General features: G+C 43.3%; 5 protein-coding genes across 8 annotated transcripts; 3 read left to right on the forward strand and 2 right to left on the reverse strand.

Moving 5' to 3' along the window:
* Nucleotides 1–4273: 4273 nt before the first annotated feature.
* LOC125447811 (gap junction delta-2 protein-like) lies at nucleotides 4274–9344 on the reverse strand. The gene is made up of 2 exons (XM_048522559.2): nucleotides 9080–9344; nucleotides 4274–5675 (listed from the first exon to the last, which is right to left on the reverse strand). Exons 1-2 carry the CDS (start codon nucleotides 9148–9150, stop codon nucleotides 4823–4825), a joined length of 924 nt encoding a protein of 307 aa, XP_048378516.1. The 5' UTR covers nucleotides 9151–9344; the 3' UTR covers nucleotides 4274–4822.
* Nucleotides 9345–25055: 15711 nt separating this feature from the next.
* On the forward strand, nucleotides 25056–37911 carry LOC125447841 (NF-kappa-B inhibitor alpha-like). The gene is made up of 6 exons (XM_048522618.2): nucleotides 25056–25385; nucleotides 30412–30511; nucleotides 31438–31663; nucleotides 33701–33789; nucleotides 35316–35576; nucleotides 36777–37911. The coding sequence occupies exons 1-6, from the start codon at nucleotides 25138–25140 to the stop codon at nucleotides 36825–36827; spliced, it is 975 nt and encodes a 324-aa protein (XP_048378575.1). The 5' UTR covers nucleotides 25056–25137; the 3' UTR covers nucleotides 36828–37911.
* Nucleotides 37912–52572: 14661 nt separating this feature from the next.
* Nucleotides 52573–72817, forward strand: LOC125447765 (NF-kappa-B inhibitor beta-like). The gene is made up of 6 exons (XM_048522459.2): nucleotides 52573–53242; nucleotides 61764–61869; nucleotides 62170–62410; nucleotides 64609–64697; nucleotides 65896–66141; nucleotides 68983–72817. Exons 1-6 carry the CDS (start codon nucleotides 52794–52796, stop codon nucleotides 69019–69021), a joined length of 1170 nt encoding a protein of 389 aa, XP_048378416.1. The 5' UTR covers nucleotides 52573–52793; the 3' UTR covers nucleotides 69022–72817.
* A 14398-nt stretch (nucleotides 72818–87215) lies between these two features.
* On the reverse strand, nucleotides 87216–158196 carry LOC125447654 (proteasome subunit alpha type-6-like). 4 transcript variants are annotated; one of them, XM_048522258.2, is made up of 7 exons: nucleotides 157963–158196; nucleotides 105739–105833; nucleotides 101571–101652; nucleotides 101021–101176; nucleotides 94359–94537; nucleotides 90489–90583; nucleotides 87216–87559 (listed from the first exon to the last, which is right to left on the reverse strand). In XM_048522258.2, exons 3-7 carry the CDS (start codon nucleotides 101584–101586, stop codon nucleotides 87502–87504), a joined length of 504 nt encoding a protein of 167 aa, XP_048378215.1. In that variant the 5' UTR covers nucleotides 101587–101652; nucleotides 105739–105833; nucleotides 157963–158196; the 3' UTR covers nucleotides 87216–87501. The 4 variants fall into 4 exon arrangements, with proteins under 4 accessions (XP_048378215.1, XP_048378214.1, XP_048378217.1 ...); XM_048522257.2 differs by lacking the exon at nucleotides 157963–158196 and adding an exon at nucleotides 109727–110076; XM_048522260.2 differs by lacking the exon at nucleotides 105739–105833.
* Nucleotides 157783–223169, forward strand: LOC125447653 (BTB/POZ domain-containing protein 7-like). The gene is made up of 11 exons (XM_059641034.1): nucleotides 157783–157940; nucleotides 170744–170935; nucleotides 177876–178940; nucleotides 184252–184460; nucleotides 194454–194529; nucleotides 198850–199010; nucleotides 210738–210881; nucleotides 213334–213520; nucleotides 215775–215953; nucleotides 220073–220441; nucleotides 221943–223169. The coding sequence occupies exons 2-11, from the start codon at nucleotides 170854–170856 to the stop codon at nucleotides 223044–223046; spliced, it is 3576 nt and encodes a 1191-aa protein (XP_059497017.1). The 5' UTR covers nucleotides 157783–157940; nucleotides 170744–170853; the 3' UTR covers nucleotides 223047–223169.
* Nucleotides 223170–239670: the final 16501 nt, after the last annotated feature.

A 239670-nucleotide genomic window follows, 5' to 3' on the forward strand; every position in this document is an offset into this window, starting at 1 on the left:
AGGCTTGATAAACCATAACTGTTACTTTCGCAAATTGTTTGCTGTGGTGCTCAGTCACTGAATACATTTACAAGAGGCTACCAAATGTTTCTTCTGCATAAAAGGAAATAAGTTCAAACTATTTTACATTGTATAAGAATTATTTGAAACCATCTTATCAGAAATACCAGCAATTAAGATTCAACCCTGTTATCCTCAACAGCAACCTTACAGATACTCAAGCCTCAGCAAAGGGTTGCTCTACTTCCTTTAAAGCACCTTGTTCAGTTTGCATGACTGTATTTGGTTTCTTTCCAGCAAACATCTGCATTTATTTGATGCTTTTTGTTTTGTCAATGCTTCCTCCTGATATCCTTAAATAAACTGCTAACGCAGCTCACCTATTCCTTAACATAGATTCATTAAATTCCTTCTGCACAGCCTTCTGCTTCTGGAGCTTTTCTCTAACTGAAAGTAAACAACACAGCTTCTTTTGTCCTGCCCTGCCTGGTTTAGAGACCGCTAAATTGCACTGCTGCTGGCGCAGGCCTTTCTTCTCTGAATTATCTTCTCTCTCTGAAAATAAAACCTGACCTTTCACAGGCCTTCTGGATAGTTCTGTCTCTCTTTTAAAAAAAAACACTTGTTTCTAACTCTGTCTCTCTGCATCATAGGACACTTTGTTGCTGGACAACTGCCAATAATTTTCCTCTCTTCCGCCCTTAGTTTTCTAAAGCCCTTAAGTGTTCATCTTAAGGGGTTTTTTTAATCAAAAGCCTCATTTAAAAGCACATAAACTCCAAACAACCCACCACCACCCAAAGAATTCAAAATCTAAAATGAAAATAAAACAATGTTTCCTAATTTCTTAACACACACATTATCAAATCAGTCTCAAAGATACACATAGTCTGTCCACTTTAGGATTTAAATCTCAGAATTATGCAAATAAATCACAGATTTTCATTAGACACTGTTTGTCACCTCTGTTTCACTGTCCCTCCACTTAGTCTCTCACTCAGACACTCTCTGACCCTCTGGTGCTCTCTCTCTCTCTCTTTCTCTCCATTTTCCTCTGTCCCTCACTTTCTCTCACTCAATCTCCTATTCAACCCTCCCTCGTGCTCTCTCTTGCTTTGTCTCTCGCTTGCCCTCTCACTCACTTTCTCTTTATCTTTCTCACTCTCTCTCTGTGCTGACCTCTGCCAGAAATCAGCCTCACACAATTGAAAACAACTTTTTATTTTGTTACAGACGCAGTTTCTTTGTGATTGAACTCCACTTAAAACACTGACTGAACAGATAATTAGAAATCAGCTAAGCATGATAGTCAGACCAGAATTAACACAAATTGTAATACTATACAGAAGCAGAAACCAATTCACTTCTAAGGTGATAATTATGATCTTGACAATGTCGTTTCCAAAAGGTTTCTGACTGTGTAGCATGTTGGCACAGGAGCTCTTGTAATGCAGTGGTAATGTCCTTACCTCGTGGCCAGAAGCTCTCGATTTTGACGGTCACAGGTGGAGGATCATAATGCGACTAAACAGGTGAGTCTTCAATCTATTAATCATTCCAATGCACTATCAGCAGACAATAATAGTTTCCTGGTCAGTCCAAACCATGGGGGAGACACAATGCAACACCCTTCCCTCATTAAACATCTCCACCTACTGTTTTTTTTCCATGAGATAGCATCACCCTTGTTCTGAGGTCTACTGCACACAACTTGTTGGAAACGAAGGTTTTTAACATCAAAACACCACTTCTCACTCAAATAATGTTGCAGAATTTCTCTTTCACTTTTTGAAGAGAGTTAGCTCCCCAAAGCTGTTTTTGAGTTTTTGCTTAGAGTCCAATCAACTGAAAAGAAATCCCACCATCCTCAACAGTATGAAATAGTAATGAACATCTCTGTGTCTTCCCTGGTGAACCCCTGCCCCAACCACCACATTCCATCCCCTACCCCAACCACTATGTTCCCCCCCCACCACGGGCACAGGACATTGGAACATAGGAACAGGAGGGAGCTACCATCCACAATAGCAATAAGGTTCCCCTTGTCCTCACCTACCATCCCACCAGGGAACCTTTAGCTGTCATCTCCGCCACCTCCAGTGGGATCCCCACCTTCTGCAGGGATCATTCCCTCTGTGAGACTGTGGTCCACTCCTCCTTCACTTCCAATACCCCGACAGCCCCAGGGCACCTTGCCCTGCAACTACAGAAGGTGTAACCCTTGCCCATTTACTTCCTCCCTTCACGCTCCCCAAGACCCCAAATGCACCTTCCAGGTGAAGTAGCCCTTTACCCACACTTCACACAATCTACTCTACTGTTTTTGCAGCCCACAATGTGGCCTCCTCTACATTGGGGGAACAAAGGCTAGATTGGGTGACTGTTTTGCAGAACACCTGCGTTCTGCCCGCAAAAAAGACCCTGAGCTTCCAGTCGCCTGTCACTTCAACACAACACCCATGTTCCCTGGCCAATATCTCTGTCTCAGGCTTACTGCAGTGATCCAGCGAAGCTCAGCACCAGCTGGAATAATAGCACCTCTTTTTCTGCTTGGGAACCCTGCAGGATTCTGGACTTATCATCAAGTTCACCAATGTTAGGGCTTGAGCACCTCCTCCTATGCTTTCTCCCACCTCCACACCAGACCTCATCAGCAAATAGGCTGCTACCACTCACTATCGATTGTTGGCCGCTAATGGTCCCTGTTAGCAGCTTCATTTCCCCAAACTGACCTTTAACTACTCCCGTGGCTGTCCAACTGTTTTTCTCTCTCTTTGGGCTCCATCTGCATCTTTCATTTACTCTCCCCTCCCCCACCCTATAAAATTCATCCTTTTCCTCGCTACCATCAGTTCTGAAGAAGGGTCACTGGACCCAATACATTAACTCTGATTTCTCTCCACAGATGCTGCCAGATCCGCTACAATTTTCCAACAATTTCTGTTTATGTTTCAGATTTCCAGCATCTGCAGTGTTTAGGTTTTTAAAAAATTCTATCAGTCTTGGTTCCTCAACATTTCTCGTTGACTCCTGACCCGAACTGCTTTTTGATGAGAGACAGTTCTGTGTTTCTATCCTACTTTGTGTTAAGAAATACTTCAACCCTGAACATCTAAACTCAAATTAGTGATAATCCCTTCTTCCGAACCCTCCCACCAAGAAGATATAATTCTCTTGTTGCTAAATCATCGCCTTTGAGCATCTTACAATACCACAATCTTCCAGATTCAAGCCTAGTCTGTTCCAGTTATCATTCAAATCTAACACTTTCATTCCCTGGTTCCAACTCTTGCCTCCTTCACATGTCTGTGCCTGGGGTTAACTAACCTCCTAGCCCAGGTAGGGAAAATAATCCCAAGACCTCTTCGGTCTGTGCATCACGAAAGTGAACGAATTTTGTTAAATTATTGGCAGAAGTCAGAGTGGACTAAACTTGAACACAGGGAAGAAAAACACTTTGTCACTCAGTCCCAGGAATGCAACATCTCCTTTGCTTTAATGTAATGAAGAGTGATCATTGTACATTCAGATACGCTGAGTTCTTCCCAAGTGAAGACAAAACACTAACATGCTGTGAGTAAACTGTAAAGCAGAGTCTGGATGATAAATCGAAGTTTGTGTTTGATAGTTCGGATGTTGAATATTGCTCCAGTCCTGGAGTAGAAGGCCCAGTGGGGAAGCATTCCCGGAGCGGAGGCCAGAGTGGGGAAGCATTCCCGGAGCGGACACCAGAGTGGGGAAGCATTCCCGGAGCGGACGCCAGAGTGGGGAAGCAGTCCCGAGCGGAGGCCAGAATAGACGAGCAGTCACAGAGAAAACTTACCTTGGAGCAGCTGAGAGCTGGTGCAGAGCAGACTGGAAGCTTGGAGCAGTGTGGGGACAGTTGTCGCACTGGGGCCTAGTGCAGGAAGTTAGACCATTTGTGAAAGTCCCTGCCCAGAGCTACTGCAATGTAATATTTATGTGTAATTTGTATTTCTGATTGTAACTTTTTAACTATGTCTTATTTCTAACTTATCCTATGAATCACTGTAAAGTAATGTAACTACTTTTCTTTTTTATTCCTCTTTTTGTATCTAAGGTTTGTGCCTTAAGATACTTAAGACTTATACTTAAGATGGCACCATAAGAGGAGCTATTGTAAAACTTCTCACTGTACTCCTGTACAACCACACTTGAGTACATGCGACAATAAAGGATATCCTAATTCTAATTCAATGGCAAGGACAAAAGCCTAGCTATCCACCAAGAAATCATTTGATACTGTCACTGGTCCTGAATCTCCAAGTTCAGTACTGTGAGAGTGCTGTACTGTGAGAGGTGCCATCTTTTAGATGAGACTTTAAACAGAGGACCCACCTGCCCACTCTAGTAGATATAAAAACTCCTGTGGCACTTTTTTAAAGAAGAATGGAGGAGTTCTGTCCAGGGTCCTGGCCAATAATTATCCCTCAGTCAACACCGCAAAGAAACTCTGATTGTCTGCCCGTTATCACAGTGTTGTTTGTGGGAGGTTTCTGTAAATTGGCTGCTGTGCTTCCTATAATACAGCAGAGTCTATACTTTAATAAAAATGTCATTGTCTGTAAAGTGCTTTAGGATACTGCATAATCATAAAAAGCACATCCTAAATAGTTTTCCATCTTCCTAAGATACATTAGATGTGAGCTCCCTTCATACTACTTGAGCGTCTTTGACTTTACTAACTGGGCACACTTTATAAAGATACACCACAGTCATGGACCAGACACAGTTGCCATGGCAAGTTATTCCTTTCAAGGTATTTAGTTGGCTCTGGGTGTAAAGGGACCTCAAATGCCACTCAGACGTACGCAGACTCACTGGATTGTGTCCTCCCTTGGCTGCCGAAATACGGCAGGACCTTCTTCCTCACCTCAAACGCGGACCTCCTCTTGGCTTGTACCCCTCTGACGGCCGCCTTGATCTTCCTCCAGCCCAGATGGTTGAGCTCTGCTAGGTTCAGAGCCACACAGATGCCACTGACGGCAAACATGAAGACCAGGAAGACTGTCTTTTCCGTTGGTCGGGACACATAACATTCTACCTCCTTAACACATGGATACCGGTCACACTCAAAGATCGCAGGAACACTGAACCCATAGAGGAAGTACTGTCCCATCAAGAAGCCGATCTCCAAGGCATTCCTGAAGACTACCTGGATAATGTAAAATCTTGAGATGCCCTCCTGACATTTCATCTTCATGCTTTTGCTACTGATCCAACTTGAGAGATTAGGCAGCTTTTTTCCCTCCATGTAGTCTACATCCAGTACCTTTGGATATCCCTCAGGACTCTGGCCCAGGATCCCATTGACAAGACTACATCTCGGTCTTTTGTCCTCCTTCTGTTCCGTGGAAACCCTGGTGGAATCCCGATCCAGCAGTGGACAGAGCATGGAGAAACGTTTTTCCTTCTGCTTAGACAACTGGTGCACAGAGTACGTGATGAAGCAGAGGCTAGGTGTGCACACCAGGATGATCTGGAAGACCCAGTATCTGATGTGGGAGATGGGGAAAGCTCTGTCATAACATGCCTGGTTACAGCCCGGCTGAAGAGTGTTGCACATGAACATGGCCTGCTCGTCTTCATAGACCGTTTCCCCTACTATGGCAACAATTAGGATTCGGAAGATCACCACCACTGTGAGGAGTATCCTAAAAATAAAGTGAGAATTTACTTTGTCAAATCCTTACAAACGTTACTGTAGAAAGTGACAGCCTGCTGAAGCTTTTCATCTTGTGCTCATCAGGACAGATGCAAGAATGCCAAATTATTTAGGGAGCAGCAATTTATACTGCATGAGAAAAGGGTACGAATTAGTTAGCAAGTCGAGTCTAATTGGTCAAGGGAAGTGCTGTGGAGAATGCACCAGAGACCTATTGCTTTTGTTTAATTCAAGAGTGATGCAATGCCTGGGCATAATCCTTTTGTCTACAGAGGACAGATCCCTCGGTATGAATAAATGTAGTTCCTAGCAAGAGTGAGTGAGCCTCATCACAAGCACAGTTGATAAACGTACATTGATGGTTAGTGTAATTATTAGCACACTTAGGATTGTTCAGAAAATATTGCCCAATCTTGTAACTGTTACAAGAGTGCACAAGAGCAATGTATAAGCCCTGCATGTTACGGTCACACCTTCCAACACCACTTAACTACATTGACTGTACAGCCCTTTAAGAGGTCATGAAAGGTGCTATGTAAATACAGGTCTTTATGAAACCCTATTCCAGTCAATCCACATATTTTGTTATAAACCTAGTTCACCAGCCATGATACTTTCTGAATGCGAATTACATCTGGACTTTTAAATAAATTATTTTATGGAATGTTAGCCAGAAAGACCAGTATTTACTTCCCACCCTTAATTCCTATGAGCCATGGCTTCCTGACAGCAGCTAAGAGTCAGCCATGTTGTTGTGGATCTGGACTAATATATGGACCAGACCCAGTAAGAACAGCCCTTGAGACAATTAGAGATGGGCAATAAATGCTGAGCTAGCCGATGTGTGAATAAACAAGCTTTCAGAAAAGCTAAGGGCCACACAGCCATTGAGGAAAGTGCATGTGTGGTTCCTTTGACAGGCCCATCAAAATCTTTACCAACCTAGAATGACAAGGGCAGCGGATGCATTGGAGTACCGCCATCACCTGCAAATTCCCCTCCAAGCCCTACACCATCCTGACTTGCAAGACAATCTGCCATATCTTCACTGTCACTGGGTTGAAATCCTGGAACTCTCACCCTAGCTCCAATGGTTCCAGGAGACAACTCATGGCCACCTTCTCCATGGACAGTTGGGGATAGGCAATAAGCATTGGCTGAGCCAGTAACACCCGTGTAATGAAGAAAAGCAAAGAGAATTGAAATAACTCCACAGAGGCTGTATCCTGTCACCACAGCACCTTTCACTCACACGTGGGAAGTCCTGGACAGTGATGTGAGGAAGTGCTTCCTAAAATCTCTCCTGAACTAGCCCTAATTTTTTTGACTACGTCCCCTGGTTCTAAATCCCTGACCAGCAGAAATATTGGGTCTTCATCTGCCCTGTCTTTTCCTGTTTATCAGTATGTTCACTAACCAAAGCTGAATGTAGCCCTGCCCCTAACAACACGCAGTAAGGGTTTAGAACTCTGTTCCACAAATTACAGTGATGCTGGATCCATCGTTAATTTTAAATCTGAAGTAGATATTTTTCTGTTTAGCGAAGGTATTAAGGGATAGAGGCTAAAGGCAAGTTTATGGAGTTAAGTCACAGATCATGATCGCATTGAATGGTGGAGCAGGCTTAAGGGACTGAATGTCTTTCTCCTGTTCCTGTGTTCCTCAGGAAGATGAAGAGAACGTAGAGAATGCCTGTTACTCATGGGATCAGTGTCTTCTCACTGGGTACTCGGGAGGGCGTGCAGGGTGGTAAGGAAGATGAACACAACAAAGAAGACATTTAATCAGTACCTTGGAATGCAGTGAACCAGAAAACTGGCTTTGGGTGATTTGATCTCAATTCACCTACAATCCTTTCAGCCCATTTCCCTCATCTCTCAGAATGTTATAGATCTGTGTGTTCAACTCTGCACAGTAATTCCCTTTGGCTTATTTCTGTCAACACATCTTGCCTTAACTTCTAATCATGACCGATACATGCCCTCACAACGTCTGTTTTAGAAAGGTAGCCCTGGCTCAGTGGGCCCCTCCTGAGTCAGATGGTTGTGGATTCAAGTCCCACTCCAGAGATCTATGCCTTACACTCATATGAGCCTGACGCTCCTAGAGCAATCATTGTCAAGGGTGTGATCTGTCAAATGAAGGGTTAAACTTAAACTGAATTGGGCTCGCCATATAAATATAGTGGTTACAAGGGCAGGTGACAGGCTAGGAATCCTGCAGTGAGTAAGCCACTTGCTCACTCCCCAAAGCCTATCCTTCATCTACGAGGCACATGTCAGAGGTGGGATGGAATGGTCCCCACTTGCCCCTGGATGGGAGCAGCTCCAACAACACTCAAGATGCTCGACGCCATCCAGAACAAAGCAGCCCACTTGATCAGAACCACATGCACACAAGCATCCCACTCCCTCCACCACCAGCACTCAGTAGCAGTGTGTCCTATCTGTAAGACACACTGCAGAAATTCACCAGCAGTCCTCAGACAGCACCTTCCAAAACCCACAACCACTTCTATTAAGAAGGACAAGAGCAACAGATACATGGGAATATCAGCCTTTGCGAGTTCTCCTCCTAGCCACTCACCATCCTGACTTAGGGAATATATCATTACACCTCAAGTGTTCCAGAGTCAACATCATGGAAATCCATCCCTCATGGTATTGTGAGTGTCCCTGTACCAGGTGGACTACAATAGTTGGAGAGGCAGCTCACCGCCACCTTTTCAATTGATTTTAGATTAGCCCTGCTGCAGTGGTGGGTTATGACTATTTCAATTGTGACTCTTCTTCTGTAACGCTTTTCTTCACACGTTGGCTAAAATGGCAACTTTCTTTCCCAAGGGATTAGTGTTGATAGCTTTGTGGCAATTATGTCTAAGGTCAAATTTCAACTCCAAATTTATTCGTTAAATTTAAAGTCCACCATGCTGAGGTTTGAATCCAAATCTTTGGAGCATTATTAATATTACCCTGAATAACTAAACTATTAATGTTTCTATATACCATCATTCATTCACAATTCCACACTTGTAATCACAGTTTTGTAAAATAAATTGAATCTAATTTGATTTAATATTTATCTTAAAAATATTTAACTGACATTAAGTCTCTAAATTGTCACAATTATTTATGTGGGTCAAGCATCAAGCAGACAGAAAAAAACAACAGGGTATTTGTAGAATTTGCTAAACACTCCATGTAATCCAAAAACAAAATTAGACATCAATTGATTATTAACCCTATAATAAAGGGTTTTTGTCTAAATGCAGGAACGAGTCCTACCGAAATTGTAGCCAGGATTTTCTCTGCAGTTTTTTTTGTCCGTCAGGTGAATATTTATCCACTAAACCCCACTTCCCTTTCCTTCCCACCTTTCAGAACAGAATCTCACCTTCCGATCATAGTAGAGTGTTGTTGGACTGCAGCTTCCAGGAGCCTCTCCAAAATTGTCCACTCACCCATGGCTGAAAGGACTTGAAAAGACACAGGGTGAGAAGGGACAGTTAAATAAAAGTTCTCCCTTTTTTTCGTTGTTTATCTTTCTGAGCTCTGCTTCTAAGATCCTGGTCCACACTTTAATGGAGACGGGCAGTGAGAGAATCCCCTGTGTGTTGAAGCAACTGCTCTATCAGTTTAACTGTGTCCTCGTCTCTGTCGCTTGGCTTGTTGAGATTATGATCAAAGTTGATCTTTAATCGGGTTCAGTGGCTTTCCATCATGACAGGACATTTTAGTTCTCCCTGCCTTTTTAATCCTCTCTCTTAAATGGATTCCAATCCTCAGCATCATATAACTCAGGGCAGCTTTCTCACAACCAATCATTTAAATCTGCTCATTGTGCATTGTGATTTTTCGCCAAAGTGTCTTGACAGCTTGTCTCACTGAATAAAACCCAACCATACAAAAGGATTGGCCTCCTTATCATCACTGCAAAGCCCCAAAGGCTTGGTTTTCTAATCTTAATTAACTGTGATGGCTTCACTCCCTTTGACTTTATAAAGACAGGTTTACCATCTGTGTACAGGGATAGATGTGCATTTCTCTGGCGCCTTTCTGAACCTCACATCCTTCCAAATCCAATTTTGTACTTCCTGAAGAGTATCCATTGTGGTAATGTAAGAAATGCGGGTGCCAATTTGCACCCAATAAACTCCTGTTAACAGCAATGTGATGATTAATTCCCTCCCTAATGGCATTGTGAGTCTATCTACTGCAGCAGTTCAATGGGAAGCTCACCCAAGGGGCACCTAGAGATGGTGGGCCCAGCCAGTAATGCCCACATCTCGTGGAGTAATTTTTTAAAACAATGTCCCCGATCATCTGTTTTTAATTGGCATTTGGCGAGGGATAAATATTGGCCCAGGACAACTGGAAATTCTCCATTGCTCTTCCTCAACATGAAATATTTTACATGTACTTTAGAGGTTAAGTTCCACCTGCAGGCTCACCTCAAGCCATTCATCATTCTGACTTAGAGCCATAGAGTCATACAGCATGGAAACAGACCTTTCAGTTCAACTTGTCCACACTGAACAAGTTTTCCAAACTAAGCTAATCCCAATTGCCTACATTCAAACTGTATCCCTCTAAACTCTTCCTATTCATGTACTTATCCAAATGTCTTTTAAACATTGTAACTGTGCCTGCATCCACCACTTCCCCTGGCAGTTCATGGATGATCCCTGGAATGGTAGGTTTAACGTATGATGAACGGCGAAGGATCCTGGGATTGTACTCATTCGAGTTTAGAAGGTTGAGGGGAGATCTAATAGAAACTTACAAGATAATGTATGGTTTAGAAGGGGTGGACGCTGGGAAGTTGTTTCTGTTAGGTGGGGAGACTAGGACCCGTGGGCACAGCCTTAAAATTAGAGGGGGCAAATTTAAAACTGAAATGAGATGCCATTTCTTCAGCCAGAGAGTGGTGGGCTTGTGGAATTCATTGCCACGGAGTGCAGTGGAGGCCGGGACGTTGGATGCCTTCAAGGCAGAGATCGACAAATTCTTGATCTCAGAAGGAATCAAGGGCTACAGGGAGAGTGCAGGGAAGTGGTGTTGAAATGCCAATCAGCCATGATTTAAATGGCGGAGTGGACTAGATGGGCCGAATGGCCTTACTTCCACTCCTATGTCTTATGGTCTTATGATCTTATGGCTTCACCAATGTCCGGTATAATTGCAACATGATGTCCCAGTTCCTATACTCAATGGTCTAAGTGATGAAGGCAAGTGTACGAAATGCCTTCTTTACCATTTTGCCTACCTGTGATGCAACTTTCAATGAACCATGTGCCTGAACACATAGATCGCTCTCTTCTACAACACTGCCTAGGGCTCGAACATTAACTGCGTAAGTCCTGCCTTTGTTCATTTTACCAAAATGCAAGCCCCCCCCACCACCAGCATTTATCCAAAGTCCCTCTTCCACAGCTACACTGGCACTATCCCCCACCTCTTCCTCCGCTACATCGATGACAGTATCAGCGCTGCCTTGTGCTCCCACGAGGAGCTTAAACAGTTCATCAACTTTTCTAACACGTTTCACCCCAACCTCAAGTTCACTTGGTCCATCTCTGATATCTCTCTCTCCTTCCTGGATTTCTCTGTCTCCAGCTCTGAGACCACCTCGAAGCTGATATCTATTTCTAGTCCACTGACTCCCACAGCTACCTAGACAACAAGTCCTCTCACCTACCTTCCCACAAGAATGCAATCCCTATTCCCAATTCCTCCACCTCTGCTGTGTCTGCTCCCAAGATGAGGCATTCCACTCCTGAACTTGCCAGATATCCTCCTATTTCAAGGACCGCAACTTCCTCCCTTCGGTGGTTGAAAATGCTCTCAACCACACCTGTGTTTCCCACATTTCTGCCCTCACATCCCCTCCCCTCAACAAAAACAAAGACCGAGTCTCCCTTGTCTTCACATATCACGCCACCAACCTCCATATCCAATGTATCATTCTCCACCTCTTCTGCCACCCACAATCCGACCCCACAACCAAAGATATATTTCCCTCCCCACCCCTAACAACCTCTCGTAGGGATCACCCTCTCCATGATGCTTTTGTTCACTTCATACTCCCCACACCACTCCCAGCGCCTTTCTCTGCAACTGCAGGAAATGCTACACCTGCCCCTACTCCACCCCCTCAACTCCATCCAAGGCACAAAATAAACCTTGCATATCTGACAAAAGTTCACCCACACATCTGTCAACTTGGTCTATTGCATCCTTTGCTCCCGATGTGGCCTCCTGTACATTGGTGAGACCATGCAGAGACTCGGACACTGCTTTGTAGAGCACCTATACTCGGTTCGCGACAAACAGCAACACCTTCCAGTGGCAAAGCATTTCACCTACCCCCTTCCACTCCCTGGGTGACATGTCCATCCTGGGCCTCCTCCAGTGTCACTATGACGCCATCTGGAAACTGGAGGAGTAGCACCTCATATTTTGCCTCGGGAGCCGACAGTCCAACGGCCTCAATGTGGATTTCACCAGCTGTGAAAGCTACCCCACCACAGGCCTCATCCTTCCCTCTCATACCCACCTCCTTGACCTGACACAACATGGCTATCTTCTCTCCCACCTGTCTGCATTGCCCCTCCTCACTGACCAATCCTCACCAGTCCCAACCTGCACTCACCTTTTACCGTTCCACCCCTCCTTTCTCTATTTCTGAGTTCCCGTCCCCCTCTCCATTTTTGGAGAAGGGTCCTGACTTAAAATGTCAACTTTCCTGCTCCTCTGATGCTGCTTGGCCTGCTGTGTTCCTCCAGCTCCACACTGTGTTATCTCTTGGCTTAATGTTCCATTTGAAAGATGGCAGTGCTCCAGCAGCACAGTAACTAGGAACATCTGTACTCAAGTGGCGAGGATGGAACTCAAACCCAGCACTCTCTGAATCATGCTGTCTGATAGCAAAGACACTGGAGTAACACTGGAGGAGCTGCAGCAATCAGAAATGTGAGCCTGAGGGTAAAAGCATCCACATGATGAGAGCAGTCTGGGCCCAGCCACATTCAGGGTAGGTTTTCACAGGGTTTGACTGTGATTCTGATGTCACAGTATTCACTTAGGGCAATGCTGCATCCTCACCGAAACAGTGGGAGAGACAACAATGTTTGATCATCTACAGTGTTTGATCCAGAGGGATCTTGACCGAGTGGATGTATGGAGCATAAATAAAACGAAGAACTGCAGACACTGGAGATCTGAAAGAAAACCAGAAATTGATGGAGAAACTCAGCAGGGCTGGCAATATCTGGGGACAGAAAAACAGCATTAACGTTTTGAGTCCAAAGACCCTTCATTGGAACCGATGAAGACGCATTAGACTCAAAACTGGAGCTCTACTTTCTCTCCAGAGTTTCTTCAGCAATTTCTTTTTTGGTTTCAGCTCTCCATTATCAGTTTTATTTTAGATGTGGAGGGCCATACAGACTATATGCTATAGCAATAGAATTAGGACATTCAGCCCATCAAATCTACTCCTCCTTTCAATAATGACTCAAATGTTTCACAAACCCATTTTCCTGCCTTCTCCTTGTAATTTTTAGTCCCCTTACTAATTAAGGGTGGCACGGTGGCTCAGGGGTTAGCACTGCAGCCTCACAGCGCCAGGGTCCCGGGTTCGATTCCACCCTCGGGCAACTGTCTGTGTGGAGTTTGCACATTCTCCCCCCGTCTGCGTGGGTTTCCTCCAGGTGCTCCGGTTTCCTCCCACAGTCCAAAGATGTGCAGCTTAGGTGGATTGGCCATGCTAAATTTCCCCATAGTGTTCAGGGTGTGTGTGTGTTATAGGGGGATGGGTCTGGGTGGGATGTTTCAAGGGGCGGTGCGGACTTGTTGGGCCGAAGAGCCTGTTTCCACACTGTAGGCAATCTAATCTAATCAAGAATCTGTCTATCTCTGCCTTAAAAACATGCAGTGACCTGGCCTCCACAGCTTTCAGTGACAATGATATCTATAGATTCACCATCCTCTGGCTGAAGAAATTCTTCCTCATATCACTTCTACTCAGTAACCCCTCACTCTGAGGGTATGCCCTCGGGTCCTGGTCTCCCCTACCAGTGGGAACATCTCCTATATGTCCACTCTATCCGAGCCTCTCAGTATTCAGTAAGTTTCGATGACATCCCCCACCCCCACCACCTCATCCTTCTAAGCCCCAGAGTCTTCAACCTCTCCTCACCCCCAGGATCATTTATGTAAACCACCTCTGGACCCCCTACAACGGCAGTGCATCCTTTCTTAGAAATGGGGCCCAAAAGTGCTTACAATATTCCAAATGCGGTCTGACCAGAGCCTTATACAGCCTCAGCAGTACATTTCCGTTGTATTCTGGCCCTCTTGAAATGATGTTTCCTCCTATAGGAGAATCTAGAAGGAAGAGTCACTTTTCCCCAAAATAAGAGCTTGCTCATTTAAAACTGTTTCTCTCAGAGGGTCATTGGTCTTTGGAACTCTCTTCCTGAAGTGCTGGTGGAAGCAAAGTCCTTAACTATTTGTAAGGTAGTGGTAGGTAGACTCAAGATGAGCAAGGAAATGAAAGGTTATCAGGAGTAGGCGGAATATGGAGTAATCAGATCAGCTATGATGTTATGGAATAGTGCAGCAGGCTGGAGGGTCTATTCCTGCTCCTAACTTGTACGTTCATATAAAAGTGAGCTAAGGCTGGCAGACCCCACTGGCACATAAAACAATTCACAGCACCTTCTTACTCTGGATAAGGATGACCCTGCCTGATTAAAGAAGGCAGCATCTTTGACTGATGATGTTTTCGTGATTAATCAGGATTCGGAAGTAAGGCAACATTCTATCTATGTCATGTCTAATTCATCAAATGAGGGAGAGAGGTGGTGTAGTGGCAATTCCATTAGACTGGTGGGACAGGTGCAGAGCTCCTTGAAAGTGGCATCGTAGGTAGGCAGGACGGTGAAGAAAGTATTGACACACTTGCCTTCATTGGTCAGAGTGGTGAGTTGGGACATCATGCTGTGGCTGTACAGGACATTGGTGAGACCACTTTCAGAATGATGCGTACAATTCTGGTTGTCCTTCTATAGAGAAGGTGTTAAAATTGACAAGATGCAGAGAATATTTACAAGGATGTTGTCAGGACTGGGGGCTTTAAATTATGGAGGGAACTGAATAGGCCAGGCCTTTTCTTGCTGGGGTGTTGGAGCTGAGGGGGGAGATTACAGAGGTTTATAAATCATGAGGGACATGGATAGGGTGAATAGCCAAGGTCATTTTCCAAGGGTGGGCAGGTCCAAAATTAGAGGGTATAGGTTTAAGGCGAGAGGAGAAATATTTAAAAGGGAACCAAGGGGCAACTTTATCACACAGAGGAATGTACAGAACAAGTTGCCAGAGGAAGTGGTGGAGGCTGGTACAATTACAACTTTTAAGGACATCTGGATGTGTACATGAACGGGAAGGGTTTGGAGGGATATGGGCCAAATGCCGGCAAATGGGGCTACATCAGATTGGGATGCCTGGTTGGTGTAGACGAGATGGAGTAGGCTGAAGTTTCTATTTCCGCGTTGTACAACAATGACTCGAATTCAGAAGCCCAGCCTGACACCCTGTGGGCAAAGGTTCAAATCCCACCACAGCACCGGATGAAATTTAAATTCATTTAATAAATCAGGAATTAGAAGCTAGTCTCTGATGGTGACCCTGATAATTGGCATCTGGTTGAATAATACACTTCTGTGAAGGAAATCTGCTGTCCTTACCTGGTCTGGCCAACGTTTTGTAGGTTTTAGTGAAACACTCATTACAGGGAGCAATTAGGGATAGGCAACAAAGCCCCACATCCCATGAACAAATAAATTTTTACCAAGAAGAGTCAGGGTCCTTAGAACTGTATTGTAATTCGGGAGAGATGAATCATTAATCTGAATCTGCCAAACTATTGGCTCACTGCTCAGCAGAAATCTGAACTAAAAACAGAAATTGCTTTGAATGATGTAAAGAAAGAAACATCAGTATTTCTATACTACCTTTCCCACCCTCTCCAAAGCATATTACTGCAAAGAAAAGATTTTTTCCCAATGTGGGCATTGCTTTCATGTCAGATTTGCAACAACCACATCGTTGTACAGCAAGCTCACGCAATTAGCAATGTGATAAAAGTTTCCTCTTATGGGTTAGTTTCAGGATACACTCTGGCCAGGACACTGGAGTGACCTGCTTTGGGATGTGTAACCCCAAAAGCGAACAGGACTCTCTTACCCAACGCACTGCAGCTCTGACAGCACAGCACTCCCTTAGTGTTATACTACAGCATCAGGCTAGATGTTTACATCCTGGAGGCAAGTCTAAACTGAAAGTTTACTGGTGTCAGAACAAATGTTGAGCCATCAGCCTGACAACTCGAATGGAACTTGATCCCAGCTGTGTAGAGGACTGAGCATTTTAGGATGTTGTTGCAATACATTTACCTGTCATCTGATGGCGCTCGTGTATTGTGAAGGCTCTTTCTCCCAGTAATTGTCTCTTAAAAGATCAGTTGGAGTCGTAGAGTTGTACAACACGGAAACAGACCCCTTGTTTGTTCATGCCGGCCAGATATCCTAAATTAATCTAATCCCATTTGCCATCATTGACCCATATCCCTCCAAACCCTTCCTATTCATGTTACCATCCAGATGCCTTTTAAATGTTGTAACTGTATCAGCCTCCACCTCTTCCTCTGGCAGCTCGTTCCATACACGCACCACCCTCTGTGTGACAATAGACAATAGACAATAGGCAATAGGTGCTGGAGTAGGCCATTCGGCCCTTTGAGCCAGCACCACCATTCATTGTGATCATGGCTGATCGTCCACAATCAGTATCCTGTTCCTGCCTTATCCCCATAACCCTTGATTCCACTATCTTTAAGAGCTCTATCTATCTCTTTCTTAAAAGTATCCAGAGAGTTGGTCTCCACTGCCTTCTGGGGCAGAGCGTTCCATATATCCACTACTCTCTGGGTGAAGAGGTTTTTCCTCAACTCTGTTCTAAATGGCCTACCCCTTATTTTGAAACTGTGTCCTCTGGTTCTGGACTCACCCATCAGTGGAAACATGCTTCCTGCCTCCAGAGTGTCTAATCCCTTAATAATCTTAAACACCTCAATCAGATCCCCTCTCATCCTTCTAAACTCAACAGTATACAAGCCCAGTTGCTCCAATCTTTCAACATATGATGGTCCCGCCATTCCGGGAATTGACCTCGTGAACCTACGCTGCACTCCCTCAATAGCAAGAATGTCCTTCCTCATATTTGGAGACCAAAACTGCACACAATACTCCAGGTGCGGTCGCACCAGGGCCCTATACAGCTGCAGAAGGACCTCTTTGCTCCTGTACTCAATTTCTCTGGTTATGAAGGCCAGCATGCCATTAGCTTTCTTCACTACCTGCTGTACCTGCATGCTGGCTTTCATTGACTGATGTACAAGAACACCTAGATCTCGTTGTGCTTCCCCTTTACCTAACTTGACTCCATTGAGATAGTAATCTGCCTTCCTGTTCTTGCCACCAGAGTGGATAACCTCACATTTATCCACATTAAACTGCATCTGCCATGCATTTGTGTGAAAATGTTGCCCCTTAGATCCCTTTTAAATCTCTCCCCTCTCACCTTAAACCTATCCGCTCTACTTTTGGACTATCCTACCCTGGTTAAAAGACGTTGTCTATTCACTCTACCCAAGCTCTTTTTGATGTTATAAACCTCTATAAGGTCACCCCTCGGCCTCCGACGCTCCAGGGAAAATATCCACAGCCTATTCAGCCTCTCCCTATGGCTCAAACCCTCTAGTCCTGGCAACATCCTTGTAAATCTTTTGTGAACCCTTTCAAGTTTAACAACATCTTCCCTATAGTAGGGAGACCAGAATTGAACACAGTATTTCAAAAGCGATGTCCTGTACAGTCACAACAGGATGCCCCAACTCCTATACTCAATGCATTGTTCAACAAAGGCAAACATACCAGATGCCTTCTTCACTATCCTATCTCCTGTGACTCTAAGTATCTAACAGCCTCCACTCCAAGGTCTCTTTGTTCGGCAACACTCCCCAGGACCTTGCTGTTAACTGTATAAGTCCTGCCCTGATTTGTCTTACCAAAATGCAATATTTCACATGTATCTAAATTAAACTGCATCTGCCACTCCTTGGCCCATTGGTCTATCTGATCAAGATCTTGTTTTACCCAGACATAACCTTCTTTAAACTCCCCCACAACTCCCTTCAACTCCCCCTCCCATTCTTTAGATGACATGTCCATCATGGGCCTCCTGCAGTTACACAATGATGCCACCCGAAGGTTGCAGGAACAGCAACTCATATTCTGCCTGGGAACCCTGCAGCCATATGGTATCAATGTGGACTTCACCAGTTTCAAAATCTCCCCTCCCCCCACTGCATCCCAAAACCAGCCCAGCCTGTCTCTGCCTCCCTAACCTGTTCTTCCTCTCACCCATCCCTTCCTCCCACCTCAAGCCGCACCTCCATTTCCTACCTACTAATCTCATCCCACCTCCTTGACCTGTTCGTCTTCCCTGGACTGACCTATCCCCTCCCTACCTTCCCACCTATACTCTCCTCTCCACCTATCTTCTTTTCTCTCCATCGTCGGTCTGCCTCCCCCCTCTCCCTATTTATTCCAGAACCCTCACCCCATCCCCCTCTCTGATGAAGGGTCTAGGCCCGAAACATCAGCTTTTGTGCTCCTGAGATGCTGCTTGTCCTGCTGTGTTCACCCAGCTCCACACTTTGTTATCTTGGATTCTCCAGCATCTGCAGTTCCCATTATCTCTAACCTTCTTTACTGTCCACTACACCTCCAATTCGGTAACATCTGAAAACTTACTAACCATTCTTTCTATATCAGTTGCTGTTAGTCGGAATATTTGTTTCTGACTCTGTTTATTTACACCCGAGCCTTTTAGGAAGGAAAATAGATCCTGACTACTCCTCCTCCTATATGCAGGGTAAGATGGTTACACAGTGGTAATGTCACAGACATTAGCAGACTAAAGACCCTGAGTAATGTCCTCATGTCTTGGGTTCAATTCCTATCACGACAGTTGGGGGAGTTTCAATTAAAATTAACAAAGTCTGGAATTACCTTCAATGTTCATTTCCTCCACGTCCGACACATAGTGGCAGCAGTGTGTATGACATCTGTGAGATGCAGTCCAGCCACTCACTAAGACTCCTTACATTGTAGCTTCCAAATCTCTCCCCTTTAGAAGGACAAGGGCAGCAGATACATGGGAATATCACCCACTACAACTTCCCCTCCAAGGCACATGCTATCCCAACTTGGAAATATAATATGGCTTCTTAGTGTCACTGGGTCAAAATCCTTGAAATCATTCCCCAACAGCATTGTGGGTCTACTTACGGCACATGGACTACAGTGTTTCAAGAAGGAAGCTCATTACCACCTTCTCAAGAAGTAGCTGGAGCTAGGCAAACCCTGGCCTCGCCAGCGATGTTCACACCCAATGAATGAATAAGATAAACAGCTACTCCCAGTAATAAAGGTCGAAAAAACTGCAGATGCTGTAAATCAGAAACAGAGACAGGAATTGGTGGAAAAGCTCAGCAGGTCTGGTGGCATCTGTGACGAGAAATCAGAGTTTATTGATCCTCAGAAGTTCTGCAAATCGAGCCTTGGTTTGACATGTTGTCTGAAAGGTAGTGCCTCTGAGAGTGTAGCACTCCCTTGATACTGCATTCCCAAAGTGTCAATTTGAGTTTATGTTTGAATGGATTTGAACCTACCACTGGAAACACTTAACGAGAAGGATACTATTAAATATCTTTATTATGGTATTGACTGATAGAGAAATTTTATGACAAATCTATGGACATCAAATAGGTCAATTTATATTGAGCCAGAATAGCCAGACTTCATTTTCATTCCTCGTTTAGAAGCTATAGCTCTCCCACCCTACTGCACCAAGTTGTCAGCCGGATTTTATATTTAAATACTGCGGTCAGCCTTAAACCCTGATCTTCACACTCCAACTGGTGTGCTCGGCTCTCCACGTTCAAGGGAACATTGAACTGTTCCTTTTTATGGGATTAAGGCATCATTGACAAGTCCAACATTTGTTGTCCTTCCCTAATTGCCTTTGAACTAGTTTCTTACTCAGTCATTTCAGAGCAAACCACATTGCTGTGAGCATGGAGTCACATGTAGGCCAGACCACGTAAGAACAACAGATATCCTTCCTTAAAGGGGTACAGATTTTTAGACAACAGAAAATGGTAGCTATTTGGCACCACTGTTGAGGATAATTTTCAATTCCAGATGTTGTTAATTGAATTTAACCTCCATCAGTTACCCCTAGTGGGATTTGAATCCAGTCCTTAAGCGTATGTATGATATTCTAACCAAGCAACCTTCTCCCATCAGGACAGCCACTCTTTCTGGTGCAGCACATAACAGCAGCAGTGGATTAACAGCTAACTCAGGCCCTTGTAATCTCCTAAACGGCATAGGTGTCATAGTGGCTCAGTGGTTAGCACAGTTGCCTCACTGAGCCAGGGACCCAGGTTTGATTCTAAGATGCTGGTCGGCCTGCTGTGTTCATCCAGCCTCACACTTTGTTATCTCGGATTCTCCAGCATCTGCAGTTCCCATTATCTTTTATTCCAGGCCCTGTGTGGGGTTTGCACATTCTCCCTGTGTCCATGTGAGTTTCCTCCAGGTGCTCCAGTTTCCTCCCACAGCGCAAAGGTTAAAGTGAATTGGTCATACTAAATATTCCATGGGGATGTGCAGGCTAGGTGGGTTAGCCATGGGGCGTGGAAGACTCTTCAGAGGGTCAGTGCAGACTTGATGGACCAAATGGCCTCTTTCCACACTGGATGGATTCTACATTGCTTTTTATCACCTCAGGCTGAAGGGGCAGAGAGGATATTCCTACTGTATATTTTCCCTCTTTATCAGGCCTGAGGTTTTCAGTAGGTTAAGTAGCTTTGGGAGGGGATAGGCTGAGGAAATGTTTAATCACATAGCTGCAGAGACCAAAGATTGAAGGCAGGCTCAAGCCATGCCAGTCCCTTTGTACCTGTCCATTATACAGCAGGTTCAGACTTTTCAGCAGTGCGGTGGCTCAGTGGTCAGCACTGTTGCTTCACAGCAGCAGGGACCCGCGCTCAATTCCACCCTCAGGTGACTGTCTGTGTAGAGTTTGCATGTTCTCTCTGTGTCTGCGTGGGTTTCGGTGAGGTGCTATGGTTTCCACTCAGTCCAAAGTTGTACAGTTGGACGGTTTGGCCATGCTAAATTGCCCATAGTGCCCAGGGTGGGAATTGTAAGGATAGGATCGGGGTGGGTCTGGTTGGAATTGTCTTTGGGGGGGATGGTATAGGCTGAATGGCCTGCTTCTACACTGTAGGGATTCTATGATTTTTGAGAGTGAAAGCACTTTATAATAACTGTAGCCAGTGTTTGCAAAACCCAACACAAATCATCTAATGTTAGAAGGGCTTCTGCTATTTAGTAATTTTGCTGAATAATCCTGACTGTGCCAATAACCTTACTGGCAATCGCTTTGAGATAATTGGTTGAATCCATAAAGTGGCTCATCTACACACACTAGAATCCACTTGCATTTATATGAAGGAATCAGTTCTCTGCAATCAAAAGGAATGTGTTCAGACCTTGTACATTTGTTTTTTAATTACCAGCTTGCAGGGACTTGAATCTCCAATTGCTTTATCCGCTGCCTCAGCCAGTAAAAGACCACTTGCCAATAAGTCACCACTCTTTCTTCACATAATATGGCTTGTGAAATTTGGCATTCTTTCCCTTGTCCAGATAAGGCAAGCTTTGACTAGAAGCCTGTCTTTTAGCAAGATGTCACTGAATGAATGCTTTTGGCCACTCTTAGAACGTAGGGGTTGCTGTCTCCACTTTGCACATGGCAAGATCCCACAGACAGCAACATCGCGATAACCTGTTTGCAGGAATGGTGTTTGGGGAACAAGCATCGGGCAGGACTCTGGGCCAGGGAAATTTATCTCTCATCGAGTCATACAGCATGGAAACAGACCCTTTGGTCCAACCAGTCCATGCCAAACTCAAAAACAAAAACAAAAGTTGCTGGAAAAGCACAGCAGGTCTGGTAGCATCTATGGAGAGAAATCAGAGTCAACACTTCAGGTTGAGTGGCCCTTTGTCAGAACTTCCTTAAAATGTTAACTCTGATTTCTCTCCATAGATGCTAACAGACCTGCTGAGCTTTTCCAGCAATTTTTGCTTTTGTTTTTGAGTTTGGGATTATGTCTGGCATGGACTGGTTGGACCATAAGGTCTGTTTCCACGCTGTGAGAGATAATTTCCCTGGCCCAGGGTCCTGGCCAAAGCTTAGAAGGGTCTAGACCGGAAACATCAGCTTTCTTGCTCCTCTGATGCAGCTTGGCCTTCTGTGTTCATCCAGGTCTACACCTTGTTATCTCAGCAACTTCTGTTTTGTTTCTGCTTTACAGTGCTTTCACTTTTCGTAATCCCAAACTCTCTTTGAAATAGTCTTAAAGTCATAAGCACAGAAACTGATTTTTCGGTCCAACCAGTCCATGCCAAACATAATCCCAAACTAAGCTAGTCCCAGCTGTCTGCTCCTGGCCCATATTCCTCCAAACCTTTCCTATTCACGTACTTATCTAAATGTCTTTTAAACATTGTAACTGTACCCGCGTCCACCACTCCCTCTGGAAGTTCATTCCACAAACAAATCACTCTCTGTGTAAGAAAAAGCTCTCGTTTCTTTGTTAGATCTCTCTCCTCTCACCTTAAAGGATCTTTTACCACCACCTGTGGGAGGAGGTAGGACTGCTGTTTAACATTTCGTGTGAAAGGCAAAACTTCCGCTATCACTGTCTCAGTTCTGCATTGCAGTGTTTGTGCTTAAGTCCTGGAGAGGGTTAAATGCCTGGAACCCAACAACTGGGTCGTGGGAGTGTTTTCTACTGAGCCACAGCCAGAAACTGTTGCACTGTACACACTCACTCACTTCCTCTATGTATAACTTTGATTTACGTTTAGAACACCTTGATTACATTCCAACTTGTAACTCGTGAATGACACGGTCAGCAGGTTAATTGTATGCAGGGAAGCCCTGGTTCAGGTTCCCAGCCCGTGCTTGACTCATTTCATTCTAACTTTGCATGTTTCCTTGCTGAATGATGATGGGTGTGAGGACAGGAAACCAGCACAGATGCTAGAGCCTGGGCAGATCCCAACAAGCAAGTCCCTGATCTCTGCTAAATGACGTATTGATCAGGGGACAGGGATTGCTGTGATGGAACAGGAACAATAAAAAGCAGCCAGGATTCCTGCTCCTAGTTATTAAGCAGCGTGACTTCTTACACTTACACCGGGTACAGTTACAATGTTTAAGATGATGGGAGAGTGGTAAGGACACTGGACAGATAATCCAAGGAGAGGAGGTGGGGAGGGAGCAGGTGTCTGCTGTTGGGGTCACAGGGTCAAATCCTACTACAGCAGCTGGTAGAATTTAAATTCAATGAATAGACCTGCAATTGCAATGAGTTTGTGTCATTTTGCTGGCTTTTCTTTTGACAGAGGTGAATGGTCTCAAACTGTGCTGTTAGCCATGTGAGTGGAACTGGGTGCCCATGTAACTCTCGCACATGAGTGGATTGCATCCCGATCTTGCTAGGGTTCAAGTCCCAGCCCAGGACTTGCTGGGTGATGAACATGTGTTCATCATCGTAGCCAAACAGGTTAACACGCTTATGAGGTAGTAGGAACTGCAGATGCTGGAGAATCTGAGATAGCAAGGTGTAGAGCTGCATGAACATAGCAGGCCAAGCAGCATCAGAGGACTGGGGTCTAGGCCCGAAATGCCAGCCTTCCTGCTCCTCTGGTGCTGCTTGGCCTGCTGTGTTCATCCAGCTCTACACCTTGCTATAACACACCATTGAAATGTTATTTGCAGTCACTCTTTCCTTAGATATCGCTGTACTTGCTGGATTTTTCCAACTCTTTCTGTTTCCTTTTTGTATCTGCATGTTTTGCTTTTAATGCCAGAAAATCTTTCAAACATCTGGCAGTAACAGCAATTGGATGACACCAGAACATTGGACACCCTATTGTTCCTTTGGACTACAACACACATGCATCTGTGGTGAAGCCAGCTACAATTGGGGCATTCGAGAAGGCATTGGGCATGTAGTGATTGGAACCAAGTGGATCTCATTGACTATGACATCCTTGATTGGGGTTGCTAACCTGGGCCAACAGGGACCCCTGGACGATAGATATACACAGGTAGATTCAGAATCTCCGCACTTCAGGGAGTGATTCTGAGCTGGCCGGTCACAATCATGCACATGTAATTAAAGTGTGATTTGGTGATGGGATATCGGCCTCTGTACAGTTACTTCAGGAAATTTTGTTTTTGGATAGGAACGGTGTACAGTGATTTGGGGAAAAGGCAGGGAGTTGGCACTGGACAATAGAGGTGCCTAGACAATAGACCTGTCACAATGGGCCAAATGGGCCCCCTGTTCAGTCATATTTCTGAGATTCTACAAAAAGTGTGTGCTACCTGAGCAACTCCAATTGAGGAATCTGCACACAACATTGAGTCATATAGCACCTAAATAGGCCCTTCAATCCAACCAGTCCATGCCAAACACAATCCCAGACTAAACTAGACCCACCAGCCTGCTCCTGGCCCCTATCCCTCCAATCCTTTCCTACTCATGTCCTTACCTAAACATATTGTGTAACTCTTCAGTTTTCCCCAATGAAGAAATTTAAACAAAGGAGAAAAGAGTTTTCTTTAATGCCTTTCAATTTCCTCTTGTAATTTCAACAAGTCCTTCGATCATCCCCTAACTTGCACAGCAGCTAAAAAAAACCCTCAATCTTCTGAATTTATTTTTTGTTTAAAAAAATCTGTTGCAATTATAAATATGCATGTTAGGGAGGGGACTTCTATTTTAAGTTACAAAGCCCCCCAAATATTTTATATATATATATATATATATGTGACAGGAAACGTTGCGGATTCATTTCCTTCCGTCCTGCAGCAATTCACATTTTGCAATGCAGCCAGTTGGAAATGTTAGGGGTGATTTTTTATTGTTTTTGAAACAAAAGGAGAGTCCAAGATGAGGAAATAAAGAAAGGAAAAAGGAGACGGGGATGTAAAAAGGGCAGTAAAGTACAGTCATATAATTAGTCATGTCTAAAAAGCACCCGGAATCACGTCTGTGGTAATCCCCACTTTTAGACTCACAGGGAGGCGGGGTTTATATTACATTAATATATATATACAATGGCTCCGCCTACCTTTGCTGATCTTAATTTTGAGTGATATTCCGGAGAAGAGCATGTGTATGTGTGGGGTCTGTGTTCAAAAGTAGCAAGAAAGTGGTAGTGCTTGTGCTTGTGAATGAGCAGGATGGCTGTTATTTCAGTCAATTTCAGGGAGTTTCAGGTGAATGACAGGGATGGCAAACTACAGGATGGAAAGCCTGGGTTGGAAGGCGAGAGATTGGACAGTGGTATCGATTCCATGAAAGAGGCGGATGGGACCCTGGGCAGTGTCACTGATCAGCTTGCTGACCTGAATGTGACCAGCGGCAGTGCGGACAGAGCACTCCACAACTGGACAAAGTTCAGGACTGAAGACGACGACACGTAAGTTTCGATCTTCTTGAAAATAAAACTCCCAAGTCGCTTGGATGGGGTGGGGTTGGGGGGGGGAGCTGGTGGTGATGGAAGTTACTCTGTTTTTGATTTTAAGGGTTTGCAGCTCTCTTTCAGGCTAGGGAAAGCAAAACAATATGGGGGGGGTCCCCTTCTCACCATTCCCACCCCCCCTCCTTCGGCATGCTTTAAGGAGTGCAGTTGTTGCAAGTCGGGGAACATGGCACTTGGTGCACAGTAAGATCCCACGAAGCAGACATGTGATGATGGTCGGATGATGTGACTTTGCCAGGAAAGTGACAGGCACCAGGCCCCTCGGTAGATTGGAGAGACAGAATCGATTCCAGACTGTAAGGAGGCCCATCATGACTGAACCAACTCTAATCCTGTTTCAAGTTTCTTGAATCAAAAGGACTCCCCCATGGAACCCGTATGACCCTGCTGAGTAGTGTCAAGAATTCAGCTTCGATAACCACTTTCACACAGAGGTGATTAGGGGACTTCTAGCTAAGTGCATGAATGTGCCAGGAATGGAGGGATATGGACCAAGGGCAGGCAGAAGGAATTAGTTTAATTTGGCATCATGTTTGGCTCAACATCACAGGCCGAAGGGGCCATTCCCGCACTGTGCCATTCTGTGTTTTATTATCAACCTCTGCCAGCATTACAGTCCCTGGCACTGCAACCGGGTCAGTCAGCCTAGAAGTTTGTGATTAACTGCCTGAGCAGGATCAAATCTCATGGAAATCTGACTTGTAGGGCTGCCAACTGACAGTGAGCCTCCATTCTGGTCAGTTTGATTTCATTGCAACCGCTCGGTTTCCTCTTTGCTATGCAGAGGGAAAGCCCAGTTTAAATTAAATCCAAGAGAGCTTGGAAAAGCCATTATTCGCCTGAGCTAGAGTTGCAATTTCAGAATTATGTCAGCTCCTTGTGGTAGGCCTTGCCTTGGCCAGGGATTATGCGCAGCCTAGAGTGGGAAGGGATTCGGGTTTTAATTTTTTTTTCCCCAAGACAGAGAGACAAAGTGCAGGGGAGGAGCAGAAAGGAATCTACGTGGGAGAGAGAATGTGAAAGAGATAGGTAGCAGACTTATGTACTTAATTACATTAGAACATAAGAACTAGGAGCAGGAGTAGGCCATCTGGCCCATTGAGACTGCTCTGCCATTCAATAAGATCTAGGTCATATTTTTCACGGTCAGAGCTCCATTTAATTGCTCACTCACCATAACTCTTCATTCAAAAATCCAGCTTTGTTGTAAAAACATTCTGTGAGGCAGCCTCAGCTGCTTCTCTGGACAGGGAATTCCACAGATTCACAACCCTTTGGGTGAAGAAGTTCCTCCTGACCTCAGTCCTAAATCTGCTGCCCCTTATTATGAGGCTATGACCCCTACTTCTAGCCAGTGGAAACTACCTCCCTGCTTCTATTTTATTCTATTCAGAACTTACCTTGTTTGTTCACATGGTGTGAGCTTTGTTGCCTGGGGTGGGTGTTTATTGCCTATCTCTAATTGCCTCTGAGAAGCTGGTGCGAGCTGCCTACTTGAGCTGCTGCAGTCCTTGGGTGTGTGTAGTTAGGGAGTTAGTGACCCGATGAGAGTGAAGGAACATTAATACATTTCCAAGTCAGGATGATGAGTGGCTCGGATGGGAAGGTGCGGGGGGCGTGGGTGTTGTTGATGTTCCCACGCTTTGTCTTTCTAGATACTAGATTGAGGCCACAGGTGTGGAAAGCAGGCATTTCACTACAAAACGTCAGCTTTTGTGCTCCTGAGATGCTGCTTGGCCTGCTGTGTTCATCCAGCCTCACATTTTATTATTTCACTACATTCCCCTGGTTAGCGATCAGGATAGGAAAACCCTGGCTGACTCCCACCCATGCCTCACTAAACAGGAATATTCTGGATCCCGTTTAGTAGTTACAACATGTGGCACCCTAACACTGTCTCCAACTAAATGCTTCAGTGCTTCCTTTGCTGTTCCATTTTTAGCCTAATATTTAAACTCTAATTTTATACCTTACAAAACAATGAAGACAAATGTGCTCTGGCTAACAGGCCTTTACAATCCTGAATGATTGATCACACTGGGGCTCTTTTCTGTAGAAAAAGAACAAAGGTTGAGCTCAAATTGAGTTCATTAAAAATAATGAATGAGTGTGAGAAGGTCAACGTAGAGACTGTGAATTTCTTCTTGTTGGGGAGAGTAGAAACGGGGGCCGTAAGTATCCGATATAAACTTAATCACGAAGACGAGAGAAACTTGGAGAGTTGGGACACTGTTCAATTTGCTCCCTAGAGGAGGGGAATATCTGAGATGCTCTTAAGGGGGTAAAAGCAGAAAGTGCTGGACAAACTCAACAGGTTTTGCAGCCTTTGTGGAGAGAAAAGCAGAGTTACGTTTCGCGTTTGATACAATGTCATCAGAACTGAGTTCCTTCTGAGTTACTCATGCCATTTCTGTTAGATTTCCACAATCCACAGCATCTTGCTTTTAGTGATAGTAGGAACTGCAGATGCTGGAGAATCTGTGATAACAAGGTGTAGAGCTGGATACAGAGCAGGCCAAGCAGCATCAGAGGAGCAGGAAAGCTGACATTTTGGGCCTAGACCCTTCTTTCTGAAGAAGGGTCTAAACCTGAAACGTTAGCTTTTCTGCTCTTTCATTACTGCCTGGCCTGCTGTGTTCATCCAGCTCTACACCTTGTTATCTCATTTTGCTTTTTTTTTGTGCCTTTAAGGGAAAGCAGGAAGGGAGAAAGAGTTAGTGGGATAAACAGGAAGGGGGGGTTGCTGAAGGACGATGGCAGGAAACTTGTGTGTAGCTTAAATACCAATATGCACTAACTGCGTCAAGGGGCCCATTCCTATGCTGTACATTCCAAAAAATTTCCAATGTCATCCCACTTATATTGTACTTCAAAATCTCCCAGTTCCCGTCAGCAAAAGTCCCTGCATTTCTTGATAATTTCCAACAAAATTCCCTATGGGGAAATACTGGGAAAATTCTTCCTGTTCCCTTGAATATTTCCTACTTGACCTTTCATCGGGTTTGGGGCCGTGGAAATAGAAATGGTCTGTTCTTGTGCAAGTCAGGTGTAGCATAACTAACCTTGCTCTGCCAATTTGAATCGTTATTTCTTCTTGAGTATTGCTAACCTACACCATTAGCTAAATATTTGGTCTGCTGCTAAGGTAGGTTTTACGCAGCTTTGCTTGGGGTTTTTGTGTATATGTCCGCACTGTACAGCATGGTACTATGTAGAGGACACCCACCTGCTACCCTTCATAGTAGCCATTCTGAATCAGATGAGCTAACTCAGCATAGATTTATAAAGAGTGAGCTTGAGCCATTCCTGTTTTGAACTGGCTGAGCTTTGAAGCAGTCAGCTGGGGAAACCCAGGTGGAAATGCCTTGATGGGAATGTGTACAGCCTTGGAGGTGGAAACGAGAGAAACTTCGCCTTTCACCATCACACACTGAGAGGACTCAGAATGAGTGGTACAGAAGTGAAACACTCCGCCTTCTTGGGCTAAATGACTCACCTGTTCACTTGCTCGGGCTCCAGTCAACTCGGACTTGTGCATGCATGGTATTTCGGTGACTTCCCTAAATCTGGATCCACAAGTTTTCGCTCCCTTTAAAACTGGCAAAAGGATAGAGTGCAACATCCATTTGCATTTATGTTCAATGCAGGTAAAATTTCCCGAGATGTCTTTCAGGCACCCAAAATCTTGGATAAAGGGGCAAGGAGGAAGTGAGAAGGTTTTGGGAGATAATTTCAGAACACTGGGGCCGAGGAGACTGAAGGCATAACCCTTCAGTAGTAGGGGTGAGGATAAATAATATTTTCTTGCCACTGTTCAAATAATGCCTATGTGCTGGAATTCCCTCCTGGTTTCTCCCCAGTTCTCTTTCCTCCCTTAACATGCTCCTCACATTCAATGTCTTTTACCAAATGTATTATCATCCAACTCAATATCTCCACAGATTTGGTTAAATATCCTTAGATTTTGGCTTAATATGCAGGCATTGGAGGCAATCTAGAGAAGGTTTGCTACATTGATCCCAAGTATGGAGGGACTATCTCATGAGGGGACATTGGGTAATACTCATTAGAATTGAGAAAAAAATGGGAGATGACCTTACTGAAACATAAGATTCTAGGGGACTTGACAAGGTAGAAGCAGTAAGATTACGCCCTTTTTTTTAGGAGTACCTGGGGCCAGAGGGCATGATCTCAGAATAAGGGGTTACCAATTTAAGACAGAAATGAAGAGAAATTTTTTCTCCTAGAGGATAATGAATCTGTGGATTTCTTTACCACAGGGCTGGTCATTGAGTATTTTCAAGGCCAAGATAGATTTCTAATCAGTGAGGGAATCAGTGATTATGTGGAAAAGGCAGGAGAGTGGATTTGGGAGTTGTATCAGATCAGCTATGATATCGTCCAATGGAACAGCAGACTCGATGGACTGAATGGCCTACTTCTGCTCCAACAGCGATGACTTAATGGAGCCAGTCTCTTTGGTAACGATTGTAAAGTGCCTCAGGACTATGAAGGTACTATGCAAATACATGTTGGTGCCAAATATTCCCCAAGAACAATCCCTGGAGCTTTTTGATCAAATTGAAAGGACTCATATAAATGCAAGTTGTTGTTGTTTGGATGGGGAAGGAAATTGGATAAAAAGGAAGCAAAACTCTGGATGTAAACGCATTCTGTTTTTGACTTCCCTTCCCCTCTTATTAAACGTTTGGTTCATTTCCAGTAAGAATTGGTTCTTGGAATTCCCCACAAAAAGATGATGCGTCAATATTTTGCTTGTGCTTGTTTTAATTGTACAATTGCCAGTTAATGTGGAAACTTGTTACTCAGTTCCAAAATGGGAGCTGAGTTTAGGCAGGCTGCATCTTCTCAGGAAATTTGCACTCTGCGCCTTTTCACGCTGTTAGACCTTTATTAACCTCTCTTCTCCCCCTCTCTCTCTGTGCTTCCTGTTTTCTCCCAGGTTCCTCCATCTGGCAATTCTGCACCAGCGCCCAGACATTGCTAGTTTCCTGTTGTGGTCTGAGCCATCCATTACTGACGTCTGCAACAGGTCCCGACAGGTGAACCTCCCTTTTAATCTTCATCCACTGTCTTGTTGAAGGGGACTTTGACAAAGCAACTTAGGGTGAAGGAAAGACCAGCCTGCGCTTTCACAAATCAGAACATAACGTTGGCTGAGAGATGGGATTCTGTGGCTGGTCACCGATTGCCAGATAATCACAAAGTGCAGGGATATAAGGTCATCATGCGGGTTTGACGTGGGGCCCACTTACCGTTTGCAGGAGCAAATCACTGCAGATGCTGGAAAGCAAGAAAAAAATTGCTGGAGATCACAGCGGGGTCATCCGTGGGGAGAGAGAGAGAGAGAGGGAGTGAGTGCTAGCGTTTCGAGTCGAGGTGACTCTTCATCAGGAGTGTGGAGGGGGCAGTATTTATGCTAAAGCTGTAGGGGGGGGGGAAGAGACGGGTGGAGAAAGGATGTTGTTAGTTCAGATTAAGTGATTGGAAAGCGAGAGTGGCAGAACAATGATGTGTCTAACTGCCAGACGGCGGAGAACGGACAGTCCCACTGGGGTCGGTTCGGGGGGGTGGGGGAGAGAATGTAACAAGGAAAGCTAAAAGAAAGACAAGGGGTGGGAATGCGTTCACGGTCTGAAAGTGTTGAACTCAGTATGAAGTCCAGAAGGTTGTATAGTGCCTAGTCTGAAGGTGAGATATTGTTCCTCTCTCGTTTATGCTTTGCTGGGTGTTACATACAGGCAGGGCCTTATTGTTTGTATTCAGAAAGTCTGTGTCCATAAATTCATCCTCCCTCAGCCAATCAGAGTATAGTTTAAGTGCAATAAGGGGTGATCTGCAATCTGCATTAATCTGCAATCTGTCAGTTCCTATCTTCTGGAAACTTACTGACTTTATCTTTGTTTCTGTGGCCATGGATAATCAATCATTGATTTCACTTTATTTTTGACTTCCTCACCTTTTCCAGACACCTTTGCATCTGTCAGTGATCATGAGGATGCCGGGAGTGACCAGGGAGCTGGTACAAGCTGGGGCCGACCTGAGGAGTTTGGACAGCTTTGGGAATACCCCATTGCATCTGGCCTGCGAGCAGGGAGACCTGGACTGCATTAATGTGCTCCTTGATCCGATGGGCACTGGCAAGGCCACACAGCAGCACCAGGCACAAGATCTGGAATGGCGTAATTACTGCGGTAATTTCTTTGCTTGCGTGGCCCACCCACTAACCTGTGTGCAGCTGGACACTTTGCAGTGATGCATGATTAATGGAATGATGAGGCTGAATGCCCATCCTCACCGGTTCTCACCCACTTGCGCAGTCTTGATCTCTATACTATTGGAAAAGCCAGGAACACAGGTCTCACCAGGCTGCACAGGCATGCAGCGAAGGGTGCTATCCATGCCTGGTTCTGCAATTAAATAACGCATGTGTGCATCCATGCATTTCAGGGAACCGCATGCAAATAAATGATCTGCGCAAAGCAACTAAACCTTAAAGGGAACTTTGCATAGAAGAACTGGAGGAAGTGCAAGTGCAGAGAGATGGTGACATAATTAGAAGGTCACAGGATGAATAACCTAAGTCATAGAATCCCTACAGTTTGGAAGTAGGCCATTTGACCTATCGAGTCCAAAGTAACCCTCCAAAGGGCATCCCACCCAGACCCAGCCCATCCTTGTAACCCTGCATTTCCCAGGGTCAGTCCACCTAACTTGTACACCCCTGGACGCGTGGGGCAATTTAACATGCCCAATCCACCCATCTTTGGGGCTGTGGGAAGAAACTAGAGCACCTGGAGGAAACCCACTCAGACGCAGGGAGAATGTGCAAACCCCACACAGACAGTTGCCCGAGGATGGATTCGAATCCAGGTCCCTAGCACTGTGATGCAACAGTACTAACCACTGAGCCACCACGCTCCTTAGGTCAAAGGCTAATGCAATGAAGGCTTGGGTTCAAATCCCACCACAGCAACTGGTGGAGTTAAAAATTCAATTAATAAATACTGGAGTTAAATCTAGTCTCGGTAATAGTGACTGTGAATCTACCACTGACTGTTGGAAAACCCCTTGTAGTTCAAGAATGTGCCTTAGGAAGGAAATCTGCTGGCCTTATCTGGTTTGGACTACATGTGACTCCATACCCACAGCAATGTGGTGGACTCTTGACTGCCTTCTGAAATGGTCGAGCAAATCACTCAGTTCATAGGATGCTCAGTAAGTGCTGGCCTTGCCAGTAGACGCAACCATCCCATGAACTGAGTAAGCTGAGGGATTGTAAATGTTGGGGAGCATTACGAAGGGTTAGATACTTCTCTGTGGAATGTATAGGAACCAGCTGGGGGTTTACAATGTGTTGGACAGTGGAGAGAATGTTTCTGCTCAAGGGAGATTCCAAAACTACGAGGCAAACCTTTAAGGCAGTCATTATTAAATACATGAAGGAAATAAAGAGAAACGTCTTTTAACTCAGGGAATGATTAGAATGTGGTGAAAGCCAGAAGCTCGAATGCATTCAAAAAGGAAAATGCAGAACTTCATGAAAGAAAAAGCAATAGAATATGTTGTTGAAGGTCAGAGATGAGATGCGTGTGATGGGAGGTGTATCACATGGGGCAAAAACACCAGGACAAAATAGTTGAGTTAAATGATCTTATTCTGCACCTGACATTCTCTGTAGATCCATGACTCCTTGCTGTTATACATACTAGATCAGGGACATGTTGGGGTTGGGGTTTGGAGTGAGTAATGTTTGCTCTTCACCAGGCTATCCAGCCTGCTGCTCCTCATGTATGATCATAGAATCCCAACAGTTCTGTACAGTTTCCAGACTATTCAACAGTAGGAGCATCATATTAAAGTCTGATCCTCTCTTTGCCTGATTTGTGCATGTAGGGAAACACACTCACTATTAGGTGATGGATAATGATGAGATAGTGTAGGGGGATGGGCTTAGATTAGTTCACAGGTCGGTGCAACATCGAGGGCCGAAGGGCCTGTTCTGCGCTGTATTGTTCTATGTTCTATATTCTATTGGCCATCCCAATTCAACAACCCTTGAGGTGCTGAGACCAATTGAATACCCAGATTGAGTTGATTCACTCAGCACAACCTGGAGAAGTAACATCGATTAGGTTTCGATCTTGCTCATTGGGGAATGTGTAGACAGGAGTAAGGCTTGACCATACCTCATGTGAGTTGAGTGTTAAAGACCGATCTCTTTCTCACAGGTCTCACATGTCTTCACATCGCAGTGATGAAAGGGAATTGTGAAGTAGTGGCACGATTGCTACTTTCAGGAGCCAACATTAATGCTCAGGTAAGGCACGGCTAAACAGGTTCGGAAGATCGAGAAGTGATCTCATTGAAAACATATAGGATTCTTACGGGGCTTGGCAGGGTAAATGCTGAGAGGATGTTTCCCATCATGGGAGAGTCTAGGACTTGTGAGCACAGTCTCAGAATAAAGAGGTGCCAATTTAAGACTGAGATGAGGAGAAATTTCTTCTTTGAGAGTTGAGAGCCTTTGGAGCTCCTTTCCCTTGCGCAGTGTGGAGCTAGAGTCCTTGTGTAAATTTAAGGCTGAGATAGATACATTCTTGATCAGTGAAGGAAACTGCGGGTGAGTGGATGTGAGGAATCAGCCACGACCCTGTTGAACAGTGGAGAAGGCTTGAGGGGCAGAATGGCCTCTCCTGTTCCTATCTGTGCCGGTCCAATAGGTAAAATTCCCACTCCTCATCCAAACTGTGGTGCTGCAACAGATTGAAGCCTCAGAAGATCCAAATTGATGTAAAACCACTAACTTTTTTATATGCATATTGTCATCTAGAGCTCTGGATAGTGATGGGAGAGGCTCCAATGATTTTTACATCACACAGTTGACCAGGAATCTGTCCTGCTGTTACTGCCTGGCATGGGCATGCTTTGGAAAGATTTGTCAGAATGTCGCAGATGCAGCTTTCGTGGTTAGGAAGTCCTGGAGTGGGACTTGAGCCCACGACTTCTGGCTCACATCTAGAGTCAGTTACACACTGTATCACAAGCGCTCATGAGTGTATGTGTGTGTTTCCTGCACAATTTAATGGGCTACAGTCAACCTTCTGATTAAAGAAATACTTAGTGTTCTTGGGGATGTGGACATCATTGACAAGGTCAGGGTCCCATCCCTAACTGTCCTTGAACTGAGTGACTCTCTCAGCCATTTCAGAGTCAACCACATTTCTGTGGGTCTGGGTTGAAAGGTCACAAACATGGCGGCTATGCTGTTGTCCCCATTGACACTTTCTGTAGCACAACTTCAGAACATTGCAAAGCTGATGAAGTATTCTTTCAGATTGATGGCAGTCGCCGTTGAAATGTCAAAAACCTGTCAGGTTGTTGGTGCCCAGCGAGTTCTCACACAGAAATATGTGTGAGGATGAGCAGACTGTTTGTCTGCTGCAGAGTTTTGACTTCCTGGGGAATCGAGGGATATGGGGAGCAGACCAGAGATTGGAGTCGAAGACCGGCATCTGCCATGATTGTGCTGAATAGTGAAGCAAACACGAGGGGCTGAATGGCCTACTCCTGCTCAAGTCTCTTTCATTCTTGAATAGGTTGAGGGGTAGATTTTGGCCCTAGGACACTGTTGAGAATCCTCTGGCTCTTCATCAGGATGGCAGCTGCCTTCACATGGCAAGATCTGTCAAAATATTCTGGAGTCGTGAGGCACTGGTTGCAGGTTGGGGGTGGCAGGGGTTCAACTGGGGGAAGGGGCAGTTTGTTTTTTCCATTTACATCTTTTTGAGATGATAGCCGTGCTCGGAATAAGCTGTGACCTTGACCCTGTGGCTATTCTGACAGGAATCGAACAGTGGGAGGACACCCCTGCACCTGGCGGTTGAGTTTCAGCATCGGGAGGTGATGCAGCTCCTCATTGAGCATGGCGTGGATGTCGATCGATTAACGTATAACAGCTGCACAGCCTTCCACCTGACAGCGGGCCGTCCCGATCTCTGGATCCGGGAGCAGCTTTCCCAGCTCACCAACTCCTCACTGATCCCGCTCTGCGAATCCTCTGATTCTGAATCTGAGGCAGACTGGGATGCCCGGTCGGATTGCGAGGTGAGCCTTCCCGCACGAGGTTGCAGGAGGACGCGCGTCCGCGCAAGGCGAGTGTCGGGGGGTGGGGGGTGTAGCAAATCAGAGCAGGAGGAGGCCATTCAGCACCCTCGGGCCTGCTGTGCCGTTCAGTCAGATCGCGGCTGACTCTGGCTCCTACTTCGGAGTGCGAGCACGAGAGAGAGCTTGCATTTTATGTTGCCATCCACAATCTTGGGAAGTCCCAAAATATTTCATGGGCTGTAAAATGCCTTGAGGCGTTCTTTGGTCATGTGAGGCAGTATATAAATGCAAGTCTTTCTTTCTTTCAAAATCCCTTACAGCTCGTCCAAGCATTTTGAAGCCACCTTTGCAATGTATGGAAACAGGCAGACAAGTTTAGCACAGTAGGATCCTACAAATGGGCAATTTGATAGCAACCAGCTCATAAGTCGTTGTGATATTGCTTGAGGGATATTGGCTCCAGATGTCCAGGGAGAACTCCGCTGACCTTCCTTGAAAGGGTGGGATCTTTAACATTCACCTCAGAGGGTATACAGGGCCTCAGTTTTACATCTCATCCCATAGACAGTGCCTACAGCAATACAGCACACGCTCAGTGCTAGCGATGGTGGATCGAGCCTAAATTTTGTGCTTCATTTCCTTGGGACGGTGAGCATTGGGGGTGAAGGTCGGGTGGTACATGGCGATGATGTATCCAATCAGGACCTCAAACTGAATTCTAACAATCTGGATCACCCATATCCACGCCTCCTAGATTTCTGATTTGGAGATTTATCTGTTTGAATTTCCTGGGTCTGGGTAAGGTCCGTTTTGATCATTGTTACCTCACTGCAGGATCAATTCTAAATTAGAACACCCAGATCCTACTTCTTAGCAGTTTAAGTTATGACATGGAAATTGGTTTCTCTAACTAATTAAATAACTAGGTAACTAATTAGTTGACAAAGTCAGTGAGCAGTGATGATGTGAAAGAAAAAGGACCATCAGTGGAATGTGGAAAAGGGAAATGGCCATTCAGCCCCTCAAGCTTGTTCTGCCATTTTTAATTCCATTTAGCCACCTTGACACTATAATCCTTCATACTCTTACCTGATAAAATCTAGAACAGTGGCTTATAGCATCCCCAGTGGAGGAAGAAAAGACAGGGCAGAATGATAAGGAAAAATTACTGACCTGTTTCTGAAAATTACTCTCTTACAGATGCCTCTGGACTACGATGATCTTCAAATCAGAGGCCTTTCCTTCCATTGATCACTGAATATAATCAAAGCTGTCCATCAACATGTGTTCCAACTGAGACAATGATCGTGTCATTGAAGGGGAGCTTACAAACAGATTATGCTTACAGCGTCGACCTCTTCTCACCCCGTGTCCCACACACCCATTCCCATCCTTCCGCAGATCCTCCGGAGATTCGGCTGCCAGGAGGACGAGTCACCACGAGCCAGGATGCTGACTGTATCAAACAGAGCACCGTGTAGCTCACTGTACCTTCAAAAACCAGCACTTTTCGAGAGACCATTGAAAGTGCTGGTGGAGAATGAGGAAATGAGGGAATGTGAAGGACCAGTCCGTGCAGTAATGATACAGGATTATACATGAACATAGGAACCCAGAGGGCAGAAATGAGCCAGAAACTTGGGACATTTCCTCTTGCCCTTGTCTCTCTTCGTCAGGACAAGGGGCAAGAGGAGCATGTTAACTTCTTTTAGATTATTGTTGATATGTAATGGGAATGGGATATCCTCTCTTCATTCCCATTCAGCCTCACTATGGCTAAAGCCATGAATCATTGGCCACTGGTGATTCCTGCCTAACTCATTACAGACGCATGGTTTGAGAAATAACCCCATGGTTGGGGGCTGGAGCATTTGTTTTTGAGAGTCACTGAACTTGAAGTTCAGTCTATGCACATTAACAGATGAGAAGAGAGATTGTGACCAGGGAGGGGGTAGGTGGTTTAATCCCAACCAGACTCACCCAAGGTTGAGTGAGAGATTGCACTGGGCCATAGTGCGAATGCAAGGCCAACACTGTTAGGTGGTACAATAGCCCAGAAGGTATCTTTTAGCACTGATGACTTTGGGTTCAAATCTCATCTTGAGATGAAGCCTGTTGCTGTTGACTGGAGAGATATAGTACAGGAACTGAAGCTGAGATATCTCAAGCTAGTTTCTATTGAGCCTTGGCCCATGATGCTAAACTCCCTCCTCACTTGAGGGTGGATCTCTCAGTGGGAGAAGCTACTCAGACCAGGGTTCAACCCCACAGCAAGTGGGACCAAGGCCTGAATGACATGACACAGCTTCAATTCATTAACTTCTTCCTAAGAGTTTCACGGGTTGAACTTCATGGTGAGGTGGGGGGGGGGGGGGGGAGCGGTTGGTGGCAGGTGCAGTGATGTATCTCAATGTTGTGACAACATGGATTGTATTTATTCTTCCTGATGTCATGTCAAACTCACCAGTATACTCATTGAACTTGTGGTCTTCATTTCACATGGGCCTTTTCACAATAAATCATTGTGTTGGTGACATGCCAGGTTCTTTGTACAAACTCTCCTCTCTGGATTACTGTCAACTCTGAATACTGGCATCTACATCGCATTTGGCAAATTGCTTCAACGACTGATCACGGGCAGAAATTGCTTCAACGTCTGATCACGGGCAGAATGGACACAAATCCTTTCATTCATATCTTGAGTATTGAACACCGGGATGAACTAATAACTCACTGTGGACTTGGACTTGACTATACCAAACAGACATGGAATATTTCAGATTATGCAAATATTTATGGAGAAAAGGATGATGTGTTGATGCATCTTATTTGTATTTATGATGCCAGTTTTGGGCATTGTCACTGACAGGGGGTAGAAATCAACAGTGCTGCCCTTAGAAAAGGCCCCGACCTTCTGAACTGTGCACAACAGCCTAGCTCCCAACCTGTAGGCCCCGTGGAGTCCTGTGCTCCATCAATAGATTCTGATATATCCTCCCCGTCCCTAGCCATCCCTAGGTAGGTAAAAATTCATCTTCAGGTTGTAGAATGGAATGGACAATGGCAAAATGGACAAGCACTATACCCAAAGATAATTTGTATCCCAGTAAATGCCAACTGACTGACTATAGCCCTAATGTGTTCGGACTAACAGAAGGAACGTTGTTAGTCCATCTTGCCAGCTCTACAAATGGAAATGGATGCAGGCCCAGCCTCTGCAACCTCCCTATTTATTCCAGTTCCCTCTCCCCATCCCCCTCTCTGATGAAGGGTCTAGGCCCGAAACGTCAGCTTTTGTGCTCCTGAGATGCTGCTTGGCCTGCTGTGTTCATCCAGCCTCATATTTTATTATCAATGTCTTACAAGTCTCCATTTCAATTGTTGAGAGTGCTGAAGGGGCAAGATAGTGTCGGAGATAGATTGATGCCAATAACATGGGGGAAAATATTCTAATTCCATATTCATAATTTCCTCAATTCAAGAAAGCAGTGTATTTGTGTGCCATGCCCATGTAATTAGCTGAAATACTTTATTCTATTGCTGCTTTTTGGGACGTTTTAAGTTGTGCTGAAAGTAACATCTCACACACTTGTACATAATGTCTTATAAATTTTATTTTTTTACAGTAAATAATATTAAAAAACTGACCAATAAATATCTTGTTTGTGTCATGATGTTAAAAGATGATCTAAATGTCTCATGCAACATTAGAACATAGAACATTACAGCACAGTACAGGCCCTTCGGCCCTCGATGTTGTGCCGACCTGTCATACCGATCTCAAGCCCATCTAACCTACACTATTCCATGTACATCCATATGCTTATCCAATGACAACTTAAATGTACCTAAAGTTGGCGAATCTATTACCGTTGCAGCCAAAGCGTTCCATTCCCTTACTACTCTCTGAGTAAAGAAACTACCTCTGACAGCTGTCCTATACCTTTCACCCCTCAATTTAAAGCTATGCCCCCTCGTGCTCGCTGTCACCATCCGAGGAAAAAGGCTCTCACTATCCACCCTATCTAACCTTCTGATTATTTTATATGTTTCAATTAAGTCACCTCTCAACCTTCTTCTCTCTAATGAAAACAGCCTCAAGTTACTCAGCCTTTCCTCGTAAGACCTTGCCTCCATACCAGGCAACATCCTAGTAAATCTCCTCTGCACCCTTTCCAAAGCTTCCACATCCTTCTTATAATGCGGCGACCAGAACTGTATGCAATACTCCAAGTGCAGCTGCACTAGAGTTTTGTACAGCTGCAGCATAACCTCTTGGTTCTGGAACTCGATCCCTCTATTAATAAAAGCTAAAACACTGTATGCCTTCTTAATAGCCCTGTCAACCTGGGTGGCAACTTTCAAGGATCTGTGTACATGAACACCGAGATCTCTCTGCTCATCTACACTACCAAGAATCTTACCATTAGCCCAGTACTTTGCCTTCCGGTTACTCCTACCAAAATGCCAACACTGGGTAAGGTCTCCTTTTCCACAGACTATAGGAGAGGGATCTGTGAGCGGGTCAATAACATCAACTAAGGCTAAGCCTTGATCTTATTTGAGGTGTTTTTTTTTTGTTGTTTAGATTTTTACCCTGATTCTGTCTTTATCCAGTCATGGTGCATTCAGATGGTCTTTCTGTAGTTGTTAATTCCTCATTTGGACACCAGTTTTGTTTCACTTGTTTTTGGCCGCTGCATCATGAAATCTTTATCTTTAATTTCACCTGCCCTTCTCCTGATCACGAAGCTTCTTCTCATTTTGTTTGTTTTTTCTTTCATGGGCGTCACTTGTTTCCCATCCCAAATTGGCCCTTAAACTGAGTGGCTTGCTAAAGTCACTTCAGAGGGCAATTAAGAGTCAACCATATCACATGTAGGCCCAGACCAGGTGAAGACAGCACATTTGCTTTTCTAAAGGGCATTGGTGAACCTGACTGGTTTTTACAACAACTGATGATGGTTGTCATGGTCACCGTCACCGAGACTAGCTTTCAGCTCCAGGTTTAATGATTGAATTTAACTTTCATCAGCTGCTATTGGCGGGATTTGAACTGTGTCCCCAGAACATAGATCCCACAAACTAATACGCATGGATATTATCACAATGTCACTGTTTTGTATTTCCTGCCCTTTCTCAACGTCTTAAAAACTCTTAAAATTTCTATCCCTCCCCTTTTCTAATGAAAGGTCCTCGACCTAAAACATTAACTCCATTTCACTGACGCTGCCTGACCGGCTGTGATTTCCAGACTTTTTTCCCCTTTTCCTATCAGGTCTCCAGCATGCATAATATTTTGCTTCTGTCTTAGTTTATATAATGCCTGTAATGAAATGGCGTATCCAAACAGGCTTCAGAGGAATGATATGAGAATAAATGGGACGCAGAAAGAACCACACCAGGAGATATCTGGGCAGAGAACCAGAGGCTCGGTCAAGTTTTAGGGAATATCTTAATCAATGACAGAAAGACAAATGAATTAATTGTGGGATGAAGGCTTTCAGTCCCTCTAGCCCAATCTGCCATCCAATAGGATCATAGCTGATCTGATTGTGATCTCAATTCTACATTGCCATCCAGCTTGGATAATCTCCAATAACTACTGACCCCTTGGTTAGGCAAGAATCTACCCACATCTGCCTTAGAATATATATTCAATGACAATGCCTCCACTGCTCTCTGGAGAAATGAGTTCCGAAGACTCAAATTCTTTGAAAAAAAATTTTCTCCTCATCTCTGTTTTAAAAGCTTTAAAAACTGTGTCCCCTCATTCCAGTCTTTCCCATAAAAGGAAACATCCTCTCAGTATCCATCCTGTCAAGGTCCTACAGATTTAAAAATGATCACCTCCTATTCTTCTACAGTCTAATGGATGCAGGATACCAAAGTGTGGAGCTGGATGAACACAGCAGGCCAAGCAGCATCTTAGGAACACAAAAGCTGACGTTTCAGGCCTAGACCTTTCATCAGAAAAGGGGGGAGGGGAGGAGGATTCTGAAATAAATGGGGAGAGAGGGGAAGGCGGACCGAAGATGGATAGAGGAGAAGATAGGTTGAGAGGAGAGTATGGGTGGGGAGGTAGGGAGGGGATAGGTCAGTCCGGGGAGGACAGACAGGTCAAGAGGGCGGGATGAGGTTAGTAGGTAGAAAATGGAGGTGCGGCTTGAGGTGGGAGGTGGTGATAGGTGAGAGGAAGAACAGGTTAGGCAGGCTGGGACGAGCTGGGCTGGTTTTGGGATGCAGTGGGGGCAGGGGAGATTTTGAAACTGGTGAAATCCACATTGATGCCATTGGGCTGCAGGGTTCCCAAGCGGAATATGAGTTGTTGTTCCTGCAACCTACGGTGGCATCATTATGGCACTGCAGGAGGTCCAGGATGGACATGTCTTCTGAGGAATGGGAGGGGGAGTTGAAATGGATGCAGGCCCAGCCTCTGCAACCTTCCTCTTACGATGAACCCCTTCATCCTAGGAACAACTTCAGTGAATCTTCTCTACACTGCTTCCAGTGTAGGGATGTGAGGTGGAGAGAAAGGGAATTCCAGAACTTAGAACAGGGTTATCCGAACAGGGTTCAGGAACCCAAAGAGGTCATGAGCTGAAGCACTGGGATCATGAGCTCTGAGGCAGCATGGCCACTGCGGAGCTCTGACAAAGCTATAACAGCTGTAGACCTGTCCTCTCACTCTTACATTTATCACTCAGGGGTCATGGTGATTTTCCAGCCCAAGATGGGGTATCAGAAATGATAAGTTTGGGAAGCGTTGGCTGAGGGCTCAGACAGCTGGAGATACTGCCACTGTAATTTTTTTTGTAGCTAAAGGAAAGCAACATGAAAAATGTAGGAATATGGAAAACAGATGCAGGAGTAGGCCACTTGGCCCATCCAGCATGCTCCACCATTCAATATGATCATGGCTAAGCATCCAACTTGGATCCTACATTTTCCCCATACCCTTTGATTCATTTAGTCCTATGAACAAAACCTAATGCTTCTTGAAAACATTCAATATTTTGGCCTCAACCGCTTTCTGTGGCAGAATCAAAAGAGAATCTTCTAAAGAAGTCATATCACTCTCGAAACCCTAATTCTGTTTCTCTGCCCACAGATGTTGCCAGACTTGCTGAGTTTCTCCAGCATCTACATTTTTGCCTTTATTCCTGTGATATCTGTCCCTGCCCCTCAGTAAATCCTGTTACTCATTCATCACTCAGATGAATGAAACCTGATTTTGTAACATGCAGCACTTCCTCAGCATTGCACTGGAAGTATTGGACTGGACTGTGGGCTCAAGTGTATGGGATGGAGCTTACACCTTTGGCCTCCTGACTCAGAGGTGAGGTAATGAGTCTCTGCAAGTTCCATGAACTAGCTCATTGTGCATGACATCAAGGAACTTGAACGGAGGCAAATACATTAGAAACACAATCCCTGCAACACGCTGGAAGTCAACTATGTCACTATATTTCACAATTCATTGTCAAGCTGGGATCAGGAATGGGAGTGTCGCACCCACAGTATATATGTGCAAAAGGGATTCAGTTTGTATGTATTCTTTGGAACTCAAAAGATAACCATCATTGCATAAGCAGAAGCTGTTCTTAAGTAATTATCTATTTTGACATTGTGTCCAGTTGAAAATCACATGATGATGAATCATGGCTGAGGCTATTTCACTTTAGATCATCAGTGCTTATTACTGTCTGCTGATAACACAGGACTTTTGACCTTTTAGTGACTCAACAAAGTTCAAGTACAGAATCAAAGAACAACGGAGCACAGTGGGAGGCCAGAATTTCACAAGCATATAGGACAGGACTAGGTCATTCAGCACCCCCATGTCTCCTCTGCAGTCAATATAATTGCATCCATTCTGACTGTGGTCTCAATTCCACTTTCTTGCCAACGGCCCTAACCCCAATAAGCCCTGGTCAATCAAAAATATGTCTAACACAGTTGTGAATATATTCAATGACTCAGCAGGAAATAGATCAACATTATTAGATCTGGTTGTTTTCTCTCATTACTCCTTGTGGGATCTTTCTGTGCACAAATTAGTTGTCACATTTGGGGAACAGCAACTGGAAGACTGATGAAGAAGAAATTCCTTCTAATCGCAGTCACAAGTGGGTGATCCCTTACTTTGAAACCATGTCCTCCACCTTTCCCAGTTCTAGAATCTCTCTTGAAGAGAAACCTGCTCTCAAGCATCTGCCTGGTCAAAGGCCCACAGAATATTAAATGCTTCAGTGAGATTGCCTTTCATTATTCTAAGCTCCAGTGAGTGCAGGTCCAAACTGCTCAATGCTTTCTCATAAGACAAACCCCTTCATCCCTAGGAATCAGCCATTTGGTCTATCTTGCCCTATGATGGCCCTTTAAAAGAGCAATCCAATTAGACTCACTCCTTATGCTATTTTCCCTGCGCTTTGTTTCTCCCCTTGTTTAAGTTTTTCTTCATTTTCCCCTTTGGAAGTTCCTACTGAATCTGCTTTACCCAACCCTCCGATCCCCCAGTAGTGTGTTTTAGATCACAACAATGTGCTGCTCGTAAAAAAAACTCCCCCTTTCTCTTGGCCTGTTTGTGTATGTTATGTCTCAGTTGGCACCACTTTGCATAAAACCACTGAGAAACGATGAGCATCCTGCCTTCAAAAAACACCTCAATGTGATCATTTTATTTCTGAACTTGTGTGGGTGCGACATTGAGTGTATCTGCACTGTGCCGCCCACTCAAACTGCTTGTACAACTGCAGAGTTTGCAAAAAAAAATCATCAGCCCGCCAAATAATCCATCCTCACAAGCCTCCACTTGTCCACAACTTGTCTCTTTGACATAAATTGTGTAAAATGGAAGTGGTGGGCACGTGCTGCTAAGTGGCTGAGTGTGCCTTCACATTACAACTCCCTTCCACTCACTACGCCCCTGCCACTCACTCAGTTGAGCTATTGGAACTGGAAATGATGTAGGTTTGATGTGTTAATAAGAATAACCCATGACAACTACCATCTGGAAGAACAAGGCCAACAGGCATGTGGGAAGACCACCCCCCCAAGTAAAGCGTCCCGACAAGTTACAAATCACCTGACCTACCCATTTATCAGCATTCCTTCACTGTTACTAGGTCCAAAATCCTGGAAATCCCTCCCAAATGACCCTACACAAAATGGACTGATGTGGTTCAAGAAGATGTCTCATCACCACCTGTTCCAGGGCAAACACAGATTAGAAATGAACGCTGGCCTTGGCAGTGATGTCAACATTCTGTGAATGAATTTAAAAAACATAGGACTTAAAGTAGAAAAATGAGCAAAAATGAATGGTTATTTACACCCTACATGAATCTCCCCCAACCTTATCGACATGTTCTTCCATTCTTTTCTCCCTTGTATGTTTATACAGCTTCCCACTCCCGAGTCTGTCTCCTTAACTACTCCATGTGGGAGCATGATCCATATTCTCACCACTATCCAGGCAGACTAAATTCCTAACTGAATGAATTAGTGACTATAATTTACACGGTATCCGTAACTCTGTGTGTCCCCTGCACTCCTCCAATTCCTGCTCTTAAGCATCTTCTGGTTTCTAGCAGTGTTCATCTTTTCAACCGCCTTGGCTCCTAAGCTCTAGAATTCCCTCCCTAAATCTCTTTGCCTCTCTCTCTTCCTTTAAAATGCATTTTACCTACATCTTTGACCGAACTTTGGCCATCTCACTGGCTTTATGTGGTTCAACGTCAAGTGTTTTGATTAACAGCCTTTGGGATGTATTATCAAGTTAAAACTACATAGAGACTCATGGTTGTTGCACTGTTAAATTTTATCCTACATACATCCAGCCTATTGAAACACATTCATAATTTAAAAGATCTCTATCAGATCACCCTGGCATTCTCTTTTCTAGAGAAACAAACCCCAAGTGTATTCAGGCATTCTTGAACATTATAAGATCTCACTTCTGTTATCGTCTTTGTAAACCTTTATGTTTGCACCTTCTCTACTGAATCATTTTTTTAGTACAATGGCCAGAATTTTGCACTACAAGTGTGGTCCAGTCAAGGTTCTAAGTTAAGCATAACTTTGCAGTTCTAGATATTGTTTAGGCTTACAATTGTACAGCAAGAAAACAGATCCTTTTGTCCAACTCGTCCATTTCCTGTCCAAATGTCTTTGAAATGTTGAAACTGTACCTGCATCTACCACTTCCTCTTGAAGTTAAGTCTACATGCAAACCATCCTTGATGTGAAAATGTTGCCCCTCAGGTCCCTTTAAATCTTTCTCCTCTCACCACACAAAAAAAAATGCCCTCTAGTTTTGAACTCCCCTATCCCAGGGAAAAGACCTTTGCTCTTCATCTTATCTATGCCCCTCATTATTTTATAAACTTTTTTAAGGTCACCCCTCAACCTCCTACACTCCAGTGAAAAAATTTCCAACTTATCTAGCCTCTGCTTACAGCTCAAATCCTCCGCTTCCAGCAACGTTCTTGCAAGGTTTTTCTGAACCCTCTCCGTTTTAATAATATTCTTCCTATAGCAGGGTGACCAGAACCATACACGGTACTCTAAAAATGGCCTCACCTACATCTTGTACAGCCTCAACATGACGTCCCAACTGCTATACTTAATGGTCTCAGCAATGAAAGCAAATGTACTAAATGCCTTCTTAACCACCCTGTCTACCTGTGACGCAACTTTCAAAGGATTACATACCTGAACTCCTCAGTCTCTCTGTTCAACAACACAACCCAGGGCTCTACCATTAACTGCATAAGTTTTACCCTTGTTCATCTAATTGAACGCAACACCTTGCATTTATCCAAATTAAACTCCATCTGCCACGCCTGAGGTCATTGGCCCAAATGATCAAGATCCCTTTGTAATCTTAGATAATCTTTCTCGCTGTCCACTGTGCCACCAATTTTGGTGTCATCTGCAAATTTACTAACCATGCCTGCTAAATTCTCATCTAAATCATTTGTATAAATTACAATCAACAGTGGATCCACTGCCAATCTCTGAACACTGCTGGTCACAGGCCTCCAGTCTGAAAAACAACCCTCTATCACCACCCTATGTCTCCTACCATCAAGCCAATTTTGTATCCAATTGGCAAGCTCTCTCTGAATCCCATGTGATCTAATTTTACTAATCGGTCTACCTTGTGGAACCTTGTCAAAGGCTTTATTAAAGGCCATGCAGACAATATCTACCACTTTGCCCTCATCTATCTTTTTGGTCACGTCCTCAAAAAAACTCTATCAAGTTTGTGAGACATGATTTCCCACACACAAAGCCTTGCTGATGATTCCTAAGAGATAATGGGAACTGCAGATGCTGGAGAATCCAAGATAACAAAGTGTGAAGCTGGATGAACACAGCAGGCCAAGCAGCATCTCAGGAGCACAAAAGCTGACGTTTCGGGCCTAGGCCCTTCATCAGAGAAGGTCTAGGCCCAAAACGTCAGCTTTTGTGCTCCTGAGATGCTGCTTGGCCTGCTGTGTTCATCCAGCTTCACACTTTGTTATGATGATTCCTAATCAGTCTTTGCCTCTCTAAATGCATGTAAACCCTATCTCAGAATCCGCTTCAACAACTGGTCACCGGTCTATGGTGCCCTATGGTGCAACAATAACTCATCAGTCTATAGTTCCCAGGTTTCTCCTTACAGCATCTCTTAAATACAGATACATCATTAACCACCCTCCAGTCCTCCAGCATCTCAGTCATAGCTGTAGATGATACAAATATGTCGGCTAGGGGCCCGACAATTTCTTCCCTAACTTCCCACAACATCCTGGGATACATTTGATCAGATCTCAGTGATTTATCAACATTCTGTTGTAATATACCTCTGGAGCAGCTGGGACTTGAACCCAGGCCTCCTGGCCCAGAGCTGGGTGCAATGCTACTGTACCACAGGAGCCCCTAGACAAAAGGAGCAGATGGAATGTGAACCCACGTGTTCTGGCTCAAAGGTGGGGACACTGCCACTGCACTGCATGACCCCTTCAATACTTTTAATCAACCATTCAGATGTAATATGACACACCTCTGGAGCAAGTAAGACTTGAATCCAAGCCTTCTGGATCAGGAGTAAGGACATTGCCACTGTGCCACAAAAACCCTAGGACTGTACTTCTACATCTGCAGAAATTAACAACAGTGTTTGACAGAATAGTGATGACCTTGTAAACAGATTACAAAATCCCACAGTTGTAACATGCATGTCAGTATTTGACCACATATGAAATAGGGGAAAGGTGAACCATGAAAAATGCCACATGATTTTCTGAAGTTTGTCCCATTGATATTATGATATGTCTCAAGCCTAAAATATAACTGTGATCTTACGATTACTTCTCAATTTCAGACTCAGCAGAGGGAAAACTTGTAGTGTCACAATAATGGTAAACATGAACTATCAATGCTCAACTTCCACCACGTTCGTAATAGCTGAGACCCTTATAACGAAAAAGATTTTTAAAACAGAAATACTGACTTAAAATGGCTGTTGTTGTCACCTGACTACAGATTGTGGCAAGTCCAGGGAACCCATTCAGAATACATAAAATTGGCAAAATTGAAATTCTGCTTAATCTAAAATAATTGAAATCAGACAACCGAGTTAGAGTCAAGAAGTTTGGATCTACTGTTTAATTCACACTTGAATATTACTTTTCACCATTTGAACATAAAAGTGTTCCCTGCAACTATCCAACTTAAATAAACAATGAAAGCAGACTCACAAATACACAGATAGACTCTATTTCAGGGGCTTTTGAGCAGCAAAGGAGAAGGAAATTGGATTCCGAATTGCAGAACATGGAAGGTTTGTTCTCTCTTTTGCCTCCTGCTCCCACCTCTCTCCCCAATCCTTAACATCTCTTGGGAATTTTGGAAAAACAACCATTCACTAACAATTCCAGGATTCTACAAATGGCATTATGACTGAGGAAGAAAGACAACAGTTAAACAGTCATACACTCATGTTTAACTCTTACAACCAGAGGTCCCTAAGAAATTTAAACTGCATCTGAATATCTTCCTATAGACAGTAGATACCCTCTCCATCACTCTTAAATCTATTATCTTTGTTTGAGTTTGTGTTTAATATTGCATTTTTTTTTCCTCTGGGTTTGTAGATAATAGAATGGCTCTTTATTTCACTCAAGATAATCTTGATAATTCTTCCTCCCATTTTCTAGTGAATTACATTTTAATCGGAGTGTCATGGCTGTGTGCTAAATGAAAAATGAAAGATATTTCTAGTGGCTGAATGAGATGGGCTGACAAAATGGACAGCTGTTTCCTCATCTGTTCTTAACAACAGGAACACAGGAATCAGGAGTAGGTCATTTGGCCCACTCACGCCTGCTCCAGCGTTCAGCATTGGCTGATCTGATTGTGGGCTCAACTCTGCAGTTCTATCTCCTCCCACCCTCCAATAACTTCTAACTGCCTTGTTAGTCAAAAACCTATCTACCTTTGTCTTAAATTCAATGAACCTGTATCCAACCTCTCTGCGAGAAGTGAATTCCACAGACTAATGAAACTCAGAAAATAATCCTGTTAAACTCCATCTTAAGTGCAAGATACTTACTTTAAAACTGTATCTGTTAATTTTAGTCACTCCCATTAGGACAAATATCCTTTCAGCATCCACCCAATCAAGTTCCTTCAGGATCTCACAAAGTTCAATACAATTCTCATTTCTCCAACCTTCGAGTTTGAAAATTTGAAATAATCCCAGACTCTACTCTTGAATTTGTACATGTAAATGTGGGAGTCAGCGACAGTGAGCATGGACACATTACTCAACTAGAGTAGCACTCAGTAGTGAAGCACAGTAGTGGTACTGGCCAAGCACAGTAACCCAGGTTAATGTTCTGGGGGACGCAGACTTAATCCTAAATTGGCTGATGGTGAAATTTCAACGAAAACTTTAAAAGCCAGCTGAGTGACTATCATTGTTGATTGCTGCAAAAACCCAAAAATAAAACAAAGAACTATGGATGCTGAAAATAGTCATACAACATGGAAAATGGAGGCAATGGCCTAATGGTATTATTGCCGGACTGTTAATCCAGAGGCCCAGATAACTTTCTGGGGATAACAAAGTGTGAAGCTGGATGAACACAGCAGGCCAAGCAGCATCGCAGAAGCACAACCTGGGATTGGATCCGCTACGGCAGATGGTGGAATTTAGATTCAATGAATAGTTGGAATTAAAAGTCTAATGATGACCATGAATCCATTCTCTTTGGTGGAAAACCCATCTGGTTCACTAATGTTCCTTAGGGAAGGAAACTGCCACCCTTACCTGAGATAACGAGGTGCAGAGCTGTGTGAACACAGCAGGCTAAGAAGCATCATAGGATCAGGAAGGCTGATGTTTTGGGCCTAGACCCTTCATCAGAAATGGTGGAGGGGAAGGAGGTTCTGAAATAAATAGGGAGAGAGGGGGAAGTGGATAGAAGATTGATAGAGAAGAAGTTGCAGTGGGAGAGAGATCCCCTGAGGTTTGTCCGGAGGGAGGAGGATAACTTCTTCAGGGTAGGCATCCTTTGAAGAGGCTTCACAGTGGGGTTAAAATTGTATCAGAGGTAACAGGAACTGCAGATGCTGGAGAATCTGAGATAACAAGGTGTGGTTAAAATTGTATCGAGATAATAGGAACTGCCAATGTTTCTCCAGCATCTGGTTATTATCTCTGCTATCCTTACCTGGTTTGGCCTGCATGTGATCCAGACCCACAGCAATGTGGTTGACTCTTAACAGCCCTCTAGGCAATTAGGAATGGACAATAAATGCTGCCTAGTCAGCAACTCCCTCATCCCGCAAATCAATAAAGGTTAAAAAAAAGACCTTCGGTCCAATTAGTCCATGCCACCATAATGCCAACAAACCAACTATACATCCAACAAGATCCCTCCAAACATTTCTTATTCATGTACTTATTCCTTTTAAACATTGTAACTGTACCCACATCCAACACTTCCTCTGGAGGTTAATTCCACACACAAAATACTCACTGGTTTAAAAAGATTGGCTCTCATGTCTTTTTAAGATCTTTTTCCTCTCACCTTAAAAGACCCTAGTCTTGAAATCCCCATCCTTAAGAAAAAAGACACCTGCCATCCACTTTAGCTCATGATATTATAAACCTCTATACGGTCATCCTTCACGTCCAGTAAAGTCTCAGCCTGTGGTATCACAAATAAACTGCTGAAGGAGACTCACTGGACTGTAAACATTAAGTCCGCTTTCTCTCCACAGATGTGGAGGAATGGAATTGTGGGAGATATAACAGTTTGGATCAGAAATTGGCTTGCTGAAAGAAGACAGAGGGTGGTAGTTGATGGGAAATGTTCATCCTGGAGACCAGTTACTAGTGGTGTACCGCAAGGGTCAGTGTTGGGTCCACTGCTGTTTGTCATTTTTATAAATGACCTGGATGAGGGCATAGAAGGATGGGTTAGTAAATTTGCAGACAACACTAAGGTCGGTGGAGTTGTGGATAGTGACGAAGGATGCTGTAGGTTGCAGAGAGACATAGATAAGCTGCAGAGCTGGGCTGAGAGGTGGCAAATGGAGTTTAATGCAGACAAGTGTGAGGTGATGCACTTTGGTAGGAGTAACCGGAAGGCAAAGTACAGGGCTAATGGTAAGATTCTTAGCAGTGTAGATGAGCAGAGAGATCTCAGTGTCCATGTACACAGATCCTTGAAAGTTGCCACCCAGGTTGACAGGGCTGTTAAGAAGGCATACAGTGTTTTAGCTTTTATTAATAGAGGGATCGAGTTCCAGAACCAAGAGGTTATGCTGCAGCTGTACAAAACTCTGGTGCAGCTGCACTTGGAGTATTGCGTACAGTTCTGGTCGCCGCATTATAAGAAGGATGTGGAAGCTTTGGAAAGGGTGCAGAGGAGATTTACTAGGATGTTGCTTGGTATGGAGGGAAGGTCTTACGAGGAAAGGCTGAGTAACTTGAGGCTGTTTTCATTAGAGAGAAGAAGGTTGAGAGGTGACTTAATTGAAACATATAAAATAATCAGAGGGTTAGATAGGGAGAGCCTTTTTTCTAGGATGGTGACGGTGAGCACGAGGGGGCATAGCTTTAAATTGAGGGGTGAAAGATATAGGACAGATGTCAGAGGTAGTTTCTTTACTCAGAGAGTAGTAAGGGAATGGAACGGTTTGGCTGCAACAGTAGTAGATTTGCCAACTTTAGGTACATTTAAGTCGTCATTGGATAAGCATATGGACGTACATGGAATAGTGTAGGTTAGATGGGCTTGAGATCGGTATGACAGGTTGGCACAACATTGAGGGCCGAAGGGCCTGTACTGTGCTGTAATGTTCTATGTTCTATGCTACCAGACCTGCAGAGTTTCTCCAGCAATTTCTGTCTGTTGCTGGATAAAATTCCATCTGTCTTTTAGGGAAGGAAATCTCTTGTCCTTAACCGATCTGGCCTGTTTTCATGATTCCATACCCACAGCAATGGGGGCTGTCTCTTAACCTTCTCTACAACGGCTTTATAAAGCCAGTCCATTCCAGGGGCAATTAGGGATGGGCAATGACCGCTGCCATCAGCGAATAACAGAAGCAAAACACTGTCCCTCTCTCCACAGACACTGCCAGATCCGCTGAGTTTCTCCAACACTTTCTTTCCAGATCCTCAGCCTGAAACTTGCTCAAGTTGTTGTTGTCCTTGATAACGAACAACAGTCCTGATGAAGAGTCCAGATCTGAAACGTTGACTTTCCCACCCCTCTAATACTACCTGACTTGCTGGGCTCCCCCCGCCACCCACTCCGTTGCCTCTGACTGCCAGCACTGCAGTCTTTAAAGACTTGCTATCGCCAGGACTACAACTACCACAGGCCATTGCGGCGGGGGCAGCGTCTGCGCATGGGCAACGTCGTCTCCCTCACAGGGACCTGCCAGGAAAGCGCAATTCGATTGGTCCCTGGCCTAGCGGGGGAAATTCCCACCAGACAAAAGGGTAAACAAGGCGTCGGCCATTTTTGGTGAGGCGTCCGTTTCATCTCCGTGTCTTTCTTTCACTTTCCCGTTAAAGCTGCTGCTCCGCGGCGAGAGGGATGGCGGTTTTACCTCATAGATTTCGCTGATGAGTCGACTGGCGTCCTTTAGAATCGTGTTCAAGAGCGATTTTCATTATCACGTCGGGAGTCCAGAGAAAAAAACATGGAGGTTGTCCCGCAGCTGTCAAATGGCAACTCATCCAAACAGACGATCAAGCTGGGCACTGGTAAAGTGGCCGCGCCGTGGGGTGGCCAGGCCAAGTTGGACAGCCTGGGGCTACCCGCTGAGGTAGAGGGCGATGACTACTACGACAGTGGCATTGGCTCCCTCAGTGAGCTGCAGGTCAGCCAGTTCAGTGAGTTGGGTGGCGTTGACCAGAGTGTTGATGGTGGGGAGGGCAAGGATGGCATGTCCATGGGCACTGAGCCAGACATTTGCTTATCCACCCAGCGGTGGGCAGAGAGTGGCGTTAGCCAGATCACCCAGGGCATCGAGGATGTGAAACTGAGTGGCACCGGTCAGATCACCCAGGGAATGGAGCTGGGAAGTTCCCAAGAAGCAGTGAATGAGTTGAAGGAATTGCGCCACTACCGAACCGAAGACTTGGACTCGTGAGTATCGCTTGCATGAGGGGGTAATAAAGTGTCAACTGTGGGTGGGCATGGGGGTATGGGTTTACTTGGTTCCATCATTCCCAAGTACCAGATGCAGAAATACACCTTCAGCCCATGTGCTGGTATGCCCAGTACCAGCAACAATCCATTGTCAACTTTCAGATGAGGTCATTAAACCTGACTGGTGAATACAAAAAAAAAATTCTGGCACTATTTCAAAGACGTGTCTCTTAATCAGAAGATGGTGCGTTTAAGCCTCACTCCAAAGACTTGAGCGCAAGAATCAAGTCTGACATTCCCATTGCAGTACTGAGAGGGCATTGCTGTGTCAAAGGTGTATCATTTTTTGGATGAGATGCTAACTCAAGGATTTTATGGAGCTATTTGGAGGAAGAACATGAAGTGTCCTCTGTAGTGACCTAGTCAACTTTACTTCCTCTGCCAATGTTGCCACCAAGGGAAAAGATCATCTGGCCATTGTTTATTTTGTGGGATCTTGCTGTGTGTAAAACACCTGCTGCATTGACCTCTATTATACAGTGACTACCCTTTGAAAGTTTCCACGCAGTTCTTTGAAATCTGAGGTGATGAAAGAAGTTGAAGTTGCTTAATTCCCCTCTCAATATATTCCTGGAGGCAGTCCTATCTCTAACACCTAACCCAAATAGAATTTTTAGTTTCTGATGTACAATATCTTTATGTACAATTTAGTATTCAAAGGAAGATTTTTTTTTTAAAAGACAGAATTATTATTAAACAGATTGCAGCAGTTCAAGGAGGCAGCTCCAACACCATGTTCTCAATGGTAACTAGATATGGGCAATAAATGCTGGCCAGCCAGCAATGCCCACATTGCTGTGACTGAATAAAAAGCATTTTAAAAATTATTATGTGATGTGGTGACTGTCTTTTCTTTCATCTGTGACCTGGGTTTGAATTAATCGCTGTTGGTGAAAGTGATCCTATGTGAAATGTGGCAGTCTCAGTTTAACATTCTCCTAGGTCCACAGCACCAGACTTCCCTTTGATGAAAGTCTCATTTGTTGAGGCTGCAAATTGACTCTCTCAGAAATGTCACTCTCATGCAGTTGGAAATGGTTTTGGGACTCAGACATGTTTCTGGGCAGAGTAGAGGAGCTTGCATTTGTATTTTCTGGGAATAGTTAAAACTCATTTTGACTGCACAAATTTACTGGAATTTAAACATCCCTTGTCTTGAGGAGTGCCACATTCACATTAAATCAGTTTTAAAACAGAATACTGCAGAGATTCACATAATCTGATATACAGAAAACCCTGCTCTGAAATCACTCTTCCATTAGCAGCCATGACCCTAATCTCTGGAATTTCCTCTCTAAACCTCTCCATTACTCTACTTCTGTTTCCTTTTTTTTTAAAAGCATCTCTTTAAAACATAGATCTTTGCCTGAGCTTTTTTTCCAAATATTGCCTTGTTTAGCTCGATGAGGAATTTGCCTTTTGATTATCAAGGCAGCTGTTTTTGGTCAAGTTTTGCAAGGTGATAAGGTAACAAAATAAAGAACAGACTTGTATTTATGTAGCAACTTCTCATGTCCTCAAGCATCCCATCAAAATGCTCGGCTCGTAGATTATATTTAAAGTGTTATATTGACAAAATGGCAGGACGTTTCTGCAAAAAGCACTGATTGGTGATCTCCAAGTGATGTGCAAATACCACCTTAGACATAATTAGCCTCCCCGCTGAACTTTGAAATTTAAGATTACATATATACTTATGTTTCTTATATGTATAGCACCTTTCATGGCCATGGGAAATCATAAAGTGTTTTATAATCAATTAAGTGCGTTGTGACATGTATTATCTGTCATATTGTAGGAAAGATTGCACTAATTCGCACACTGCAAGCTCCCACAAACAACAGAGATGATGACTTCATTATATGCTATAGTGACATTTGTGGAAGGCAACATATTAGGACATTGAAATGAACTCAATAAAAACCAAAAGAACTGAAGATGCTGCAAATCAGGAATGTAGATAGAATTTGCTGGAAAAGCTCAGCAGGTCTGGCAGCATCTGTGAAGAAAAAAAATCAGAATTAATGTTCCAGGTCCAGTGACTTCCTCAGAACTGTTCTGAGATAGGATCATTGGACCTGAAATGTTAACTCTGACTTTTTCTTTGCAGATGCTGCCAGACCTGCTGAGCTTTTTCAGCAAATTCTGTTTTTGTCACTGAAATAAACTCGCCTGTGCTTCTTCAAAGTAGTTACCTGGATCTTGTACGTGCTCACTGTTGGGGAAGCAGTTAGGGACTTGGTATAATATTTTATCATAAAGATGTAATCTCTGGAGTTGAACCCCTCAGCCCTGCACTGAATTGTCAATCAAGATTTTCTGTGCATAGATTTTGTGGATAGGAATGTGCAAGGCTTTGCACTCTTTTGAGAGGCAATAATTAACAAGCTGTATCAACATAAACCTTAGCTTTGTTGATTGCAATGAGGGAACTATTAACATGTGACATTTCCTTAAGTTTGGCACACTCTACTCATTTGGTCACCAACTTTCTGTCATACTATTTGTTGATGCCTTGATCAGAATTTCTATTTTGTACCATTTGACAAACCCCAAATGCAACTCCCGATAACCAGAGTATGACTGATGTACTGTGGTGGGATTCTCAACCCACACCCGGCTTCTGTGGGCAATATAAAGGGAAATCCACTATTTCATGCTGAAAAACCATTAAGTTGTAAAGGCAGCAATAACAATCAGGATGAATAGTATTGTTGAAGATGGTAATTTTTCTCATTATTTTTGCTTGATTTCTGAGGTCTCCTTTCTGACTGTAGTTGCCTCATCTCCTTGCCTGTACCACTTGTACTTGGTGAAGTACTTTTGAAATGTGAACCTTTGTGTATTTAAGGAAAATCAGTTTGTGAACATTTTAAAGTTCTATGTTCAACTGAAAGATAACTCCTTTATTACTTTAATCCTTCATTCATTGATGGGATCAGGGTGTTGCTGGTTAGGCAGCATTTATTGCCCATCCCTAATTTCCCAGAGGGTGGTTAAGAGTCAACCACATTGCTGTGGGCCTGGAGTCACATGTAGGCCAGACCAGGTAGGGATGGCAGTTTCCTTCCCTAAGGGACATGAGTGAAACAGGTGGGTTTTTTCGACAATGGATTCATGGTCATCATTAGATTCTTATCTAAATAGTCCACTATAATGATAATGTTTAAGGAGTAATAGTAATTTTGACTGAATTTATGTCTTTCACTCTTCAAAGCGATCAACCTTCCCTCACCTTCTCTTCCCTAGTACCTCGTCATTGCTGTCACATTGGTTAACTTCCTTTGAACCCTCTCCAAGGTTTTGACACGTTTAACAGATGCCAAGAATTCAGCACTATCCTGCAAATGGTACTTAACCAATAATGAATAAGGTTTCAGCATAACTTTTTTTGTTTCTGTGTTCAGTAAGCCTGATAACAAAGCGTAGCCATGGCCTGTGAGGCTCCAAGCCTACCTGCGTTATCTCATGAAGACAAAATCCAGGATGTGCATGAGGGAGGGATTAGAATTATGTTCTACCTTGTGGCATGTGAGCATTTTCCAACTGTGCGTAAAAATATCACAGATAGTAGTGAGAAAATTGTGACAGGAATGTCATATAATTATAGCTAATATCAAATGTCAGGTCCTAAATATGTTTCTTCCAGCTTCCGCCCTTGAGCCACTATAATGTTTATTTAGTCTCTCATATCTGTAGAAACTTAGAAATTCCCTTATTATTACCTGTGGTGCACAAAAATACATAATTGCAGCCGTTTGTCACAGCTAGTCTGCTTTCCATTTAGTGCAGGAGTTTTCCAGCAGCAGCATCTGATGATAGACGTAGGAACAAAAGTAGGATACTTGGCCCATCCAGTTGCTCTGCCAGTTGTGAAATCATGGCTGATCTGATATAGAAAGTGCTGGAGAAACTCAGCAAGTCTGTCAGCATCTGTAGATTTTAAAAAATAGTTAAGGTCAGTATGACTGTTCTTTGGAGCTGATGCTGCAGATGTTGCCCACCTTGCTGAATTTCTCCAGCATTTTTGTTTCATGTCTGATTCCTAAAATATGTGTGAATTTGCTTTTATTTGACTGAAATGCTCATTTCCACTTTCCTGCTGTAACCACTTATATGCTTGTTTCCCACACTGATTAGAAATTTATCTGTTCCTTGAATGCACATAGCAACAGTCTCAGCAGCCCTCTGTGGGAAAGAATTCCACAGACTCACTATCCTCTGAGAGAAAAGTATCCTCTAACTCCAGTCTTAATCTGCTCTCAAATTCAGTTATTGAGGGCCCCCTGTTTTCTTATACATGTATGCTGCTCACTAATTTGACTTCGATTGACTTTGTTACTCTGAAAATTTGGAAAAGGCTGTAGTTACCACTGTTACCACTGTTACCTCATTGAGGGAATAAATTCCAAGTGGAAATATAAATAAAAATGTGACATTACACTGATCTGGGCCTCACCTGCTCTAATCGCTGTGCACATAAAGCGCAACGTTATGCATTTGTGTGTTCACTTCAGATCAAGACCCAAATGTTGCCATTGGATCCTTTAGTTGGATGTTTCTCAGGCTTGCCTGCAGCAGAAACATCTGCCATTTGGAAATTGGGCAAAGTTGAAATGGGGCAGGTATAAAGGAAGTCGTATCCACCTGCTCAATTTTAACAAAACACTACCAACATGGAGGAGTTAAAGTCACCCCCTTGGTACGTTTTTCTGTATGTAGCTGCCCCCCCCATCCCCCAAAAAACTCCCTAAGCTTCTGTTCCCACTGACCTGTTGAGTGAGCTGACTTGCAGACCTCATTCTAAGAAATAAGTATGTGGGTTTATGGAAAAAAAGGAACTAGACACTGAAGAGCCCTGTTGCATACAACTAAATTTTATTCAAAATGTTGATAATCATCCCCTCTAGTTCCAGCGTTCTTTTTAGTTCCTGATGATTTGCTGCTGGACAAAGGTTAGAATATTCAGCTCATTAGCAATGTTACAATACTGTCTGAGTAGACAGTTTCTTCTGTGTGTGATATCAAGTGGTAGAGACCTTTTCAAACGTGTTTCTACCTGGTCAAAGCAGGTGCTTCCTTTTTTACATCTATGCTTTGTGCTAAATTATGTTTTGTATCTAACACATGGTAGCAAACAGCACAGATGTAGATCTCCATAGGATCATGAGGACTGTCAAATGATGTCTTCACCCCAGGTAGATCTCCTACCTCGTCAAATACCACCAACAAGCACCCTTAATGTTTCACTCCCCTCTGTTCAAATTCATTGCTCCTAATGTGATGTAATGTTTAGTCAGAGCTGTTTTAAATCATTGAGGTATTTTGATTATCGTTAGCGATCCATGCTTAAAGAAAAGGATTAAATAGACAAACAATGTCTGGTTGTTCATGGAGTCAATGAATATGTTCATCTTGACAGGATGTGTCAGTTGCAGTAACTCAGAATGCAGCAATAGTCCAGGAATTTCCCGGCATTAGATAAATTCTCAGCGTGTAGCTGGCTTTTTAACGACTTTATGGACTGAAGAGATTGCAGTTAATCATTTATCTACAATTAATATCGCAATGCACCCAAGAAAGGAATTCCCCATCTTCCCTGCTCCAATTTTCTCTTGTCTCTCCTTGAAATCTACTTAAGCCAGGATACTGTCCCTCCAGAATTCTGTCCATTCATTCAAATGTCTTTTTCTCACCATTTTGAACAGGAAACAATGGCAAAGTACTCTGACCTTGAAGTGTGCACCTAAACTTGATCCTTCTCCTGATTGCCTGTATAATTGTATTTCTCGATGAGAAGCATGCGCCAACAATCGGGAACAGAAGCCATACCTTTTTTCTTACTTTTTTTTTCCCCAGTGGCACTGGAAGCAATTCTTATGCTTCCCCTGTGCGTTAATTTGATGTAGCCCAGGGTTTAACCATGTGTTGTGCCTTGATGCTGACATATTGGACAAATCTGAACTCCTGACAAGTTTTGTGCGAAGCATGTTGGATAGTCCCTGTGCTTATATTTTAGCACCAAATGCTATCTACATTAAATGACTGGCACAAAGTGTCACTACTTTCTTGTTTTTAAGCTTGTGCTTGTGCTGTGATAAACAATGAGACATTAATTATTATATCTTAAAGGTCAATCAATTACTTATTGTTGCACATGCAGTAGGATTAGGAGATTTTCAGGTAATGGGGCTCAAGGAAGCATCTATTTTAGCAACTATCAAACAGCTGTTGATCTCTTGACTAATTTTTAAAGCTTTATTTTTGGAGATATGAACTTTGACCAGATGGGAATTTGTCGCCTGTTCTTATATGCCTGTGCGATCATGCAGCCATGGTACTGTTTGGGAGGAAATCTGGGTTACTGACCCAGTGATAGTGAAAGCATGATAATATAGTCCCAGGTTAGATGATGTGTCACTTTTAGGGGAACTGGTGGATTGTGTTCCACATATGTTTATCTTATTGACTTCTGTAATGCTTCACCTAACTTACAGTCCTCATTCTGCACACTTTGCACTCTTTCAAAACACCACTGTCCATGATGAGTGCCTCATGACTTTAAGTGCATCGAGTTCACTGTTCTTGGCATCATTTGCAAATTTTTGTGGTTATGCATCATCCTGCCTCAGCAGCCTTCTCCAGCCCAACCACTTCAAGTGTCCTGTGACCACCTTTTTCTTGTCTTCTAGGCATTGTCATCCTTTCAGTATACCTCTACATCTACGTTCACCACACTTCCTTTAATTCCTAGGCATTCCCTCTCCATCCAACGTTTGCTAATTTTCCACACTTCAAAAGCAGCCTCAAACTTTTTAATGTCTCTGCATTCAGTCATCTCTTCTAACTGCTCAACATTTGTTTCTAATTTTTCTGCAAAATGCCTTGAGATACTTTCTATGGCAAAAGATACAATGCAAGTTGTTACAGTGGAGAAGGGAGGCAGATTTTGAAGGAAGTTGAGGAAGACAATAAGGAGTTAGGTTTTGTAAAAGTTAATTTGTGGCTCATTTGTGTAATAATCTGAGTCTGTTTGGCTAACTGGGTTTCTCGCAGCAAAGTCAAGCATGTCTGATTGGCTTCTGGTGGTATTTTTAATTTCTGAGCCAAAGATTTTGGGCTCAAACACCAGTCAAAGAACTTGAGTTCTTGACCAAAACTTGACACTTGCCTGAAGGCATGCTGCATCATAAGTTACACTGTCCTGGATACAGTGTCAAACAAAAGCCCATCTGCTTCTAAGTGAAGGTTGAGCCAGACTCTCTGACAAAATTGAGGTATTTTCATCTTAATGTTAATTGTCTGCGCCAGTTCTGTGTGGTGTGTGATTAATAGCCAACTTCAATCTCAGAAAAGTGCCGACTTGGTTCAGTAGTTTCTAAATTAGTCATTTTGCCCACCAGATTCTGAAGAAGGGAATAGGAAACTCAGGTCAAACATACTACGGGATTTATTTGCATATATCTTTGCACCATTGTAATTTTCAACATTGATTTGCCACATTAATACATGTTTTGCTAGCTGGTAGTTGTCTTGAAATTGAACAGACATAACACTTGACATGGACCCATATTTCTCTCACTGGAAAATTCTTCTAATAATTTTGGAGGGAGATGACAAGGTCTGACAACTTCCATGGTTGGTGGAAGATTCATAATAGTTTGATTCAACCGTTTAGACTGTATGCTAATTTCTATTCAGTCAGGTTGATGGGAAAAAAACTAGACTTGATCATTTGGTCTTGCTCTGTCACTCAATACAATCATGGTTGCTCTTCTATCTCAATCTTTCTGCACTTTCACATATCCCTTAATTTCTAGGGTATCCAAAAGCCTGTTGTGTTCTGTCTTAATTGCACTACAAACTAAGGATTAACAATTCTCTGGGGTAAAAAATCCTAAAAGTTCTCAACCCTGTGCGTAAAGGAACTCCTCCTCATCTCAGTCCTAAAATAATAGTCTTCCTTCTTTTGGGTCTGTGAGCCCTTATTCTAGACTCCCTTTCCAAGTGGAGCATCCTCTCAACATCCATCCTGTCAAACCCATTAAGAATTTCAAACAATATATCATGTCATTCTTCTTAATTCTAGGAATACAGTCTAGTCAGTCTGTTCAGATGTTTTGCTTAACCCATTCAAGTGATCCTTTCTTTGTGTCCTGTAGGCAGGTCTGGCCTTCCTTTAGTAAAAAGCTGAAATCTGTATGCAGTACTTCATGTGTAGGTCTCACCAAGGTTCTATGTAATTGCAGTAACACATCTTTACTGTCATACCCCAATTCATTTGTGGCTCACCGCTATCTTCTGTAGAGCAGTTATGGATGAGCCACAATTGTTGGGTTTGCTCGTGTTGTATGATTGCTTCAAAGAGTTGTGCTGTGTTTACTTATTTTTGAATAAAGCAATTGTGTGAAATATCATGAGAAATTGACTAACATGTATGAATCTTTTTATTTAATAGGGCACTGCACCTTTCTGTCATCCATGAGAAAGTCAACTTTTTCATCACTATCCTCTGTTATATAATGGATGCTGAATACCTGAACCTGCAGAATGACTTGAACCAGGTGAGTAGGACTGCACCCGAAATGTTAACTCTGCATAATTTCTACAGGTGCTGCCCGACCTGCTGAATTTCTCTAGCAATTTCTGCTTTTGTTTGAGAGAGAAGGCATTAATTGCTACTGTTATTTGTTGTTATTCAAACATTTGGTTAGATTGTTTCCTTGTAACATCCCCTTATTATTTGTGTATTGCACCTTGCTTATTATTTTCCTACTATATTAGGAGCATAAACTTGCCCTTTGCACCGCATGCTACTGTCTCCAAAAACAATCTGATATATTTTCCTCCACCATCTCTTGCAGACAGCACTGCATTTAGCGGTGATCGTTAGGCGTGCTGATTTTGTGGAGAGGTTGGTGGCTGCCGGGGCAAACCTCTTGCTGCAAGAGAAGGATGGGAACACTGCCTTACACCTAGCGTGCATGGAAAGAGCCACCAGCTGTGTTCAAGCTCTCCTGTTTCATCATGTTCATGGTCTAAAGAATTCCAGTCTCTTTGACCCATCCCAAGTCTCACAGCAGCTGAATTGCTACAACTATAACGGTAGAGTCTTTAAAAAGTTAATATTGATAAATTACGTTCTGATTAGAAGGTGTTTTTCTGGCTAGAAGAGCAAATAGGTATTAACAAGATGATAAAAAGTACAGGGCCCCTTGATGTGCAAAGGAATTGTGCAAATTAGCCAGTTAGATCTGAATGTTTGATTCAGAGCTGAGTTAACTGTGTCAATTGGAGCTTTGATACTAGCTTTGATAGATCTGGGTTTCAGGGGGGTGTAGTGTCCACTGTGTAGTAACTCCACCTGGAAAATGTACATCAGTGAGACCCAAAGGGTAACCAAGAGAAAATAAACGTTGAGGATAAATATGCAAGAATGTCAAGGTGGAAGGCAGGAGCTTCTTTAAATATGTAAAAAGAGTGAGGCCAAAGTGAACACAGGCCTCTGAGGCTTGCAAAATATTAATGGGGAGCCAGGAAATGGCAGAGAACATAAATAAGTATTTTGCATTTGTCTTCATGTTAGAAGACACGAATAATGTTTCAAAAATACTATATATCAAGGACCAAAAATGGGAGAAGAAATAAGTACAGTAACAATCACTAGATATTAAAAGGTAGTTAATGAAAGCACAGGGCATAATCTTACATGAATTCTTAGGTTTTGGAAAAATGCCTGCAGACTGGATAGTTCCCAAAGTAATACTTGTATTCAAAAACAGGCAAAAAAAGGATCTGTAGTGCAGTTAGCTTTTTAGCTATTATTAGAAAAATGTTAAGGTCTGTTATGAGGGATGCAATAACAGAGTATTTAGAAATACATGATATGATCAAACAGAGTCAGCATGGTTTCTTGAAGGGGAAATCATGCCTGACAAATTTCTTCATATTATTTGAGGATGTAACAAGCAGGATATATAAAGCAGAAGCTTGTAGATATAATATGGATTTTTGCAAGCTGTTTGAGAAACTACCAGACATTAAGCCACTTAAAAAGTTAAGACTATGATGTTGAGGTAATACATTAGCAAGGCTAGAGGATTGGCTAACTAAAAGACAGAGTTGGATAAAGGAGACATTTTCAGGATGGCAATCTGTAACTAGTGGAGCGCCTCAGGAATCTGTGCTGAGGGGAACCACAATTGCTTAACTAAGTTGAATGGGGAATTAATATAGTCAAGTTTGCGATTGCCAAAAAAATGGGAAGGCAAACGATGAGGATTTACCGAATCGCCAGAGGAATACAGACATGTTAACTGACCTGGCAGAAATTTGGTAGCTGAATATAATTTGGAAGTATATGAACTTTTCCCAGAAGAATAGGGGAGCTGAATATTATGTGCATAGAGAATGTGTTACAATCTTGAATGATTTGGGAGTCCTCTTTCATAAATCATAAATAGTTAGCATCCAAGTTCAGAAGGTTATAAAGGAAGGTGAATGGAATGTTGTCCTTTATTTCAAAGGGAATGGAGTATAAAACAGGGAAGTCTTGCTAAAACTATACAAGGCACTTTTTAGACCATGACTGGAGTACTGTGAACAGTTTCGAATTCTTTTTATCTAAGGAAAGATGTATTAGCATTTGAGACAGCCAGAGAATGTTCACTAGGTTGATCCAGATTTTAGAAAGATTTTCTTATGAAGAGAGGCTGAGTAAGTTGGGCCTGTACTTATTGGAGATCAGAAGAATAAAAGGAGACCTTATTGAAACATTTAGGATTCTTAGGGGACTTCACAGGGTAGATGTGGGAAAGTCTAAGACTGGAGGGCGTAATCTCAGACTAAGGGGTCACACGTTGCAGGCAGAGGCATGCATGAATAGTTTCTCTGAGGGTAATGTATCTGGAATTCTGTGTCATTAAGTATAGCCAAGGCTGAGGTAGACAGATTTCTAATCAGTGAGGGAATCAATGCTTATGTGGATAAGGAAGAAAAGTAGAGTTGAGAATTATCAGATCAGCCATGATCTTATTGAATGGCAGAGCAGAGCAATGGAATGATTGGCCTACTTCTGAGTGTACATCTTAAACTTCCTGCATTAAACCTCTCATTCAATTTCTACTTGACAAGGGTCCTTGGAACATACAGTACTCCTAAAACCTTGTACCCATCACAGTAAGGAATCAACACCTTTAGAAAACTGGAGGGAGAAAAGAGAATTATTAAATACAAAATCAAAGAGAAATTTTATTTTAACAAGTATCAAGTTTTGAACTAATGGGTTTACCTCTCTTTTGTAGGATTCACACCCTTGCACTTGGCAGTGAAGGTTAATGATGTTCATATCGTTGAATATCTTTTGCAATCTAAAGTTGAAATAAATGCAAAGGCAAGTACTCTTCATTTGCTCAAAATTGAGACCAAGCTTTTGGGCCCACTTGCACAGCTGCAAAAGCTTTGGTTTCTCTTTTGATTTGTACTAAACAGAAGGGGACTGCCCCCTGTTATAAAACTGATTTTTTTTTTTGTCCCCCACCTACTCCCGTTTAGGATTCTCCCCTCCCACAGTCTACACTGAGACCTCACTTTGTTGTCCTCTAAATGGCTGCGATGCAGAAGCAGAGCACAGACCATAAAGAGGACATTAAAGGTGCCATGGGTTTGTCCAAGAGAGAAAAATGAGAACAAGAGCACAGTGTGCCCATCTAATTCAACCAATAGCTGCTCCCAAAAAAATACTGATTAACTGAAGTAGGGTCCAGACCCAAAACGTCAGCTTTCCAGCTCCTCTGATGCTGCTTGGCCTGCTGTGTGCATCTAGCTCTACATTTTGTTATTCCTGATTTACTGGATGATTGGCTGTTTGTTAGTCTACTCTATACAAAATTACTGTTGTGTTTGGCTACTTAATAACAATGTGTTTCAAAGTAGTTCATTCTTTTTGCTAATTGCATTGAAGAGACCTCTTAGCTCATTTCTCCTTGTTCCCTGTCCTCAGCAGATTTTGCCCTAGTGACCAAATGTCTCTTCACCACCACTCCTCACTTGTGTCTCATGGGAGTGCCAATAAAAACAAAAATTTGATCATATAGCTCAGAAGCAGAAGTAGATTGCACATTTCTGGTTTTAGCTTGGTAAATCTCCTCTGAACTGCCTTTAACATACATATAATTTTCCTTTAATAAGGAGACCAGTACTGAGCACAGTATCGGCAGCTGTGGTCTCACTGTCTGACTTTCTCTGCACTCTGAAAGATCTTTCAAGTGTTTCAAACCCATTAATTTATGCCCGTTTGCACTATCTTCTGTGTGCAAAACTGTAGCCATTTTTGTACCCATGACAACATTCAGAATGATGTCCTGCTACCTGTCATCGTTTCCTTTTCAGTTATTGTAAAGATGTTCAGAATGTTGCTGAAGAATGATGCATAGGTGGCAATTGCTAAATTTTTGAATGTGTGTTATTGTATACTTTGGGAATTAATGAAAAATTCTTTGAAACTAAGGAATTCCATGAACTAAAAAGATTGTTACCCACTTGTATTGCATTGGGTCTATAAGACCTTTTATCTCAATCTCTCTTTTTAGGAGAGGTCTGCGGGCCGAACTGCTTTACATTTGGCAGTGGAGGAACAAAATCAGCAAATTGTCAAACTCTTGCTGGACTGGTGTGCAGATGTTCACGCTCAGATGTACAATGGCTATACACCAATTTGTCTGGCTCTGTGCAGGCCTAATTGGAGCATAACACAGATGCTCAGAGACTATGGTTCTTCAGAGCCAGATACAGATGAGGAGTCGGAAGAGAGTGAAGAAATTGATGAAGATGGCATGGTAGGTAAAGCAGATAAAAAGAAACCTTGTCTGAAATTCAGCATGTGAATAGGAGGTAGTTTAGCTGTGGTGACATAACGAGATGCATGCAACTTCAATTAATGAGGAATTTTCTAATTATAAACTGAATTTTGTTTCTTTCTTGGTCTCACCTTCCCAGAAGGTTGTCTGCCATAGATCTCCACCTTTGGCCTGTGCCGTGCTTGCACATTCCACATAGGCCACCTGTAACAAGTCCATTGTATATGTCATCCATTTCTTCATCTCTTAGTTTCTCTATAAATTTTAATACATCTTTGCTACCACTATCTTTCAGTGCCTACTATCTGAGCAGCCATATGGTCCACTGGAAGTATGGTGACTTGTTGTTTGCTTTAATGATGTTACCACAATGTTGTATCTTCATTTCTTTGATGTTGTGCACTAATTTTATCTTTTTTCCAACCATTTCCAACGTGGGAGGCTATTAACCCAGAGATCCAGGTTCAAGTCCTGTCACAGCAGATTGTAGAGTTTGAATTAAATAAAAATCTGAACTTGAGTCGAATTATGCGTATGAATCCATTGCCGATTGTTGGGAAAATCCATCTAGTTCACTAATATCCTTGAGGGAATGAAACTGTCCTGGTCTGGCCTACATGGCAATGTGGTTGACTCAACTACCCTCTGAGCATTTCGGGATGGGCAATAAATGCTGTCCTAGCTGGCGATGCCTTCATCTTTGATTTTTTTTTCTTAAAAATCCTCATTGGGGGTCTTTTATTCTGCGTAAGATATACAAAAGATTCTGTAAATCATATTTCAAATGCATTTGATTTGTCAGTGGTCTCTTTGTTATCTATGCCCCTCAGGCATTTAACAAAAATGGATTGGGACATCTTGCGATGCAATGGTAGTGTCCCAACTCATGGACCAGGACATCTGAGTTTGAGTTTCATCTGCTGCAGAAGTGTGTAATGACATCTCTGAACAGGTTGACTAAAAAATAGGTTTTTTTTAAATTTGATTTACCAAGATGAAATTGAATGTTCTAGGGATGGATTTTGTTTTTTCTCTATACCTCCAAATTGAAAGGATGTTCTGTGGTTCCCATTCTTCATACCTGAGACTGGACTGGGTGTTGTCAGTGTGTTTAGCAATTGGGAACATTGCAAGTCAAGTCAAAGCTGGACCGACCTGTGACGTTGTTCAAAGTTGCCACCCTGCCAATGTTCACCAAATAATGATCAGCGGCAATGATCTTACCTTATTTTTTCTCTCAATCGTAGAGCCTTACTTGTCTTCAGCTAACAGATTAGGGTTTAAAATGTGTTCTCTGGTCTAAAAGCCTACATACACCATAGAATCTCTGAGTGAGGCCACTTGGCCTGTCAGCCTGTTGCTTTCTCTTTGAAAAAAGTAACAAATTAGTTCTGCCATCCTGTTCTTTTTCTGTGGCCCTCGCGCATTTTGTTTCCTTTTACATATAAAATTGCCCTTGAAAGTTGTTTTTAATTCTAGCCTCCCTTCTGTAGGAAAGATGTTGTTAAACTTGAAAGAATGTGGAAAAGATGTACAAGGACGTTGCTGGCCTTGGAGGGTTTGAATTATAGGGAGATGCTGAATGGGCTGGGGCTATTTTCGTTGGAGCGTTGGAGGCTGAGGGGTGACCTTATAGAGATTTATAAAATCATGAGGGGTATGGATAAGGTGAACAGCCATGGTCTCTTCCTAGAGTAGAGGAATTCAGAACTAGAGGGCATAGGTTTAAGGTGAGAGGGAGAACGATATGAAAGGGCCTAAGGGGCAACTCGTTCACATAGAGGGTGGTGAATGTATGGAATGAGCGTCCAGAGGATGTGGTTGAGGCTGGTATAATTACAACATTTAAAAGGCATCTGGATAGTTATCAGAGTAGGTCAAGGTTTTGAGGAATATGGGCCATTTGCGAGGAATATGGTCCATTTGCTAGCAAATGGGACTAGATTAATTTAGGATACCTGTTTGGCATGGACAAGTTAGACCAAAGGGCCTGTTTCTGTACTATGCAATTCTGACTCAATACAATACCTGCTTTCACCACCCTTTAAGTCAGTTCATTCGAGCACATTATAACTTACAACTTTTTTAAGAAAAGTTTCTTCATCCCCTTAACTCTTGCTAATTATGTTAAATCTGTGTTCTCTGGTTACTGTTCGCCTTTCTAATGGAATCAGTTTGTCTATAAACCTGAGCTAATCAAAGGCTGTTGCCTGTAACTGAACTCACATTCAATCTTCCCTGCCTCTTCCCTGTAATTCTTGATTAGAAATCTGTCTCTCTCAACCTTGAATACCCTTAACAACCCTGCCTTTACAGCCCACTGTTGTAAAGAACTTCACAGATTCACTACCACCTGAGAGAAGAAGTTCCTTCTCATTTCTGCCTTAAAAGGATGACCCCTCACTCTGAGATAATGCCATCTGTCCTAGACTCTCCCACAAGGGGGGGAAAAAAGTCTCTGTGTTGACCTTGTAAAGCCATCCAAGATTATTTTACGTTTCAGCAAGGTCTCCTTTCATTCTTGTAAACGTCAATAGTATAGGCTCAATGTACAAAACCTCTCCTCATAACAAAAACCCCTGCATCCACAGGATTACTGTGAAAATGAATTAAAGCAGTTACTGATAAACGAAGGACAGTAAAAGTTAGAAAGTGACAGAGATTGGACCAAGTGGTATATAGTAGAAGAACACCAGTGCAGAGTTGATGGACCGAATGGCTATTTCTGAGATATTAACTGCAATTCAATGAAGTAACCTTTCACAAATGTTCTGCTTTTATTAATGTTTTTGCCTCATTCTCTTTTTCTTTGTTTTGTAGGGCGAGTATGATGATTTTGTGGTGCATGGGTGTTATTAGAAGATCAGAAAATTCAGATGTCCTGCTGTATTTAAACATTACAGTTGAAACATTAAAGTGGTTCAACTCCACTACTGTAAAGGAGCACCGTCATATAGTCGTTTTCACTGTCTTGTAGCCATGTATTGAGCCAATATCTAGGAGTAGTCTTTATAACCTGGTGTGTACAAATACCAATTTTTGGTTTGTAGAGAACTGGTTGCCACTCAGATTTAAGTCAAGCGGGAACCCAATATAAAAATACAAGTCACGTGAGACATACAGTAGGTCGTGGAGTTGGGAAACGTAGGGTGAACACAGTGTAATCTGGCAAGGAGGGATGCACCTGGCAAAATTCAGGAGAATGTTTTAGTTCTAATTGTTAAACCTGAATCTTGATGGTGGGGTTTGGTGCTGATGAGCGGAGTATGGTTAGTGGCAGGGGGAATATGGAGCAAAGGGACCATTGCCATTTTTAAAGTTTGCAGCTCTGCTGGCTCTCCACATTGCAACAGTCTTTTGCCAGGAGGTCTTGTTAACCCATAGCCAGAGCCTCCATAGTGAAATTCTTAATTAGAGGTAAGAGACTCTGAAGTAAGTTTCTTTTTTAAAAGATCGCTTATATTGCTCCTTTTACTGCAGCTGACTTGCCACCTCTGATGGAGTAGAAGCTTTTTTGTGTGTGTTTGTTTGGAAGATTAACAAAGTTGATTCATAAGCAAACTTCTGAACTTGAAGTTGCGTCAATGCTAAATGGGTTTCTTTTCCCTGGAAGATGCAACGTTTTAGCTTCAATAACCGGGTAAACAACAATAGCAAGAGGATAGAGAGTATCAGTTAACTTAGTTGGCTGGATAGCAATACAGAGTGATGCTAACAGCATGGGTTAACTTCTTGGACCAGCTGAGGTTATCGCAAAGGATTCTCCTCAACCTGTCTGTTCACCTCTCTAATGAGAGAGCAGGCCTAAGGTCTGGCAAGACTGTGGTGACTTTCATAGAGGAAACGGTCACAGTTAGGAAGATTAAGTTGCAGCATATTGGATTGCAGGAAGTAAATTAAGTAACTTGCTAGAATGTAGCCTCCATGGCCAAATGAGACTCTGTGTAGGAACATATCATTCACAAAAGTTGGAGGCAGCATTAGGAAGTCGGATGTTAAAATTATTTTTGATTTTAGTATGTTGATTTGAGCTGTGATGAATAAAAATAGTTTGTAGTTCTGCTGGCTATCCACACTGCAACAGTCTTTTGCCAGGAGGTCTTGTTAACCCATAACCAGACCCTCCACAGTGACATTCGTAATTAGAGGTAAGAGACTCTGAAGTGAGTTTCAGATGAATTCAGCAGAGGACGATTAGGTGAAGAGGCAAATGAATAAAGCTGAAATGCAAGACAGATTCTCTGGTTTTGTAAAAGTGAATAATAATTCATGCAAAAAAAAGCACATGTATTCCATGGTCATCATTTACATTTACACTTGAAATATTAATATTTCAAAATGTCTGAACTCTAGCTTTGCAATTGTTTGGTATGGTGATATGAGTGGCAAATCTCCTGCAAGCTGACAGGTATAAAATGTGCTATAGGACATTTAGCCCATCAGGCCCTCTCCACCATTTAATACCATCATGGCTGATCAAATCCTTCAGTGCCTTTTATCCACATGAGCCCTATAAGATTTGATGCTGCAAATCTATTAATCTTTAAACATGAATTGATGACTAAGCCTCCATCACCCCCTGAGTAGAGAATTCCAAAGATCCTCAACCCTCTGAGTAAAATAAATCTCCTAGTCTAAGTCCAAAATGGCATTCCTTTATTTTTAAATTGTGGCCCCAGATTCCATGTTCCTGATCTTCCTTGGATCTATCTTGTCAATTTCTTTATAACTATTTTGTAGTTTTCAATGAGATCACCTCTGATTCTTTGAAGCAGTAGGGATGCAGCCCAGTTCACTCAATTCCGCTTTTGTGTTAAAGGGGAATGGGAGATGACTTCTAAAACTGATGTTCCATGTTGCCATTGGGAGATATCTATTGATTATGTCCCCTCCCTCATTCCCCACTGTCCTTATCACAATTTTGCAGTGCGAGCTAGTTGTGGGCCATACATTTGTAAGCTGGCATACCCAGTATGCTGTTGAAAGCCCAAGTCTTGTCCCTGGAGGATTTGAGAGAGTAGCAGTGTAAGGTTTAGCGGTCTTTCTTCTGGTGACAGGAGTACTTTACAGCAAAAGAAATACTGGTCTTGACATCTCCATTAAGCCATTTTTGAAAATGCACACCTTGTGCCCTCCCTGTGAGCATAACTGGACACTGCAGTGCTCATCACAATCTGATTAATGGCTGTACTTTTTAGAAGGCTATGTAACTTGGATTTTGAAAACTTGACCCACCCACCCATCCATCTTTTGCTGAGGAAAATAAATGGGAAATGTAGCAATATAAAGTCTCAGCCTGATTCTTTTTATAAAATTATTTTGTGGGCCACCTGAGTAACTGGCAGGACCAGCATTTGTTGTCTCTGAACTGTGTGGAGAGGGAAATCAAGAGTCCAGCCCATATTTCTCGCTGTGTGGTCTAATCGAGACTAGTTTGGGAAGGGATGATGGATTTCCATTTGCTGCTGCCGTGAAATTTGAAACTGTCCCGAGAGTATTATGATAAAACAAAAAAAAACTGCAAATGCTGTAAATCTCAAGAAGGGTCACTGGACCTGAAACGTTAACTCTGCTTTCTCTTCACACATGCTGCTATATCTTCTGAGTTTCTAGTTTACTTCTCCGAGTATTAGCCTGTGCATTTTGGTTGTCTCAATCATTCTTGTTTTCTCTCTTTCTCTTTCTCTCTCTCTCACCCTTGCATACACGCTCTACCCCACCCCAAATTGATTGGCCACTACAAGCGGTTTCATGCTTGTAGACTGATAGTAATGTTTGATTGCTGACAGTTTGCTTCTTAGTGTAACTTTTTAAATCTAGTACATGATAAAACCAGTTCAAGCTTCACATTGGGAAAGCCTATTTAAAGATCATTCAAATTAAACTGATCAAGCAATACTAGTGAAAAAGGAACACCCTAATTAGTCATTTGTAGAAATTTAATTCTTTATATCCCTTTGAAATGGGAAACTAGTATGGTATCCATCTTGAAAGCAGTCCTTTATTGTTAGAAGTCTTGTTTGATGTGCATCTTTTGTTAACCTTCCTGCTATACTGATATCTGGTCACAATTTCAACATTTTGAAGTTGAAACTACATGTAAAAATATGCAGAATGGGAATCATGTTAACAGTTGCCTGTAATACTGTAATTGGAAATTCTGGCCATGAGGGTGGTGTTGACTTTGGGAGACTCTCTTTTATTCGTTTGCAGTGCAATGGCCAATTTATCAGTATCAGTTGAAAGCTATCATGGAAATATGGTCCTGTTATTTTTTTTTTCTACAGTTATTCTGTATTACAGTGTATTTTTTTAAACATTACTTTGCATATGTACAGAATGTCTAGTTTAGTTTTGATGTTCCAGAGATATTGAATGATGAGTTTTTGTCGTGCTTAGTATCATGTAGGCACTGCTAGAATGTAGCAATGCTTTTCTTTCAAGTCTTATAATTTTGGCTTTGTTAAACTGTTTGCTGAATTGTTTTATTTTAATTGTATCGTTCATTTTCTTAACTTGTAGCTGCATATTGGGATTGTTAGTCAGCGTTTTGCTTGCTTTAAAGACTGATATTAACCATTGTGGATAACCAGCACTTTTTTTCTCTCTTTTTACAAAAACTGACAAATAAATATTTGCAAATATAGCTGTAAAACTTGTTCTGAAGCTGTTATTTGTGAACATACTGAACGCCTTTTTTTGTCTTTCTTAGCACTCGATGGCCAGGGAGGCTGTGTGTTCAGATCCCACAGCTTTTAGCTGACATTTGCTGACATTTTGTTCTTTTATTTACTCCTGGACTGTGGGCATTGCTAGCTGTCATATGTTACCTAGATTGTTTTTGAGGGCAAGGAAGAGTAACCCTACATTGCTATGAGTCTGGAGACACATCTACAACAAACCAGGGGAAAAGACAGCAGATTCCCATTTTAATGAACAAGTATGTTTTTACAATTTTCTTCAGCACCCAGGCTCTCGTTCCAGATGCATTGTTTGAAGTGAAATTTATCAGCTGCCACAATGAGATTTGAACCCTTATACCTAGACCATTAGCCTGACCCTCTGGATAACTAATCCAGTGACATTACCACAATATCACCGTATTCCTCTGACTCTTTCAGGCAGTACTGAGAGAGACCCATGCTGTCAGTGTTTGCCAATTTTGGCTGATGGTGTTATGATCTCAGCCATGTTATTACTGAACAAATCAGATTTGACTTGACAAATGGTATTCTTTTAATTTGCTGAGGTGATCATTCACTGAAAAACAAGCATGCAGTGCTACAGATTTAGTTTTAACAATGAAACCAGTCTGTTATGCAAAAGAAATGATAAAATAAGAATAAACCAAGCTACTGTATTTCCATTTACAAATTGTTACGCAATTTGAAAATGTTCAAAACACTTCAAAATGCAACATTCCATGTATCCCAACATTTGAGTTTACAGTACTCAAATTCCAGAGTGAATTCCCTTCTTTATCCCATCTGTGGGTTTGACTGAATCATAGCTTTTAATTCCCAGTCTTGAGAGTTTGATAGTCTTTTCCTATTCATATAGCTGAGCTTATACTTTCATAGCTTCAGATAATGTCTTCAGGCTTCTAACCAAACACTTCTGATATGGAACTTTAAAACTAAGCCTTTGTACTGAGGTAACTTGTTCTTATCTTTCTGACCTGACTTCTTGCTCCAGGAGAACTGTATTTTTACATCTAACTTCAACTAGAACTTGAGAACTGAAACCAAAACACTCCTGATCATTCTAATTGAAGGCAGGCTGATTTACTCTGTCTGCTTGTAAAATTCTCCTAATGCAAACAAATTCCTATTAGCACTCCAGGAACACACACTCATACTGATTTCAAAACACCATGCTTCCAGAAATAAATTTTAAAATAAATGATTTAAAGTATATACAAAATGCATACCTTGCATGATGGTGGTTAGACTGAGGTCTTGCCTGCCTCAGAAAAATACAGGTAATCCCAACTTCAAGCAAGAGTATCCTGACCAGTCATTGTTCCTCAATAAAACTACACTTTCTAATCAATTATCTCACTGCTTGTTTGTGAAACCTTGCTGTCCTTTGTCCCAAGATTTGGATGACATTCAGGCTGCAAAGTGTCAATTAACATTTACACCAGGCTGGCCAGGCAACAATCATCTGAAATAAAAGAAAATCTAACCATCTCTGTTAGATGTTTCCATTACCACATCGCCCGTTATCAACTTCCTGGATGTTGTCATTTGATAAGAACTGGAACTGGATCAGCCACATAAGTTATGGTGACTAATGCAGAGATTTATAAAATCATAAGGGGCATGGATAGGATGAATAGCCAAGGTCTTTTTCCCAGGGTAGGGGAGTTAAAAACTAGAGGCCCTAGGCTTCAGGTGAGAGGGAAAAGATATTAAAACGTCTTGGGGGAGGTGACTTTTTCACGCTGATAGTGCGTGTGTGTGGAATGAGCTGCCAGAGGAAGTGGTGGAGGCTGGTACAATTACAACATTTAAAAGGCATCTGGATGGGGACATGGATAGGAAGGGGTTAGAGGGTAGGACCAAATGCTGGTAAATGGGAGTAGGTCAGATTGGGATGTCAGGTATGATTCTGACTCTGTGGCTACTAGCACAGCACCTGTCATGACTCCTCAGACACTGACTAACTCACCTCTTGTCTTCGTAATGCTTCTGCACCTTTGCATATTACAAGTCAGGAGTGTGATGGAGTTCTCCATTTGCTTGTATGAGCGTAACTATGGCAACAATCAACAAGTTCAACCTCCTCCATAACAACCTGGGACTGTATTCACCTTTTGGTGCCTTTCCAGCCAATACAGTGACAGTTGTCTATAAGACACTGCAGCAACTCACCATGGCTCTGTCAACAGCACTTTCCAAACTTGTGACCTCTATCACCGAGAAGGCAAGGTCAGCAGATGCTTGGTATTACCACAAACAGCAAGTTTGTCTTGAGTCTACTCAACAGCCTGATTTGGAACTATGATGCCATTTTTTCGCTGTCACTGCAGTCAAAAACCAGAAACACCCCTGCAACTTTGTGAGGGTTCGTACAGCATTTATTGCTCAACCTCAGTTGCCCTTGAGAAGGTGGTGGTGAGCAGCCTTCTTGAACTGCTGCAGTCCACCTGCTGTGGGTTGACCCACAATGCCATTAGGGAGGGAATTTCAGGATTTTGACCCAGTGACAGTGAAGGAATGGCGATATATTTCCAGTTCAAGACAGTGCGTGGCTTGGAGGGAAACTTGAAGGTGGTGGTATTCCCATATATCTGCCACCCTTGTCCTTCTAGTTGGACGTAGTTGTGGGTTTGGAAGGTGCTGTCTGAGGATCATTGGTGAATTTCTGCAGGGCATCCTGTAGATAGTACACAGTGCTGTTACCGAGTGTTAGTGATGGAGGGAATGGATGCTTGTGGATGGAGTGCCAATCAAATGGGGCTACTTTGTCTTGAATAATGTCAAGCTTCTTGAGTTGTTGGAGCTGCCCCATCCAGGCAAGTGGGGAGTACTGTATAATACTCCTGACCTATGCCTTGTAGATGGTGGGCAGGCTTTGAGGAGTCATTGGATGTCAACGTGGGGAGGTTAGATTGTCTCTCATTGATGATGGTCATAGGCTGGCGTTTGTCTGGCACAAATGTTACTTGCCCCCACTTTTCTGCCTAAGCCCGGATATTGTCCAGACCTTGTCGCATTTGGACATGGACTGCTTCAGTATCTGAGGAGTCATGAATACTGCTGAACATTGTACAACATTAGCGAACATCCCCATTTCTGATCTTATGATGGACAGAAGGTCACTGATGAAGCAGCTGAAGATGGTTGGTCTTGGGACACTACCCTGAAGAACTCTTACAGAGATGTCCTGGAGCTGAGATGACTGACCTCCAACAGCCATGATCATCTTCCTATATGTCAGGTATGACTCCAACCACTGCAAAGTTTGCCCCCTGATAATCATTGATTCCAGTTTTGCTAGGGGTCCTTAATGCTACTCTCGGTTGAATGTAACCTTGATGTCAAGGACTGTCATTCTCACCTCATCTCTGGAATTTAACTGTTTTGTCCATGTTTGAACCAAGGCTGTAATGAACTAATTTGCCGAACCCAAACTGGGAGTCACTGGACAGGTTATTGCTGAGCAGGCTCTGCCTGATAGTACTGTTAATGACACCTTCTATCACTTTGCCAATGATTGAGGCTGAGCGGTGACCTTATAGATGTTTATAAAATCATGAGGGGCATGGATAGGGTAAATAGGCAAGGTATTTCCCCTGGGGTGGGCAAGTCCAGATCTAGAGGGCATAGGTTTAAGGTGAGAGGGGAAAGATAGAAAAGAGACCTGGGAGCAACTTTCACACAGAATGTGGTAGCTGTATGGAATGAGCTGCCAGAGGAAGTTGGAGAGGCTGGTACAATTACAACATTTAATGGCAAATGGGTGGGTACATGAATAGGAAGGGTTCAGAGGGATATGGGCCAAATGCTGGCAAATGGGACTAGATTTATATAGGATATCTGCTCAGCATGGATGTGTTGGACCGAAGCGTCTGTTCCCATGCTATACAGTTCTATGACTAAGTGTTGTAAGAATATATATAACATCTTCTCTTAGCATCTTTTCAGTTGAAAACTAGATACATAATTTGTGTCTGCGGATCCCCACCTGAAATGTTAACCTGGTCCTTTTATTTTGCTTCTTTCAGTTGCTGATTTGACTACTTTGTGCTTCTACAAAAACATGGAATTATTGAAGGATGGACCATAGATTCCATCACACTTGGCAGAGTTCCCATCTCGATTATGCTTCTGTGGGTATGTGGGTTAAGATAGAGCTTGGATTTTCCCCTGTTGGGGAGGGAAAATGTGAATGTTGGGAGGACAGTGTGCAAGCACTAAAACAGGTACCCAGCCAACCTATTTTAGATGTAAGAGCAAGGATGACTCAGATGACCAATGACCCTGGGGAGGCAGTAGGAAGAGCCCTGAGAGAAGTAGAAGCGATGCACACTGAAGAACAACTTTAACTCCATATAATTCAGGAGGTCGAAACCGTAGACACATAGCCTCCAGTTAGTTCCAACCATGACTGTGGTTGAACTGTTGCTAAGTGAGTAAAGACCAGTAATATAATGTGAAAATACAAATGGTGTGTGTTGACCATGCATAATGATACATTGTGCATTAATGAGTGCATTCCAATGTACTTCGTAAGATCATAGGAAATAGCGGCATGAAAAGACTGTTTACTACCTTAAGACTAGTCTGACATTCACAGAATCTGTTATGTTGTAGAAGGATGCCATTCGGCCCATCATGTCTACCCTTTGTTCTCTGAGCATTTTGACTTGGGAAAGGGCAGGAGCTTGACACTATAACGCTGCATGTTGTTTTTATTTACATAATTGTCCAATGTCCTTTAGAGCACCTCAATTCAAACTGCCTCCACCACACTTGCACTCAGTGCATTCTGTGTCATTTTTTTTTACCTCATCTTGCATTACTTCCTTTGCTAAACTTTCTGAACCTGTAGTCTCTATTTCTGAATTCTTGTGTGAGCAGAACAGCCAGTCCCGATCTATTATGTTCAGATCCCTCATGATTTTGAAAATGTCTTTGAAGTTTTTCCTCAGCCTTCTCCAAGAAAGCCATCTTCAGTGACCCCAATTCTTCCTTATCACTGAAGTTTCTCCTCCTTGCTCGTAAACTTCTCCTATGCTCCATTGCATTCACATCCTTCCTGATTCATGGTAATCGTTAGAATCTTATTCCAGATATTCATTGAATTCCGATTCCACCATCTGCTGAGGCGGGGTTCAAACCCAAGTCCCCAGAATGTTAGCCTGGAGTCTGGATTAACAGTCCAGTGATAATGCCACTAGGCCATTGCCTACCATTTCTCTCTGGTTCCTATCTGCAACCAAATTTGGTGAATATCAATGACTTAGAGGTTTCCTTTTATCTTGGTTGCCAGTCGATTTTCATAAGCCCTCTTTGCTTCTCCTGCTTGCTTTTCTACCTTCCCTCTGAACCTCCTGCATTGAGCTCAATTGGATGTACTACCTGACTCCTATCATGACTTTCCCTTCTTTAATTTCTTTCGCCTTTATAATCCAGGTAGCTCCATATTTATTGATCTTAACTTTCCCTTTTGAGGAAACATAGTGATTGTACAGAAACCATCTCCTTTTTGAAGAATTCCCATGTTTGGTTACTTTTTTTTCCCATCAACCTTTGATTCCAGTCTGTCTGGCCCAGCTCTGCTTTTATTTCCATATTAATGTCCTGTTTTCTGCCAATTAATTACCTCACTCAGGATTGATCAACACAATTTTCCGCCAAGATACTAAAGCTTATAATACAATGATCATGGTACTCTTTTGATCTATTTGGCTCACCTCATTGCCAAGAATCAGCTCTAACAGAGATTCCTTTCCTGCTAGAGAAAATTCTCCTGACTACAATCCAGGAATGCTTATCCCTTGCTATCCCAGTTGATATACAAGTAGAGTACATCAGTAGAATTACGCTGTGACTTTTACACTTCTCTGTAAATTCCTTTATAGATATTTCCTTCCCAGCAGTTCTCGGTGGAAGCTGACACAATAGCAGTATTCAAGAAACCTCTGGATGAATACATGAACAGGAAGTGAATAGAGGGACACTGTCAGCAAAGTCACTTTTAGTATGGAAGGGCAAAATGTGTCAGGGCAGGCTTGGAGGGCCAAAGGGCCTGTTCCATAAGGCATAAAACCAGAAATTAGGCCATTCAGCCCATCAACTCTGCTCTGCCATTCAATCATGTCTGATACATTTCTCAAACCCATTTTCCTGCTTTCTCCCCATAACCTTTGAATCGCTTGATATTCAGGAACCTATCTATACTGTGCCATTTTGTTCTTTGTATTACACTGAGCAATGTAACTGAACCTTTTGTATTTCTTAATTCTAGCCAAGTTGGTTTTGTCCTTGAATTCTTTGAAACCTCCGAATAGCCTCGCCATCCTTAACCAAAAAATGTCACCCATCCTCCTTTCACTGTTTCCTATTTCAGTTGAGCACCTTGTAACCAGGGATACTTAATACTCAAATTTGCTCTTTCTTGAGCCAGATCTCCATTATTGCCTCGACATTGTAATTCCACAATGTCTGTGCCCCTCGAATCTCATTAACTATACTTTGTGCATTCACATACATGCAGTATAACCCTGATTTCTCCTTTACTGCAGTTCCCTTAACGTAATATTGCCTATTCTAGTGCTGTCTACCACTTCCAGCATTTCGTTGCCTCTGGTTTAATTTTTAATTTTCTCTCTTGTTTCCCATAAGCCATTTGAGTCAGTTTAAACCCTCTCCAGTAGCACTGGCAACATGCCCTGCAAGAAACTCAGTCCCAGCTCTGTTCAGGCCCTGTCTCTCCCAGAGCCAGTCCTGTGCCCTGGGAGTCTAAAGCCAGTGCATCATTCGACCAACCACTCATTATTCTGTTCTATACTCACTTGAACGTGGCACTAGGAGTAATCCGGAGATTACCGCTTTCGAGGTGCTGTGAGCTAACTCTCAATTCCAAATGCAGGATCACAGTCTGCTTGCTGCCTTTGTTGTTAGTACCAGTATGGACCATGACCTCTTGCTGTTTGTTCTAACCAGTAGAAAGTCCTGCAGCCATTCTGTGATTTTCCTGATCCTAGTACCATGGAGGCAATACCACGCCCCACCTTTGAGTGACCTTTCATGACTCCAGAAATGCCTAAAGAATCCTCTGCCCTTTCACTTTTCCTCTTCCATTCCTGTACACCTGAGCTATTCAGGCTGCCTTGGGCTGGATTCTTGCTCCATTTCCTGAGAACCCATCACATTTAGCAATATCCAGAATGAAAAACCACTGAGCAAGCAGGTCTCCTGGGAACTCCTATTCATTAGTCTTGGACTGCCTGGCATTCACCCATTCCTATTTCATATCATTCCGTGTCTACATGTTTGCCTTTAGCTTGCAGTGTGCCTATCTTTGTGAACATGCTAGCCACTTAGTTCTGTGCCTAGCAGTTGCATCTCAGTGACTTTAGCTACTGCCCGAGCTCTGAAACTGAGAGCTGAAGCTTGTGTAGGCAGTGAGGGTTCAGCTAGGTCAGGAAAACTGGCACAGCACAAAGATTATGCCAGGCTGCGCTGCACTGCCCTGCCAGACTTAACCTACACTTTCAATTTACTTTTCCTCACGGTAACTTTACTCACTGTAACATGCTTTAACCTTACCCAACTAAAAATTGGAGATAAGCAGAAATCCTTTGCCTTTACAAATTAGCTCCCTCCCTGTTCTGATAAATTATTGGCCTTTGCTAGTTTATAAATTTACACTTTTCAGAATTGTTAGGGTTGAAACACAGTTCCTAACAGTAGCTGCTCAACAACCAATCAGCTACTACTTTTTGACTTCATTCTCATCTCCTTGTGCTGTTTCATCTGTTATCTGTTCCCTCTGTTGAGGAGCCTGAGACTGTAGACCCTCTTGCACTCATTTTGATGCTACTGTCCCCTTATCCTCCTCTCTCCCAATCCTTTGGGATCTCTTTCCAAGTCCTACTGTCCCCCACTCTGTCGTTATTTAATCACTATGCCTGGGTCTACTCTCTCCCTCTCTGTTTGGATCTACTGACTATCTTCAGTCCTATTTGCTCTGGCTATGGCCCATGGATAATCTTCCTCCTCTATTTCCTTGATAGAGAGTCAAACAGCATTGAAACAGATCCTTTAGTCCAACCAGTCCATGCCAAACATAACCCCAAACTAAACTAGTTCCACGAGCCTGTTCCTGGCCCGTATCTCTCCAAACTTTGCCTATTCATGTACTTATTCAAGTGTCTTTTAAACATTGTAACTGTACCCACACCCACCACTTTGTCCAGAAGTTCATTCCACAGATGAACCACCCTCTGTGTAAAAAAAAGTTTGCCCCCATGTCGTTGTTAAAATCTTTCTCCTCTCAGCTTAAAAATGTGCCCCCCTAGTCTTGAAATCCCCCACCTTAGGGAAAAGACACCTACCATCCAGTTCTAAATTGTTTCAACACGTGCTCAGTCATGCACATATGCATATCTTTCTTCAAAATGCTTCTTTATGGCAGCAACGAATAATTCATTGAGATCTTGGGGGATGGTTAATAGAATGAGTGAGTTCTCCCTTGATTATTATGGGGAAGGGATATATGAAATAGGGTGGAAAACTGATAAAAGGCCCTCACTGCTAATTCTCTTTAAAGCTCCTTCTGCCAGGAGAGCTGCTGTCATAGTATGCCACTCTGGTCTGTCTCACGCTATCTTAAATGTCCACTCCAACTCATCAGTAACTACATAGTGACATGCAGCTACACCTAGGTCATCCCACTTTCTGGTGCCTGCACTTTAACTGTGAGTAGAGATCTCAGCTCTGATCAAACTGCTGAAATATTGACAATGTCTTCAACGGATATCACTTCTTAGTGTTTACTCGTGCAATGTCAAGTATGTCTCTGTTCATCATACAGTCTATACATGGAATGTTTAGCAAACTCTTCAGCATCCACGGGAGGAATTTCAATGTAACACTCGAGTGAAATAAATCTTTATTGTTAAATCCTGTTAGGTTTGCACTTCTCATAGAGTCCCAGGGTTGTACAGCATGGAAACAGACCCTTCAGTCCAACTTGTCCATGCCAAGCAGCTATCCCAAATTAATCCAGATCCATTTGCCAGTATTTGGCCCAGATCCCTCTAAACTCTTCCTAATCATGTACCTACCAGATGTCTTTTAAATGTTGTAATTGTACCAGACTCCACAACCTTCTCTGGCGTTTCATTCCACACAGGCATGAAAGAGTTGCCTCTCCAATCGCTTTTTAATCTTTCCCCTCCCACCTTGAACCTATGCCCCTCTGGTTTTGGACTCCCCTATCCTGGGGAAAAGACCTTGGCTATTCACCCTATCCATGCCCCTCATGATTTTATAAACTTCTATAAGGTCACCCTTCAGCCTCTGGCGCTCCAGGGAAAATAGCCCCAGCTTATTCAGCCACTCCCTATAGCTCAAACCCTCCAACCCTGGCATCATCCTCATAAATCTTTTCTGCACCCTTTCAAGTTTCACAACGTCCTTCCTATAGATGGGAGACCAGAACCAATGTTCTGTACAGCTGCAACGTGATGTCCTTACTCCTATATTCAGTGCACTGCCCAATAAAGGCAAGCATACCAAACGCTTTATTCACTATTCCACCTTCAAAGCACCATGATTCTGAACCCCAGAGTCTCTTTAGGAGACCTATAGTTCACACTGACCTTTTGAAGAGCATCTCACCCAATCGCTGTAACACTCAAATCGCCCCAGCTAACCTACCCAACACATCCCTAGCCAATCCACCTTAACTTGCATATCGTCAGACTGTGAGAAACCCACACAGACACAGGGAAGAATGTGCAAACTCCACACACAGACGGTCGCCCAAGGCTGGGATTGAACCTGCAGCTGTGAGGCAGCAGTTCTAACCACTGAGCCACCGTGCCTCCCTACTCTTTGCTTGGCAGCATTGTATTACAACAGTGATCACACGTCCAAAACAGAACAAACTGGCCGTGAAGTGGTTTGAGAGGCCCTGAGATTGTGAAAAATCTATAAAGATTTGCCCTTCCTCATTGTTTGAACTGATACAGTTGGAGCAGGTGACAAAGAAGTAAATAGAGTGCAGTTGGGTTCCACACTTTGGCGTCCTGCGATACAAGCTTATCGGGAGAACTCACATTTTCCTTTAGGCTTCTTAAAATTCCTGATTGCTTTTTTTAAAATAAATTTCAATCACACCTGGATTATAGCTGATACCAGCTTCCATGCTACAAATTTTTAACAGTAATTCAGTTTAACCGGTTATTCAACATTTGAAGTGAAATCAAGATTTCTGGGTGACTTAACTGGGTTCACAAGTGAATCCCGTCCTCTCTGCCCTAGATGCTGGCAAAAATCCATAGAACCTCCTACACTTGTGTCTGGTACGGTGACTACAAATTTGATTAGGTGGAGTGCCTCCCATGTCTTTTCAAACTAAAAGTCTTTCTCTGTAACAATGAGATCATGGAATCAAAAGTTCTTGTAATTCCTTGCTGTCTAATCATTGACTGATAGCTCTCAATGGTATGTAGGACATTTGGTGAAAAGCTATATTCCCTAAATAGGAATAGTTCTGTATTGTCTAATTATTGCCTGCTACCATTGTTTTTGTCTAGTCTGTGAGGGTGTGGGAGTAACTCTATTTCTGGAGTAAAAATCCCTTCGCAATTCACCCATCAAGTATTTGCATTCCGTCAAAAGTATTTTGAGTCACCCCTGTTGTTTTTGACAATGTGGAAGCGACAAGGAAAGCCCTTTTCGGTGTTTCTCCCAAGTGAGGGTCAGGTCCACAGGTGGGTTGCAAGCTCAGAGAGAGCACTTGGCTCCAATACTTTCTGCAGCACTTCCAGCCTTCTCCTAGAGCCCTCCAGTTCTCACCGAGAGGTCACAGTAACTTCCCAACCTTGAAATGGGGGAGTCACAATGGGAAAGGGCCTAAGAATCACTGCCCATAAGGATGGGTGGCATAGTGGCTGTGTGGTTCGCACTGCTGCCTCACAGCACCAGGAATCTGAGTTCAATCCCACCCTCTGTGTGGAGTTTGCACTTTCTCCCCGTGTTGCGTGGGTTACCTCTGGGTGCTTGAGTTTCGTCTCACAGCCCAAAGAACTGCAGGTTGGGGTGGATCGGCCATGTGAATTTGCCCATGGAGTCTGGGGATGTACAGGTTAGGTGGGTTAGCCATGAGAGATGCAGGGTTACAGGGATAGGTTGGGTCTGGGTGGGATGCTCTTCAGAGGGTTGGTGTCGATTTGATGGGCCAGATAGCCTGCTTCCACAACGGTAGTAGATTCGCCAACTTTAGATACATTTAAGTTGTCATTGGATAAGCATATGGACGTAAATGGAATAGTGTAGGTTAGATGGGCTTGAGATCGGTATGACAGGTCAGCACAACATCGAGGGCCGAAGGGCCTGTACTGTGCTGTAATGTTCTATTTCTATTTCTTATAGGGATTCTATTCTAGGATCCCTCTGTATGCTAGACATCTCATGGAGTTGTACAGCACAGAAACAGACCCTTTGGTCCAACTCTTCCATGCTGACCAAATATCCTAAATTAAACTAATCCCATTTGCCAGCATTTGGCTCATATCCCTCTAAACCCTTCCTATTCATGTACCCATCCAGATGCCTTTTAAATGCTGTAATTGTACCAGTCTCCACCACTTCCTCTGGCAGCTCATTCCATACTCACACCACCCTCTGTGTGAAAAGTTGTCCCTTAGGCCCCTTTTAAATCTTTCCCCTCTCACCTTAAACCTATACCCCTCTAGTTTTGGACTCCCCTATCCTGGGGAAAAGACCTTGTCTATTCACCCTATCCATGCCCCTCATGATTTTATAAACTTCTAAGGTCACCCTTCAACCTCCTCTCATCTCTGGTGATTTGCCTGACCAGATTTCCTCTGCATTTTGGGTTTTTGAATAAAGTAATCCTCCTCAATCTAACAAAATGAAAATGGGGGACCAAAGCACAGTTACTTAGGCGGCACCTAGGCGGAGAAACAGAGGTAATTGTTTCAGAGTTGATGAGAGGTAGGGATGGGCAGAAATCTCGATTCGCTGGAAGAATGAACAGGAAGAATAAAAACAGAAGCTCTATGAGAGGGAGGACAAACGGGGAGAAAACATTTCATACCCTAAAGAGAGGGCAAAGTGGAGAAGAAAGAAAGGCCATGTCCAAGTGTGCCAAGGAACCACAGAAAAGGTACAGCACAGTAGGAGGCCATTCAGCCCATTTTAGAACATAGAAAAGTACAGCACAGTACAGGCCCTTCGGCCCACGATGTTGTGCCGTGGAATAATCCTAATCCAAAAATAAAATAACCTAATTTACATTCCCCTCAATTCACAGCTGTCCATGTGCATGTCCAGCAGTCGCTTAAATGTCACTAATGACTCCGCTTCCACGACTACCACTGGTAAACTATTCCATGCGCTCACAACTCTCTGGGTGAAGAACCTCCCTCTGACGTCTCTTCTATACCTTCCTCCTAACTCCTTAAAACTATGACCCCTCATGGCAGTCAATCCTGCCCTGGGGAAAAGTCTCTGGCTATCGACTCTATCCATGCCTCTCATTACCTTGTACACCTCGGTCAGGTCACCTCTCTTCCTCCTTCTCTCCAGAGAGAAAAGTCCGAGCTCAGTCAACCTCTCCTCGTAAGACAAGCCCTCCAGTCCAGGGAGCATCCTGGTAAACCTCCTTTGCACCCTCTCCAAAGCCTCCACATCTTTCCTATAATAGGGCGACCAGAACTGGACACAATATTCCAAGTGTGGTCTCACCAGGGTTTTGTAGAGCTGCAGCATAACCTCGCAGCTCTTAAACTCGATCCCCCTGTTAATGAAAGCCCAAACACCATATGCTTTCTTAACAACCTTATCCAGCTGGGTGGCAACTTGGAGGGAGCTACGCACTTGAACACCAAGATCCCGCTGTTCCTCCACCCTGCCGAGAATCCTGCCTTTAATCCTATATTCAGCATTTAAGTTCGACCTTCCAAAATGCATCACTTCGCATTTATCCAGGTTGAACTCCATCTGCCATTTCTCAGCCCAGCTCTGCATTTTGTCAATGTCTCGCTGAAGCCTGCAATACCCTTCGATACTATCAACGACACCTCCAACCTTTGTGTCATCAGCAAACATACTAACCCACCCCTCAACCTCCACATCCAAGTCATTTATAAAAACTACAAAGAGCAGAGGCCCAAGAACAGAGCCCTGCGGGACACCACTCAGCACTGACCTCCAGGCAGAATACTACCATCTACAACCATTCTCTGCCTCCTGTCAGCCAACCAATTCTGAATCCAGTCTGCACTGTCTGAATAAACCAGTTTCCCAAACTCTCCCAGCACCTGCTCCATGCTGACTTGCAAGATACAACATGTAAGGACCAGATTCTGGTTCATTTTAAATTAATCAAAGGCCTAGGCCTCAATGACCAAACAGGCAGTGAATTCCAAACCCGGACAGCTTCTCTGGGTGAACCTGATGTAGAGGTGCCAATGTTGGACTGGGGCTGGACAAAGTCAGAAGTCACACAACACCAGGTTATTGTGCGAACGGGTTTATCTGAAATCACATGCTTTCAGAGCATTGCTCCTTCGTCAGGTGATGAACTCTGCACAGACTGTCACCTGAGGTTGGAATCAAACCCAGGTCAGTGATATAGTGTTGGCACAGTGATATAGCGGTGCCCCATTGTGCCACGCCTATCTGAATTCCTGTGTTCAAATCTCTGGAATAGGGATTGAAGAAGCACCTGGACAAATACATGAATAGGAAGAGAATACAGGGATATGTGTCATGTAAATGGAGACAATTTTAGTACAGAAGGGCAGGCTTGGAGAGCTGAAGGGCTTATTCCCGTACTATATTGTTCTTTGTTCTAACTAAGAACCTCCTGAAATAGAGGCAAAGCTGTTACCTTTGACCCAGAGATTAAATATATTTACGACATACTAAAATTCTTATTTTTTTTCTTTATTCATTTACAGGATGAAGGTGTCACTGTCCAGGCAGCATTTATTGCCCATAGGGCAGTTCAGAGTCAACTACATTGCTTTGGGTCTGGAGTCACATGTAGGCCCAGACCAGGTAAGGATGGCAGTTTCCTTCCCTAAAAGGCATTAGTGAACCAGATGGGGTTTTCCCCCAACAATGGTCATATTAGACTCTTAATTCCAAATATTTATTGAATTCAAATTCCACTACCTGCCACAGCAGGATTCGAACCTGGGTCCACACGATATTATTTGGGTTTCTGAATTAACAGCCCACCAATAATACCACTAGGCCATTGCCTCTGCTAATTATAAATGGACAATGAACAATTTAATCGTCTTTTTAAATGATTATACAAGAACCCGAAGCTGGCTGTTTGTATGTTAAATTCCCCTTTTATTCAGAGCTGTGCTGAGTCTTGTATTAATTAGACAATGAACTCTTTACAAAAGTTACAGCAAGTTTTGTTTTTGAATTGCTGTAAGTTTTCTATCCAGAGTACAGTATATTTAAAGTGGGTTGAAAGAATGAGAGATGGAGGGGTTTTTTTTAAACATCCTGACCCAGTTTTCTTGCTTCAAGTCTCCCTGGATTTGTCTTCCTCCTTCCTCAAGTTGGTTGAGTTTTGTTTCACTGCGGTTCTCTCGAACGCTTGAAGAAACTATTCTCTTTCTGCAATGTCCACAAGATGCTTTTCGATCTCTGTCACACTGAGGCTCCTGTGAAAAATAGGAAATTGGAGAATATCTGGGTCAAGAGAAGCAACCATAATCTTGGGACTCACTCTCCAACATTGATCAAATCACCACCTGTACCCCAAATTGATCTATCCACGTCTGGAAGAATCTAACACTGGGGATCAACATAAACTTTTAAAGTATAAATATATACTTTCCAGTGGAATTCAGGGAGACAGCACTTTTCCCAGACACTGATGAGAACGTGCAACTCGCTTCCAGAGGAGTGTTGAGGTAAATAGTGTAAGTACGTTTAAAGGGAGGTTTGTACAATGGGTAATGCCCATGCCTCTGAGGCAGAAGCTCCAGCTTTTAAACAAGGGAATGGAGGGTTTAAGATATAAGGAGCGACTGGGACCTATTTTACTGGAACGTAGGTGGTTGAGGGGTGACCTTATAGAGGTTTATAAAACCACGAGGGGTATACATAAGGTGAATGGCGGGTGTCTTTTCCATAGGGTGTGGATATTTTAAGACCAGGGGCATATTTTTAAGATGAACGGAGAAAAGACATGAGGGGCAACTTTTTTGTTTTGCACAGTAAGTTGTTGGTGTGTGGAATGAGCTCCCAGAGAAAGTGTTAGAATGTTTAAAAGACATTTGGATAAGTAGTCATTGAATCACAGAGCTGTACAACCTGGAAACAGACCCTTTGGTCCAACACATCCATGCTGACCAGATATCCTAAATTAATCTAGTCCCATTTGCCAGCATTTGGCCCATATCTGACTAAACCCTTCCTATTCATGATGCCTTTTAAATGCTGTAACTGTACCAGCCTCCAACACTTCTTCTGGCAGCTCATTCCACACTCGCGCCACCCTCTGTGTGAAATAGTTGCCCCTCAGGTCCCTTTTAAATCTTTAACCTCTCACCTCAAACCTGTGCCCCTCTAGTTTTGGATTTCCCTAACCTGGGAAAAGACCTTGGCTGTTCACCCTATCCACGCCCCTCATGATTTTATAAATCTCTATAATGTCTCCCCTCAGCCTCCGATCCTGCAGGGAAAATAGCTCCAGCCTATTCAGCCTCTCCCTGTAGCTCAAACCGCGCCCCCCCCCCCCCAACCTTGACAAGACCTTTATAAATCTTTTCTGCATCCTTACAAATTTAATGATATCTTTCCTATGGCAGGGAGACCAGAACTGAGTGCAGTATTCCAAGTGGCCTAACCAATGTCCTCTACAGCTGCAGCATGCAGCTTCCAACACCTACACTCAATGCACTGACCAATAAATAAGAGATGTTTGGTGGAATGTGGGCCGAAGGCAAGCAGTTGGGTCTAGTTCAGTTTGGGCTTATAGTTGGCATGGACTGGTTGGACTGAAGGGTCTGTTTCTGTGCTGTATGACTCTATGAAAGTGTGTTCATAACACAGCCAAAACAGGTTGAGCTTTAACTTGCAAATACACCTGACATGCACCAATGCTAGGGGTTAAGAGTTAGAGTGACCCCCTGCTTAGCCATGAAAGGGTAAGAAAATTGTAATCTCTATCAAAACAATCTGTAGCTCCAGATGTATGAAAAAAAATGTTACTACTGCTTCTTGGATTCCTGAATGAGCTGTAACCCATAACCACTGGATAAACAGGTCAGCAAGATATTAATGAAAAGATATATTTATAGAGTGTGATTACTTAGGGTGAGAGGAGGGTAGACAAATTCCAAAGATTCACCATCTTTCTGAGAGAAGAAATCCTCTTCATCTCCATCTTTAATAGGAGATCCTTACTCTGAAACTATGTCCTCTATATTTAGATTTGTTCATAAGGGGAAACATCCTCTCAGCATCTACACTCAATCCCCTCAGAATCTTACATGTTTCAATGGAATCGCCTCTCATTTGTTTAAATATCAATGAGGGTAGGCCCAATCTCAACTTTTTCTCGTTAGATAAACACCGTCATTCCCAGGAATCAGTCGAGTGGGCCTTCTCTGAACTGTTCCAATGAAACATCTCCCTGTAAGTAAGGGTGACTGTGGTGATTGGTACGAAGTTGGCCAGGTGGGTCATGTTGAGTAGGAGTTCCCTGATTGGGGCTGTTAATCTGAGCCAAACAGGGAGCCCTGGCTGACAGATATAAACAGGAGTGTTAGAGAGTCTCTTCGGTCCAGGGACTGGCTCTGAGCTGGCTGGTCAGAGTCCATTTACTGTGCACATGTAAATGAAGGGGGCCTTGGTAACAGGATACCGGCCGCTGTGCAGTTATTTCACTGACCAAACCTATTAGCATTGTGTTGAGTGCATACATGTGCTCACATGTTGGAGACTAGGGAACTGACTGAGATGATTAAAGAATTTGATAGGGTGGTTAAATGAACAATTTTATCCACTGGAGGCAGTATTGGGGGTTGACGGCTGGGAAGATTGGGCATGGAGGAGGGCAGCAGAATCCAGAACCGGGGGAATAATCTTAACAGTTAGAGAGAGGTGTGATATCTTTTTTCTATCTTGCTTTTAACACAGGGTCTGGAATTCGCTGCCCGAGTCAGTAGCAGAGACCCTAAACACTTTTAAAAAGTACCTGCAAGTACAACTCAACAGGACTATGACCTGTGGGCAGGAAGACGGGATTAGAAAGGGCATCTGGGTGTCTTTGTGTCAGCATGGTCAAGATGAACCAAGTGGTCCCCTTCTGTGATGTATCATTTCTATGGTTCTATCAAGGACAGTTTTTCTTTACATACAAGGGAGTGCAAGTCTACAACTCTCTTCCAACTCACTTCATAAAAGAAAAGTGCCACTGAGGATGGGGTCTGGTAGAAACCTTCAGACTGAGATTAACAGATTTTTAAGAAGGTTAAGAGTTGTGGAACAGCGGCAAATACAAACTGGACAATGTGAACAGGCCCAAGTGACTGAACAGGACTGTCCTGATGCAGCCTTTCATTCCTGAAGGATCCGACAAACCTGAACTTGGGGTTATCCGCTGTCACCACCCCGACCTCGATCTCCGTGGCTTTGAAGTCAAGTGCCAAGACGGTGGACAGGCAGGAAATAGCGAGCTGCAAAAGGACAGAAAAAGGCAACATGGTGTTTTTGCAAGACTTCCAGAACCAAGTGAGGACCTCTGCACAACAACATTATGCATTTGTATAGTGCCTTTATCATTGTAAAAGGCACCTGACATCAGCCAGAATGCGACATGTTAGGGGCTATCAGGACCAAAATGTTGATAAGAGTAGGGGGGCAGATAAGGAGCATCTTACAGTTGGAGAGACAGAGACGATGAGCTGGCTTCATGTTCTGGACATCCCCAGAGGCGTTTCGAATGAGTGAACTCTCACTGCTTCTCAAACACCAGAAAATAAGAAAGGGCATGTGGAGGCTAGGTTATTTTTAAGCTTAAAGGTCAGCTGTGGTTCAGAGGGTCAATGCACTGTATTGATTCCGACTCCAGCATCTGCAGCTCTTGACGTCTCCCAGAGCGTGGCCTGCTCACCTCGAAAATAGAGGATAGAGTGTTCATAGTCCCATTCCAGAAATGGGAGCCCATTGGGTCCACATGAACCCTGCATTGCACTACCAGGAGAGTGCTGGGGAGTACCAGAAATGCCATATTGAAGGTGAGAGGAGAAAGATGTAAAAAAGGAAGTGAGGGTCAACATTTTTAGACAGCAGTTTGTGTGTGGAATGAACTTTCAGAGGAAGTGGTGGATGCAGGTACAGTTTAGTCTGGGATTATGGTCAGCACAGACTGGTTGGACTGAAGGGTCTGTTTCTATGCTGAATGACTCTATACACTGAGATTAAAACTGAGACCAGATGATTCCCTGAGGTGTAGGCGAAGACTCCTGTAGAATCAATGTTGGGGTGGAAGGGATAGATCTCCTCAGCATTCTGATCAATAATTATCCCTGAAAGCAGCATCATTTTCTGTTTTTGGTTCACGCACTTTGAGACATGGCAGAGTCTGACGGAACTAGGACATTCGGACACTACTTTGAGATGCATTTGACAGAGAGGAATGTGCGGTGCACTGCGACACTGGCAAATCAAGCTTTTTCTTGATTAAAAAGACATGATCTTCTCTTTATATCACATTGTCAGTTTTGGGAGTATATTGCCTGCTGCATTATGGCAATAAGGTCACTCTATGCAAAGTAATTAATTAGTTGCAGGGAGCATTGGAATGCTGTGAAATTGTGGCAGGCGCTACAGAAATGCATTTCTTCTCAGTTTAAGTATGCCCAGGGGACTAACTGACCTCCAGGGAGATGGGTTTTCATGGTGTTACCGTTGGCCTCGTCATTTTTGCTGTGCTTGAGGTTAATCCACCTTTCACACAGCGGCTGGTTCGAAGGTTACTTCTGATTAATCCCCCTCTCCAATTAAGAAAGAAACTCCCTTTGAGTAATGGAGAGCATTGGCAACTTTTGCCAATCAGCCCAACTAGTCAAATAACCGCTACAAAGATGACTTGACGGGAATTTTTCTTCTCGCATGATTAATATCGAAAAGTTGTACAGCCAGGGTTGGTGATTCTCCTCCCATAGCCCCTTCCAAACCCACGATCTCCAACCCCAAGAAGTTCAAAGGCAGCAGATACATATGGGAACACCACCAACTGCGAGTTCCCCTCTGAGCCACTCACCATCCTGACTTGGAAATATTTGATCTGATTCAATGCGTTATTCTCACATGTTGCAAGGTACAGTGAAAAGTATTGTTTTGCTGTGCTAACCAGACAAATACATAAGTGCATCAGGGTAACAGAACAGGATGCAGAATGTGGTGTTATAGCTACAGAGAAGGTGCAGAGAAAGATCAGCTCTAATGTATGAGAGGTCTGTTCATAAATCTGATAGCAGTGGGGAAGAAGGGGAGGTGACAGCCCAGTGGCATTATCAGGAGACCCAAATAATGCTCTGGGACATGAAGTTGAATCCTGCCATGGCGCATGGTGAAAATTGAATCCAATAAGAATCTGGGCTGAGGGGTCTAAAGGATGGCAGTTTGCTTCCGGAAAGGACATTAGTGAACCAGATGGATTTTTACCAACAATCAGCAAAGGGTTCATGGTCATCATTAGACTCTTAATTCCAGATATCTTTGTTTATTAAATTCAAATTCCGCTATCTGCCACGGCAGGATTCGAACCCAGGTCCCCAGAATGTTAGATAACAAGGTGTACAGCTGGATGAACACAGCAGGCCAAGCCACATCAGAGGAGCAGGAAAGCTGACATTTTGGGCCAAGTTCCTTCTTCAGAAAAATGCACTACAGAAGTGCATTTCTTCTCAGTTTAAGTATGCCCAGGGGACCGACTGACCTCCAGGGAGATGGGTTTTCATGGTGTTAGCGTTGGCCTTGTCATTTTTGCTGTGCTTGAGGTTAATCCACCTTTCTCGCAGCGGCTGGTTCGAAGGTTACTTCTGATTAATCCCCCTCTCCAATTAAAAAAGAAACTCCCTTTGAGTAACGGAGAGCATTGACAACTTTTGCCAATCAGCCCAACTGAAGAAGGGTCGAGGCCCAAAACATCAGCCTTCCTGCTCCTCTGGTGCTGCTTGGCCTGCTGTGTTCTTCCAGCTCTACACTTTGTTATCTCAGATTCTCCAGCATCGGCAGTTCCTACTATCTCTCCCCAGAATGTTATCCAGGTTTTTGGACTAACAGTCCAGCCATAATACCACTAGGCCATTGCCTTGCTACTAGTTCACTAATGGCTGGTTCACTGGCTCACTAATGTCCTTTAGGGAAGGAAACTGCCATCCTTACCCTGGTCTGGGCCTACATGTGACTCCAGACCCACAGCAATATAGTTGACTCTTAACTGCCCTCTGGGCAATTAGGGACGGGCAATAAACGCTGCCTAGCAGCAACAGCCATATCCCATGAATAAATAAAAAAACCCCTTAAATTTATTTCCAAATATTGAATTGAATTATCTTTATTGTCATGTGTACACACATGAGTTCAGTGAAAAGTTTACAAGTTGCTACTTACAGCGCCATCTCAGGTACAGAGATACCTAGGTATTGAGTACAAAGACTTAGATATAAAAAAATTACTGGCCATTTCTTTACCGTTGCTGGGTCAAAATCCTGGAACTGCCTCCCTAATGGCATTGTGGGTAACGCCATGGGCTGCAGCTGTTCAAGAAGACAGCTCGCATCTTCTCGAGGGAAATTAGGGATTGGTGGTACATTTTGGTCCAGCCCATGATGTCCACATTGCGCAAATTAATAAAGCAATGAGGAGTAATATATTGCGATTTAGTTGTGAACGGGCAAATTGCCCATCTACTGTCTATTGAGATCATTTGGGAATCAGCGATAGGCTTGTTGGGCTGAATGGCCTCCTCCTGTTCTCATTTCAGACATGAGGTAAGTTCAGTTCCCTCATGTGTTTCACCAGCACCTTGAGGGGCAATTAGGGATGAGCAATAATCGCCAGCTTTGACAATGATGCCCACAACCTATCACAGAAACCCTGAAGTGTGGAAACAGGCCATTCGGCCCAACAATTCCACAGTGCCCCTCCTAACAGCATCCCACACAGACCCATTACCCCACCCTACATTTCCCACGTCTAACCCATCTAACCTAAACATCCCTGGACACTATGGGGCAATTTAGCATGGCCAATCCACCCTATCCTGCACATCTTTGGACTGTGGGTGGAAACTGGAGCACTTGGAGGGAACCCACGCAGACACAGGGAAAACATGCAAACTCCACACAGACAGTCAACCGAGGGTGGATTCGAACTCAGGTCCCTGGCGCTAGCAGGAATTTAAAAAAACATCACAAGCCCCCCCAGGAAGTTTCCTTTTACCTCTACAGTGGCCTTGTAGGTCAGATCTGGCTTCTTTTTAATCTTCTTCTCCAAGTGGCTGCTGGCTTCTATCTGTTTGACTCCAGCACTGGTAGCCTTGTACCCACAGTAGTAACCAGCAGGATCAGACTTGTAAATCTGGGGTCCTCTCTCATCATCAATCGCTAACATGATCATACCTGCAGAATAAACAGCTGGGGTCAGGCAGGTTTGACACATTCTGGTGCATAGTTTTGACTTTGCTATACCAGTAGAGTTGCCAACTCTCTTTCTGGCATTACCCCTGGAGGTAGCATCACACAACTCAGAGATTGACTAAGTTAGATAACAAGGTGTAGAGCTGGATGAACACAGCAGGCCAAGCAGCATCAGAGGAGCAGAAAGGCTGACGTTTCGGGCCGAGACCCTCCCTTGGCCTGCTGTGTTCATCCAGCTCTACACCTTGTTATCTCAGATTCTCCAGCATGTGCAGTTCCTACTATCATTGACAAGGTTAGGATTGTTTTCGCTGGAGTTCAGACAAATGAGGAAGGGAATCTCACAGAGGCTTGTAAAATTCTAACAGGATTGGACAGGAAAGGTGCAGGGAGGATGTTCCTGATGGTGGCTGTGTCCAGAACCAGGGGTCACAGTCTGAGGGTTCAGGGTGGATCATTTAGGACAGAGATGAGGAGACATTTCTTCATCCAAAGAGTGGCGAGCCTGTGGAATTCATTACCACAGGAAGTAGTTGATGCCAAAGCATTGAATGTATTCAAGAAGTGACTAGATATAACACTTGGGGCAAATGGGATCGAAGTTATGGGGAGAAAGCAGGATTAGGCTCTTGAGTTGGATGATCAGCCATGATCATGATGAATGGTAGTGCCAGCTCGAAGGGCCAAATGTCCTCCATCTGCTCCCATTTTCGAAGTTTCTATGACACACCCCATGCCCATATTCCAACCCTTGGTCTATTCTGTCGGTGCTGTTGGCTCCTTATGGTCAATCTTTCAAAAAAAAAGAATATTTGTGTGTGTATTGCTGGCAAGGCCAGCATTTATTGCCCATCTTTAACTGCTGTTACACTAGTTTACTTGGCCACATGGTTGGCTTGCAATGCAGACTGACACCAACACATGGGTTCAATACCTACACTGACTGAGGTTACCATGAAGGACTCAACCCTCTCCTCCTGCCTGAAGTGTGGTGACCCTCAGTTGGGTGGCATGGTGGCTCAGTGGTTAGCACTATTGCCACCTAGCACCAGGGACCTCAGTTCAATCCCACCCTTGTGCAATTCTGTGTGGAGTTTGCACATTCTCTCCATGTCTGCATGGGTTTCCTCTGGGTGCTCTGGTTTCCGTAGTCCAAAGATGTGCAAATCTTTGCCATGCTAAGTTGCCCATTGTGTCCTGATGTGCAGGCTAGGTGGATTAGCCATGGGAAATGTGGGTTTACAGGGAAAGGGTAGGGGGTTGAGTCTTGGTGGGATGCTCATCAGGGGGTCAGTGTGGACTCAGTGGGCCAAATAGCCTGCTTCCACCCTGTAGGAATTCTATGATTTAAATTCACCATCAGACATCTCCCTCTAATGAGAGTGCAGTGCTCTGGACTACATCAACTTTACTCCACTATTACATGTAGGCCAGATAGTGTAAGGGTGGCAGATTTCTTTACCTAAAGGACATTAAACAACCAGATGGGATTTTAACAACAATCAGAAGTGGTTGTCATTAGGATAACTTTTTATTGAATTCACATTTCGCCATTAGATGACTAGGCTAGTGACTATACATCTGCATGATGGCCTAGTGGTATTATTGCTGGGCTGGTAACCCAGGACTCAGGTAATGTTCAGAGGACCAAGGTTTGAATCTGCTATGAGGCAGATGGAAGAATTTGAATTCATCAGAAATCTGGAATTAAGGGTCCAAAGATGACTATGAATCTATTGTCAGGAAAAACCCATCTGGTTTACTAATCTCTTTTATGGAAGGAGACTGCCATCCTTATCTGGTTTGGACTCCATGTGACTCCAGACCCACAGCGATGTGGTTGACTCTTAACTGTCCTCTGAGCAATTAGGGGTGGGCAATAAAAGTTGATATAGCCAATGACAGCCTAGTCTAATGAATGAATAAAAAGAACCCCACCATATTCCCAGATTAGACAGCAAAGAGATTCTTCGTTATCGAATTAGATGAAGATTATAGTTGGTGAAATAACCTTCTCTCTGTCCTCATTGTTATTAATGAGAGCGATAGAGTTTTTTCTCCTCATACAGTGATTCCAATGTGGAGTTGACTACTACAGGAAGTGAGGCAATGGGCTCCACTGCTTTCAAAAGAAACTCGATGAGTACATAAGAGAAAATGTGATGTAAAGGTGCAGGAAGTCTGAGATGAGGTGAGTTAGATCGAATGAAAGGAGCTTAAGTGGGCCAGAGACACCAGCACAGAGTTGGGCTGAATGGCCTATCTCAGTGTGAGACGATCCTGGAGGGCCATCAGCCCTAGATGTTGTAGAAGTGACTGTCACTGTAAAAGCACAGGCTTCTACCTGTAAAAATGTTCAGAAATAAGTTTTTCTTTTAAGAATATAGGACTGAGATGAGGAGAAACGTCTTCATCCAGAGATTGTGAGCCTGTGGAATTCTCCAGCACAAAAAGCAGATGAGGCCAAAATATTGAAGTTTTTTCAAGAAGAAGTTAGCTTTAGATTTAAGTTTACCTTTTATTGTCACGTGTACTCAAGTACAGGAGTGCAGTGAAAAGTGTTCAATGTTGCCACACATAGCTCCATCTTAGATAGAAAATCTTAGTTACAGAAATAGAAAAATACAGTTCTTAGGGATAAAGTGATCAAAGGGTATGGGGAGAAAGTGGGAACAGTTGGATGGTCAGCCATGATCATGTGGAATGGCGGAGCAGGCTTGAAGGGCTGAATAGCCTACTCCTATTTCTGTTCTTCTTCTAAACTCTTGGCTTTCTGATCTTGGGTCCACTGAGTTTCCCTATCTCACAACGATCATAGAATCAAACAGCACAGAAACAGATAACAAAGTGTGAAGCTGGATGAACACAGCAGGCCAAGCAGCATCTCAGGAGCACAAAAGCTGATGTTTTGGGCCTAGGCCCTTCGAGCCTGCTGTGCCTTTCCACATGATCATAGCTGACCATCCAACTGTTCCCACTTTCTCCCCACACCCTTTGATCACTTTAGCCTTTGCTGTGGGTCTAGAGTCACATGTAGGCCCAGATAACAAAGTGTGAAGCCTGGGCCCGAAACGTCAGCTTTTGTGCCCCTGAGATGCTGCTTGGCCTGCTGTGTTCATCCAGCCTCACACTTTGTTATCTCGGATTCTCCAGCATCGGCAGTTCCCATTATCTCTGATCACAGAAACAGATACTTCGGTCCAACTCATCCATGCCAACCAGCTTTCCCAAACTAAACTAGAGCCACTTGTCTGTGTTTGGCCCATATCCATATGAACCTTTCCTATTTGTGTACCTGTCGGAATGTCTTTTAAATGTTGTAACTGTACCTGCACCTACCACTTCCTCTGGGAGTTCATTCCGGATATGAGCTACCCTCTGCGTGAAAACATTGCCCCTCATGACCCTTTTAAATCCTTCTCCTGTCACCTTAAACCTATGCCCCTATAGTTTTGGATTCCCCCACCCTGGGGAAAAGACCTTGGCTATTCGCCCTATCCATGCCCCTCATGATTTTATAAACCTCCACAGGGTCACCCCCTCAACCTCTTACATTCCAGTGAAGAAAGTCCCAGCTTCTCCTCATAACTCAAACTCTCCATTCCTGGCAACATTCCTGGGAACCCTCTCCAATTTAGTAATATCCTTCCTACAGCAGAGTGACCAGAACTATACGCAGTATTCCAGAAGTGGCCTCACCAACATCCTGCACAACCTCGATATGATGTCTCAACCCCTCTACTCCATGGTCTGAGCAAAGTGTACTAAATGCCTTCTTAACCACCCTGTCTAATTAACTGTGTAAGCCTGCCCTTGTTTGTTTTATGTACAGTGAATCATAGGATCCCTACAGCATGGAAGCAGGCTATTCAGCCCATATTGACCCTCTGAAGAAAATCCTATCCAGACCCACTCCGCTACCCTACCCTATCCTATCCCTGTAACCCTGCATTTCCCATGGCTAACCCACCCAGCCTGCATGTCCCTGAACAATATGGGTCAATTAGCATGGCCAGTCCACCTAATGTGCACATCTTTGGACTGTGAGAGGAAGCTGGAGCACCTGGAGGAAACCCGCGCAGACACGGGGAGAATGTGCAAATTCCGAGGGTGGAATTGAACCCGGGTCTCTAGTGCTTTAAGGTAGCAGCAGTAACCACTGAGCCATCCCTTACTAGGACAGTCCAGCATGGACAGAAGAAAGAGGAAGGATAATGCTCATGGGTTGTCTAGAAAGCTAAACAGTATCTATTTTGATCCAAGGAGCTTGACTGGGGATGAGGTGGAGGAACTTAGAGCATCGATCAGCAGTTGGAAATATTGTCGTAATCACAGAGACATAGCGGAAGGAAGGACAGAACTAGCAGCTCAACATTGACAGAATTAGAAATTTAAGGAGTGATGCAGGGTTAGGAGAGAGTAAAATAGGTGGGGCATTGCATTAGTGGTAAAGGAATGCAGTTGTGAGGGACGATGTCCCAGAAGTGTCTTGAAATTAAAGCACTTGAGGGGATTCGAAGGTCATAAAATGTGTGACCTGAATGCAAATTAGTCCTTCTTAATTTTCCTTCCTTCATCTTGGTGGCTGTCCACAATACGGACCTTGAACTCGCTCATCAGGTTTTACGAGTTCAGAAAAAATAAACTCTGGAGAACTAATTTCCTGCTTCTTACAGCAGGCCAACACTGTGTTGTCTAAAGAAGGTGAGAAAGATTGTTTTTTTAATTCTGTCTGGGATGTGGGTGTTGCTGGCTGGGCCCAACATTTATTGCCCATCCCTAGTTGCCCCTTGAGAAAGCGGGGGTGAGCTGCCGTTACCCAGGGCAAGTGGGGAGTATTCCATCACCCTCCTGACTTATGCCTTGTAGATGGTGGGACAGGCTTTGGGGAGTCAGGAGGTCAGTTATGTGCTGCAGTATTCCTAGTGTCTGACCTGCTCTTGTAGCTACTGTGTTTATGTGGTGAGTCCAGTTGAGTTTCTGGTCAATGGTAACCGCCAAGATGTTGATGCTGGCAGATTCAGTGATGGTAATGCCATTGAATGTCAGTGGTTAGATTGGGGGATTGGTCACTACTTGGCATTTGTGTGTTGTGAATGTTACTTGTCAGCCCAAGGCTGGATCTTAAGATTGAAGAACCAAAACGTGAATATGGGGTTAGGTAACTGAGGCACAATCTAATGGAACATGAGCAACAGGTTTGAGGGGCTGAAGGGTCTCCTTCTGCTCATTATAGGAAACAGAACATAGGATCATGGATAGAGTCATAGGGATGTACAGCACGGAAACCTTTGGTCCAACTCGTCCATGCCAACCAGCTATCCTAAATTAATCTGATCTCATTGCCTGCATTTGGCCCAAATCCCTCTAAACCCTTTCTATCCATGTCCCCATCCAGATAGATGCCTTTTAAATGTTGTAATCGCACCAGCCTCCCCCATTTCCTCTAGCAGCTCATTCCATACACGCACCACCCTCTGTGTGAAAATGTTGTCCCTTAGGTCCCTTTTAAATCTTTCCCCTCTCACCTTCAACATATGCCCCTCTAGTTTTGACTCCCCCACCCTGGGGAAAATATCTTGTCTATTCACCCTATCCATGCCCCTCATGGTTTTATAAACCTTTATAAGGTCACCCCTCAGCCTCTGATGATCCAGGGAAAATAGCCCCAACCTATTCAGCCTCTCCCTTTAGCTCAAACCTTCCAACCCCAGCAAGATCCTTGTAAATCTTTCCTGAACCCTTCCAAGTTTCACAGTATCCTACTTATAGCTGAGAGACTGGAAATAACTTGAACATGCAAAAGTGGCCTAACCAATGTCCTGTACAGTCGCAACATGACCTCCCAAAACCTATACTCAATTTCTTTGGCCAATAAAGGCATTCATATTAAATATGTTCTTCACTAGAGCTGGATGAACACAGCAGGTCCAGCAGCATCACAGGAGCAGGAAAGCTGACGTTTCAGGCCTAGACCCTTCTTCAGAATCCTGTCCAACTGCATGTCCACTTTCAAGGAACTGCGAACCTGTACCCCAAGGTCTTTTTGTTTAGCAACGTTCCCCAGGACCTGAAAATTAAGTGTATAAGTCGTGCTCTGATTTGCCTTTCCAAAGTGCAGCACCTCACATTTATCTAAATTAAAATTCATCTGCCACCCCTCAGCTCATCGGCCCATCTGATCAAAGTCCTGTTGCACTCTTGAGGTAACCTCAGCTTTACAAAATGTGATTTCAATGACCCATAGATCTCAACAAGGCCATTCTACCTGTCAGTCCTACACTGGCTCTTTCAAAGGTCAGTCCAGTCAAACCTACAGGCTAGCCTTTTTCAGATCCCTTTTATTTTCTCAGCCTGGTTCCATTTCCATTTGGAGAGCATCCCTGAATGCGTTTCTGCTGCTCTTTCAGGGAGCTGGCCCAGACCTGAATGGCTGATGGGGAGAGAGAAATCTTTTGTACTTACAACATCCCAAAGGCCTCATTTCCGCGTTCTGAGTGTAAACCTGGCAGATGCTAGCCATTCGCTTGCACAACATGTCCACTGGGATGTCATAGCCGTACTTGTATTTCCACTCTGCGGCCTCATAGCGTGCTCTCTGAACCTGGGATCGGCAATCCGCTGGTTACATCAGCAGAGGGTCGGGGGTGGGGGTGGGAACGAAAGAAAATGTTACATTGAGAAACGTAAGAACATGGGCAACAGGAGTAGGTCATTCAGTCTCCCTGAGCCCCACCATTAAATAAAACCTCAACCCCATTTACCACATTATCCCTAGATCCCTTAACACTTTTTTATTCATTTGTGGGATGTGGGCCTCTCTGGTTAGCCCAGCATATATTGCCCTTCCCTAATTGCCCAGAGGGCACTTAAGAGCCACCCACACTGCTGTGGGTCTGGACTCACATGTAGGCCAGAGCACAGTTTCCTTCTGTAAAGGACATTAGTGAACCAGAGTGAGTTAATTCTGAATTAAAGGAACATGAATGTTAACTAGGAATAAAAAATGGCTTACCGAGCATTCCAGTCATGACACACCCAATCTTGTCAGTCAAATGATAAAGATTTGTGACTGTACTGGCATCGATGAGCTTGTCCTGCAAAACACCAACAATGTAAAGAAAACTAAATATTGCAGGTGCTGGAAATCTGATATAATCTGAATATTTTGAATATCTGAATATAAAAATATTCAGCAGGTTTGGCTGCACCTGCAGAGAGAGAAACAGAACTAAGTTTCCGGTCATGGTTGTTCATCTCATCACTCAGAAACATTAGCTATGTCACTCTCACTTTGGATGGCACCAGGCCTGCTGATTGCACTACTGCCTCACAGCGCCAGGGACCTTGGTTCGATTCCACCCTGTGGCTGTGTAAAGTTTGCATGTTCTCCCCGTGTCTGTGTGGCTTTCCTCTGGGTGCTGTGGTTTCCTCGCACAGTACAAGGAGGTGCAGGTTAGGTGAATTGTCCACAGTGTTCAGGGAGGTGTAACTAGGTGGATTAACCATGTGAAATGTAGGGTTACAGGGATAAGGTGGGTTTGGGTGGGATACTCTTCAGAGGGTCAGTGTGGACTTGATGGGCTGAAAGGTTTACTTCCACACTGTAGGAATTCTAAGTTGTCATTCCACCCAACCAGAATGGGGATTGAAGTCTGTAGCAATGATTTCAATCTAACCCACAGACAGAAATCTTCTGAAGAAGGGTCAGACCGGATTCGAAATGTTTCCCTCTCTACAGATTCTGCCAGTCATAGAGCTGAAACAGCATTGAAACACATCCTTCAGTCCAATTCGTTCATGCTGATCAGATATTCTAAATTAACCTCTTCCCATTTGGCTCATATCCCTCTGAACCTTTCCTGTTCATGTACCTGTCCAAATATCTTTGTTATAACTGCACCAAATTCCACCCCATCCTCTGGCAGCTCATTCCATACATGCACCACCCTCTGCAAGAAAACGTTGCCCCTTAGGCCCCTTTTATATCTCTCACTTTAAACCTATGCCCTCTAGTTTTGGATTCCGCTACCCTGGGGGAAAAGACCTTGGCTATTCACCCTATCCACGCCCCTCATGATTTTATAACCTTTGATAAGGTTACCCCCTCAGCCACTGATGCTCCAGGGAAAATAGCACCAGCCTATTCAGCCTCTCCCTATAGATCAGACCCTCCAACCCTGAACCCTTTCAAGTTTCACAACATCCTTCCTATAGCAGGGAGATCAGTATTCCAAAAGCGGTCGAACCAATGACCTGTGAGGCTGGATGAACACAGCAGGCCAAGCAGCATCTCAGGAGCACAAAAGCTGACGTTTCGGGCCTAGACCCTTCATCAGAGAGCCTTTTGTGCTCCTGAGATGCTGCTTGGCCTGCTGTGTTCATCCAGCCTCACATCTTATTATCTTGGAATCTCCAACATCTGCAGTTCCCATTATCTCTGAACCAATGACCTGTGTTTGTTTCAGATTTCCAGTATCCACAGCATTTTGCTTTTATTCAAGTCTTGAGACTTGGAATTTGGAGCTTCTGGCTTGGAGGCAGGTCTACTACATGCTGTGCCACAAAACCTGCTATTTTCTATTTATGTTCGAGAAATGACAATACCAGATTCACACAGTCTGCCCATAAGCATATGTCTCCTCTATCATTCCAAAGGAAAACATGTAATACTCTCACCTGCATTCTCTCTAACTTCTCTTTGTACATATTATGTTTGTTACAGTAAATTAATAGCCATTAAAAATAAGGTGGTACAAAAACAGAAGTTGCTAGAAGCTCAGCAGGTCTGGCAGCATGTGGGAAGAAAAATATCAGAGTTAACATTTCGGGTCCTCAGAATTGGCCAAGCAGAGGAGGGTGGTGGTGGGTGGGGATGGTTCAGGCCTTTGCTCCAGGAACAAACAGAGAACCTAGGACCCTTCTGCTGGGGAATGGACGTGTAAAGGGGTTGAACATCCATGGTAAAGAGGAGGCAGCTAGAACCTGCAGACTGGAAGTTTTGAAACCGGCGTAAGGCATCAGAGGAAACACAGATGTATGTAGACAGGGACTGGACCGGGGGAGTCAAGGTAGAAAGAGATGAGTTCTGTGGAGCGGGAGCAGGCTGAAACAATGGGTCTGCCCAGACAGTCCTGTTTGTGGATTTTTGAAGGAGGTAGAATTGAGCTGCGTGAGTTTGGGGGGCTATGAACTTGGAAGCAGTTGGGAGGAGGTCGCCAGATGAAATGAGATCAGTTACTGTAATAGATACAATGGCCTGATGTATCATGGTGGGGTCATGGTCCAGGGGAGGACAGGAGGAGGTATCTGAGAGCTGGCACTCAGCCTCTGCAATTTAGGGGTCAGTACGCCAGACTACAACAGCACCACCCTTATCGGCAGGTTTAATAACAAACTCAGGGTTAGATCTGAGTGCACAGATTGCAGTCAGTTCGGAGGGAGATAGGTCGGATTGGGTGAGGGGGGACGGGGCAGAGAAATTGAGGCGACCAAGATCACACTGTTCTGAGGAAGGGTCACTGGAACTGAAATGTTAACTCCGATTTTTCCTTCGGGCCTACCGAGCTTCCAGCAACTTCTGTTTTTGTTGCTGAGTTATAGCATCTGCAGATCTTCTCAGTTTTTAAAAATAAGATGATATTTGAAACTTTCTCAGGGTTTTAGCCCGACTTTCCTGCTCCTGTGATGCTGTCTGACCTGTGGTGCTTTTCCAGCCCCACACCTATACACCTCCACACGTTCACAATCAGCCAATTGATCTACAGTTCTGGTTGTTGGGAGACAGTTTGTCCAGCATGCTCCTTGGTGCACCGTGACAGCTGACATAGCAAAACTGGATGAGAGATATTGATCTTAACAAGTGGTGAATGTTAAGTAGGGAAAGTCGCTAATTTGAAACAAGGCGCAAACTGCACCTAAACAAGGTAAGGCTTGTGACCCAGTGTAATGTTCGCTGCAAGAACAAGACTGCAAATAAACAGAACTTTTCACATCCTTGGGTCTCCTGGGTGGAATTCGGATTCAATAAAAATCTGGAATTAAGAGCCTGATGATGACCGTGAATCCATTGTCAATGGATTCACCAATTGGTTCATTTGAATGCAGTCACTGTTGTAAGAAAACTCAGCAGCTAATCTGCAAACAGCAAGCACTGAATAACAGTAAGTGAGTTGATTATCATCAAGTTTTAATGATGACAAATGACCGTAAGGATATGTATTACATGGGTAGTCCTAATTTCTTGCATTTGAATCCCTTCTCTCTCCATATTTCTGCAACCTTCTCATCCTACATTAATCTCCCAGCACCTACCACACATCGATCCTCTCCACTCCCCTTCAAGTACCAACTTTTTCTTTATCCATTCATGGGATGAGGGTGTCGCTGGCGAGGCAGCATTTATTGCCCATCCCTAATTGCCCCCAGAGGGCAGATAAGAGTCAGACACATTGCCGTGAGTCTGGAGTCACATATAGGCCAGACCAGGTAAGGATGGCAGTTTCCTTCCCTAAAGGATATTGGTGAACCAGATGGGTTTTTCCGACAATTGACAATGGATTCACGGTCATCATTAGGCTCTTAATTCCAGATTTTTAATTGAATTCAGATTCCACCATCTGCCGTGGCGGGATTCAAACCCAGGTCCCCAGAACATTACTTGGGTCTCTGGATTAACAGTTCAGCGATAATACCACTGGGCCATTGCCTCTGTGTCAAATGCACAGGTCTGTTTGCAGAGGTGCAGACATTCTGATATCCCCTTCCTAAATCCTCATTTAAAGATCCCCCCCTTTAAAAGCACAATTGGAGCAAGGTCTTTGTCACCCACACTTGATAATCGGCTGACACACTTCTTTAGAGATAGTAAGAGCTGCCGATGCTGGAGTCTGAGATAACAAGGTGTGGAGCTAGAGGAACACAACAGGCCGGGCAGCATCAGAGGAGCAGGAAGGCTGATGTTTCTGGAGAAGGGTCCAGACTGCTCCTCATCCAGCTGCTGTCTTCATCCAGCTCCACACCTTATTATGACACTCTGTTTGCTTTTGGCCCAAGCACGGCCCTTAGTGAAGCACTTGGGTGATGTACAAACGTGTCTCGTTGTGTGCCTGGAACTGGACTTGAGTAAGAGTCAGGAACATCAGGGTGAAAGGCAACAAAGCCCAGAAGGTGCCTGTACTCACTGCCACTTTCTTCTGGGTCACAGCCACAACCGAATCCTTCCCCCTCACAGTCACTGTTGTAAGGCCACCCTGGTTTATAGCTTTGAATGCATACTCTGAAAGAGCAAAGGAGCAGATTAGCCATTGCAGAAAACCTGTGCAACAGTAACAGAAGTCAGGGATGGATTGGAGAATCCTGCACTGCAGTCATCTATAGATAGTGCCTCATGTAAACATTGACAGCCCGGTTTTTAGACAGCTTTATCCCTGAAGATTTTCTTCAAACAAAACCTCAACCTGAACCAGTGAAAGGTGAATTGTACCATTTATTTTCACGTGTATTCAATATAAAACACAGTAAAAAGCGTGTGTCGTCGCCATTCTCACAACTTTAAAATAAAATTACAAAGAGAGTTAACTCGAAAATAGTCCAACTTTCCCTTCTCCGCTGCTACAGTCCTACCCTGGGCTTCGCCAGCCCACGCCACATTGTAGGATTCCTCTTGTCTTCCGGATTGACGCAATCAGACGCCAGAAAAACCACAAAGGCTGGTGGACAAACTAAAATGGGGCCAGTTTGCGGGAAGAGATCATGCAACGAGGGAGGGGTGAGGCGTTGGAGGGATGGGAAAACAAGAATGACAGAGAATTTTAAAATGAATGCATTGCTTATCTGAGAGCCAAAGCAGGAGTGATGGCTGAATGGAATTAAAACAGGGGCAGCAGAATTTGACAGGAGTCAAATGTAGAGCTAACAAAGGCAAGGATATGGCATTCAACAGCTGAGGGGTTAACGCAGGGCAGATTGGATGGATGTTATGGAGGTGGGAATCTGAAGTCTTAGTGACGGCACTAATATATGATTCAAAGCTCAAGCCAAGGTTAAAAAAGCCACATCTGCCAGGACAGATTGTATTCTTGAAGCGGAATTACGGATGTGCTATTGTATTAGCTGCATTTCAAGAGCTTGAAACACAGGAGCCTGGGAGTCTGAGTACTGCAATTCTTGAATTGAGTCAATCAAAGTTTTCTGATTATGTCTGATATCCTAAATCAGGGCTGTTTTATATTAGAATTGTAAAATCATATAGATTTTTCATAATAACATAAGGAAAATGTCTATTTTAAGTCTTTTTCCTCTGTCTGCTTTATTTATCCACTGTTTATGTAAAACCCAAAATTTAGCTTTGATTTGCATTTTTAGAGGATGTTCCTAGTGTGAGGTCCTAAGCTGCAGTTTACTTAGTTCATGTCTAAATCCAGCACTGCTACAGTGTCAAAATTGTTGAATCCGGGTTTCAATGGTAATATGAAGTGAGCAACAGCCTGACTACACTTTCTGAATACAACTTAACACACTATCATCAACTAACACAGTAATTAACACTGTAGAACTTTTCACTTCTTTCAAATGGGACTAGATTAATTTAGGATGACTGGTCGGTGTGGACAAGTTGGACCAAAGGATCTGTTTCTGTGCTGTACATCTCTGTGACTCTATAATATTCTTACCTGTATTCCCTTGAATTTCTCTTTGTGCATTTCATATTCATTGCACTATGATTCTGTTTTTGTACCTAATCTATTTCAGTACCTAAGATTTGTAACTAGGTGCTTTGGACCTAAGATGGTGCACTGTGCGGTGACATTGTACACTTTTCACTGTAGTCATGTACTTCTGTATTTGGGTACAGGTGACGATAAAACCTAATTCTCATTCTAGTTTCTGAGAATCGCAGAGTTAAGCAAAACTGCATTATTCAATGCACACCTTCCCAATGAAACCCTTGTAAATGTCTGGGTCAGAGATAATGGGAACTGCAGATGCTGGAGAATCCAAGATAACAAAGTGTGTAGCTGGATGAACACAGCAGGACAAGCAGCATCTCAGGAGCACAAAAGTTGATGTTTCGGGCCTAGACCCTTCATCAAAGTAGAGAATGCTCGCACAATGTTAATGAAGAACACACGAGAAAGAATATCTTTTAATGTATCCTACCTTGTATCCAAGATTGCTTATCTAGAGGACAAGTGGTGGAAGGCGGTGGATAGGTTTTAGAAGTGTATGCAGTCTTTATTGAGGCAAGCAACAACCAATACGACTGGAAATGAACAGGAACTCACCCTGAAATACTGCAGCATTGATTGCTCGGAGCTGCTGGCATCAGGTAGGGATAGTGAAAATCCCAAATCAAAACACTTTATTGGAATTGTGGGCATGAAAGGGAAGTAAAAGTGGTTCTGAAGAAGGGTGAAAACAGAAACAAAGAACTGCGACTGCTGGAAATCTGAAACAAAAACAGAAGTTGCTCGCATTACTCAGCAGGTCTAACAGCGTTTGTGGAGAGTTATCATTTCAGGTCCAGTGACCCTTCTTCTGAAGTTAACATTATCTGTGTTTTCTCTCCACAGTTTTTACCAGACCTGCCGAGTCCCTCCAGCAATTTCTGTTTTTGCTTTGGATTTCCAACACCAGCAGATCTTTGTTTGATTTTAAAGTTAAAATGGTGTTCTGGCAGTAACCAAAACTGTGTGAATCTGTGACAAATCCTGAGAAGGATTTGGAACCTTTGATGTAACAACATTGTAGTGGTCTAGTGCATGGGGTTTAGTTTGTTCAGTTGGCAGGAGGCTGGTTTGTGATGCAAAGTGATATGACCAGTTTTCTCAAACTAAACTAGTCCTATTTGTCTGTGTTTGGCCCATATCCTTCTAAATCTTTCCTATTCATGCACCTGTCCAAATGTCTTTTAAATGTTGTAATTGTACCAGCCTCCACCACTTCCTCTGGCAACTCAGTCCACACGTGCACCACCTTCTGTGTGAAAATGTTGCCCTGTCTTTCCTGTCTCACCTTAAACCTATGCCCTCTAGTTTTGGACTCCCCTGCCATGGAGAAGAGACCTTCACTATTCACATTATCAATGCCTCTCATGATTTTATAAACCTCTATAAGGTCACCCCTAAGCTCCAGGGAAAAACAGTCCCAGCCTCTAACTCAAACCCTCCAGTCTCTGTAACATCCTTTTCAATCTTTTTTGCACACTTTCCAGTTTAATAACATCCTTCCCATAGCAGGGCCATCAGAATTGTGTGCAGTAATCCAAATGTGGCTTCACCAATGTCTTGCACGGTCGTAACACGTCAGCATGGACAAGTTGGGCTGAAGGGCTAGTAAGCCATGCTATGCTATATGATTCTATAACAGCTCAATTCCTGTACAGGCTGAGGTTAGTATGAAAAATTCTCCCCAACCTCTTGCTCCATACCCCCTCCCTCTAGGATATGGTGATCCTCAGGTTAAGCTCCCACCTATTCCCAGAGAGAGGAGCCCTCTGGGACTGTGGAGACTGTTCTTTTGTTGGTCACTAACAATGAGGAAGGAAGGTGGGAATGTAATTCTAATTGAGTCAGGCTAGGCTAGACACCTTCGGGAAATTCTTACGTTTTAAGGGAAGTAAATCATCAGAAATTAATAGCTGAGTAACTGCAGAATAATCTTGGTAGAACATTAAAAAATTCCAACTTTACCCAATGTAAAGTATGTGCAGAATGACATAAATGCTGAGGTCTCGAGTAACGCCTGCTCCTTCTTTCCGTTCAGTGTTTAGCAACATGTTTATTTAAGCCAAGAACTCTGTAGATAGTTTGAAAGGGTTAAAAAAAACCTAATAGGATTAACTCAGCCAGTAAAATGAACCTCTCCTGCAAAAGAGAACTTTTAAGTATTTTAAGGGATTTACTTCCAGATGAAGCTTGAAAATCTGAAATAAGCACTGAAGGCAAAATGAATGCGTGTCAATCAAGTGTAGGTTCCGCCGCTCACCCTTGCGCCGATTGGCGAATGGGCAGTGATTGACATGTGGATCTGCCTCTCCATTGGACAGCCCAGCTGTCAGCCTCAGGGATGGCTCTATTGGGAGACCTGGGTGCAGCGAAGGAGCTGGAAGAGCGGCACGTACCTGAATGCAAGACTGTAGAGGGAGGATAGAGGGTGCAAACTACTCACCGACTTGGTAGAGTCTCCCCTCGGGGGAAAAGATGGTGATGTGACGGTCAAAGCCAGCGCTGGAGCCACGGCTCATCCTTAAAGCGAGACCGGCGCAGAAATGGGCGATTTTTCTTACTTTTGGACTTTTACTTTCAATTTCAGAATCAAACACACGCACACAAACCAGGAAACGACTGCTCACAGCTAGCAGGTTTGATTCTGCAGATCAGATTTAGCTCTGGCCCTGGCTGTCATTCCCTTTCACATCATTCTGCAGGAGTTTGCCCACAACTGAATTGCATTTGAATAGCACCCTTGGCAACTGCTGGCCGTCAACCAAGCATCACTTGAAGTATGGTCAATGCTGTAATGCCAACCGATATTGACACAACAAGCTCCCACAAACTTTGCAGATGATGTATTTTCGTTGATGTTGATGGAGAGGTAAATGTTGGCAGGAAGTGGGGGTTTTTGATAATTTAATCGACTGCAGTCGCTGCTCACAATGTGGTCTCCTCTACATTGGAGAAATGAGGTGTAGGCTGGGTGACCACTTCGCAGAACACCTCCGTTCTCTCTGCAAGAAAGACCCTGAGCTTCCAGCTGCCTGCTGCTTCAACACACCGCTGTGTTCCCCAGCCAACATTGTCTGCCTCAGGCTTGCTGCAGTGCTCCAGTGAAGCTCAGTGCAAGCTGATTGAGCAGCACCTCATTTTCCACTTGGGAACCCAGCAACCGTCTGGATTCAATATCGAGTTCAATTACTTTTAGGCTGAAGCTTGACCATGCTCTTACCCCAGCCCCCACACACCAGGCCTTGTTATCACATTGTCTGCTATTACACACATGTTGTTAGTCACTAACAGTCCCCATTAACAGCTATTCACCTCCCAACCAGATCGTTATCCACTCCTTTGCTCAACTGTTGCCTCTCTTTGAGCAGTATCCCCACCTATCATTTATTCCTAAATAAAAACCAAGAGAACTGTGGATGCTGTAAATCAGGAACAAAAACAAAGCTGCTGGAATAGCGCAGCAGATCTGGCAGCAGAAATGAGGAAGGGTCACCGGACCCAAAACGTTGACTCTGTTTTCTCCTCCACAGATGCTGCCAAACCTGCTGAGCTTTTCCAGCAACTTTGTTTTTGTTCATCATTTCCTCCTTACCCCCTTGTCCCACCTTATCTTCTGCACATAAACTGACGTTTTTGTAGCTCCAAGATAACAAGGTGTAGAGCTGGATGAACACAGCAGGCCCAACAGCATTAGAAGAGCAGGAAAGCTGACATTTTAGGCCCGAAACGTCAGCTTTTGTGCTCCTGAGATGCTGCTGGGTCTGCTGTGTTTGTCCAGCCTCACATTTCATTATTTTGGGCCTAGATCCTTCTTCAGAAAAAGGGAGCGAAGATATAGCTTTTCACCCAATTTAAGATATAAGATTAAGGTAAGATATAGCTTTTCCACCCTTTTAAAAGAATTTTCCTAGCTCCCATCAGTTCAGAGGTACAGTCCATGCACCTGATTGTTAACTCTGACTTCTCTCCACAGATGTTGCCAGACCTGCTGAGCTTTTCCAGCAATTTCTGTTTTTATTTCTACATTCGCAGTTCTTTGTGTGTGTAACTCTCTGCTTTTTTTAAACTAGGACTCAATGTTCACCTGAGTGGCTACCTCTGAGAGTACGGCACTCATTCAGTACTCCCATTTCTCTGCTGATGTCCTCCTGTTGCCTGCCCCCATCGCTGTCAGACTGGGGGTCCCCTAAAGATCACACTGGATATATCAATGAAGCAGTTTTTATGACAGACTGGTAGCATCAACTCTTCCCCTCTTAAGGGGCCCTGAGCCATGACCTCTGGATTAAAGCATAAAGAAATATTTAGATGTACACTGGTGATGCTAAGGTATAGAAGGCAACAGGCCAAGTGCTGGAAAATGGGATTAAGATAGTTAAGAATGATGTACACAGCAGGCCAGAGAAACAGTAAAGTTGACATTTCAGATCAGGGCCCTTACTATATCTTAAAATACCTAGGAAGTTGCTTTTGACTAGCACAGACTTAATGGGCTGAAGGGCCTTACTCCGTGCTTCTCTCCCCCTCATTTGAGACACAAAGCTATTAGGATGAATGACCAAAATCTTGGTCCAAAAGGTAGATTTTAAGGAGTGTCTGAAATGAGGGGGAGAGAAGCAAGGATGTTTAGGGAAGGAATTCCAAAGCTCAGAGGCCAGGAAGCAATTGGTCGCAGTGAAGGATGACACAGCAATAAAACCAGGCCCACCCTCCATCCTAATATCTTTCTGTTCATAGAATCACAGAAATCTACAGCATTGAGAAAGGTCATTCGGCCCATTGAGTCTGTGTCATTCAAGGGCAACCTCCTAACTGTTCTAATCCCATTTTCCAGCAGTTGGCCTGTTGCTTTCTGTACTTTGGCATCACAAGTGCACATCTAGATTTTTTTAAACATTATGAGAGTTTATGCCTCCACGACTGGAGGTTTATAAAATCATGAGAGGCATGGATAGGGTGAATGGACAAGGTTTTTTTCCAAGGGTAGGGGAGTCCAAAATTAGAGGGCACAGGTTTAAGGTGAGAGGGGAGAGATTAAAAAGGGACCTAAGGGGCAACTATTTCACACAGAGGGTGGTGTGTATATGGAATGAGCTGCCAGAGAAAGTGGAGGAGGCTGGTATAATTACAACATTTAAAAGGCATCTGGATGGGTACATAAATAGGAAGGGTTTAGAGGGGTATGGGCCAAATACTGACAAATGGGACTAGATTAATTTAGGATATCTGGGCAGCATGGGCGGGTTGGACCGAAGGGCCTGTTTCCATGCTGTCCAGCTCTGTGACCCACTGACACCCTTCTAGGCAGTAAGTTCCAGACTCCCAGCAACCTCTGGCTGAAAAAAAATGCTTTCACACATTCACTCTAAACCTCCTGCCACTTACTGTAAATCTCTGCCCCGAGTCATTGGTCCCTCCTTCAAAGGGTAGTGTTACTTCGGGTCTAACCAGTCTATACTCTTCATAATATTACACATCACAATAATGGCCTCCCTCTAATCTTCGGAAAATATCCCTCATCTGCCCAAACTCTCATTGTAATTAGGACTCTCGAGCCCAGGCAACATCCTGGTAAATCTCCCCTGCACCATCGATAGTGTCATCACATCCCTCCTATAATGTGGACTCTAGAACTGCACAGAATACTCTCGCTGTGACCTAACCAATATTTTGTACAGTTCCAGCATCACCTCCCTGATCTTAAATGCTATGGTTTAGCTAATAAAGGCAAATATTCAGGGAAAACTGTCACAGTTTCTTCAATTTATTCTCAACACTGAAGTTCCCATTTTTGGGACCATTCTGGTAAATCACTTCTCCCCAAGGCTGTCAGAGAAACAGAAAACAGGGCACCTTTCTTTGAGGTTAGGGTTTATTAACTACTCAGTCTTACAGATCCTTTCACATGCCAGTCCTGCACGTTCCCCTTTTATTACTATTTTGATTAAGCCAATTAATGATTAATGGGCACAGTGGCTCAGTCATGAGCACTGCTGCCTCACAGTGCCTGAGACGTGGGTTCAATTCCAGCCTTGGGAGATTGTCTATCTGGAGTTTGTATGTTCTCCCTGTATCTGCATGAGTTTCCTCCTGCAGTCCAAAGATGTGCAGGTTAGGTAGAATTTGCTTTTTGTTCACTTGTGGGCATTGCTGGCTGGGCCAACAATGATCACCCCATCCTTTGTATCCCCTGAGAAGGTGGGGGTGAGCTGCCTTCTTGAACCACTGAAGTCCACCTGCTGTAGGTTGACCCACAATGCCCTTAGGGAGGGAATTCCAAGATTTTGACCCAGCGACACTGAAGAAACGGCGATATATTTCCAAGTCAGTGTGGTGAGGAGCTCAGAGGGGAACTTGCAGGGGGTGGTGTTCCCATGTATCTGCTGCCCTTGTCCTTCTGGATGGAAGTGGTCGCACTCTGCTGTTAGTGAGCGTCAGTGGTGGAGGGAATGGGATGTTTGTGGATGTGGTAGCAATCAAGTGGGGGCTGCTTTGTCCTGGATGGTGGTGAGCTTCTTTAGTGTTGTTGGGGCTGCCCCCATCCAGGGGCAAGTGGGGAGTATTCCATCACACCCCTGACTTGTGCCTTGTAGATGATGGGACGGGTTTTGGGGAGTCAGGAGATGAGTTACTCGCTGCAGTATTCCTATACTCTGACCTGCTGTTGTGGCCACTGTGTTTATGTGGCGAGTCCAGCTCAGTTTCTGGTTAATGGTAACTCCCAGGATATTTATACTGTGGTATTCAGTGATGGTAACAGTCTAGGGATAGTGGTTATATTGTCTCTTGTTGGTGATGGTCTTAGCCTGGATTAGCCATAGTAAATGTGGGGTTACAGGTCTGGGTGGGATGCTCTTTGGACTGTCAATGGGCCTATTGGCCTCTGTCTGCACTGTAGGGATTCTGTGGTTAATACCATAGGTGGTTTGGTGATGGGGAAATAAAACCCCCATCCAGTTGTGTGTAAGAGCCCTTCTGGTATAAAAAAAACACTGCTGTGAGGCAGCAGTGCTCATGACTGAGCCACTGTGCCCATTAATCATTAATTGGCTTAATCAAAATAGTAATAAAAGGAGAACGTGCAGGACTGGCATGTGAAAGGATCTGTAAGACTGAGTAGTTAATAAACCCTAACCTCAAAGAAAGGTGCCTCGTTTTCTGTTTCTCTGACAGCCTTGGGGAGAAGTGATTTACCAGAATGGTCCCAAAAATGGGAACTTCAGTGTTGAGAATAAATTGAAGAAACTGTGACAGTTTTCCCTGAATATTTGCCTTTATTAGCTAAACCATAGCATTTAAGATCAGGGAGGTGATGCTGGAACTGTACAAAATATTGGTTAGGTCACAGCGAGAGTATTCTGTGCAGTTCTAGAGTCCGCATTATAGGAGGGATGTGATGACACTATCAATGGTGCAGGGGAGATTAAAGGCCTGTTGTGGTGCGATGGTGGACATTAGCACTGACCTCGGAGGCCCAGGTCCACTTCCTGAACAAGCTGATTGAAAATATCTTAATCAGGCTAAGTTTGGAAGATTACATACCCATAGACGGGCAGTGTAACAAAAGTCACAATCTCAAAGTGTGGAAGATATCTCTGACTCCAACATCTGCAGTTCCGACTATCCTTGGAATAACTCAGCGTCATTTTAGATGTTCCTTTTAGCCTGTGATGCCCCATTGACTGCAGTGAGCCAGTGGACACTCTATGTTCCCACTCCACGTAAACCTGTGGTGCTTTCCCTGTTTTCGTAACATTCAGAAGTCCTCTTACGCACAATCGAATGCTTTTGTTGCTCTCACCAAATCTCCCGTTTTTTTTTCATCTATTAAGCACCAGTAAATCACCAGTGGTTTCCAATTGATTAATTTACGTGCTTAGCCTGTTCAGGGCAATGAAAATTGTCAAAGGTGCTTTCCCCTTCGTATCTCCCAACCAATGAGTTAATCAATTGACTGCAATCACCTACATAACTGCATAGTATTTTTGTTTAGTCCCCTCTCTTGCCCTTGACTCCCCCTCACATTTTGATGTTTGCAATGACCTTAACAGACTTTGCTTCTACATACTCAATTGGCCACTTGGGTGTTTTCCTGGTGGTAAAGAAACAAAAATGATAAAGTCTATTGGTGTCTTTTTGTTCTGCTTACGGTGTGAAAAATAAATAGATTTATGAAAGAGAAAAAGAAAAGACCCAGATAGGACTCTTGTGGTCAAGATGTGGAGGTGCCGGTGTTGGACTGGGGTGGACAAGGTCAGAGGTCACACAGTAACAGGTTACAGTCCAACCGGTTTATTTGAAATCACAAGCTTTTGGAGCGCTGCTCCTTCATCAGGTGAAGTCAACTATATTCACCTGATGAAGGAGCGCCACTCCAAAATCTTGTGATTTCACATAAATCTGTTGGACTATAACCTGTTATCGTGTGAGTTAAGACTCTTGTGGTACAGAAGTAGTGTCCCTACCCCTGGACTAGGAGGGCAGGGTTCAATCCAAGCTGCTCCAGAGATGTGTAATAATAGCTCTTTAAAAAAATACTGAATAGTGGGGAGAAAAAGGAGGTAAAAATACCATAGTCGGGCTTTTGTATTACAATGTTGGTGACCATCCCTCAGAGCCAAGAGGCCCAGGCTCAAGTCCCACCTATTCAATATATGTTGGAACGTCTTTGAACTGGTTGGTTAGAAAATAGTTATTAACAGCTAATTTTTCCAGTTTAACAGGAAGAAGTAGAAAACTTGTTGATGAAGGTTTTGTATGGTGCAGTGTAAGTTTCACTACCTGTGGGCCTAGAGACCCAGCTTCAAGTCCCACCTGCACTAGAGGTGTGTAATAACATCACTGAGCTGGTTGATTAGAAAAATAAATTGACATTTTTAAAAAATCAGATTTAATCAGCTCAAATTCCTGATTTAGAGGTCAGAAATAAAGGCGAAAAGAAAGGCTAATTTGATGATTCGAAAACCTCTTTTAGACATTTTTAAAACAAAATAGAAAACTTCCCTGGAAATTCCACACTTAGCAATAAGCCATTTGTTAGCTGCATTCTAAAGAATGTAGAATCAGAATGAGGAGTTGCCAGCGTTTTGTAGAACGTGTGGAAACTGCTGGAGAAACTCAGCAGGTCTTAAGAAGGCTTATTGGACACAAAATGTTACCTTGGACATTTCTCCACAAATACTGCCAGACCTGCTGAGTTTCCCCAGCAGTTTCAGCTAATGTTTCAGATTTCCAGCATCCGCAGTTCTTTGTTGAAAGAGTGGTGCAGTGAGGACTCCAGAATATCGACAGCCCATTCCCAGTAATGGTAAACCCATCCAATTACCTGTCCACCAGGCATTGGGCAACACATAATATCCTTAAAGGAATGGAGAGGCTCGATGCTGTCCAATGGCCCCTAACCAGCTAGTCAAACAAGTATCTGGTAAAATTAGGGTGGCATAGTGGCTCAGTGGTTAGCGCTGGAGGCAGTGCCAGGATCCCGGGTTCAATCCCACCCTCAGGTGACTGTCTGTGTGGAGTTTGCACGTTCTCCTCGTGTCTGCGTGGGTTTCCTCTGCGTGCTCTGGTTTCCTCCCACAATCCAAAGGTGTGCAGGTTAGGGTGGATTGGTCTTGGGAAATGCAGGATTATGGGGATAGGGTGGGATGCTTTTCAGAGTTTTTGTGGGCTGAATGGCCTGCTTCTGTACCGTAGGAAAATGGCTCACAAGCACCTGAGACATAGCTCTGCTGGTGAGAAAGGCACTTCCTCCCAGAATTTTTTCCCACACAACCAGGAAACTCTGCAATCCCAGGCATTAAATTGGCTGTGGTAGGGGACAGACTGCAGCTGCACCCCCCTGGGATGGAAAGTTTGGAGAGAGACAGAGAGATATACAGTGTGTTTCTGTTGAGGCTTGTCCCTGGCAGCTCTGTGATGCAGGACTCTGTACTCCATGGTCTGCTCACCAAGACAAATATCAATTGCACCTGGAGGGCTATCAACGTGGCGAATGACGCTGTTTGATCTGCCTAGACTTTGCTGGTTTTCCACAGCAAGGAGTTATCTTCGAAAGAGTGTAACAAACTGGAATATTCCAAGGTCCAGGACTTCATTCTGAAGGAAGAACTAAACTAAAGAACGGAAGGAAGAACTGAAGTCCCAAGGTGTGTAGGTTAGATGGATTGGCCATGCTAAATTGCCAACAATGGTTCTGTCTAGTTGGATTACCCATGGGAAATGCAGGGTTACAGGAATAAGTTGCGGAGGGGGGGGGGGTGGGTGGTGGATCTGGGTGGGATGCTCATTGGAGGGTCAGTGTGGACTCAGTGGGCCAAATGGCCTGCTTCCACACTGTAGACCATACAGTCATGGGCAGAGCAGTTGCCGTACCAAGCTGGGAAACATCCGGATAGAATGCTTTCTGTGGTGCATCAATAAAAATTGGTAAGAGGCTTTATGGACATGGCTGAATTTCCTTAGCCTCCTGAGGAAGTAGAGGCGTTGCTGTACTTTCTTAACCATCATGTCAAGATGGGTGGACCAGGACAGAATATTGTTGATTGTCACTCCTAGCCACTTGATGCTTTCAACTGTCTCTCTCTCAGTGCCATTGATGTAGACAGGGGCGTGCCATTCACCTTGCTTTCTGAAGTTAGCGACCAGCTCTTTCGCTTTGTCGATGTTGAGGGAGAGATTGTTATCATGACACCAGACCACCAAGCACTCTATCTCTTTCCTGTATTCTGCCTCATTACTGACAGCCTACAATGATGGTTGTTGCCTCTAGTCAGCATGGTTGAGCCACATTATGAGCTTGAGTGGTTATTTATATCAGATCAGACCTCTCTCATGAGAGAGAGAGGTAACAGATGGTAGGTTAACTTTGAGTGTCACCGTGCCTCAGTTTGGGGGAAGGTTCAGAGGGAGAGAGTCCATCCTGGTACTCTGGCCAAATAGCTCACTGAGTGTGGAGGATACTGACACTAGAGTAGGAATCCAGAGGCTCAGGGAAATGCTGCAAGGTCACTGTAGAAGTTTATAAAATCATGCTGGGCATGGATAGGATGAATTGCCAAAGTTTTTTTCCCAGGGTAGGGGAGTCCAAAACTACAGGGGCATAGGTTTAAGGTGAGAGGGGAAAGATTTAAAAGGGGCCTAAGGGACAACTTTTTCACACAGGGGTTGGTGAATGTATGGAACAAGCTGCCAGAGGAAGTGGTGGGGGCTGGTACAATTACAACATTTAAAAGGCATCTGGCTGGGTGTATGAATAGGAAGGGTTTGGAGGGATATGGGCCAAATGTTGACAAATGGCACCAGATTAATTTAGGATATCTGGTTGGCATGGATGAGTTGGACCAAAGGGTCTGTTTCCATGCTGTACCCCTCTATGACTCTATGACACAGTAACTGGTGGAATTTAAGTTGTCATTAAAATGTGGAACATGAAGTTAGTGAAGAAGATGTCGTTTTTTTTTCAGACCCACAGCTGTGTGGTTGATAATATACTGGAATTGTGCCTCTAAAATGACCCCAGGAGGCCACTCAATTCAAGGACAATTAGGGATGGGGATCAAATGCTGGATCTGCCAGTGACACTCACATCCCTGGAGACAACTTTTAATAAATTGCACCAGGGCTGATTGACTACACGTTACATCACACGTCACTCTCGCCCAGAGCCCACACACCCACAGTTTCCCTGAGCAGCAAACTGGGAGTGGGGGGTTGGGGGTGGCTTGGTGCCAGAATAATTTTCCATTCACCCCAACCCCCCAATCTTCTTCACTGTGCCTATGCAGAGGGACTGAAGGCACCCTATTTTGTTATGTACTCCATTGCCCATGGGCATGTTGGCAATGATTTTATAAGACTGGTGCACTTAGCAAGTTGAGACACTGAGGTTTTCTTTCGAGGGTGGGTGCACGGGGTTACTGCCTGTGGTTTTCAATGCTGTCGCTAGGCAACCGAAGCACAGACAGTGCCACCCAAAGCTGAGTTGTTTTGTGTTTTTATTGTGTGTAACTTTGCGTGATGCACAGTACAGTTCTAGCCTGAGGCATGTTAATTGGTTAACTACATGTTTCACACCCGTTGCCATGCCACATACCAAACTTCACAACTGCAGGGTTCAAGAGGAGACACGGGACCCAGGCGGCACAATGCCCTGGCCTTAGAGTGGGTGTGTTCAACTGCACCACAAATAAGAGAGACGGAATGGGGCACTTGCTTTGATCAGTCACAGCACAGAGTATAAGAGCAAAGAGGTAATGTACAGAGTGTGGGTCGGGCCACAACTGGAGTACTGCGTGCAGTTCTGGTCACCTCACTAAAGGAAGGGCATGACAGCAGTGGAGGGTTTACCGAGGAGGTTCACCAGGACGTTGCCTGGGATGGGGAAAGTGGGCTATAAGGAGGAAGTCACAGTACACCAGGTTATAGTCCAACAGTTTATTTGAAATCACAAGCTTTCCTTCATCATCCGATTACATATGGGCAATAAACGCTGGCCTAGCCAATGATGCCCTCATCTTGTGAATGAATAAACAAGTGTGTATACAATCAGTAGAATGGGTGGAGCTAATTTAACATGAATATTAACCCTCTCAGAACCATTACATGATACAAACTCCCTTTTTCCCTTGATTCCCTGATTCAGTGATGCCCCCCTCTGTTACAAAGACAATTCCAAAGACTTGAGGAAAGAAAATCTCACCGCCAACTTAAATGGGTGACCTTTTATTTTTAAACTGTGTCCTTTATTTCTGGTCTCTCACACAAGGGAAAACAATCATCCTGTCTAGGGATAACAAGGTGTAGAGCTGGATGAACACAGCAGGCCAAGCAGCATCAGAGAAGCAGGAAAGCTGATGTTTTGGGTCTGCACCCTTCTTCAGAATCATTCCGTCAAGTCTCCTTTGGAATTCGCTCGTTCCATTAAGATTACTTTTCATTCTTCCAACCTCCCAATAGATACAGTCCCAGCTGATCCAATCTTTCCTCCTAAGGTAATGATGCCATCCCAGGCAGTGGTGGAGTAATTGAGAGGCTGATAGGTGTGAGAGTGGTTTTGGGCCTCCTCGGTGCCATAGGGAGGGAGTGTGCTACACTGAGGCCCAGTCACAGGTGGGTGTAAAAGATCCCATGCCCACTGCTCCAGACAATAAGTCCTTTTCAATGTCCTGGCCAAGGCTTATCCCTTCGTGTTCAAATAAATGATTATTAAACTGGTGGGAGCTTTCTGTATGCTAACTGGCTGCTGTATTTTCCTCCATAATTACAATGGCTTACACTACTTCATTCATTGTAAAGTATTTTGCAATGTCCTGAGGACATTTCTGGTGATATGTAAATACAAAGCCTTCTGCATGGAGGTGAAGTGTTGGGAAAGGATTAATCATTGAGACAGGGAGAAAGGGGAGAGTCCATACCTTTACCAACAGGAATTATAATTATAGCTATCATTTAACTATATTCAATTATGAGTATCATTCAGAGCAGGCCAATGCTTGGTGGAGAAGAAAGAGTCTTTTTATTAATGATTAGATAGAGGGTGTCACTGGCTGAGTCAGCATTTAATACCCCATTGGTAATTCCCCCTGAGAAAGTGGTGGTGAGCTGCCTTCCTAAACCACCGCAGTCCTTAAGGTGTAGGGACACGCCCACAGTGTTGTAGGGAGGGGATTCCAGGATTTTGACCTAGTGATCCTGAAGGAATGACGACTTATTTCCAAATCAGGATGGTGAATGGCTTGGAGGGGAACATGTAGGGGGGTGGTGCACCTGCTGCCCTTATCCTTCCAGATGGAAGTGGTGTGTTAGTTTGGAACGTGGTGTCAAAGGAGCCTTGAGGAGTTGCTGCAGTGTATCTTGTAGACGGTAGACACTGCTGCTACTGAGCATCAACAGTGGAGAGAGGGATTGGATGTTGAGGGATGGTGGACAGGGTCCTGATTGAGTGGGTGGCTTCACCCTGGGTGATATCGATCTTCTTGATTGTTGTCAGATATCTCCCCCATCTCTGTGTGAAGTTTGAACATTCTCCCTCCATGTCTGTGTGGGTTTCCTCCAGGTGCTCCAGTTTCCTCCTACAGACCAAAGGTGTGCAGGGTAGGTGGATTGGCCGTAGGAAATTGCCCGTAGTGTCCAGGATGTGGAGGATAAGTGGGTTATCCATGGGAAATGCAGGGTTACAGGGATAGGGTAGGGATGTGAGTCTGGGTGGGAAGCTTTCTGGAGGGGTGGTGCAGACTAGATGGACCTAATGGCCCACTTCCACACTGTAGGCATTTTATGATTCTTTTAAACAACTTGAAAACAGTCACAGCTCTCCAACCAGGCAACTGAGAAAACACATGGACCAGCCTCCAGGCATATTTATCTTGATGGCATTTTGATTAATAGCATTATAACTGTTTAGGACAGGGTGGGGTTTGTTTTTTTTTGAAACGGTTACCTCTTTGTTTGCGAACAGTCCTGCTGTCTCTAATTCCTGTAAGATCCAATGTATTGTTAGATTTACTTGGCATAATTCCCAGCTGGAATTTCCCTCTTCTCATAACTGACAAGGAAATAAAAAACTGGCAGTACAGGTGTATCCAGTGATGATCCAATCACGTGGGTTCATCCTGTGTATTTTCATAAATGGTTTGGCAGAAATATGTTAGTGTCAGTTAACCTCTTAGTTTAATCTTCCTCTCCCAAATTTGTCCTATCCTTTGTCTTGGGATGGAAATGGGGACAGTGTAGGAAAGGATAGCTATGGGGTCATCATCGGCACTCTGCCAATTTGCACGTGGTGAAATATTACAATCATAGAATCCCTACAGTGTTGAATAAGGCCATTTGGCCCATCAAATCCACACCCACCCTCCGAACAGCATCCCCCCCAGACCCACCACATCCCTGTAACCCTGCATTCCCCGTGGCTAATCCACCTAATGTACACATTTCAGGACACTATGGGCAGTTTAGCACGGCCATCCACCCTAACCTGTACATCTTTGGACAGTGGGAGGGAACTGGAGCACCTGGAAGAAACCCATGCAGACACGGGGAGAATGTGCAAACTCCACACAGACAGTCGCTCAAGGGTGGAATCGAACCTAAGTCCCCTGGTGCAGTGAGGCAGTGGCACTAATTACTGAAACACTGTGCCACCCTTGGTTTTCTGGGTTCCAAGCTTAGATCACTAGAATGGGATTTGAACCCACAAGCATATGGCTCAGAGGTAAGGATCTTACCAAGACTTAATTCTGTGTGCCCCTGATATCCTGAAATCCCTTTGAAAGAGTTACATTTTATGTGAGCACTTTGACTAATCAAAGAAGCACTTACGAAACATAGTCACAGTCATAATTCAGGAAACACAGCAACCAATTTCTGCACAGCGTCCTCTCACAAACAGTAATGTGGTAAATTGAAGAAATATCGTGTCCTTTTTTCGTGATGTTCGTTGCGAGATAAGTATTTGTCAGTGTTATAGACAAGACTAGACGCCCTAAAAATATTTTAAGAAGGTAGCCTAGGCTCTAACATTTCTTATTTTAGAAGCAAATATAAGGTGTCTGTTCCAGATGCAATGCGACTGGTCAAACTGCTTGACGTTAAGCAAAGCTTAAGCTTTAAGCAATTTATTTAAACACTGTTGTTAAAATGCAACCAAAGTAAGAGAAATTTAGAATAACTTAACTCTATTGGAAAACTTTAACAGAATAATAGATACAATAACAATTAATAATTAACTATTGCAACATAGTGACATCCCATAAACACACCCCTTGGCAACAAAAAGGAAAATTCAGACAGAGATCCTCACATGCAGTTCTCCAATCCAGAAAGGTGAAACATGAAGAGAGTGTACCAAGCAGGAAACATTCACTGAAGTTTCCAACTTTGTTGAGCCCCCATGGCATCTGATGCTACTGGAAAAACCGTAATCCAGAAATCTGGATCCGTGGGAGCTGGCCACACCCATTCATTGAAAAGACCCAAGGCCTCCCAAGCTGTTTGCTCATGTGGTCTGCACTAACCAGCTCAAAACCTCTGCCTTACAATCTCTCTTCACAAAAAAAAGGACAAAATAACCTTTTGAAGTGATAACATCTGGTACCGAGGAGAATATCCCTGTTTTCCTTCAAACTTTAGAAATTATAATATTTAGCATTTTGAAATACATAACATGACAAAACAGAGACAGCACGACTTCACAAAGGGGAAATCACGCCTGACAAATTTACTAGAATTCTTTGAGGAGGAAACAAGCAGGATAGAAAAAGGGGGAACAGTGGATATAATATATTTGATTTTCAGAAGGAGTTTGATAAGGTACCATACAGTAGGTCACTTAATAAGAGCCCATGGTGTTGCAGATCGTGTATTGGCATGTAAAGAGGATTAGTTAACTAGTAGAAAACTGAGAGTTAGAAAAGAGAGGCCTTTTTAGGATATAACAAGGTGTACAGCTAGTTGAACACAGCAGGCCAAGCAGCATCAGAGGAGCAGGAAAGCTGAAGTTTCAGGTCTAGACCCTTCTTCAGAAAAGAATGGCAACTTTTTAGGATGGCAACTTGAAACTAGTGGAGTGCCACAGGGATCAGTGCTAGGGCCACAAATATTTACATTAAATATTAGCGACTTGCATGAGGAAAGTAGTGTACTATAGCCAGGGAAACATAAAAATTGGTGGCAAATCAGGGTGATACAAAGAGTCTGCAGAGGGATATCGATAGATATAGGAATGGGCAAAAACTTGGCAGATGCGACTATAATACAACAAAACATAAGGTCAGCAGAAAGAGCAGAGGAGCTGAATATTATTTAAATGGGGAAAGACTGGAAAACTTTGGGATGGGGACTTTGGAGTCCTCGTACACGAATCACCCAAATTTGGCAGGTAATAGAGGAGGAAAAGGGGATTTTGGGTTTGAGTTCAGAGGGAATGGAGTATAAAAGTAGGGAAAGTTTACAAAAATGAAATAAGGCACTAGTTTGCCCACAGCTGGGATACTGTGAACAGTTTTGGGCTCCTTACCTAAGGAAATATATACTGACATTGGAGGCAGTCCAAAGAAGGTTCACTAGGCTGATACCATGATGTGGAGGTGCTGGTGTTGGATTGGGGTGGACGAGGTCAAAAGTGTCATGACACTGGGTTATAGTCCAATAGGTTTATTTGAAACCACAAGCTTTCAGAGGACCTGACGAAGGAGCAGTGCTTCAAAGCTTGTGATTTCAAATAATCCTATTGGACTATAACTTGATGTCTTGTGACTTCTGATGTAGGCTGATACCACATATGGAAGAGACCATCTTATAAGGAGAGGTTGAATAGCTAGAACCTGAACCCATTGGAATTTAGAAGGATGAGAAGTAACCTTATTAAAACAAACAAGATTCTTAGGGGGCTTGTCAGTATAGATGCAGAGATGTTGTTTCCTCTTGTGGGAGAGTCTAGGACCAGAGCGCATCATCTCACAATAAGGAGTTGCACATTTAAGACAGAGATGGGGAGGAATTTCTTTTCTCAGAGGAGAGTGAATCTGTAGAATTCTTTGTTGCAGAGAGCTGTTGAGTTATTCAAGGCCAAGGTAGATTTTTAATCAGGAAGGGAAATTGAGGATAATGGGGGAAAGGTGCAGTGGAGTTGATTATCTGATCAGCCACAATCTCTTTGTATAGCAGAGCAGATTTGATGGGCTGAATGGCTTACTTTTGCTGCTACATCTTGTGATCCTGTAGTCTTACAAGAGTGGCCATCGGATCCTTAACAGAAGAGATAGAGCCCCCAGTTAATTTAAACATGAATGCTGTGCCTGGAGCTGATCAGAATGTAAGAATTCTGCAGCAAATAATGCATTTAATTCAATAAGGCCATTGACAAAGCACAAGTCAGGAGTGGGATGGAATACGCCCCAATTGCCTGGCTTGGTGCAGCACCAACAACACTCAATAAGCCTGACACAATCCAGGACAAAACAGACCTTCCTGACTGGCACCCCACCTTCAACATTAACTCCTTCAGCCATCGAGGCACTGAAGCAGTAGTGTGTATCTTCTCCAAGACATAACCACTTCCAGCTGGAAGGGCAAGGCCAGCAATTACATGGGAACGTAATGTATATTTGAATTTTTTTACCTGACTGTAATATCAATCCTTTAATGACATCTTATTTCTAACTTATTTTTTAAACTCTGTAAAGTAATGCAACCACTTTTGTCTTTCTTTTATATCCAAGATTGGTAACTAAGATGGCACCATTAAGAGGTACGCATTGTAAAAGCTTTTCATTGTATTTCTACAATGGTGTACACATGGCAATAAAGGATATTCTATTATATTCTATTCACCCCCTTGCAAGTTCCCCTCCAAAACCATCACCATCCTGACTTGGAAATATATTGTCATTCCTTCAGTGTCACTGGGTCAAAATCATGGGAACACCATCCCTAATAGCACTGTGGGCGTCCCACATCACTCGGACTGTAGCGGTTCAAGAGGGCAGCCTTAATACCACTTTCTCCAGGGCATTTAGAGATGGGAAACAAATGCTGCTCTTGTTTGCGATGCCCATATCTCATGGAAGAATATACAGTCTGAAAGACCATATCTCAGATAATGTAGCACTGACCCAATGTGTCTCTGGATATTGTACACCACAAATGGGACTTAAGCCCCATTTAGGGTTCAGATTCCACCACAGTAGATGATGGAATTTGAATTCAATAAAAATCTGCGAAAAAGGTCCAATGATGTCCATGAATCCATTGCTAATTGTTGGAAAAACCCATCTGGTTCACTAATATCCTTTAGGGAAGGAAGCTGCCATCCTTACCTGGTCTGGCCTACTTGTGACTCCAGACCCACAGCGAGGTGGCTGACTCTTAAATGCCCTTTTGGAAATTAGGGAGGGGCAATGAATGCCAGCCTAGTCAATGATACACTCATCATGTGAATGAATTTTAAAAAAAACCTTTGGCCTGTCTGGTTTGGCCATGAGAGAACAATGTGCTGAAGCACACTAACAAATTATAATCAGTTTATGGGAAAATCTGCTGGGAACGTCAGTACTTAATCTGTTGAAGGGGATTTCCATTCTGGGAAAAAGGAAGCCACGTTAGGATTTTCCGTGTGCGGGTAAAAATCAAGAAGCTAGCATCTGGAATTTTTTTTGGGATGCAAGGAAATAACAAGTGATGGGAAAGCAATGAGGAATCCCAAAGCTTGGCCACTCAGAGGGAATGAGATAGCAAGAACTGCGGATGCTGGAGTCAGAGATAGCAAAATGTGGAGCTGGAGTAACACAGCAGGCCAGGCAGCAGCAGAGGAGCAGGAAAGCTGACATTTCGGCTCGGGACCCATCTTAATGTTCATTTGTACACCAAAATAAAACTTCACTTTTAAAATTGGCATCCAATTGCTTTTAAATTAAAATCATTGGCTAGGCCAACATTTATTGCCTCTCCCTAACAGCCAGGTGGCAGTTAAGAGTCAGCCATATTGCAGTGAGATTGGAGTCACATGTAGGCCAGACCACGTAAGGATGGTAGATATTTCCTTCCTCAATGAACTAGATGGGTTTTCCCCAACAATGGTTCCATAGTCATCATTAGACTCAATTCCAAATTCCACCATTTGCTACAGTAGGATTTGAACCAGGGTCACAGAACATTACCAAAAACAGAAATTTCTGGAGAAACTCAACAGGTCTATGGAGAGAAAGCAGTCAACGGTTTTAGTCCAGCGACCCTTCTTCAGAACCGATTCAGCATATTACCTGTGTTTCTAGATTATTTGTCTCACACCTACCAAACCCATAACTACTTCTATCTTGACAGATAAGGACAGCGGGTACATGGAAATACCACCATCTGCAAGTGCGCTCCAAGCCATTCACCATCCTGACTTGGAAATATATCACTTCTCCTTCAGTGTCATGGGGTCAAAATCTTGGAATTTTTTTCTCTCTGGGTCAACCTACAGCACATGGACTGCAGTGGTTCAAGAAGGAAGCTCACCACCACCTTCTCAAGGGGGCAACTAGGGATGGGCAATAAATACTAGCTCAGGTGAAAGAGCCTGATGAACGGGCAGGTCTCTGGAGGCTTGTGATTTCAAATAAACCTGTTGAACTACAACCCGGTGTTGGGGGAAACTAGGACCGGGGGCATAGCCTCATAATAAGGGGGAGCAGATTTAGGACTGAGTTGAGAGGAACTTCTTCAGCCAAAGGGTTGTGAATCTGTGGAATTCCCTGCCAGTGAAGCAGTTGAGGCTTCCTCGTTGCATGTTTTTAAGGCAAAGATAGACTTTTGAACAGTAAAGGAATTAAGGGTTATAGTGAGCGGGCAGGTAAGTGGAGCTGAGTTCACAGAAAGATAAGCCACGATTGTATTGAATTTCTTATGTTCTTAACTTGAACCAACAAAAGCTGTTGAACCCAGTGGGATTGATGTGCTTTTATTATCTAACTCCCACTCTTAGTTTCTCATTGACCTCTGAATGTAAACTGAACTTTCAGATTTCTGTATATTTTTATTTATTCAGTGCCTACTCCCGATACGATGGTGACCATAATGTAAGATTTAGTGGGATTGGTCGATGAAGGAATGTTGGTGGGAAGGGGCACCGGGAGACTATGATGACACCGTGGGATATTCCCAGTCCATATGCATGAGTCGACAATGTAGGGGTTTAACCCTTGATAAACCCCTTGGTGCCATGATGCAGTTATTTTATGAAGAAAAGCCCCTTAATTCAAAAAATGTCAGAGAGAAGTTCACTGAAGGAGCAAAGATGTCAGGCTCATGTGCATGTGGGAGGGGTGATTCTCTGTCTCCTGGGGCTGTTTGAAGTGACAAAGTGATTCAGCTTGGGGCTGTAAAGCCCCTTTCACCTCAAATCAGCGAGGATTCCCCTTCCAGTGCAGAAACATTTCCCACCATGAATTTCCATCCGTAAATCCGCAGACTCACACAGGCAGACACCCTCAGACATGGACATTAACTCTCTCTCTCTCTCTCACACACACACACACACACACACACATATTATCCCTCATACACAGACACTAACTCACATACACATCTGCACATACAGACAGTGACATACACAGACTGTCATGCATATACTCACAAACATGCACCCATGGACAGTCACTCTCACACACAGAAACTAACTCACACATACAGTCACACACACACATCCACAGACATGGACATTAACTCTCATACAAATACTAACTGTCACACACAGACCCTCATGCACACAAACAGGCATTAAATCAAACACAGACAGACTGTCGATTACAGACATTGAGTCACATACACAGACACATTCTCACACACACACATTCTCAAACACATGCTCTCACATACTCAGACTCACACAAGTAACATTCTTTCATACTTGCACACAGTCACACACACATGCATGCACACGTACCCCCACACATGCAAACACAGACACATACATGTGAAACCATGATGTTATTTGTTATAGGGATACTTTACTAGTATAGAATGGAAGGACATTCATTGTAGTTTAGGGACTTGTGCTCTAATCCAGAGTCAAAGGTTATAGGTCACATTCGATTGTTGGGAAAATCCTTTCTGGTTCACTAATGTCCTTTAGAGAAGGAAACTGCCATCCTTACATGGTCTGGCCTACAAGTGACTCCAGACCCACAGCAATGTGGTTGACTCTTAACTGCCCTCTGGGCAATTAGGGATGGGCAATAAATGCTGCTTAGCTAGTGATGCCCTCATCCCGTGAATGAATTAAAAAAATGTCCCACTCCAGAGACTTTAGTGCCTAAATGCAGGCGAACAGTCTCACTGCTGGAAAGAAGGAAGTGTTGTACTGTCAGAATTGCTCTCCTCCTCTGAGATGCTAAAACTTGTCTGTCTTCTCAGATGGATGTAAAAGATCTCATGGCCATTGTTTAGAAGAATAGCAGAAGAGTTTTCCCTGAAGTTCTGGAGTCAAAATTCACCCCTCAACTAACACGTAAAAACAGTGATTATTTTAGTGAGTGCTAGTCCTGGGACCTTGCTATGTTTCCTACATTACAGTGGTGATTATATTTCAAAAGGGACTTCACAGTCTGTAAAGCAGTTTGGCATGGGCCAAGGTACTATCCAAATGCATGTCTTTCATTTGGGGCAATCTCCCACCCAGAGAACTTTCTTGTAAGTGGCCCCCTGCTGCAGCTGTTTCAATGACAGATTGAAAGCAGGGTACCAGAATTGTAAACATCATCAGGACCAATGCAAGAATGCCAAATTTCATATAAACACAACAATTTGTACCACACAGGATGGTGATTGGTTGGCAGGTCAATTTAGCTTCTCAATACTCTGCTCTTTTTTCAATAGTCTTTTCTGGGATATGGGCAACACTGGCTGGGCCAGCATTTATTGCCCGTCATTTGTTGCCCTTGAGAAGGTGGTGGTGAGCTGCCTTCTTGAACTGCTGCAGTTCACTTGCTGTGGGTTGCTCCACAATGTCCTTAGGGAAGGGATTCCAGGATTTTTACCAGCGACACTGAAGGAACAGCAATATATTTCTAAGTTAGGATGGTGAGAGGCTTGGGGGAGAACTTGAAGGTGGTGGTGTTCCAATATATCTGCTACCCTTGTGTTTCCAGTTTGGATGTGATCATGGGTTAGAAGGTCTGAGGATCTTTGGTGAATTTCTGCAGTGCATCTTGTAGGTAGTACACACTGCTGCTACTAAGTGTTGGTGTTGGAATGATTGGATGCTTGATCACAGAATGGTAGATTCCCTACAGTGTAGAAGCAGGCCATTCAGCTCATGGATTATGGATGTGGTGCCAATCAAGCTGGTTGCTTTGTTCTGGATGGTGTTGAGCTTCTAGAGTGTTGTTAGAGCTGCAATCATCCAGGGCAAGTGGGGAGTATTCCATCAGTCTCCTGACTTGTGCCTTGTAATGATGGACAGGCTTTGGATGTTGTGATTACTTGCAATTTGGCATTCTTGCCTTGGTCCAGATGACAGAAAGCTTCAGCCACACGTCAGTCTGATAGCTGTGGAATGATGGTATTGATACCAACTTGCATGAATGGATTTCCCTCTGCTCAGCTCCTAATGTCAACTGATCTCAGCCCAGGGGAAAGGGTTGAAGTGGCTCAATATTCCCATGTCTGATCTCAGTTAAAACTTGAATTTCAGCTGCCTGCTTGGAGGAATATAGAAGATGTCCTTGGTTGTTATTTCAGAGAAAAACAGGGTAGTCCTCCCTGGTACCCTTTATTCCTCAATAAAAATGAGATTATTGACTTATGATCACATTGTGGGGGCTTGCTATTTGCATGGTCATGGCTACTTTTCTTTCATTCACGCGGTGGCCACACATCAAAATCTCTTAACCCATTATATGGCCAGTTGTTATGAAAGGTGCTATATAAATCCACATTGTTAATCTTTGCTCCTCTCTTTGAGAGGAATGAAAGGGCTGTGATGACACTGTGGCTTTAAGAGGTTATTTTTGTCCTGTTTGTTGGTAAAGAAAGGTTTTAAGACGCAATTGTCAAGATGTCTATTGAAAACTTGCAAAGTAAAGAGCATGTGAGGCTTTGGAGCTTTTTTTTTAAAGTTAGAACAATAGAAACAGCCTGGATGGGTGTGGTCAACCTTCCATAGAACCAGCGCTTCTAGCTTCTTAATTTTTCAATAACAGTTGTAGCTGGGGTCTTGAAGAGTGGAAACTGTATTTTTTTGCCCACTCTCAGGTACAGCTAAAAGCTGGGTGTTCTCTTCCTGCTACTGGAGTTGCATGTGAGATAATCTGATTCTCTGAATTTGCCTTTCCCAAGCACATGTTTATTGGATGTTACTACATTTGAACAGTTACTGTTTAGTAGTTAACTAATCTCTTATTCTGTTTATTTTTCCAATTGAGTTTTGGCTAAGCCAATTAATTTCTTTATTCTTTCCTCTGTTGTATTTTAACTAGCGTGTATGAATAAATTGTGCTTTGCTTCAAGCCTGGTAGCTTGACCGATTGAATTGAATCTGGAACACAGCGCCTTACGTTTACCTTTAAAATAAGAAAAAGTTAGGGTCTAGGCTATCTTCTTAACATATTTTGAGGGGGTCTGGTCTGGTCCATAACAGGGATCAGAAGGTGATTAACAGTGTGACAAGTGGTTACATCATCATCTTTACACTAGTGCTGTAGCATTGTTCTACCTACACGAGTTGGGGTGAGAGGGGAATAGTGTAAGATTATTTTGGGATTCTGTAACCAATGGAATAAGAGGGCTGGTGTGTCCAGTGGACTCCCAGGTTGGAGTTTGGGGGATATCCATTACACAGGAGTATCTAGGTGAGATCCATGAAATCCTTACTTCTCAGAAGTGCCAACACTGTCATGGCAAACTCACTCTACGGTTCCCTGTGTTGATGGTCACTGTAGTTCTTGGGTGGCTCCCCCAGCAGATGCTTCATGAATGAGGATTCAGGGAGGGAACAGGAACAGGAGCTGCTTTCCACGGTGTGTAGTGTGGCTGGACAAGCAATCGTGAGACCCAAGCCTAATGCTTTGATGCACGCAGGTTCAAACCACACCACGGCTACTGCTGAAATTAAAATTAAGTGAATTGAGGAAGTCTAGAATTTAAGCCGGTTTCAGTAATTATTAAAATCCATCTGGTTTTGCTAAGATCCTTTAGGGAAGGAAATCTTACCTAGTCTGGCCTACACATGACTCCAAACTCACAGCAATGATTCTTGACTACCCTCTGGACAATTAGGAATGGGAAAAATAAAATCTGGTCCGGCCAGTGATGCCTAAAACCCATGAACATATTAAAAACAGTTGTCAATTATAGTGACAGCTCACACCCAGCCACTGCAGTGAGCAATACCTTGCCATAGGGTCAAAAGAATTAGGGAGGGAGAGGAAATCCCAAGAAACAGGTTTAAAAAAAACATTCAAAAAGCAAACCAATTGACCTTTCTGAAACAAAAATGGTAATTGCTGGAGAAACATAGCAGGTCTAGCAGCATCTGGGGAGAGAGAAAAATGGAGTTAACATTTCGAGCCCAATGACCCTTCATCAGAAATGTTTTAGTTTTTTTTCCCATTAATCCTTCTGTTTTCCATGCCTAGGTTGGCAATTAGAATTATAGAATCCCAACAGTGTGGAAGCAGGCCATTCAGTCCATCGAGTCCACATGACCCTCCAAAGATCATCCCATCCAGACACCCCCCCCCCCCCGCGACTCTATCCATAACCCTGCATTTCCCAGGGCTAACCCACCCAGCCTGCATATTATGCAGCAATTTAGCACGGCCAATCCACCTGAGCTACACATCTTTGGACTGTGGGAGGAAACCGGAGCACCTGGAGGAAACCCGTGCAGACACAGGGAGAACATGCAAACTCCAAACAAACAGTCGCCTGAGGGTGGAATCAAACTTGGGATCCCAAGTGCTGTGAGGCAGCAGAGCTAACCACAATGCTGCCCTATTATTTTCAATTTACTTCCAAGTGTGTGCAGTTTATAATTCTCCCATATCTGCAAATGGCTTCAAGGGTCCTTACATTGGGAATGAACTGGAAAATTCCCTGGGTTTGGCATGTGGCCTTCCCAAGATGTATCAAAGAGATGCAGCCACTGTTGTTATGTAGGGAAACGGAATGGATATTTTGTGGCCAGCAAAAGGATAATTATAGCTGTTTAATGCTCCGTTTTCATGATGTTGGTTGAAGGAGGTTTGTGGTTGAGATACATGGGGAAATCCCCTTGACGTTTGAGCAGACTTTCACTCGAATCAAACAACATGAAAGGAGGCTGTTTGGCCCATCGTGCCTCTGTCAGCTCTTTGCAAGAGTTATTCAATTAGTCCCACTCTCCCTGCTCATTCCCCACAGCCCTACAGAGTGTTCCTTCTTTATATATCCCATTCTCTTTTGAAACCTCTGATTTAACCAACTCTCATTGCCCTTTCAGGAGGCAAATTCCAGATGACAACAGCTTACTGTGTTAAGAAAAATTCTTCCATGGTGGCTTTTACCGCTTATCCTAATTTTCTGTTACTGATGATGGAGTTGCTGGGAAAGAGTTTTCCCTCATTTACTCCATGAAAATCCCTTCATCGTTTTGAACTCTGCCATTAAATCGCCTTTGACAGTTCGTGCCCAATGAGAATGAACGCCAGTCTCTCAATTGCGATCTGTATAGGTACACTTAGCATCATATCTCATATCAGAGGCCTCTTCAATACTGCCATCTCTGCTCATGTGCTCATGGCCTCCATTGAGCCTAGAGCCATGTGATTAATGACACTGCTGTTCTGTGGCAACAGGGGCTGTCTTGAACTGTCTCTTCTGAACAAGCCAGCAATAAAACTTTGTGTCCAAGTTGTTTCACTTGGTGTGATATCAAGAAATGGCTTTAGCGACTGGGTATGCAAATGTTGTGGGCCATGACAATACTTCAGAAACGGTATTGAAGACTTGTACTGTAGGACTAGCTGTGCCCCTACCAAGCTGTTTCAGTACAGCTATAATGCTGATCTCTACCCAACAATGGAGAAAATTGCCCAGGTATACCTTGTATAGAAAGAGCAGGACAAATCCAACCCAGTCAATAATATCCCATCAGTTTGGTGTCATTCCATTAGTAGGGTACTGGAAGAGGTCATTGACAGTGCGATCAAGCAGCACTTGCATAGCGATAACTTTCTCACTGATACGTTGCATTTTACCAGGGCCACTCAGCTCCTGATCTCTGAAGAAAATTGCGCGGGAGAGACTGACTGGTGCAGATCAGCCCATCGTTTGTACGTAAATCGAATCCGTCAGATGATATTTTCCATATGTGCCCGGGCACCAGAAACACAGATGAATGTGAGTTTAGACTATCTTCGTAGGAAGAATAAAGAGTTTGTTTATTACCTGGAAGGTGTGAATCCAGGTGAGGAACAAAGGATTCTTGGATAAATACATCAGTGACTAGAAGTTGCATCACAGGTTAGGAAAGTTATAAAAAAAGGAAAAATGAATTCCAGGCCTTGCTTCTGGAGGGCTGCAATTGGAGTAAGGAAATTATGCTAAATCTGTACTGAGCTTGTTTAGGCCTTAGTTAAGATTACTGCCCGCAGATCTGTTTGCTGCATTGTGAAAAGGCAATGATTACACTGGAGATGATGCAGAGAAAATTTACAAAGATATGAACCAGAAATGTGACCAGATACATCGGGAAATAATTGACAGGTTGTTTTTTCTCTCTTGAAAATATGAGATAACAGAGGTCTTCAAAACGATGAAGGTCTGTGATCGAGTAGTGGAGGCAGGTTCAGTTGAGGCATTTTAAAATAAAAAAGATAAAAATAACGAGCAATGGTATGGAGGAGGGGAAGCAGGAGGCCGACACCACGTAATGAGGTGGTCGAGGTTAGATGGGCCAAATGGCATACTATTGCATCACAACACTTTTATGATTCAGAGTGGACACACAGAGAAGGTTCTCTGTTGTGGAGAAGTGCATAACGAGAGACCATCGCTATACGATAGGCCCCAAGAAATCCAATCCAGAATTCAGAAGAAACTCCTTTACTCAGAATGTGTTCCCACAGAGAATGGGTGAAGTGAACTGTATTGTTAAGGGACAGCTGGATAAGTACATGAGGGAGAAGATCATTGAGGATGACAACGATAGATTTGGATGTTGGGTGGAGCCTCAGTTGGAGCTTAAATACCAACATGGACTGGTTGTGTCAAATGGTCTGATTCGAGGCTGTGTGTCAAATGCGAACTGCTCTGATTTGTCATTGGTCCAGTACTAGGGTTAAGCAGTCAAACCTGAGGCTGCCTATACTGAGACAACCTAAACAACAAACAGGAAATCGAGCTAGTTTTTTTGTGCTGCTATCTCCCACGCACTGAACCTGTGACACCTTTGTGACTTTCTATAGTCAGATGTGTAGGTGTAGACAGACAAAAAAAAATCAACACAAAAGTTTAAAACAATCCATTATGAATCTGCAGCTGGAAATTCTTGAAAACTGAGAAATATTTTCATGATACTTCTTTTTTTCCATTTTGTGGTGAAGGGCCAGTGGGGGCTTGGAAAATAAGAACTAAGTTAAGAGCAGGCAGATGAGTCAATGGAATATCTCAACAGAGAAACTACCACTTCTCGGCCTAGTTTGGCCAAGAGGTAGCCCGATTGCCATGGTAATGACCCAATGTGATACATACCTTCCAGGTTCAAGATTTGACCCTAAACACACACACACACACACACACACACACACACACACACACACATACACGCATAGACAAATACACCCAGACACATAGGTACACACATACACACACACCCACACACACACATAGACACAGACAGACGTGCACATATACACAGACACATGCACACATACACACACACATACGCAAACACACACACACACAAACCACTGAGTAAAACCTGCCAACAAACCACAAATGCTAACCGGCACCTGTTGTTTCTAAAACATCTAGTGTTTCTAACCACATGACCACTTTTGTGAGGGATTCCATTTGATCGTAGAAAGGAAAATTGTGTAAAAATAAATAGTTGTTTCTCTTTCTTTTGTGGGACGTGGGTGTCAATGGCAGGGCTAACATTTGTTGTCTGTCCCTAACTGCCTTTGAACTGAATGACAAGCTCAGGCATTTCAATGGGTCCGGGGTGGCATGTGGAGTCATAGGCATATAGTACGGACACAGACCTTTCCGTCCAACAAGTCCATGCCAACCATAATCCCAAACTAAACTAGTCCCACCTGCCTGTGCTTGACCCATATCCTTCCAAACTTTTCCTATTCATGTACTTATCCAAATGTCTTTTAAACATTGTAACTGTACCTGCATCCACCACTTCCTCTAGATATTCATTCCACACATGGGCAACTCTCTGTGTGAAAAATAAATGGCCCTCATGTCTTTTTTAAATTTTTCTCTTCTCACCTTAAAAAATGTGCCACCTAATCTTGAATGCCCCAAACTAGGGAAAATACATCTGCCATTCACCTTATCTATACCCTCATGATTTTATAAACCTCTACAAGGTTACCTCTCAACCTACATTCCAGTGAAAAAAGTCTCAGCCTATCCAGCCTCTCCCTTCAAACCAAACCCTCCATTCCTGGCAACATCCTGGAAAATCTCTACTGAACCTTCTCCAGTTTAATATTACCCTTCCTATAACAAGGCAAACCAGAAGTGGACACAGTACTCCAGAAGAAGCCTCAGCAATGTCCTGTACCACCTCAACATGACATCCCAACTCTTATACTCAAAGGTCAGGGCAATGAAAGCAAGATCAGATCTGGCAAGGACGGCCGATTTCCTTCCCTAAAGGACATTAGTGAACCAGAGGGGTTTTCACGCCAATCAATGATGATTTTCATGGTCAGCATACCATTCAAAACCAGGCTATTATGAACGAAATTTAAATTTCTCTGGTTGCCAGGGTGAGGTATGAACCCAGATCCCCAGACCTTTAGGCCAGGCCGGAAATATTACCATGTCACTGCCTCCCGTCAGAGATTCCAACAGCTAGTGACCCTGACAAAAGTCTTGTCTTACAAACAGCACCAAGAAAATAGGCAGGCAATGGTGCTATTTGTGCGGGAGGCAAAGTATCAGCTTCCTGACAGTGGGAGTAAAGTCAGAAAATAAACGTTGTGACAGATTGAGCTTTCCAGAAGCCAGTGGTAGGAATCTACTTTATAATGCATCAGCATGTCACGCAGGCTTATTGTGACATCTTTTCACCACCTTAAATGCGGTCTTTATTATTAACTCTGTGACAAACAAGAAACATGAACCTTCAGAGTCATGCTTAATCAAAGGCACTCTCTCTTTTTCTTTATTCATTTGTGGAATGTGGGCATTGCTGGAGGTGGTAGTGAGGTGCCTTCTTGACCTGTTGCAGTTAACCTGCTATGGGTTGACCCACGATACTGTTAGGGAGGGAATTCTAGGATTTTGTCCCAGCCACAGTGAAGGGACAGAGATATATTTCCAAGTCAGGATGGTGAGCGGCTTGAAGGTGGTAGTATTGTCATTTATCTGCTGTCCTTGTCCTCCCAGATGGAGGAGGTCATGGATTTGGAAGATGCTGTCTGAGGATCTTTGGTGAATTTCTGCAATGCATCTTGTGGATGGTACACACGTGTGTTACTGAGTGTCGGTGGTCTAGAGAGCAAATATTTATGCATGTAGTACCAATCAAGTGGGCTGCTTTGTCTTGGATGGTGTCAAACTTCTTGAGAGTTTTTGGAACTGCAGTCATCCAGGCAGGAGCGGAGTACTACATCACATTCCTGACTTGTGCCTTGTAGTTGATGTACAGGCTTTGGGAGTCAGAAGGTAAGTTACTTGCTGCAGTACTCCTAGTCTCTGACCTGCTCCTGTAGTCACTGTATTTACATTGCGAGCCCAGTTGAGTTTCTGGTCAATGATAACTCCCAGGATGTTGTGGGGGATTCATTGATGGTAATACTATTAAATGCCAAGGGGTGGTGGCTAGATTGTCTCTTCTTGGTGATGGTCATAGCCTGGCATTTGTGTGGTACAAATGTTACTTGTCAGCCTAAGCCTGGATATTGTCCAAATCTTGTTGCATTTGAACACGGGCTGCTTCAGTATCTGAGGAGTTACAAATAGCGCTGAACTTTGTGCAATCATCGGTAAACGTCCCCACTTCCAACCTTATGATGGAGGGATTGTCAATGATGAAGCAGGAGCTGTCTTTTTCCCACGGGGAATCCCACAAGAGGGGAGACATCAATGCTTTGATATTGTGGGTGTTTGGCAGTGTGATGTGTTTGGAGCATGGCTAATCAAGGGAGGATGGGTTGTGCATCTGTGAGGGTTTGAGGTGGATACAAAGGGACTACTACAGGGAAGGTCAATATCTATAGATGGGAGGTGAATCAGGAGTGTCGCAAGAGCCAAGACAATGACCCTGAAGATGGAGAGTCGAGGCTAGTGGAGTGAATGTCAAAGGTGATTAAGAGTGGATAAAGGGTGATGGCTCCAAACTCTTCTGTCTACATGACAGTTACATTTTTTTTCTATCCTTCAAACATAAAGTTACCCAAAAATAATTAGTGAGCTATGTTTATTCAAAGATTACTGTACCATATCATACTTCTACTCACACTGCAGTTTAGACGATTGAGCGGTTATCTCATAGAAGCAAATAAAATCCTAATGGGATTAGATAGGATGGATGTGGGAAGAATAGGTCAAAGTTTATTGGGGATCAGTCAGGAATGGGGAGTTGAAGCCACAATCAGTCATGGTCTTGTGAGCAGTAGACCAGGCATTTGATGGGCCAAATGGCCTACTCTTCTCCTAATTTTGATATTCATTAAAAATGAAGATGATCTGGTCATGATAATTTTGCAATTTGTGAGTTTGCGGGATCTTTCTATATGCGAATGCTTCCGACGGAACTACACTGCAGTAGCGGGCCTGTCAAGTGTCTTGGGAAGTTCTGTTGCTGTGAAAGGCTTTATATTAGTGGAAGTCCTTTCTTTCTACTCTATTGAGCTGATTAGCAAGAGTCACATAATAGCAAAACTAGAATGTAGGAGATGTTAGACACTCACTGGGGAAAGTCCAAACTGTAGGTGAGATGAGAGCTGACATTTCAATTCCAGTTCTCACTCTGTATGACTAAATGATGTATATGGCCTGTGGCCTGTGCTATTGGCCTCCGATTCCCTCTGGGGGATTGTCACCAAACTACAGGAGTGTCTGAAATGTAGAGTGTGGGCTACATACTGTCCCCTAATCACTGACATTCTCAACTGCCAAGGCCAGGAAACTTTACATTTTCCACTTGCATTTTCTGCACATTAACTAGCAGCTACACTTCAAAAGTTTTTAACGAATTGTAAAATGCTTAGGGACATAGGAACAGGAGGAGGCCATTCAGCCCTTTGATCCAGTGCCACCATCCACAAAGGTTATGGTTGATCCCACCTGGACTTTATATACTTCTGATTAACAAAAATCTATCAAAATTTCAACTTTGCAATTAATAACTGATCAAGCACCGATTATTTGTGGAAAAGAGTTCCGAATCTCCACCACCCTCAGTGCATTTACGTGTTTCCTAATTTCACACCTGAGAAGTTTGGTTCTAAATTTTAGACTGTGGGCCCTGGTCCTGGACTCCCAAACCAGTAGAAATAACCTCTCCTTGTTTACTTCCATTAGTTTCTCTTAATATCTTGAAGACATCAATCAAATCACTTCTAAACCATCTGAATTCCAGGGATAACAATCCTGGTTTGTTTAATCACATCGTGCATACAAACACTTGGAGTCCAGGTATATCTTCATTGAACTCTCCAAGACCAAAATGTCCTTCCTGAGATGCAGCACTCTGAACTGACTGCTCTCAATGTCATCAGGTGTGGTCTACCTAGGGTTTTACACAGCTGAAGTTTTGGAAGGTGCTACTTAAATGCACTTGTACTGATTCTATGATCCATACAGAGGGGTGCAACTCCAGCCATTTATATTAAGAAAGATGCAGCTTTGTAACATGATTGCAAGGTTTGTTTCAGGGTCGTGAAGCCCTTACATGACACTTATCCTTCCAGAAAGTGGAGGATGGGGGTTTGGGACGTTCAAATAATGAAGCTCAATGGCTTCAGCACCTCATCAAGGAAGAATGAGGACCTGAGTACTGCATTTTCCTGCTTACCCTAAGTGAGATCCATTTGTCAATGGACAGTCAGAACAGGATCCTTCTATGAAAATGACAGGGTTCGTCAAAGGAAGAAGGATTTGTATTATATCTTTCACAAACTTAAGACACCCCGAAACAATTTACAGCTCATCAGGCACTGTTGAAGTCATGCAATTGTAATGTATGCACAGGAAGTTTCCACAAACAAGACAGTTATGAATGGATCATTTTTTGTCTGATCTTTATTGACAGACCGTACTATACTGGTCACGGAATTAGAGAGTTCTGGCTCTTCTTTTGAACAGAGTTGGGTGATTTTGTTTTATTTACTTTCCCATGAAACAGCAGAGGGGATCTCAGTTCAATGTCACAACTGTAAGGTTTTGTCTCCAGATCCTCTGGTACAGACTCTGGGTGTCTCAGTCTGGACTTTTCTGCTCATTCATTGGTCAGAACATTGAATACAGGAGTTGGGTCGTCATGTTGCACCTGTAAAGAACATTGGTGAGGCCACTTTCAGAATGCCGTGTACAATTCTGGTTGCCCTTCTATAGGAAGGGTATTGTTAAACTTGAAAGGGTTACGGAAAGAATTACAAGGATGTTGCTGGGACTGGAGGTTTTGAGTAATAGGGAGAGGCTGAATAGGCTGGGACTATTCTCCCTGGAGCATTGGAGGCTGAGGGGGTGACCTTATAGAAGTTTATAAAATCATGAAGGACGCAAGTAGGTGAACAGACACGGTCTTTTCCCCAGCGTGGGCAAGTCCAAAACTAGACAGCATACGTTTAAGGTGACAGGGGAAAGATTTAAAAGGGTCCTAAGTGGCAATTTTTTTCCAAGCAGACAGTGGTGTACGTATGGAATGAGGTGCTGGAGCAAGTGGCAGGGGTTGGTACCATTACAACATTTAAAAGGCATTTGGATATGTACGTGAATAGGAAGGGTTTAGATGAATATGGGCCAAATGCTGGAAAATGGGGCTAGATTAATTTAGGATATCTGGTAGGCAAAAATGACTTGGATCGAATGGTCTGTTTCTGTGCTGTATGACCGTTTCTAAGTGGACAGCTTAATCATTGCATGAGAGAAAATTACCGATATTAGCAAAGGAAAGACCTTTGTGATTTGGGACAAAACTTGATGTTATCAGTAATGAGAGCTTTCTCTCTCTACTCCGTGGATGTACACGATCACTTCATTGCTGTGACAAATGGCAAGTGGACGTGATGTCGTACTTTACCAAGAGTCATCCCATTACCGAAACAGCGCGTGCGGATTCTCGTTTACACTGCATATTTGGAACCTATATTTCAAATGCATATTCAACACAGAACCTTATTTGAAATACTTCATGAGTCATCACTGCCTGACCTACACATCCCCTCCCCCCCACATCATTTATGAATGCCTGATTCATATGTTGTTAATTCACAAGTTATAATCTCAGGAGGTCTGGTGGCTGAGGAGGGGAGTTTGTCATTTGAAGACTCGCTTGATGGCCAATAGCCAAAGAACCAAAAGTTCCATCAGAGCATAACAGCCCAGACATTATATCAGACTCATGACTTGCTCATGATGGGACTTTCCCACATCAACACTGACCTACCAGCAACTTTGTTGTGCACAATTTCACAGCTGAAGGAGGTCTCTGCTGGGATCATTATGCTCTTGTGGTCCAGCATGGTGTACGTGCAAGAGAAGTTAGTGTGATCAGACTCTCCCGCTGAGGAGGAACCATCGGATAACATTTCCTTATTAAGGAGACACAGAAATCCTAACATCCTTTTTTTCAGAATGGGGCAACCAGTAAAGAATGTACAAAAACAGAAGTTACTGGAAAAGCTCAGCAGGTCTAGCAGCATCTGTGAAGAAAAATCATAGTTAACATTTTGGGTCCAACAATCCTTCCTCAGAACTGACCAGTCTATGCCCAGAAATGGAAACAGATGTTGAGGAAGGGAAGGGAGGAATCAGAGATAGACCGAGGTGAAAGTGAGGACAGGGTGGAAATTGGAAGTGAAATTGACAAACTTTTCCAACTACGGACGAGAGAGAGAAGCAGCACCGATGATAGCATTGATGTATTGGAGAACGAGTTGTGGGTGGGGGGGTCTGGAATAGGACTGGGACAAGGAATGCTCCACATACCCTGCTAAGAGACAGGCATAACTGGGGCCCATGCGGGTACCCATGGCCAACTGTCTGACCTGAAGAAAATGGAGGATTTAAATGAGAAGTTGTTGAGGGGGAGGATGAGCTTGGCCAAGTGGAGGAGGGTGGTGCTGGGTGGGGTTGTTTCAGGCCTTTGCTCCAGGAAGAAGTGGAAAATCCTGAAACCATTGTAGTGGGGAATGAATGTATAAAGGGACTGCACATCCATGGTAAAGAGGAGTGGCTGGAACCTGCAAACTGGAAATTCTGAAACTGGTGTAAAGTCTCAGAGGAATTACAGATATACATATGCAGGGACTGGACCAGGGGAGAGAAGACCAAGTCAAGGCAGGAAGGGATGGGTTCTATGGGGTAGGAGCAGGCCGAAACAATGGGTCTGTTCAGGCAGACCCGTTTATGGATTTTTGGAAGGAGGTGGAAGCGAGCTGTGCAGGGCTTGGGGACTATCAGCTTGGAGGCAGTGGAGGGGAGATCATCAGATGAAATGAGGTCAGTTACTGTAGTTGATACAATGGCCTGATGTGCCATAGTGCGGTCATGGTCCAGGGAAGATAGAAGGAGGTATCTGAGAGCTGGCACTCAGCCTCTGCAATGTATAAGTCAGTAGGCCAGACTACAATAGCACCATCCTTATCGGCAGGTTTAATAACAAAGTCAGGGTTGGATGTAAGTGCATGAAGTGTAGTCACTTCAGACGGAGATAGGTTGGATTGGGTGAAGAGGACAGAAAAATTGAGGTGACCAATGTGACATCGACTGTTCTCAATGAACAGATCAAGTGCAAGTAAAAGGACGGAGGGAGGGGTCCATGTGGAGAGAGAGTGTTGGAACTGGGCAAAGGGGTCTGTTGGATGGGGAGAGGACTCGTGTCCAAAGAAATGAGCATGCATGTGAAGATGGCCAAAGAAGAGTTCAACATCATGTCATGCCCGAAATTTGTTACGGTGGGGATGCAGAGGGATAAAGCTGAGACCTTTGCTGAGTACAGAACATTCACCTTTGGAGAGCAGATAGTTAAGAGGGATGGTGAATACCCAATAGGAGGTGGGGTTGAGAGAGGGCGTGGAGTCAGAGCGAAGAGCGTGGAGGAGGTTCCAGAGAGCCAAGGGTGTCTCTGAGTTGTTGCATCTTGTGGGCCTTGGTACCTGAAAGGAAAAGAAAACGTTTGTGTGAGCTCGGCAAATGAGCAGGAGTATGAAATGGAACTGCAGAGTGGTGCAACCCCGAACCAGTGTGTTGCAATGCTGTTGGAGAGTGAGGTAAAGAGTGTGCATGTGATGCTACATGGCACTGAGTGCGGATCTCAGGATGCGGGGAGAGCAGCTATCTATGGAACGTTGAACTTCACAGAGATACCTGTGATCCTGGGTGGATTCAAAGCAGGAGGTATGAAACTTGAGTTGGAGTCTGAGCCAGAAGCAGTCACTGAGGAATGTGATGTGGCTGTGGAAACGAGATTTTACAAATACCTGGTCAAACACCAGGAGTGACAGTGAAATTAATGTCACTGGTCAAGAGAAAAGTTCAGAATGGAAATCCCATCGGAGAGAGGAGCAGAACTTCTTCAGGATGGGCATGTCTAGAAATGATGTGGCAGTGAGTTAAATAATAAATAAAATCAGTAAATAAATAAATAATACATAAAGAACTGCAGATGCTGTAAATCAGGAACAAAAGCAGAAAAAAGCTCAGCAGGTCTGGCAGCATCAGTAAAAAATAATCAGAGTGAACATTTCAGGTCCGGTGACCCTTCCTTAGAACTGAATGTAGGTGCTTTGAAACTGGAAATGACCATTCACCCCTTCAGTAAGGTCCACCCTCTTCCCAGACGCTCAGTAGCAGCACAGAAATTTTATCTGTTTTCTGTCCCTTTACCCAAGATCCCTCCAACCCCGGTTATACTCTCTTCCATCCTCTTCTGTTGGGTGGAAGATTTACAAGTTTGAATGCATGTACAAACAGATTCAAGAGTAACTTCTTCACTGCTGTCATCACAATTTCGAAGGAACCTCTCAAATGCTAGTTCTGATCTCTCTCTGCATCTTCTCTGCCACTGTAACACAGTATCTGCACTCTGTTCTGCTACCCTGATGCACTTTGTATGGTACGATCTGCCTGTCAAGCATGCAAACAACACTTTTCACGCTATCACAGCACATGTGAGAACAATAAGTCAAGCAATCAAGTTTCTGACAGACAACTGTGGTGTCTTCTGCAGGCACTGTTGACGTGTATACTGAAAATTGCATTGTGTATTTTGTCTATGAGACTTCCACAATCACAGGCACCAGCAGAGAGAGAGTCTGCTGGAAAGAGAATAATAAGAAACAAAGGATCCACGTTTGACCACTTTTGCAATTCTAATTCTGAATGCATCTGACTGATTACGAATCCCAAGATCTTCAACACTATTACATCTGCTGAGACCAGCTCACCTGGAACGTTATGTGGGACATTCTCAATCTACAACTGCAGGAGGTTCTACCTCAGAGCCATTAGGATTTTGAGATTGGTTTTCTATTCTAAGTCCCAACCTCTCCCATGCAGAAGATCCTGTAGCACTACCTTGAGGAACAAGGAAGTTGGCTATGAAATCCTGATCAATATTTATCTCATAAGCAACATGAAAAAAAATGAACTGGACATTATCACATCGTTGTTTGTGGGATTGGCAGTTATGTTTCCAATGTTAGAATACTGTCTATACATCAAAAATAGCTTTGTTGTGGCTCAGTAGTATTATCACTGGACTGTTAACCCAGAAACCCAGGCATGTTGAGGGTTCAAATTCCACCATGGCAGATAATGCAACTTGAATTCAATTTTAAAAAAAACTGGAATCTAAGAATGACCATGAATCCATTGTTCATTGTCAGGAAAACACATCTGGTTCACTAGTGTCCTTTAGAAAAGGAAACTGCCATCCATACCTGGTCTTGCCTACATGTGATTATTGATCTACAGCAATGTGGTTGACTCTTAATTGTCGTCTGAGCAATTAGGAATGAGCAATAGCAAGCGATGCCCTCATCCCATGAATGAATAATAAATCTAAGATTTTTGAGCCCTTCATTCTTCAACAAAGGTATTTTGTTAGTTATTCTTGAATGCAAAGGCACAATTTGCTTATTTAACAAAAAATGAAATGTTATAGCCAGCATCTTGGCTTTTCCACTTCAACTTATGAACCTAGGTTTTTTTTTCCGAATAACTTCCTTTTGTAGAGTAATGCTTATTGATGGTTCCATTCTTTCACATAGAACACCTACACTTTCACTTCCATCATCACTTTAAAAACCAATGCAACAATATTTACTTCATATTTCTACCAAATTTTCGTCCTACACAGGTGGGCTCCACCGTAGACTGTGAGACATAAGGTGTAAACATGCCAGCCTTTTAAGTGTTGAATTTTATGCCCATTTGCACCATTCCAACTTACAATTTAAAGAGGGATTAGTGAGACAAAGAGCAGTTTGATGACTGTAGAATCATGTAATGTAAAGTGAAGCCATTTAATCCTTTCATGTTTGTGCTAGCCCTTTGAAAGAGCTCTCCAATTAATCCCCCCGATGTTTGTACTTTTCAAGTTTGACTCCCCAAAGACTGCTCCATCCATCTACAAAGCACAACTCACAAGTGGAATTTTCCAGAAAGGCTCATAGCAGTGTGCAGATGGAAACCTAAAATGGAAAATGCACGATGTAGTTAAGAGTGTGAAGCGACATGTTCATAGAGTCATAGAAACCCTACAGTGTGGAAGCAGGCTACTTGGCCATCAACAACACCCAACCAGACCCACACCCCTACCCTAACCCTGTAACCCTACATTTCCCATGGTTAATCGACCTAACCTGCAAATCTTTGGACAGTGGGAAGAAATTGGAGCATCCGGAGGAAACCTACACAGACATAGGGAGAACGTGCAAACTCCACACAGACAGTTGCCCGAAGCTGGAATCAAACCCGGGTCCCTGGCGCCATGAGGCAGCAGTGCCAATCACGAAGCCAACATGCTGCCCTACCAACAACATTACTAACATGAACTTTACAATCCAGATTCTTTAGCTGAATTCAAACTCCATTTAACAGCTCTGTAGGAGTTGAGCCCATCTCTTAAGGAGATTTACCCTGCCAACTGAATTATAAGCTCAGTGACACTACCACTGTTGCTGCTTCCTGAGAAAATCATTGGCCAAAGCACTAGAGGGGTAGACAAGGAGATTTTTTTTTAAACACAGCAAGATGTTATGATGTGGAAACTACTGCCTAAAAGGGCAGTGGTAACAAGTTCAATAGGAACTTTCAAAAGGCAATTGGATAAATATTTGAAAGGGACTGTGGGAAAGAAAATGTCAGAAGTCCCATGACACCACGTTACAGTCTGGCAAGTTTATCTGAAATCACAAGCTTTCGGAGCGGACGAAGGAACAGCACTCCGAAAGCTTGTAATTTCTAATAAACCTGTTAGACTATAACCTGGTGCTGTTTGACTTCTGACTTTGTCCACCTCAGTCCAACACTGGCACCTCCACATCACTGAAAGAAAATGGACAGAGGGACTAGCCGCATGACTTACTCAAAATGTCCAGCACAGACACAATAGGTTGAATCGCCTTCTTCTGAGCTGTATGATTCTATTCAGCTAAGACTCATGTGCAGGGGCATTCATTTTAGTAACAAAACTTTCACCTATGGCAGGGCTGACTCATTATCAAGTTGTTACATACTAACAGTGTCAGTCATGCGTTAATGCTGTTATGCAATGGCACTGAATTCTGCTTCAGTATCTGAAACCAGGCAGAAGACAAAAATAACCAGAGAAAGTGCGCACACAAACATATACCCCTTCATTAGGTTTTACTGTAAATCATGCAGGTACCACTGCAAGGTACTGCGTCAGAGGCACCCTTTCAGAATGAGTGATGCTGTGGTACACAACTAATTGTCAACACCTCAGCTTTACAGTCAATGAAATACTTTCTTGAAATGTAGTCACTGTTGCAGTGTAGGGAAACCTAGACACAAAGCATAACAAGCTCCCACAACGGCAATGTGTTGATGCTCACATCACCTCAAGTGATTGATGGATAAATATTGACGAGAACTTTAATGGAAATTGCCTTGTTCTTCTTCAAATACTATCACGGGATCTTTCATGTGAATCTGAAGTAACAGACCTTTGTGAAGTCTCATTGGAAAAGCAGTACCTCTGACCATGTGGCCCACCTACAGCATTGCACTGCTTGTGCTATCCCAGATAATGAGCCTAGGTTGCTGGAATGGAATCAAACTCATGACTTCCTGCCTCAGAGGCATATGTGTTATCTGCTGAGTCATAGTTGGCACTGTAGGAGGAATGGAGTGGGAATCAATCGCCAAAAGGAGACAGGAAGGCTCATAGTTGAATTATAGAGGCTATTTGATGGTTCTCTGTAGAACAATCCATTTGGTCCCATTTCCCTGCTCTATCCCCTTGACCCTGCCAGCTTCATTTTTCTCCAGCACCTGTCCAATTTCATTTCTAGCTTCTCATAGGCAGCAAGATCTGGGTGAGATCAATCACTGTGTAAAGAAAGTTCTTCCTATCATTTCCATCCTGCAACCCTTGCCCAAAACATTAAACCCATCGTCCTAGAGTCATACAGCACACAAACAGACCCTTTGTTCGAAATCGTCCATACCAACCTGATATCCTAAATGTGTCCTTGAACAATCTGTGATTAGAACTGTCTTTTGGCATCTTATTTGAATCTGTCACAATCTTGTACACCTCTATTAGAAATCCTTTCAGTCGAATGAGCCCAAGTTTCTCCAAACCAGTGTTGGTAAATTCCTCATCCCCGAAACAATTGTGGTAAAATCTTTCCCTATACGGTCTACAGAACCCCCACATCCCTCCTAAAGTGCAGTGACCAGAAGTGGTCACAATATGGCTGACGCTGAAATTTTATAAAGGTTCTACATTGCCTCCTGCTTTTGTACTCAATGTGTCTCATTATGAAAAGCAAAATCCTTAATGTTGTGCTAACCATTTTCTGATTTCGTCCTGCCATCTTTGAGGATGCCATGATGTGCAGGTGCCAGTGTTGGACTGCGATAGACAAAGTCAGAAGTCACACAACACCAGCTTATAGTCCAACAGGTTCATTTGAAATCACAAGCTTTCAAAGCGATGCTCCTTTATCACCTGACTATAACCTGGTGTTGTGAGTGTTCTGACCTTCAACGATCAATGTACATCAAACAATAAATGACGTTTCCTTGAGAATTTGTCTTCCTGCTCTTTGGCAGATCATTTGATAAACATAATTATGATTATGACAGGAATGGCAGGGAATGTCCTGCATTGTGGACTTTCCCCTTCTTTGGAGTAGGAGACTCAACTCTGAGCAGGAGTTAGTGCCACCTGGTGGGCAGGAGGATTTAGTGCAGCTGCCAGAATTGATGCAACTATAAATACCACACCAGTCACACCTGCGTAAAGGCCAGGATCATCTTCAACATTGCTGTTCCAAACAGCTGATGACTGTGGATGCCAATAAAAGCTTGCAGAAGATTTGGGCACAAGTGATTTACATGTCTAACTATACCAGGTTACAGTCCAACAGGATTATTTGAAAATGCAAGCTTTTGGAATTCAGCTCCTTCCTCAAGCATAGTGTGAGAGAGAGGGTATAAGACACAGAATTTGTTAGCAGAAAAGTAACAACCCTAAAACTGGCCACCTCTTGTTGAATCTTTAATCAGTTAGGATGGAGACTACTGACTCAAATGCAAAATCCAGATTCCTCACAAGTTGTTGTCCCGAGATAATTAGAAGTTTTATTCATATATACAAGAGGTGACATCTCAGGTCAGACAATGGAGATTAGGTGTGAGGTCTTGCTTAGAATCCATATACTGAGGCCAGGTTTTTTTTGAGCAAAACAGAATGCATCTGCAACTACATAAACATCTTGGATGAAACAATTCATGCATGTGTGTGTGTGTGTGTGTGTGTGTGTGTGTGTGTGTGTGTATTTGTGAGGGAAAGAGAGAGAGAGAGAGAAAAAGAGTGTGCACGTGTGCTTGAAAGAGTATGAGTGTGAGTGAGTGCACGTGTGTGAGAGAGTGTGTGTGTATTTATGTGTGTGTGTGTGAGAGAGAGAGACTGTGTGTGTGTGATAAAAAGAGTCTGTGTACGTGTGCAAGCGTATGTAGGAGTGTGTGTGCATGAGTGTATGTGTGGAAGTATGCAGTGTGGTGAGGTCACATGTAGTGTGACACAAACAGAAGATCACGATTGAGGCCGTCCTCATAGGAATGGAACTTGGCTATCAGCCTCTGCTCAGTGATTTTGCCTGGTTCTGTATCTCAAAGTCTACCTTGGAGGACACTTATCTGAAGATCAAAGACTGAACGTCCTTGTCCCCTGAAGTGCTACCTTACTGGAAGGGAATACCCCTGTCCGGGGATTGTTGTGCAGTGTCCATTCATCCGTAGTTGTAGCGTCTGCATGGTCTCACCTTGGGGCATCCTTGTCTGCAGAGTATGAAGTAGACAATGTTGGCCAAGTCACATGAGTATCTGCCATGTACGCGGTGGGTAGTATTCCTACGTGGAACGGTAGTATCCATGTTGATGATCTGAGGTTACCTTGGCAAGGTTGTGTGGCGTTGTTGTCCTGAAGGCTGTGTGGTTTGCTGCGAACAATTGGTCTGTTTAAGCTTTGGCTGTTCTTTGAATGTGAGAAGTGGAGATGTAGGGAATATTGTGGTGAGGTACTCATCATTGTCGATAATGTGTTGAAGACTGCAAAGAATATGCTGTTGTTTCCCGGCTCTGGGGAAGTACTGGACAATGAAGGGTTCTCTATCGGTCATGTCTCATGTCTGTCTTCTGAGGAGGTCATTATGAGTTTTCGCTGTGGCATGATGGAATTGGTGATTGCATTGTATACTGTTCTTATAAGGGCATCCTTTAACACCTTCAGGTCCCTGCTGCAACACCCCTGATCCAAGCAGATTCTGTGTATGTGCAGGGCTTGTCCGCAGGGGCTGGCTTTTTTGATACTTTTAAGTTGGAAGCTAGAGAAGGGCAGAATTGTGAGGTTATTTGTGGGCTTGTGGTACAGTGAGGTACTGAGATGTCTGTCTTTGATGGAGATGCATGTGTCCAAGAATGAGACTGATTCTAAAGAGTAGTAAGTAGTAAGTCTGATGGTGGGATGAAACTTCTTTCTATCATTGAGTAGTTGCTTCAGTGATTCCTTGCCATGAGACCAAAGGAAGAAAATGTCATCAATAACGTTGGATGGAGGTCCTGCGTAGCAGTCTTGTTTGAACTTGCGCATGAAAATGTTGGCATATTGGGATCCAGATTTGGTCTCCATGGCTGTTACATGTGTCTGAATGAAGAAACAGTTGTCAAAGGTGAAAACATTGCAGTTGAGGATGAAGCAGAGGAGTTGCAGGATGCCATCTGGAAATTGGCAGCTGTTGGTGTTGAGTACTGAGGCAGTTGCAGTGATCCCGTTGTCGGGGAGGATGCTGGTGTAATGTGCTGAAACATCTGTTATGATAAGGAGTGTTTCTGGTTCGACAATAAGTACCTCACCATAATCTTCCCTTCTCACCTTCAAACAACCACCAAACCTTAAACAGACCATGGTCCACAGCGAATTACCAAGCCTTCAGGATGACATTGATCACAACACCACACAATCTTGCCAAGGCAAACTCTGCAAGACATTTCAGATCATCAACATGGAAACTACCATTGCCATGTGGGAACACTACCCGCCACGCAGATACTCATGTTATTCGGCCAATGTTGTCTACCTCATATTCTGCAGACAAGAATGCCCCAAGGTGAGACCATGCAGACGCTACAACAATGGATGAATGGATACTGCACAACAATCCCTGGACAGGGGTGTTCCCTTCCAATGAGGGGGGCACTTCAGGGGACAAAGACATTCAGTCTCCAATCTTTGGGTAAGCATCCTCCAAGGTGGACTTTGAGATACACAACAACAAATAATTCCTGAGCGGAGGCTGATCGTCAAGTTCTGTACCCATGAGGGCAGCCTCAATCGTGATCTTGGGTGTGCGTCACTCTGCAGGTGACCTCACCACCTATATGCTCCAACACGCACACTCTCACTCACTGACTTACACAGACTCTCTCTCTCTCTTTCTCACACACACACACACACACACACACACACATTCACCCTCACACTCTTTCAAGTGCATACACACACACACACACACACACACACACAAACACACACACAAACACACACACAAACACACACACACACACAAACACAAACACACAAACACACTCTCTCTCTCACTTGCACACAGACATGGACACACACACTCACATAGACAGACACACGCATGAATGATTTCATCCAAGATGTTTGGGCAGTTGCAGATACATTCTGTTTTGCTCAAAAAATTCCAACCTCAGTTTAAAACATATACAGATTCTAAGCAAGACTTCACACTTAAACTGCATTGTCTGACCTGAGATGTCTCTTCTTGTATACATTGATAAAACCTTTAATTATCTTGGGATAATAACTTGAGAGAAATCTGGATTTTGCATTTGAGTCAGTAGACTCCTTCCTAACTGATTAAAGATTCAACAAGAGGTGGCCAGTTTTAGCGTTGTTACTTTAGAATTATATTTTCTCTGTCTTATAACCTCTCTCTCACACTACACCTGGGGAAGGAACGGAATTCTGAAAGCTTGCGTTTTCAAATAAACCTGTTAGACTATAACCTGGTGTTGTGTGACTTTTGACCTTGTCCACCCCAGTCCAACACTGGCACCTCCACACCACGTCTAACTATCACTTACTGAAGTCTCCTTAGTCTTTAATGGCAGTCCATCATCACCATCTACTCTGCACTCCAGAGAATCAAATAGAAATGTAAACAGCAGGTAACATTCAGCCACTTTTAACTGCCATTCAATGTGTAATGTCTGATCTCTGACCTATCAAATGCCACCCTCACCCTCTTGTAACATTGTCCCTTTTAATACTTATGGTTAACAAAAATCTATCAACATCAAGTTTAAAATTAACAATTGTTCTAGCATTGTTCTCATTTGGAAACGAGAATTCCAAACATCCGTTACCTGTTGTCTGTGGAAGATTCTCACTTCTGAAAGGCCTGGCTATAATGTTCAGACTATGACTCCTAATCTTAGACTCTTTAATGCTCCTTGTGGTGCAGGTGAATTAAGCCTGGGTACTGAAACTCCAGGTTTTGAGGAAGAGTCATTCTGGACATGAAACGTTAATACATATTTTTCTCTCCACATATGCTGCCAGTCCTGCTGAATTTCTCCATTAGGATTTGATGGTTATGAAATGTGTGCACAGTGATGCAGCTAAACAAGTTGATGATCAACCTTCCAATACACCAATGTGGTTGGGAATGGCAGGAAAGTTTCCTGGATGGCCAGCACCATGTGGTAACTGCAGCACAACAGCCTCCCCATAGAATTATACAGCATAAAAACACACCCTTCAGTTCAACCAGTCTATGCTGATCATAATCCCAAACTAAGCTGGTCCCACCTGCTCCTGGCCCATATCCCTCTAAACTTTTGCTACTCATGTACTTATCCAAATATCTTTTAAACATTGTAATTGTACCCATACTAACCAATTCCTCAGGAGGTTCATTCTACACCAAACCACCCTGTGTAAAGAATTTGCCCCACATGTCCTTTTTAAAATCACTCTCCTCTCACCATCAAAATGTGCCCCCTAGTTTTGAAATCCCCTATCCTAAGGAAAAGGCACCTTCCATTAACCCTATCTATACTCCTCATGATTTTATAAACTTCTATAAGGTCGCATCTCACCCTCCTGCGGTCCAGTGATAAAAGTCCCAGGCTTTCCAGCCTCTCTTTGTGACTCACACCTTCCATATCCAGAAACATAATGGTAAATCTCCTCTGAACCCGCTCCAGCTTAATAATATCCTTCCTATACCTGGCTAGCCAGAAAGGGACACAATATTCCAAAAGAGGTCTCACCAATGTCCTGTACAATCTCAACCTGCCGTCCCGATCCCTATACTCAAAGCACCCACGTTAAAACTGTTCACATGAGAGCTCTTGCCACAGGCTCCATGACAAACGTACTTATTGAAACATAGACAATTCTTAGAAGCTAAAATAAAACAAAGATTGCAGATGCCGGAAGTCTGGAACAAAAACAGAAATTCCTGGAGAACCTCTGCAAGTCTGGCAACATCTGTGGAAAGAGAGCAGAGTTGATGTTTCAGTCCAGTGACCTTACTTCAGTACTATTCAGGCCTGCTAAGATTCTTAGTGTTTGACATAGTAGATGCAGAGTGGTTGTTTCCCCTTGTAAGAGAATCCAGGACGAGAGGACAAAATCTCAGAGTAAGGGGTCAGTCAGTAAAGATAAAGAGGTTTTTTTTCTCTCAGAGTAAATCTGTGGAATTATTTCCTGTAGAAAACTGTAGACGATGAATTGTTAAATGTATCCAGGCGGACACTGACAGATTTTTAATCAGTCAGGAAAAGAACAGTCATTGTTAGTCATTGAAAAGGCAGGAAAGTGGAGTTTAAGATTGTCAGATCAACCATGATCACATTGAATGGCAGAACAGAACTGATGGGCTGAATGGCCTACTTCAGCTCCTTCATCTTATAGTCCCCATCTTGAAAGACCGCCAGAGAGCGACAGAGAGATTCTCCAAGCAGCAAAAATACTTTATATCTTTCTCTTTATCATCTCCTCTTAACATTTGGGAAACCTTGATAAAATTGCCCCTTATCCTTCCCAAATCCAAGGAATACAACAAAAACAAAGTTACTGGAAAAGTTCAGCAGGTCTGGCAGCATCCGTGAGGGAAAAACAGAGTTAATGTTTCGGGTCCAGTGACCCTTCCTCAGAACTGTCATCGGACCCAAAACGTTAACTCTGTTTTTTCCTTCTCAGATGCTGCCAAACGTTGCTGGGAAAGTTCAGCACTTGTTTTTTCTTCCTGATTTACAGCATTTGTAGTTCTTTCGGTTTTTACCAAGGAATACAACCCTTGTTTTCTTTAAATCCTTGGAAACAAACAAAAAAACTGCCTATTGGACATTTCGGGGAGCTTAGGCTTAATATCAAACTCTGATGCCCCAACAAGCGACAGGCTGTCCAAGATAACAGACTGGATTTGAAGCATTGGGAGCATTAAGGTTTCTCTTCCCAGCATGATTGGGTGGGAAACTAGACTCGAGCGTGCATTTCACCGCATTATATTGGACTGGATAATTGCTTCAGGTTGCCTGTGGCACTTGGCGATATTGACTTGTTCCCCATGAATCCACCAGATGGCAGTACAGGTGGAGGAAAGAACTAAGACAAATTCAGCAGTGTTTTCCCTGTTGCAATTTTGTTTTTGAAATGCTGTTTGGTGTTGTTTCGAACAAAGGGAAAACAAAGGATTGCATTTACATTGCATCCTTCACTGCAGAACATTCAGTGTAACGTGCCTGCACTCCTTGTGTCACACCCACGCTTTCTCCCTCATTAACCTGACATCCTTTACATTCAGTTAATCACCCATCCTCGCTTGAATGCCTGCCACCACCTCTATACTTTGGGTTCTGAAGGAATCATACTTGACTTCAAACAATTATTTTGTTTCTCTGTCCACAGATGCAGCTAGACCTGTTGAGTTTATTCAGTACTTTGTTTTTATTCTATCTTAGTTACTTTCATTCTAAACAATCGTGTAAAATTGTCATAAATTATGGCTAATTGTTCATTTGTATTGTCACCACAATTTGGCACCTATGATGATTTTTCAATAAAACCAACTGTTGGTGGACAGGAACAAAAGCTGAACTCCAGAAATGAGATGAGAATGACTTCTCCTGACATCAAGGCTGCACTTGATAGAATATTGGAGTCAAAGTGATTCAGGTGGAATCTTCTTCAGAAAGAAGTTTCAAAGCACAAACTTTATTTCTCTCTCCACAGATGCTGCCAAAATGCTGCTGAGTTTCTCCAGCATTTGTTTCGTATTTCCACCATCTGCAGTATTTTGCTTTTATTATAACACAACCTAAGATTTCCACTGCCTCTCCCAATCCAACTGGACACCAAATCATGTTGGATAAATCCATGATGTCCAGTCTGATAAAACTAAAGGTAAAGTTATCCAGAGGACCAACGGGCTGCTCTCTCACTTGACATCAATCACTCTCTAACAAGTGTGATTGTCCTCCTAGGAAATTCTGTGTCACTGGTCATGGGTTCTGTGGGTCCTTTTGTGGCAGATGAGCTCAAACCTACAGCCACACCTCCAATCATACATTTGACAGGTGTTTTTGGGAAACAGAATTGGTCCTTGGTCTCTAGATTGTCAATGCATGTTCTAAAAAAGTTGTGTCCCTTCATACAAGGGATTCCTCAAGCTGGTACGTGGGTTTCCCAAGCACTGACAGCCATGTTGCATTTTTTGAGGGACGACTTCGATGAGTCTTTGAAATGCTTTCTTTGTGCTCCTCCTGATTGAGTGCCTTGCAACTGACTGCCGGCTGGCTACAGTGGAGAGGGTTAATTGTTTTATTGATCCCACGAGTGATGGCGGCAGGAGTTCTCAACTCCTGTCAGGACCATCCATGATGGTAAAGTCTCTCATTGGAGAGAAATGACGGGTAGTGATTTTAAGCTGAGAGTTACAAGAAGTTGAGAAGGTTAACAGGTTAGTTAGCTCAGTCAGTGTGGGAATTGAACCCATGGGATTACTGAATTGCAAATTAGTCATCTGGGCCAAATAACGCCCCCCGCCCCTGGCTTTCCGGTTATAGGCAATGACAGTAGAGAACTCCACATTCTCTTGATCATGATTCCACCTTCCCTCCATCACAGTTCCATGTTCACAGAGAGAGGCAATGACCTAATGGTATTATTGCTGGACTGGTAATCTAGAGATCTAGGAAGGTTCTGGCAACCCAGGTTTGAATCCCACTATGGTAGATAGTGAAATTTGAATTCACTAAATATTTCATAGAAGCCTTGCAATTTGGAAACAGGCCCTTCGGCGCAACAAGTCAACACTGACCCTCAGAGGATCCTACTTAGATCCATTCCTCTGTAACTCACTTAATCAAAATGTTCCTGAACACTATAGCCAATTTATCTAACATGACATCTTTGGACTACAACAGGAAATTGGAGAACCCGAAGGAAACTCACGCAGACATGGGGAGAACATACAAATGCCACACGGACAATCACCTGAGGGTGGAATTGAACCCAGGTTCCTGGTGCTGTGACACAGCCATACTAACCACCATGCCACCCTTTTCGTTTTCCCCTTCTGGTCCTGGACTCTGCAACAAGGGAAAAACTTTTCCACATCTACCTTGTCAAATCCCCCAAGGACTTAATTTGGAATTAAGACTTAATGATGACCCCACCAATTGTTGGGGAAAAATCCATCTGGGTCACTAATACCTTTATGGAAAGGAAACTGCTATCTTTTCTTGGTCTGGCCTATATGTGACTCCAGACCTAAAGTAATATGGTTTACTCTTAATTGTCCCCCAAGCCATTAGGGATGGGCAATTAATGCTGGCCTAGCCAGTTTTGCCCTCATCCTGTGAATGAATAAGAATAAACTCTGCATCATCTCCAGGAATCTCTCCCATTTGTTTCCTAAACAACCTGTCAGGGATGTTATTACACAACTCTGACTCAGGATGAGGCTTGAACACAAGCCTCTTGGCACAGAGGTACAGATAGTGCTGTCTGAGAGGGTGGTGCAGCCAGGTACACATGATTTAAGAAGCATAGGGATCAGCACACAAAATGCTATGGACCAAGGTTGGGCAAAGGAGATGAGTGCACTTGAGAAAGCACACTGGAGGGTGCAGAGGAAGTCCACTAGGTTGATTTTAGAGTTGAGACAGTTGGCGGTGGAATACTCGGTGGAATTTAGAAGAATGAGGGTGGATCATCTTGAAACATAAAATTATGAAGGGAATAGGTGAGATTGAAACAGGGAGGTCGTTTCCATTGGCAGGTGAAACTAGAACTGGGGGACATAGCCTCAAAATAAGCCTCAAATAAAGCAGATTTAGGACTGAGTCGAGAAGGATCTTTTTCACTTAAAGCGTTGGGAATCTGTGGAATACCCCGCCCAGCGAATCAGTTGAGGCTACCTTGTTGAATGTTATTAAGGTAAAGGTAGATTTTTGAACAGTGAAGGAGTTAAGGGTTGTGGTGACCGGGCAAGTAAGTGGAGCTGAGTCCGTGAAAAGATTAGCCATGATCTTACTGGGTTGAGGAGCCGAATGGCCTACATCTTATCCTATTGCTCCTGGTTGTAGTCAGCATAGTGCGACGAGCCCGTTTCAATGCCGCATGACGCTATGACTACCAGCACGCCACAACAACTACCCCCTCCCCCTAGGGATTCTTCCGCTCCCCAAGCACAAAACGCACTCAGGCGCCAGGACAACGCAGGCAGTTGTTGTCGGCGGCGCTTCAGCTTTAAGAGCTGGCGGGCCCGCCCCCCCTCCCTCCAATTGGTTGAGGGTTCACGTCAATCAGGGGGCTGGCTTCCGGCCCGGGCGCCAGTCGTCGCGAGACGGAGATCGAGAGCGCGAGCGAGAGACTGAGGCGATTCGGAAGAAATCTTTCGACTAAAATAAAACCTTCCCTTTTCCCTCCTTGAACAATTCGGCGGCAGCAGCGGGGAGGGTAGTTACCGACGCTGGAGTTCAAAAATCAGGTAAAGCAGAAAGAAAACTAACCGAGGAGACAAAAAGACCGAGGGCTCTCGACGTTTGCGGACGGAATGGAGTTTTGTTTTCTGATGTTTTAATGCCTTTCTTCTCTTCCGAAAGCGCGGACGCAAGCTGGGCGGGCGGATGTTCGTCTCTTCTTTTTGTTTCTTTTTCGCCGGTGGAAAGTTGTGAATCAGAAGCTGGAGTCGGGGGGGTTGGGGTGGGAGGAGAGTGATGGCTGGTGGGGGTGCGGGAGGAGGGAGGCCGTCCGACCGGAAATGGATCCCCGCGGCTGATCGACGTTTGGCGCGGCCAATGGGAGCGTGAAGGCGGTTGCTCGTTGGCCAATAGCCGTGCCCGGAGGCGGGGCCCCCATCTTTGATTGACAGCCCATGGTATGTGTTTGTATGTAAACACCAGGCAGCCTGCTCCATGCCCGCCTCAAGGTTACCAGCAGACTGCACTTCACTCACTGAACTTTCTAATGCTTTCCCTCTTTACACCCCACCCCCCCGACCCCATTTTACGTTCACTCATAATTTCAAGATAGGTGCAAGGTTGCTGTCAGAATGCACCCACTGAACTTTCTAATGCTTCCCTTCTCCCCTTCCGCCCATGATTCCAAGATAGCTGTAAGGTTGCTATCAGAGTGCACTTCACTCACTGAACTTTCTTGTGCTTTTGGTTTCCATCTTGCATTCCAAACCCTCCTCAGCCTGGAGGTGAGGGCCGTTATAGCCAAAGTTTTGGGTCCAGGCCAATCCTGCCTTCTGCAAGGACTTAAAAGGATTTTACACACACGTACAATGCTGCAGAACTGAAAACAGAAAATACTTACAACACTTCAAGTTTCTGAAGAAGGGTCTAGGCTAGAAACGTCAGCTTTCATGCCCCTCTGATGCTGCTTGGCCTGCTGTGTTCATCCAGCTCTCAACCTTGTTATCTCAACACAGGCAGGATCCACTGCAACAGTAACAAAAGGACCTTGCCCGCATATATTAACTTTGATTCTCTCTTGTTCTATTTCCACTGATGCCGCTAGGTCTGCTGATTGTTTGTTCTTGTTGCTGATTTTAAGATAGTTGCGAGGGAGATGAAATGACAGTTTTTGTTAAAATTGCAACCTCTTGCATTGGTGTAGCACCTTTTAGTATAATACAATCTAATGTGCAACAATGTTCCTGACTTCAGTTTGACACTAGGTAGTGTTAAGGTAGGTCACTAAAACCTTACTAAGAGTTGGGTGTTAAAGAGCAAGTTGAAGAAGTACACAAACATAGCAGGGTTTTGGGAAGCTGTTCTGGAGTTCAGGCTGTTGCAGCTGAATGCTAAACCACCAGTGATGGAGCCCTTAAAACCAGAGAGTCCTGAATTGGTGCTGTCAGCAAGTTACTGTTGGGGGGGGGGGGGCGCGGCGCGGTGGGGTGTTGCTTGAAAGCGTGGTGGAAATGATTGAAAAGGAATTATGTACACACTTAAGGAAAATCCCCACTCAGAGAAGTTTGTAGAATATTCAGTTTTTTTTAATTGGGCCACATTTTCATTTTTCCGAGTTGGGGCTGTAAAAGTGTTAACACAGCACTATTGGCACCTTCATTCCTAATTATTTGACATCCTGAAAACCTACCTGAAGGAGCAAAACAGTTGGTTTTTATTGTTGTGTTATTAACATGAAAGTTCACTGTCTAGCCTTGCAGTACAGAGTGTTAAACCCCTAACCCCACATGCGCCACACACTGTGATGCTTTGATTGTTGTAACAAAGTCTATCTCATGGTATGGTTATGTTGCTGCCAAGTTTTCAGTCAAACATAAGTGATTTGACAATTTTGTGTCTTCTGCTATGTTCCTCTACGTCGACGTGGGGAAACCGACCCAGCATGTAGCTTAAAGATTTTACCATCACAATCTTGAGTTGTATCTACAGAAAATGTTTGGAGCCGTGCAAAAATGAGGTACAAATGGTGATTCTAGTATTTACCATTCATCTGAGTTTGTAATGATTAAATCTGCAGCTGCTTTTCCTTTGAGGCCAAAGGCTTTTGAAGGAAAACAGTCATATTGCATTATTTTGTCTGCACAAGTGTTTAATTTTAGGAAGGATGTAAAGCCCTTAAGAGGGTAGGGTGGGGATTTACCAGAATGATTCCTGGGCCCAGAGCTGAAGGATTTTAATGACCAGGTTAGTTTAGAGAGGATAAGTTCATCCTCCATGGAGGAAAGGAGATTGACAGGTGAACTAATAGACAAGGTGAAATTAGGTTGGATAATGTAGACTGAGAAATTCTTCCCATTGGCTTTGCAGGGATGAGGGGACGTGGGTCTTCGGTTTTGGACAAGAGGTGTCTGGGGGAATGAGGGAGAACTTTTTTGAGTGAGTGCTAATGACATAGGATTTGCTGCCCACACGAGGAAGTAGGGGTGGAAGCAGAGGTGATGAATAATTTCAAAACAAAGTACTTGAGGGAAATAAACTTGTCGGGCTGAGGGGACAGTGAGGAAAATGAGACTGGTTGGATTCCTGTACAGAGAGCTGGCATAAACTTAATGGACCAAATGTCTGCCTCCTCTGCTGTAGTAGTTTGATTAGGAGGAGGAATCAATTTAACACTGGAAACCTGTTATTGTTATGTGACTGTATCTGTAGTTGGCATGTGACATAACGGCATCTGCCTGCCTTTGCCCCATGTCTCTATATCTCTTGATAGCAAAAATCTCAATCTCAGCTTTAAAATTTATAGCCGTCCAAGCACTAACTCCCTTTTTATGGAAGTGTTCCAAATCTTTGGTTGTGTTTCCTAATTTTACTCCTGAACAGTGACTGTACTTTAAAAACTAGACTCCTGATCCTAAGTTGCCGAAGCAGCAGCAGTGGATTTTTCCCCAACCTATGCCATAAATACCCTCTAGTGTTTTGAGCCGTTTGATAAAATTGTCCATTATAGAACTAAGACAACCATGATTAACTGGTTTGTGAAGTAGGCTCCAGGGGCTGGATAGCCTCCTATAATTCTTCTGAGCTGTAAAGTATTGCTATTTACAAATGTATTATTACTCTGAGCGATGGGAGCAATTTGAGGTTATGAATTGAATATGTGATGAGGTGCAGTGATAGATCATTTTGACTTAAATACGGTTTCCCTGTAATGTCTTGACAGTAGTTTGCTAAGTAACTTTGCAATTAAACTAGGGGAGCATCAGAGCTGAGATAACAAAGTGTGGAGCTGGATGAGCACAAAAACTGATGTTTCGGGCCTAGACCCTTCATTAGAAAAGGGGGAGGGAGAGAGGGATCTGAAATAAATAGGGAGAGAGTGGGATGTGGATCGAAGATGGATAGAGGAGAAGATAGGTGAAGTGGAGACAGGCAAGTTAGAGGGGTGGGGATGGAGCCAATAGAGGTGAGTGTAGGTAGGTAGGGAGGGGATAGGTCAGTCCAGGGAGGATGGACAGGTCAAGGGGGAGGGGATGAGGTAAGGAGATAGGAGATGGGGATGCACCTTGAGGTGGGAGGAGGGAATAGGTGAGGGGAAGAACAGATTAGGGAGGCGGGGATGAGCTGGGCTGGTTTTGGGATGCAGTAGGGGGAGGAGAGATTTTGAATCTTGTGAAATCCACATTGATACTGTTGGGCTGCAGGGTTCCCAAGTGGAATATGAGTTGCTGTTCTGGCAACCTTGGGGTGGCATCGTTGTGGCACTGCAGGAGGCCCAGGATGGACATGTTACCTAAGGAATGGGAGGGGGAGTTGAAATGGTTTGCGACTAGGAGATGCAGTTGTTTATTGTGAACCGAGCGTAGGTGTTCTGCAAAGCAGTCCCCAAGCCTCCACTTGGTTTCCCCAATGTAGAGGAAGCCACAAGGGGTACAGCGGATGCAGTATACCACATTGGCAGATATGCAGGTGAACCTCTGCTTGATGTGGAAAGTCATCTTGGGGCCTGGGATGGTGGTGAGGGTGGAGGTGTGGGGGCAAGTGCAGCACTTCCTGTGGTTGCAGGGGAATGTGCTGGTGTGGTGTGGTTGGAGGGGAATGTGGAGCGGACAAGGGAGTCACAGAGAGAGTGGTCCGTCTGGAAAGCAGACAAGGGTGGGGATGGAAAAATGTCTGTGGTGGTGGTGTTAGATTGTAGATGGCGGAAGTGTCGGAGGATGACGCTTTGGATCTGGAGGTTGGTGGGGTGGTATATGAGGACAAGGGGGATTCTCTTTTGGCGGTTATCAGAGCTGAACCAGTACGCTTTAAGACTGCATTGATATGCTTCCTGTTTGTATTTAATTTGCCACCTCCATATGCATCAGCAGTATTTCAGTCTTGTGATTGACTGAAAATAATAACTGGAAACTTTTCAGGAATATTATGCTGCAGGATTTAATGTAATTTATTTCAATCAGAGGGACATACTCGTGTTGGAAGTTGCTCAGAAGAGAAGCACTCGGCTGATTTCTGGGATGAATAAAGTTTGAGCAATTTGGACCTATACTTGAATTTAGAAGAATGAATAGGAACATATTGAATGCGAAATTCTGAATGGGCTTGATGATTAATATTGAATGTTCCTTGATGTGGGGCAGTCTAGAATTTGGGGTATGGGGTCAAGCTTGAAGGGTCTTGCATTTCAACTGAAGTCAAGGAGGCACTACTTCTGTTATTAGTTGTCAGAATTCTTACTCCATAGAGCGGTAAAGACAAAGTTATTAATATATTCAAGGGCAAGTTAGACAGATTTTCGATTTACACAGGAATTTAGGATTCTTTGGGGTGGAGTGAGCCAGCTCAAGAGACTGAATCATGAGCTCCTCATACTACTTGATACCTGATAAAGATAAATCTACTTGCCGGGTATGTTTCAATAAAATAACAATCTTTCGGTGCATTTGTCTAATTTTTCCAGTAATGGCATCACTGCTATTTCAAAATGCCATTTCCAGATGTTGTACAGGCAGCAAAGTTTTATACTGGAGTTTGTTTTATTGTATAAGCTGACATTAATTATGGTATGCAGCTTTGCACTTGTTCTGTGCTAAATGTGCCACAGCCCCCTGCCACCTTGCCTACATGGACTTGAGTGGAGAAAGCACTTTTTTTCCCTTAAGTCAGGTTTATGTGCATCACAGTGTTAGTTGAAGCATAAAGTATCCACCATCCTCCTCCGGAATTGTACACTTAACATTAATCTTAAGAGGAGCATAGGCAACAGTACAATGTAAATTTTCTTACTCTAGCCATTGTGTCCAAGTAATCCAATAGTTTTGATACTACCCAAACTCATGTATGCAGCAGCCAGTAGAGTTATTGACATTAAGACTGGCTTCCACTCCATGATACAGGACAACTGTGAAGACTTGTAAAGTTTTTGTTGGATTGATGGGTTGATGTTTTTGCTGTTTTAGCTGGACTTATTAGCTTATTAACTTGGCAGTCAATCAGCTTTTGTTAAGTCGAACCGGTGTGAAAGGCCAGGGATCAGAGTGTAGGGCAGCCTGAAGAAGGGGTGAGAATCGTCACAAAACAACAGCTAAGTGACAGCAGCTTTCAATTTTCAAGTGTTTGGAAGTTGGAAAAATTGAATGATAAAATTACAAAGCTTTGATACTGTGCAGAGATTGTATGGCATTGTATGTTCACAATCCAAACTTAATTGCTGTGGCACAATGAAGCTGCCAGCAGATGAGTCTTGTATCCCATGAATTTTGATTTTATTGTCATGTTTACTGAAATACAAAAGCACAGGAATACAGTGAAAAGTGTATAATGTCGCCACACAAGGTACAGAATCTTAGGACAAGATAGAAAGAAAGAACAAAGTTAAAAGTTAAACATTGCAGTGATTAAAGTATAGCGTAGAAACATACACAATTCGTTTAAAAGTTGCATGTTGCAAGCCTTCTTAGGTTTAAGCAGAAAATAAAGCTGAAGTACAAACACTACAGTCTTGAGTTTTTAGTCGCGGTGGGCTGCACTTCGAGGAATCACTTTGAGACCGGAAGTCTACACTGTGTTCACACGAGGCCGGGAGTCGGATTCGGGGCTGAGTTCAGACCCCAATCAAGAGAGTCTTTGCTTGCATTGTTGTAACTTTAAATCAGATTTTAAAAAGTGCTTCACTTTCCAATGTAGCTTCTATTATGAGTGCGGTTGGATACAATTGTTGGCACTGAACCTAGGTGCCTGGGGGATAAACATCATCAACATAGTCCACAGGGTTGCAGCTTTCCCTGGTTCAATATGGTGAATGACACATGCTTGTCATTTCGCTAAGGCCAGTGACCAGCAGAACAAATTACTTTGAGGGGGATTGATATCTTTCCTTTAAGATGAATGTTGCTGTGTTGAAAAAAATTCTGAATTTAGATAATGTATTTCAAGACCTATGGGTAGCCCAAAGTGACTTGTGGACATAGTGCTTTTGATATGTATTCAGTGTAGGATATGCAGCAACTAATTGTGCACAGCAAGATCCATAAATAGCAGTATGATGGTTTCAGAGATAGCAGGAAGTGCAGATGCTGGAGAATCTGAGATAACAGGCGTGGAGCTGGATGAACGCAGCAGGCCAAGCAGCATCAGAGGAGCAGCAAAGCTGACGTGTCGGGTCTAGATCCTTCTTCAGAAATAGGGGAGAGGAGGAGGAATTCTGAAATAAATAGGGAGAGAGATGGAGACGGCTAGAAGATGGATAAAGGAGAAGATAGGTGGAGAGGAGACAGTCAGGTCAAAGAGGTGCTGGTGGAGCCAGTAAAGGTATGTGTAGGTGTGGATTTAGGAAGGGATAAGTCAGTCCAGGGAGGATGGAGAGGTCAGGGGAGTAGGATGAGGCTGGTAGGTAGGAGGTGGGAGGAAGGACATGTTCGGGAGGCAGGAACAAGCTGGGCTGGTTTTGGGATGTGGTTGGGGAAGTGGAGATTTTGAAGCTTGTGATGTCCACATTGATACCATGGGCTGCAGGGTTCCCAAACGAAATATGAGGTGCTGTTCCTGCAGCCTTCAGGTGGCATCGTTGTAGCACTGTAGGAAGCCCAGGATGGACGTGTCGTCTGAGGGGGTGGGGGTGGAGTTGAAATGGTTCGCGACTGGGAGGTGCCGTTGTCTATTGCGAACCGAGAGTAGGTGTTCCACAAAGGGGTCCCTCAGCTTCTGCTTGACTTCCCAGATGTAGAGGAGGGAACGTCGGGAACAGCGGATACAGCATACCACATTAGCAGATGTGCAAGTGAACATCTGGGACGTTGGGGCCTGGGATGGGGGTGAGTGGGGAGGTGTAAGGGCAGGTGTAGCATTTACTGAGGTTGCACGGAAAAGTGCAGGGAGTGGTGGGGAGTGTGGAGCAGACAAGGGAGTCACAGTGAGAGTGGTCGCTCCGGAAAGCAGATAAGGGTGGGGAGGGAAAAATGTCTTTGGTAGTGGGGTCAGATTGCAGATAGAGGAAGTGTCGGAGGATGATGTGTTGGTTTCGGAGGTTGGTAGGGTGGTACGTGAGGACGAGGGGGATCTTGTTTTGATTGTTATTGCAGGGAGGGATGAGTTGTAGGAAATGTGGGAGATGCGGTCAAGGGAGTTTTTGACCGCTGTGGTGGGGAAGTTGCAGTCCTTGGAAAAACAAGGACATCTGGGTGTCCTGGGAGTGGAATGCCTCATCCCAGGAGCAGATGTGGCGGAGGCGAAGAAATTGGGAATAGGGGGATGGCATTTTTGCAGGAATGTGGGTGGGAGGAGATGTATTCTGGGTAGCTGTGGGAGTTGGTAGGCTTGAAATGGATATCTGTTTCCAGGTGACCTAATAATCTGCTTCAATAATGATAATTGAGGGATGCACATTGTCCAGGACACTGGAGAAAACTCCCCTGCTCGCTCTTGAAATAGCGCCGTTGGATCTTATTTGCCAGCTTTGAGGGCAGATAGTGTTTTGGTTTAACATTGTTCCTGAAATATGACATTTTCAGTACAGTACTCAGTGAATTTTGTTTGCGTCACTAGAGTAGAACTTGAACCTACAACCTTCTACTGAGGCCACAGTGGCGCTGTTTGAATCGTTACCAGTATCAGACACAGAGGCTTCTTTGCATGACAGACTTTAATGATGGAGTGTGTTTTGTACTGGAAACAAACTAGAGCCCTTAACTTCCTGGTTCTTATTTAAATAAAAATTTCATGATTGCGGGTTTGGATTCAGAATGTCAGAAAGATCAATGGCCAAGCCAGACTGTCTAGACTGCTGACCCCCTCCCCTTCCCTACAGCATTATAGATGGTCAGTAGTCAGTGCTGCAACAGCAGTTTAATCAAAGGGTTTCAGACGATATTGCAGAACAGATGACATCATAAAACAGGCAGGCTGAATTTATTGAATGCTCTGAAATTAAATTGTTTCCTATTACTTGCTGTAGAGTCTTGTGCTTTTTGGTAATGTGCCCTACTATCTGTTTCTAAATTATGTGCGCTGTTGCCGTAAATATTTGTCAGCTGTGCAGATTAAAATCTTTGTCATGCTGGAATGATTCTTTCGTTGAAAGGTTGTCAGTCCTGAGATTCACAAGTTGGTGTAGTCACTGAGCTGTCTCTCAATTAATGATGAATCTTATCCTTCCCAAAATCGGTCACGTCAGAAAGTTCATTCTGCATTGCCAGAAGCTGGGGTGAAGTGAAGGTGAGGATTTGAATGCCACTGAAAGTGGGAACATTCTGTGCAGCCATCTGAGTATGTTGAATAGTGCTCAACTCATTGACTTGAGCATGCTTTTGTGTTCACTTTTTTTCTAAATAGGGGTGTGCACCTAATATGATGGTCTCTGTATATAGTTGATTATGAGCTTGTGACCTTTTTCAATTTTGGAATATATTTATTAGCTAGCAGTGACAGCAGACAGGCTATGTGCCAGGGTAATGTTCATGTGTGAAGTGATTTATTATTAGTGCTGTCACTGATGTGCTTTTCATTTGTTCCCCTCCCAGTGCATGATGTACTTAATAAAAAGTTTTAAGGTAACTAGATGCTGTTAATTCACCTCTAGTCCTCTGCAAGTAGGAGACTTTTAAATTGTACTTCTTGCAGGCAGTTTGATACCCTTGCAAGTCATGGGCTCTAGTTTTGAGAAAATTAGAGTTCTAGGTGGTTTTTGCTTTGAGTGGAGGTGCTACAAATAGTTCATCTGCAATTAGTTTCCCTTTACTGAAATTGTAAGTGTTGAATTGTGTTGACACTGTTTGACTTGAGATATTGGGCACTTTGAACTGATACCCAGGATTTACACCACTCTTTTCTTATTCCAGTGTAGGCTGTATGTCATACCTGCTGATAAAGCACAGGAATGGGATTGACAGGGTTGAGTGAGTTGACATGGATTTGATGGACCAGAAGGTCACATTATGTGCTGAAATGATTCTTGGTTATAAATTTCCCATAGCAGTGTCTGTTGTAAGTTGTTGATAAATGTTTGTTTGTAATTCTGTTAAATAGAAAATGTGCAAGGTGACAATGGAACACGGTCAAGAGATTAGATATTTACCTGTAGAATCACTTAGAGGCCAGAGCCTGCAGCTACATTGTGACAGTTGACATAGCAAATTCTAATGGACAGTGGAGAATTACAGGTAAAAATTGAGGTCAACGTGTGTTCCATGGAAGCTTTTCCTAACAGATTTTACATTTACAGAGAGCTTTTTGTCTTGTAGTAATTCGTTTGGAACAAGCAAGTGGAGTACTGCATTTTCATTGTACGCTGATTATATAGCGTGACCTTGTATTGGCATAAGGCTAAGCCAGATGTTAAAACAACACTTGCATGTTCAAAATAAAGCCCAGATCAAAAGGATGATTCAATATTGCTGTGTTTCGAGTTTCTGTCCCTCTTTTGTAATACTGATGTTGGAGAGGTGCTATTTAATCTTGAAACTTTCTGTGATTAATATACCTCACAGCTTCTTAGCTGTAGCGATGGGTGAAACCATTCTTGTATTGGGAGTACTGATTTGACAGGGTGCAGACACTTTGTTTTTGCTCAAAATATTAGAGGTTAATAGCTTAGTGGAACAAGCACTATTTGTTTGGGTACTGAACTTCAACCAACATAAACTTGTATTACAAGCTAATCTGTGATTTGCTAATTGATCTCAATTTCATTTTTATTTATTCATGGGATTTGGGCATCACTGGCTTGGCTAGCATTTATTGTCCAGAAGGCAATTAAGTGTCACCCACATTACTCTGGGTCTGGAGTCACATGTAGGTCAGACCAGGTAAGGATGGCAGTTTGCATCCCTAAAAGACATCAGTGAACCAGACGGGTTTTTCTTGACAATCAGCACCGGTTTCATGGTCATCATTAGACTATTAATTATTAATTATTGAATTCAGATTCCACCATCTGCTGTGGCCGGATTCGAGCCTGGGTCCCTAGAACGTTCCCTGGGAATCTGGATTAACAGTACAGAAATAATACCACTGGGTCATCATCTCCTTGGAAAGTGGGAGAAGTGGGAGCTTCTGATCACTTTTCAGTGAAGCTTGATTTGAAAACATGAATAGGATGAGGGCAGAAACATGTCAGTTATATTCTCCCTGTTGTTTTCATTGAATAGTGTGCTTAGCTGTACTGTTGTGGGTCATGTTTGAGGTCTAGTCTGCACTTTTGAATGGCTGGCTGGCTTAAAAATTTCAAATTGTCATATAGTTTCAGTGAGGATGGGAGGTAACAAGGGACAGTCTTGTGCAGCCTGTAATCATTTGATTGTCACATGTTTCAAGAGCGGGTCATATTCTGGACCCCACAAATGATTTGCTTTCTGTGTTGAGAGGCAGTTGAATGATTTGAAAGAGTGCAAGTGGAGCAGAAACACTGGCATGACTGGTTGGGCCGAATGATCTGTTCGTGGGCTGTCTCGGCTCCCATCGCCACTTCCCCTTTGAAAGTTTAGGGTATTTAAAACTTTGTAATGGTTTTGTTTCTGTTTGTCAGGGAGAATATATAAATACTGGACAGAATAATTACACTGTGAAGCTGGTCATTTGGACTGTCGTATCAGTGCCTGATTTTCCTGATGAATAATGCATCTAGTGCTGTTCCCACCACCACCACCTCTATGTATCCCAACATTTAAGGTCTTTTCAAATAACAATCCAATATCCTCCAGCATGCCTTAACTGAATCTATCTTCACACTTGAGCAACACATTTCATAAATTACCTATTTGCAGCGAGAAAAGGCTTTCCCTCGTGTCTCCATTGCTTCTTTTGCCATTTACTTGAATCCTGCTCTTGACCCTTGTGTCAGTGGGAACAATTTCTCCTTGTCTGCTCTATCCAGACACCTCATGATTTTGAATACCTTTTTCAAATCTCAGCTGTAATTTCTCAAAGGAAAGGGGTCCTAACTTCTCCAGTCAATCCATGTAATTGAACTGAAGTAAAATGCAATTCCATTATGTTTAAATTTTAAATTGCCAAGTTACAAGGGTAATTAAATGGGTTGTTACAAATGGCATAGAAAATTTTGAAATAGGATGCGTGGATTGCAAAAGCAAAAAGAAACCAATTTCCTTCGTATAGTTCCTCTTACAAATTCAGCACAGTCCTATGTACGTTGCACCCTGTGAACTGACTGTTTGTTTTTAAAATACCTTCACTTTGTTACGTTGATGTCTATCCCTTAGGATAGACAGCCCATGAACAGACCATTCGGCCCAACCAGTCATGCCAGTGTTTCTGCTCCACTCGCACTTTTTCAATCATTCAACATCTAAATTGGCTCATTTAACCTTATTGTTTCCTCTTAAATGTATCTATGCTATTTACTTCAAAAACTCCCTCTGGTTGCAAGTTTCACATTCTTGCTGCTCAGTGTGAAGGAATTTTCTTCTGACTTCTGTAGTGGATTTCTTGATGATGCTTCTTCACATTATATCAAAACTTTTTAGAATTTTGAAGACCTCGGGCATTCTTCAACGTAGTGTTTTGAAGTAAAAATAAGAGACCCACGCCATCAATCCTTTGCTGATATCCATACCCACACATTTCTGGTGTCACTTGTGTAAATCTTCTCTGCACCTTTTCCAGTGTCATTGTCATATAGCATGGAAACAGACCCATTGGTCCAGCTCATACGTGCCACCCACAGATCCCAATCAGATCTCATCCCAATTGCCAGCATTTGGCACATATCCCTCTAAACCCTTCCTATTTGTATACCCATCCAGATGCCTTTTAAATTTGTAACTGTACCAGCCTCCATCACTTCCTCTGGAAGCTCGTTGCATTCACACGCCACCTTCTGCATGATAGTTATACCTCGGGTCCTTTTTAAAATTTTTCTTATACGTGCCCCCTTTCATTTGGGATCCCCCCCCCCGCAAGGAAAAAAGACCATGGCTATTTACCCAATCCATGCTCTTCATTATTTTAAAAACCTCTATAAGGCCTCCCTTTGGCCTCTGACGCTCCAGGGAGAAAAGCCTCTGTCCTTATGACCAGAACTGCGTACGGTACTGTAAGTGTGGTCTAACCAGGGATCATTACAGGACCAGCGTATATTTGCGCTTGTCAGTCCTGAGAACGAATTTATGCAGGGATCCCACATTATCGCATGAGAAATGACTTTTCTAAATTTATTGGTGTTGAATATGTATTACAGATGTTAACTTTCTGTTAGATATAACATTATTTCCACTTTGTAAAAAGGAACCCCCACTTGATGAACTACTGGTATTTGCACTATAGGCCTCATATTTACTTAAAGCAGTTCATAAGAATGAAGTGTGACCATTGCAGATGTGGAGGAAACTGCTGATCTTTCTTTTAAATCTTTTCCCCTCAGGAATTCTGTTTCATGAGGTGTAATGGTCCTCTGTCAGTAGACAGCTGAAGTTGCTTGCTGAGTGGAAGAAGACTGACTTACGAGATTCTTGCCATGTGTGTACAAAGAAAATGGGTGTTAATGCTTCTACCTACCCATATCCATCATGTCCGACAGCTGGGGTGAAAACACAATCTTCCAATGCAGTCGGTGGTAAGAATTTTATTTCATATTGTGAGAGAGGCAGCCATGATGTGGAGGTGCCAGTGTTGGATCTAGGTGGGCAAATTCAGAAGTCGCGTGACGCCAGATTATAGCCCAGGCTTATTTGAAATCACAAGGTTTCAGAGCGTTGCACTTTGCCAGGTGAAGTCTCTAAGCACCACTTCAAGATCTTGTGATTCCAAGTAAACCTGTTGGACTATGACATGGTGTTGTGTGACTTCTAACTGAGTCAGAGGAGCAATGATCTCTGTGAATAACAGGAGAGGCTCAAGGGGCTGAATGGCCTTCTCTCCAAATGTGACTCCTGATACTGCAGCTTTCCAGAGTGCTTGCTCCTATAGCTAATTCTCGATTTTCTTATTGGATAAAGATTTGATGACTTCCCTTTAGCGCAAAGAACATTAAGGGGTTAACAAAATAAGTGCAATACTCAAATTGATAGCATTGGTTGAGTCCTTTGGAGAAATTGATTTCTCTGGAAGGCAGGTTGATAACTAAATGATACAGATTTAACAATTTTAGGGGGGATGGGAGAATTCTTTTGTGCTGCTGTGATTTAGAAAGTACAGCCCAGGAGGGCAGTGGGAACAGATTAAGTAGTAAATTTCAAAAAGGAGTTGGATTTAAAAGGTATGTTTTCAGGGCCTGGGAAAAGGAGTAGGGAAGACTCTGGAGACAATAGGCATGGGTACAATGGACTGCTCGGCATCCTTTAGTATCATGTAATGTAATAAACGTTTGAGGCTGGATGATCGTGGATTTAACTCTTGCTCTTTTTGTTAAAGACTTGCATTTAAATTCTGCCTTTCAGGATACCTCCAAAGTTCTTTCCAGCCATTGAGAATACCCTTTTTCAAATCTGTTAATTATTGTAGTGTTGCAAAGGTGTCATCCGATTTTTACACGATGAACTCCCTCGAAAGGTATTGTAATAATGACCAAGAGTTCGGTTCCTTAGTAATGTTGACTGAGGTGTAAATATAGGGCGAGCACATGGGAAAAACTCTTCTGCTGATCTTTGCAATAGTAGTGTCGAATTTTTTGCATAAACTTTAAATAGCGGTTGGAGCCTTAGTTTAGGTATCATCCCAAATATGTCACCACTGAATTGCAGGGTTTTCCCATTTAGTGCTCAGTTTCTGGAGTGGTCTTGAACACACCACCTGCTGACCGAGAAATGAGAGTGCTTCGTACTGAACTGCGTTTAAATGTGAGATAATTAATCCCATTTGGACTAATGGTAATGGTAATGACAATGTTGTCTTGACAATATTGGAAATTTACTTGGAGATATTATTGATTGCTATCCAGTGATGACAGTATTTCCTTTTTTTATTGCAAAAGTGCACGAGGACACTTTTAGGTTTGGTTTTGGTGTGCGACATAGATGACCTGGTTTGCTCATAGTCACTGTTGTGCTTTGATGAATGACTCTTCTGTTGAAAACTGAAGGCACCTATAAAGTAATAGATTTTGATTGAGTGAATGTGGAGAGAATGTTCCCTTCTCGGTGGAAGAACATAACCAAAGGCCATCAATTTAAGGTACTCAAGAAATCTAGCAGGGAATTAAGAAGCTGTCTACCTAAAGAGTGATTGGAATGTGTGACCCACTATCACATGGAGTGTTTAAATTGAATAGAAAGGTTTGTCTAGCCTCCCTTGAAATGCGACCAATGAGGACAAGGGAATAGAGGTTTATGGTGGTAGATTTAAATAAGGAAAGATCCTATAGTGGAGCACGGACTAGTTGGGATGAGAAACCTGTTTTTGTGCTATATGTTCAATGTAGGTACCATTTTTGACTACAGTGGCTCAAGAAGGTAGTCAACTATCACCTCAGTAACTATGAATGGATAATAAATGTTGATCTTGTCAGTTATGCTGCATCCCAACAATGTTTTCTTTTAAAATGTGGCTTTATAGCAGAAATCAGAATAACTTCACTGTGAGCTTTATTAATCTGACACTTGATTCTAACTGCTAGCAACATCAGGGCGCAAGCAATTCGTATCAGGTGCTGAGATTAATATTATCTTTATCACCTCTTTTTATCCCATCCCATCCCATTCTCTTTCAGAGGGAGACTGTGTGTTTCAGTAAGTACAAAGACGATGAGCTGAATGACCACCTCCTGTACAGTCTACACAACGTGATACGGCAGTATGCCTTGGAGACCGGATAATTCCAAATTCAATTCCTAATATTTTGTATTTTAATAGGGTGACACAGTGGCTTGGTGGTTATCACTGCTGTCTCACAGCACTGAGGGCTCAAATTCAATCCCACCCTTGGGTGACTCAGTGGAGTTTGTATGTTCTCCCTACATCTGCCTGGGTTTCCTCCAAGTGCTCCAGTTTTCCCCCTCAGTCTAAAGATGTGCAGGTTAGATAGATTGGCCATGCTAAATTGCCCTGTAGTATTCAGGGAGTAGACACTAGCTAGGTGGATTGGCCATGGGGAATACAGGGATAGTGTTGGCGAGTGGGTCTGGATGGGGTGCTCTTTGGAGGGTAAGTATGGATTCGATGGGCTGATAGCCTCCTTTCACACTGTACAGATTCTTTGATTCGATATAGTGCCTTTCAATACCTGAAAATCTGTTTATCTTTTCATTGCCTTAGTGCTTTTATGGGATCTTGTTATGCATGTTTCCTGCTTGCCAACATTGACTACACGTCCAACATCACTTTATTGATTGCAAAGCACTTTGAGAAGTAATGAGATTGTGAAGGGTACTATTAAGGCAAAAAAATACCAGTTCTTTTCAATATTGCCTTGTCTAGTTAGCTGTTCTTTGTGCATGAATCTCTGTGTCACGTTTCCCAGGGCATTTCACTCTGGTTAAGAAAGATTGGAGTTAGTCCTCAGCTAATGTCAAAGGGCATACTTGTCTTCCTGGCCAGTAGTCTTCACTGATTAAAATTGATAATTGCTTCACCACCTCTGTTTGTCAGTGCCCTTTACACAGTCAGTTACTCTTATTGTGCAGCTAAATGCAGTAGCCTTTCTATATGAGCAGCACCACACATTGAACAATAAGATGAATGACCAGGTAATTTTAAAAGGAATTATGCGCCGTATTGATTCAGTTCATAGCACAGACCCGATCATATTAATCTGACGTCTTAATTTACCATTATCTGCTGTGTTATTGAAGCAAAAAACGTCAACTTACTAGAAAATAATAGCAGCCCTGATGCAGGTTAGACCTTTACATAAATAAAGAATATTTTCAGGACTGAATTACCAGACTACATTGAATCTCCTTGCATCTCCCTACTGAGATTTGTTGTATTTCTCTAATGTTTTGATGTCTTGCTGCTTTGGAGCAAGCTCCAACTTGTGTACAGTGAGTGTGTACATACTTATTTTCTTTGTTTTATTTTCTTTTTGAGCCTCATGCCTTGTAAGTTTGTATTTTTTAGCCAGTAAAATACATCTTGTCTGTCTTTTTTTAAAAATGATTATGAAGTAGTAAAGTTTTGGGACTGTGTGGTGCTATGCATTTGATACTGGACTTATGATTTTCAGATTGGATTTCATATTTGGTTCAAACCATTGTGAGGTGTGTCTTTGCCAGCAGTGATCAATCAGCAAAGTGCTTGCTGCCACTTGTACAGTGGCCCTGTTGATCTGCATGTGTGCATATTTATGCTGTATTATGCAAACATTGTGCCCACTTGAATATTGAAAGCCATTTAAGGCTACAGCTGCAGGAAATTGGAATTGAAAGTGATCCATGTAGTAGTTCCGGAAGCTTCACATCTGATGTAGGGCCATCATTGATGTGAAACGTTAAGCCTATTGTTGCCGGACTTGCTGTGCTGAGTGGGATTTTCAGGTCAGGCAGTGGATGTGGAGAAAGAGTTAACATTTCGTGTCAGTGATGACCGTTCATCAGTTCTGATGTTGCCTGACTTGCTGAGCATGGCTATTAGGAAAAGAACTGGCTGCACACAGCAAAATTCTTCAGGGAATGTTAGCTCTGCGTGGAATGAATTTGAACTGTTTTAATCCATGATCTTGTCGGCAGCTTCAAACTGCCCCCTTCAGAATTGTTTTGATTAGTTCTGTCCTAATGAATGCTTGTTTGAGAATTTGGTCGGGAATGGGGAAATGCGTCAGCGAGGGAGAAAGTTCCATGAAGCAAATGTTGCAATTTCTGCATTGGTGCTCAAGTAAACGACTGGCAGCACTGACTCAGCAGGCATCTTGGTCTTTCACCAAGAGGAGCTCTGCGAGGTTTGGGGAGGAGGGTAGTGGTAGTTGTGGGGGAGGGCTGATCGACGTGGCAGCAAGCACTTTGCTGATTGATCAATGGCATGTGGAAAATGAGAGCTAATGTTCTTGAGCGCTGAGTATAGCAATTGCAGATGGAAGGCTTGTCCCTGCGCCAGAAACCTCAGCATGTGTTTGATTATGAATCTAACAGAATTGGGAACTGTGCACGACTGTGGGAGGAACAAAGGGATTTCTTCTTCCAGCTCCTCAACTGGTAGAACTTGTAGAGCCAGTGGAGAGAGTTCTGCCTTGCTTTTTTTCCCCCCCACCCAAGTTAATGACAGTTTAAGCTGTGGAAACTTAGTGGTTCTGACCTTTCCTTTAAATTACCCCAATATGTTGTAGCTTGTTTTCAATTGCAGTCTACAAACAGGCAAGATTAGGAAGTGCAAAATATGCTGGCCTCTATTGCAAGACTGAATTAATTTTTCTGTTGGGGGAGTTGAGGTTTGAGTACAGGAGTAAGAAGTCTAGTTGCAATGTACAGAGCTTTTGTGAGACCACACCTGGAGCATTCTGCATCTGTTGTTATACCTGGGGAATGATATGCTTGCCATCAAGGGGATAACAGAGAGATAACCAGATTTTTAAAGAGTCAAAATCAGGCAAACATGCCAGAATATCTGTGTGAGATTGCTTTCTCCATATATAAATAAAGGATATACTTGCATGAGATGCAGGTCAGAACAGGATTACCAGATAAGCCAACTCCTTCATCCCAGGGACCAATGAGGAAAGATTATGTGGAATGGACCTATACCTTCTGGAGCAAAATCAAAGTTGCTGGAAAAGCTCAGCAGGTCTGGCAGCATCTGTGAAGGAAGAGGTCACTGAAATGTTAACTTTGTTTTTTCCTTCACAGATGCTGTCAGACCTGCTGAGCTTCTCCAGCAACTTTGTTTTTGTTCCTGATCTACAGCATCTGCAGTTCTTTTGGTTTTTATTTACTATATCTTCTAGAGTTTGGAAGAGTGGGAGATGATTTTATTGACTTTTGGGCTTGGCAGGATGAATATAGTGTTTCCCTGCTGAACAGACTAGAACGAAGCAGTACAGTCTCAGGAGAAAAGGGCATTATGGACTGAGATGAAGAAAAAGTCCTTCACTTGAAGGATGGTGAATTTTAGAGCTCGAAATGTTCTGTCTTTGGATAATTCAACCCTGAGATCAATAGGTTTTTGGACTCCAAAGGGAATTGGGGATATGGGGATCCAGTGGAAGAAAATTTAGTCGATGTCAAGGCTTAGTCATGATCATCTTAAATGGCTGAGCAGTCTGGAGAGATTGTGCAACCTATGTGTGTTTTCCCAAACCACAGACATACTTTGCAGCGTTGCAGAGTCCCACAATTTCAGGATTCAAGTCCCACTTCAGGGCTTCAGCATAAAAATCTAAGTGAAGTACTCAGCGAGTACTGCCGTTCCTTAGAATCCTTTAAGTGTGCAAGCAGGCCGTTCGGCCGAACAAGTCCACCTCCGTTTGCCAAAGAGCATCTCACTCAGACGCACCTCCTTGCCCTATAACCCTGCATTTCCCATGGCTAACTCCCTCTTGGACACAATGGGACAATTTAGGATGGCCAGTCCACCAATCCTGCGCATCTTTGGACTGTAGGAGGAAACCAGACCACCCAAAGGAAACCCATGCAGACATTGGGAGGACGTGCAAATTCCATGCAGTAGCCCAAGGTTGGAATTGAACCCAGGTCCCTGCTGCTGTGAGGCAGTAATGTTAACACTGAGCCACCGTGCCACTCCTAACACAACATGTTTTTATTCTTTATTTCACTCGTTCACAAGTTGTGGGCAATGCTGGCCAGGCCTGCATTTATTGTCCATTCCTAATTGCCCAGAGGGCAGTTAAGAGTCAACCACACTGCTGTGGGTCTGGAATCACATATAGGCCAGAATGGGTAAAGATAGCAGTTTACTTCCCTAAAGGGTACTGGTGAACCAGATGGGTATTTTTGACAGTGGATTCGTGGTCATTGTTAGACTCTTAATTTGATTGAAAGCTTTTACTGAACCCAAATTCATCACCAATGGCGGGATTCAAACCTGGGTCCACAGATTATTTTCGGGGTTCCTGGATTAACGATCAAGCAATGATACCAAACCCAATGCCTCCTTCAAGGACCCTTCTTTCAGTTAAGAATTTAGACCAAGACCCTGTCTGCCTTGGATGTAACAGGGGATCTAGAACAGGGGATCTCTCCCTTTTGAGTTTCTTTGACTCACCAGAATGTTACTAAGGCTGGATTATGAGGAGAGACTTGTCATTCCTAATAGGGAAGTTTAAGAAATGATTTGATTTAAGGTATTTAGGAATTTGTGAAAAGACTTGATAAAGAGAAACTTTTTCACCTGGTGGATAATTTGGGACATGTGGATAAAACCAGAATCGGGTTCTTTGAGAGCAAAAGTGGGAAACATTTCTTCACTCAGGATGGTAGAGGTGTTGAATTTCTTCCACAAAACACAGCAAATGCTAGCTCAACTAATGTTCTAAATATGAGATTGAAGATAATTGTTAGACAAGGATATGGTGCAAATAATTTCACTCAACTCAGTTGCGCAAAACAATCTCTAGTTCTCTTATGCTTCTGGTATCTAATCTAACGTGTTATTAATTTATTTCTTGGACAGAATCTCCTTCGCATCCACAGTTTGGATGTCAGCCAGAGGGGAAGTTCTGCATCTCTGGGTTCAGCCAGGACAAACGTGAGAAGAAGCGGAGCTCTAACCTCGCCTTGCTGAAGAAGAAGCTGTTCAGGCGACGGAAGTCAGCCAAGGCAGCTGACCATGCCAAACACATGCGTGAACTCCTTTGCAGTTGGGACGTGCGGGATGTAGGTCTGTTGGTGAAGCAGTATGAAGCCGCATTGGCTGTGAAGGAGCTGGTGATTCAGGCATGTGTAGCCAGGCCAGAGGCCAGCCGGTTAAATGAAGACCTGGCAAAGCTCTATCAGTTCAAGTACTGTACAGATGTGGACCTGGTATTCCAAGGTACGTGCTTTCCTGTCCACCGTGCTATACTGGCAGCCCGGTGTCCTTTCTTCAAAACTCTCCTTTTATCCAACTTGGACCGTGCTGAGCTAGTCATGGACATCAGCACTGTTGGAATAGACATGCAAATACTGTCATCCCTTTTACACTACTTGTATAGTGGAGAATTTGGCATGCAAGACTCCCAAATTAAGAATGTTGACATTTTGGTCCGCCTCAGCGAAGAGTTTGGGATGCCGAATGCGCTTCACTTCGATATCTACAGCCTCCTGGAGAGCTCTTGCTATTATGATGCAGTCCTAAGCTTTACCTCTAATCCCGATGCCTCTGACAACTTTGAAGGATGCTGCCTAGATGGAGAGTTCCGCTGTCACAAGGCCATCCTGTGTGCTCGCTCTCCATTCTTCCGCAATCTCCTCCAGAAGCGCATTCGCACTGGTGAAGAGACCACAGACCGGACCTTGCAGACTCCAGCTAGGATTGTGTTGAACGAAGCAATCATTCCAAAGAAATACGCAAAAGTTATTTTGCACTGCATGTACACTGACCTGGTTGACCTAGACTTGGTTCTGCCTTTCAGCCCATCAACTGGTAGCTTAAGAGAAGTGCAGGATGAAACTGGGAAGGACAGTGAGAGCCGATTGGAAAGTGCTATGGAGCTGTTCCATATAGCACTCTTCATTGAGTTCGATATGCTGGCACAAGGTAAGGGTGGAAAAGTTGGTGTTGATGTTCTCTGGGCATAGACTGGGTTGATCAGGGAATCTTATGACAATGATAGTACATATTAGCAATTCTTTGAAGATGTCAGGTCACATTAGTAGGACTGTTTAAAAGCACATGAGAGATTCTTGGCTTTATAAAAACATACTGAAAACATAAAAGCAGGAAGGTTAACACTAAACCTTTATGAAACACTGGTTTTATTTAATCTGGAATATTCCTTCCACTACTGAGCACTGATGTTTTAGGAATGATGTGAAGATCTTCAAGGGATTGCAGTGGGGATGTATTATAATTGTGTGAGGGATAAAAAGGCGACAGGGAGTTGGGAGAAACTTTTGAGGTGCTGTCCCTTAGAATAGAGGCACTGATAAAATTTGATAAAACTGTTTAAAATCTTGAAGCATAATGAGAGAAACATTAGAGTATGAGAAGGTTTCATAATTAGAGGACATAGATATAAAGTGAATGGTGACAGAAGGGGAATAATTATGTAGTGAATTGCTTGGTCTGGAATGCATCATCTTAAAAAGATGCTGGGGATAGATTCAGCAATCGCCAACTTTCAAAAGGGAATTGGATCAGTGGTGGAGGGAGAGAAATTTGCAGGATCATGAGGAAAGAATGGAGAATGTGGGATTAACTGGGTAACTCGTTCAGAAGAGTTGATATGGATGCAATGGGCTGAATAGCCTTTTCCTGCGCTGTTTCATTCTGTGATGGCAAAGTTATTATTTGCCATTTGGTTTTATTTATCTTGAAATTACTCTGATGTTACAGATTTAAGAAAAATATGTTGTTTTTGGCTTCTGGCATGAAGTTGGTCATAACTTTCCCCGTTTGTACTGAACTACAGTTTCAAATACAGATTGAAGTGACAGGGCTTAACATGATAAAACATAGGAGCAAAGTAGGTTGTTTAGCCTATTGAATCTGTTACACAATTCAGTGAGATCATGTCTGATCTGATAGTCCTTAACTCTGTTTTCTGCTTTTGACCCATAACCCTTGATTTCCTTGCTGATTTAAAAATCTGTATCTCAGCTTTTAGAATACTTTAACTGCCCAGTGTCTACAGCAAAGAATTGCAAAAGGTTGACTACTCTCTCTGGGAGAAGAAATTTCTCCTCGGTCATAATTGGGTGACCATTTATTCTGAGACTGTCCTCTGGTCCTAGGCTCTCCCTCAAAGGGGAAATGCCTCTTTCAGCTATCTTGCTAAGTAGCCTAAACATTGTATATGTTTTAACAAGGTTGCCTCACATTCTTCTAAACTCCAATGAGTACAGGCCCAATGTTTTTTTAAAAAAAAACTTGCCTCTAAGAAAAACTTTCTGTATCTGGAAACAACTTCATGAACCTTCTCTAGACTGTCTCCAACTATATGTCTTTTCTTGGGTAAGGGGAACAGACTGTTCACATATTTCCAGGTGTAGACTAGATGGTGCTTTATGTTGGAGGCAGTTCCAAGAAGGTGGTTGATCCCCCGGTAGGAGGAATTATCTTAACAGCAAAAGTTTAAAAAGACTGGGACTTTACTCAGTCTCATTTAGAAGAATGAGAGGTGATCTTCTTAAAACATATAAGATTCCGAAGGGGCTTGACAAGTAAATGCTGAAACCATGTTTCCCCTCAGAGTGTAGGACTGGGGGCGTAGCCTCAGAATTAAGGAGTATCCATTTAAGACTGAGAACAGAAGGAATTTCTTCTGAGGATTGAGAGTCTCTGGAACTCGTTGCCTCTGGGAGATGGTGACAGAGTTTTGTGCGTGTTTAAGGCTGAGATAGATTCCTGATTTGTTGTGGAATTCAGGCTTATAGGAAAAGGGCAGGAAAGTGAATGTGAGAAGCCATGATCTTATTGAATGGCAGGACGGGCTCAGGGGTCTGCTGTTCCTATTTATTTTGGTTTTTATTAAGACCTCCCTGTTTTTATATTCTATCCCCTTTGTAGTAAAGGCCATCAGTCTATTTGCCTGCTGAACGTGTAGATAGTTTTTTGTGGTTTATGCATGATCCCAAATCTCCCTGAATTACAGCCTTTTAGCCAATTATCTATTCATGTTAGTATACTATCTCCAACATGTTGGCCATTATCTTATTAAGCAGCTTAACGTATGATACCTCGCGAAACGATTTCTAGCAATCCAAATATGTTAGAACCAGTACTTTCTTCTATCCTGCTTGTTACCTCATCAAAAATTTCGAAGAGATTTGCTATTCTGCTATTACATCCTTTCATAGATTCTAACATACTCCTAGTAACAGATATTAAGCTAACTGACCTATAGTACACTTTTTTTGTCTCCTTCCATTTTTCAATTAAAGGTGTTACTTCAGTTTTCTGATCCTCCTGGGACTTCTCTACAATCTAAGAATTCTTGGAAGATTACTGCCAGTGCATCATCTATCACTGACTGCTTTCTCTAACATCGCAGGGTCCTTCCTTCAGATCCAGGGAATTTGATGGTCTTTCGCCCCAATAGTTTCCCTAGTACTTTTTTCTCTAGCGATAGTTACCGAGTTTATTTCATCTCCTTTCGTCCTTTGTATTCTAAAATTATGAAATAAATCAAATGTGTCTTCTACTGTGAAGACTGACGAAAAATAATAATTCCACATTATTTTTTCCTCTGCCTTATTCTCCAAAAAGGCCTATATTCACTTTAGGATAACAAGGTGTAGAGCTGGACGAACACAGCAGACCAAGCAGCATCTTGGGAGCAGGAAAGCCGACGTTTTGGGCTTAATTTGCTGATGAAGGGTCTAGGCCCGAAATGTTGGTTTTCCTGCTCCCAAAATGTTGCCTGGCCTGCTGTGTTCATCCAGCTCCACACCTTGTTATCTCGGATTCTCCAGCATCTGCAGTTCCTATTATCTATATTCACTTTGGCTCCTTTGTTGTTACTTATATGTTTAGAAAGCTCTTGCTGACTGAGGATAAAATTGCAAGTAATATCAAGACAGTTGAATTTCTAAGTGATAATGGGAACTGCAGATGCTGGAGAATCCAAGATAATGAAATGTGAGGCTGGATTCTAAAATCTTTTGGCTTTTAAAACATTCCCAATCCACTTACCACTTATCATGACCACATTCCAATTATTTTTTTCTTTCTATTTGATGCTGTTCTTAAGTTCCTGGTTAACCATGTTTGGTTCATCCCCTTCATGGAATCTTTGTGAGCCATTAACTATCATTTCTCGCTATTGTACTTTTTCCAATCCTTAATAACAAAGCTACCCCATCACCCTTTCTTTTCTGTCTGTTCTTCTGAGAAGTTACTTAACCCTAAATGTTTAGTTCCCAGCTTTGATCTCCTCACAACCATTTCTTCTTAATGGCTATAAAACCATACTCATTAACCTGTATTTGTGCTGTTAATTAGTTGATGTTATTCTAAGGACTTCATGTGTTCAAGAGTAGTTAATTTTGTCTTTCTGTCACTTTCTTTTCCCTAAGACCTGAGTTCCTGCTGATTATGTATAATCTGTTCTTTCCTGCTCTGTTCTGAGTATTGTTATCCAAATAGTTGCTCTGTGATGCTATTGGATCCTCTTGCTGTGCAAATTTACACTTTCCGTCTCCCAAACCCTCCCTTGCAACACCCCCCATCCTCCCAATTAGTTTAAATTCAACTTTATTTCCTTTTTTTGGATGTATGCATCCTTCAATTAAATAGATTAGGGGGCAGTTCCGATTCAGTATGAGATCTTGTTTGATGTTGGGAGTGCATGCCTTCGTGAGGAGTTTTGAGCCCTCATTGTAAGCAAAGAAGTGTAATTCTTGTATTTATAGCAGACAACAGCAGATCCGCTCATTTAACAATGGAAAGGAGAGCTTTCTAAGGGCTGGGTGAGATAAGGAGCTGTTCGACCTAATAATTTTTTTAAGTGTCTTGAAAGAAATGTTCATATTATATCGCTAAATACAACTATATCTTGACTTTTGAAGAAGTTGGTGAAATTGAATTTACTTGCTCATTTCAACTTCCAAGGTTTTTTTTAATGAAACTTCCACCTGGAAGTCTCTTTAATTGAGCTGTGAACATGGCTTGACTTAAGTTTGTCTTTGATTTAGTGCCACTATATTGGCAGTTTGGCTAAGAGACCTAAATGGCTTTTAAGAGAACCCACTAGTGATTTGTTTAAAGTTCAGTTCTGTGGAAATTTTCATATGGAACCATGAGCATATGCGCAATTGCATTTTCTATTTTAAACAAACTGAATTTGCTTTCAAGTGTGAGCAGCCACCTCGGATGTCTGTTACTCTAATTTGCATGCGATTATGCATATTTTTATTGGTTAAATGTTTGCTTTTGTATGGGTTATTTGCATTTAAAGCCGTAGGATTATCTTCACTTTTTTTATTAATGCTGCCATGAATGTTTACTGGATGGAATATGGATCGTTTATAATGAAAATATGTGGCCGTGATACTCCGTACATTAACAAACTCCTGCAATTATAAAAGCTAGGATTTATGAACATCTAGAGAGGCAAAAGTTGATTAGGGATAGTCAGCATGGTTTTGAGCAAAGAAAATTGTGTCTTGGTGGAGTTTTATTTGAAGAAGCTACCAAAAAGATTGGTGATGGCAGGACAGCAGGTGCTGTTTGTTTGGATTTTAGTAAAACCTTTGACAAGGTTTTGCATGGTAGACTAATTAGTAAACTTAGGTTATATAAGATTCACGGGTGATCTTACCAACTGGATACATAATTGGCTTAAGGGCAGGAGACAGGAGTAATGGTGGAGGGTTGCTTTTCAGACTGGAGGTCTGTGACCAGTGGTGTTCCACAGGGATTGGTTCTGAGTCCTGACAACATCCTCTATGTATAGATTTGTTGTCAGGATCTTATTCTCTGATAGCCTTGATTTTCTAAAGTGTGTTAGTGTATGTAATATGGTTATGAAGTAAAGAACTGTTCAGTATTTAAGCAGGAAATCAAAAGAAAGACATTTTGTTCACAAAGCTGTAGGATGTGCAGGAATGACAGGAGAATGGAATTGAAGTGGTTTGCTGTAAATGTTGGCAGAGAGACAATGGGTGATTTCAGTTAAAAAATCAAGCTAGCCAAACGGTTTAACAAAGGATGCATGAGCTGTGAAATCAATTAACTGGGAAAGTATCGACATGAACATAAATAGATTCAAAAGGCAAAGGAAAATGTTCCTGCCTAGAGAAGGGATTAGGGGATATGGTTTGAGATTGATCACAAAGGCACTGGCTTTCTAAGAACTAAGTGTTTTGCTGTCCTAGTGTTCTAACTCACATTTTTATTCTCTCCACAGGCTGTGAGGACCTGATTGTTGAGAGTGTCACACTGGACTCTTTAATTCCTATCCTGAAGTGGAGCTCCCAACCATATGGATCCAAGTGGGTCCATCGGCAAATGCTGCATTTCCTCTGTGAGGAGTTCAGTAACGTCATCACTTCTGACATTCTGTACGAGCTGAGCAAGGAGCACCTGATGGCTGCCATCCAGTCAGATTACCTGCAGGTAATTGACTCTGTCTGTAACTAATAAGGTTCAGATCTTCTTCAAGGAGCCTCAAGTTTTTATGAGAAATGTGTTAAAGAGAAATGGTGCCCCAAGCAATTTTGATCTGTTTTGAATTTTAGAAAGTGCTCAAGGTTTTTACTTAGGGCTTATCTGATAGGAGAGTTTTGACATTAATAATACAAGAATGAACCTGATCTTTAGTGATTTGCTTCTGGTGGTGTCAGCAATTTGCGGTGAATTAAGAATCAGTGATATTGAATGTAAAAAAAACACCCAGAAAATGAACTTCAAGTCTATCTTGTCTGTGCCATCTGTTTGAAATAGCTACCAATTTAGTTTCAATTCTCCTCCTTTCTCAACAGCTCTGCATATCGTTTATTAGCAAAGTATTTATCCCAGTCCCTTTTGAAAGTTGCTGTTGAATCTGCTTTTATTGTCCGTTCATCACATTCTTTTACCTGGCTGTGTGTGTGTATGTTTTTTTTAAAAAGCAATTTTTCTTCCAATTTCAATTTGTGTCCTTTTACATATTAACTTTTATGCTGCTGGAAACAGATTTTCTGTTTAACTTGTGAAAGCTCATTCGTTTTCTGCCAGATTTCTCTCTCAACTTTCTGTATCCTAGAACAATCCCAGCTTCTCCAGTCTTTCCATATACCTCGACTTTCATCCCTGGTACCATCCTAGTAAATCTGTTTTTGTCGCTATTCAAGGCCTAGCTAGAAATTTATAAATTACTTGATTATAAGTGGTGAACTTGCCGTGATCATCAGTACTTATTTGCTAATTACTCCAGGTGACAATGCTGGACTTCAAAATGGAATCCAGATGGGAATCTGCCATTTTTACTGCCTATTGTTGTGGAGTTTAGATTAGATTACCTATAGAGTGGAAACAGGCCCTTCAGCCCAACAAGTCCACACTGCTCCTTGGAGCATCCTACCCAGGCCCATCCCCCTATAACCCACACACCCCTGAACACTATGGGCAATTTAGCATGGCCGATCCACCTAGCCTGCACATCTTTGGACTGTGGGAGGAAACCGGAGCACCGGGAGGAAACTCACGCAGACACTGGGAGAAGGTGCAAACTCTGCACAGACAGTTACCCGAGGCTGGAATCAAACCCGGGTCCCTGGTGCTGTGAGGCTGCAGTGCTAACCACTGAGCCACCGTGCCGTGCCGTGCCGCCCCTAGTTGCCTTCTGACTCCAAGTTGTGGGTTTATTGGCACCTGGTCCCAGTTTGGTCAACATGATATAGTCTTTCAGGTTTTGAATCAAAGGCAAGCCCAGCAATGTACCAAATCCGATTTCTTCACTGGCATTTGGCTGTTCAGCTGTACCACTAACCGTTGTTTTGCTTTGCTCTTGAAGTGATTTGAGTAAATTTTGTATCATTTTGTTAAAACTTAATGCATTTCCTGGAATCTGTTGCTCTGAGGACAGTGCCAGAAAGTAGTGCCTTTCAGCATTTCAGTACGGAGCAAAAGTTGACCTGCTGTTGTAGCCCTGGGGGAGTGCTGTACTTTGAAGCTATTGCCTCTCAAAGGGGACAATAAACTAGCAGTCCGTCTACTTGCTCTGTTAACACGGAACCCACTGTCCTGTTTGTTTGGGAAAGTAATTGGTCCGTTATTCTTTATTTCAATGAAGTTGGAGAACAAGAGAAAGAAAGTAATATTGCAATTGCCTAGGACATTGGTGAGACCATACCTGAAATACAGTATAGGTTTGTTTTTCTTGGGAAAGGTACATCCCTCTTGGAGGGAGTGCAAGGAAAGCAACTAGGTTGATTGCTGGATTGAAGGGATTGAGAAGGTTGAGTAGTCTGGGGTTATTATTTCTAAGAATTTTGGGTGATCTTGGATTATCAAATTAAGAGGTTTGACAGCAAGCCTCCCCAAACTAGGGAATCTGGAAACCAGACTGAGCCTCTGAGAATAAGAGGGTGACCATTTCATACTGAGGTGGGAAGAGAATTGTGAAGGTTTGGGTAATAAAATGTGAGGCTGGATGAACACAGCAGGCTCAGGAGCACAAAAGCTGACGTTTCGGGCCTAGACCCTTCATCATCACATTTTATTATCTTGGATTCTCCAGCATCTGCAGTTCCCATTATCACTATGAAGGTTTGGAGTTCTGTGCCCTAGAGAGCTCTTCGTGCACTCCCTCCCTCCCTCCCTCCCTCCCTCCCTCCCTCCCTCCCTCTCTCTCCCTCTCACTCCCTCTCTCACTCCCTCCCTCTCTCCCTCCCTCTCCCTCCCTCTCCCTCCCTCTCCCTCCCTCTCCCTCCCTCTCCCTCTCCCTCTCCCTCCCTCTCCCTCCCCCTCCCCCTCCCTCCCCCTCCCCCTCCCTCTCCCTCTCCCTCTCCCCCCCTCTCCCTCTCCCTCTCCCTCTCCCTCTCCCTCTCCCTCTCCCTCTCCCTCTCCCTCTCCCTCTCCCTCTCCCTCTCCCTCTCCCCCCCTCTCCCCCCCTCTCCCCCCCTCTCCCCCCCTCTCCCCCTCCCTCCCCCTCCCTCTCCCTCTCCCCCCCCCCCCCTCTCCCTCTCCCCCCCTCTCCCCCCCTCTCCCCCCCTCTCCCCCCCGCTCCCCCCCGCTCCCCCCCGCTCCCCCCCGCTCCCCCCCGCTCCCCCCCGCTCCCCCCCCGCTCCCCCCCGCTCCCCCCCGCTCTCCCTCTCCCTCTCCCTCTCCCTCTCCCTCTCCCTCTCCCTCTCCCTCTCCCTCTCCCTCTCCCTCTCCCTCTCCCTCTCCCTCTCTCTCCCTCCCTCCCCTCTCCCTCCCTCCCCTCTCCCTCCCTCCCCTCTCCCTCCCTCCCCTCTCCCTCTCTCTCCCTCCCTCCCTCCCCTCTCCCTCTCCCTCCCTCCCCTCTCCCTCTCTCTCCCTCCCTCCCCTCTCCCTCTCTCTCCCTCCCTCCCCTCTCCCTCTCTCTCCCTCCCTCCCCTCTCCCTCTCCCTCCCTCCCTCCCTCCCCTCTCCCTCCCTCCCTCCCTCCCTCCCTCCCTCCCTCCCTCCCTCCCTCCCTCCCCTCTCCCTCCCTCCCTCCCCTCTCCCTCCCTCCCTCCCTCCCTCCCTCCCTCCCTCCCTCCCTCCCTCCCTCCCTCCCTCCCTCCCTCCCTCCCCTCTCCCTCCCTCCCTCCCCTCTCCCTCCCTCCCTCCCCTCTCCCTCCCCTCTCCCTCCCTCCCTCCCTCCCTCCCCTCTCCCTCCCTCCCTCCCCTCTCCCTCCCTCCCCTCTCCCTCCCTCCCTCCCCTCTCCCTCCCTCCCTCCCCTCTCCCTCCCTCCCTCCCCTCTCCCTCCCTCCCTCCTCTCTCTCCCTCCCTCCCTCCTCTCTCTCCCTCTCTCTCTCTCCCCCTCTCCTCCCTCCTCTCCCTCCCCTCCCTCCCCTCCCTCCCCTCCCTCCCCTCCCTCCTCTCCCTCCCCTCCCTCCTCTCCCTCCCCTCCCTCCTCTCCCTCCCCTCCCTCCTCTCCCTCCTCTCCCTCCCCTCCCTCCTCTCCCTCCCCTCCCTCCTCTCCCTCTCTCTCCTCCCCCCCCACCCCAACACCTCAATTAGCACTGTGAAAAGCAGATTAACCAATCTAATTTCTCTTTAATTGTTTGTTTCTGGGCTCGATGTGTAAATGAGTAAAGTTTGGTATCAATTACATATTTGTGTTAATAGTTCAGGGATCTGGGTTAATGTCTAAATATTTTTGACTTCACATACCACCATAGCAAATTTAGAATTTGAAGTTTTATATTTAAAAAGTACTGTCCCATGGATTAAACCAAGCTGTTGGATTTAAAGCAATATTCTAGATTGCACATTCTGCAAGGAAACCTGCTCTTCTTCCTGAATTTAGCTCTCGTGTAACTCCAGCCCCACACCTTTGTGACTGATTTCTAATGTTCTTTGAGATGGCCCAGCAAGCTACTCAGCCCTGGTGATAGACAACAAATGCCAGTTGTGCCAGGCAACGGTTGCATCTCAAGAATTCCCGTAACAAAAACAATTAATTGAATAAGAATCATTTATTGTAGCACAGGAGGAGGCCAATCGGCCTGTTGCGTCTGAATGGCCCTTGCACCCTTTCCCTGGTCCTGCACATTGTTCCTTTACAGACAACAATCTGAATTCCTCTTGAGTATCTTGATGGAATCTGCTCCCGCTCTACAGTTGGACAGTGCACTCCGGACTCTAAATGCTTTTGTGCAAGATAGTGTTTTTTCATATTGCTGTTGCTCCTTATGCCAATCACTTTTTAAACCTGTGCTGCCTTGTTCTTGATCCTTCCCCCAGTGGTAGGTTTTTCCCCATCTGCTCTGTCCAGATCCCTCCGATTAGAAGCACTAAAAGGTTTTCAATGACACAATGAGATGTCCAATCACAATCTCCTTTTTTTCCCTCCAACCTCATCACTGGTACTGACAATAACAAAATATAAATGGAAATTGATGATGACCGCAAACGATAAAGGATGTCTTTGCCTGGTGTTTACACTGTTGAATCAATAAGGACTCTGAAGTCACCCTCTCCACCCAAATGTTGCATCCACCTGCTGACTTTGTGGCTAATTGCTAATTGCAGCAGGTGCCTGTTTTGTTTCAGAAAGGACTATAATGTGTAGGCTTATCTGTGTAGTCTCTTGGGCCTTGAACAAATAGACTTCAATTTTCTGTAATGCTTGAATATGTCCTAAAGTACTTCACAGGCAATTAATTACTTTTAAAGTATAATTGCTGGAAGTGTAGCAGCCATATTGCATAAAGCAAATCCTTGCAAAAGGCTATGATGTAAGTGGTCGTGTCATCTGCTTGCTTTTAATGTTATTTGGGGCAGATGAAAGTATTACACAACTGACTTGTAATGCAGGTTGAATGCATGAACCGTTTACAGAAGGCTGTGTGGATAACTGAAGTTCCCTCTGCACCCTGACGAATTGAATTTGAATTTTAAATATGAAGTGAAAATTTAGGAAATACATAGTAGGTCAGTCCCTCTCTGAAAAAAGCTAATGTTTCATGTACAACCCTTCACTGAGACCTTGTGTTTAATCGGTACTGTTTTAAATTTTGTCATGTGTTATAAGTCAGCACCATCCTCTTCAGAGAGTGTGTTGTGTGTGTGTGTCAAGTGTTTATATCTAAATCAGCTGGTGTGCTAACTTTATTTTCCTTCAAGTTTTGTTCGTGTTAGATTATAATATCTCCACTTTCAACTAATAGCTGTAATGGATATCAATACCTTTTAAACAAATACATTGGAGTAAGCTATGATGCAGTGAAATGCTTATTTAATAAATGGGATTATGTAGAAGATGTCACACAGAAATTTGCCATTTGACCCAACTAGCCAATGCTAGTGTTTATTCCTCCTATTTTACTCCATCTTCCATCATACTCTTTATTCCTGTCTGCCTCCTAGAACTTGACTATTCCACTGTAAATGTATTAGTTTGTTCAAACACTCCCTATGGTAAAGAGTTTAAATGTAATGGTGCAAAAGTTGTCGTACTTTCAGCCACAGGAGTTTGTGTTTAAAACTTGCATTGTTCTGTTCTGATTCACTTTCAGTATGAGGATTGGTATCAGCTGCTTCTGTGTTGCTCCAGTGCAAGCAACTGTCAGCTTGTAGTCTTGAATAGCTATTAACAACAGCAGAGTCAACATACTTGGCTGTCAGTGACATGGTGGAATCTTCAATGATCTATCTGGCTGCTGGCACGAGCAAATCTGGCAATTCTTTGGTTTTGCTGGATAAGCTAGTCTTGGGGTCTTTGAAAGGCAGAAGATACTGTTCGACATCAGTGCACTCTCCTTTGAGTCAGGAGGTTTTATCTAGGCTAACACTTGGTCCTGAAGCAGTGCTGCATTGTTGGAGATGTGGCCTTATAGATGAGATATTAAACTATGGCTTCACGTAGCCCACTTGGCCGTTTTGACGAAGAACTGACAACTTCTCCCTGCTGTCCTGGTCAATATTCATCCCTCAGTTGATAGCAAAATAAAACAGATGATTGCTGTGCCACCACATTTGCTTCCATGTTTTCTGTTACAACAGTTTATTGGCTATAAAGCACATAGATCATGGTCTTTGACTGACCCCATATTGTTTAAATGCAAGTCTTCTTTTACTTCTGATATTTCAGAGATTAATATAACATGAAGACACCTGTGGTGTGCTTTAAGACGTTGTGCAATTTGTTTGCTTTTTATTTTAGTGTTTAATGTTGAGCACTAACTGTGTTTAAATGAGAAGAAACTTCTGAAGTCAAGACTTTATTTTGTGGTTTGGAGCATGTTGGGTTGAAGGGGTTAGTGGAAGAACACTAGTCTAGGTTCTAAATATAGAGGAGGGCTGTGCATTTCTTTGATCAGAAAATTGTCTTGCTATCTCCTTTTCTCCTCCTTTGAGCCAATTTCTTTTGAAGTGTTTTTATTCCGTCCCTCTAATCATGTCTGGTTACATCCAGAAGGATTCTTGAAAGTAAAATGCTCCGAGGGAAGAGCACTGAAATATAAGCTTTATTTATGTAAAGTGCAGTACTGATGAAACTATATCATTAGTCAGGGATGTTTTAATTCTAGCTCTGCGAGGTTAGCCTCATGTTTGCACTACATCATGCTGAGCCTATGGAACATATTTATACTTGCAGTTTCTATCACTAGTTAAAACTGTGTTCACTAGACAACAATGTGCACTGTGTAACAATTTTCTTTGTTTAAAACTGATTCACGTGAAGCTGAGGGAAATTATTATATCACAATCTGATCAAATTGATAAGTGTGAAATTATAGCATCATGGAATAATCTAGCACAGGAGGAGATTATTCTATCCATTATACCATGTTGGCTGTTTAAAATCCATGCTGTATATCAGAATAGGAGGAGGCCATTTCACCCCTCAAGCCTGTTATAGAATCAGTGGGGTCATGACTGAATTTAGTATATCTGTCTTTGCCCTGTATCCCTCATACATTTTGGTTATCAGAAACCAGTCATTTGTTGGATTTAAAATTAACAATCTATTCAGCATCAGTTGTCATTTGAGAAAAAAGAACTTCAAATTCCACCACCACTTGCATACAAAATGTTTACTCCTGAAAGTCTAAGCTCCAATTTTTAGACTATACCCCTAGTACCAACACACTCCAGTCAGCGAAAATAATTTGTTTACAACAGCATATTTGTTTGGCACCTTTTAACATAGTAAAATGTCCCAAGGCACACACTTCATAAATGCTTTATAAAGAGAAATATGATGAGAGTAACAAAGGGGTATTAGAGCACACGACCAAAGGCTTGGTCCAAGAGAGAGATTTTAAGGATCTCTCATTTTCCCTTAATACATTTTTCTTTTTCCTCTATTGGAAATGGGGCTTGCTGACAAAGCTAGCACTTGTTGTGCTTCCTTAATTGCCCTTGAACTGAAAAGCACTTTAGGCCATTTCAGAGGGTAAATAAGAGTCAGCCACATTGATTTATATCTGAAGGCACTTGGTATGCCAGACAATGCAAGAACAGCAGATTTCCTTCATCTAAAGGAGATTTGTGAACGAGGTAACGTTTTCAATAATAGATGAACATTTCCTGGGCACCATCACTGAGATTACTTTTCTATGTCCAAGGTTTGTTAATTGAATTTAAACTTCACCAGCTGCCATGATGGGATTGGAACTTCTGTCCCCAAACTATTAACCTGGGCCTTCAGGTTGCTAGTCCAGTGACATTACCATTACATCACTGTGTTCCCCCATGCCTCAAAAACTTGGATCAAATCATCCATTCACCTTCTAAAGTAAAAGTATTTATATGCAGAGGGATCTGGGTGTGAAAGTGCACAGATCACTGAAGGTGTCAGCACATGCAGATAAGGTAGTTTAAGGAAAGACCTATAATATGTTTGCCTCCATTGGAGGGGAGGGGGCACATTGAGTATAAGGATAGACAAGTTATGCTGCAACTTTATAGAACTTTAGGCCACATTTGGAATGTTGTGTACTCTTCTGGTCACCACGCTACCAGAAGGATTTGGATGCTTTGGAGAGGAAACAGAAAAGGTTGCCTGGTATGGGAGATTTTTTAGCTATGAAGAAATGTTGGATAGACTGGGTTTGTTTTCAAAGCAGCTCAGGAGGTTGAGGGGGTGACCTGATGGAAGTTTGAGATTGTGAATGGAAAGGATAGAGTGGAAAGTAATGAAACACTTTGGGGCAGACGGGTCAGTTACTAGGGTGTTTGTGTGTGTGTGTGTGTGTGTGTGTGTGTGTGTGTGTATTGGGGGATGGGTGGAATCTTTAAAAGAGATCTGCGAGGCAAGTTTTTCACACACAGGGTGGTGAGTGCCTGGAACGCATTGCCTGAGGAGGTGGTGGAGCAGACATAATAGCTGTACTCGAGAAACACCTGAACTAATCTGTAAATAGGAAGGATCCTGGACCAGTAAACAGTTTTAGAATGGAAGGGCAGGCTTGGAGGGCCAGCGGGCCTATTCCTGTGCTGCTATTGATCTGTTCCAAATTCCAACGAACGCAGTTTTAGTTTATGTATTTGCTCCTTATCATTAACACTTCTAATTCAGGTATTGTTCTTGTGAATGGATCTGCACTTCTCTAAGGTGAGTATATCTAGCCTAAGGTGCAGTACTCAAATGAACGCTATACCAAGTGTGTTTCAGCTATGGCTTTGTGTAGTTGATGCATGACCTCTAACCCCTTGTATTTTGTTTTCCAATATTAGGGTGTCTAGTCAAATTGAGTAGCTTGAGCAGCCTTGGACTGCGGAAGAGAATCAGTTGCAGCTTCAGCCACTTATTATCCTCAGTTTGAGTTAGTGGGGATGTAGCAAGATTGTGTTCGATAGTTGTCCGTTTTTATAGTCAGTTGACACATGCTATCTGAGGTGCCGGTTCAGATGTAAAATTAAAGGACTGCAGGTAACTATCTTCTACCCAAGAGAAAAATACAAAGGTACAAAAGTTCAGCATTTTTAATGTCCATTCACAACCTTGATGTATTTCAGATGGGTTGGGTTTCTGACCTATTCCCACTATCACTGATAATAAAATGTGAGGCTGGATGAACACAGCAGGCCAAACAGCATCTCAGGAGCACAAAAGCTGACGTTTCGGGCCTAGACCCTTCATCCAGCTTCATTTGTGCTCCTGAGATGCTGCTTGGCCTGCTGTGTTCATCCAGCCTCACATTTTATTATCTTGGAATTCTCCAGCATCTGCAGTTCCCATTACCTCCCACTATCACTGAGACTGTTTGTGTGTTTTCCCCCATTGTAACTTTTCTCCATGTCTCAGCTCTTGAACTGATGAAACACTTGATTGTGTCTTTGTTATCCTTAGACTTGATTATTCCAACACATTCTGGTTAGTCTCCCATCAATTGCCCTTTGTAACTTTTAAGATTATTCAAAACTCTGGCCGTGTCTTTAACTTGTCACCTCAGTACACATTGATCGACATTGGCTCCCTGTTGAGCATCGTTTTGATTTTAAAATTCTCATCTTTCATTTCAGATCTCTCTATGGCCTCACCCAATCTCTATATTCTCCTCCAGCGCTACCACCTTTGGCAACCTCTGTCCCCTATTTCTGGTCTCTTTGTGTGTCCGTGATTTCGATTGCACCACTATTGGTGGCTGTAGTTTCAGGTGTCTTGGTCCAACACTCTGAAACTTTTTGTCATTCTATTTCACTTTGCTTCTTCAGTTCACTTACCTAAACGTTCCTCTTTTGGTTACCTGACTTAACTCCTGTGACTTAATGTGATATTTTGTCCTATAACGTGCCTTGGAATGTTTCATTATGTTAAGGTGCCATCTCAACACAAGCTGCTATTGTTGGTGAAACTGTGCTCCGTGAGAGAGTACCTTTTGTGAAATGAGGGTGGAAAAGAGAACAGTTTTAAAATAAAACCTGCGATACTGATGCTGACATGGTGCCTCTTCCCCCCCCCCCCAACCCTTTCACTTACCTACCTCCTCTACCCACCCTCCTTTGCAGGCAAGTGAACACGACATCCTGAAGGCTGTGATTAAGTGGGCAGAAAACCAGCTGGCAAGGCGTCTGTCAGATGAAGGTAAGTTATTTGCAGGTGTCTGAGTACAGTGGAGACTTGCTAAGCTGCAGCCCTGGAGTATGTGCTGTTTCAGGTGATCGAGGCCACTTGTTTTCTGTTGTACATGCTGAAAGTCCCAGTTGTTACCTTTAGTTTTGAGCTGGTGTCTGTGCTTAGTCACTGCTGGTGTTTACTCTTAAATAAGAGCATTCCTGTATAGTTTGGCTGTAAAAATGAAATTGGGATTTAAATCCTCCTACCATGCGCATGCACACAAGCCCTCTTTCCTCTCTTCTCTCCCCCCAAACCCCCTCCCAATCCGAACATGCACACACACCTCCAGTTGTCAAGCATGCTTGTAGTCTGGTAAGATGCTGTCACTTCCCAGCTCCGTTCTTCTGTTTGCTTTCAGTTTAAGGAAGCAAATCAAGGTATTCCTTTTTATTTTGCTCTTTTGTGATGGTTCTGTTAACTCAGGTGGCACGAATATTGGACAGAATTACACCAGAAGTTTTCTGATGAAGGGTCTAGGCCCCGAAACATCAGCTTTTGTGCTCCTAAGATGCTGCTTGGCCTGCTATGTTCATCCAGCTCCACACTTTTTGTTATCTTCAATCCCTACGCTAGCTGTGTTAACTCATGGAGCGAGGCCTGTCCGCTTTCCTTTCCTGATGCTTAATGTGGATTTATACCCCTGAAGCTACCCGTAAGTTCCTCTTCAAGCCACACCCCATCCTGACCTGGAAATATACCAGCTGTTGCTTCGCTGCTGCCGGGTCAAATCCTGAAATTCCCTCCTTTTAACAGCACATCAGCTGTGTCTGCGCTGTATAAGATGCCAGCTGTTCAAGAAGGTGGCTCATTTTTGCCCCCTCACGGGCAGTTAGGAATGGATAATAAATGCTGGCCTAGCCAGTGATGCCCACATCCCATGAAAGAATTCTTTAACTATCCAGTTACATAAGTCCTTCTCTAACAGAGGATATATGTGTCGCTGTGGGCTGTGGCTAATTGTCTACTTTGTTATTTCTGCTCCATTACTATTTTAGTCTGCATTCCTACCCCTCCCTCTTACTGCCACCCCATCCTCAAAGCTTTCAGTCACCAGTCTTAATATCTCCTGTTGTGAACCAGTGACAAACCTTTGCCTGATAACATTCACGTGAAGTGATGCGTGATCTTTGCCTACACTGAAGGTGTGATATAAACAAGAGATCTTATTGTGATAACCTTATGCATGAATACCCACTTGATGTTTATTGTCTAGTTCGCACACCTGAAGTGTAGCCACATTAGTGGTTAGGTAACACTGGTCAGGCTATACAACTGCAGCTCAGCCTGATACCATGTCTAGAAGAGAAGGGAGGTTTCTTGCTTTACACAGCATTTTATTTTTGTTTTCCTAACAATTGCTGTTCTAAATTCGCATTCTTTTAGGGAGGGGGAATAAATTAACTTGTGTCTGTGATTTTTTTAAAACTATGTTGAATGAGGGCTGATGCAAAGTTTGATTTTTGTTTTTAATGCACTGAAGGATTGTTTGAAGTAATGTAATAATTAGTGGGTGTGGATGGCTCCTTTTAAAAACAAGTAATAGTTGAATTTGGATGATTGCGTGTGTCGACTAGTTTGGAGCCAGACTCAATTTAAGTTGGCACTTCTCTTGCTGTGATCATAATTGCTTTTATTTGTAGGGTTCTGACACCTGAATTAACACATTGCAGCACACACTGAGTGTGCTTATATACGTTGATTTCTTTTCGTTATTGTTACTTATCACACCTTTATGTCATAGTGACAAAAATCTCTTGCCACAATAGCTTGTGAAACCTCCCTTTTAATTTTATTGCCTGTTCAGGATTTGAAATGTGCAATTACTCATCAATGGCTTAATTTGCACAGAACCTAGAACGAGTGCATCTCCACATCAGCACTTCGGTAAACACCGTGGTTAGGAGCATTTGTTTATGATAATAGAAAATGCCAAACTTCGTGCCTGTTGCATTAAGTTCTAGTTTCTTATTTACTTAGAATACACAACACAGAACTTTAAACAGTCCAGCCAGTTCATGCTCCCCTCCAGTCTCTTGTACTTCTGTATCTAGCTGTTAACATTTTCTATTGTACTTAACTGGACTTCCCTTCAGTGCGTTTGTACGATTTGTCTCAACACATTCAATATTCTCAGCGCTTTGTACTGATGTTCTGAAGCTTTCATTCCATTATACTACCCTGCCGCCTCAACATGAAAGCTGAAGACCTGTGTTGTTTATCATCATTAACCCAGAAATAAATGTTCCACCCACTGACTAATTAAGCAGAATATTTTATTCAATGTTTATGCAAACAAGTAAACTTTAAACTTGGTAAGCAAGCCTGTCTGTGTGTGTTCACGTGCGCGATAGAGAGAGAAAGTTCAGATTCTAACATCTAAAAAGTGAATTAAGAGTAGATTTTGGGCAGTTGTCTTGCAGAAAGTGATCAACATTTTAGGATTGTCTCATTTCACAGGCAAAGTAGCAAATTTGAAATGTTCTGGGCCACTTTAAAATCCAGTTGAGTGCAACTTCCCATAGCCTTAATTGTTATAGTGTAGCAAGAGTCCATTCAGCCCATACTGAATTGCTCATTCAAAGAGCTGGCAAACACAGGGCTACGTTCCCACCATCTCCCCATAACCCTGCACATTCTTCCTTTTCAGGTGATAATCCCTTTTGAGTGCTGCAGTTGAACCTGCCTTCATCACACACTCAGGTGACCCTGACCACTTACTGCATAACCTTGTGTGTCTCATTTTCTTTGCCAGCTACTTTAAATTTGTTCTCTTTTTGTTGATCCTTTTGAAAGTGGGAACAGTTTCTTCCTGTTGCCTTGGTTCCAGACTCTGATGTAGAACTCCTCGGAACTTGAGAAACATTTATGATATTCCTAAACAGCTGCCTTCAGATACAATTAGTAACTTTCTTCCTTCATAATTCTATTCTGATTTATTTTGTGCTAAGGCAGTAGAAAGTCACATACATGGTGGGTGTATGTGGAGAAGAGAGAAGGGGGAGTAGTCAGGTACAGCATTAATCTGTTGTGCAGCCAATTGGCTACATGGAAATAACCTCCCAGAATATATCAAACAGTTATTATTGAGTGGAGGACTTTGAACAGAAACTGATGCCCTGGGCTTGCCCCTTGAGCTTTACACGGGCAAACAATAATGGTATTTAACGTGTGTCAGCTGAGTGATCATTGTAACAGAATGAGAGAATGTAGTAAATTTGAGAAACGTACTAGTGGTGGATCATGACCTCTTGTCCGTCTGTTCAGTAGTTGCTACACTGCATTCAACCTGTGTATACAGTGCTGTTAAGGTATCAATGAGTGCGGGTGCCAATTTAAAATTTATTCTTCAAATGTCCATTAGCCTCCCCATTTGTGGAGTTTAATTAGCTATTTGCACCTATTCTGAGCATGTCAATGTTGCTAGGAAGGCCAGCATTTGTTCCCAAGCTTAACTGCCATTTTAACTTTTAGCAGCAGTTAAAACTCCGTTCTATTGCTGTGGGTCTGGAGTTGCATGTCGTCCAAACCAGTTAATTGTAGGAGGTTCCTTCTCTCGATGTAAACAAACCAGGTGGATTTCAGTTTAATGACAGTCAACACTAGATGTCATGATTCACTGAGACTAGCTTTATACTCAATTTTTAACTAATTGAGTTTAAATTGGTGGGATTTGAAACTGCATCCCCCAGGCATTACTGCAACTTCACCAGTTTTCCCCGGGCTATTTTCCTTTTTATTTAAACACAAAGAACAGCTTGAAGTCTCCTGGCGTAAAAGTAAATTTATATTCTAATAAACCATCTTCAAATGGCGCTTAGCCCCCAGTTGATGGGAGTATAGTGGGATCCATGCTCAGAATTCAGCTATATTTGGAAAATCAAACCACTCACTGAATTTGTTCGGTTTAATTCTCTAGTTTGCTTAATTTCTGTCCTATCTTTCTGCTCCCTCCCAGCATATCTTCAAAACCTAGACATTCGGACAGTGTCTATTGAGTTTCTTCCATTTCAGTGATGGGATGTGGATTTATGTGACTTGAGTCTCCCTCAATAAACTTGATTATAAATAATTGCCAAGTTATAGCTTAGATACGCCCAAAGGAAGAGAAATGAGTTAACCTATACTGTTTGCTTACTTTGTAAAGCAACCTCAGCAGAAACCTGAGCTCGTAGCCTTGGTTGCCTTTTGATTTTGAGCAAGGCACTTGGTGCTGACAGACTTGTAGTAAAGAAATGTTGAAATCAAATTTTATAACTAAAGTTTTGCTATTCCTTTTCCATTATGTAGAGCCCAATTTACTGAACGGGACAGCGCACAGTGTCAACAAACGCGGAGTGAAGAAGCGAGACTTGGACTCGGCCCAACTCCGTGAAATAGTTTCCGATCTGGTGCCCCACATACGCATTGCTCACATCCTTCCAGCAAAGAGCGAAGTCTTGGCTGATGCTGTAAGTGGCTTTGTAGGAATTCCAAGAATAGAGATTTGCAGCACAGAACATGGTCTTCAGTCCATTGTGGGGGAGGTGGTGGTGTTGTGTTGGTATCACGAAATCAGTAATCTAGGCCCTTTGACTAATGTTCTAGGGACACTGGTTGAAATTCTGTGTGGCAGCTGGTGAAATTTGAATTCAATTAGAAATTGAGTATTGTACTAAAAACCCATCTTATTCACTAATATCCTTTTTGGGAAGGAAGTCTGCTACCCTTGTCTGGTCTAGCCTACTTGAGACTCCAGACCCACAACAGTGTGGTTGACTCTTAACTGTTCTCCAGGGATGGGCAATAAATTTTGGCTGAGCCAGCAATGCTCAAATCCAGTGAAAAGTCCATGCTGGCTGTTTGCTACAATATTCCAAACTAATACCATACTTCTCTCTTCGTAAAGCCCCCATACCTTGATTGTCTAATTTGCTATTGCCAAGATCTTACTCAGTGCAAACTGATAACAGAATTTGCATGTGTAACAATGAAGTCCACATTTGAACACTGACTCCTTAGATGTAAGGCAATCTGAAAAGTTCCAAAGACAAACTTTGTAAATAAAAGCTCTTTCCCTTGGCTGACACAGGTCTGGATGTGGCTGCTCTTGTTTTGAGTGAATGAGCTGAAAATAAATCTTTTGAGAATTACTCTTGAGGCCAGATCCTAAGAAGTGAAAGAAATCTTGTTTTAGACACCCTGATCTGCATTTGTTTGCTGTTGCAGATTTTCTCGCCTTTTGCAGCGGTTCATTTCCCCTACCTGGATAATTGCCGATTTCCACAAAGCTTACAGGATTTCTTGAATTCCTGACTTGCCTGTGCCCACCACTCAAAACCCAGTTCTAAGTTTGGATTTTGCTACAGTCAGACTTGGAATGATACAGCCACAAAGGGGTCTTTTGACCAGTTGTCTCAGTGTCAGCTGTTTGGTCGAGCTGATCAGCAAGTTCTACTAGCCCACGTTTTTCCTTAATAGTGTTTACCCTATTACCCTTTAGTATGAGTTTGTATCTTGGCACGTGACAATAATAAGTCAATGAAAAGTATTATTTCACTGCAGATCGTACTATACAAGTGCAGCAGGGTAGTAGAACAGAGTTACAGTTGCAGAGAAATTAGCATTAACATTTGAGAGGTCCGCTCAAAAGTCTGATAAGTGGGGAAGAAGTTGTTCTTGAATCGTGTGTGTGTGCGTGCGCGCATTCAAACTTTTATATCTTCCGTCTGGTGATAGAGAGTATAACCGGGGAGGGAGGGGTCTTTGCTGGTTGCTTTCCAGACAGAGCAGGAAGTATAGATGGAGTCAGTGGATGGAAGATTGGTTTATGGTGATATCCAGGCTGTGTTGGCAAAAGTGAATTTAGAAAGCTACCTGTGGATCTGATTTCAGTTCTCTTTTCAGGCAGCACATTTCTGATTATAACAATGGTGTGCAATTTTTAATCAGATGGCCAAAGATAGCCTAGATGAGTTAAGTGTTTTCTAAATGGTGACTCCCAACAGCGTGATCTGGAGCGAAGCAGGAAGCAAGCTGTGCTAGATTGGTATGACACAATGTGAGATGATTAATTAACTAATAATAGCAGCAATCATAATATGATTGAATTTTGCATTCAGTTTTGGAGAAGAAAGGGTGGGTTCAAGAGTAGCGTTTTACTCAGGGCAGTTATGAGGCCATTGAAGCAGAGCTAGAAGAAGGAGCTGGATCATCTCTTTCTAAAATTTCTGTCCTTGGCCTGATGCAGTGTACTAACAAAGCCCAGCACAATCCGAAGGAAGATTACCTCACTTTTCAGTTTGGCACTTTATAGCTTCAGAACTTAACATAGAGTTCAACAACTTCAGAATATAAACACTAATCTCCATTTTGATTGCCCCGCATTCCCGCAGATTTTTGTTTGCTTTCCTCAAAGCTGACCCAGTTTCACCTATTAGCACTTAATTTGAATTTATAACCCTTGTCTACCGTTCCCCCTGTCTGTTTTTCCCCCACTCGCCCATCTGCCTGACACTCTGTCCCTTTCCTATCCCCTTCTGCCTGACTGACCCTCCTTTCCTTCCCCATCTGTCTGTCCGTCTGTCCCTCCATTTCTTGTGTTCGAATTTAATATACTCCAAAAGAACAGTGGCACTGCTGCCTCGCAGCACCAGGGACCCGGGTTCAATTCCACCTTCGGGCAACTCTCTGTCTGGAGTTTGCACGTTCTCCCTGTGGCTGTGTATGTTTCCTTTAGGTGCTCCAGTTTCCTCCCACAGCCCAAAGATGTGCAGATTAGGGTGGATGCATAATGCTAAATTGCCTAAAGTGTCTAAGGAGATGAGTAGATTGGGTGGACTAGCCATGGAAATGCAGGTCTCCAGGGATAAGGTAGTAGGGTGTGGTCTGGGTGGGATGCTCTTTAGAGAATCAGTAAGGACTTGATGGGTCGAATGGCCTGCTTCCACACTGTAGAGATTATGATTCTATATGAATGGTGGTTCTACTAGGTCAATTATTAATAGAACTGTGACAGATTTGTGTTAACCAGTGGTATTAAGGGATATATGCGAGGAAAAAGATATGGTCACAGTTCGGCTATTAGATATTTATGGGCAGATCAAATTGGGGCAATTAAATTACTTCCTCTTATTCCTTTGCCTGTGGAGTCCCACTGTGTGCTCCTGTCTGCAAAACAACATTTTCCACTGCTAATTTCTGTTCGATCTTCTTTGGCAAAATCCCTTATCTGTGCTCTTGCTGTCCCTTTTAATCCAGTGGGCTAGAATTTGGCCGCATGCATTGAACGAACGTTTTCACATTTAGTGAATTCTTCACTATTAACTTTGAAAATGAGGCATGATCTTGTGTTGAATATTTTGCATTCTGTGACTGGAAAAGGGAGCCAGCTTTTGTGGAAATGTGTTAATATATTCTCTTCAACTGTATTAAGCCATGACAGGACGAGTCATGGCTGCCCTGTTATGTTAATTATTGTTGCTTTGATCCCTGATCCACAGACCGCATATTTGGCTAACTGCCAAGTATCTGAGTAGCAGGAAACATTGGCCAGGATATTTATCTGAAATGTTCAAATTCATTCCAAGTTAGCTGATTCTAGCCAATGCTGAGGCAGTGAGGAAGGGCCCTATGTTTGGGGGATGTGGGTGCCTCGGCAGTAGTGATTTGCATTCGGTCTCAGCATTTCTGGTTTAGGAAGGGGACAGGTACTGTCTGACTATCTTTCTGATGTTCTGTGATACAAATGGAAAGTGTGTGTGCATGGTGGATATCCACTGAGGATAAGGTCAGGCACAGCAGTGATATTTATCAACTTTGAAGAACTTGCCAATTCATTATTGTCTAAGCTGCTGTTTGAAGACCTATTTGGCTTGGGTTGAGGAGAGTCTGTGGGACCAAATTGCACCATGATTTAGTGCCTTCAGGAAGACAGGAGAAAGGAAAATTAACAACACAAATGATGAGCTCTCAATATTTTCTTTCTGACCTAAATTTGCTCAGTCTAGCAATGTGTGGATTTCAAATTCCTGCCCTTGTTAAATTCCATTCACAGTGTAATTCCCCATGGTTCTCTGAGCTCCAGAGGGTGAAATTCCCTCCCTAAATGTTCAACCCCCCCCCCCCCCACTTTGTCCTCCCTCGACTGAACCCCCCTCTCCCACCCCTGACCATATTATTACCACCACCACTTCACAAGCTGTTAAATCAGAGTTGCGCCAATCAGACTGACTTTGTGCTTCATTACGGTATCGAATCAAAATGAGGGATGGCTTCATAATACAGCAGACATTTTTCCTCCACCTGCACCTATGGGACCAAGATTGTACCAGTTAATCAACTATTCTGGTTGATCTGCATAGTCAGTGTAAAAACACACACAAAGTATTAGAAACATAATGCAGGGGCATACCTATACTGTTATATTTAATCCACTTTGCCTTAAGTAAAACTTACCTGCAGGGACCCTTCTTACTACTCGGACATTGCAGAGATCATGACGATACAGTAAACTTCCGGTATTTCAGGTTTATAATTTTTGCCAGTTTATCGAGTGCAGTGGATCATAAGGTGCCAGTTAAGACTAAGTTTGCTGTATTTGCTTTGTCCTAAAAAGAAAATAGACCTGTTGACCGTCAATTTTTGAAACTGAAATCTGAAAATGCCAAACTATTGCAAAGTATTACAATAATATTACTTTGCCTCTCTTTGAAGTGACTTCTTGCTGGGGTACTACCTACTGTTTCATACCTTGCCTGGAGAACCTCTCTGTAGATGTAGGCCTGTATAACAGATATTGTTTTATATTTTTATGGTATGGGAATGCCACACAAAGTCCAAAACTTTCCTTGCTCTATATTCACGTAAATACATTTCTTATCAATGGATGGGGACAGAATCTTCCATTCTAATATGTTTTTAAAAAATTCTTTGTACTGTGAACAGGGAGTCAAATACCAGAGGACCAGATTTATAGAAATTTACAGCTTGGAAGGCAGCTATTCAACTCATTCTGTCTGTGCTGGCTGACAAACCTCCAGCCGAACGTAGGTCATAGGCTAAAATACAGAATGTCCTATTTTTAAATAAAAGCTATTCCAAAAACTTGGCTGTACATCAACTTCTGTTGAGCTAATCGGACATTTGCATAAGATGAAGTGATATCCCTATGCAATCTGCTGTGAATGCATAGTTACTGTGTATCTCAATGCTTCATAAATGTTTTCCTGACCTGACCATACTTTAATATTCAGACTTCTGTTTGACCCCTGAGTGGACATTTTGGGTGGAGTATCTGGCACAAAGGAGTGATTGGAAAGTTGTTGAGTCGTTAAGTTTTTTTTGGTGAGTTAAATATAGAACGATAGAACTTTATAGAACAAATATTAAAGACCTGGACATAGCACAAACTTCTGTAGGAAGGCTCTTGTTAAACTTAAAAGGGTGCAGCAAGGATTTACAAGGATATTGTTGAGACTGGAGGGTTTGAGTTGCAAGGAGAGGCTGAATAGGCTGGGGCTTTTTTCCCTGGAGCGTCAGAGGCTGAGGTGTGACCTTATAGAGGCTTATAAAATTGAAGGGCATGGATTGAGTCAGTAGCCAAGGTCGTTTTCCCAGGGTGGGGAAGTCTAAAACTAGAGGGCATATGTTTAAGGTGAGGGGGAAAAAGGTTTAAAAAGGACTTGAGGGGCAACTTTACATGCAGAGTTTGGTGAATGTATGGAATGAACTGCCAGAGGAAGTGGTGGAGTTGGGTATGATCGCAACATTTAAAAGACATCTGGACGGGTATATGAGATAACAAGGTGTAGAGCTGGATGAACACAGCAGGCCAAACAGCATCAGAGGAGCAGGATGGGTACATGAATGGGAAAGATTTAGGGGGATATGCACTAAAAGCTGGCAAATGGCACCAGGTCAGATTGGTATGTGTGGTTGGCTCAGACAAGTTGGACTGAAGGGTCTGTTTCTGTGCTGTGACCAGATTATCTACTAGAATGATGCAAAGAATGAGAAATTTTAGATGTAAGGAAAGCTTAGAGAAATTAGGCTTATTCTCCTTGGAGCAGAGAAGATTGAGAGTTAACCTTAACGAGGTGTTCAAAATTAAGGAATAGTTTCAACATGATAAAGGATATTCTGTTTGTTAGTAACTTGGGGTCACAATTCCAAGATTGTCAGAAAGAGAGCTAAGAGTGAGGTGGGGAGAAACTTCTTTACTCAGAATTTAAACTCTGATTCTAATAGCCTTCAATCTGTCCACTGCTCACATATTACCCCAGTTAACTTTGGTGTCCCAACCCATCATCTGACTCAAGGACTCTTATTTTAATTAATCCCCTGCCAAGATAGGGAACTAGATTTTGTCTTCTGAATGCTGGGTGCCATGTTTCCAATATCAAATCACTTGACTCCCAAGAGAGAACAACTTAGGATGCTCTGTGATGGATTGTTCTTGATCCTGCCTCTGGAAGTAATAGATCATTTGGGACCAATGAACCCATCAAGTAAAGAGGAGCAATTGCCTGATTTTTAATCCTTTTACAATAAATAGAAAACTGGTCCCTCCCTGTTCAGCATTCTTGTACTCACTGCCCCAGCAGTGCAACATTCCTGGGCTGAGTGTGGGGAAAATCTGAGGCACTTATGGGACTGAGTAAAGAGAAAATGTGTGCCAGCCTGCATGCCTAAATGTATTATGAAATTAGAGCATCATTCCTATGGGACTGGAATAAATCTGTTTAAAGACATCAATTCTGCTTTAAAGTGGTAAAATTGCTTTTTGAAGCGCAGTGAACTATTTATACAAACAAGTCTGATTCTAGCTGTGAGATGAGCACTGCCGCTGTCACCCCCAGGATTAGGTGTTACTGTGTGTTCTTCAGAGCATAATATTGCTGCGCGTTGATTTCTTTAGCAATTTTGCTGTGAACTAAACACTGGCCGTACTGATAGTTCAAATTGTGTTTGTTGATTTGTATTTCTTAATGTTCATTGGACAATGTGGTAAAGCAGTACTATTTAGCACTTGTACTGTGTATGTTAGGGAGATGCTTTGGGTGTTATGCTAAGTTAAAGGTTCGATGTGAATGCAAATTGTTTTAGTCTGTATTCTCCCTGGAGAAATAGCATTCTTAAGGTAATTTAAGTTGGGGCATAAAATCTGTACTTGTCTAGTGCCATTCTTGACTTCCAGATGTTCCAATGGGCTTTACAGCGAAAGAAGCGTTTCTAGAATGTAATCACTGTTTAATATGTAGAACAATGAACATGGAACAGTACAGCACAGTGCCGGCCCTTTGGCCCACGATGTTGTGCCAACCTATTATCTTGCTCACTTATCAGAACTAACCTGCATGCCCTTCATTTACTATCATCCATGTCCTTACCCAAGAGTTGCTTAAAAGTCCCTAATGCATCTGATTCTACTATCACTGCTGGCAGTGCCTTCCATGCTCCCACCACTCTGTGTAAAGAACCTACGTCTGAAATCTCCCCTACACCTTCCTCCAATCACCTTAAAATTATGCACCCTGATAGTCATCTGCCCTGGGAAAAGTCTCTGGCTATCCACTCTATCCATGCCTCTTATCATTTTGTACACCTCTATCAAGTCACCTCTCCTCCTTCTTTTCTCCAATGAGAAAACCCCTAGCTTCCTCAACCTTTCCTCATAAGACCTGCCCTCCAGCCCAGGCAGCATCCTGGTACATCTCCTCTGCATTGTCTTTCAAGCTTCCACATCCTTCCTCTGAATGAGGGACCAGGACTGAACACCATCGTCCAATGTGGTCGAACCAGGATTTTATACATCTACAGCATAGCCTCACGGCCCTTAAACTCAATTCTCCTGCCAATGAAAGCCAACACATCATATGCCTCCTTAACGACCCTATCAACTTGGGTGGCAACTTTAAGGGATCAATGGTCATGGACCCCAAGATTCCTCTGTTCCTCCACACCGCATTTGAAGAAGTGGAGAGTGAGGATGTTGAAGAGCTGCTTGAGCCTCCTTGTGAAGACCACTATGCAGCTGATCTACAACAACTTGTCGCTGAGGGGGAAGTGGAAGCTGGAGATGAAGATGATGAAGTCTAAGATGCAGCGCTATGAGAGCTTTCCATTTCTGTTTTGTCTTCTATCCTGAGGGAAATTGAGAAGCAGTTGCAGGTCTTGGAGGGCAATATGATTGCAATGCAGAAAGCAGCAGGGTAACAGTTTGTGGAATAAGATCTTATTTGGCACCCTATGAGCAGCTTCTTTATGAAAGGAGAAAAAGGGCAAAGTTGCAAAAACTGGATGTCTATTTTTAAGCCAACCCCCATGAAACAGTCAGAAGATAATGAACCACAGCCATCCACTTCTGGATTAACTATTTTTCACCCCAACCCTGCAACCACAACTGTACCTGAAGATGATGATGATGGCGATGACGACTCTGCGCCCCTGCATTAACAGCAGAGCAACCTCAAAACCTCACTCATAGCAAATAGCAGAGGATGGTTTCAGTCCATCGACCTCTGGGTTATGGGCCCAGTACGCTGCCACTGCGCCACTCTTATCAACCTCAAAACCACCCCCCCGCGCCCCAAGTCATCTTGACATTTTTTTTTCAAAAAATGTGTTAAATTTACTTTTTATTAGATATGAATTAAACATTTGTTCAAACTGTGTTATCCTTTTTGTGTTAGGCTTTTGAGTGATATTTTTCGGTGGTCTGTCTCTAACCCTGCTTTTCCCAAAGGCTCTGTTGTTTTAATAACGTAATTTTCTATAACATGGTGTTGCGCAAGAACGCAACTATTGCATTATAGCAGAACCAACTGTAGGTAAGTCTTTCTGCAACTGTACAGGCATTGGTGTGACCACATCTCAAGTACTGCATGTAGTTTTGATCATTACTCAAGGAGAGATGTACTTGCATTGGAATTAGTCCAGAGACGATATACTGCACTGATTCCTGGGGTGAGGCATTTGTTTTTTGAAAAAGGCTGTGCAGGTTGGAGCTGTACTTAAAGTTTTGAAGAATGGGCGAGATGATCTTAAAGAAAATGTTTTCTTGGGATTGACAGGCTAGTTGCTGAAAGGATGTTTTCCCCCTCACTGGAGGAATCTAAAACCAAAGGGCATGGTTTAATGGGTCTCCTATTTAAGACAGACGAGAGGCAGGATTTTTATACTCCTGAGGGTCATTAGTGTCTGGAATTCTCTTCCTTCAAGGAGCAGTGGACTCTGGATCATTGAATTCATTCATGTCTAGATTAGACAGGCTTTTGACTCAGGAGGGTCAAAGACTGTGGAGGAACAGGTAGTTACGGCTGGAATCAGGTCAGCTGTAATTTTTATTGGATAGTGAAACAAGCTGAAGGGGCCAAATAGTCTACTCCTGCTTATTTCTTTACGGTGTTATGGAATACCTCTTGTTTTTCCTAATTTTCATCACTGTAGGCCTAGTCTACTCGTCCTGTCCTCATATGACAATCCCATCATTTCAGAGATCACCGTGTTTGCACTCCCCTAATGTGTGCATATCCTTACCTTGAATGAGACAGCCACAACTCTGCTTAGTACTCGTGGTCTGATGTCAGAGAGACTTAGTAGTACATTCTTTAGAAGGATAACTTCAGTGTTGCATTCCAGTCTCATTGGATAAGGACTGATTTAATGATACCTGGACTGCAGGGGTTAAGTTATGAGGAGCGATTATACAAATTAGATCATTTTTTTCCAAATTTAGAAGGTTAAGGTGTCATCTGGCCAAAGTTTTCAAGATTTTTACAGGATAGATAAGGATTGACTGACTAATTATTTGAAATACTAGAACTAGGGAGCATAACCTGAGAGTTAGGGCCAGATTCATCAAAAGAGCTATGTTAAGAAGCACTTCTGCACACGCACACGCACAGACGCCACCCAAGGACAGCGATGGATGCCGGACCATCTGTTAGGTTTTAAATCTGAGATAGATCCAATGTAGTTAACTAAAAGTATTAAGGGATATGGGTTAAAAGTATGCAGTTAGGCCGCAGATCAGTCATGATCATATTTGAATGAAGGAGATGACCCGAGGTGCTGAATAGCCTACCCCTGTTCTTATGTTCCCAGCATTTACCCTAACTGCTTGTCTGATGTCCTTTCAAATGTTATGGTTCATGTACAAGGACACCTACAGAGATCGTATTACAACTGGGAGATTGCAGTTTCCGTCACAACTTTGCAAGCAATTTTTTAAGAACACGTTGACAGATCCAGAATGTCTATAGTCCAGAATTTTCTTAACAGCAGTGCTTTCTTAATTGACCACTGTGTGAATCCATGTTTACTTGTAACGTGTTTACTTTAGGTTAAACATTCACTGTAAATGCATAATGCTTCTGGCCTTATAAAGAATGCTCCCTTTCATTTAATATGAACAATGCCAAATGAGACTTACATGTTGTGTTCACCTGATGTACATTTCCTATCAAATTCTGTATCACATGCAGTACATAAAGGCAACAAGAGCAGAAATTTGGAAAGTCTTTTGAAAGTGTTCGGGAGTAGAAGCTACCTGAATACAAGTATCTTTGTCATCTTAACAGATGTAACCTCCAAACTGAAGGCTTTGCCTGCCACAAAGACAGCAACTAAACTGTTGGTGAACTTGGTGTTTTTGCAACTGCACAGTGACTCTCTGTTAGCAACAATGTGTTGTATGGGTGTAGCATGTTCAATTTTCTAAAGCAGCCTTATCTTATGTCCATTTAGAATTTCTTTTAAACCAGCCCCCATTGTAATCAAACCTCTAACTGGAGCCTGACGTCTATAGCCAGTTAAAATTGCACAGGCACTTACCTTTGAGTTTGACTACACAATGGCAACCCTATTGGTGTTCCTATCCCATCACAGCCTCGCTTTGTGGCATTCCCCCTCAGGTGCGCACAAGCACAAACCAGCAGAGTCTAAAGTGTAACTGATTTACTCTTTCTACTCAAGCTTCAGGCCTTGAAGTGTTATAGAACAGAGACCTAGGGGTTTGTGTACATAATTCTTTGACGCTTTCATCACATGTAGACAGGTCAGTGAAGGTGTTTAGCATGCTTGCCTTCATTGCTCAGACCTTTAGGTATACAATTTGGGAAATCATATTGAGGTTGTACAGGATATTGGTGAGGCCTCTTCTGGAGTACTGTGTACAGTTCTAGTCCAGTTACAGGAAGGATTTTATGAAGCTGGAGGAGGTCCAGAAAAGATTTATCAGGATATTGTCTGGAATGGAAGGTATGAGTTATAATGAGAGGTTGGATAGGCTGGGACGTTTTTCACTGGAGCGTAGGAGGTGGAGGGGTGACCTATGTAGAGGTTTATGAAATCACGAGTATAGAGAAGGTGAATGACCGGTGCCTTTTCCCTAGGGTTGGTATTTCGTGAGTGGCGGGCATATTGTTGAGGTGAGAGGAGAAAGACGTAAGGGGCAACTTTTTTGCACAAGTGGTTTGTATGTGGCATGGACATCCAGAGGAAGTATTGGATGCTGTTAGTGTTTAAAAGACATTTGGATTAGTATGTGAATAAGAAATGTTTGAAAGGATATGGGCCAAGGGTAGGTGAGTGGAAATAGTTTGGGATTGTGGTCAGCATGGACTGGTTAGACCAATGGGTCTGTTTCCGCGCTTGGACTCTGTGTTCTCCTTGTTTGATCAAGCTCTCTGATGAAGTTTTATGTAATACTCATAGTAGGAAGGCTCCACATTGCTTGAATTAGCTAGTCTCGATTATGGAGGTGTTACAGTGGCTTCAGTGCTGTTGGTTTAAGAGAGGATATTAACACCTTCTTCATTGTTCACAGACTCGTTTGGAATGGTGCCTGTACTGTGTCCCAGTTAATGTTTGGAGAACTCTAGTGGCTTTGCTTAGGTGCTTGATCATTTACGGAGTTTGGCTACTTTTCATTGAGCTGCACTGCTGCAAAAATTAGCTCTGTATATTGACAGCAAAGGCCCAACAGATATTAAATCAGCCATCATTTCTGCAGCCACGGCTACTCCGGCTCTTCTGTGGCATGAATGTTCGAATGCAATAATGGTCCAGGAGAGAATAGTGAGGGGTATTCCTGAACTCGGCTAAATCTCAGTGCTTAATTGTGCAAATTGTATAGTTTCCATTGTCAGCTGCTTTTTGTCACAACGTGGGGAGAATAAATCCCTTTTGTGTTTCAGATGAAGAGAGCGTTGATCAGCTCGCCCCCGTTGGATATGCTCCCTCCCCCAGAGGGCAGGAAATCCAGGGCATGGTTTTGCCTTAAGGCCTCGGGCATCGGTGCCAAGCCCCGATTGTTTACCCCATACATCGAGGAAGCCAAGGCAAGTAACTCTCCGATTTTGTGTTTTATTTTGAGATGGCACACACTACATTTTTGTTCCAGAAGTTGCAAATCTGTGCCCCGGAGTCAGCTGTTTGCCCCAGGCATGATTGTGGTAACTGTAGCAGAACATTAATGGGAAAACAGTTTCCGCTTTGCTGCGTTTTCTTTCGATGCCTCCAGCATGTGACATTAAATAAAAGCCTGCGCTTGTTCCAACTCACTGACCTGGTTGTCAGCTCTCATTAAATGCTACCTAATTAACAGATTGGTAATAGGGGCTTGTACATTGTGCTAGTCAGAATTTAACTCTGCACCAATTTGTAATGCTCGTTGGATGCTGAACCTAGTTTCCCAGTGGTCTGCTTGCATCTTTGGCTATTGTGATTGCTACGCTTTCATTCTGATCAGTCATGCTGGTGGTTTCAGTCTTTTAAAAAGAAAGGGAATTCAAGCTGTGGCAGCTTGCCAGAATGAGCATTCTCTGCTGATTGTGCCAGGCAAAACAAACCCTGGCTTATTCATGCTGTTTTTAATATTGGAGTTTTATTTCCTAGTAATTGGTTGCCAGGGTGGTGCGTTTCTCAGAGCAGCAGAGGTTATGAAGCGACCTAATAGAAATATTTACAATTAGGAGGGATTTTATATTAGAAGGTGCTTCTACTGGCTGGAGGGCAGTTGCTGCAAGGCACAGATCGATCTTGAAAGGATCAGAATCCAATGACGGATGCCAGAAGTTTTATTTTGAAGTGAGCCAGCATATGCTGCCTGAAAGAGATGTGGGAGCTGGTTCAATAGCATTGTTTGAAAGGCAATTTAATTTTGATTTTTTTTTTAAATGCTTATCAATATCTTTTGTGGGAGTTGGGGACAGGACCGTGGGATACATTAGTTAACCCTTTTAAAAGAGCTATTGTAGGCCAAATGACTGCCTGTGTTGTATGATTGTGTATGATTTGGCTGACTCCACACGGTGCGGCATTTGGGGTTACTGCCTTAGTACCCCTGAGCGTGGTAAGGGAAAGTTAATCTGAGTCTTTGACTCCTGTACAGCAGTCCCTTAATTGCTTGGAAAACTGCCTCTGTATGTGCTTGAAAGTGGAGTGCCTAGTAAGGGCATGTTCTATGCAGATAGTTTGAATGGAGTTGGACTTAGGACATTAGAGGTGAAGTTAATGAAACATGCCCTGTCCAGTCCTCTCAGAACTTTAGAAATGATGAGAAGCTGTTTCCCCTCACTGGAGAATGTTGAACTAGGGGATGTTCTCTCAGAATCGAGGGTGTGGAAACAGAAGATAGGTGCAGGAGTAGGGTATTCAGTCCTTCGTGCCTGCACCACTGTTCAACATAATCATGGCTGATCATGGAATTTCAGTATCTCACTTCCGCTTTTTCTCCATATCCCTTGATCCCTTTAGCTGCAAGGGCCAGCCATCCAGGACTGAGGACGAAATTTCTTCACCTAAAGTTTTATGAAACTTTGGCATTCTGAACCTACGAGAGTTATGGATACTGAGTGATTAAGCTTTCAGGGCTGAGTTCAATAGATTTTGGGACCTCAAGGGAATCTTGGGATATGAGTTCGGGTGGGACAGTGGAGTCAAGCTAGAGGATCGGCCACGATTGCATTGAATACCTGAACAGGCACGAAGCACTGTGGGCCCATACCTGTTCCTGTTTATGTTGGATTGAGTTTAGCTGTAGTATCCTTCCCTTTCTGTCTCTGTTCATAAATGACATAGCGGCGATATAACAAAGTGTAAAAAGTGGTGAGTTTAAAGCTATAATTCAGTCTTGGTTTGGACTCTGCTGTTATTTTCAGTCCCGGATTCCTACTGTGTTGAAATGCTGTACTGAATTACTGCGTTGTAATACGTTGTGGATTGTCAGAGTACTTTTATACAATGTGTCTTGGTGTCTAAGCAGCGGTAGTCCTTCAGTACAGCCACGCAAGATGGTCTGTTAGTCATTTCCCACCTACTGCCCAAGTGCTGGTGGTTTCCCTTGAGTCTCATCTTTAGCTTGCTATTTGTTAATGCTGTAGCACCACAGCTAATGCCGAGACTTGTGCTTTCAGCTACCTAGAACCCACAGTTTAAAATTCCATCCGTAAATCCCTGTATCTTCAATTTCTCCATTATAAGTCCATCCTTAAAGCCTGCTTCTTTAATCAAGCCTTTCCTGAGTGCTTCTCCCTGCTTGCCTTCAAGCCCCTGCCCTTGTCCCTTGCAGTGTCTTCATTCATACCTTAATATATTAGAAGCATGAAGCGCTCCTACAAGCAAAATGTGCATCTTAGTCTTTAATGTACTTATCACAATCAGTCACATGCTCCATAACCTTGTGAAAGATACCAGAGCCAACCCTCAGGACCCTCCTCCCTATCTGAGGGATTGTATAGTAAGACAGCAAAAATATTGTTGGAGCTTAGTGTGTAAACTCCGTCTGTTTAGATTGTTTTGGAAGAACTCATGTCGGAGCAGACGAGTTTGGAAAAGGTACGAATGAGTCGAATTTCTAGCGTTCCAGATACACTCTACATGGTTGACTCTAGTGTGGCAGACTTTTCACACATGAATGCTGGATCCCCCCACGGCTGTGATGAAAGTGTTTCTGCAACTCTCCATGAAGAAGTACCTGGTAAGTTAATGCACGATTTGGTTTCTTCCTTCTACAGTCTCTGGAACTTGGAAGTCCATACTTTTGATGCCTCAGACTCAAATACTACAGCCACCTTGCACCTTCAGTACAGCACTGCCTTGGTGACAATACTGTAGTTTTTGTATTTCAGTCTCTGAAGTGGGAATTGAACTGACTTTGAGATGTGTGATACCCACTAAGACAGCTGACAACCTGTGTTCTATCCAGTTGTTTCAGTTTTTTTTTCCCCTGTTGATTAATTACAAACGTTAGGAAGAAATGGTATCTTGAAACGTTGTAACTGTGCCTGGTTGTTAAAAGACATTTGGATAAGTACATGAGTAGGAACAGTTTGGAAGGACACAGGCCAGGAGTAAGCAGGTAGGACTAGTTTTGTTTGGGATTATGTTCAGCATGGACTGGTTGGACCTAAGAGTCTGTTACTGTGCTGTATGATTCTATGTTCTTAAGTGTTTTACAAATGAGGTGCTTTTTGAATTGTCATCACTATCATAACGTAGAACCAGAGATAGTAGGAACTGTAGATGCTAGAGAATCTGAGATTAGATTAGATTCCCTACAGTGTGGAAACAGGCCCTTCGGCCCAACAAATCCACATCGCCCCTTGAAGCATCTCCCTATAACCCACACACCCGTGAACACTACGGGCAATTTAGCACGGCCAATCCACCTAGTCCACATCTTTGGACTGTGGGAGGAAACCGGAGCACCCGGAGGAAACCCGCGCAGACACGGGGAGAATGTGCAAACTCCACACAGACAGCCGCCCGAGGCTGGAATCGAACCTGTGTCCCTGGTGCTGTGAGGCTGCAGTGCTAACCACTGAGATACCGTGCCACCCTTTTTTCTATTTTTTAAAATATTTGGTGTTGGCTTAATTCCACACCACATTCTAGTCATCTAGCCTCCTGAGCTGATTGCATCCCATCCTCCTTGATCTACAAAGATGCCACAATCCATCTAGGCCTGAAATGTCAGCTTTCTACTCTGCTGCTTGGCCTGCTGTGTTCATCCAGCTCTACATCTTGCTATCTATAACGTAGAACCATTTTTGTAAGTCAGTGCCACTTGGCAATGTTGAATTTATAGATGTGTTCCAGAAACAGTCCTGTCAAATTTAAAGGTTTTTGGAATGGAGTAGCATTGTAACAAAATGATGCATCAGAAGTAATTGTTTTGGGTTAGTAAAAGTTCTTCACTAAAAGGCAATTAGTCACAAACAGTGAGGGAAGCCTTTGTGGGGGAGGATGGTCAGGAAAAACCAAGGCAAGTCTCAAATTAGACACCAGTGAGATCCTGGCTAGGGTGTGTACAAGGACAGGTTTAAAAATAGTAGCCACCACCTAATATCTAAACTTGTGAAACTACAGCAGGGGTATTCCTGGAAGAGTGCAGCATAAAATGGATAGCCCATCTTGGGAGAAAAGGATGTTTGCAAGAATGCAATTCCTGACCATGAAATCCTGCAGCCATAATTTGTGCCATCAGTGATACTGGGAGTTCGTTTTGCCTTTTTTTTGTTTGTATTGTTTCTTGGGATGTTCACACCATTAACAAAGTCAGCATTTATTGACTCTTCCCTAACTACCCGAGCAGTTAGTGAACTACTGGCTTTCATAGGGCTGAGTGGCTAACTCGGCCATGCCAGGGTGCTAGTAAGAGCTAACCACAATATTATAGGGTGTGGATCACGTGATGAGGTACCCAGATATGTAAGGACAGCGACAGCAGATTTCCTTCACCAAAGGATATTGGTGGACTAGATGTTTGTTTTCTAACAACAATCCTATAGATTCACAGTTGTTACTGGTATTAATATTTTTGTTTATTGCAGATGTATTTAATTAATGGCATTTAAATTTTGCAGTGGCTGGTGAGGTTTTAAATCCTGTCTCCAGATTATGAGTGCATCACAGTGACTGCAGTGCGACTGACTGAGATATTGATCTGATTGGCACATTTTAGGGTTGCCTTCGTGGCCTGATTCTGTCGGCTTCAAAAGTTGGAGTTAAATGTAAACAAAATTCATAATACAGTCAGAAATTTGCATTGCGGTTTAAATAACCAATAAACTCTCTCTTCTCCTTTGTCCCTCACCCTTTTCCTCTCCCTCCTTCGCGCACTCTCCCTCTATTCCCAACCCCCGCCCCACCACACTCTTTCTCTTGCATGCCCCCCCACCCTGGTCTTTCTCTCTATCTTCTCCCCCCCCCCCCCCCCCCCCCCCCCGCAGTGCCTCCAGTTGATGTAGCTAAGTCCATGCTTAGGCGCCTTAAGGAGATCTGGCAAGGTGACCCGGTGCAGAGGGCTTACGCTTTAAACATTGGTGCAGGGGCTGCTGTCACCCGGGCCGTATACTTGCGCGTGGTCCGAGAGTTTGGCCTTCCTGATGCAGCGACTGAACTGTTAAAGGTAACTGTTTACATTTGCAGCATCAGCAAAGGGCACAGTGTTGGTTGGGGTGGAGGTGACGGGCTGCTTGTTTATCAGCTGGAATCCAATCAACTAAAGGCAAAAATAAATCTTTAGGAATTCACTAGCTTTCAAACTGAAGCTGCTACTTGTAAATCTTAGATAATAAAATGTGAGGTTGGATGAACACAGCAGGCCCAGCAGCATCTCAGGAGCACAAAAGCTGACGTTTCGGGCCTAGACCCTTCATCGCCAGCTTTTGTGCTCCTGAGATGCTGCTGGGCCTGCTGTGTTCATCCAGCCTCACATTTTATTATCTTGGATTCTCCAGCATCTGCAGTTCCCATTATCACTTGTAAATCTTAATTGGTTGCAGTGATTGGATTTTTTGTGGTGTTTTTACAGAAGCTAATTATTGAGAATAAGCAGTGCATAATTGATCTCTGTTCTGGATTGTGCCAATTTAGTAAGTTTCCTGCATTTAAAATACCAATTTAGCACACAGATGTGATAGTACAAGCAGCAATCAGATGGATGTTTTTATTCCAATCTGATATTTTTTTTTAATCTACTCTCCCAACCCAAAGCATTTTGAGTGTTCTGACTTAAGTTGCCACTCTGGAGCCCCAGTTTACTGGAGACACATTATTCTGCTGGATGGGCAACCAGGCAGTTCAAACTAGCTTAAAAGCCCACCAGAAATGCAACAAATTGAGTTGAGTTTTGATATGTTGGTAATTTACTGGTGAAATTAATTAAGCACTGCTTTCCTTAGACAGTTTTCTTTGCCTCATACACCCCCTTGTGGAGAGTCCTGATCTTGACTTTTTGCTGACTTCCTCCATTTTGCTTACTGCCCTCTCTGACACCCAGCACCCCCAGACTCTGCGATGAGCTGTGGATGGAGAGCAAACCCCCTCTCCTGCTCTTAGAAAAGAATTGAATATAAATTTATTGTTTCGTGTATTTTCACGGAAAGTTCAGTGAAAAGTTTTACAAGCCACAGCATCTGCATCAATGACAGAAGTCATATGTAATAATAATAAAAAAGAGAGATAAAGTTCATAAGAGATGTTAGGAACTGCAGATGTTGGAGAATCTGAGATAACAAGGTGTAGAGCTGGGTGAACACAGCAGGCCAAGCTGTATCAGAAGAGCAGAAAAGCTGATGTTTCGGGCCCAGGCCCTGGTTCGGAAAAAAATTATTTCTGAAGAATGGTCTCGGCCTGAAACATCAGCTTTCCTGCTCCTCTGTGTCTTGGCCTGCTGTGTTCATCCAGCTCTACACCTTGTTATCCCAGAGTTCATAACAGTTCAGTTAACCGCTCCTGCTCTCGGGAAAAGCCAAATTAAGGAATGCTGGAATGCCCTGAAGATGCAGCCTGGACGACATTGCTGTGCTGGGCCCCTGGAAGCTGGGGATGAGACCACCACACTAGGAGATCGCCATGCCAGGCTGAGACGATCAGTCCTCCTCCAGGCACCCCGGGCTTATCTATCTGTAGGCCTGGAACTTTGGCTCAGCTTGCGAGTCCATCCAGGACCCTGGCCCTCGCTCGCTGGTAGACCCTGGGTTGGGTTGGAGCTGTGTCTGTCTCATCCTGGCGTTTGCTGGACCTGGAGACCCCGCCACTCTCCAGGCTTAAGAGAAAAGAAAACAAAGAAAAAGGGGGGAAAAAAGAGCAAAAAGTAACAAGAAAGAGAAGGCTGGCAGGCACACACAAGCCCTGGGCTCTGCTCTGCTGCCATCCAGTGGCTAAACTGAAGAAGCACAATGGTAAAGATTGAGAATCTGTCCTGCTGTTGTTAGCTGGTAAGTGCACTGTGTGTAATTGTAGGTGGGCCATTCAGCCCAACAAAGCCATATTGTTTATACTCTTGACCCCATCTAGCTTCATTCATGTACTTTCCCTTTTCAGTGTGTAACTTCCCCTTAAATAGAGTGTCAACCACATTGCTGTCGGTCTGGAGTCATGCGTAGTTAAAGATGGCAGATCTTCTTACCTAAAGGACATATGTGAGCATTTACATCAATTGGTCATAGTTGTGACCATTCTGAGGTTAGCCTTATATTCCAGATTTGATATTTTCCAGTCATTCTGTTCTTAGAGTCCTACAGTGTAGATGCAGGCCACTTGGCACTCACCCTCCAAAAAGCATGCCACTCAGATCCGCCCCTCTACCCTACCCTGTCCCTGTAACTCTGCATTTCCCATGGCTAATCCACCTAGCCTGCATATTCCTGGACACTATGGGGCAATTTAGCATGGCCACCCCACCTAACCTGCACATCTTTGGAATGCGGGAGGAAACTGGGCCATCTGCAGAAAATTCACGCAGAAATGGGGACAGTGTGCAAACTCCACATGACAGCCACTTGTGAGTGGAATTAAACCTGGGTTCCTGGCGATGAGAAGCAGCAGCGTTAGCTGCTGGGCTACTGTGCTGCCTTTCAGATGTTACACATCTCTGGGGCTAGTGGAGTTTGAGCCCAGATCTCCTTGCTCAGAGGTAGGGGCCCTACCACTCTGCCATGAAAAGCCCCTATATTCTAGACAAATCAATTGATTTAAAGTGCTCTTAATTGCCAAGTTTGGATTTAAACGCAAACATTCTCAGATCCATAGTTTGGGCCTTTAGTTTGCTAATCTAACGATGTTGCACTACACCACTGCCTCACCATCATAGCAGTGAGACCCTTTGGCCCTGCATCCTGGTGCTTGTATTCCACGTGAGCCTCCCTCCTCCTTAGAAATTAAGCATTTCTTCCTTTCTCAACTGCATTCATGTATCCTCCTCATTCTTTCTCCTTCGTTGCCTTATTTAGTTTCCCCTCAAAAATTTTAAGCCATATCTCAAATCCTAAGCTACAATATGTTTCCATTAATTTCTCAAAACATAGCAATAAATTTGATAAGTTACCTAGCATCTTCATGCTTTTGTAGTTAATTGCAAATATCTCCTCACTTTCCACTTTTAGCCAAATAATTTCTTTTTTACATAGTAGACCATCTAGTAGTACTACATTTTGAGGTTTCTTTAAGCCCTGAAATTTTCTTCATGATTTAATGTTGTCCACTTGGTCCTTCCGAGACCTTTGAAGTTCTCCACCTCTGTCCTCTTACGCATCCTGATTCCCTTAGTCCACCATTATTCCTTAGTCCACCATAATGGTCATGACCTAAGCTCTGAAATGCACTCACTAAACTTCCCTGACCCACTTCTTTTTAATAAGCTGGTTAAAACCTACCCCCTCATGGATCAGGTTTTTGGTCATTTGGCCTAAAAGTTTTGGATGCCTTGGTGTCAAATTTTTTGTTTGATTCTGGGAGTTGCCTTGGGGTACATTATTACACTTAAAGATGCCATATGAATGCAATTTCTTGTATGTTCTTTAAAAACAGTTCTGAGCTTTATAAAAGACGCCCACAATCTGTCCCTGGTCAAAGCCTTGTAGTTTGAACAGGTGATGACAAATACCTGAGACACTCCAGCCTGCACCTGGAAACATTGTTCAAATAATTAATACAGGAACTTGTGGAAAAAAAAACACGTATCTTAGAGGCAGAAAAAGAGGAAGGGATATTTGAACTTTGAGTGTAGACCAAGGGGTACTCAAAAGTGGTGGGTTGTGACCCTCAGTGGGCTCCCAAGTCAGGATCTCTGAGGCAGCAGTGGAGCTTGCACTGAGCTTTAATTATCTGTTCTTCAGCTAGGTTTTTGCTTTGTTCAGATCGAATCAAGTATATTTAACCTCCCAGCCTCTGTCCACAGACATATATCTCCAACCTTGCCAACCTGCTCATCTACTCTTTCCTCTGCTTCCCCCAAGCCCCAGTACCCCATTTTCTCTCTTTTTGGGGGGGGTGGGGGGTCATGCAAAATCAGATTTTTAAATTGGGCCAGATCAGGCAGAGAAAAAGCTTGAAGTGCTGGTGCAGAGCATGTCAGTGCTCTGAAAGTTGTGATTTGAAGTATTAGCCTTTTCTTTCTGGTATTAACTGACCCACTGTAACTTCAGCACCTGCTGTATATATTTCAAGTTTGCATCAAAGCTGAGTTACTTTTAAGAGATGTAATGTTCCTTCTGTTTTACCATTTTATTTCTTTCCACTTCAGTATCCTGCGGTATATTTTCCTAATGACCATCTTGGCATCGATAGTCCGACGTTCCCAAAACGTCAGCCAAACTCTCGACGGACCACTCCAGTCAAGGAAACCAACATCCTGAGCCTGGATCCTTTCAGGAATTTCAGCCCACCTCTCCCACCACCACCTCCTCCTTACCATCTTCCTCCAACGCCCAGGAGGGACCGCGCACTGCCCAGTGAAAAGAAAGAAGACAGCCAGCCTACCTCATACTGTGCTTTGCGTGCTAACCAGCAGCCACATTCTGGTTCTCGAACTTCAGAACAGGCGGTCCAGGCCAGCATCAGAGCTATAAACTGCGAGGAGCCCCCTGACAACCATGTGACCCTCGAGGAGCAGGTATCTCTAAGTATAAGTGCACATTCATTGCTCCTGACAAGTATATATCTGTTTGGTGTTCCACTGATGCTGTGGCTGAGCCTTGTATTGCACTGTACTAGCTGATCTCTGCTGCGGAATCCTTCCTGTAGTTATTAGAGCAAAGTTGAAGAGGTGTACAGTGATGGTAAACTGCCTCCACGCCCATAACAATAATTACACTTACAGAATTACTTCATTAGTTATAGTGCTTTAGAACATCCTGAGGTCATGAATGATGCTAATCAATTGGAGGGCTTTTTCGTTTTAACAGATGCATGTTCCTCATTACACCAGTCAATGCATCTATTCAAAATACAATGTCTTTTTCCCAGCCCCAGTGACTCAGTTTTTTTTAAACAGAAAAGCAAACATGTGTGAGGTAGAGTCAGGCAGACGAGGAACGCACCAGGTTGCCCTTCCTGATTTGTGTTCACTTAATGGATTTTGGTGAGAACTCTGGAGCAGCAAAGGCTGATAGATAAAGTTTATAAAATTATGACATATATGGATAGGGTTGACTGTCAGGATCTTTTTCTCAGAGTTGAAATGCCTAAAGCTAGGGGACATGCATTTAAGGTGAGATGAAGAAAGTTCGAAGGAGATGTGCGGGGCAGGTTTTTTTTACAGTGATAGAGTCTGGAATGTTACTGCCAGGGGTAAGCAGTGGGGACAGCTATGATAGAGGTGATTAAGGGACTTTTGGATGTGCCCGTGAGTAAGCAAAGAATGGAGGGATTATGAACCAAGGGCAGGCAGAAGGAATTAGTTTAGTTTGGCATCCTTTTCCTGTGCTGTGCAGTTCTACTGTTAGGAATGGCTGGAAAAAGAGGGATTTTTGTACTGTGCTATTAAATCAAGACCTTTTTACTCTTTCAAGTGACCATAAAATAAATAGTATCTAAAGAAGGGCAGATGAACTCTCCAGGTATTCTGACTAATATTTGTCCTTTTAACCATTGTCACTAGACATATCTGGATATTCATCTTCAAGGTGCTGAGAGACCTTGTACACGATTGGCTGCTATTTTTCCCTACGTTCTGACAGAGTCTATTCATCAAAAGTGCTCATTTGGCTATAAATCATTTTGGCCATTTGAAAGACTCTACAATAAATGCATTTACCATTGTGTCCTCAACACGTTTAATATTTAACCAGATATTCAGTGAGATTAATGTATGGATGAAGCAAAATTGGGTTTAGTTTTGGCGTAGAGAATAACTGAACAAGGGCATGCAGCAATAGCATTTTTAAAAATTACCTTAAATTTTTGGTTCATTTTATTAATAGAAAGTAATATATGAAAACTACTTGTACTGTAGTTGCATCCTCCCACTCTGGGGGGCAATGCAGTACCTCCATATTTTTTGTAATAAAATTTAAAACCAATCTATAGGCAGATCTGTAATACATTGAGCCCTTCTCTCATCTGGATTCGCTTCTGTGATTTCTAGGGACTAATTTAACTGTTTGCCTTTGCAGAGTTCCAAAAGTTTGGTAAAAGACTTGATGCCAGACATTGCCATGGCAGCTGGGTCAAAGCAGAATTTGAGCTCCAAAGACCCTGAGCTGTGTAAGCCTGTCACTGAATCTGTTCGAGACTCTACAGAGCCCCCCATGGAATCATCTGAACCACTCTGCGCAAATCGCGGTATCAGTAAGTACAGCTTAAGGAAGAAGAAACACTCACGAGGTCAGAAGCCCCGAAGGCACATAGACTTCTGGAACTATCCTGATTTTTATGATTTTTCCCCCGAAGATTCTTGCCAAACCTCTGTTTTGTCCCAAAAGTTGCCTTCTCCTTCTCCTTCCCCTTCAAAGGGCCTTGCTTTCTGTCAGGACTTGAAGAATAATTCCAGGTTCCCAGCTGGTTTGAAGCAAGGCCAGATCACCCCCACGTCACCATCCAAAAGGAAAGAGGCCTTGAGCAGTGAATCTGTAGATCCTCAGGAGAAACCTGAACTTAAGAGGACTTTGGTAAAACTTGACCCATCGTCTACAGTTGAGGTTGTCCATTCTACTGCTGGCACGGATTTGACCCATGGTTTACCAGCTCATGAGGAACGGCTGCTCGACACCCATCAGCAACTTGGAAGGTCTGACCAGCAACTACCTTTGGATCCAGCTAGCTATAAAGCCACCTCTGGTGGGACTCTAATGGGGACGGACTTGATACATGGCTTGCCAGCTGAAGAGCAGATACCCAGAGCTAGACTCGCATCACCTGTCAAGTGCTCATTTCTCACTTGCGAGCCACCGGCTTCTCAGTCAAGACAACGGAACTCCCCACAGACCACAGTAAAATTGGACAGCCTTTCTTCCCCAGAGCCGAGCTGTTGTGATTACCTTTACCGGAGGGGCGGGAATGGTGTGGCAATGACAACGGATTTGACTTGCAGTCTCCCTACCAGCCCCAGTGTTGGTATGCCATTAATCTCAGTTATCGAGGATTCCTCTGGAAGGAGACGAGCTGACACAAACCTCCTCTCACCATCAAACTGTTGCATCACCCATAGCGTTAACTCCAAGAGACAACCGAGTAAATCAGAGACGAGAGACTTTCCTTACAAAAAATCAGCTCTATAAATCTGATATTTGTATTCCTGGTCTGTTACATTTTTATATTTCTTTCTTTTCTTGCCCCTACCCCACCTTCTCCAAAGGGTGTCCGGTACGTGAAAATAAATGATATGGTGCGACTAGAGCTTTTGTATGACTATGGTCCAGCTTTCTCATCTTTGGCTGTATTGTAAAGTATCTGATCCACTCAGAAGAACATCAGACTTCCCTTAGTGATCTGGTGAATCTTTTGGGGGAACCGATGGCATGTCAGATTGAGGCTGGGTCCATTGATTTGTTTCTCTGGTGCCCAGGCAAAGCTTGAGTGTTGATGCCTCGGAGTGGCCCATTCTGAACCTAAGGGACCGTCCACCATAGGCAGGCATGGAGGCCTCATTCAAGAGGGGAGCTCACTGGGACTCTGTTCTGCACATCCCTACACTGACTGAAGAGACACTTTGACGATTAACCAAGTTCCAAAAAAATGGAATGAGCTGTTTTAAATTCTTTTCATTGGCGTTGGTATCGTTGGCAGGCCTGTATTAGTTGCCCATCTTAATTGCCCTTAAACTGAGAGGCTTGCCAGATCATTTCAGAGGGCAGTTAAGAGTCAGCTACGCTCTATCACAGCACTGGCAGTCCAGGGGCCCAGGGTAATGTTCTGGAGATGTGGGTTCAAATCCCTCCAATTCAGCAGGTGGAATTTAAATTCCACTTAATGAATTTGAAATATAAAGCTACTCTGTCTTGGTGATCGTGAAATTATTCTAGGTTGTTGTAAAAACCTATCAGATTCACTAAATTCCCTCAGGGAAAGACATCTGCCATCCTTGTCCTGTGACACCAGACCCTCTGAAATGGCTCCATTCAAGGGGTAATTAAGGACGGACAGCAAATGCTGGCCTTGCCTGTGATGCCCACATCCATGAATAAATGAGGTCTCTCCTCCTTTTCACTTGCAGTGAGCATCGGAGCAGGTTGTGGATCACGCACACAGCAAGGTTCTGTTCGTGAGAATGAAGCCACGTCCTATCCTGAGCCATCAGATAAGGGGAGAGACTGCTCTGTGAGAGTTGTCCAATGTCTTGTTGAACCATCTACCTTGAAAAACAAACCAAAAACTAGCTCGTACTCTGTGCTGAGGCAGAACAAGTTTCTGATGACTGTTCCCCCATTTAGGTGATGTTAAATTCAGAAAAACAAACGACGCGTTTGGACACGGCTCTCGCTTTGTTGAAGAAGGGCCTTTTCAGAGGAAGGAATGAAAGCAAAATAAATCTTTTGAGTTGGTGGTCCTCTCATTTCAACAACAGCATTCTGTAGCCAGAGGCAGGGAAATAGACTGAAAACGAATGCTTCCCTTGGTTAAGTTAGTTATGAATTTCTTAAATCTGATTAGCCTGTCGCTTTTGTTCACACAATGCTTGCTATTTATTGACGGGGGAGGGGTGGAAGAACTACTGTCACTTTCCTAACTCGCTTGTCCATGAAAATACAAAGGCACCTCAACCTGGAACCAGCAGGAAAGCTCAACCAGAAGCAGAGAGCACACCAGGAATTGGTGAGATTTTGCTGCTGACCCTACGCTGACATGAAATGCCCATGACTATAGTTACTGATTCTGCCCCCCTCCTGTTGTTTGGTACGAGTTTCTGGATTAATGCAACATTTGGGTTGAAGTAGCAGCAGGTACAGATCTGTTGCTGGTGGTGGGAGAAATTTTGAGAGGGTTGTGTTGAGAGAATGGACCAAGGAAACACCTTGATTTGATGGCGGTTATTTTAAAGAGGAATAAGGTACGACAACACTACACAATACTGGGAATTCTCTCGCACCCTTCACATCTAGCTCTTGTATTTCCAAGGTTACAATAGCCCACTTAGCTCACCTTTATCTCTGAGTTACTTCTAAACACTTTTTCAATGCTTTTGAGAGGTGGTTTTTATTTAGGCTCCTTGAAGTTTAAAATTTTGTTTTGAATATATTTTTATATGATATATCAACTTTTAAAAACTGTGCATCTACAAGTTGTATTGTCTTTTTCTAAAACATCCTGTTTGTCAAGTCTTTTGCTCTGTTTCCCCCTATGTGATGAAGTGGTCTTTGACATCATGTTTTGGTTTTTAATAACAAAACAAGGTTTGCTTTGAAAACCCAAAAGAAATCCAGGGGTTTGTTCTAGGGCTATTAAATAGACAGGCTCTCCCATGGCCTGTAAACTCCAGCATATTACTTAACTGATTAATACCCCAGACTTCACTGCAGAAATTAGGCACTTTTGGATATTTCATGTATCCCTTTTTTCCCCTGCATTGGCAGTACTTCTGTTTTAAAACAACAGCCAGAGCAGTGTTGATCAAGAATACACCCTTTAGTATTATTGAAGAAGTTACCAAGCGTGAGGCAGGATTGAGGGGCTAGTGGTGCTTGTTAAAGCTGGCGTGCAGGTGGAGCCAGCAAGTAGGAAGGCAAACAGTATGTTTCCTTCATTTCGAGGAGAGTTCGGTACAAAAGTAATTGTATCTTCGCAGTTGCATGGAACTTTGTTGAATCCATACTGAGTATTATGTACAATTTTGGTCTCTTTTTATTTAGGGAAGGGTATACTTGCTCGAGGGAGTTCATTCTAGGTTCACCATATATGGATCCCTGGGATTGCAGGACCGTCCTGTGAGGAAGATTGAGGACACTCAATGCATGTTCCAGAGAACTTCGAAGAATGAGAGGTGACCTAATTGAAACTTACAAAATTTGTGGGGCTTAATAGGCTGAATGTAGGTGGGATGTTTCCCATGGCTGGTGAAATCTTAAGATATGGGGTAACCTATTTAAGGCAGGGATGAGGAATTTCTTGATTTTACTAAATCTTTTGAATTCTGTACTCTGAGACTTGGGGAATGCCTATCATTAACAGTGTTCCAGACACAAATGCATAGGTTTCTGGGAGTGAAATACATTAAGGAGGTGGTGCGTGTAAGTGGCATTGAGAATTGAAGATCAGCTGTGATCTAATTGGATAGTATGACAGACATGGGCTGAATGGCCTTCACCTTTTTATATGTATTGTTGTGCTTAGGTAATGGTTTAAGCAATGAGATCCATTTTCCTAATGTAGCAATTATTTGAAGCGTAGAAGGGAGCGAGGTAAATATTTTACATCATAGATCAGGATTGGAAGGGGTGTCATTAAACCTAAAGAGCCAGATGTTATTTCAGGATCAAGTGTTGTACCATTAAAATCTCACAGGGCTAAATTCATCTGGTGCTGCCAGTTTACACGATGGGCACAGCTGTTAGAATTAATTCCTTTATGTCTGGTTTACCTCCTGAAAGTTTGGAGAATATTTTTCAGAAGTCCGATTTTGTTGTGTGTCTGATCAGTGAGTTGTCAACTTTTAGATGTTCAAGCTGCCTCATGATTTGGTGAGAAGAAAGTGTTCCAAGGTTCTCTTTCTCCCCCTCCCCCAAATATTACCACCATTTATAACACACGCGCGCGCACACACACACAAGAGCACGCACATTTTCCTTCTCATGAGTTATAACCAGTTGCATTTTTATGACCATCATTAGACTTTTATTTCCAGTTTTTTTTATTGAATGGTATTTAAATTCCACCACCTGCAATGGGTGACTAGTCCAGCAAAAATACCGCTAGGCCATTGCCTCCACTTTATTCAGTACCTGTCAAATACACTGAGGCACGGGGTTGTTAGTTGACCCAAAACCCGTGGGAATATTGACTGCCCATGAGGGTAAGAGGCATCTCCCTTATTTCCATTCCCAAACCCATTCTTGCATTTGTCTCTATGACTGTTGCTGCATTTGGAATGTACTATATTGTATAATTACCACTTTTCCTTTCAAACATACCTTAGTCTATCTGGCATCCATTTTCTGACATCCTTGCCTTTACATTTGTCAGAAGAGGAATTGGGAAAAGCTGAGAGTTGTTGGACATCACTCAAAGCATGGTACTGGGCAGAATTTTGAGGAGGTGGTAAGGATCCATGCCCATACTTGCCCATGAAATTAAAATAGCAGTTGTTTACACTGCAGCAATGCCTTGGGAATGTCAAGTGATTAGTAAAAGTCACATGTTTTGTTTTTCATACCAGTAAGCAATATTGACCCGCATGTACCATGAGAACTCTTAAGAAAATGACTGTTTTTCCATTCACTGTGGTTTCTGTTTGCACTTAGTGTGAGAATGTGAAAAGAAACACAAAATAAACACATTGTGGCTTTTTAAAAACACCAGATTGTTCAGTAATCTCTCAAATGAGTAACACCAGTGGAAGTGTAGTCCCTCCAAGTTGCAATTTAAAACACAAAAACACTGCCCTTAGTTTTGACCCATATGTCCATTTATTTAATTCCCATGATTCAATTCACTTTCAAACCAAAAATTAAATCATTTTCCTTTCTGACTAAGGGGAAAGCATTCTCTGCTGTCCAAATGTCTGTTGCATAACTTCTACCCTTTAAAGTTTCTTTCCCTTTTGGATGGGAGATGCAGGGCTTTTATTTTGGACTTCAGAAACATCTCTTTTTGTTAAAGAAACTGGTTTGTGCCAAACAAACAACCATGGATGGTTTAGTGGTTTTGGGAGCTTGGTAGTTGTATATGACCTCCAGTTTTTTTTTAAACCACATCTTTGACCACAAAGTTATTCCATTCCATCAGCACTGTTCACTGGCAGTAAGTCCAGAGAAAAAGACAGGTCTCAATTGTCACAGGAACAGGCTGGAGATTGGGGGTTTCTGCTTCAAAATACATTAGAACCCTGTAAAATCTCCAGGCAAGTAGCAATGTAAGAAAGTTTGTAATTCTCTGAAGTGCCCATTTATTACCTCTGTCCCATTATCAGTTTATTCTCTCACAGATATTTATCCTATGGTTAACACTGCATCATGTATGGATGTTAAGGTTGGAGGAAGGAGTGAGGCAAAGAGGGGAGAACGAAGAAATGTTTCAGGTTAATGCAGACTTTTAAAAGACAAAAGGTTCCTGAAATCCAGGTAGTTGTTGGGAGTCAACTGGGATTGGACTTGCTGGGGGTGGTTTTAACCATTCATGAGATGCAGACATCACTGGCTTATGGCCCAGCCCTAGTTAACTTTTAAGTTGGTGGTGGACTGCTACGGTCCGTGTTGGCCCACGATGATGTTAGAGAGGGAGCTTCAGGGTTTTGACCCAGCAATAGTGAAGGAACGGCGATTATATTTCCAAGTCAGGATGGTGAGTGACTCGGAGGGAAAATTGCAGGGGGCTTGTGTTCCCATGTATCTGCTGCTGTTGTCCTTCTAAGTGGTTGTGGTTGTATGTTTTGGGAGGTGCTGCTGTTAGGACCCTTGGTGAATTTCTGCAGTGCATCTTGTAGATGGCATGCACCACTTTTTTTGGCATGTTAGTGATGGATTGACTCTTTGGATGTGGTGTTGGTCAAGCAGGCTGCTATGATTCGGATAGCATCAGGCTTCTAGTGTTATTGGCGATGCACTTGACCATGGGTTAATAGGGAATATTCCAGCATATGTATGACTCATGTTTTGTAGGTGGTGGGCAGGCATTGAGGAACAAGGAGATGAGTTACTTGCTACAGGGTTCCTAGTCTCTGACCTGCTCTTATAGTCACAGTATTGATCAGGGGAGTCCAGTCAATGATATCTATATGCTGCTTAAACCATGATGCAGGAGGTAAACATTGGAAAAGAAAGAAGCTACTCACATTCTCAAATGTGTTCTGCAATTCATTTAGATTGTGGCTGATCTGTAATTGTTGAGATTTTATACAATTTTCAATGATTTCTATATTTTACCAAACCTCAATCTTCACCCCTCACCACGACTAACATGTCTCACCATGACTCAGTGTGAACTTTGCTAGCCACTGTCCATTAAACTACTTGAGGATAAAGGTCATTGCCAGGACAATCTGACATACAAGTCCAGTCAGGAGTTTCCCTGATTCCTCCAGCCCCTTACCACGCTCCCAGATTGGTGATTTATCACATGCTGAAGTCAAGTTAGGAGCTACTGTTTATTTGGGGACCTATCCCAGGGAAGGAAATATTCAGTTGGCAGTTTTTGAAAGTGATGTGCTGATGAAATTTTAAACACGGCTACCTAGGCAAAAATCAGGAATAGAGGAACCATGTATGAACAAAATTCCTGAGCCATAATTGCAGCACTTCTTGGGTCTCACCACTACTTCAGTTGAATTTGAAAACCACTTGTTTGTAAGTGTAGAACGATGAAATGCTCTTGTTAACTTGCTGCCCAGCAACTTGTAGTATTAAGCACTTAGCTGGTTTTAACTGTTGGCCCTGTAATGAGGCCTTTTGTTTAATTGCCCTAGGCTGCATTAATTGTACCACTCCACTACAATCCAACTCCTGTGGGTTATTCTGAGATGTTAATTAGAGTAGATTCAGCAAAATGTTGGATGTACCTTCTGCACCTGCTGTCTACTTTCCTTTTTAAGCTCATCTTTGTGTGACCTATATGTTGATGACTGAATTCTGCCTGCAAATGTATACATTATATATATGGTGAAAATCTTAACCTCCTCTGTAAATTTGACTATGTGAATTATGTGTTTCTTCTAAATCTATTTTTCTATGACAGTGGATAATGTAATTAAAAAAACTCAATAGAAACATTGATGATTGGGGAAATGACTGAAGAAATTGATTCTGGGATCCTTTTCCATGCAAATAGTAACTTATTTATGTACTATAGTTGCTTGGATCTTTCTAATGTTACGAGGGTAATAAATGTACGAGGAGTCTGCCTACAATATGTGTGTGTTTCCTTATTAACTGGCTGGCTTTCTATGTCTTTGCATACAAAAACTATGAAATGGTCATCTCAAATTGCAAACATAAAGTACGGTTTAACTGACCAATTGAAAAGTTTGTAAGATTGTAAAGATGTTCTCACATTGAATGTGGAAAGATAGAACAACAAATATAACAGTTATAATGAAACCATTGAGAAGACAGAAGATATGACCTGGCTTTTACTTACCAAAAAAAAACTTACCAAGTTTGATTAAATTCTCCCTGTCCATGCTTGTTACATTCTGTCTATATAAGTCTCCATCCTACAACCCCTCATTGCTATGCTCCTGCAGTTCTGTCCTTTTACTTGTGATCATTTTGTTGTAGAACAAAGGGGGCGAAATGCAGATGCTTCGCTGTTTTATAGAAACCTAGAAAATAGGAGCAGGGGTAGACCATTCATCCCTCTGAGCGTGTTCCACCATTCAATATGATCATGGCTGACCATCCAATTGAATCCCCTGTTCCTGCTTTCTCCTCATACCTTTTTGACCTCTTTAGCCCATAGAGCTATATCTGTCTCCTCGAAAATATTAATATTTTGGCCTCAAACACTTTTCTATGGCAGGGGATTCCACAGGCTCGCCACTTTCCGAGTGAAGAAATTTCTCCTCGTTCTTGGTCCTAAATGGTCTATCCTGCATCCTTGGACTGTAGCCCTGGTTCTGAGCTCCACAGTCATCCGGAGCATCCTTCCTGTGATCACCCTGTCAACTCCTGTTTAGACTTTCATAAGTTTCTGTGAGATTCCCCCTTCGGGCCCTGTTACAGCAGCATCCTGACAAGCTAGATGTGATAAAGGATACTCCGAGGGGCTGTTGCCGCGGAGAACGTGTTGTGGATCTGCTGTTCCTCGTCGCTGCATCCTGCTGGGTCCTTAGATGATGCGACTTGGGCATTGGTGAGTGACTCCATGCGGATTTTCCTCGGCATTGTGGGGGTGTGGCCCAAAATTTCAGCAGGGGCTTGGGGTCTTTGAGCCCAGCGCGGTGAAACTGACTAAAAATTTCTTTTAAATATCTTTTTTATTATACTAGCTTGGAAAGACTTATTTTGAAGTTTTTATTTCTGTATTTTTATAATGTACTACTGTGATTTTTGTACTTTTGAAGGTCTGTAATGTTCGACTTCTGTTTTATTTTCTTTCCTAAGAATTTATACTCAAGAATCCGTACCTAAATCTTATCCTAATACCTTATTGATCTTAATAGGATAATAGGTCATCACGACATCATGGGCCGAAGGGTCTGCACTGTGCTGTAGTCGTCTATGTTCTGAAACAGCTCTGTACCTAAGATGGTGCCTTGTAAGTGGTGACTAGTAAACTCTTCAGTGACTTGTCAGTACGTGTTGTAATAAAGCTAATTCCTTCATTAAGTTTCTCTTGCTCCCGCTCTCGCTCGTGAGCCCAGCCCTCGCCCCACACCATCTATAATCTTGTCCACCTCGACAATCCTGCAAGATCTGTGGTATTGAATTCTGGTTTCTTGCACATCCTTGGTCCCTGTTGTTGAAGTGTTGGCAGCCAACATGCTGCGAAGACAAGAGCTCTGCTATTCCCTCCCAAAGTCTCTTTTTTTCTCTCTCTCTCTCCCAGGCATTTTCCGATCTGTCTTATACAGGATACGTTCTATCTAGAATGCTTCAAACTAAGCCAATTGAATTTATAGGCCATCCAGACTAACTTACTTAAAACAATAGAGTTGTAGAGCATGGAAACAGGCCGTTTGGTTCAGCTCGTCTAGTTGCTCGATTTTTGTCAATGATTCTGAAAATTCTTGGGATCAGATTTTTCAGCAAGCACGATCTATCCTGTTCTGGATGAAATTGATTCTTTTCCTGGATTGCTCTCACTTGATGATGAAGCAAATGGCCATTCTGTTAGAGTGCAGCTGCTGCGCCCCTTTCCATCTCTGCGAACACCGATGCGCCTGCAGCACCCAGGATAAGGAAGAGTTTTGACAGGCATTTGGGATACACCGACTATAGTTATATCTCAAATTCTGTAGGAATGAGTACATGTTCAAACATGCCCTTATTTTTGTAACCCAGAGCTTTTACTGTTTGGAGGAAACCCTTTTTATTAGTAAACAGCTGTCTTCACTGATATTGAAAACATTTTTTTTCTTCAGGGATCTCCTCTGGATTGAACAATCGTTGCTGTTGACTGGATCAGTGTATTTGTAGTTAAACCAAAAGCAATGTTACAGGTTCATGCGTGAATACACAATGCTCCACCTACTGGTGGAGTTGGCCAACAACTGCAAGCTGTTCCCGAAGAGCAGAAGTTGACATAAAGTTGTAGCTTTAAATAATATTATCCAAGATGTACCTCAAAGTTTGGGCAACCCCAGCAATTTGATGCCCTGAAAGTTACAAACTCGCAAAAGTTAAAACTGGCCAAAATTTAGAGAATGCTAGTTGTGGGTTTGTCAACAGCTGTTTGAGATCTTCACGGTTTGGAAACTAAGTATCACCTTCAGCTGACTGTATGAAATTAACTTTACCGAGATCTCTTTGAACACAATACTTCGTTTTTTTTAAATTCCTTCTGTAGCTAGCGTTTAGTTTCGCTACTGACTGAGACAAAATATCCTATTTGTCTCATCATTCCTGTCACGTCCACAGCAACGGGGAGTGAAAAAATGCAAAGCCATTTTGACTTCACAATATCTTGCAAACTACTTATTTATTTTTTATTATTCATTGCTGTTTTTTCCAGTGGCTTGACTCACTGCTTATTGCACACACCCACATTTTCTGGTGATGTATTTAATAATTGACACAAACTACACACACAAGACATTTTGAGCAGAGTGAGGGGGTCACAAGACTATGGCAAGCCAATTAAAACAGCATCCTGACTCTGCCATCCATGGGTTTTACAGCTTTTAACATTTTAAAGGACCATTTACCATTGGCTTGAGACCCTTAGGAAATATTCAGTCTATCTGGCACATCTGCTATTACAAGCCATTACTGAGCCAGAATGTGGTCATCTTGGAGTAAGAAGGTAGTCACTTCAAGTCTTAGCCTAGGGAAGCCCGAGTTGCTGTGCCCCCCAAAGCTTTCTCGCAATGTTTGAGTGCATGAAGAAAGGGAGAAGGAAAAGTGGAAACAGCAACAGAAACAGCTATGGCAACTCAGAAATGAAACATTGGGTGAGAGAGGCTGAGGAGGGAGTGTGTAATAGCAAGTGAGAGTTAACGGGACAATAAAATTTTTTTTGGAGATTAGCCCCACATCAGTTGAAATGAAGTGCAGTCTGCAGAATAGATGCAGAGATTTAAGGTTGTAAATGAAGGGGAGTTCTGTGTTCTCCTGTCATTACGGACTCTGTCATTTTGGGATCATAGCAGCTTGTGCAAAGTTCTTATAACAACCAAGAATGGCATAAAAGGGCATGAAAGACAGAAACCCAGTAGGTCTGACAGCACCTGTGTTGAAGGGTCACCAGGCTTGACGAGTTAACTCATTTCTGTCTCCACAGATGCTGCTGAACTTAGCCAGTTTCAGATCTCCAGCATTCACTGTTCTTTGTCTTATTACAGTAATCCTCTGGTTCTGGGGCCATGAGTTCAAATCCTGGTGAAGTTTTGAAATTCTTGATTTTATTGATTTTAATTTAAGCTAGTCTGGGCAATGGTGAGAAAGACCAAAGGGGGAAATAATTTTTAAAAACTCCAGTGAAAGCGTGCTTTCAAAATCCATATTTGTTTTCAAATAGAGCTTTGGATAGAGCAAATATGCATTTGAAATGGGCTTCCCAGAGCTCTGTTTTCTTTGATTTGCCTCCTGTGCCATGGTGAGTCAGTTTTTTTTTAATCAGTGCGTCTCCATACATATTTATCTCCAAGATAAAAGTGGTTTTTCTGAGTGTAGATTAGGCTGAAAATTGGAGACATAATTCACGCCCAGCTGAAGCTGTGAGAGATGGGGAGAGATGGTAATGTTGTTGGACTAGTAAACCACAGCCAAATAAAAACAGAAATTGCTGGGGAAACTCAGCAGGTCTAGCAGCATCTGTGGAGAGAGAAACAGTGTTAATGTTTTGGGTCCAGTGACTCTTCTTCAGAATGAGAGATAGTAGGAACTGCAAGTGCTGGAGAATCCGAGATAACAAGGTGTAGAGCTGGACGAACACAGCAGGCCGAGTGGGAAAGCTGATGTTTCAGGCCTAAACCCTTCTTCAGAAATGGGGGAGGGGAAGGGGGTTCTGAAATAGAGAGAGAGAGGCGGATAGAAGATGGATAGAGGATAAGATAGGTGGACAGGAGACACAAGTTAAAGAGGCGGGGATGGAGCCAGTAAAGGTGAGTGTAGGTGGGGAGTTAGGGAGGAGATAGGTCAGTCCAGGGAGGATGGACAGGGCAAGGGGGCGGGATGAGGTTAGTAGGTAGGAGATGGGGGTGCGTCTTGAGGTGGGAGGAGGGGATAGGTGGGAGGAAGAACAGGTTAGGGAGGCGGGGACAAGCTGGGCTATTTTCGGGAAGCAGTGGGGGGAGGGGAGATTTTGAAGCTTGTGAAATCCACGTTGATACCATTGGGCTCCAGGGTTCCCAAGCGGAATATGAGTTGCTGTTCCTTCAACCTTCGGGTGGCATCATTGTGGCACTGCAGGAGGCCCAGGATGGACATGTTGTCTAAGGAATGGGAGGGGGAGTTGAAGTGGTTCGCGACTGGGAGGTGCAGTTGTTTAGTGCAAACAGAGCGTAGATGTTCTGCAAAGTGGTCCCCAAGCCTCTGCTTGGTTTCCCTGATATAGAGGATGCCACAACGGGAACAGCAGATGCAGTATACCACATTAGCGGATGTGCAGGTGAACGTCTGCTTGATGTGGAACGTCTTCTTAGGGCCTTGTATGGGGATGAGGGGCATGGTGTGGAGACAGGTGTAGCATTTCCTGCGGTTGCAGGGAAAAGTGGTGGGGCTGGAGGCGAGTGTGGAGTGGACAAGGGAGGGAAAATTGTCTTTGGTGGTTGGGTCGCATTGCTCGGATGTCGAGAAGCTCAGGCTTTTTTTATGGAGAGAAAACATGAACATTTTGGGCCTGGTGACTCCTGTTCAAAAATTTCTGATTTTGTTTGTTTCGGATTTCCAGCAGCTTCAGTGCTGTGTTTTATTACAATAGCCCAGAGGTTCAGGCTCTGGAAACTGCAAATCCCATCACTACAGTGTTTGGGGAAGTAAATCTGATGTCTTTACCTGGTCTAGCCAAATTTTACAGATTTATAAGATCATGAGGGACATGGATTGGGTGAATAGACAAGATCTTTTCCCCAGGATAGGGGACTCCCAAAACTAGAGGGGCATAGGTTTAAGATGAAAGGGGGGGAATGATTTAAAAGGGACCTAAAGGGAAGCTTTTTCACACACAGGGTGGTGCGTGTATGGAATGAGCTGCCAGAGGAAGTGGTGGAGGCTGGTACAGTTACAGCATTTAAAAGGCATCTGGATGGGTATATAAATAGGAAAGGTTTAGAGGGATATGGGCCAAATGCTGGCAAATGGGACTGGATTAATTGAGGACATCTGGCCAACATGGTCAAAAAGGTCAGTTTCATGCTGCACAACTCTACAATTCTGAGATTCCAGAACCAGAGCATTGAGGTTGATTCCTAACTGCCCTTGGAAAAGCCCCCAGCAATCAGACCGTGGTGACAAATATTAGGTTTGCCAGTGATGAAGGAATGCATGATGCAGGATGGGCTATATTAAAAATTTAAATTGAATGTCAGCAGCGGCGTTGCTGGACCAAAGGAAGAAAGATTGAAAGGATTGCCTTTCTAATGCTGCTTTTGTGACCATTGTACTTTGCAGCCGAACAAACACTGTACAAGGGCCACCGCTTCTGTGCATTAGGAAACACGGCCACTAATTTGTGCACATCAAGATCCCACACAAAATACAGGTTTTTACAAGATGGTGAGAGAAGAGCCCTGGGAGGACTCCCATGTTTGCCTGGATTAGGGCAGTGGGATATTTTTCATGTACCTGAGAGAGGTGTGTATTTCTGACAGGTGAATTGCTGCAGTCTGTGTGGAGTAGGGACACCAGGGCACTTTCTTCACCCCACAATTGAGGAACAGGGCACTGAGTTGGATGATTAGCGATTGGAAGACGGACAGGTCAAGGAGGCGGGATGAGGTAGGTAGGAAATGGAGGTGTGGCTTGAGATGGGAGGAAGGGATGGGTGAGAGGGAGAACAGGTTAGGGAGGTGTGACTGGGAGGTGTAGTTGTTTTCCCTGGACTGACCTATCCCCTCCCTACCTCCCCACCCATACTCTCCTCTCCACCTATCTTCTTTTCTCTCCATCTTCAGTCCGCCTCCCCCTCTCTCCCTATTTATTCCAGAACCCTCACCCCATCCCCCTCTCTGATGAAGGGTCTAGGCCCGAAATGTCAGCTTTTGTGCTCCTGAGATGCTGCTTGGCCTGCTGTGCTCATCCAGCTCCACGCTTTGTTATCTTGGATTCTCCAGCATCTGCAGTTCCCGTTACCACTGAATCTGACTTGTAGTTTGTTTAGGCTCCTCAGAGGGCACTACAGGTTAGAGAGGTCTAGGATTGTTCAAATGAATCATTGTAAGGCACTTTGGGGCATCCTAAAGTGCTAAACAAATGTAAGTCCATTACTTTATTGAAAACAGAAGTCATTCATTCAACAGTCCCTAAAGTGGAGTTTGGCTGTATCACTCCCACCTTTTGGTCACTTGTTGTTTCAATGTATTGTCTTTGTGCTCAAGCCGCCGGCAGCAGAAATGTCTATGAGACTGGTTATAAACATACTGGGAATTTTGGTCAAGCTAGTTTAAACTCTTGACCTCCATTCAAACTGTTGCGACCTGCAGTTTCCTGTGTTAACCAAATAAGGCAAGAGTCATACTCTTTACTAATGCTGCACCTCTTCTACTTCTTATGGCATAAGGCACAAGGGAAGAATACCTGGGAGAGAGGTTTCAGTACTCCTTTCTGGACTGCATAGAATCCCTACAGTGCAGAAAGAGGCCATTCAGCCCATCACTGGCCTTTGAAGGGCATTCCACTTTATTCCTGTAACCCTGCTGTTCCCACAGCTAATGCACCTAGATTAGATTCCCTACAGAGTGGAAACAGGCCCTTCAGCCCAACAAGTCCACACTGCCACTTGAAGCATCCCAGCCAGACCCATCCCCCTACAACCCACACACCCCTGAACACTACAGGCAATTTAGCATGGCCAATCCACCTAGCCTGCACATCTTTGGACTGTGGGAGGAAACCGGAGCACCTGGAGGAAACCCACGCAGACACGGGGAGAATGTGCAAACTCCGCACAGACAGTTACCCGAGGCAGGAATCGAACCTGGGTCCCTGGTGCTATGAGGCTGCAGCGCTAACCACTGAGCCACCGTGCTGGTCCGTGTAGCCTATGTATCCCTTGATACTATGGGGCAATTTAGCATAGTCAATCCACCCTAACCTGCACATCTTTGGACTGTGGGAGGAGCACCCACGTAGACACTGGGAGAACGTGCAAACTCCACACAGTCACCCCGAGGGTGGAATCAATCCTGAGTCCCTTGTGCTGTAGTGCTAACCACTGAGCTGGTTATACACATCTCATGCTCTTGAGGGCGTATGGAGATAATATTTCATTCCCACTTAAACCAATCCCAACTTGCATTTATATAGAGCCTTTCATGTTAAACATCCCATGACATTTCACAGTGGTGTTATCAAATGAAATTTGGCTACGAGCCACATAAGGAGATGTGAGGGGAACGAAACACAGTAAGTGCTGGAAAACTCAGCTGGTCCAGTAGCATCTGTGCAGAGAGAAACAGAGTTAATGTTTCAAGTCTTGTATGAGTCTTCTTTGGAACTGAACTGAGTTCTGAAGAAAAGTCATATCAGATTTGAAATGTTAACTCCGTTTTTCTGTCCAGAGATGCTGTCGGACCTGCTGAGTTTCTCCAGCACTTTCTGTTTTTATTTCATATTCCCAGAGTCCGTAGTATTTGGCTTTTATTCAAGATATTGAACGAGTTTGATGATTGAGGTTGGTTTGAAAGGGGGGGCCTGACAACAGTAGTAAAGTTTAGGGGATGGGATTGCAGAGCTCAGGGCCCAGGTAGCTGAAGGCCCAGCCTCCAGTATGGGACAATTAAATGTGGAATGCTCAACAGGCCGAAATCAGAGGAGGGCAGAGATTGTAAAGGGTTGATGAATGTCACGGAGATAAGGAGAGTCTTTTCCACAAGTTGAAAATTTTGAAATTCAGACACCGTTGAATTGGACATCAAATGTTGTTCAATGGGGCACGAGGGCGCAGTGGGTGGAGCAGGACAGCTTGCAGGTTATGGAGTGGCTTTATTGATCAATGCATTGAGTAAAGGAGCTGCGAGGTCATGTTGTGTCTATACAGGGTATTGGTTAGGCCGCTGTTGGAATACTGTGTTCAATTCTGGTCTCCCTGCTATTTTTAAAAATACGGTGCTTAACTTGAAAGGGTCAGAAAAAATTTACAACATTGTTGCTGTGATTGGAGGGTTTGTACAAAAGGGAGAGGCTGATTAGGCTGGGGGTATTTTTCCTGGAGCACCAAAGGTTGACGGGCGACCTTTTGGAGGGGTATAAAATCGTGAAGGGTATGGATTGGGTGAATAGCCAAGATTGAATGGTGGAACAGACTCGATGGGCTGAATGGCCTAATTTCTGCTCCTATGTCTTATGGTCTTTTTCCCAGGTTAAGGGAGTGCAAAACTATAGTGAATAAGTTTGAGGTGAGAGAGAGAAGTTTTCGAAAGAACCTGAGGGGCAACTTTTTTTTTGCAGAAGATAGTGTGTGTATGGAATGAGCTGCCAGAGGAAGTGGTGGGGGCCGGTACAATTACAGCATTTAAAAGGCATCTGGTGGGTATATAAATGGGAAGGGTTTAGAGGGATATGGGCTAAATGCTGGCAAATGGGACTGGATTAATTTCGGTTGCCTGGTCGGCTTGGATGCGTTGGACTGATGGATGTGTGTCTGTGCTATACAGCTCTGCCTCTAGATGAGGTGGTGACAGATATAGAAAGGCTGACTGGAAGTATAGAACCTGTGATGTTCTCAGCTCCAATTCTTTTTATTTAAATTATTTTGCAGGATGTGGGCGTTGCTTCCAGGGTTTTGTTGCCGTTCCTAAATGCCATCCTTGTACCCAGTGGCTGGCTCGGCCATCTCAGAGGGCAGTCAAAAGTCACATTGCTGTGGGCCTGGAGTCACGTGTAGGCCAGATCAGGTAAAGATGACAGATTGCCTTCCCTGAAGATTGTGAGTGAACCAGATGGGTTTTTACTACAAGTGGTCAATTCCATATTTGATTAATTTGAGGCTGGCCATTGTGGGATTTGAGCCTATGCATCCATTTACTAGTCCAGTGGCATTATCTCTATCTTCCCACTCTGGCATAGCAAAATAATGTTACCACCACCTTAGTGACTACACCCATTGCCAACTGTACCATATGTATTCAACACCATATTGAGTCCTGGTGTGGTGATGGCCTAGTGGTATTATAGCTAGATTATTAATGCAGGGACCCAGGTATTATTCTGAGGAGGGATAGTAAGAACTGCAGATGCTGGAGTCTAAGATAACACAACATGGAGCTGGAGAAACATAGCAGGCAGCATCAGAGGAGCAGGGAAGTTGACTTTTTGGGCCGGGACCTTTCTTCAGAAATGGGCGCCTGGGTTCAAATCCCACCACAGCAGATTGAATTCAGTGATAGTTAGGAGTTAATAATGGCTGTGAAATGGTTGCTGCTTTTTATTGGGGAAA

The sequence above is a fragment of the Stegostoma tigrinum genome, chromosome 39 (genome assembly GCF_030684315.1).
Source record: "Stegostoma tigrinum isolate sSteTig4 chromosome 39, sSteTig4.hap1, whole genome shotgun sequence".
NCBI classification, from domain to species: domain Eukaryota; kingdom Metazoa; phylum Chordata; class Chondrichthyes; order Orectolobiformes; family Stegostomatidae; genus Stegostoma; species Stegostoma tigrinum.

Coding starts and splice junctions, on each gene's coding strand:
- LOC125447811 (XM_048522559.2), bottom strand. CDS start 9,150: ATGGGTGAGTGGACAATTTTGGAGAGGCTCCTGGAAGCTGCAGTCCAA. Junction 5,676..9,079: donor CACTCTACTATGATCGGAAG/GTGAGATTCTGT, acceptor CTTTATTTTTAG/GATACTCCTCACAGTGGTGG.
- LOC125447841 (XM_048522618.2), top strand. CDS start 25,138: ATGAGCAGGATGGCTGTTATTTCAGTCAATTTCAGGGAGTTTCAGGTG. Junction 25,386..30,411: donor AGGACTGAAGACGACGACAC/GTAAGTTTCGAT, acceptor GTTTTCTCCCAG/GTTCCTCCATCTGGCAATTC. Junction 31,664..33,700: donor GGAATGGCGTAATTACTGCG/GTAATTTCTTTG, acceptor TCTTTCTCACAG/GTCTCACATGTCTTCACATC.
- LOC125447765 (XM_048522459.2), top strand. CDS start 52,794: ATGGAGGTTGTCCCGCAGCTGTCAAATGGCAACTCATCCAAACAGACG. Junction 61,870..62,169: donor TGCAGAATGACTTGAACCAG/GTGAGTAGGACT, acceptor CATCTCTTGCAG/ACAGCACTGCATTTAGCGGT. Junction 62,411..64,608: donor GAATTGCTACAACTATAACG/GTAGAGTCTTTA, acceptor TCTCTTTTGTAG/GATTCACACCCTTGCACTTG.
- LOC125447654 (XM_048522257.2), bottom strand. CDS start 109,802: ATGAGCCGTGGCTCCAGCGCTGGCTTTGACCGTCACATCACCATCTTT. Junction 90,584..94,358: donor CCTACAAGGCCACTGTAGAG/GTAAAAGGAAAC, acceptor GTCCTTTTGCAG/CTCGCTATTTCCTGCCTGTC. Junction 87,560..90,488: donor GCGGATAACCCCAAGTTCAG/GTTTGTCGGATC, acceptor TATTTTTCACAG/GAGCCTCAGTGTGACAGAGA.
- LOC125447653 (XM_059641034.1), top strand. CDS start 170,854: ATGGGTGTTAATGCTTCTACCTACCCATATCCATCATGTCCGACAGCT. Junction 178,941..184,251: donor GTTCGATATGCTGGCACAAG/GTAAGGGTGGAA, acceptor TTCTCTCCACAG/GCTGTGAGGACCTGATTGTT. Junction 199,011..210,737: donor GCGAAGTCTTGGCTGATGCT/GTAAGTGGCTTT, acceptor TTTGTGTTTCAG/ATGAAGAGAGCGTTGATCAG.